Below are 258,988 nucleotides of genomic sequence, written 5' to 3'. Positions count from 1 at the left end.
GCTTCATACATTTCTTCAGAAGCACTTTTAACAATCCAGTGCTCTATAAACTATAAAATCATTTTTAAGAATTAGAAAACCTGGGATTCACTGTAAACAAATGACAGAAGGCGGGCATTTTATTTAAAACTAAACCTATCCATAGAATCTGAAGTGACGACTACACAGATATTTACACTCACCTTTACAGGTTGTATTTTTGTATACTCTGTGTAACCCAACTCTCAAAATGGTTAGCAATAACAAGTGGCTTTGTCTTGCTTTTTCTCTGAATAGAGTTTTAACTGCCTCCATTGATGAGCATGGTCTCTCCCTCTAATTATACCTCCTAGGATCCTATTTGCTTTCTGAACTCCTGCCAGACACTATGCCAAAGGTTTCATATTTCTGTCTCATACCACTTATTAACAAATTTGGATATTGTATTTTTACTCTGTTCATATTAAGTTTGTTTTTCTCAGTACTAAATGGTGTGAATCACTCGACACCCCTACGTACAGCTTTCCTGTGCTTCCCTTGCATTGATGAGCACAATGAATGTTCACATCACCCCTTTCTACTCCTCTAATTTTAAAGGGCAGCCCTTTCTTTTGGGAGCTAATCAACTCAAAAAAATTTGATATTGAAAGATGCTTATTTTCCACCTCTCACATAAAAATTCTGGATACAGATACAAGTATTTTATCTAAGTCATTCTTATGTCTGCTGGACTGTAGGCTAGGGCAAAAACAATTTGGCTGTTTGTTTTTTTCCCCATAAAGTTTGAATAGGGGCTGTTCAGCTGTTTTTGGTCAGCTGAAGAAAGAATGACTTGGAAATTCCAAAAACTCTGTTTAGCATTTCATAAAATCAAATGTTAAATAATAGGACAGAGAAATCTCACATCCCCTGTGTATATTTGTTTATAGATGTTTGTAGATGACTGCCTCACAGATCCAGGAAGTAAAAATATACGTAGAACCAAAGCAACAAAGAAAATCAATTAAGTTTCCTTTCTCAAGCTCAGCTACCTGTTGCACAGCTAAATATGGGCTGTTCACTGTCGCTAGTAGATCTGCTCAAACCATTTCTCCCTATTTCTGCAGCTTGCTCCTTCCTCCTTCATCTATTCCTGACAAATTAGAAGGGACTTCTTATATCAGTCTGATGTCTCAGAACTAATTATTACCATTTTTGCCTAATTAAGGAGCTTACTCAAAGTTATAGTTCTGCTTATAACTTTCAGGTGCGCTGCTTATCTATGACAAATATCATTCCTGACCACGAGACTTCTATAATAACAGCATCCTTGAAACAGGGGCACGAGCCTAGTACTGGTATAATCCTATGAATCCTATGAACAAGTAGTAAGTGACTGGTGTATTAGACAGGTGTATATTCAAAATTTTTAAATACTAATAGGAGAAGACTTGGGGCTCCTGATTTGTGAAGATATCCCACCTTGTGCCCTGCACGGAAGTAAAGCGATGTCTCCTCTCTAAACGCTTGTCTTTTCAATGTGTTTTAGAGATTTTAAGATTGGCAACAGGCCTTCCCATTAATAACCTGGGATGTGAAACCAAAACCCAAGTGCTAACAATGAATTCCAGGCTGATCTTTTCCTGCCACGGTGTAGCTTGAGATTTATCTACAAATACTCTCTTACATTGCCATCATTGCTACGACTAAGAACTATTTATACTCCCAGCAAGAGAGGTACTTCATTTTAAGAAAGCTGTTCTACAAATTGCAGATGGTTTAAGTCTAAACTAGTTCAACCTGAACTGAAATCACTATGGATAAGGCTCTGTTTTAAAAAGCTTTCCGTCCTAGATCACTTACAAAATTATATCATTTATCTTCATATAAACTGTCAACTTCTTCATGCTTCAGAATTGAAATTGTGCCTTTGAAGCTAACAGTCAATCAGGAAAAGCAATGGACACTCTCTAAGAGAGCTGTATCCCAAGGAATTTCAATTAAATTTTAGGAATAAAGCCAGTGAGCAACAGTAGTGCATTTTTTAGAGTACAGTTGTGTAAAAGGCTCTATTAACAATAATAATACTCCTTCACAGCGTGATTTATCTAACAATCTTAGAGATCATCACAAACATTAATTGGGCCTAACTATAAACTGAAATAAATTAGCATTATTATGCTAATATTATGGATGGAAAAGAAAAAGACAGAGGTCCTGAATCACTCAGGAACAGAACCCAGAGCTGTGTGCTCAAGTTTATAGCCCCAACCAAGAACTGCTATCAGACAAATGAAAATGGGATGTCAGACAGAAAAATTACAAAAGGTTTTTAAAATTATGTTGTAATTCTGATAAGGAAGTGCTTATCAGACAAGAAAATAAAGTTGCTGTGGACTAACAACAGCTAAATTTTTTTACTCTATATTTTTTAATTCTCACTGGACCTTTGCAGTATCATTCATAATTACCAGGAATTTCTTACTGGCTACACTGATTTACTTATGTGCAAATCTAAAAGTGGAGAATATTGTACATAATGGCCATTAGAACTGGATCAATCATCTTCATTATTAACCCTGTTTATGACTTAAAAGAAAAGGATGGAATAACTGCATCTACTTCTATTTCAAACATTGAGAGGGATATGGAAAAAAAGGCATAACAGTTAAAATAATAAAAGCGTCTCTTCAAGTACCATTCCAATCTCTATCATATATGGGTTTTTTTGTTGTTTTTTTTTGTTTGGTTGTTCTAAGTAATAAGAGTTTGGCCTGCCTTTCCACAGTGAATATCCTGTAAAATGCTTAATTTGTCACTCATTAATCTTAATCTATCTTAATCTGATTTAGTATAGCCCACAAGATGTACAACAGCTTCTTATTTGCAAAGCATCAGAGACTATTCCAGACAAAAATAATCCTTAATCTTTCTTCTGCCCTTGATGCCATTCATCACTTCCTCCTTACACTGGTAGCTTGTTTCACGTGCCCTCTTGGCTCTGTTATCTCTTAGACTCTCCTTTCACTGTTCCAAATATGTTTACAGTAGTTGATAAAATCTGGAATTTCAGAAGTTTCTAAAGTACTGCAATCTTTATGCAACATATTTTGCAAGTGCTAAAGTAAGTTATTTAAATTAAGTTCCTCACAGATCCTTCAAATTTAATGGCAGAAGAAGGCAAATGTTCTCTTATGAATATCCAAAAATGCATAATGAGTAATTTTTAAAATACATTTTTTCCTACAGCACACTGAATAAAATACCATTGTCAGTCTTCATAGATCTTCTTAAAGGCTTCCTGCTTATACTAAATATACCTCTTATTTGCTGGGCAGTTCTGGCTTTTCAGTTCTATAAAAATGTTACTGCCTTCCTCATTTAGTAAAACTTAAATTTGCATAACATAAGAGCTGAATAGCAGAGTCATGAAGCAGATTCAGGGTACTCAGCTCCAATGCAAACTTCCTCTGTGCACCTAAATTGAGATCAGGAAAGAACACTTGAATGATCAAAAGTATGGTTTACCCTTTTGACAGTCACTATCCTTCCTGCTGCAAGTATGGTCTGTAGTGATTTTTCCTTTCAAATTCCTTTTAATGGGTCAAAGATTTCGACAGTTACCTTCTGAATGTTTCTCATTCAGATACGTGCCCACTCATGACATTACTGAATTAATTTTCTTATTTATGTAGCTCTGCTAGGTGATCTACAGGCACAACTGCGGATGTACTTACATTTGCCCAATCATACGAGAGAACCTTCACTTCTCAAAGAGCGTATTCTGAAGAAGAAACATTAAAATATTTAGAATAAAGTTGGTAAAAGAAGAACAAAGGGAAAAGAAAATGACATGTTTTTTAAAAAATATATTATTAGAACTTACTTTTTCTTTCTATACTTGGTGTAATAACTTAGCAATGGAATGCATATTAGCAGTCATGTTTTTTTAAACAATAGTCTTGGAGTTCCAAACCACACCAATAAAGTAGAACAATCCAAGCAAAACACATTCACAAAATCTTTTGCCAGCATTGTGCTAAACAGTTGTGTTAGAAGCATCTAACACTGAGTGTAAATCTGCTTTGGAAAGTAATCACACAAGCCTCAACTCTTCTTCAATCAGTTTAATATACATTTTTTTTTATAAAATAAATCTCAGTCTGCAAACTCACAGCAAATTCAGCTACGTCAGTACGGCCCTATGAGTTCAGCTGAAGCTCTAGGCCTGAGAAGCTGGGTGAAACAACTACCACTAATTAACTTCCAGGATTCTGTTGCTAATGAGAAAGGCACGAGAAGAACACTGACTCACTGACAGAGACCATAGCACTCAATGTGCTTATGAATACAGAAAACAACATGTATCACCAAAACCTATTGCCACTTGATAAAAGACATTCAGAGAGAACACTCACGGTATCGATTCTGCCTGCTTTACTTCAGAGTAGGAACACTAAAGATTAAGACATGCATATAAGAACGTTTTCTTCCCAAAAGTTTTAAAGTTTGGAAAACTAAACCCACAGTTACAGTTATTGCTGGAAGGCATCAGCTCCATGGAACAGATCAGATTTACTGGTCTATTAAACTGCTATCTATTCTGCATCCTATTTAGAGCCATGGACTGTTTTCAATTACTATATGTAAAATTTGACAGCATATGTGTGCAAAACAACCTTGTCTGAGAAAGCTCCTTAGAAATTATGCTAAAAAGTCTGCAGAATAATAGAATATCTGTAGTAAAGGCAAGCTTGAAGATATACCCCAACAGTCATCATTCTGAAACTTTCTGAGGAAACTGTCAGAAGGCATCCTCCCCATTAACAAAATACAGCTACGCTGTAACCACCAATAATTATCAGACTTCACCAAAGGGAAAGGATCGGAACAAGAACAGTCAGTCAATGCGTCTCTTTTCCTACACAGCATGCAGTTTTCAGACATTTCAACCCTGTGGCTACTCACTGTACAAAAGCAAGATGGCTGCCTACATTCTTTGAGCTTCTCTACTGCTATTAAATGGAGCACTGTCTGGACAAATGCAGAGGAAGAGCAGCAAGAAAAAAACTAAAGCATAAAAACACAACAAAGCAAAATTAGCAATTTTAGAACTCACATATGGAATATGGGGAAGAAGTCAGAAATTAGTTACATCCCTCATTAAGTTTTGCCTACTGGCAAAAATTCCTATTGGCATTACCACTTTGTTTCATTAGGAGGAACTCTATTGGAAAAAAAGAATTAGATTCTTCTGCAATGCTTAACATCTTGTTAAATATAACATGCTGAGCAGATTTGGTTGAAAAAGTCCATGGTTACATTAGCTTATTATTATTTAATGATTGGACTATGCAAAAATCAGCTACAGCCTAGAGTTTTGTCAATTGAAATTTAGTTGTAAACTCTTTCTTGAAAAAATTCTAAAATTCCTACCCAAATGACAGCCACCATTAATTTTCACCAGTGACTGAACATAGGATCACCTGCTCCTATGGTTTTAAAGCCCAGTGCAGGAGCCATAGAAAGGGAAAGTTGAGAACTGCTTCCTGGAATCTAGGATGTATGAGGCTCCTTGCCAAAGGAAGCAAACACTTGTGAACAAGACACTCAGAAGAAATAAGCTCTCAATCACTCTACTCTTGCTGACAAAATTCTGTGGAGATGACAGTTTCCGCCACTATTCAAGTTTCAAATTGCGTTTTTTCTAAACCTGGTGCTTTATTTGCAGTGATGGCAAACTGCAAATATGCAGCAGTTACGTGACACTCAGAATGGACGGCTACACACTGCGCTCCCCTGGCCTTCAGACAGCACTTTTTCCTATGGATCAGCTTGGACTTTCCACACCTCTCTACAGCAGCACTCCCTTTCTGTCCTTGCAACACTGCATAATAGGATCAGAAATCAGAAAAGCAGCAGTGATGTCTGAAAATCAATTATTTGCCATGGTTGCTGCTTATGATTTCCAAATGTAGTTCTACAAAAGATAATTAGAGCAATGTCCTTGAAGATCCTCCATTTTGTCTAATTAAGGTACTTGCTAGAGCTTCCAATTGTATTGCTTATCTTTGATAAATATCCTTCCTAACCACAACGCTTCTATAATAAGAGCAACATCCTCTCAATGGGGGCTTAAGTCCAAAACAGTAAACAATCAGGAGAAACTAGGTGGTGACCAGTGTTGTTAGAAAACCTGTGTGCATACACAAAGTAAGGAGGGGAGCACTTCCCAAATGACCACCAACGACCCTGTGCAAGCACAGAAGATTCAAATATGCATGTATAAGCCTGTAACTGCAGTGATCTCATGAATATGTGATAGACAGGTGTGCCTTATGTATTACATAGGTGTGTATGGAGAACTTTTGGATAATAAATAGTGGATAGTGTGATGACTCAAGTGTACTTGATTTGTGGAGATTACCTGTCTTACGCCCTGTGCAGAAATAAAGCGGTGACTCTTCTATAAACACTTGTATTTTCCATGTGTTTTGGGAGATTTTGAAATCAATAACAGCAGGATTTCAACTTGCTTATGGTGAAAAAGCACCTTAATAATTAAGAAACAATCTGTATTATTTTTATTTCCTAGTATTTTTCTGACATGGTTTGTAACCTCTCTTGCTAATAGGGGCCTGCAGTATCACTATATGGATCATTTTCATGTTTTCATGTAGCACTTCATTGATGCTGAAGTGTGTGTGGCTCTGGAAGACATGTTTAGGAGGTGTTACACTTCCGAGTTCATGTTGTTTCTGGCATTGCTATGATGTTTTCCTCACCAACCCTAGGTTTAAACAAGCACTAATGGAAATGCAGACCCACAGTAATCTTAAAGGCTTCCCACGGCAGCTCAGCACATGGCCTCCATAGGACCTGTACAGAGGTACAGGAGTGCCAGGCACCAGGCAGCACCAGCCTCTGAGCAGAGCTCTGTCTGCATGCAAACAAACCTCAGGCTGCGGCCTGAGTTACCATTCTCTCTGTTTATGTTACATGGTCAGGCAGTTAAATATTTTTCCTCATCATAACTAAAACTCAGGGCTCATCCCAAATGGCAAAGTGGAAATTATCAGCTGGCTTTAGGTTTCCACTCTATGCAAATTGTGCTATACTTACAATACTAAACCAGTGCAGTCCCAGACAGAAGACATCTGCCTGATCACAGAAGAAACTGCCAAGTGGTTGTGCTTTACTTCCTCCTTTTTTTTTTGTAATTTAAATTTCAGTGAGGGAGTTTACATAAACTCACTGCTAAATAAGCAATTTTCATCTTCCAGCTGTTTGTTAGATGTGCAAATGCAAGATCACATACACAAGGCCAATGCTTTCAGATTCAAATGTCACAAATTAAGCATATAGCTATGCAGCAAATCACGTAGTGATTCATTAGTTACTGAAATGTTATCCTGAAGTGCAGCGTAACTTTTTTTCTCTTCATAGAATTCCATAGGATTATAGAATCCTTTTCTAAGAAAAACAGTACCTTTTATTTCTAAAAACACTTATTTTTAACATAGTTTTTATTTTTCACAAGTGTACATAAAAGTTAAAAGCAAGTGTACCCTGAAAGATTACATGTTAAAAGGCAAGTGGGCCCCAGATTTTATTTCCTTCAGTTTTTTAATTATTTAAAAACTGGCAATCCAATTTCTGATGTATATAATCAGCCAACAAATATAGATAACACAGCTGAGGATCTTGTGGTGGAGAGACTACTTTGCAGTGTTTAATAAGACTATAAAAATAAATACGAAAAAGTGCAGTGAAAAATACTGCCAAATACTACAGAGGAGTTCATTTAAGGTGCATTTACGAATGTTGAGAGTTATGGATGTAGTTTATGCTTGCATAATCATGAACAAAGAAGCACTTACGAATGTGTGTGTGCTTTCAACCAGAGGATGTTCTTCTGCCACTGGATGGGATCAGTACAAAGGACACAGACACCTAGTTAGTTAAAGAAGTGAGTTTATCTTTACTTACATTTAAAGCAATAAAATAATAACTAAAATGATACACCAAGAATAAAACAAAAGAAGGCAATGCACTAAACCATTACTACCCAAGATTAATTACAGTGATTAAGAACGACGCATACCAATTGCCCTAGTGCTTTACCATCATCCAGGTCTGCAGTCACTACGGAGTCCCAGTTGCAGCAAGGATTTGTAGAACCTTTCCTGGCAACTGGGAGGTCCTATAGCAGTACGTTCATTCGTAGTGAGGGCTCCAAAGTCACTGCAGGGGGTTCTAGCTTTTATATTTGAATAAATTCTAAATAATTTCTAAAATAATTCTAAATAAATTCTAGTTGAATAAATAATGTTACATAATTTCAAGTGCAGAAACATCCAAAGCCTGGCTGGAGGGCTCTAGGAGGAACCAGGGGAGTTTTTCTATCTATTGGGCTTTAACCACAAATTTCTCAACAAGGTCAGATGTCTGGTGTCATGGCCTTGCAACATGCCCCTAAATAAAGAAAGATACACTACTGGTTACTGTTACACAACAAGCATTAAACAGATCTTTATAGATTGGCATTAATATATATATGTTCATGTTAAAACAGCAAAACAGATAAATATTGCATTGCATGTGCAGTACAGTGTTTGGTTACCAGGTTCATCTACAGGTCAACTTCATTTCAAGGCCTGCTGTTCAGGCTTTACTACCTCTATCAGTCCTTTGACCTCAAGGTAAACCACAACCTTCATAATATATCTCCTGTTAAATATAATCCTAGACATAGGCAAATCAGACAAAAAGACCTCTCTTTTTGTGCTTCAGTTAACTTCTGATCATTAGTCATGGCTATGATTTGCATTCCTTTTAAAACATGTCTAGTTACATAAAACAGGGAATTAAACATGGAACAAAAATTAAAACAGTGCCTGCACAAAGAAGAAAGAAAAGTGCACGCTTAGTCCATGGTCCCCCTGTCAGCCATGAAAACATACCCAATTCCCAACCCTTCCACATCTGGATAGGTACATGTACTAGCTTTCTCATTTATTGTATTATTTGCTTTACCACTTTTCCATCGTCATCAATTTGTAGGTAACAATTGGATTCATTTAATGTTCTGCAAACTCCCCATTCTTCTGCCAACAAAATCACTTGACGTTGAAAAACTGCATTTCTCATTTGAATGAATTGGTCTGCTGGAAGGTCAAGAGCCACAGACATTTGATTAGTTATTATTTCTAATCAGTGGAGGACCTCCCAGCTGACAGGAAATGTTCTACAAATCTTCACTACAACTGGAGCTCCGCAGTGACTGCAGATCTGGATGATGGTAAAGTACTAGAGCAATTGGTGATGTATCTTTATTCATCACTACAGTTAATCTTATGTAGTAATGGTTAGGTGCACTGCCTTCTTTTGTTTTATTCTTGCTGTATCATTTCACTTACTATTTAATTATTTTAAATGCAAGTAAAGATAAACTCACTTCTTTTACTTGGTGTCTGTGTCCTTCCTACTGACTCTTTCCACTGGCAAAACAAACACCTAGACTATTGAATTGTTTGTAATTTCTCAGCATATGCCAAAACAAAGCTATCATCATTACCCATGCTTACTTGTGCAGGCTAGCATACATCATAGCCTAGAGTTTGTTAGCAGTGTACCCTTACCTTTCGTGATGGCGAAGACGCAAATCTGTAAACTGATTAAACAGAGCACCACAGAAATTTCTCGGCAGCTGGAATCATTTGATACAAAAAACCAGTATAACTGCACCTGAAGAATTTTTATAAATAAGTAAATAAACAGTGAGTTGTATTGTTAATTCTGAAGGATTTTAGAATTCAACTGTAAAGCTGACACATCCACAAAATGATTGCAGTTCACCAAAACGTTAATAAAACTTCCTTGTTCTAAATGTAATGAGTGAAGACCAAATAATGTATATTTTTACAAACATTGAAAGCAATTCTGATACCACTGGAAGTTGATTTCATATTTGGAAAAGCTGTGATCCCAGCTCCTTTTATTTATCTAAGTACAGTTGCCTGCAACTTGATTCTCCTCTATTCTCTATAATCATCACTTTTCCTAAAACCCAGTGAATGAAAGCTTTCATTTATTTTAAAATAAAACTCTAATTTACTTCTCTTTTGACAGATCTGCAGCATTTTCACATGCCTTCTCATACTCAGCTTATGCTTGATCTTGGTTCATAGTGAGTTAAATAAATGCACAGTCATAATAACAAGAATCTGAATGCTGTTAACCAGTTCAGCTTCCTTTCAGTTCCAGCCAATGTCATAGTAACACTGTGCAGCAGTATCTGAGGCTTTCTTGTTTGTTTTTCAGTGCTGGCATGACTTTGTTTTTTGGGGTGGAAGAGCTAAAGTTTGACATCTGGGATCAGTCACCTAACTCAGTAAACTCAACAGTTGTTAAGTCTTTGCAGATCTTTGTTTTGCAGACCATAAACCACAAAGCTGAAGCACTGTGCAAACGACAGAACAAAAAAAGGCTGATAAATTTAAAATAGTGTTATCAGGATGTCTTCTGACAGCTATTTTTCTAAAAAGTAGTAGATGATTGAAACTAATTTTAGTCCAAGAAAAATGACAGTTTTTATGACCTTTCTATTTGAGCTGTTTGAATGTTTTCCTTTTCTGCAGAAAAATCATAATTACAATGAGAATTGTATGAGCTAAAATTAAAACAATTTCAGCAAACAAATCAAAACAAATTCCAACAATTCTGGCAAAAGTTTCCAGCACAGTTAGGCAAGAATGTTCTTTTTTGATTATGTCTTCTGGTCTTTCTTGTATGCCTTCTCTTAGTAACAGACAAATAGCTTTAGGCTTTGTAGAACAGGCACGAGTGATGATGCAGTAGTGTTTCACTGAGTAAGCAAAGGACAGCAACATCAAGACACTGGTTAAGTACCATCAAAGGCAGAGTTCTCTTCCCCTTTGCACCCTGTACCCCAAAGATCATCTAAACTACAAACTGTGGAGTTCGCATTCAAGTGCTTATACTGTGCAACAGATGGCACCAGTCACAGACATGGAACAGCAGAGTTGTTCATGGCATATGAGAAAATATTTAATGTCTTTCTTCATTTTAGAGTGTTTTTGGACTATTTTTTTTGCATTAGCAACGTACCTGAAATAATAAAAATGAAATCAGCTGTATGAAGGGATGGTTTTACTACATTTTCTATATGCAGCAACACAGAGTATTTCCCTTCTGATGAATTACTGAGTGCACTCATGATTTGTAAAGCCAGCTCCCAGGTCCTAAAAAAGAAAATAAAACAATGATATCACACTTTGCACAGTGAGCTTGATGCTATTTCTCCCCCTAACCACAAGCAGTTAACAGCTATTCACAGTGAGAGATCTTTGGCTGCACACGTTTGCTATCTGATTTTACTGTAATCTTTAAATTTGCTGTACTGGTTCTGTATGGTTAGAAGAGTATCATAGCAGAATCTGTAAAGTATATTCTCCTTCCATTCTCCCATTTTATCCCCCACCTTTTATTGCTGAACACAATATCATATAGTATGGAACATCTTTTTTGGTCAGTTGGGATCAAACTGCCAACATTGCTTTGGTTACAAATCCAAAGCATAGCACCTTACAAACTCCTATGACGAAAATTACATCTCAGTCAAAACCAGTACTGCAGTGAAATAAGCCTGCAAAACAACAACCCAAATAGCTAAAATATTTTGGCCTCCAAAACCACAACTCTAGAATCTTTCACAAGTATGACATTTACTAGATAACTAAGGTATATTTATGATTATTTATCTAGCACTAAGTATGACATAAGCTACTCTGAATGTTTGCTTGCGTTAAAACATCGAAGTAGTTGACAGTTCTGAATAATGTTTATGATTTTTCATTTTCTTTTATTTTTGTCAGCAGGATATGATCTTTCATTTGAAGACAAATTGCCTTTGCCAATTTTGCAAACTGGACACTGTTTTTTCTTATCAATGTAAACAAACAGCACATGCAAAAAAGTACAGATGTTATGTGCAGTAAGTCTTCAAAACTATTCTGCTGCAAGCATCTGTTCTCTGTTGATGATTAGCTGTCTTGGGGTCTTGTATTCCTGGTATTTTCAGTGCCACCCCCAGTGTTTTCTTATTTTTATTTAAATGCAGGTGCTGAAGTGTTTTAATCTACAAGATGGATTTCTTTGAGATAATTTGCAGTTAATTTTGTGCTTGATTTTCTGACATCTTCAATGGATGCTGCTTGTATTTACTCATGACTGAAGAAGACTGAATTTAATACTTGAGAATATAACCAAAAGAAGTATTTCAGAAGCATTACTTTAAATGATCTTCATTTACAGTGTCAGCTTTTCTTATGAGAGCATCAGTTAAGGCAGAACTTACTTAGGTACACAAATACAGTTTAAGCATTTCCAAAGCAGTAAGATAACCTGAATGCCTGTTTTCAGAGGTCTGAAATAACTGTGACACATGCTTTCATTTTGCCCATAGCTTTTTGCTGCTGAAGTGTTAGCCATAGGATACCACAAACATATTTCCTGGCTAGCACAGCTGCTTCTGAGAACACAGTGGCCAATTTTTACTACACCTAAAGACAGACTGTTGTCCTTTGTAAGTTAACAGTAAACTGTAAGCAAAGGTACAAGGTATAATTTCTGAATTGATAGAACTGTGTAGCTATATTTTACATAATTAGTCAGTAGCAGAATACTTCTGTATATGTATGGTAAATATGGGGATGGGGCATAGTCAGCATCTCCTTACTGAATCAGCATGGTGCAAGAAGGTGACATGTAATCTCTGTAATACATGTGCTCTTCGAGAACATGGAGATAATATAAACATGCTTTGAAATGTTCTACATATGCTGCAAGAAGTTTGGGTAAAAACACAGGGTACAGGAAATTTATTTTTATAAATATAGCTGGGACAGACATTGCAGGTGCACTTGCTTTTTTGCATTGAGGGAAACAAAAAATATATATATATATATATATATGTATATACAGCAGGAATTCCATCTTCCATTTATTGCATAAAGGAATGATCTTTTTTTTAAGTACAGACTAAATATGCAGAAGACTTCTATTGCTCTTGCTAGAATAGGCAGAATAGACTGTTAAATTAAACCAGTTTCCTGTGGTTGTCAGGGGCACTAGAAAGTCAACTTTATATGCATAAATAACTATATGTATGCTTTGCTTAGTCATTTGTTCATCGGTTGGTTCTTTCCTATGTATAGGCAAAATGAAACGGTAGTTTAAGTTTCTTATCTGCAGTTTAGATCTGTACGCTCATTTAGATGCGAATGCAGGCATGCTGTAAAATTTCAGTTCGTGAATTTTCACAGCTCTTGTAATGGAACCGCTAAAAGTGCCTGTTCATGTCAGCCTCTTCCTCCAACACACTCAAGCACAGCTTCAAGTCCACTGCAAGCAGCAGCTGTACACAGCCTTCAATGCTACTATCTGGCTCTTAATGAGAGCTTCAGTTCAGCGCTTAGGTGTAAGGTGGCTACTCGGAGGTAGAATACAAGAACAGAAGGATCATTAAGAAGAAATTATCAGTCATTCCCAAGGATTGAGGGGCGCTGGTTGACAGAAGGCTTAACACAAGTCAGCGAGTCCTGGCAGCCAGGAGGACAAATCACATTTTGGGGTTCAGTGAGCACAACACATGCAGCCGGTCAAAAGTTTTAGGCCACCTTTAAGTTGTCCTCATTCAGTAGACTATTCAACTCACAGAACAACCAAGAGCAATATTAGGATCATCCCAGCAGACACCAAGAGATACATTACTCTAATGTAGCGGTTTCTCTAACTAACAGTTGAGGGTTTCACCATAACAATTCCATTACACCTTGTAATATCTAGACTGCATATCACCCAATGCCATAATTATGTTTTTCTAAGAAATTCTAGGAAATTATTCTAGGAAAATCTCTGGTTTGCTGGGAAATTTTCTGTAGCCCTTTGCCATAAATGAAGCGTGTTCCTCATTAATGTAATTTCTATGGAACCTAGCATAGAATACAAGCCTTCATCTTGCAGATTTTCCAATCTTTCAATGCCTTAAAATTGTCAAGACAGAATAAAATAGAAAGTGAAACCTGTTCCTGCATGAGCATTGTTCACTATACATGAAGCTAAACTTCACAAGCATCTCAGATTTCACTTGGAGTTTTTAATCTGACTATCAAAAGAAGTAAACCTCTTCAATTTTGGAACACGTATATGTATACGTACATGCTGATGTATATATATATATATTTTTTCAAGTACAAATACACTTATAAATACATGAACATCCATACTTCCTGCTAAAGCAATGGCCTGTCCTCCACTTATTGATGGTTGCAGTGGGACAAGACTGGGTTGAGATGGAATTTTAGGAATTCACACTGAGTTTTATGTCCCAGTTTAACTTGGACTTACAAGACAGAATGCTCCTAACTAAAGGTAAAATTCAATAAGATAGGTCACATTCAAAAGTATCTTGGTTTTGAACAAATAATCTATTCCAAAATTTATGAATATCATTTGGAGAAGTTTCACAATTAAAAAAAAAGAGTATAGGAACCAAATGAATTTAAATTGTGAGAAAGAAAAACTACTGAAATTGGTAACAGGAAGATTTGATAATTATTAACCTACTAGGGCAATATTTGAAGACAAGTATGTAATCAAGCCTTGGGGAGCAAACTCATTCAAGAATTTAAAAAGTCATTTTCAAATACATCCCACACCATTAAAATGTTGAAGTACTTGTCATAACACTTGTCATAAAGTTTTTCTTACTACTAAGAAGAATAAACCAATATGTTCCTGTTCTTTTGAAGTTGTAGGCTAATGGCTATTTTTGTTCTGGCAGTGACACAGAAACTATAGTCTTAAATTCATCTCTGTAGTTTTAAGAGTTTCATGTAGAGGCTTTTATTTGGAATGCATGATTTAATTTTGTGTTGCTGTTTTGTTGTTTAAGAGGTAATATCTATTTCCACAGCACAATCACTCTGATCTCATAATTACAGAAATGTTATATAATTCGATTGCACACTGAGAAAAATTATCCTACCTTGTATTTTGCCACTGTTGAAACTGGGGTAGTTCATACTTATGTGCCTGTCTCTTTGTTAATATACTGCTCACTGTAAGAGAAAGAACAAAGGAAATTAAAGAGAAGCTAAAATAAAGAAGTTACTTAAAAAAACAAATGCCTAGCATATCTTCACATATTTAAAATGCAGGCCCTTCCCTAGGCCTTTACAGGGTCTTTACAAAACCTAGATTAAATCAGAACAATAATAGCAATAAATAGGTCCAAACATTTTTATTAATCTGATAACCTCATAGCTATCATAGGGTTGCTGTACTTGTTTGACATTTCATAGAAGAAGTAACAAAACTCAGATGCTCTTACTTTAAATGTAATGCTCTTATTTATCGTGTTAATGAGAATCCCTGCTAGTAGCTAGGGCATATTACACACACTTGTGCTGCTCTGATGCACTTTCACTGAAAAAAGAACACATACATTCATTGCCCACTTTTGTATCAATATTTGGGAAGGAAACTATTGCTATCTCAATTCTCTTTGGGTTCCCAATATGTTTTCGTGGATTCCTGCCTGGAGATTTTATAAAAACTCTTATTTTACCAGGTAGAATACAAAAAAAGTACCTTTTTCTGTCAGTATTTTTTATGGCACGAATATTTAGCTGTCCCTAGGTTAACCAGCTCAAAGACAAATCTTCAAAACTTTTTCAAAATTTTCTTAGAAAAGCAAGAAAATGTTTAGAAATAAATCATCTTTCATAACACAATATTAAGTAACATGAGAAAGAATAGCGAAAGGAATACCTGGTGGGAAAGAAGATGAGTGATTCGTACAAAGTCACAGCATTCATAAGGTATGCATAGATAAGCAAGATGAAAGATGTGATTGAGCAAGCACTCCTCTGGAATCAGCACTATCCATTCTCATTAGTCAGCTCTTTGCATCATATCTAAGATTGTATCTTTGCTATTTTTACAGAGTAATATAGCTTTCAGGTTTTTTTTCCAGGGAAGAACACCTTCTAAATGATGTAGAAATAAAGACATACAAATAACAAGAAAATTGAGGAATTAACTCACCTTCAATGAAAAATTCCTCCCTGGGATTCTCACCATTCTCATTTCCAGAATTTCAAATGCACACAGTGAATTTTGAATGTGGAAGAAAAATAAAAATGGCCTGGAAAATGTACGTGAATCACCTTTAAAATCTCTATATATACTTGACGAATTTTGTGTCAAGTCATAGATTGACAATGAAGTAGATGTCTATGAAAGTCCTGAAAAGTTAGCTGCCTTGTTTTGCTCATGTTCACTACCAGTGGCAACTGTGCACTCAGTACAGAAGACAGGGATATCTGGCCCAAAACATTTTGTGTACAGCACAAGGGCACTGTGCAAGACATGCATGCCATCTTCTCCGACTTGCCCTAGAAAGCTCCTCCTTTGCACTAGCTACCAGAAATTTGCAAACAAAATTCCCTTTTGCTGGTTCCTCTAACTAAGCATATCTTGTGGCTATCTGTATGCACAACATAAGCTGAATCTGACTTACAGTGCTACGACACAATGCATGTTGCTGATATTTCTCACACTGTGCCTGTGCCCTGCAAGGGGCTGCATCATGCTTTCAGCCAGTCACCAGAGCTCTGGTCAGGTTTGGGTACACTTTGATATTATAAGAAATTCGGGTAAATTATTTTGATTGATGGAACAGATTTGCAGTTCTCAACATATCTGAGAAACAAGTTTATTACAACTTTAAAGAAAAAAAAGCCAATGCAACGTGCTGCTTATCACCACTAGTTGGGTTCACAACTGTCAGTACCCTGCCTATCACAGGGTAAGGGCAGAGAGAATGGGGGTCTTATGTCTGTCATGCTCTTGTTCAACTGATTATCAGAATGCTGTTATTTCAAGATGCCTGCTATGAGTGGCAGTGAGCAAAGACTGCAGTGCTGGTGAGAAGTGCAACACCATGAAGCAGCTTTTCAGCGAGATCCTCCAAGCAGACATTAAAATTAGTAATAGGAAGCAACAACACACGAGTTAAGATGGGCACACTCTGAGGCAGCAAGCAGACCTTTTCAGAGCAGTGTATTTGGTATGTAATTGGGGCTTGCCAGGTGTGCTGCAAACTCAGGAAGTGCAATTTGCACCTCCTTGTGCCAGAAACTGAATGAGTCAGATCCTTAAAGCCTCAATTTTAGCTTTCCTTCGGTCTCCTCATTGTTCTGACTAATGTGATGCTATCAGAGCCAGCTAACTATGGTAGAAAGCAGCCGCACACACCGCATAGCCTCAAGGCTACAGCACAGCCACGCTGGTGCAGAGCTTGAACACCCACAGATCGCGGTGGAGCAGCTGCAGGCCACTCCAGCTAACTGTAAGCAGTAAGTTATTAAATGTACTAAAAACACACACACCGTGAAAAATGTGAACACACTACTGCTATCAAACCATCAGAAGTCATTAGCACCTTAATTTTTAGGCATTCAAATTGATACATCTTAATGAAGCCAGAAGTTCAGAAAGAACTACACAGATATTAAAAAGCTAGTAAATCCCCAAAACATGAGACCTGAAACAGCCAGCAACTTAACATGCAGACCTAGCTCTCCAAACATAATAAACAAACAAAAATATCCAGAAAAAATGTTCTGCATCATTAGGGCCCAAGGTGCGTACACTGCAGGACAAGTGTCATGCGTTCACTGGTTGTGGACTGTATGATAACCAATAACGAAACCTGTCTTTCATGAAAGCCTCTGGGGACTTATTGGGTGTTTTCATCATTAGTGTATACAAGAATCCAGGCTTCTTTCCAATTTATCCCATTATTTACCGTAAATAAAGCATTTCATAAAGTATTTTCTGTAGATGAGTAGGAGATTTGTTTTTGTTTCTAAGTGAATTTCAGTAAGTGGCAAATGAAACCAAGGGTGAAATAAGTTAAAATAATTTAATGTTTGAAAGATTTATTAGCTGTTTGCATTCATCGTGCTCTCACACAGAAAGCACGACTTGGCAATCAGCTGATGAATTTCCTTACTGATCTTGTGTAAGGCAAAACCCTGGTCTGACAAATGATATGGTGAGAACAGTTATCTCTGTTGAGAACAGTAACTGCTGAGAGCTTCTGGCAGAATCAGGCCAACAGGCTCAATTCTAATGCTACAAATGGTAGGGAAGCTATGTAGTTGGCTATGGAAACGTAAGATTACATTTGGTTCTGTCCTATTGCTGAAAATGAAGACCCCATCATTTAGTATTTGTACTAGTTAACCCACAACATTTTTTTTTTTTTTTTTCTTAAAAAGTGAGGATAAGATCAGCCGTGAGACCCAAAAGCTTTCCCAGGTCCTTAGAAGAACTGCAGGGAGCAAGATCAGGGCCATTTAATCTGATGTAAAGCTCAGACATACGCTGCCTATGCTGTATTCTATACTCTCAGAATAGTGCAGGTGACAGCGGGAGACCCACTGCTCTAACAGCTGCCAGGTGTATTTCAGCGAGTACTGAAACCACAGATAGTCTCCTAAGACTGATGGGAAGCACCAGAGGTTCTGAGGCTTACAGCACGCAGCTTGCAACCCCTTCAGAGGCCCAGATTATCATGTTACCTGCCTACCAAGCACTGCCTGCTCTTTGGGTCAAAAAGACACCAAGATGGGAACAGAGAACTAGCTCATTATTTCCAGTCTTCTCAGCAGTCTGCTCTGAGACTGACTACTGCCTTCTCTATGACCTAAATGGTATTGTTTGTGCAACAATATGTTTATAACGATCTCCAAAGCATCACGAATTGTGTCCACAGAAGATACTCAGTAAGCGTTCACAGCTGCTCTGCAGCGCAACAACCCTGTATGGAATTCCAAGGATAGAGACATTTTCGACACTGGCCTTACTTCAATCACATATTAAAACATCAGTAGTAAAATTAATATAGAAAACTTTAAAAATCGTATTTAATAGAAGCACCATTTTCAGAGGGGTTTTGTTTAAAAGAAGCATTAAAAAACTGGGAATCGTTTCTAAGTAATTCAACGAACGGATCCAGGGACCACGATTAGAGCGCGATTGGAGCTCCGCTGAGTGCGCGCAGAGCCACCGCCGCGTGCCGCCGTCCCGGGGCGCTGCCTGCACGCAGCCCGACCCACCGGCCTCTGCCGCCGCCATGTCGCGGCCGCGAGGGTGAGGCGCTGCAGCTCCCGTTGCGGCGAGGGGAGGCCGCTGTCAGAACTCACGCCCGTTTCTCTGCTCTGAATGTCAGGTTTGGGGCGGTTCTGTGTTGGCTGGGAGCGAGACAAGCCCTCGCTCTCAGCACGGCTACAAGGAGAGCAGAGCCGCTGCGGGGAGAAGCAGCTCCCCCGGCCGCCGCTGCAGGAGACGCAGTGGAGTGCAGGAGCTGCACTGGGCTTGTTGTGGGCGTGAACGTGCGGTGGCCGTTCCTTCCAGACGGCCTCAATAAGGCTAAAACTCGATTCTTGTTACATTTCTGTTACGTTCCTGTTAATAAGTAAATCGTAAATACAAACTCAGGAAGCTGTCAGGTCACAAATGCCAGGAGCTACATGTCTATGGCCCTATGCCGCCTTAAAGCAGATCTCCAGAAGCAGGAATGTGCTGCCTAAGCCTGAAAGGTCAGTGCAGCTGAAAAAATAAATTAACTCCATGTTAGCAACACAGCAATTTGGTGAAAATCCTTTACAGCTCATGAACAAAAAGTGGCTGGAAAAGAAGAGTGTCAGTGCTTCTAAAGTAAAGATGAGAAAGGTTAACAATAATTTCCTTTCTTGGCAGCTAAGAAAGCTGTATTAAAATCATATTTGTGCTCCATATTGAACACAGCCTCAAAACTGATCAGTGGTTTAAGTAGGAAATATTTATCTGAGAGAATGGCCAGGTGCTGGAACAGGCTGCCCAGGGAGGTGGTGGAGTCACCGTCCATGGGGCTGGTCTAGAAACATTTAGATGCTGTACCAGAGACATGGTTTAGTGGAAAATATTGGTGATAGACGGACAGTTGAACTGGATGATCTTAGAGGTCTTTACCAACCTTGGTGATTCTATGATTCTACGGTAGCAGCGGTTGCCACGATCCAGGTGCAAAATTTGGATTTACTGAACCTCATGGGTTCACCTGCACCCACTGCTCAAGCCTGTGTAGGTCTCTCTGGATGCCGTCCTGTCCCTTGAGTGTGTCAGCTGCACCACACAGCTTGGTGTCATCTGCAAACTTGTGGAGGGTGCACTCAATCCCACTGCTGATGTCATTGATGATGTTAAAGAGCCCTGGTCCCAGTACTGAGGACATCACTTGTCACCTGTCTCCACCTGGACATCGAGCCATTGATCACCACTCTCTGGGTACAGTCTCACAACCAGTTCCTCAACCATTGAACAGTCCACCCATCAAAACCATATGTTTCCAACTTGGAGAGAAGGATGTTGTGTGGGACAGTGTCAGAGGCCTTACAGAAGTTCAGATAGATGACATCAGTGACTCTTCCTTTATCCATGGATGGCATCATAGAAAGCAACAAGGTCGGTTGGGCAAGACTTGCCCGTGGTGAAGCTGTGCTGGTTATCCCATATCAGCTCCTTCTTTTCCATATGCCTTAGCATAGCTTCCAGGAGGACGTGCCCTATGATCTTCCCCAGCACTGAGGTGAGGCTAACACGTCAGTAGTTTCCTGGGTCATCCTTTCTAACCTTCTTAAAAATGGGTGCCATATTGCCGTTTTTTCCAGTCACCAGACTTTATGTGACAGCCACGACTTTTCAGATATCCTTGAGAGTAGCTTGGCAACTACGTCAGCCAATTCCCTCAGGACTGTGGGATGCATCTCATCAAAACCCTTAGACATACAGATGTTCAGGTTCCCCAGGCAGTCGTGGACCTGACTTTTGCTTACAGAGGGAGGGACAACGCTCTCCTGGTGCCCATCTTCAGAACCATCTGCTTGAGGGCTGTGTGTAGAGCAGTCTCTAGTGAAGACCGAGGCAAAAAAGTTGTTGAATCCCTCAGCCTTCTTGATCATTTTTACTAGCCTGCCTGTGTTGCTTACTGGGGAGGGTAATCCTTAGACTTTCCTTTTCTGGTTGATGTTTCTAACAGAAACCTTTATTATTCTTTGCACGTGCAAGCTCTTGTGATGGACAAGGCAAAAATGCATGGCACATGGTGGTAACAGTGTTGAAAAACAGTGTTTTGTAGTTAAGAATTTTCTCTATCAAATATTGTGCTCTTTGTATCTGATGTAGTTTCCATGGAAATAAATAAGAGGCATTACTTTCCGAACAACCTATGTATCTTAACACATTGTTTTCACCCTCTTCAAAGCAGAGAAGGCAAAGTTCCTGTGCTGCTTACAGCAGTTACAACTTAAGTGACTCGTTGCTCCACAGAGTTGTGTCTCCTTGGGGCCACACCTCATGGAAGAAAATAAAAGCTTTTCCTCCTTGGTGAGAGATCCACTTTCTATGGGTACTTGAGTGAGACAGTGGCAACCCAGAACTGTCATCCAGCTGCTTTAAGTAGCTTTGTTACTCTTTCATGTGGCAAGAACAAGAAACACACAAACCAAAATTAATATGAATTAAAAGTGCTGACAGTGACACACTTGGTGAAAAGCAGCAATGCAGGTGTAGAAAGCCCCTCTCCCTGCGAGATGCTTGCAGGCTGTGAACTTAACAACATACATATTTCCTGTTGCACGCCTTTGGACTGGCATCTGCTGCACCCATCTGGGTGAAGTTTTGCATGGCAACAAGAAAAAGGGAAAGAAAGATATTCATTGAGAAAGTAGGATATTAAAACCAGAAAAGAAAAAAAACATGCTGCAAAACAGCTCAGAAGCAGAATAAGAAAAATTTTGCACTGAAAACTGTAATCGAGTCAAGAAACAGTGGTCTGATTATTTTGGAAACTAGAAGTAGAGGAATTTTAGGCACACTTTGGGAAGTTTAGTCAGTAATATACAGGAGGTGTTTTCTACTCCCCTAGTTATAGACTTAGTCCTGTGAATCATTACTTACATAAGCAGTTTGCACTTACATATAGTTTGCTGGGAAGATGTTTATGGAATTCTTTAAAAATTGTTTATTTGGAGACTGAAACAAATCAGTAGATTGGAACATTCTGATTCTGAAAAAGACACATGTATAAATTGCATCCAAGTACTGTGGCAGTCTCCTTAAGATGAACATCAGAAATACTGCAAGCATTTGGATTAAAATGAAGTTTATCATTTGGGCACTGCTTTTTGTATTTAGGATCAAACTGGCAAATACAAACATGCAAGCTGCTCCTATGTTCAAAAGCATGCTGTCTATTACTTCTGGGATTTGGACTTCTTTTTAATATCAGCTGCTGGGCCTTTTTTGTTATTTAAAAATGCGTCTAGATGTCTAATTCATGTCATTTAGGATCACTTTAAAAACAGTTGCACTTGCAGAAAAAAAACACATTAATATCCCATTACAATAGTATTCATATAGCACTTATGCCATACAGTAAACAAATTATTATATTTTCTTATTAAGAAAAGGTTTCAGCCTCTGACTGCATTACCTGATGGTTTACAGACGCAAAAGAAAAACAACGATGTTATTATCTTCCACTAGAGGGCGAGAGAGCATCTTTTGTTGCTAGGCAGATTCTGAAAAAAAAATATAATTTCTACATCATTAAAGCAATAAGGTCAAATTTGAAAAACAGGAGAACAATCTAATTCATCGTATTACCAAAACCGATGTAATTTCTAAAATATTAAGGCTCTGACGGCTGAAATTTAATTGCTGTTACTTCCTACAATCATTAGAACTGAAGAATGAACACAAATAATTTTATGTGCCTGGACAACCATGTTTCAATTATTTTTTTTCCTTCTTTTCACTACACAGTGCTGATTTCTTCAGACAAGAATATTAACAGATAAATTAAAAAATCTAAAAAAATACATAAATGTAACAGAAATGGTAATATTGAAATCAGCTACTAACGTGACAATGATGCACGTAATTTCTTTTGGGAAGTGAACACAGCGCACCTAGTAGCTGCGGGACTGCCATAGAAGCCTATAATCAAAGGCTGAAACTCATTGGAGAAAGGTACTGGGAGAAGGGTAAGAAGAAATGTTCTGGGAGGTGTTCATGTGTAGATTGGCACAGAGATAATTTAGCACAGCAAGTTTAATTGACTTCAAAGTTTGCAAATTTTTCTTTACTGCTGAAAAATGGACAAACTAAAACTGGTTGGTTTTGTTATGACTTTCTGTTTACTGCTCAAGAACTAAAACCCAATGTAAAATACATCTATATTTCTGTTCTATACTCCTTAAACTCCTGAGACAGTTTAATAAAGATTGAAAAATGGTGGTGCAAGGATCACATTCCTTTCCCCTGTCTGTTAAGTGGAAACTATAGACATTGAAAACATGAATGCTACATAGACAGAGAGGAGAGGAGAGGAGAGGAGAGGAGAGGAGAGGAGAGGAGAGGAGAGGAGAGGAGAGGAGAGGAGAGGAGAGGAGAGGAGAGGAGAGGAGAGGAGAGGAGAGAAAACAAGTAGCATCAGCCTCTACCCTGGACACATAGCATCAGCCTTTGTACACATAGCTCTGGCTGAACTTTCACAGCGATTTGTGCTGCAGGATCTCTTTTTTTTTTTCTTTTGCCCTCATACTTCAGCCCTCCAAACCAGCATGTGCAGCTTCAGGGACTGTAATAGCAGCAAAGTTTGGAAGCAGCAAGAACACCCCTGGCAGCTTCTGTCATCCCCAAAATATCTGGCTGAAATGCTGCTGAGGGTGACCTTAGGAGATTCATCTCACATGTGCAAACTGAGTAAGTGACATATTGTAATTTGGCTAAAATATTGATAGCACTTGTTTCATTGTAGGACAGTGTAAGCATCTCTCCCTTGCTGTGTCTGTGATCATTGCTTACTTCCTCTTTTCTCATGTGTCATAATATTTTTGCAGTTCTTGTGTTAAAAAAAAAAAACAAACCCAAAAACTTTTGGTAAGATATTGATAGATATTGACAGATAGTTTTATATATATCAAGTTATTAAAAATCTGATGTTAGGATTTCATAAAAGAATTTGATTGCAGAATGAACTTAGCAGTTTATTTGGAACACTATGCTTAATTTGCAGTTGTGAGAGCAACTTTTTTGTTTTGGAGAAGACACAAGCAGAACATTGACTTAGCTACTACATTTCTGTACTGAAAATTTAGAAAGTTACTGCACAGAGATGAATACTGTGATTTGAATCAGCCTGAATCCCTGGTATCACTGAAATCAATACTCTATATAAATTAGCTGAAGCTAACTTGATGCTACAGGAGTTTGCAGTTAATTTGGTGCATTTTCAACAAGCACAGCATACAGTTCTCACGGAATGCTCTGAGATTTCTTACCATGCACAGGTTTGACCCAGAGGAAGAAGAAACCACAGCACAACTGTGAGTCATATCAAAGGGCCTTTGTGTTCTTTTTGCTATTATGATACTTGTGATGTTTAATGAACAGCAGCCACTCCCTTGTGCTCACATTTTAAACCAGAAAAGCCAGATATCTGCATGTGCAAAGCATGTCAGTGTCACAACAGCAGTTAGAACTAACAGAATTTTTTTGTATATGATAGTTTATTTTTTCTGCTCAAATTGCAACTTGGAATGTTAATTTTCAAAGTTGTAATTAATTAACATTGTGCAAAAAGAAATGGAAATCCAACCCTACAAAGAATTCCAACAGAGCAAGGAAGAATTCTGAACATACTCTGGACATCACTGCACATGTGTATTAGATGCTCATAATGCACACTAATTAACCTGTAAGATTTTTTTCTGTCAGCAGAGCATGTACTACATTATTTTTCAGTAAACAAAGTACTTTCATATCTTCTTGGACATACATAAGTTGTGTTTTAAATAGTCTTATGGTGGGGCTGTGTCAAAGTACATCTATGGAACTCTCTGAACTGGGTTAGAGTTCATTTTAGAAGCAGAAGCCACCAGGCCTACATTTGCATTTACAGTGTTCCCTGCCAGCTCTCTGGGCTTCTTCTCCATCTCTGTGTTCTTTTCCCATTCCTTTTGTCCCTTCATTCTTGCTGCTCTGCCCCAGCTGTAGCAGGAAGAACCGGGCACCAACTCACTGATTTTGGAACAGCAATTTACAGTTCTGCTGAGGGTATTTTTAATGTGTATCTCAGCAAAGCACTGATGAAATAGCCATGCCATTTGAAATAGCCATCATCCTGCTGTCTTTTTAACGCAGTTCAGGAAGTTTTTCCCCAAATATCTCTCAGGATACACATAAGAGCATGGCTTCCCTGAAGGATCTAAGAAAATTGCCCCTGTACATTTTTGTATACATCCCAACCTCATTACAAGTACCCCTGTAATACATCAGCTCCTGCAGACAGAAGAAAGAAGAAAGACAAACAGATATTGTCCAAATGGATATCTCCATACCGGCAGTGATCAAAATGTTGCCAATTCTTTTGCTTCAGAATGTCATTCCCATGGCTTATCTTCAGAATTGAGTGAACTCCAGCAAGCAAGCTAGCAACATAGTTCAGTCTTGCCCATGGGGGTAAGACTTTGCAGCTATCGTGTGAGGAGGTGGGTAAATGGCTGAAAGGATTTGCACTTCCTGGAGATTTTCTTTTAGGATGTTGCCTTGTGGTAAATCCCCACAGGTAGCTGGGATTCTCTTCAGAAAGGAAGTGGAAAAAAGCAAGATAATTTGCTGCATAATTTGGCATTTTCTTTGGCGGTTTGGAGTCACCAAAATGAAGAGCAGCCACAGTTTTTGGGGCATCATAAGAAAGCTGCAGTACTATGCCATGTTAAAATATTAACTTTGGCTTGTTTTTCTCTTCTTCCCTTCTGCTCTTCTTTCCTGTTCTCTTTCTCTTTCTTATTTCCTTTGCTTTTCCCTTTCGCTTCCCTTTTCTTTCTTTTTTTCTTTTTCTCTTTTCCTTCTTTCCCTCTTTTTTCTTTTCAATTTTTTTCTTCTTTTTCTTTTTCATTTTCTTTTTCCTCTTCCTTTTCCTTTTCATTTTTTCCTTTTCTTTCTTTTTCTTTCTTTTTCATTTTTGTTTTCCTCTTTCTTTTTTTCTTTCCTGTTCCTTAACAGGATGAAGATGACATACCCTTCAAAATGCAGATGAACTCAGTAACCCAGAAAGGTTATGGAAAGGAAGATAAAATATCCTAAAAAAACAACAGCTGTGTAGCAAGAATTGGCCAGATAAATAGAAATGAATAGAACGAAATGAAAGCAGGGTGCCTTTTCTTTTCTGTGTCTTGATACTGTAGCAACCAAATCGTTATCTCAAATATTTATTTTCTTATTAATCACTGCAGTACTACACTTCTTGGGGAACAGGGTGGGTACTTAATGAGAGCTTTAGGGAAGCAAGTAATGAGCACTGTGGCAATAGTACAGGATAAATGCTGGGAATCTAAATCAGCACTTTATATTTTCATCAATATGTGTTTTCAGAGGGCTGAACAGTCTCTAAGCTGCTATTTTGAGCAATGGGAATTAAGCAAAGCAGTTAAAGCACAGAGTGAGGAAAAACCTGAGGCGTATTGCCTGGATGAATGAGCTGCTAGGTGGGGTGAAAATTTGATAAACTGCTAGGTTTAAAGGATAGTAATCAATGAGGTGATATTTAGTTGCTGGCCAGCAGCAAGCAGACTGCCCTGGGTCAGTAGTGAGGCCAGTATTGTTCATTAGCTTAGCTGTGATTTGTATCTTGACATGGGATGTGCCTCCTTCAGATTTTCAGACAGTACTAAACTGGATGGGATAGTTCTCAAACCCAGTAGAGGAGCTTCAATTGAAGGAACTTTGGGAAACTTAAAAATTGACTGAACAACAATCTAGTGAAGATTAACAAGGAGTGAAAATGTGGGCATATAGGGTTGAGTACCATCAGGCACTCACACAGGCTGCCTGAGCAGCAGCCCCATGAGAAGGATATGGCAGTCACAGTGGACACTAAGCTGAACATGAGCCAACAGTGTTTCTGTCGTGAATAAAGTGGCAATACACTGGCCTACATTAGGAAGGGAGAAAAGACAGCAGATGAACAGAAATTTTTCTCTTTCTTCAGTGCTAATGAGTCCAAATCTGGGATATTTTGTTCTGTTTTGGGCTGCCTGGTCCAAGAAGAATGTTGAAAAACAGGAGGTCATGAAGAAGTCAAGCAAGATGGCAGAGACATATAGTATATGACTTGTGAGGAGAAGAGGAGGAAAAGCAGATCTGATAGCAATCTGCAATTAATTAATAGAGACATTAATAGAGACATTTTTTTTTAATAGAGACATTTGCATTAATAGAGACAAAGATTGTAGAGATGAACTCTTCTCAGTATGGCAAATGGTAAAACAAGGAGTAAAGGCCACAAGGTAAGTCACTGGAGCTTTGAGTGGATGCACATGATTTTGCATGCACGGAGTCACACAGGTGTTAGACACAAAAGCTGCAAAGCCTCTATCCTTCAAGAGCTTCAAGGGCAGGGTAAATAAGCCATGGCTGACCTGAAATACAAGTCACAATCTTCCTTCAAGTATAAGGTTGGACTGAGTGGACCCTAGAGTCCATTCCAACCACTTCTGCAATTGTGAAAGTCTAATACACCACACGGCTCCTCAGACAGCAAGCAGGGCTGAGTTACTGGTTCCTTCTTCTGCCTTTCTCCCTCTCTCCCTCCGTCTCTTTCTCTCTGCCTTTAAGTTATGTTGTCACATACAATTACCATCAAGTTAAAAAGTCTAGTAAAAAGATTCCTTTCCAGCTTCTATTATTATGCTTGCCATCCAACCAATATATACAGTTAAGATTAAGATCTGTAATGTACCAGGCACTGTCAGACTATTCACATCTTACTTTACTCAATTTGGCACTTTTTGCATCTTGGCTCAAAACTGCATGCCTTTTTTTTTTCTGAAACCATAGCACTGTCCCTCTCATTCTTACAGAATACTTTTTCTTTTTCTCTTATGAAACATAATTTGTATTTTCCCTGATAAACCTGCACAATTTAATGGTAAAAATTCAAACAAATCAATAAGTACTCATCTTTTCAAGAGACGGCATCAATCCAAGATTTTAGCCGTAAACCACAATGACTTCTGAACCAGAACTGCTGAAGCAGTATGACACAGCTAAGTGAATTCTCTATCCGCTCAAACCTTACAGACAGAATCTGTTAGCACAAGGATTTAAGCAAGCAGATGGCATCTCAAGTACTAGAAGGAACATGGGTTAACAGCCAAAGAAATAGATTTTTAATATTTTGTGATGAATCATCCTGCTACTCCAGTAAATCTGTTTCTGTGGTAGACTTAATAATGTATGTTAGCATGTCAGCTGATTCACGAATCAAAAGTATGTGTCACATCAGGTAGCAACTCTAGCCAATAAGCAGCAAATTCACAGAAGTCAAGCCCTTAGCATGAAACCTTTTATGAAACAAGGCTCCAGCTAAAAAGCTGATGCCAAAGTTAAAACCTGGGATAGGAATGCCCACACGCGGTTGAGGGTACTGCAAAACAGTCACTGGGAACATGTACAGTTCAGAACGACACCTGCATTTGCAGTGCAATACTATAATCTTTTAAAAGGAGATATCTCATTTTGTTTACAAAGGAGAGAGAAATGAACCCAACCGCAAGTCTGACACCAATCTAGTTGCTGATTCTAGACAAGGATTACTTTTTTAAGATTGCAGCACAAAGTAGAATATTCTGAGACTTACGTGAAGACTGAAGCCATAGTACATAATCTTCCACGTGATTTAACTAAAACCAGATAAAAATGTTTTTTAAAGGTATATGTGATAGGTTACATATACACACTGGATCAGATCTCTGAATTTGTACGAAAAAAAATGCTTGTGATCTGCATGTGTAATGGCACACACCAAATACTGGGGTGAAATAAAAACACAAAATAGAACACCAAATCAGTATTTTTAACCCATTCAAAATAAGGCTCTTCAGCAGAGTCTGAAGCACCATAAAGATAAAACACTATCACTATTACTGTCGGTCTGTCCTCATTTAATCTTCTCTCAAATCTACTATTACTGCCTTCAGCTATTCTATTCAGCACCTCTGTAGTACGCAACTCCCCAGTGATAGAAGTTTTGCACACTGGCATATGATCTCTTTAGTCTGAGCAAATTTACAGCAAATAGAGCAGAGCATTACAGAGTGCATACCTCATTAATGCCTCTGACTACTCAGAAAGGTAGAAATGAGATCCAGTACTGCTTTGATTCATTTCTGCAACTCAGGCAGGAGAGAAGGAAAGGTGTCTTCACCAGAGGGTGGTGAGCTTGGAACAGGCTCCCCAGGGTCAAGGCACTGAGCTGCTGGAATTCAATAAGCATCTGGACAATGCTCTCAGTCATATGGTCTGATTTTTGGATGGTCCTGTGTGGAGCCACCTGTTGGACTCCCCAGTCCTTAAATATTTGCAATATTCTATGGTTCTTCAAACTCTGTTTTCATTCTAAGGGAAGAATTTTGAAGCTTGCGCATTGTGCAAATGAGGTGCTATATCGTGACACTTCCACATTTCATTCTTAGCGTTGTTTAGCTACCCAAGTTCTCCCAAGCCACCCAAGCCTCTGTAAAGTTAACAATTTACTGAAACCCAGAGGCCCTTAAAACCCGAGACTGAAAGCTTTCATTGGATGATATTCTTCAACTCTCTCCAATATGTATTTCCGACGATAACCTGTGCAGCAAAAAACTTCATTCAGCCACAAGAGTGTGCATGTGAGAGGACTGCAAATCTCCTCCGCCAAACCAGAATTAGCCGGTATCGCAGGAATGAAAGAGCGTGGAGATTTGAAATTGCAGGGAATGGAAGCGAGACAGCGCACGAGCCGAGCCGCCCGGGGAGCGAAGCGCCCGGCAGAGGCCGCGCGGCGCCGCGGACAATAAGCCCCGGGCTGGCGAGCGGAGCGAGGAGGAGCGGAGAGGGCGCAGGTCGGCAGCGGGACGCCGCAGCTCGGGGCGCGGGGCGGCGCGGCAGCATCCTGCAGGGTGAGGAGCTCGGGAGGGGCCGGGAGGAGCCGCGCGGCACCAGCGGCGCCGCGAGCAGGGGCGCGGGCCGGGGTCGGGCTGCGGACCGGGGTCGGGCTGCGGACCGGGGTCGGGCTGCGGGGCCGGGGGCGGCCCCAGGGCGGCGGGAGGCGGCGGCAGCCCCGCCGCAGCGAGGTAACTAGCGGTCATCCTTTGTGCTCGGCGGGCGGGCGGTTCCGGCCCCGCGCCCTCCCCCGGCGCCGCCCCGCGCGGAGCCCCGCAGCGCTGCGGGCCCGGCAGGTGCCGCCGCGGGGAGCGCTGTGCCGGGGCGGTGCGGCGCCCGCACGAGCCCGACTCGCGTGTTAGGGAGGGCGTGACGCGTAGCGCTTCCTAAAGCTTACGGAGCGGCGATGCGGCCCGGCAGCAGCCTTCCCGACCCCGCGCCCCGCTCGCCCTCGAGCCCGTTCCCGCCGGTCGCTGCCGCTGGTGCTCTCGCTGAAAGTGCGGCATCTATCGGCGCGTGGCGCTCGGAGCCGTCCGAGCGGATCCAGGGCGGCACGCAGGGGCACCGAACCGAGCCGGGTCGCCGCTGCGTGCTGGCTTGTGGCCCCAGCAGTCAGCTTGGCGTTCTCCTATTTCCGTTTTTCTCTCACTCTGCGGGCACGCGGCGTGCCTCTGATCTGCAGAAGTGGAGCTGATCTGACCCGTAGTTGTGCCTCCAGTGAAGTCAACTGGAGACTGACAACAGAAGTCATGGCATATGTTCCGGTTACAACGAAGTAACACCTGAACAGACCCTGCGTTTTGCTTTTAGCAATATGTTTCCTATATATCTTCAAAAAGCTAATCATTACATATATCTAGTGAGAATACTGTGAAGCAAACCTTAGTACTATTTATGAAGTATTTATGAGTTATATCCATTGGATGTACCTTTAAATTCCCATTTGATGCCATACTTTTAAAAGCAGAAGCAATCAGTTACTGGAAGAGGCTACAAAAGAATGTGTAAAAATTTCACTGCAGGGACATTTTTGTATCCAGATCAGATGTTTCTCTGATGATCCCATTCAACTTCTAACCAGGGAGCCATAGAGTGCCAGTAATGGCACAGGGAACGTGAATGTTTCTCTGCTGACTTTGGTCTTATTACAACACCTGCATTTGTCTCTAAAAGAGCTCGTAAGTCAGATTTTCAGAAAAGCTCAGTGTTTCTGTAGACTCCAATGTTTGAGCTAATTTTCTAAGAGCTCTGCATATCGTGTGTGCTTACTGTATAAAAAGCTTTTCTGAAAAAAATCCAGTTGTTCTCCAGCTGCCCAAACAATAATCCAGATTCTCCTGTCTTTAAATGCAGCTCCTTGTGGGAGGCTGTATATAAACACTGTTACTGCGAGAGTCTTCACTGCCTTGCTCACTGGGAAAGCATGTCTGACTTCATAAATCAGCTGCTATCACTTACACTGCAGTTTCTCTAGGATTTCACAATTACTGAGAGCTCATTGGGCTTCTCTGCCTTCTGTGCTACTGTGTTCTTGTCAGTGCTGTGGTGTGGGAAGAAGACTGAGGGCAGGTAAGAGCACTTCTCCTGGGTTGTAGGCTGTGGGCAGTGAGTCAGTGGCAGCGAGAGAATCCAGACATCCAATCTTTGCTTCATCCAGAGCTTCAGGTTTGTGCAGCTATTGGAAATGGCCTTTTGTGCTTTTGAGTGTATTCACTTTGAATTTGTGACATTAGCATAAAAGTGATAATAAGTGAGATTCCTATTCAAAGGAAAAGTGTATGCAGTTTCACAAGCTTTGTGGGGGTTGTCGTAAGCCTGCATTAACTTGCATTGAATCAGGTGAAGCCCATTCTGTCAGGTAGCTTGCACTTTCTCTGCTGCTGGAAAGATGAATGTCCTATCTTTGAATCTCTATGCCAATTATTTTTGCTTTAAAACTTTAAAAAACTTTTTAAAAGTATGAAAGATGTATCTATTTCCTTCTGGTCCAAAGAAGATTTTTTTTGTATCCAGTATCAGTATGCAGGTGCACACAAAAAATAGTCAGATGCATGAGGTTCCATACTGAATCCTCACTCTGACTCTTGAGTTACATAATTTTGTATTCCATTATTTAAGATGTACTGTGATATCTATCATACATTTTTCACTAATCCCACACAGGCTGTACTTAGCAGCTTGAAATTTTCATTCATTCTGCTATTTCTCTTTTTTTTTTCCATTAGCATTATTATGCAGTAACTTTCTTACCTTTATGTAGTTTGTCTTTCTCTCTTGTGAGTGGGCTGTGTCCTCAATAGGTAGTCACATAAATTGCATCACCGGGGGATCTAGCTCCTAGTAACCTTGTTAGACAGAGTGAAAATGCCATCTTTGAGACCTGTGCACTGTAGAAGGATGAAGTATAATTTTAACTCTTCCATTCAAAGCAAAGTCTGCAACCCTCACTCCTCACCATTCCTCCCGCCACCTACACAGTCCTGCCTGAAACACCCTGGAGGACTCCAGGAAGATGAATATCTCCTTCTCTTTTTGCTGCCCGATTTGGAAAGAAAAAGCCAATAAGTCAGGGTGTGTATGAAATGGCACTCTGTCAGTGGCACTCATCATTTGATCCCAGATTATCTGCTCATGTGGCAAATGTTAAATGTGCACGGTTCTTGTTATGCCTCCCTGTGTCATCCATACTTTCCTTCTCTCCTCCCTGACCAAGTTAGGACTAGAGATAACATAGTCCAGAAAGAGTTTGCATGTATGGAATTTCATAACAGAGGTACAACTTATTTTAGTTACAGTTCATTATATGAACTGATTATATACAAATCAGAGTGCTTTTGAAGAAACCCTGAAGTTCAAGTTGCCCACAGCTATCTGTAATTACCTATTGCAAATAAGGGCTGTGTGGCACTCGTAAGGTAACTTACCAGCAGGCAGCATGGAGAGGTTACATATGTGGGCAGTTTGTCAGTGATGCTTGTGAAGCAGTGGCTTCAACCTCCTCTGTGCATTAACATGAAAAACTTGTAGACATTCTTTGTATGTTCATCTAGCAATAAGAAAAAAGTAAAATACTTTGGAAAACTAATAACTGAAGAAGCAGATAATCCTATACTCCTATAAATATACTCCTATATTTAAAGATTAACAGCACAAATTTACATTAGTACAAAGTCTGAATTATTCTATTCACTGTCAATGTATTGTACAGAGGAGCTGGCCCTGAACTGGAGACGTGTCTTTGGAGGGCTCGCAGAATACATGAAGCTCTCAAAAACAATTTTGATAACTTTCTTATCTTGTTCCACTATTGTGAAGTTGATGGCTCTTTTCTATTTTCCAGAAAAGAAAAGATGGGGAAAAAATTACCATCTCTGGTTATTTGTATCATTACACTTATTTCTAGTCTCCATGGAAACCGATGTGCTGCTCCACAACCATGTAACATTTTGATATGTTGCATAAATCAGATGGAGAGATTAGGTTCTGCATCTTGCCCATTACTCAATTAAAAATGGCTTGCAAATTTAACATTTAGAGTAAGAAAGAAAGAAATGAAGATACACAAGATATTATGACCTGATCCCCCATGTTTGTGCATATAACTCTGCCACACAGTTTGATAGGCATTAATTTGGAAGAGTTCATTGCTTTTAGTGGAGTTATATGTATTAGTACTATGGAATCTGAGAGTATAACAGTGAACAGTTAGTCAAACTGACTCTGACAAAGTTTTAAACTTGACAGACTTGAAGTAACAGTCCCCTCTTTGTAATTTATATAAGCAAGGCTTTTTGAAAATCAAGAACCTTATGACTTTATCTTTCTGTCTTCACTACTAAGGAAGAAATACACATCCAAATTTGTTTCCTCTGAAAAAGTATCTGCCTGCCTCTTTAAGATTTCTATTTCTTTACTCCAAGCTTTATTAATTGAAGGCACATAATCTTACTGAGACAACAGAAGGAATACACAGAGAGAGCCTGATCTTCTCTGACCAGAGCCAACCCATGAGGAGTGAGTGCTCTCAGCCACATACAAGTGAGTAAATATGTGCTAATGGAAACGATGTGACCTACTGGCACCTATAAGTACTCTTACATAGACAGCCATGATAATAAAGTACATACCCGTTAATTGGAGAATTTTCAAAGTATTTTGCATTTGAACAGTGAAAATCAAGTATGAGGGAAAAAAGGTGAAACGCAATTGTGATTTTTGCTATTCACTATAACCAAGCCACCAAATTGTGTCATTTTGAATGTGTTTTGAAATTATTTACTTTGTTTGTTTCAGAATACTGTGGAAAAAATGTATGCCAGTCGAGAGGATATTGGGTATGATTTTGGAGATGACTCAAAAGCTGGAAGTAAGCCAATTAAGCCTAATCCAAACATCGATGGAGGATGGGCTTGGATGATTGTATTTTCCTCTTTCCTTGTGCACATACTTATCATGGGGTCCCAAATGGCCCTTGGAATACTCAACATGGAGTGGCTTGAAGAGTTTAATCAAAGTCGTGGCTTAACAGCATGGGTTAGCTCTCTTAGCATGGGCATTACACTTATTGTAGGTATGTTCTAGCATCATTTATTTCAGAACTACAGAGATTTTTGGAATATGTTTGCTGCTCACCCTTCAAATATATTTTCTTACAGTTTTCAATTTACCAGCAGAGCTGCTCAGTTTCTCCTCAGTTATCTCTTCTAACTTGTCCAGGTGACAAATTACAAATTAGAGGAAGATAGGGGACAGCAGGGAAGATGATAGAGAAGACAATTAGACCAGGCAACAATGTGAGCAGGAAAAGGATGCTTGTGACTTCAAGGACTCATTAGAATCCAGAAAACGGATTCTGCTAAGCCTGTGGTCCTCTCCATACTCTATCTATGAGAAAATGTTGAATTTGGATAGTGAACTAATTTATATTTCAGTTGGTAACTGAAAAAAAATTAATTTCTAAGTAGTGGTTGGAACAATCCAAAAGAATATCTGTAGGCGTGTGTTTGTGTATGTGTGTAAATACACATCTCTATTTCCCTAAATTAAGATTGAAAATGTGTTTTGGTCTGCCTAAAATATTCCACTGAAAACAAGATTAAAAATTTGCTTTCTAATGACTTCTAAAAAAAGGTCTGCACTCACAGTGTTTGCATTGGGAAAAATGGTTTCTGTTTCTTCCTCTGTTTAAGTCATTCCTTCATGGAGCAATCTTGATTTTATGTCTTAAGGGTACTTGCTAAGTATGCTAAGTAAGGTTGGTTAGACAATATGTTTTTTTCCATGAAAATAAGGAAATAAAACCCTGAATTGAGTGAGTGGCATGATATTTTAACACAGTGTGTAAAGCATCATTAAGAATTTTGGTGGGAAAAATTACTAAAGAGTTTAGGGGTTTAGATAAATAACACAGTATTTCTTCATGCTCATTAACAGGTCCTTTCATTGGTTTATTCGTTACCATGTGTGGGTGCCGCAAAACAGCAATAATTGGAGGGATATTGAATGCCCTAGGCTGGATATTGAGTGCCTATGCCTCAAATGTGCACTACCTCTTCCTTACATTTGGAGTGACAGCCGGTAAGCTAGACAAGCACTTGAGAGTTTCTTTCTGATGATTTTTGATTCCTTTGGATGTTACCTGGGTGAGGAAAAAGGGAAGTCAGACTGGTTCCCAGAGTGTTTTTGCACATTAAAATAAAGTTTTAGCTATGAAATGTAACTTGACTTTTGATTTCAGTTTATTCAGCCCTCATGTGATCTGGCATAGTGCTATAATCATGAGAATCAGAGGCGGTGAGCAACATCCTTCATTCCAGTAGAGTTATTGCTGTTTCTCCTTCGCTATCTTTACAGATTTGTCTTTTCAGAAAGCTCATTTGTTTACACAGTGGATTAGTCCCAATGGCTTTCGTTGTCATTTAAATCTACCATGTGAAGATGGCATTTTTATCAGTTTGTCCCATGTGAATGTATTAGAAGGCATTCTTAATTAGAAGAATTAATGTAACCTAAACTCTAACAAATGGATTTTCAAGAGATTAAAATATTGTTGCACTGTATATCTAGGTAGCTCCTCTCTTTGTCACAGGAATAAATAGCATACATATTTTTACAGGAATTGTTACACGTTAGCAAAATATCAGAATATGATAACTACGTAGTGTTTCTATAGCCATAATTAGGGTGTAGCATGTATGTTTTTAATGAAAAAAAAAAGAAGATAAGCATGACTTTCTTCCAAATATATTGTTGTGTTTGTTTAATCTTCTGAATCCCTTTGAGTAGATTTGATCTGCCTGAATGAGAACAATGCATGTAGTCATAAGTAATGAGCTCTTTGCCTCAGTCTTTGTGGCCAGTTAGGCTTCCTGTGGCTCTTGTGTCCCTGAACCTCTAGCTGGGGTCTAGGGGAGCAATATCCCTCACACTGTAAGAGCAGAGCAAGTTTGAGACCACCTCATGAAGCTGAAGGTGTACGAGTCTATGGGGTCAGATAACATGCATCCCAGGGTTCTGAAGGAACTGGATGATTGGTTGCCAAGACACTCTCTTTGATATTTGAAAAATTATGGCTGTCAGGCAAAGTCTCTGGTGACTGTAAAAAGGGAAACATCACTCCCATTTTTAAGAAAGGAGGAAAGGAGGACCAGGCCCTGGCACTGCTGCCCTGAGAGCTGTGGATACTTCATCCTTGCAGGTGCTCAAGGCTAGGTTGGATGGGGCCCTGGGCAGCCTGAGCTGGTGGGGGGCAGCCAGCCCATGGCAGGTGTTGGTACTAGATGGGCTTTAGGATCCCTTCCAGCCTAAGTTATTCTATGATTCTATGATCTGAGCAATGCTAAGCAAGTCAAGGAGCTTTGAAATATAATTAATTCCATGGCTAATATGACAGAAATTCAATGTAAAAAATGGTTTGTAATCTTAACAATAGCTGAAATGCCTTCTCTCAAACTACCCCTTCACGGGATTTCAGAGAAATCTGCAGAATTTCTGTACATAATTTTTTGTCTATCTGGATGGAAAAAAAAATAAAACTCAGAAGGATCACTGTGACAACTCTTTATACTAGTGTACTATAGATTTCAGTAATTCTGTATGTTCTTGAACAAAGAGCAATAATTATAGACAAGATATTGCCCTTTTGGCAGTTTTTGATTCCATCCATATTTGTTATATTCAGACAGACATGAGCCTGAGTTATCTCAACCCTTGCTGCTTTTCAGAAAGCGCATACCAAAAATACTGAACAAAAATGCAGAGGTTTATGCAGAGATTTTAAAAGATTTTAAAATGTGAGCTGAAAACGTTATTATCAGAAAAAAGTCTGAGGCAAGTTTTTACATGAGGTGGAGAAATGAGATGCTGTTACAATAGGAATGTGGGGCAGGAAAACAGCATAGGAATGCCTGAGTTCATTCCAACTCCATGAGACCTCTGCTTGCCAGGGCCTCAGCCACCTGTTTGCTGTATTTGCCACCACCGCTGCTCACTGTGCCCTCACACAACATCTCCTCACTCCCTTCACTCATTGTCCCCTCACACACCATTCCCTCATTCCCAGTCCCCATAAGCACCACCCCCTCACTGGCTTCCCCTCACACACTGTCCCCTTACTTACTGTTCCTTCATGCACTGTCCCTTCTCAGGCCCCTTGCTCACTGTCTCTCCGTTCTCTCGCCATCCCTTCACTGGCTGTCCCCTCACACACTATCCCCTCACATCCCTCCTTTCTCTCACTGTCCCTTCACACACTGTCCCCCGCTCACTGTGCCCTTGCCATCCTCTCACTGACCATCTCCTCCATCACTGCCACTTCTACTTCCTGTCAGTTTCCTTATGGTCACCTCACTCAGTTCCCTCACTTCCCATTCCATCGCCCTCAGCCCATCACTCCTCATTGCCGTGCTGCCTGTCCCCTCACACCCTGCCCCTTCCTCACGGTTGCCTCACTGCCACCTCAGGGAAATTTCCTTCCTCCTTCAGACTGAGGTTTTCTTACAGTGGCCGCCTCCTGCTGGGGTCACTTTCTCCACACAGTGCTCATGGGTGTCCTAACGGCTGCTGTGTTTCCCTCAGGCCACAGTGACCAGCTGTGCCAGACAACCTCACCCTGCATGACCCCATGGTCCCAGCCCTGCTCCATGTCCCACAGCACCCCTCACCTCAGAGCGGTTCCCCTCCACCAGCTCCGTATGGCATCTGCTCCATCTGCTGTCCCCTCACCTCCTGGCTGCCAGCTCCATCCCAGCCTGTTCTCTCCTCCCCACAGCATCAGTCTGTGGCAAAATAGCGCTCAGGGCCCTAAAGGGAGAGCAGAGCCAGGTTGTGTTGCAAAGCTGAAGTGCCAGATCTGTGAGGAGAAGATAGAGAGGCCTGTGTCCTGTGCCTTATGCGTAGAGATGGCATGCCCTTGCCTGAACTAGGCCTCACTTTGCCATGTAGTCCACAGAATGGAAAGATAGAACAATGTATAAATTTCTTACTTCTCAGGGTGTTCAGAGGAGCTCAGTAAACACTGATGTGAGTACGAGCACGAGCAGATGGGAACAGGGGTTCTTCCATCTGTTGCAGAGCCAACTTCAGGCCAGTATGACGCTGGGGGTCCTCTGGAGGGCAGAGAGATTGCCTGCAAGTTTTTGCCTGGATGTGGGGGGAAGCCAAATGCAAAACAGAAGCCAAATAATGTGCTGCACATAGCAATATAAGCAATAAACGCTTTTAGCAGGTGCGACAGGTCAGCTCTGAGCATGATACACTGCAGTGATGTCGGGCTGGTTTTTTTCAGTGTTTGCTGGAGTAGCAGCTCTTCTCCTGGTTTAGCTGTAGGGTGTCATGCAGCTAACTTATCAGCTATTTTAGGAAAGATTTTAAGCCCAAAATGCTGTTGTAAATTATGATCACAGTAAATTTGAAAACATTTTCTGCATTTGCCATTATTCTAGTCCTCTTTAAATGGCAGGGATTGCAAAACTGGCAACTATTACTGTTATGGATGCGTTTGCATAACGCTCAACACTTTCTGCTTGAGTATCACAGATTTGGAAAACACTACAAGACAGAAAGTAAACTAACATGAGAACTGAATATTTATTCTTGGTATTACTGTTACGGTTCTGCAAAAGTTAGGAATAAATCCAGTTCATTTTTATCTTGTTGGCATGAGGTTCAGGTTTATTTTGACTTTTCTTTTCATAGGCATCGGGAGTGGCATGGTTTATCTGCCTGCAGTGGTCATGGTAGGACAATATTTTCAGAAGAGAAGAGCACTTGCACAAGGACTCAGTACCACAGGAACAGGGTTTGGAGCTTTCTTAATGACAGCCTTGCTGAAGTACCTCTGCAGGGAGCTTGGGTGGAGAAATGCCATGTTCATCCAGGGTGCAATCTGCCTGAACCTTTGTGTCTGCGGGGCCCTTATGAGACCACTTTCTCTCAAAGACGTGAATGAAAAGTATGTTGTAAGACGTAACAGTGAAGATAATCGGGCAAAAGCTCTGTCCCACTCTGCAGAGACTATAAAATCCAATGGAGTCCTCAGTGAAGAACCAGAAAAAAAGGAAGTGATAAAAAATGAAGAAGTGCTTGATAATATTAAGCACATAGAAATTGGAGGTAAATCTCGGATTGGAAAAAGCATGTATGGACTGCGCATTCTTAAGACAGTGAGCCAGCTGACAATTACAGTCAGGAAGGGCTTTGGAATCTGGTACTCCAGTTACTTCGGAGCTGCATCACTGTTCACCAACAGAGTATTTGTGGCCTTTATAATCTGGGCTTTGTTTGCCTATAGCAGTTTTGTCATTCCCTTTATTCATCTTCCAGAGATAGTCAAGCAGTACAATTTATCTAGTCAGAACAATATATTTCCTCTGACGTCCATTATAGCAATTGTTCATATTTTTGGTAAAGTGATCCTTGGAATCATCTCTGATCTCCCTTGCATCAGCACTTGGAATGTCTTCCTCATGGCTAACTTCACCCTGGTCACCTGCATTCTTACTTTGCCACTAATGCAAACATACATTAGTTTGGCTGTGGTCTGTGCTCTAATAGGATTTTCTAGTGGCTACTTTTCTCTAATGCCTGTTGTGACTGAAGATTTGGTTGGAACTAAGCACCTTGCAAATGCCTATGGCATCATCATTTGTGCCAATGGAATATCTGCATTGCTTGGACCACCCTTTGCAGGTAAAAAGTTCAAATTTTTGACCAACAGTTGTTTGTTTTGTAGATGTGTGACTTGTTATTTTATCAAGCTTTTTTTTATGAACACCTGTAGTTATCAAAAAGGCAGCTGTACGAGAAAGGCCTGTAACATCCAGCTTTACATTGCATATATTTACTGAACATATCTGTTGCTCACTATTCACGCATTAAAAATTACCATCCTTATAAATAACCCCAAATATATTACAAGTTGTACTTTTGAGGGTATGTTTCTTTAAAATATTATCATATCCTTTTTAAAAATCAGAAAGGATAACTTATTTTTATATGTTCACGTAGCATAAAAACTATATTCACATACACTCATGCCTATATCTAGATGAAAAATGATGAGTTTTCAGGATTATTTGGATAATTTTCAGGATATTTGTACCATAGTATTTGCACCAAGAACTATAGAGTGTGTTTGGGCTTCACCACTCTAAGCAGCCCATGGATGTATCAATTTAATGGACTTGTCTTTGCCTTTCTTCTGCCTGTTGTACCTACTTTTGAGAGTGTACTGCTCACAATCTTGTTACTGCTTTACACAGCAGAAGCCAAAGTGCACAAAGCATTATGCCTAAAGTCACTTTGGTTTAAAAAACATTCATTATAAATTTTCTCATACAAAGAAGTTGGGAACTGTAGTGGGAAACTGATGGGGAGAGATGGAGGTGGTGATGATCAGTACTGCACTCAGGCTATGGCTATCTGTAAGAGAAAAGCAAATCAGAAGGAAGCTGTAGGAAGCCTTGTGACTTACGGTGGTCGTCAGCCAGGAGTGGCACTGGGCTGAACTAAAGCCAGTTTGACCACCAGCAGCCCAGGAAAGACAGAACGCTCTCCTCTATCCCCAGCATCAAGGGAAATGAAATGATTTTGAAGAAAGCTCATTTAGCATCCTTGGAAAAGCATCAGACTTTACCATATACTCAGCCCCTCTCAGTCTATGCTCAACATAGCTTCGTGTTTGGTCGTCAGTAATGAAGCAAACTGGATGTGACTAGTTGGTGTGAAAAAAGCTGATCTTGAGATTACATGGCAATGCAGCCAGAATGAAATGGGGTAATTTCACTACTCGCTATTCACTAAAGATTCTCAAACCCTTCTGAATTAGTTTTCATGTATTTTTGCAAAGGGATTGGGGCTGGAATGGGATTAATTGCAGGACCAAGATTTTTGAAAAGTCTTTTATCAGTATGTGAATCTTTAGAAAACTTTTGGGAATGTCTTTGCTTGCATTAGGCACAGTATCTAAGCTAGCCTACATGGCACAGTAGCAGTACTGGGCATAGCGGTAATAGCAAAGCAAACAGCAGAGCGGAAGAAGTAGTTGGTTTGGGATTTCAAATTGTTTAAAGTCAGATCTATACAGTAATTCATCTGAAAAATGTACAGTTTCAGATAGAAGATTGCTTATGTTCTAGAATGGCATACAGCTAACATCCCATTTTAAGATTGCATAATACTTACGGGGGGGGTGGTAGGTTTTGAATTAGTTTTGGGTTATGGTGAGTGACCAAGAGATTTTGTTAGTGCATTTCTATTTGCCTCCTCTAGATGCTACAATCACCACATTATGTTTTCTTCAAAGCAACTAAGGTTTTCAGTAAAATGTCATGAGAAAAATGTGCAGTATCTTTCATATATTTCCCAGCAATTTGTCAAGCATTGTAATAGCATGTTTTGTCCTTATTTTGCAGGTTGGATCTATGACATCACACATAAATATGATTTTTCTTTTTATATATGCGGCTCGCTATATCTGGTGGGAATATTATTTTTATTTATGCAACCTTATATTGGAAAGAAACAATCACAAGAAAAATCTACTGAAGAGGCACAAGTATAGAATGAATTCCAGATGTTTGGGTTTTTTTTACACAATTTATTTCTTTCCATGTTTCTATTGCATGCAGTTTAAAGCTGTTTTTCTTAAGGAACCAACCACATTGAGCTGTGCTTAAGTACTTATGTGAAAGGAAAATGTGCACCAAAATTATGATAATTCATTAGAAATATGCTTTTAAAATGACTTAAGATCTTTCACTTCAGTACAAACAAAAGCACACTGGCAGTCTTAGAATCGGAGCGATGTTAGAAATATTTACTTTTGATTCTCTTAACTTTTCATCACTAACCTTTGGTGAAACTCCACTGACTGCAGTGCAGTCACTTCTGATTTACACTAGTCCTGTAAGATAGTTTTATCGGGATGCAAATGATTTATAAAAATCCGTCTACAGAGTATCCTATCTGAGTTAGAACATATAAGAAAATGATTGTATTTCTTACCCAGCTCGTCAAGTACTGCTGAAATGCTAGCACAACACTTCAATGAGTTCAGTGTATGAAAATTCAAGATTCTGTGATGCAAAGCTGAAGAAAAATATTTATGTTTTTCTGAAAGGGCTCTCTACTTGAATCATTTTTTATTTTTATTTTTAATTATCAAGTGCGTGATAAATTAGCCATCCTCAATATGTGGGCTGTGTTATACATGCTCTGACACTTAATGCACCTGAAGGAAAGCAAACAGAAAAGCAAAACCAGAAAACTGATGGAAAATACTGATTTGATTCTTCAACAGAAATGATAAGCAGCAAAAGCTGATGATCTCTTACACAGTTCCACATGCATGAGTTACCACATTCAGATAGACTGATTTCTGATTGCAGGTTCAACTTCTCCAGCAGTTACTCATGATTTGTGTTGATGGAATTGAGAACAGAATATGGAACCGTGTATACAGTTTTCTAGTTCTGCTCACTGAAATTCAGCTCTATTATTGTGGACAACATCCAACACCCAATCCAACATCCAAGTTGGATTTCACTGTAGCTGTGTTAACTGTCCTAGAGCTGCTGATCATACCTGTATCAGGTAGAGATACCCAACATGAGAAGAAAAGCTTTCTGCATTTATAAAAACAGAAATTTTTATTTATGCTTTGAAAAGTTAAACTTGATCTGACTCTTGTCTGTAGTCTTTTACGATGGAGAAATAATTTATTTAAATGAACAATAGCCCCTTCATTGTAAAACAAAACAAAACAAAACAAACCGGTATACTTAAGGGAGCAAATGCTATTGTTATGGTATATCCAGGTTCTTACAGGTTCTTAAGCCTGCCTTGTTGTTTGGGACCTCACAGTGAAAGCATTGCACCACAGACTGGAAAATATTTCCAGAAACAGTTTGACCTTTCTGGCCGCTGTCTGTCTGGGACAAGTAAGCTGTACTAAAGAAATAGAGCTGGGCAAAAGTGCCCAAATACAGCGTAAGAAAGAACTGAACTACAGCATGCTAAGTTTTATTACAATTAACTTCAGAATAAAAACTGTAGAATTATGAACAGTTGTGTTGCTGCATACGAGTACACCACCAACTGCCTAAGACTGGTCATGTTTTAGATGTTTACTCACTAGCAAATTAGATAACACAAAGCATGGAAGAACTCCAGTCAATTTAAAATATTGAAATAAATTTTCTTAAACAACATTAATGCAGAATGTTTTGAATAATGTTACATCATGTATCTCAGCTTTGACAGGTGAGCCTGATGTTAGTTTTCCTGTATGAAGTAAATGTTTCTGTTTCTTTTTCCTACTTGCTTCATGAATGCTTTTTCACGACAAATCAAGTTCTTGGTTTACTACTGATACGTGCCACTTCAATTCTCTACAAGCAATCAACATTTTTCAGTTGTATTGAAGAAATATTTAAAATAGTTTGTGAGGTGAAAACCTCAAGAAAACCCAAAACTACCTACAGATTTAGATCAGTTCATTGATGTAATATGTATGGCCTTTAAAATCCACATTAAAACAACTGAGGTGGCAGTGAACTGCAACACGTGGCATGAATAAGCAGCCAGTTTATTTCTTAAAGTCAGCTTCTTTTGCTGAAGGAAATATTCATGTAAACTACTCCGACATCAGTTCTTTAGTCACAGGTTTAATGTCTTGGTGTAAATGGCATTGCTAACTTACTTTAGCTGAGCTTTCTTACATTGGTGAAATATATGTATTATAGTGATGATTTGCCTCAATTTCCTTCTATTTTTGAAAGATATATAGTAATTATACTTAAAACCTCACTTTGCCTTTTGTTAAAATCAACTTTATTTGCGTATTACTGTAATGAATATGTTGTTCATTTATATCTGCAAATTACCTTCCTAAAGTCCTTAACGAGCCATATAATGGGAATAAACATTTAATACCCCAAATTTTACTTTCTGTTCATTTACTAGTTAGGTTCACTTCCTAAACTTAAAACTGAAGATTCTCCTGTAAAATGATTGTTCACACTTGTAACAGACGATGGGGATACATGATTGATCAAAGAGATAAGAAAGTGGGCTGAGTGAAAACACTGAAATGAGGATATTGAATTACTGTTAACTCAGTCCATATTGACTAGTGTGGGTTCTAGTTTACTAACCTGAAACTGCCTAAATCAGTTATGTTACAAACTAACAAAGAATAAATTCACAGAAAGTGAGAACAACAAAGGTCTGTTTAGTAGCTCTATTCACAGTTCTTAAAATCATCTCTCTAAAGCAAAGTTACTTTTTACTGTGTTTTATTGCACAGAACAGGAATTTCACGAATACAGTATTTTATGCGCATCGTGAATTTTCTGTCATTGTCCTGAAATGAGAATGGCATGAGGAGAAAAGAATGTATCTAAGTAATTAAAGTGCAGTTTTTCTACCTAAAAACTAGAGATGCCAAGTTCTTCAAGAATACTGGTACATAGCTGTAGAGCAACAGGAAAACAGGAAGAGAGTTTGCATCGTTGCCTACATTTGGCTATTTTCAGTGGTAGCAGACACTGCAATGAGTTCTTCTCCCAGATATTCCTGTTTTCCACATGTGCAATTGCCGTGACTTAGATGGAGTGATCCTAGACTTCTCTACTGTAAGTTGCAGGTATTGCTGGGACAAGGGCTAGTAGCTTTCAACTAAAAGAAAGCAGTTTAGATTAAACATCAGGAAGAAATTCTTCAGCGTGAGGGCGGTGAGGCCCCGAGGTTGCAGAGGATCTGTGGGTGCCCTGTTGCTGGAGGTGCTCGAGGCCAGGCTGCATGGCCCCGGGCAGCCTGAACTGGTGCTTGGATCTAGCGGCTGCAGCCCTGCCTGTGGAGGGGAGTAGGAGCTGGATGGGCCTTAATGTCCCTTCCAACCCAAACCACTCTGTGACTCACGATAGTAACTGAAGTCGAAAAGCAAAAGCCCTGCAGTAGCTCCGGTTTCATGCTGCTAATGGAGCTCCATGCCTGGAACTACTTCATTCACTGACTACAGCAAAGCTGTACCAGGGTTCACACGGTCCAGTTTCTGTTGTTGAATCACAGGGATCAGACTGCGGGCCCACACAACATGCTACCAGATTTTAGCAAAGGAAAGGCAGAGGTTGCTGGGGAAGAGCTACTGTACAAGTAGGAAAAAATACATGCATTTCACCTTCTTCCATCTATCTTTCCCTAACCACCTTGCTGCTCCTCAGAGAAGCAGAGGACCATTAAGTTAACAATAGCAAAGCCTGGTGTCAGCATTGAGGGCGCTCTACGGGCAACGGCCGCGCTATGACGCCGCGCGGGGCACAGCGCTGCTCCCGAGCTCCCCCTGGCGGACTGCCGCGCTGCAGGCTGGAGCTGCCGCGGCCCCGTTGCGCCGACCTCGCGCACAGCAAACGAAGCGCCCAGCGCCATCCTGAGCTCGTGCCGGGGGACAGCGCGGCAGAGAAGCGCCTGAGAGCGTTATCTAGAAACCTCATCAGGTGCTTGAATGACGGTGCCTAACTTTGGAACGCTGCACAGCATTTCTGCTCGAAATTGATCTTCTTTTGCAATACTTACAAGTAATATCGAGTAAAAATCTAAAACACCTTGAAACACATATTGTGGCCACGTGAATGCCTAGAACTACACAGCAAGAGAAAAAAAAACAAAAACACAAACAGCACCACACGTTGGCTAACAGACACCTGCTTCATGCAGCCCATGAGGATACACTCCCGGATGGAAGCACAGGGCCTGTGGCACTCTGCTTTTCACTCTTAGCACAGGGACGGCTACTTACTGCCCATCCTCCGGGAGCAGCAGCAAGCAAGGATGCAGCAGGAGCTGCTCCCTGCCCAGGGGACGCTGCTGGTTATGAACTGACGGGCAGTTCAGCCCTGTGCTGCCCCTGCCCTTCCTGGACAGACAGCACACCTGATGTGAAACCCCCCAGAACTTCTCGATTTCCACCTTCTGTGCTCTCTTAAAATCTAAATAAATAAATAAATAAATCAATGCCTGCATGCTAAAATATTATTGTAACTTTGACATACTATTTTTCCCCACTGGAAAATCTGAGTACGTGATTTTATAATTCCATTTAGAGCAGCACTCCAGCCTACACATAAGCTGATCTGAAATTAAAAACCATAGCATTGTGGCAAACTTTCAATTTCTTAAAAATACTGCTGAAATGAGGGAATGAGAGCATAGCATTACTAGGCTATGCAATAGGTTATTTCTTTGTGCCAGGATCTTTGTTAATATCCAAGTTAACACCTTCTAGGACTTTCTTAAGTTCCAGACTGTCCCATATACCCTGTTAAGCTAACAAAAAGTTCACTGCCTCCATCGCACCTAATCCTACTCCACTCATGCTCTGGAAATGACAGATATATACTAATACACCATTTCCTGACATCCCCTCTGTCTATTCTCTTCCTCTCCTTTAATCACTTCTCATCCTCTGCGGGTTGTTTTCCAGTCACAGTATCAACTTTTTTTAATCTCCAAATTGAATTAAAGGCCTGAACTCAGCAAGCTTATCGACTTCCAGCTACCCATCACATCTACATTTACAGCATGCACTATTTTACTCTCTTGGCATTTTCTTCTGTGCTGTCTTTAAACCAGCTTTTGTTTCTTGTGCTTACTTGATCTCAGTCACAAAGGCAGCTGTAATACATTTGCAGTGACACCATAGGAACACACAGGTACAGCCATTTCCTTTTCAACTGTCAGCAATCTTCCACAGAACTTTTCTTGAAATATTGGGCCACACAACCTTGAAACAATACACATGTAAGTAATTTCACTCTGATATACTTTGGAGATGTACTCTGTACCAGAGGCACGACCTGTTCAACAAGCTAAAAGGTTAATCTGTCACTCTGAAGTCTCTCCAAGAGTATCTAGCTGTTGTATCAGCTTCAAGATGACTAAACCTGTTTTTATCTGTCTCCTTAGGCCTTGCCATTACTTATGTTTTCAGTAACTGTAAAACCTGTAACTTGACAGGCTTCATTCAGCACCCCTGGGGATAAGAATCAAGTTATTTTTCTCTTTAATGTGCTTATCTTCCTATATTTCATAAGCTAAACTCCTTTTTCCCCCTCCTACCTTATTTACTGCAACAGCCTTCTCTAGCTTTGACTTGGATAGCAAATGCAATTTCAAGATATTCAGAGGTACCAGAATAATCTTCCTAGCTCTGAATGATCTTTCATTCTTTCCAATCACCTGCTGCTGCACTGAGCAAGAAGTTGGCATTGACAACCTCCAAAAACCCCTTCCAACCCAACCTCAGTTATCCTATAGTCTCCTCTTTTTGCACCAACAGATCAGTCCTCACTCTTCCAGAACTTCCAGGCTACTCTTCCCCTATTTGCTCCCCCTCATTCAGCAATGAGACGCTTCCTTCAGCTCCATTCAGCCAATGAGGCAACTTCTATTGTTTACTGTTTGAATTTTTCAATTTAGTATGTTCACACTATTTCCCATACTTTCCTGATATTTGAAAAGAGGTTGCAAGCAAGCTCAGCACCATCTCGTTCCTCCTCCTGCACTTCAAGCTTCTTGCTGCAAGGTGTAAAAAAATCTTAACAAACAAACAAACCAAACAGCAAATTCCTCCAAAAGCCTCTTTCCTTGTCCTTGTGCTCCTGTATTTATTTGTTGTTTTAAGTCTTTTTAAGTCTGTTTGCCAAACACTTAAAATGTAAGCTTTCTAGGAATGGCAATGTCTGTTGTTTAATGAGTATAGCAGAAGGGGATCCTGGTCTGTGGTTCAAGTTTAAAGACATCACAGCAACACAAATCGTAATGCAAAGCATAGGTTTTGCATGTCAAATACTCAATCCTGGAAGTAGCCCATAACACTCAACCATGGGTTACAATGACACAATGATATTATTTGGATCCTTGTGGTTATTACACATAACAAAAAGTTTGCAGGATAAACATTTGTTTCTCCAACAGCCTTTCTAAGGCCTAGTTTGTATCACACACATTCAGTTGTTCCTACAGAAATGATTACTGTATTATCACTCATTTAGATAGATTAATGGTTATGCTGAATGTGACTTAAATCAACATGCTGTACATTCTAAATCTTTTTTTTTTTTTTTACTATTTCAAATCTACATGAAACTTGAGAGAGCCTGGCAATATCTTCAAGTCCCAGAGAGGAAATGATGTCCAATAGCAAGGGGACAGGAAGCCGTTCCAGGAAGCCGTATTTACCTCGGCACAGATTGAGGACATGTTCCAGAAGTTTGGCACCAAATGCTACAGCAATTTGAATTGTTATTAAGAAAAGTCCCAAGAGACAACAGATTTGTAAAAGCACACAATTTCTTCCCTGAAAATCTCACATTTCTCACATCAACATTAACAAAATCAACTCAGTTTCTCTAGATGTTCTCTAGAGAAAAGAACACGTACCTAATTATCAATGATTAATGTTCAATATATTTTAATTCATTTTTCAGAGTTAGCAGTGACTACAGCCTGCACAGTAAAATTAGGCTCTAGTTTTTGTTTTTTAAAAAAAGCAACCAAAAACCTGCACACAGAGCCAACTCATCTCAGCTGAGGAACATTAAAGCAGCAGCAATGCAGAACTGAAACTTGCCCAGATCCATTTTGTCCTCATACATATGTATGTATTTACATAAACTCCATGCTATTTATGGAGGAGGAGGTCAGTAAAACTTCAGCTGTATGCTTTGGGGAAAATAATGATGGCTCTGAAATTAAGAGTCCCTCCACTTCTGCTTCTTATCAGGGACTGTTAAACCAATAAAATTAAATTGAAGACCATTATCTTCCACAGTGACATGACATTTTTTGACTCATTCACATTGAGATTGAGTACAACACCAAACTTTTTTCTACCAAATTGCTACTTAATGTGCTATTCCCCGTGCTGTATGCAAACAGCGGATTACTTCTGCTTCAGTGTCCAGCTTGGAACTTGTCCTTATGAATTCAACATTGTTTCTTTAGATCATCTATCTATTTTATCAACTTGATTTTGAAACACTTGTTTGTAAGAAAACAGGACTGTAAATTCAATTTGATACATAGTTGTAAAGTACTTTTTCCATATTGAGATATAGTAATCAAAATTGTAGTTAGAAATATAAATTAAAGCAGAATTACTGGTTTATTTACAATGAAATGGTTCTCCCGCATCTAATTTTTTTTCTTTTCTTTTTTAACATCTGTTATAAAAAGAGAGAAACCGAATTGTGGAATTTGAAACCATAATATCTGTAGAAATTGCATTAAATTTTGATGCAGTAATATTCCTCCCAAGATATTTGTTAAGACTGGCTACAAAAATCAAGCTCATATTTATATATATACACATATATACACACACATATGAAAGAGCTTCCCAGAATTTTTTTTCAAAATATTCCTAAGGAAATGGTGTAGAAAGAATTTGTCCCCTTACTGTTTCACAACTTTTGGGTAGACTGTCCAGTACTGTTCAAGATTTCTCATCTGTTGCTGTATTGCACTGCAAGCACAAATGATTTGCCGTTGGTTCTCATTTACTTTATTGTTTTTTTCCCAAGCATCTGTTTTCTACATAGTTTATTATTTTGCTCAAATTCTGTATATAAATACAAAAATGGTCTATGCAGTCCATTTGAAATTGCCTGGCTGATTTCATGCAAGCTGATAGGTGAGAATGATCCAAATCTTGCATACTAGGAATGACAATGATAACAGTGCTGCTAATACTCCTCTTCTTCTGTTGAAGACTAAGAGGGCTACCACAGCAGTATTTGCTGCTCCCTGAGCTTTTTCCTAAAATTATTTATTTCTAGAATATGGCCTCTTTTGGCTATTTAAAAATATATGTAGCTGTATTTATCTTGCTTTATAGATGTATCTACAACTAGACTTTTCAGTTGTTTCTTTTATCTCTGGTCTGCAGGCTTTGGAAAACAGCTGTAGAAGTTTACTTTCTGAGGCTTATTTAGTGGTCTCCCCACTGCCTTACTGTATCTGTCTGTATATTCCTCAACTCATCCACCACCTGCTGCACTCAGTTACACTCATGGTAAAACAGATTGGCCATTCAGATATATCACAATATGACCATATAAATAAGTGTGTTTGCATTATAAAAAGCTACCTAGTTATTAGCAATAAAAACATTACTTCCTGGCCTATTTTTGTTGCTAATGTCTCTGTCATTTGTTCTATAATGAAACGATCCGTGTTACTGGAATTTATTCTACATTTAAAGTTACTGTTATTACGCCTTTCTGTTTTTCTAGTATTTATCCATTAATTTACATTAATGAATTAAGATACAAAAGCAAGTTAGCCAAAACAATCATATTTTTCATTAAAGTTATTACAGATTGTTATTGCTAGATTATTCCATTATATGCCACAGCAAATTTCTAATTATTTTTCTTGTCTTACTATGAAAAGATGAATGACCCCAAAATGTCTCCTGAGATTCTTTAATTTCTTCAGGTTTTGACTCACAAAGTTTATTCGCAGGAGGTTTTCTATGACCTGAAAATTACCAACGATTGGGGAAGTAAGAGAAAAAAAAAGAATAATTGAGTACCAACTACCTTGAGATAAATGCATTGCTAGGATTCAAGTTCCAGTTATGTAATTATAATTGCATTCTCAAAACAAAGCTATCACAAGGGATCAGAACACGGCTACAATATGAGTGGCCTTACAACACACTTTAAAGGAAAAGAAACATCAAATAATTTATTTAGACAAGCGTGAAATGTTTTTATCTACAAAGAAAATGTTTCCAGTCCCTATATGCAAATTGTAGAAATTAGAACATTTTAATGACTTCTTAACTAACAAAGCAATGAACAACCTGTATTTTTCAGTTTAGGGGCAGAAATGCAATGGATCAGACATATATTAGGTGGCTACTTAGAAACACCCATCCAGCTGCTCAAGCATTCAAAAGCGAAAGCACCAGAATTTAAACAATCATTTGAACAGTTTGTTAAAATTTAAATTAATAGGACAATTCAAACTTCAGCACTTACACAGTCTGAAAACTTAGGGAAAACGCGCTGTAAATACGCATTTAACTGACATTCTGAGACTTAGAAAAAGAAAAGGTAGCAAAGATGTTTTTTTCTTTACAAAGCATATTAACCTTTTGTCTCAGCTGTATTACTAGCAAATTATGTGACTACAAAACAGCAAAGAACAAGAGGCTGGATAATGGTGACTTTCCCAAGTTCTCTCTAAACATTACAGACATGCTTGAATAGCGTGTCAGCTTTTAATGCCCACTTCAGTTTTGGTGCTGACACAGTTGGGTCTATGGGAAAGTCATCTCTCTGCCTTCACATCAGTTGTCAGAGAAGATCATACCACAACCCTGAAGTCAGATCAGTTGCAGTTCTGGCAAGGTTAAAACTAATGATAAAAATCTTGTAATCCTACTCATAGTAAATCTGTTCTATTTTCTTCCATTTGCTTGAGTAAAGTCAGGATTTTATATTGCTATACATAAATTCTTGAGCAATAAACTGATAAATGAGAATATCAGGGACGTGCACATTTGAAAACATGCACGTGAGTATATACACACACACACACACACGTGCACACATACTCTACAGATTCTATTTTTTCTACTTGCTTGTAGAAAAGTAAAAGCAGCCTTGACTTCACTGTCAATAAGGCACAAAGAACTACTCTTGTTCACTGACTGTGTAAAATTTATTATTGCAAATCTTCACCTTGGTGACAACAGTCTACATGCATCAACACGAAATTGTACTTCAGATTTCTCCAGTGTTGATATGTAAATGTTTAAGTTGAGAATAATTATTTGTAAGCCCCAAAGAGTCAAATTCACTTTCATGACCAATTTTCAAATTCAAGCTCAGATTCCAGAGCCTGCCAAGGCAGGCCCGTGAATCACTTCTATATTTTTCAAGTCACGTGTGTATTCAGTTGACATCTCATGTGCAGTAACAACTCAACATGTACTTTTGAAAGTCAAATATAGCCAGCTAAAATTCATCATTTTGATGTTTCTTGGAGATATCATTATAGGTGATAATCAGAATTACTAAATCATCTTTCTAATAGCAAAGATACAAAATAACACCAATTAACACTCAGACATCCACAGTATTCTGTAAAATAACCCTTATTATGTGAATAAAAGAACAAACATCCTACTCAGTTGCCTAAGTTCATCCTATTTTAAAATGACACACGCAGCCTTTATTCTTTTGAATACATTTACCTCTGATGGGGGAAAAAAAACATTTAACCAATCTGCATTTAAAATTTAATATCCAAAGAAGACATTAGAAACACTGAAAACATTTTAAACGTTTCTGTAATGTACACAGAGTATAGTCACTACTTTGCTAAAATAACATAACAATGCACTAGCAGTAATACGAGAACTGAATGCATAAAGAGATGATAAGCTGCTTGTTATTGTTTCACTGATGATTCTGCTGTCTGGGAAGGCTTTGGAACCAGTACTTTTGTAAACCACTGCGGAGATGATACAACAGTGAGCTGCTGTACCATATTTCCAAAAGCTGTTTTTATCTCTAGCAGTGTAAAGAGAACTAGCATGTAAGGCTACTTCCATGTGTATTTGTGGAACACATGAGAATAAGGACAGAACAAAACTGCTGTGCAAACAGCAAAAGAAGTTTGAGGTCTTTTTTGGTTTCTATAGCAGATGAAAAGTGTTCTGAATTGAAATTTTGCTATCATGTTGCATGGAGCTTTGTGGGAACTGTGATCACCCGAAGGCGTTTATCTGAAAACCCAAACTTTTGCTTGACCACGCTTCTACAAAATGCATGGATGTAACGTAAATGCTCAGCTGTTTATTTGAGTCCTACGTAAATTTAAGAATGTGGCTAAGAGCCAGAGGAGGCCGATGACCTGGCCTACCACACATTATTACCTCACTGCATTCAGCTTGACCTGGAGTGTAAAAAGAAGATTCCATAGGGAGTTCATTGTTCACCAGGAAGAACAGGTATTTCCAGCTTCCTTGTGAGAGTGATTTAAAAACAACGCAGCAAAACCCAAACAGAACTCTCAACAGATGTTTAAGTCTGCCTTATTTAGGAGATCTTGAGCTGCTTATAACATCAGAACTGAAAAGCAGTCATAATCATTCAGCGCTATAAAAAGATGGACTATCTGAGCCACAAAAGAGAAAAAGCTTAATTTTATAGATGGGCTTTTAAGGTTGTAAAAATGAATGGCTTAATAATAGACCAAACGCTCCATAGTTACTACATAGTTACATACTTCAATATTTGCATAAGCAGTTCTTGCAAGCTAGCAGCAATTTAAGAGAAGACTGGTTTGTGTGGATTGAGTGACCACCTTTACAGTTAGCCATTATTTCTTCTTGATATTCACATTTATTGCAATTCACATGCAATAAAAATCTTCAGTTTATCAAAATATATAGAATAAATCCAAGCTTACACTGGAACATTGAATGTAATTCCTATGAAGAAGTACAAAAAGTGAACACCTGTGTATAACACTGCAAGCATTTGGCAAACTGACATTAAACTAAATCCACGGATGCCATTCTACATTTCATGCACACACAGTATGAAATCAAATAGGTATCCACTGCCACCTGTTACGTCTATGAAATCAGATGCTTTTAGCTGCCCTTCAGGCAAATTGTTATCCATTTTGAAAAGTTCAGGTGGGGCTTATGACACCTGTGTTTTGTTTGACAATTGCTATTAAAAAAAATCTGAATTTGTTATAGTGCAGGAAGTCATACAAATTACTGTTTTGTTCTCTTTTGTTATCTACACTGATGGGATCACAACTGCACAAGACAGTAGTTCCCTTCTCACAACCACTCATTAGCAAAAAACAAAAACAAAAACACCCCCCCCCCCAAAAAAAAAACAACTAAGCCTGATATACTGCACTATAAAAAAAAAAAGAGCAAGCTTCCTCAGAACATCAGAATGCAATTGTGAACTGCTTGTACTTGAAAGTATGGATTCTTCTCAGTATCACAATAGTTATTTATTAATTCATTATCACTCTACAAATACTTGGTATTATTTTGAGTCAATGATAATGCCATCAAAATTCTGAATCAAGTAAATATTAGAGTATTTCAGTATAGATTCACCATTAAATACACATAGTTCCTTGGCCCTTCTGAGAAATCTTGTATTTCCTACTTCATTCGTGCAAGTATTTGTTAACAGCATTTCAGTGATGCATCATCACTACTGTCTTCTCACTATCCTTTTACCAATGTAGGTCTTTTTTTCAGATTACAGCAGTTAGGTAATGTAATAGTTAAGGGTGATGCAAGTCCACCCACTTCCCTTCCTTTCTTCTGCTTGGTTTTGGAGGGGAAAAATATATTATTGTTAAAAGCAAGAAAAGATAAAAACAATTCAGTTGGCAAGCAAAATAAAGCAGCAACTCCAGTAGAGTACAATCTTAAATATAATGCCATGTGGCAAAAACAAACAACAAAAAAAACTTTCCTGGTGTAAAAACAAACAGCATTGAGAATTGCTATTATAAGTATATTGAGTGGATGGAGAGAAGAAATATCACAATTCCAAAATTTCACATAAATCAACTATGAAGATGTTAAGTTTCCCTCAACTTTGCTCATCAAGGCATTCAAAAATATCAAGGCACCTCAGCAAAAGAATTAGGAGTGTGCTTGCACATGTTTGACAAAGGCTTCCATTTCAAGCATCTGAAACACAATGCAGTAAAATACAGAACAAAGTAGGAATTTAAAAGTTTAGAGAAAAAAATGGTATTTTCGTTCAGGGAATGCACAAGTTGTTGAGTCTGAGCAAGTAATCTGCTGCCTTGACACAGTCTGTTCCCTTCCTCTCAGTTACATATCTCGTTTATACCTTGATCAATATCTTTTCTCAAGTATTTTCCCAGAACTTGCAAGAAGAAAAAGAAAGCAAAATAGAGATGTTCACAGCACAGGTGTTTCAAAGGCTGGTTAACTTCTTCCTTCATGCAGACCTGTGTATAAAGATCAGAGGGAACAATACAAGAGCAGGACAATGAGACGATGCAGAAGGGAGGGGGGTATGTGCTTTGGGGAAAGCAATGCTAACAGAGAATAAAGAATGACTCCTGAGGATCAGAGCCTGCAATTATGAGCATGATACTTGCCATTTATTAACATGATTAAACAGGCAGACCTAGATAAGATCACCACGAAGAGATTATTCCACTATTTAACAGAACAAAGGATGCTAGCTAAGTGTGAGACATAACATTCCTTTCTAGATGGCTAAGATATTGACAGATTTCTTTCGAAGCAGTTTCTTTCAGTTTCCTCCTTCTTACTGCATTTTCAAGGTCTCTTTGTTACAATTTCTGGTCTAGACTATGCTCTTAATTTCTCTTCCCTTCCTCCCTTTATCCCCCTCCTTTTTTTTTCCCTTTTCCATCAGAGTAAAGAGCCAAATAATGGAACAGTTGGACTCCCTGCTTTGCTGTATAAAAGTCCTGCAGTACAGCAGCATTACAATTGAAAGTCCTTTTCTAGGGAATCTGCATGTCCTTTAGGAGAACCTGTGTGTGTGACTGGCAACCTTTTTTAATTACAGATGGAATCTTAATTCAGCAATCTCATCATTCCTTTTGTGAGTACTTCTTATCATCCTCATTCGTACCCGTCTGCAACCAGTCTAACATACTTTCTTTTGAAAACTGCTTTCCTATACTATTATATGGCCAGCTCACTTTCAGCACAGACATCTCTCACTCTAAATTCTGAGAAACAACTATTGTGTCGGCCCCAGAAATCCCATCACACCTTTTTACAGTAGATACACACTCGTGTTTTCTGAAGTTCCCTTATTATCTATTTACATCTTCAATGACATCAGGTGAAAGAACAGGAGTGCTGAAGAATCCATCACATTGTACAGGCATTCTAATGTACCTGAATACCATCTATGTTTCTGTTTTCCAGAAAAAGCTGTGGTGACAAATATGTCCATTTTCTCAGTTACTAACCCAGTACTAAAGGTAGCACGCTTTCTGAAAAGTTCTGGGTTTTTTTCTGTGCTTATTTAAACACTGGATTTGTCCAATCCTATTTTTTTTTTTAAACATGAAATTAATTGTTACCTGTAGGTTTTGGAATCATTGTAAGTTACATAGGAATTACTGCACAGCTCTGCTTTAGCACTAACATAACAAAAGGATAGTTGTCAGCATGAGTTATCAGTGGCTGTGATAATTTGATGTGTATGTATATTGAAAATGTGCACTGCATTTCCTATCACATATCTGCTTGCTCTTTTGATAATTCCCAGCTACTTAGCTTCTCTTGTCTGCGGTCTCCATCTGTCATTGATTTCACTCTATTGTTCACCACCATCCTATTATGCTATTTAGAACTCCAGCTTCAGACACTATCCTGGGTTTCTGCTTCTATGATATTATTTTGCCTTTTCCACAAAAGACTTTCATCATTTCACTGCACATTGACTTCTAATGCTCTTTCTTTTTGTTACCAAATTTCTCTTAATTTCTCTAATTTAGGTTTTATCCAACAACTGACATTTACACCCCCTGCACCATCTTAACCTAATTTAAGGCATGCCCATACAAAAGCTGCAGGCACTTCTACTTTGGTTTAACTTAGGCTTATTTCAGTTTAACACTGTTATGGTTTGAAGAATTAATCACATGACACTTTTTTGCTGCCCCATGGATATCTGAGTGACACTGGGGTCCCATACAGGACATCTGGGTGACACCCCACGGTGGGCACCAAAATAGTGTTGTCGTTTGAAGAGTTAATCACACGACATCCCTCTCTCCCCTCAGGAGAAAGGGGTGGGAAGGAAGAGGGAAAAGCCCGTTTCAGATAGGAGAAACTAATTTATTAAAAGGAATGTGAGATAATACAGAATAATTACGAGCAATAAATAAAAATGAACCAAAAACAAAGCAGGATCAGAGAGTCAGCCTGAGCCTTTTTCGACAGGCCCTCCACCGCTCACCCCTCAGAAAAGACGGCTCTTCCCCATCCCCCGGAATCGGAAACCATGTGGAGGCTCCTGGGAAATGCAGTACATCCCAGAGTATCTTCCTCTTGGGGAGTCAGGTCTCACATGAGACTGCTGGAGATAAACAAGCAGCACAGCTCTGCACTGCGCCGCGTCTCTGCTCCCAACAGCCTGTAGCATGATGTTATGATATGGAATACTGATAAAACCAGGACAAACATACACTGATTTAGTTACGCCCAATCAAAAGTCAGGTAATTCTTTACAAATCTCCGTAGTGCAGTTTAGATCAACCTCAGAAAATTTGTTCAAAAACAAGTCCCACTGGTGCATATTTAGAAGCAATCTTGTGCAGCTTAGCACACAGAGATAAAATCCTGATTCTGCCCTAGCTTTGCCTACTGCTCTTCTTTCTTTCTTCCCTTAAACACGTTACTGAGTGATGCTTTTTTTTTTAAATAATGAAGAATAAATAAGTAAAAATACACAATGCACGTAGTCAAGTAAACATATCTGATAGCTCTTCATGATGAATGCCCCAGTGTATACAGGAAACGAAATAAAGAAAAAAACTCTTCGTTAATAAAAGCAACAGAAATGAACAAATAATTACATTCCTAAATTGAAGGAGGAAGAGAGGAAACAAGACCAAAGATAAGACCACAAAGTTTATTTCAGGAATACAAAAGTACAATTATTCCTCAAGTTTCCTAAAACAGAGAGCCAACAGATGCTGGATGCTCTACCCAAAGTAAGGCAAGTGAAGAATTAGACAGAAAAGTCACTGACATTAACGAGGGTTCTAAACAACCACATGTGAACAACCCATTAGCATTTACTTAAGCAGAAGGTACTGTCACATGCTGAGATGGACAAAATAACACCTTCATTACCTGAAAAACATTCCTACAGGTAGAACTAGATTGAGCACGATACCTTTGAAGAAAGCCACAGATGAAACTTTAAAATGGTAGCTTCATCACTCAATTCAGTGTGGTACTGCTGTTTGCATAATAAAGATTAGTTATAAGTTGATGAAAACTAACTTAGACTACACAAAAAGTTCACTTATAGGCCTTCCTGTAACACAGAAAATCAGATTAATAGCAAATAATGATGAAAAAACAAACTAAAAATATCTTAATTGGAGTTGATAGAAAATAACCCAGCACTTCTTCAAATACAATATTTGAACTATTCAAAAACAAATCTTTATAAGCTTTATAATAGTACTGAATTACTGTAGTCTAACAGACAAATGTTTGTAAGGTGGGAATTTCAGTTTGGGACTTCATATCAATCACAGAATCATAGAATCACTCAGGTTGGAAAAGATCTTAAAGATCATCGAGTCCAACCACAACCTAACCATGGTACCCTAACAACCCTCTGCTAAATCATGTCCCTGAGCACCACATCCAAATGGATTTTAAACACATCCAGGGATGGTGACTCAATCACCTCCCTGAGGAGTCTATTCTAGTGCTTAACAAACAACCTTTTCAGTAAAGAAGTTTTTCCTGATATCCAACCTAAGCTTACCCTAGTGCAAATTAAGGTCATATCACTAAATTCAAATTCATACATGAGTTTCTCACAAGGCTGGCATTCAGTAACATCTGTGGAAGGGAAAAAAGAAACAAAAGAAAACAACAGAAATTTGAGTAGTTTAGAAAGAAAAATACTTGCACCACTGCATATAATGCCTCTGCAGGAAATCCTTGATTAATCAGTAAGGGAAGCCCTAAACTCAACATATCACAAACTGGATTTCAGTCCCAGTTTTCCTGTATCAGTTGAATTCTTATTCTGCATTAAGTCTTTAACACTGCAGCATGACTAAAGAATTCCCAAATCTTTCTCAAAATGCTATGAATAAGATCAAACAACTGTGTACAGCCAGAGATGGCACATTATGGAAGTAGTATATTAATAACAGGCATCCAAACTACAACACATCACAACATAGCTAAAACAATAGCCAAAAACACTGCTAATCATAACTAAATCATTTTAGTTTTGGACAAAAACATCCAGTAGCAATATCTGTTTTCCCAACAAACCATGACTTCCCTAAAGGAACAGTTTCCAGTTTTCAAGCAGTTCTACTGTTTATTTAGATATCTGAATTAAAGACAGTGAAAATGGGAAGGAGATTTCTCAGTGTATTTTATGTTTTACAAACATTCCCAGGTAATCGTTCCTTAGCACTGTATGAACCCATTGAAAGTGTTCAATTATTTTGAAAATATGCTTCATCAGCAGAATGGAGAACTTCCTGAGCTGACACAAAATGGCTTCCTTCCCCTGACATGAAGGAGTTGTGCTCCAAACTACTCTAATTTAAGACGAGAAGTTGATAATTTTATGCAAATTACATCCTCTATACAAATAACTCATAACTATTTTGTTTAAATGCCCCTGAAGATGAATTTGTGCACTTGCTTTGGTTCATTAAGAACTCAAATCTTCAGTTTTAAATGTCAAGGAAGAGAACAGAAGTGGTCTGGATAGGCAATAACTGTTGTAGCATCCTACAAGATTGAAACGCAAACAAAATTGTAAGACTTTGAAAAAGGTTCAGCTTTTACAGATCTTTACTTAAAGATCAGATTAATCCTGGGGAAAAAAAAAGTTACTACAGTAATTAATCTATAATTAATTTCATATTATACCAAACATTCTTTTTTTTTTTTTCCCCACCAATCCATTTTGCTTAAGCACTTCAAAGTGACATCTTCTGTTAATCAAACAGATTATACACCAAGTGTCAGCATTAAGATTTACCAACAAGCTCAACAAGCTCAAGGTAGAACAGCAATATGAAATGTTATTGACGATGCTATTTTTTAATTTTTATTTTTCAAATCTTTATTAACATTGTTTATTGAAAAGCAGTTTCAAATGGCTTTTGAGATTAAGTGCTGCAGGTTCGGAATTTCTATTTAGCACTAAAAGTTCCAGAAAACAATTAATTACAAGATTGTTACTTTAAGAAAATATTGTGCTACTCACAGCATTCAAAATAATACGTTGTGCTCAGAATGCATTGATTTAATCAGAAACCAACTTAAGATGCAGAAATGAACAACAGACAAAAGGAGCAATGATGGGTATAGAACAAGAACAGTCGTCAGAATTGTTTGCCTAGTGTTACTTGCACTATTTGCACATCCACATGCCCTGTATGTATTTGTTACAGAGTCTAGCTGGTGATGTCTGACCGTACATACAATTCTGCAATCACACATTCAATAAAATTCAGCTATCCCACTACACAAGCAGATCATGTATAGAATACTGCACAAAACAACACAAATTTTATATACATCTGATTCCATTATTTTACAGGTTAAGTTTCTAAACATTTTAGTAACATGACAAAATCCTCTGATTAGTGCAGCGTTTGTGAGAAGGTGACAGATGCTAGTATTAATTACACATTGAGTAGATCATTTTCTCATTATGTTTCTTTTGTTACCAGCTTCATCTTTCCAGTTATCAGCCTGTCCTATAAGCAGATTAAGAATTTTTTTGGTCTCTATAGCTTGTTACATGAGTGACAGACCTTTTCCATACTACCCTACCATCTGGATTCCTCTCTTGCAATTTTTACAGTCTGTACTTGTCAACTGTAAGATCACTGATAAGAAATTTTATTTTGAAAGGTTACTTATGTGGTTATCTGGAGTGATTTTATGTTCAGCATTGGAAGCAATATGGCTTAGTGCCTGCTTTGTACAAACAGATAATGTCTATTGTTGGTGACCTACCTTGCCAAATTATAACAGGCATATCAAATATTAATTTGGCATTTCAAAAATGATTGAAGAACATGCACAATGAAAGGTAGCTAGAAAGGCATGTTAAACAAGTTGCCATCTTGATGGTAGCCTCAAGACAAAAAATTCCCATTCTATACGTTGTGCACACACAAAATCAGAATTATCCACTGTTTCCATAAACTTTACCAGAATTTCTTGTATATACAGAGATTTTATGGCCAAATCTGTTCTCTCTGTAGTACATTTTTCCTGACATGTACAGCAACCTTTCCATAACAAACTCAAAAGGCTGCTGGGGGAGAAAAATGAAAGTGAAAATTCTAATGGCAAGGTCATTCATTTAGGAATAATTTCTGCAATTAGCCAAAAGGTTGAGCTGGAAACTGACAATGGGAAGACAGACATTGGGATAATAATTGATCAAATGACAATCAAGCCAGCAATGTGATTTTGGCACAGGAAGTCAAATATGATCTTAAAATGACACAATTTTCCAGAAGACGAAGCAAATAACAATGCCTTTGCACCAGGCTTTCAAAAGACCTCTTGCTTACAATAAAAGTTCTAATAGGAAGAAATGCACAGGAAAGATACTGCAGTGACCAGGAAGTAGATTGTTTCATAAGTGGAAAATGAAAAAACAAAACAATACTGTCAAGAGAGAATATTTACTGAAATGAAAAAAGAAAAGACCAATCTTGTATGTACACACACTGCTACCTACATACAATGGTACTATTTAAGCCAAAGGACATCACCCCACAAAATAAACTTGCAAATTTATCTGTATCACTGCATGTTTTACCTGGTAGAGAAATGATTAAGTGGAACAGTTGTTCTGTATTAAGTAGCAAAGCAAAGAAAAAAGCCTCACTACCTTTGAAGAGCACCTAGTCCCATTTATGCTGTGAAGATCTATTATGTGGCTGGACAGAACAATGTGGACTTCAGAAATCTTCATTTTTCTATTTCTGCAGTGGAACTGTTAAATGCCCATGCTGAATGAATGTGTAGAATAGTTTCCCTGCATTTGTGAAGTTATGATTACAGCCTTAAAATGACTATCTAAAATAAAATACTTTCACTGTTGGTTCAAAAGATCTTTTTCTATACAATCTAGCTATTTAAGCTGCATACCACGAATACTTATTGACCTGTGCTTCTGTACAGTCTATTTTGAGAAAAGTTTTTTTTGCAGTCAATTATAAGTCTCCTCCTTCAGTATCCACCTTCAAATAGCTTAAACAGAAGCTACCTGGCAATCTTCTCCTCCTGGCTTCTCAGTAGAAATTCACGCTTGCTAGTAAGTAGTCAATACTTTTGTTTAGAAAATTTTGCTTACTGACTCTAAATTTGAAATGTTAATTGAAATTGAATTTTTATCTGGGATGGAAGCTGTGTTTTGTTGCAGAAGGTGAAGTTAGCAGCAGGGCCTCCTGGGGCACAAATACATCCACACAAATGCATATTTCTTGCTAATGTTTTTCAACTACTGCTGCATTTGACTGGTTAAAAAGAGTTCGAACAGCCTCTGTTCCAATCTGCTTCCTATATAATTTGCCTGCAGCAGGCCTTGTTTTCTTTTTTCCACGTGTCCTAGTTTCTCTAGGTTCGAGTTAAAGACAAGTAAAGATGCAGTAGTACACCTTGCCATTATTGCAAATAGCAGTATTGAAAAATAATGTTTTCTGAATTATTTCTGCAGTAATTGACATGCTTACAGCCAAAGACGCACACCTCTGCATCGCAGCCTAGGGACTTTTTGTCCTGTTTTGTCCTCCTGTTTTCACTGCTTAGGCTCAGCAAATCTGTTAGTGTACACTTACCTCTGGTTTCAGAGATATCCTTTATTTTTATTTGTAGCAATTTCAATTCACTTATGTTCAATTATACAGCTTAAGCCTACTGTACTGACCATGAGGCAGTAGCAGACTTCAGAAAAACTGTCTGTAGAACATCCCTTGTATACCAGGGTGCATAATGGAAAAAAAAATTCAATTCCCTGGAGCGAGGGGAAAAAGCTGGACAAAACAGTGTTGACAGGGCTGAACACAAAGCTTGTTGCAATGCACTGGTTTCCTCCCCACCGAGGACCGCCTTTTGTTCAACTGTATTTTTTTGCTCTAAAACTTCCCTAAGGCTTTCTGTATTTGCAGAGGGATTTCTTGTTCCAGGATAGTTTGAGCTGTTAGTCAGCTGGTACCTGGAATGCCTGCCCATGACTACTGGTCTACACATTCTGAAGCTGTATAAACCATTCCCAAATTACTAACTTTGCCATCGAAGAGCCAAATTTACTGCTCATGTAAAGCTTACAGAGCCAATTCAAAGTAGGGCTGTGCTCACAAAAATACAAAAGCCTTCACACAAATACACCATAGAGCTGTGGACACTTTTTTTCAGCTTAAAAAAAACTATGCATCATTTCTAAAACATTGACTTTGAAGAATGGGACTAATCAAAGTAGAAAATTCAGTGTACATGCAACTGTGTGCAAGGCTGGAGCTTTAGATTACTAGCTGAGTGCAAAAGTGTATGTTAAATAGCCCAGAGCACTCAATGAATGCTCCATAAATATCACAGCACTGATACGATTGCCACAAGGTCCATCGGGGAGGCCCATTACAAGACTTCAGCTATGAAACATAACACATTTCTCAGCTGTTGCGCAGCACCATAACCACTCTTCATTTTGGAACTTAGAGGTCCCCGGAGTTACTCTGGAACTTCTACCTCAAACAAATTTTGGGGGAGATTAAAATTACACTCCTCCGTTGTCCACCTTTCTGAAACATCTACAGGCTCTACTGAATTTAAAAAACGTGGCATGAGAGAAACCAAGAGAAGGAGCACATTAAAACAAAAACAAAACACAGGTTATTTGGACTAGCAGCTTAATTCAGTTTGCCACCTCCCACTCCCTTTAATTTCTCGATTGCAAACCTGACAAGTTTCCTCATCTCCAGAAGAAAACCGTTTGGCTGTTTTCAGTCTTCCTATTCCCTCGACAGACAATTTAGCTTTATTCTCCTAGTGCGAGTTGTTGGACTATTTTCTTTCTCAAATCCAGCTACCCTGAGGCGCAGCTCATCTTGCCTTTCCCTAGGACAAATACAGGGACGTAATTAAGGATTTGCGATTCGCCCGCTTACTTCCATCGTTTACCATACCTTTCTTAACACCACTTAGTTTCAAGATGACCAAGTCACATGTTTTCGCACACGTTCTCGAGGCGCCAACCCCTCACAGGACTGTCCCCCCCAGCACTCACCCAGCCCCCCCCCCGCCCCCCAACACACACACCCTCGGGCATGAGCGGCGCCCCCCACCCCGCCTCTCACCGCCCTCCTTTAGGCGGCAGCTCCCTCCCTCGGGATGCCCCGCGCCCCTTCCCTCAACGCGGCCCTCACAGCAGCGGCAACAGGTGGGAACGGCCCCCCGGTGCCTCAGACGGAAAGGAGAGAGAATTCAAAGCCGCGATCCAAGCGGCCTGGCCCGCACCTCGCGCCAGGTGACAGCGGCCGCCGGCGGTCCTCGCTCAGGGCCCAGACGCACCCTCGGACGCCTCCGCGGGCGGCTCGGCGCCATTTTGGGACGCTGGAAGGCGGTGACTATAGCAACCAGGAAGAGGCGGACATCGCGCGGGGTCACCGCCGGCCCGGCCCCCTCTTAAAGGAGCAGAGGCGGCTCCGGCACAGCGGCCGGCCAGCGTTTGAGCCCCCCGCGGAGCGCCGCTGCCCCGCGGGCCTCTCTCGCCCCTCCCGCCCCCTGCCGGAGGGGAGGTCCCGGCGCGGACCCCGGGGTGACGACCCCGGCGGAGGGATACCGCGCTGCGGCCGCCGAACCCACCGAGCGCAGGGAACCGGGCGCGCGCACGGCCGCCGCGGGGGCCGCGTGGGGGGCGGCAGCCCGGGCGGGGGCCGCCCGTCGGGCCGGAGGCTGCGCGGGCCCCGCCGGGGCCTCGACGCCGGGAGAAAGTAGTCCGCCGGGCTCCCCCCCGCGCCGCTGGAAGGGGTTCGGCGGCGGAGGCGGATGCCGCTCGGTGCTGCGGCTTCAGCTGATAATTGAAGGGAAGAGAGGCGGCTGCTGCCGGGCGGCGAGGAGGCACGGAGCGTCTGCGGAGGCCGCATCGGGACAAACTAGGTACCCGCGGCCCCTCCGCTTCCTCGCTGGGCCACTGGGGGAGGTGGGCCGCGGGGCCTCAGTGTTCTGAGGCTCCTTGGCGTTCTGAGTCCCCGGTTCCCGGGCCCCCGTTCTATGGGCCCCGCCGTGTCTGCCCAACCGCGCCGCCCTTCTGCGGGGCTCCGGCCCGGGCCGTTGTTGGGGTGCGCGGGGGCGGCTGGGCTCCGAGGTGGGTGCGGGGTACGGGGGCCGAGGGGTCGGTGGGGCGGCAATTGGGCCGGCCATCGGGCCGCGGGGCCGGGCCGCCGTTCCTCGCCTCCGGGCGGGGGGGTGGGCGCGCAGCCCGGGGTGGCGGTGGGGGCTGAGGGCCGCGAGAGGCCGGGGGGGGGGGGCGGCCCGGCCCGGTGCCGCTGCCGATACAAAAGGGCAGCGTCAGTGTTGACACCGCGCCGTGCCCTTCCGCCTCTCCCTCCCCCGCTGCCGTCGGCCCCTCTGCCCTGACGATTCTTCCCATGTTTTTCTTTGTTTTTCTTTTTCTTTCCTTCTTTCTTTATTTTTTCCTTTCTTTTTTCCTTTCCCGTAGACGCTATCAAATATCTTAGAGGAAAAATAAAAAAAAGCAACTCCTCTCCCCCTCCCCCCCACCTCACAGCCCGGCTTGGCAAAAATGCTCCATAATCGCCCGTCGTCCATATTTCAGAGCCTTTCTGGGGGAAGGAAGAGGAAGGAGGTGGGGAGACAACGGAGGCGATGTAGGGCCGAGCTGCGGCCCTGCCCGCCGGATTATTTTCGCAGCCAGCACTCCGGAGCCGCTGTTTTTTGTCGCTTTCGGTCGCGATACGAGTTCCCGGCCGCGCCGTTCTCTTGCATAACGTATCGCGCTCGGAGGTCGCTCCGGCGGCGGCTGCTGGCCCGCCCTCCCGCCCGGCGCTGCCCGGTGCCGTCCCGGCGCTGCCCGCCGCGCTGCGGGCCTGCTTTCCTGCGCCGTGGCCCGGCATTGTTCCCGGCCCCCCTTCCTGGTGCGCCGGCCCTCGGCCGCCGGGGGGCTCCGAGCGGGGGCGGCCCGAGAGTCTGGGCCGTGAGCCGGGAGAGAACGGGGGGAAGAATGGAAAGTTATGTCGAGGGCTTCGGGGGAAAAACATCGACGTAAGGAACAAAGGTCCTGCCTGTGCTGGGAAGGCCTGCCTGTGAGGCCTGATTGTGTCGCATTTACACACGGGAAGAAACGGGTGCTTGGTACTGGCCTACATTGATTCTGTAACTCTGGTGTGCGGATCGGGAGCGTTTTCAGAGCCTGTGCAGTTTGTTTGGAGGGTGGTTTTGTTACGTGTAGCAATCTAGTATTAATTTTAGTTAGAAATATTTCATATATATATATATATTTCCAGATGATTATACAAGATTGCATCGTCTCGTTCTCTTTTTTTTTTTCTTTTTTTTTTTTCTCCTACCGTGCCATTTCCATACCCTGTTGCAGTCACAACACTGATCTGGGCTTTCTAACCCCACAGTACAAAACTTTCCTTGAATGGGGCAACTTCCACAGTTTCTGCACTGCGTTCTGCTTACTGAGCTTCCTGGTGCTTTAAAAGCTGTCAGGAAGAGGAGCTAATTAGTTACCACCTCACTGTATGACATAAATCCTTCAGAATAGGGAAGAGGAGGTGTTTAATGACTTACGTTTTAGTTTATTTCACAAGCTTTTTTTGCTGTAACTGGATATAGTTCCTTTGGAAGGCTTCAAAAACAAGCAGGCCTTGCTGTGATTGCTTCTGTTTATCTGCTGCCTTCTTTACAGTTCTCTCTTTCCCTCCCCGCCTCCAAGATTGTTCCTGGTTGTATGCAGGCTGTGTGTGTTTAATTGCTGCTTAAACAGATCTGTGAGATTTCAAAGTATTTTAAAAAATTTTAATACATGCATATACAAATGTGTGATGAAGATCAAAGCAGTGCTTGAAAAATAACAATACCTCTCTGCTTTTAGATACCCTAACTGATAAATATTCATAGGGATTAAATACATTAATGAAAATTGTAGTATTTCAATTTTTACAGGTGTCACACTCAACTAAAATGTTTAAAAGCAGTATTCTGGTGAGTAAATAACACTTCTAGTGCTTCTTAAAAGCTCAGTTTTTCAGCTTGTGGTAAGGGAACTTATTGTGAGTGGCTCAGTTGTGCACATAGTGTAGTTCTATAGGTTTGATCTTAAAAATTGAAGTTTTTTTCTGAAACGTTTGTTGCTGAGTGCCTCCAATTCTTGAGATAGAAATATAGGTGGTCTGAGTGTGGGCGTTATTTTTTTTCCCTCTTAGTGTTTCTGTAAAATCTGGTGTTCAGCTTGTGATACTGACTTGTAGTCTGTGTTCTCCAGGCTCCAGATGGCTCCATAGGTAGGATTTGAAACTGGTTTTAGCTGTTAATAGAAAAATTGTAGGTCATCTGTGATGTGGCATTACTACTTATTAATATAGCAGATCTACTTTAGTAGGAGTGCTGATGTGTTGAGTAAGAGGCTTATGAAAATGGAGTCTTTTCATGTCTTGTAGAAGTTCTGGCTGGTAACCAGCAGGGAAATAACCTGTATCTTAGTAAATGAGTGATTGAAATTCCTTCTTGATAAGGAGCCATGCAGAAGTTTCTCTTATTTCTATATTATGCTTTGACCTATTGTCTTCAAACTCAGGATGTATACATTATAGAAAAGAATTGCAGTGAAGACCTTTTGTAATATCGTGCTGATGCTTGAGGTGTACAGCTATGGGTAACAAGGACCCTGCATTCCCAGTGCAGCATTTTTTTTTCTTTTGAAACCTGATGGAGCTGACTTTAATTTCATAGTTGAAGTCATGATGAGTTTTTGTAAGTCTTTGTATTACTGATAAGTATTACTTACTTTGAGACCATTTGATGAGACAACCTGACTAAACTGCTTTCATTTTTCAGCAGTGAAGCTGAGGTTTGAGTAGGAAAGTTACTGTTTGATTAACCTGCATGTTGGTACTTACTTTGCAGTATAAGTGAACGTCAGAACTATCTGTGTTACTTCTTTAGGCTGTGCTGCATTTTCTAACTAGGGAATTAGTAAGTAGCACATAGAACACTGCTCATCACTGGTCTGTCTTCTGTCACGCAGAGGCGGAATTATTGTACCAGCGTATAATCAGGTCCCAAAGTTGTACGCCGTGTACTGTCTTGTCAGAAACTGGGACCTGGAATGTTTCTGGGATCTTCCATTGGCTGGTCTGATGATGTGTGTCCTGTTCATCACCTGCAAAATTAGTAACACTCCCTATTAAGCAGTTTGTGGACTCTGACAAATTCTTAGTAGTGGAAATTTTTAATCAAGCTGTCACTGCCCAATTCAGTACTGACAGTGAAGGCAGTGATGCATCTGAACTTTCTGGTAGCAGGGTAAGCAGTTACCTTTGGGCCAATGGATGTTTTTCTGAAGCAGTACAGTTTACTGCAAATTTGCTCTTGATATTTTAGTTTATATGCAGTATTGCAGCAAGCTTATGGCAGTGTATGGACCAATTTCTTATAGAGCATTTTCATAGTACAGTTTTGATTCATGATATGAAGCTGATAACTGGAATACAAAGTTTCATTAGCTGTCCTGTGTTTTTACAATTTGCTTGAATAAGTTTTGCTCCTTAAGAAAGATTATCAAGCATCTATTAATCACAAAACACTTGCATGTAGCTTTTTGGTTCAGAATGTCGCACCAGACAAAATAATTTAATGTAAAATATGAATTCAACAATCTTTTGCGAACCAAAAATTTCCAGCTGCATGTGATGCCAGTCACTGTGAGAAACAACTTAAGTCAGCTAGCTTCTCCGCTTCATGCTTTGAAATAGTGGGGATGGTTACTTACTGTGATGGTTAGTTCTGAGCTGCAATTGTTCTCCTAATGCTGCCATGTGATAAAATCGTTCTCAGCAAGTTGGTTGAATCTAACTGTGGAAATACACAATTGTAGTCTCCTTTAATTCTGTCTGGCACTTGGGGTTCAAGCACACACGAACGATTCTACTCTGCCTATAACAAGGCTTGTCTTGTAATGTGCTGACTGTTGCCAATCTTAGTTGACTCATGAACATATACAGGACTAACATGGCAGAAAACTGCTGTGTCTGAGAGTGATTGTCTGCTTTTTAAGAGAACTGCAATATAGGAAAAACTGGGAAGTTGAGTGTAATTCAGTAGTGTTCATCATGGTGACCTGGCAGTACTGACCAAGTGAGATGTAGTAACTCTTTTTTTTTTTTTTTTGTCATAGCTGCCTTCAGATCAAAGAAAGCCTTTTTTTGTTTTTGTAATGAATAATAGAATAAATTAGTTTAGAAATGACCTCTGGAGGTCATTTGGTTCTGCTCCCCTCTTGACTTCTACTATTTTGGTCTAAATAGTTTTAATTGATCATCCAGCTGATAAAATCACTACATTTTCTTGACTGATAAGAAAGAAAAAACCAAACACATAAAAAGATGGATGTGAGGAGGGGACTGGAAGGTTTCTGTGTTGTAGTAATTCAGTGCTTTGTCATGGGAGGGCAATCAAATGTCTCAATGTTTTCTGAATGGATTGGTCTGCTATGTGATGGCGTCTGCTTTAAAATACTGTGTGATAGGGAAGATGTGACCCTCAGGAACGGCCTGAATAATCTCCTGACACTGAACCTAGAATTATGAGCAGCAGTCTGCTATTTCAGAATGGAAGCTGAGGTCCTTGGAACCTGTTGAACAAGAAGGCCTTTTTTTTTTTTTTTTTTTTTTTAAAGCTGTGAAGAGCAAGGTGGATTTTGTTGATTCTTCCTTCAGAATAACATGTTACTGATGACCATTACTTTATGTGTAACATCAAAATAAGTGAACTTAGTGTGAAGAAAGGCAAATACTTGCTAGGCTTGGGTGAAGGTGGAAGTGGAAAGTTCTAGAATGTGTTTATTTTCTGGCATGCAGATATTATCTGGGGACAGAGGTGTTAGTCTTCAGGAAGGCTGTTTAGTTGGAAGGCAGGCATTCCTGTGCTCCTCTACATTTGTGGCTGACTGCTGCTGTGTTTTTAAAATGTTGTTAATAGCATTCATTGTTAATGCACAACTGTAACTGCAATGGAGATTTCTTACTTTGATTGTTCCTTAGGGATAGTTTATAAAGGTAAACCCATTAAGAAAAGTAGACCTGGGTTAAACCTTCATGGGTAGTCTAGTGCATAATCGTGCTCCAAGGTAACTAGGCCTAGTCTTTCACCATCTTAGCTTTTAGAAATCATGTGCTGTTTTGTTCTTGCTCTTTCTTCACGTCTAGCCTGCTTCACTGTAAGCTTGTTATGGCTTGTTTTATCCTTTCTGGATACAAGAAAAGATCTCTGTGCCATGGTCTTTTCTCTCTTAGTCCAAGATTAGTGAAATGTAGAAGAACCAAACACTGGTGAATAAAAGTGGAAATTAAAAAAATAAGTGTATGTGATATCTTTTGAGAACTGATATATATATATATATATATATATATATATTTGTTTTTAGGAGCAATGTAAGTGTTGTGGACCAAACAAATAGCAAAGCTTAAATCACAAATGCATGTGTGATTGTCAACTTCCACTCTCTCGCAAAAAAGAAAGACAACTTTTATTCTTTCCCCCCTCACTCTCAACATAGAAAGGGACTTACATTAAGTGCTGTTGGCACTGGAATAACGAATGCTTACTTAAACTCTTTGAGTTGGCGAGGACAGCTGCCCATGCATGTGTAGATTATGAATCTGTGGTAGATGTCTATTTTTGGACAAATATTACTGGAAGATGTGGGTTAGAAGATATTTTCTCATGTTAGTGTTGTCAAATCTCTAATGTAATTAGATTACTCAGTACAGTGTTCCTCACTGGCCTTAAGAAGGTGTCTGCCATGTAACTGAACCTTCTGATCACAGGTGGAATGGGGCCATGCATTTAGAGAGGACTAAAGAGTTCCAAGTTTACATTTGGCGTACAGCCTTAGGAGTGAGTTTTTTCCTCCTCTTTATTTTGAGGATATGCTGTTGCAACCAAGTTGCTGAATGGGAACTGTGATTTCTGGTGCAAGCTCTACTTGTTTTGATCTTTGTGGTTGTTTTGAGCGTAGCAGCTTGAAGAGCTGATCCTTCGTGAAGGGGTTGTGGCCTGGCTAAGCCTGAGTTGACCAGCCCCTGAAAAGATGCTGCATGGCTAGCTTTCAGCAACAGTAGTCAAAATAAGTGAGTTCAAGTAATGGGCACAAATTCCATTGGTGTACATTAAGATACAAGTTGGTTGGAAGCTCAGTTAAAAAGCTTGAGGTGCAAATGCCATTTTAACTACAAGAAAGTGATGGAAGCTATATAACTTCAGCAGACTTTCTGCAAAGATTACAAATCTTAAAAGTAGCCCTTTAAAAGTCCACCGCAGTCTATTCTATGGCGTTGCTCATGTTAGTTTAAATGAGAATGCTTGTTGCTGTATCTCACTATGCTGGGATTCTGCCTGCGGTGTTCAGAAGATAGTCAACTTTCTACAGTAAAACAGTGGTAGTAAGAATGAAGAGCTATGTTATACCATAAGATTGTGGTTAAGGATTATAGATGTTAGCTTTGTTCCCTTATTACGTTACAGAAAGTTTGGCAGAAGATGAAATATATATATTTTTTGCCAAAAATAAAATGGCAAGTATGCTTTCTTCAGTTTTTTTTTTGTATGACAGCTTTAAAGTAGAAACATGCTGCTGCATACTCCCTATTTCTAGCTTACCTCAAATATTTGCAGGCTTGTGACTGTATGTAGATCTCTGCCACGTTTTGTACTGGGCTCCTGCTGGAGACTTTCATCTGCACTTTGACTGCAACTAGAAGAGGCACTGTTTAGAGAAATACCATTGCGTGGTTGAATCTGGGAGTTCTAATACTACTTTGACAGAATGAAAAACTAGATCTCATCAGATTAACTGTGAGGGGGGGGAAAGGTGAATGTTGTAGAATTTTGTATGTGAAGGAATGTATTCATGTTTACACTGTAGGGCACTGTGGTCAAAGTAAATAATTCTCATCCTTGGTGGTTTTTTTTTTTTTGTTTTGTTTTTTTTTCTTCAAAATAGCATAGGGGTTCTTAATGTTGCTGAAACCAAACTGGAGTTGGAACAGGATGCCACTGAAGATTCTGGTTTAGCTGTGTTATATGCAGATGCAAGTAAGCTTGAATCTGGGAAGTACGTATTTGGAAACCTGAGATAAATACAACTTCAGTAATAAGTTGCTTCCTGAGCACACAGTTAAAATTAATGCAGATGCCTATGAGATTCCACTCAGGTAACAACCACAGCAAGCTCCATCTGTCACTGTCAAAATACAAAACAAATAACCTGTTAGTTGCAATACTTCATTGCTTCCAGAGGTGGTCTGAAGTATGTTCCAGGGTACATCAGACTTCTTCCTCTGTGGGTAGATTTAGGCAAAAGCTGTTGAAACTATGATTGTAGCTGTAAATAAGATTGGATCCTTAATGTAGTTGCATCATCTGCTTTTGACATTGAGTGTTTTGTTCAGACGAAGTCTGGTTTTCTATCATATTGAGATGATTGAGCTATTACACGTAAATTCTGATGGTTTCCTTTAGTGTCACCAGAACTGCTTTGTCAGCTCCCTTCTCTTGTTTGTAGTCTGCCCTAAACCAGCCTTGCTTCTGTCTGTAGCATCAGCTTCCTTGTTGTGTTTTTCTTTCAGTGTCACATGACTGCTTGAAATTGCTGGAAACCCTGTCACATCTTGCATGCGCTGCTAATGCGGTTGATTTTACTTTTGTTTTTGGTGTCAGAATATTTTTAAAAGTTGATCAAAGTAAACCAAGTGGGTTGCTCTGCATCACAGAATTGTTTAGTGTGTCTGACAGTTTTTGTCATCTAAAAACTATTCCCCTCCAGCTAAGAAGTGGTTTCTTCCTAACAGATTGTGTGTTGGTACCCTTCAACAAAATCACGTCAGGCTCGTTGGAAAGCCTGCTGGGCAAATCAAAACTAGAGAGCAGGCTGGTTGAACAGCAGAGCTGCGTTAATGTTTTGTCTCTTTGTTCTGTAACCAGTTCTGAAGTACTGGTTGTCTTAAATGTTGCTGTTATAACTCAACTGCAAAAATCTGTGTTAATCTGTCACGAAGCTCCCGTGTCTTCGTCTGCTAGATCTACAGCGAGCTCGTGCCAAAACATTGAATAGTTGGTTTGGTTTCCTGAATGTATCAACTTCTGGCACTATTCCTGCCCCACCCCTCCCTGCATCTGGGAGATATCAAACTGAAACATATGGGCACAGAGTGACACAGCAAGAGAAGGATCGAGCTCAATAAACAGCCTCTGCATACTGACACCATGCTGAAGAGTAGTGTATGTATGGTTTGTGGGTTTTTTATTTTTAAATCCTTGAAGCCACTGCTTATGCTGCAGTAACTTGCTTTGAGGAGAGTTATCTTCTGCCTTCTCCCACCTGAGCCCAATGTGCTGGGGTGGGTTATTTTCCCTTACTTGTTGTTGGTAGAACCATGGGACAGGGCAAGGAAAACTTAAAACTGCAGACAGCAGTTTTGGCTTACTTCTTTGCAGTGTCATTTGTGACCTCTTTATGTCTAGTCCTGAGCAGTGTGAGCATCTCGTCTGTCTCTTGGTTGGCCTAATAAAATAGAGGTTGTTGTTTGTAAGCTGTATATGAGGACAGTGAAGTACTGTCATCCAGGGATAAGCTTAGTAAGAAACTTGGAATAACAAAGTGTAATCTGCCAGTACTGTTTGTACATCACTTGTATTTCAAACTCACAAACATCTAAAAAGCAGTTAAGTGCATGTGTTAGCAGTGTTTTCATGCTTGTTAATTCTTCAGTCCTCTTGGAAGATTGTTTCAGTGTGTCATCTCTTGAATTAAATTCTGCATCTTACATCTTGAAAGGCACCCTTGCAATTTTGTTTTGCCTGCTGACTATCAGTGTTGTAATCTCATTTTAAATAATTTTCTTCTCACAGTGTCCTACCCTTGGCCCTTGCAGAAAGCATTTATGGCCTTCAAGTTGCCAGGCTAAATAATCTGGGCTTTATTAGTCATGTCCTGTAAGAGTATTTTCCTATTCCTTCAACTCGAATTCATCCTTGTTAACCAAGGCCAACTGTGACGGAATAGAGATTCTAGGTAAATATTTTATGCCAGAGTACTGGAGAATTATTGGTTGCTGTATGTACTGAAGGGCTTTTTCCTCTCTGCCTGTGCCCTGATAGTCACAGTGCCAGTGATGTGTAACCACTGATGCTTAGTTCAGTGACGTGGTTCTTGCCTGTAGCAGGGCTTCCTGTTTTAGTACTTGTGTATAGGAGCTGTGTGGTATTACTGCTCTTCACTGCTTTGCAGATGTCTCAGAGTCGTTTGCTGTTCATTACTTTTGACGTGAGTATTGTTCAGGAAGGGTGGGAGTAGAAGGCAGCAATTTGCTAGTTTTGATTGTTTGGGGGAAAATAAAAGGGTTGAAGGAAACAGCTGGGGTTTAGATAAATGTATCACTTGAGTAGCTGTGTTGAAACAAGTGGAGATTGTAACAATTAGACAGTTTGTATCTTATTTCACTGTTACCTTCTACAGGTAGTGGTCTGCTCACAAGTACCTTCTGGTGAACTTAGATGCTGATATTTTCCATTTGGATCCTATTTAATGGTAATTGGCTGTTTTAAGTAGTTTTGCATTCAAGAAAAAAATAGTGCATGACCTCTCCTTAAGTCTGAAAGTGATAGTAAGTGCTCTGATCTCTGTTCAGAAAACTTTCCGTTCTGGCATTTGCTGATGTTCTGTCATTACTCAATTAGTTTTTCAAGACTTAATTGCATCACAAATTTAAGATTGTCTGCCTTCAAGTATTCAATATGTGTAAGTGGGCTTAACTTCCAGAAAATGTTCTTTCCAACCTTTTCTTTTTTTTTCTTTTCAAAATTTGTCCTTCAACCACCGTAGCAGCATGTAAGTATCTCCAATTTACCTGTGCCTGAAGGAACTACAATATATTAAACAGCTTTTCTTTCTTTCTGTAGTCTGCTTGCAGTAAGAGACAGCTTTGAAGCTGGAAGGAGTGGAAAGCTGTGGTCTAATAGTCCTCATCAGGGAGTACGTGCCGAACTCTAATTCAGTGAGAATATCTTTCTACCTGCACTCCTAGAGTAAACAAATAAAATCTCATTGCAGTAATGTTACGGAAGGTATATTTGAAAGAACAAACCTTAAATATTAGTTTCTCACAAAAGTGATTATTCCTAGAAATACCATTAACAGTACTGGGATCTCTTTAAAGAGTGTTTTTTTGTTGTTGTTGTTTTTTACCTTATTGTGTTTCTGGATCATTTTTGCTTCAGGGTTCTTTAAATGCCTTATTTTTAGCCTAAAATACACTGTTGGCAGCTAAGAGGAAGAGAACAACAAAATGATGTAGTATGTTTAAGTGTTCGGTTGATATGTCAGTGACTCCAGCTGTTTTGTCATAAATATTCTGTCATTAAAGCCTGTTGCTCATCCAGGGATCTCCACACTTCCCTTAAGGAAGATGTTCAGAAGACGTTAACCCAGTGTGCATAAGCTTGTAATAGTTCAGGTGAGAAATTCAAGGACTGAGAGTTCTGTGCTCAGTCTCATGAGCGCTGCTCTGAAATGACTTATTGTGACAAGTAGAAAAGATGCAAGCTATTGTATTTCCCCTGAATCTCAGGTAGCCTGTGTGAAACATAGCTGAGCTGCTGCTTGTAAGCCTCTATCATTACACATAATCTAACCTGTTTTGAAAACAAAGCAGCAGCAACAAAAAAAACTCTAAAGAATTGACCAAAGAAAAACAACATCCATTGATATTAAAAGCAGAAAGTGACAGGTGCGAATCTGTACCTGTAGCAGCTGAAAGCAGAAGCTCAACCTATAGTAGAATAAAGTGATGTAAATACCTAAGTAAAGAAAGTCAAGGTGCATCCAAAATCAAGGTTGCTAGTTGCTACTTGTATTTCAGGTTATGGCATCCAAGTAGATTTGCACTGGGTGGTGAGCTTTCCCTGTCACTGAAGAGTTGGAGGGTTGGTGGACCACCTCTGAGATGGGAACAAGTTTAGCATATTCCTCTGTGACTGGGTATGAACTAAACTGCATTGTCCTTTCTGCTTGTGTAGACTGGAACAATGTTTGTGGTGGGAGAAGTTGATCTAATTTCACGTTGTTGCAGCAGAATTCTCAAAGTTTTATCAATGACCCTGTGATAAGTTCTGTGTCTGTTCTTTTACAATGTTGGTATAAACTTGTACGGGTGGAATCATTTGTTTTGACTCAATTCCCAAAGTTGGGTATACTCAACTGTAACATGAGAAAGCTCTGTGTCACTGCTAGGGTAAAACCAGTAATCGTAGTCTATCTCTGTAGCTTCTGAGGTGTTTGCGTGAGAGGAGAAGCTTGAAGTAATGATATACCCAAAGGTGACAGCTTTAGATAAATGTATGTGGCTGTTGGAGCATCTTCTGGCAAGTACACAAGGCCTTCACTCGGATTTTTGGATAAGAGGAACCAATTTCTGTTTCTAGTTTGCTTTGGTGACCACGTTCCCTAAGATGATTCTTGAGAAACCTCGTTGAGCTTTTAACTACCACCAGTACTGTGGGATTCTTTGGAGGATAAAGTGGTATTAAGCTGAAAAACTAAAGCATCAACAGATAGCTCTAATGGCTGACTAGTTTGTGTTTTCTCTCCATCTCCTGTACTGTAATTTTAATGGTAAGTTGTCTTGTGTGAAGAGTATTGTTTGAGTGCAAATAGTGTTATCACTGTTTAGTGTTAAAAAAGATAGCTAGAAAGCATAAAAGGAGGGGGAGGATAGTGCTGTTTTTGGCTCAAAATGTCTGTTGTATGTCATTTTAATTATAAAATAATTCCTTTTAAGGTGAAAAGTGTTTCTTTTCAAAAACAAAACAAAAAAAAACCAACAAAAACCACATCATATATATAAAAAACAACAACAAAACCAAGCCCATAAAACAAAGGCCACTCCCTTCCTTGAGATGCTCAGACTCTGTCATGAAATGGAATAAATGTATATTGTAATGGCGTAAGCCGACCTTGATATTTGAAGCTACAACAACAGGCTGTTTTATGGAGTTGTCTTTCTAGCAAGTTAAAGTAGACATCCATGATTAAAGCATTAATAAACAGTGCTATTTCAATAAGCACTGTTTACAAGCTGCTGAATCTGTATGGAGTAGTTCATGGACAGGTTAGACTGTTTCCAAGTGCAGTACACAGTATCGGTGTACTTTCTACAGGAGAAGCTGTTAAATGCAAAGGAGAGGTACCAATAAAGTATAGGAAGCTTAGAAGGAAGACACAAAGTTCAACTCAGCATCTTTGGTAACAAATGGGTGTTGGAAATACTGCGACTAACTACTTCAAAGATGTGAACTGGGGAAACAGTGGCAGTAGAGATGGCATGATGGGTAGAACACTTCATTGCTCACTAATCTTATGTGGGATGTGGATGTGCATAACTGACTATCTTTCATTAGCAAAACAGATGTAGGATCAAGGAGAGGCTGCAGCCTTTAGGAAATAATTAAATTTTGCATTTAGTATGGTGAGATGCTGAGCAGAGGGAAGGAAGAAACTGTTCTCACTTCTCGGCCTACAGGTATTTTTTTTTTTCCTTCACAAGCCTGTCTGCTTTGTTCTTTAATCCTTCCCTGAAGTCAGTCGTTGCCTGTGTTTGTTTATTACTCAACTGTTATAAAGAGGTGTTCTATCTTGCATCGTGAACAAGCAGTCCTCTTCTTTTGTTTGCCTCCAGTCTGCCCTACTAGTGCATTTTTATTATTCAGCCTAAAATAAATAGCGAGGGGAAAGGGATGTGCAGGATAGTTCTAAGTCTGTATGGCTGTCTTGTGGGCTTTTTAAGAAAGAGCAAACGTGCAAAAATGGTTGGTTTTGTTTAAGAGTTGGTGAATTTTGCATTTTATTTCAGTGCCACATTAACAGTATGAGCTCTTTTCCTGTTTTCAGAAATATTTCAAGGAGACTGGCTAGACAGATGCAGGCTTTGGAGAAAAACCTTTAGTCATTGTGCACACAAAATATTTAAAAGAAGCCCTGTCTTCCTTTCCTCTTTGCTTCCAGCTCTGGATATGGTCTGCTCTGGATAAGGTACCTGTTTTTGGAGGTAATTGTATGTTGTCACTTTTTATCCTACATTAATCCTACATTAATGCTTAAAAGGTTGCCCATATAGGAGGCAATCACAGACAGATTGCATGAGTAGAGGCTTATCAAATCAGTTGTAATATCCAGATATTACAACAAGCCCAAACTCTAGAAGGTTTAGAGCCCTGCTTATTCTTTTGTAAGTATCTCACACCTGTGGAAAACTGTTCTTTTGATCTGTGTGGTCTGTGAATCTTCTCAGTACACTGGAGAGCTGGAGGGTAACTAAAAAACGTTGAACAGGTTGAGGTGGCATGTTGTAGGTTGTCTCCTTGCCAGGCCAATAAGGAAACTTTCTTCCTACTCTGACCATCAGTAAGGAATTCAGGCTTGGGTAAACCTGGCCAAGTTAAAACTGAATAAACACACCTTGTTTTCCATCAAGATGGTAATCTAGTGAACTGTAACATATAGCTGTGGAGTTAAGGATGTTGCTTGGGTGAGGAAAATATGTGGTAGTCTGCAGGTGTAGGGGTAAGAAGCAGAAAAAGGGGCTGGTGCTAATCATGTGGGAAGGAAGGGGAGGAATTTGTCTTGCTTTTATTTGTATTTTAGGGGGAAAAGTAGGTTCTTGTTGAGCATAAAACTAAGATTGGCATCCTGCTAAAAATCAGGTTCTAATGTTAAGACTTGCTCAGGTTTAATATCTTAACTCTTTGTGTTCAGTCTCTGTGCGTGTGTATGACTTTTTTTCCCATGCTCCAGCCTCCATGTACAATGCCTTGTTTCTCATTTTATTTGTTAGTAATGATGAAGTGTGTTTATAGCAGGGTAAGCAGTCTCATCAGTATGCATGCTGTGAAGTTTTTTCTTGTATAAAGCTCAGTATTCAGGCTCTTGACAATTTTTTGTTCCCATGACCTTTTGAAGTGCAATGGTATAAGCTAATGTTGTATGTTCTTTTGTGTAGTCATGTGAAAGAATAGCTCTGAGCATGGTAAATTCCTGATCCTATCACTGATAGGATCCGCTTAAAGGCAGTTTAATCCTCAGTGTCTAACAGGTGTTGCTCTGGGTGTGACTTCCATTTGTTCAGCTTTAAACACAGCTTCTTTTCTTTTTCTCTGTACATACATTATGTACTCTGATCCATGGTTTGATACAAGGTGAATGTCTTAATGGTGTATATTTATGTATTATATTGTATAGGAATCTTGCTATGTAGCAGGCTCACGACTTCTTTGTGTAGCATTTGGGTGAGAGAAGCTTTGGAGGAGGGTGTGGCCTGCTTGAGATGGCATTGGGAAGGAAGTCTCAACACACATCAGGTACTAAATATTAATGATTTAAAAACAACAACAACAACAAAAAGGCACCGTACCACAAAACAATGAAAAAGCTCCCCAAAGTTTCCTAATTTGTCTAAAAATTTTCTAATTGTTATCTTGAAAATGCAAAAGCTTGACCTCCATTTTATCTGTAGGTAAGAGGCAACTATTGCCCCCTCCCATTGAGGATGTAGATTTCTTCCAGCTTTCATCTTTTTTTAACACCTGTATGATTGAACAAGCTTCTCAACTCTGGGCACTTCCAGCTGAAGGTGAATATTACCAACTGAAGACCCGATCTCCTCCCTCTTTACCTTCTTTTCAAGGTTGATCTGCGTAATGCCCTTACTTAGACATGTAATTTTGGTTTCATCTGTGGCACTCTTCTAATCTACGTGTACAGGCCAACTCCTTTGGTATTTTTTTCTTCTTGCCGTAACTTCTGTAAGATCCAGTCCCTGAGTTTTTTCACTCATATAGCTAATAGTTATTCTCTGTTTCCTCTTCTCCTTTAGTTACCCAGAAGATGACTGACACCATTGTATATTGATTTGGTCTTTGGATGGCCAAGCCATGTTTTACTAGCAGCTGGGTTCACTAGCTCTCTTAGAACTTAAGATTGCATGACGGAAGTTGATTAGGAGCTTGGCAGGGCTCGAGCAACTTGCCATGCCACAACTTGGAGCATGTATTGTGTAGCAGGCTCTGCAGTCATGTGGTGCTGTTGCCTGTATCTCAATTTGGGGCTCTGTGTGCCAGATATTGGCTTCACTGATGGAAGCCCTCTGCTGTTACTTTGCCATGCCGGTCTGCTTGGTCTTACTTGACCACCTGCCTGCTAGTTTGTCCTCATCTTGGTGATTTCACAGATCTGTATTTTGTGAAGAACTGCTGCTTCTGTTCAATTTATTTAAAAAGTTGTACTCCAGTGACTGCTAACAAGCCAAAACAACTCTTGTGTAAGCACCAGGTAGCAGAATTGTGTACTGGGACTCGAATAGCACAAACTTCTCTGTTCAGTAGCTTGTTGACAGGTAAGAGTCAGTTTCAGAGTTCCTGTAAAGAGTGGAATTAAGCTCTCGCTGTATCAGCTGAGTTGGCAGGGAGATTTTGATCTGATGTAGGTGGACAGAAGAAACTTTGGAAGTGCAGATTCCTTGCTTATGATGAGGTGGCTTAAATATCTCTGGACTTCTGGAGTTGAGCTTTTGTTGATTGACTCACAGCTGTCTAGACTGTACTCTACTGAACACACTAGCTGCTAGGTCCCCAGGCTTTTGATAGCCTTCATAGTTGTGAGCAGAAACAAAATGAATTGCTGCTGAATTGACTGAAGTACGCAAGAGAATTTAGTGTTTAATTGGTTTTAAAATCAAAACGAAAAAGCAAAAGCAAGACACTGAAAGCAGAAGCTACAGGTGTTGTAAACATAAAAACATTTACATGGCATTCTGCTGCTGAGAGCATTCCTTTGCTTTGTTAATGAATTCAAGTTAAATAATACAGTGATGGGAAAAACTTGCATTGAACTAGTTTTGACATGCCAGGAGGGTGACATGGGAGGGTAACAAGCTGTTCTGCAAAGAAAGTGAGCTTAATTTGAGCAAAGTTATGCTCTGGCTTTGTAAATAAACTGGAGAATGGTTTTGATTGTCAGCTCTCTTGCTGATGTTCTTAGAAAAAGGAGGAACAATTGCTCTTGACAGAATTTCTAGTTTAGAAAGATGCAGAATATTAAATAACAATGAAGAATACGTGTTTGTGCAACATAATGTTCTATTTTATTCTTTACTTTTTGTAACTTCTCTTATGGATGAGGGTCTAGGATTGGAATGATGCCAGTGTGGTTTTCAGAACCAAACTGTAGTACAAAGAAGAGTGAAACAACTTGTATGCTTTCTATCCTCCTCTATCATAAGAGAGAGAGCAGCAAAGTGATAGAACTGAAGAGGAATCCCCTTAAAACAGCATCCTGTTTGTTCCATACAGCTCCTTCATTTTGTCTCCACAGCTTCTGGTGCAGAAGAGAGGGTTATAGGAAATGAAAGCTTTTACAACCCTGATGTTATGTAACCTCTTAACCAGCTCTTGAACACAGTCAAGATTTAGTACCAATTTAATTTCTTGGTGCACTTAAATACTGTGGTTTTTTTTCCCCCCCAGCATTTTTGTGAAGGAATGGATTCCTAAGACAACTGAGCCCACCTTGTACTCTACATTTGCTTGTACAGAATAGAACATGATAGTGGGTTTTGGTTCCTTTTTGCTCTTCAAATGAATAGGAATGTTCTGCTGCCCTATTTTTGGTGTTTTTTTTCATTTGTGGCCATCCCTTCTACTGATATGTTTCTCTTGGCTCTTTAGTTATTTTGTCTTGTTGACTGGTTATCAAGCTGTCAGTAGGAGAAATGCTCTTCTATCACTCTGATCAGCTTCAAGTTTGGTATTTCAGTTTGGACCCAGGGGACCGGCTAATGTTTCAGTTGTGCTTTAAACCAATCCACTGTTTTCTTTCTAACCTGGTGATTGTTTAGGTCTCCATAATCTTTAATAGTTTGAAGGAAACTTAAAACCTTGTTTGCTTTTACTCAGCAGAAGGGCTGTGCAGTCTGAGGCTTTAAGTTCAGCTGACCTGCTAGGAGTAGGGATAGTGCTCTGCTGCAGCTTGGAACATTTTTGTACCGTCACCATAATGTTCTTAGCAGCTGCAGGTTGTGTGTTACTGTCTGCCATTGTGAGTTTGCCCTAAACAGTACTTAATGTCTGACTTCTCTGGACTATACTTTTCAAGCTTCAGTATGTTGTGCTAAGCTGTCTTACAGTCTTTTCACCAATGGAAGTTGACAGTTAAGGATATTACTTTGCGGACTTGGGGCCTTTGTGTGTGTATGTAACCTGTTGGGATGACATCACAGAATCACGGAATTGTAGGGGTTGGAAGGGACCTCCAGAGATCATCGAATGGTCCAGCATAACAGCTGGGGCATTCTTCTTGTAAGCAGTGCTGTGCATCTTTTTCAGAGACATTTTCAGGGCTCTTTTCTGCTCTGGGAGTTTTTTAATCTTCATATTGATGTACTGAATTTTCCAGCTGCCAATTAGTTGTATAGTTCCCCTTATTCTGAACTGTAAGATCATGAATGAAGATATTTTTAGCTTCTCTCCCTTCCTCTTGTGCTAAGATTTTATCTTCCCAATCTCTGTTTTTTATTGAATACATGTATGTGTAGATTTGGTACGGAGAAACTTAATCTGGTGGCTACATCCTTTCAGGCTTCCAGTGACTGGTGGACATGACTTTGTGTGCTGCTGGAATGGGTAGCAGAGTTTGAGCTTTTGGATTCCCACTGCAGGGAAGAGCTGGCTGCTTAATGTATCAAGAGCCAAAAGACATAGTAATCTCTTAATGGCCAGCTGTGTTGTGAAGTCAGTAGATCAGTGAGTAACTCTGCATGCTTGACTGACTTATGTGGACAGTTCATAGCTTGAGTGTACTTACTGGTGCTGGAGAAGTTTTCTGCAGTATCTGTAACTATTGCTATGTTTCTCAACTGATTGAGAAATGCTTCTACTTTAACAACTGCAGAGCAACTGAATTACCAGGAACTGTTCAATTGCAAGTAACTCTAGGAAGCAAATTTTTTTTTGTCAGCAATTTGAAAGAATCTGTCTCTAGTTTGTAGCTTGTACATTGTCTGAAGCTAGTGAGCGCAAAAATGGTTATTGAGCTGGTCACGAGTCTGATGTCTTCATTGTCGTCTTTTGATATTTTAGTTCATGTGCATATGTCTTTGCTTTCCTTCTCAAGTTGGTTCATGTTACTGCATCTCAGTTTTCAGGAGCTGCAGTGGGGGGAGTGCTTTCTCGGTGCTTTGTGATTGCAGTGAGAAATAGGGCCAGAGTTGTTTTCTCACCAAGGTTGTGTCTTGGACAGGTGCAGTATGTGTCCTTGCACAACTGTACATTTGGGCATGTCTGAGGTCTCAGGTCACTAGAATGATATCTCTTGCATGGCTTTTTATCAAATGCTTTTGCTGAAACTTTTTCTGGTAGTTGATGTCTCTTCCTTGCATGTCCTTACACACCTGGCATGGTGTTTCGGTATTTAACTGGTGATGTCATCTTTCCTCATCAGGGGATCACTTATGATTCACGTTTTGCCTTTCTGCTCTTGCAGTGTATTTTGGTTTAGGAGTTGTTGCATGTCAGCAGAATTGGAGAACTCTGGCACGACCGAAGGCCCTGCCTTCAGCAGGAGGCTGGACCAGGTCATCTGCAGAGGTTTCTTCCAGCCAGAGCTTTCTGTGATTCTAACTTGATACTTGTGCTGCAATTGAACCCTGTAGTAAAAAGGCATCAGGTCTGAACAAAGTTTGCTGTTAAATTCTGCTTCTGCTCTCATTAATATTTTAATAACTTTCTCTAAAGGAACTGACAAAGCTGTGCAGCTTTAAGTTTACAGAAATGCTGTGCTGGAGCAAGTATAGAAATCTAACACCTTCTGGATGTGCTTTTCAAGAACAAACTTGGTTTTTGTCTTCAAGAACAAACTTGGTTTTTGTCTTCCTTTTCTGACTGAAGAAGTGTTTCAGTACCAACAAGTTGGCTAATCTTCTTTGCTGTGGCAGTTGGTCTCTGTACTGAATTCACTTTAGTCAGTGTTTCTGGGCTTTTGCCTCTTTGCTTTTTTTTTTCTTCCCCTCTCCCCCACCCCCCCCCCCCGACTTCAGGGGGTGAATCCAAAAAATAACATTATCCAACCCAGTGCGTGATTTGGTGTAAATCTATTTGGTTCCTGTATCAAAGAAGTTAATGTGACAAAATCAATAGATGCAGTGCAGCAGGTGAACTATAGCATGCCGTACCACTGTTAAATAATGTCATCAGCTTGTGGCTTTTCCACAGAGAGAAGATAGCAGTGAAAAGAAAGAAGAAACTGGGTGGTAGATTGCTTATTTCTGTGTTGGAGGAAGAAAGGCTTGGCATTCCTTAAGGCCCAGTACTTTCATACAACTGAGTGAGTCTTTGTATGAATGACACTGAAATTCAACATCCTTACTGTATCTTATGGGACTATCTTTTTTTTTTTTTTTTTCCTCTTGAGAATGGATACTTGTCAGGCAGAAGGGGAGGGTGATGAGAATTTGGAAAAAGCGGTCATAGGAAATATTTTTTTTCTAGGAAGTCTTCAGTATTGTTACTCTACTCACTCCCTCAGTCATTCCATGAACTATTTCTACAAGCAAGAAAGGTAAAAGTCTGCCTGGGGATAAGAGCTTCTGCTCTTAGTTGGAGTGCAAGAACCTGAAAAATTATTATGCCACTAAGACTCTGGAAAAGAATTTCATAAACCAGCTCTGAAGATGATCCAAGTAGATTAGGGGAGCCCTCTTCTCATGGAAAGACCTGTTTGCTTTTTATAGGTTTTGTTACCAGTTTGCTGTGTCATGTTGTTAGTGGCTGTAGAGCCTGTTGGAGTGCTTTGGTTTACTCATTCTCTTTTCCTTCCAGTAGCTGAAATCACTGTCCAGCATCCTTCAGCAGGTACTTTTGGGTGCTGAATAATACTCAAATAGAGGCTTGTTCTGTATTTGTCCTTCCCCTGCCTTTTAGGATTAAAAAAAGGTAAATGCAAAGGCTTCCACTGTAAGCTGACAGGTATCTTTTGTATCTTCTGTTCTTTTGGAACCTTGCCAGTAATGTGAGCTATAGCATTCGTAAGAGTTATGTTAGTAAAATTAATTTCTGTGTACCTTTTCTTTATATTACTATAAACAAGACAACAGGTAGCTGTAATAAGGATGGGTTTATTACACCAGAAGAATATTATGCAAGCTGATGATTAGATGTCAGTGCTTTTAGGCGTCTTCAGGGGATACATTATGAATTGGTTTGAAACACTGTTTTGCTGAGTTCATCCTCAGTCTAAAGTGGGTGTTTATGAGAAAAGCGTCTGCAGGTCAGTGCTTTTGCATCATTCTATCTGAGAACACTGAGTTGTGATTCAGTAAAAAAGCCATGTTAGTTAATGTAAACATTATACTAGCAGAGGACCTGAGTTTAAAATTTTCGTGTCAAAAAGGTTATCCACTAAAGAAGACCTGATGTGCAGTTGTAATTCTAGTATGGGATGTGGGTGCTTAATGTAGCTGAGGAAATGTCTTAATATGACAGGGCTGCATGTGTGCGTTCAGCTGATGCACTGCGTTGTGCATCTCCTTTGAGTTTAAGCATCTAAGGATGGAGAGGATAAAGCTAAGTGCTTACAGATAGCTTTGCTTCTCCAACCTGAGAACACTTCAGGTTTGGGAACTTCTGAGCTCTATTCCAGTTCTTCTAGTATGTGGAACTCGGTTGTGACCTACTGAGAGCATCACTCTTCCTGTGGAGCTAGTTGGCAGGGCACGTGATGCTCTGTGGCCTCGTATACTTTCAGTGGGATGGAAAGTAATGGCTTGATGTCAAAGGCCACAGCAAAGTCAAGAAGCTGCATCATATTTATAGGTGATCTGGGAGTTGTGGTAGCATGCTACACATTAGGAAACTCAGTTAACTTGAGAGATTTCAATATATGTGTAACTCAGGGTGTATCTTGATTTGACAGATGCCTTACAGGACAAAACAGCTGCCACATCATTATCTGACACAGCTGAAAATACCTTGGGTGTGACTGTGCTGCCTGTGTCTGAAGCATGGGCTGTTCAGGCAGAAGGATGTTGCATTAGGGCTTCTCTGGATGGTGTCAGGACTCCAGGTGCTGGGATTACTTCAGCATCTTCTGGTGTTATGTGGAAAAGCCTGTGTACTGACCCTAGAGGGGAAAGCGTGTGGCTGGTGCAGGAGCCGTGCTGTAGTAAGCATTATTCCTTGCACAATGAATTCGTGGGGAATGTGCATTCTTGCAGCTGGTATGAGAATTATGACAACTATTTTATAATGTGACTGACAAGTTAGCATAAGTACCTTATTTAACCCTTGGCTGACCTCTCTGCTGATGATGCTGCTTCCTCCTTTCTGAAAATGACTTCATAAAACCTGTCTCCTTGTGGGTATTTGCACAGAGATGTCTTTTCATTTGTTCTTTGAATATAAAGAAATAAAGAGAATGCAGAATGGTATTTGGCAGTGCTGTGATTGACTTCAGCTAGGTCCTCCGGATTTCTTACAACTTGCAGTAGAATTAATCTTAGGATTCTGTCTTTCTGCTAGCTTTTGTTCAATTTCACAAATGCTTTCAGAGGAATAGAAATGGCAGACAGTACTTGCCTGCCTATAGTGGTAGTGGCAGATCTTCACACTTACTTTAGTGGAGCCAGTAGAATTGGAGCTGAGCCATACTTACCTGCAGATGAAGTGATCTTTACTCCTGCTGTCAGACTTACTGTGCTTATAGATATTACAGATACAGAATTAGCATGTAGACTGTTGTGTTCTTAAATCTGGGTTGTTTTCCTTGTTTTCCTTCTTGTGGCTTTCTGCACTTGTGAAGGTAGTGGTGTTCTTTTTGTTTTTGTTTTATTTTTTATTTTTTTACACCAGGTTCCACATGATCTTAAAAACAGTGGAACTGGATTTGCTGCTTATGGTCTTGTTCCTGTGCGTTTTGTTTAGAATTTCTGATTTAGCAAAGTGTACAACATCCCCTCTTGACTGAGGACTTACGTGACGCAACCTTGAAATACCTCTATTCCTGAAGAGCAGTTGGCATTGTGGCATTATTTTTATGTGACTATGCACTTTCACTAATTCTTTTTCTAAAATATTTTTTCTCATGAGCTATGTTCTTACAAACAAGAATTTGTTTGAAGCTGGGTCGTTTTTTGTTTTTTTTTTTAAATTATGGTGTATGTTTCTGTACAGATGGAGTTTGATAAATCTGAGAAGGAAGCAGTAACTTCTGTTAGCTTGTGGATACTGCTGCCTAGTCTTCAAACTAGCACTGTCATCTTCTGCAGTGAGTTAAAATTCTTAGTTACTGTTAGATCTCTACAAGGCATTGAGGTTTGACTAGTTAGTGAGGTTTTTCCTTTACGTTAATAAATACAAGTTCTCTTGAATAGCATTAATTGAAGTGCTGCTTTTTTAGCAGACTGTGTCCTGTGTTTAAATATACATGCTGGAAACTGGTTGCTCTGGAAAGCATTTACACCTTTTATGCAGAAGAATCTTGTTCTGTTTGTATTTTAAATAAATTGAAATGCTTTTACTTGTTCAAGCTTTTATTTGAACAATAGCATTTTACATTTTGCTTCTTGAGGCATGACTGTGAGTCTTCGCGTCACAGGTGTTATGAGTCTCTCTTTTTCTCTTGTCTTGCAGTGAATGATAGTGTCTAGAAAGGGTATGTCCCTTCAGGAGAGAGGTGCCAATGTCCAACCGGCCTAATAACAATCCAGGGGGGTCACTGCGACGTTCACAGAGGAACACTGCTGGGGCCCAGCCACAAGACGACGCAGCAGGAGGAAGGTATGATTGCTACTCTTCAGGGTGTCTTCATGTATAAAAGCAAAGTTGATGTGATTTTTAGGGGATGAGCTTTCCTGCTCTGAAATTCAAATACTGAAATTTGAGTGAAATGTTTTCATAAAGGTTGTCTATGCTGTTATTGCTTAGCCTGAGAACATGGAGAATTCATTGTAATTGAGCATGCTCAGCTAGATCAGCAATAGTAAATCGATGTGGAAAAAATGTAACTGAACTGTATTGCCCGAATCACTGGTGGTAACAAATTCCTCTCCCTTCTTCCTTGCCTGATAAGTCTGTAGGGGGCTGGCAAAGATAAAGGTCTGTGAAACCTGGGGAAAACCTGTGTTCCTTTTAGGAATGCCAGTTAAATCAGTATTTTCTGTTCCTTTGCATTGTATGTTAATTCTGTGTAGCTTTTGAATAGTTTAATGACGAAAGGCTTGCCATGTCGTAATATACCAGTGGATTGAGTAGTATCTGTTCTGATAACTGATAGCATCTGTGGTGCAGAACCTTGACATTTTTCTGTGGATGCTGACTGTATAATAATTGCCGTTGAAACTAAAAAATAAGTCTTCACCAAGTGAAGCTTGTTTGGATATGTCGTTTAATTTTTTAATACTAGTCTAAATAAGAAATATGTTAGTACCATTGTAGACAACATCTGTCTGTGTACTCTTTCCTTAGAGATGTTACAGGTGTGCATGTTTGAATACGTGCACTTTAATCTTGGGTTCTCTGGTGTATTAAAATGTTGAAGTTTAGTCTCACCAAGTAACAAGCTCTTACTGTCAAAGGTTTGAACTCCACTTTGTAATGACAACAAGTGGTAGATTTCTCCCTAGTTTAAGGGTTAACTGAAAGCATGGTCATTGTTTGAGAGATGTTAACTATTCTTTTAAGGAAACTTTTAAGGAAATAATTCCCTGAAATGGAGTTTTGCTTTTTCTAATCACTGCACAAATGGAAAAAAAAAATAGTTGATAAACTCAAGGCTTCTGCCCACTGCTTGTACAGCTGCTGACATATATACCTGGTTATTTTGCAGGCCAGCATTGTTTTTGAAGAATATTCCTTCCTTAACTACTGTTTAGGGAACGTAGGTTCTTGAAAATAGAATCTCTGCTGTCTTATGTCAGTTATGTACAGACATCTGTGGTTAGTAAAGCATGTAAAGGCCTGGGTGATAGCACACTGGTTAATGTGATCTTGATGATGAATTCATTTTCTGTGTGTTCTAACTGTAGTAAACACAGGAGCTTTCTCAAGTGAAGTCTGTTGTAAAAGGAGGTTGGAGAGACTTGCTGCTTCTGTTCTGAAATGTTTTTGCATGTCTCTGGCTCTTCTACAGCTTGAAGGCCTCTTGCTAGAATTCAGTTGATTTAGCTTAATGAGCAGATACTCATCACTTATGTAAAGGCTTTAGAAATTGTCAACTCCTATCTGGTCTAATATACAAAAAAGAAATGCAAAGTTTTGCCAGTAAAAGGCATCACAAAAAGAAATTTGTCTTACATGGGTAACAACAGCACAAGCCATTTTGTTTTAGACTGGACTGTATTTATGTCACTCTACTAACTTTTACCCTTGCTATCAAAATGAGTAGTGAAAGCCTATGGTGTGTTTTATACTGGATTTTACTTGTGATTTCACATTCAACACACTAACTTGATCTGACCTTTGAGTGCACGACTTACAGTTTTTTTAGAGAATAAACTGATGTTGGACTTGCCATGGAGAAAGGTTGTTGCATCACAAATTGGCAGTAAGCTTAGTATCTGTCGTGCTTTTCTGGAGAGAGGGGAGAAGAACAAGAATCAGTAGCAACCAAGGTGTGTGTGAAAACAGATTTATAAACAAGTAAATTTTTTCTCCTAGTTCTCACCTCTGTATGCACCTAGCCAAAGCTGCCTCAAACTGAAACATCCTTTGCTTTCAGTCAGCAGTGATATTCAAATAACTGTGCTTTGGGTGACCTGCTGTTATGGATGACGTAGTATTCCCAGGTTAAAGTATTCATTGTTATCCTCAGTATTTAGAATTATTATTATTATGGCACTCTTCTAATTGTACAGCAAGAAAATCTGTCTGAAAAATCTCTTGGAGTATTTGATGTCGAAGAACTCTGCAGGCTTACAGGGAAGGAGTAATGATAAAGTTTCCCTTAGCAGTGTTAATCCAAAGAGGAGGGGGAGGCAAGTATTGTTGATGAGTGTACTTTTCATTTAGGAGGGAGAAGGAGGGGTGGCAGATACTATTACTTTCTTACTTCACTAACTACAGTATCCCATCTCTTGGCAAACTGCGTAATCTTAAGTCTTCAGTGGGGCCACAGACTGCTTCTGAGCCACCACTTTAACAGCAGCAACTTGAAAGTGTTGCTGCAGGCATGCAGATCCTGTCTGAAAGAACAGTCTGTTTCTTTTGATTAAAAGCAATGCCGTGGTGTATTGATGTGGAGTAATGGAAGTGGTCCTTATACTTAGCACTGTGTACTGGTGTCGCAAATACTGTTTTCCAGTGGCATGAGCTCCACATTGTCATCTCTACTCATCTGATGTGTTAAGGAGGAGCATTGGTTAAGTGGGATATTAATTTTTTGTGAATACAGCCACAGAGGTTATGTTGTATTTGAAAGTGTGGCACTCCATACAAGACAGGCTTTTGGAATATCATGCTTATTCTTGTGTATTTAGAATGAGAGATTAAATGAAGGAAAAGATGCTTGCAAGCTGCACAGAGGACACTGGAATACATTTGGGACTGTCTTTTTTCAAATATTAAAGTCAGAATAATCTTTCTGTCAATTACACTAATTTTGTTTTAAGTAGGATTTGTTTTTGGACCAGTCGTGATTAAAATGTTGATGCCATGCCTGAGGACTGTGTGAAAGCTAAATTACCAGCCTTGAGTTGTGGGTGAAAGAACAGGCAGCTTGCAACCTTCCACCAAGAATCACTCTGCCTGCTGTCTCTGTAACTCCCATAGCACTTAATCCTCCAAGTGTGAATCTTTGTTTTGAGCTCATCAGAATATTCTAACTACTTTTGTATGCAAGTTGACTTTTAAACAAGACCTTAAACAAGCTGTCATGACCTCAATATATAAATTGGGACAATATTTGTTAGCTGATCTGTGGTTCTCTTAACTTTGTCCTGCAGTGTCTTCAAATTATCAGTCGATTTGCCCTCATGTAAACCTTAAGAGAAGGGGGGCGAACAGTTGCTGTTGTCTTGTGTACCTACTTTGCAAAGTCAATGATAAAACTCACAATGAGAAGTGAGCACACGAGGTTTCTGCAAACAATTTAAAAAAAAAATCCTCATTTCAGATTCTCTGCCTGTTGTGCTTCTAATGGTACTTTTCTGGTTACATAAAGGAAGTAATAGCTACTCATGTTACTTCTGGTAAAGCAAACACAACTGGTCTATGTGATGCAGTATTCACAGTCCCAATTATAGATTGTAGCACTTAGATTGGACGTTGGTATGGAATTATATTTGTAAAGCTTGTAGGAACCAGAAGACTTGAGAGGAAGCAAGTTTGGAGCTAGTGACAACTCTTCAAAGATTAGCTAAATATTTGATGTTTTTGTGTATTGCTTTTGCCACATTTTAGTTTAAAAGCTAGAGTTATTTGTATTTTTTGAACACGTGAAGTACTGAGTTGAATCCAGTTCTAATTAAATTAAAACAAAAACTTCAAAGAAAATAAATTTCTCAAATATGTTTCGGAATAAATGAACCTTGATCAATTAGCTTACATAAAAAATATTTCTGCCAAGTGCAAATTATGTAATAAGTTCAGTTACTCCCATAATAAAAGTATTTCAAGAGGAAAACTAAATTTCATACCTTACTCTTTGAGGGGAAAAAAAAAAATCTAAACACTCGGGATTAGATGAAATATTTCCAAGTCTATCTTGATGGAATTAGCTGTAAGATTAAGATTTAGCTTTATTTCACTTTTTTATAGTTAAAATTATTTTTCTTTATTTCTCATACTAGGAAAAATGATTGAAATACAGAGAAGATACTGTTCCGTTCTTTCAGATTTATTTTCTTTAGCTCAGTTTTCCAGAAGTGTTTAGAATATGAGCTGTTTATGTGCATTCATGTGTCTGAGTAACTGGTGCTAGGAATACTTTAGGAGAAATGCTTCAAGAGACAAACAGAAAAGGAATTATTTCAGGAGAAAGTTTAAAAGCAAATCAAAAGCAACTTGAGAATGCTTCATTAATAGGAAAAAAAGACCAAAACAATGTTACCAAGAAAAACACTCGTAATAGTCATAGTTTGGTATTTTGACTCTTAGCAATTGTTATTGCGTGGTTCGTTACACTAAGTACGCTTTTTCCTACGAAGGAAAGTAGTCAATAGCGTGTTAAGGTCTCCTTGCTCTAGCAAGATTGCTGATTCTTGGTCAGAAAAGTGATCTGAAAACTTGGGGAACACTCACCTCTCCCACTTACTCATTTGGCTGAAACTTTCTGATGTTTGGGGTCATACGTGGGTTGGGACTCAAATCTTCTATTCCCATTCCCCAGCCCTTGCATATGATTTAAGAGTGTTTGCGTAGTTCAGCTCAGAAGACTAGATAGCTTGGGCTGATTGCATGTAGTGCTAAGTCTGGAAACAATTAACATGTTTTATGTTGCTTCTACCAGCATTAATGTGAGACTAGTTTGAGGTTAGTTGTGCTCAGGCGTTCTGTATGGGTAGGATATGAGCAGCTGAGATTTATAGTTGTCAAAGATGTTTTATCTGGGGAAGTTCAAGATGTCTCTTGCTGTACTTATTTATACTATGCTGTTCTAAATGCTTATGGGCTGTCTCCTGTGAGATGCAGGAGATGATAGCCATTGCAGATGGTGATAGCCATTGGTTTTGAAAAACAAACGTGGAGCATGTTTGAAGATGTAACTTCAGTGTTACATTTCATTTGTAGTATAGCGTGATCTTTGTCTTCTAGTCAAAGCTCATACAATAAGCTACATTTTGCATGTAGCTGAAGGCTGCTTGAGAGAACTCTCAGTCTATCTGAAACTCATTCCTTTCTTTGACATCACAGGTTTCCTGTCTCATCTGACTTCCTTCATCAGTAGCATGTGGGTTTTTTAACCTATTCGCTTCAGCATTATCAAAGAGTACTCAGTCCTTGTGAACTGATGGAACTGCAGTCATTAAATAACTTGCAAAGTTTTGAGCTTCCATTCCACACGGAACTGGTTACATTCCTGTTCCAAGCATTTGAGCGAAGACCGAAGAAACAAACTTGTAAATACTTATGACTGCATAAACCTTAATGTATGAAATCTTGAAGTTGAGTGTTTGTTTCTGAGAAAAGGTTTTTTTATGGGTGGTTTAATCTTGTGCCTTACTGTGCTGGTAAAAACTGAATGCTGAAGTGAATAATTCAGTAACCTTGTGCACCAGAAAAACTTGAATTTATCAGCCCAGCTCAGATACGAGAAAATGTTAGATTCACTGAAAATGCCTCAGTAATTGTGCTGTACAAAACAATTAGATGGGTAGTGGTTTGTAGTCAGAATGGATGTTTGTCTTGGAATACTGACAATATAAGGGGTTGATGTGGAAACATTTGAAGTTATGCTTAATCTAATAGCTGTAAGTGGTCCCAACAACAAAAATCCACCTACTGGTTTGTATCTTTGTCTCAGAATTCTGATAGCTTTCTGTTTTGACTTTCTGCTGACAGGTCACATTTAGGGCAGGCAAAACATAAGGCACATAGCCCTCCTGAGAGTAGAAAATCTATTTCAAAGACACCCAAAGTGCAGTCTAATACTACTTCTGAGCAGTCCAAGGGACACTTTTCTAAAAGGTAATTGCACTTCATATTCATGTTATCGGTGTTATCTGCACTTCACAATTGTATGCAATATATCTAATTATACAGAGTTGTTATAAAATGTATGACTACGGTGTTAGGTATTGCATTCAGTGGATGTGTGTCATTCTGTTCATGTTTTTTATTTTAATTCAACTGAGAGCATCTCATCAATGATGGGGAGCATACAAATTATGCATAACTAGTCCTGAAATACTTGCAAGTTCTTTTCCTCTCTTCCCTCTTCATGCTGGGGAAAGATTGCCCAAGGAGTTCTGAGTGGTGTCCAACAGTAATTGAAACTCACAATACTCCAAAGAACACTTGTGTTTAGGGTAAACACTTCAGACACATTTTATCTGTTCTTTATAAGTTTCTGCTACATATGCACTGGATCATCTTTCTCTCATGTAGAGGAAAATTGTACTCTTCTTGTGCTTCTTGAAATTAATCGCATAAGATAGGCTTTCATTAAGCACTTCTGTTGAGCTGGAATCCTGTTGTGACTAGTTATGCATTGTTGAGCACTCCGTTCTCTTGTGGAACTCGTATTCCCAAACATTCAGATAACAGCTTCATAGCTTGAAATTTTTAATTAATTTTACAAAAATCCTAGTGAAATCAATCCAAGTCATCCAGTATCTCCCTCTTTTTTGTTTAAAAGCAGTATCTGATGCATTTATTTTGTTGCTTTAATTTTCATGTTAGTGATTTTTTTTTTTTTTTTTGCATCAAAGTCTGGAATGAGCATGTTTTATGAACTTAATAATTGGTAGGTTTTCTTTATTTTGACTGCTGATGTTTGTCTTGCAATACTGTTGCACAGTATGAGATTGAGTTTAATACTAATGCTGTCTCTGCTTATTTCTGCAGAGGCTGTAGTTCATCTGCTGTTCTAATACCACAAGAAGATTCAGAAAGAGTCAGTACTTCAGAAAAGCAAAAAACGGGGCAAGTGCCTAAGAAAGACAATTCTCGAGGAGTTAAACGCAGTGCTAGTCCAGATTACAGCAGGACCAATTCTCCTAGCTCTGCTAAAAAACCTAAAGCACTTCAACACGCCGAAACTTCCTCGGAAAGTAACAAGCCACATACTAAATCCAAGAGAAGACACTTAGACCAAGAACAGCAAAAGTCTACACAATTGCCATCAACAAGCAAGGCTCACACCAGAAAGGGTGGAGCTGCTGGTAGCTCCCGAAGTCAGAAAAGGAAAAGGACAGAGAGCACGTCTTGTATAAAGAGTCGTTCAGCAGTTGAATCAACTGGCGCTGAAGAGAAGTCAGCAAAATCCTCCAAGCTGGCTTCAAAATCGGTGACCTCAGCCAAAGCTGGGTGTAGCACCATCACTGATTCTTCTTCTTCAGCTTCTACATCCTCTTCCTCTTCTGCTATTGCCTCTGCTTCTTCCACTGTTCCTCAGGGTGCCAGAGTGAAACAGGGTAAGGACCAGAATAAGGCTAGACGTTCACGTTCTGCGTCCAGCCCTAGTCCAAGAAGGAGCAGCAGGGACAAAGAACAGAGCAAAACAGGTGGCTCTTCAAAGTTTGACTGGGCTGCTCGATTCAGTCCAAAAGTTAGTCTCCCTAAAACAAAACTGTCTCTACCAGGCTCTTCTAAGTCAGAGACCTCAAAACCTGGACCTTCAGGACTGCAGGCTAAGCTAGCAAGTAAGTTGTTCACTTGCTTTTATGGAAGAATAAGCATATATGTTTTAATAATTAACTCTTCTAAACAAGTACTTAAGTTATTTTAAGTTGTCTTGGGACCTTGTTAGAATGAAGTAACTGGTACTGTATTTACTGACCTCTTAATGTATTTACTGACCTTTTAAGCAAAGCTGTGACTGAAACTACTTATAGCTAAAGCAAAAGGTTTTAAGTAAACGGTTGGTGTTGTATAAGCCTAAACTTCATGTTGCATGTGATTTTTTTTTTTTTTTTAAACAAAATTTACACAAGATATTTGCTTGCTTCTGTGATGGATGCTACGTAATCATTATAAGGTTCTTTTATTGTGTTTGTCCTGGCTGATGTTGCCGTTTTGCTAAACTTGTTGGAAAACAAGCAGATAATTTTTTTCATGTCTGAAGTGTACTTTGCTAATTTTTCGTACTAATGTGTCCTCTCCCTGGTTCTTAATTGGAGTAGTGGATGCCACGTCTTGTTCTGATGAGGATCTTAGGCTTTTTCCAAGCTGAGCCTTTGCTCAATAGTATGCAAGATATGCTTGTAGCTCTGTTTTCTTGAAAAACATTTTAAATGCATTACATTGACTTTGTTTACAATCTGTTTTTTTTTAATAGCAAGTGTTTTGTAAAACTTTGTTAAGTTGGATTCCAAAGCTTAGTAACTGTTGGATGTTGATCTAGGCATGATCATGAGTAGTCCTGTCCCAACTAGGGCATGTCTATAGCTAATACTCATGCAGGAAATATGTGAAATAAACAAGAGGACCTGGATGACTTCCTGTATAATCAAAACAGATCTAATTGACCTAACAGGCTTGTTTTGGATAACTTGCATGTCTAGAGTATTGATTGTAGAATTACCTAACCTAGTTGAAGAAGGATAGAATTGGGGAAGGGGAGAGGCATTGCTTTCTTATGGCAAGGCTTTATATGCCTGGTTCAAGACCAAATGGGTGACGGATTCCTGAGAAAAAACCAAACTTCTCCAGGATGAAGTAAGAGAGGAAGGAGTTAGAATTGGACAAGATCTGGACTAACCAGCAAGTTGTTAATGAAATCTGCCCTTTCCTATGGGCAACTTCATGGACAGTGAGGGCTTTTGCCACAGGGAGGCAAAAGAATTTACTTCTGGTAAGGGTACACGAGATGAACATGAAGGATAGTTTGTGACTGCTTATAAACCTTTAGCCAGGAGTGAGAACACTGGGATAGCACAGTCTAAGGGGGGAGCATTGAGTAGCTTGAAAAACAACTTTGAGAATACCAGTGTAAATTATCTCTACCAAGAATGTACTGTGAAAGCCAGCTTGACCAGCTTTAGCTGTTTTGTGACTTGAGAGTCAGCTTTTGTGAAGGGTAAACGTGTACTTGAACTTCTTGGCTTTATGTCATAAATAGAACTAAGATGGTATGGACAGTAAATGGATGATTAAAAAGTCAGTTTTAAAGATCATAGTAAATCATAGTAAGACTCATTAGATGCTAAAAAAAAAAAAAAGAGTTTTCTTTAGATGGCATCCCTGTTTGAGGAGGGAAAAGGGAAGTGTAACCTACAGTAAACAGGTGTTAAATGCAATTGAATAGCTATTACACTGAATGCTACTGATTGGAGTGTGGTTATACTAAATATCACCGAGCTTTTTAAATGTTACAAAGATTTAAGGACTTGATCTAGAATAAATGAAGATGCTAAACTTTATATTCTTAAATAGTCTTAGCTTTTCAAAAGGTGCATTAAAGCTCTTTCACAACCATTTGGAAAAAAAATTCTGGATTTCTGCAAATATTTTCATAAAATATACATTATCCAAAATGCTGAGAGGCATAAAAAAAAAAAAAAAAAGAAGAAACCATCAAGATAGGTTACTAAGGTAGGATGGCTCTGGTAAGCTAAAAACTTCAGGACAGTAAGGGAGCATAAGGAGGTGATATTTCAGATATTAACAACCCTAATGTTTTCTAAAGCAGATTGGCAAACAGTGATCTAGATGAAATTATTGCAGTTTATGCTTCTCTGTTGGAAGAGTCCTTAAATGTCACTGTAGAAACTATAACCCTACTGAATTTTGCTTTCTGTGGAGGTACAGTGTGAGACGGGTGCTTATAAAAATCTGAAATAAGGTCAGTTGGAATAACTAGTAGAAAACAACTAAGAGCCCTGTAAGGGAAGATGAAAAGCATGGGGTGAGGTGAGTGGAGAATGGTGATGCGAGATTGGCTCTAGGAAGAATGGCCTGAGAAGGGAGATTTTTGTGACTGAGGTACTGTCAGTTATGCCTGTGTAAATACAGCTATTGCAGTTGAAGAATGATGTACGGAACTACAGTCAAGTTAAGGATGTCTGGGTTGATATTGAGGGGAATTCTAGAGCATTAGAGTGGCAGGAGGTGCCTTTCCCTGTCACAGCTATTTTTACCCTATCTTTATTGCCTGAGCAGGAAGGAAAGAGCCAATCTGAAGTCTAAACTTTCAGCTCTAACAAGTGGATTTCTACTGATATTTTTCTGAACTGCCAACTAAAGGATTTCAGGATTATACACTGAGAATTTAACTTCATTTAGGCTTGAGTAACATGTTCAGAGTTTTGAAATAAGTGAATGCAGTAAGTGCAGCTGCATTCAGAACTTGTTTCTTTCATACTATAAAAAACAAAAACAAGCTGACTGGTAAGGATGCAAAATGTGAAGATGATTGTAAGAATTTTTTTTTAAACTTCATTTGATTTCTGTTGGGCTACACCGTTTCAGGTTTAGCCTGTTTTGGGTCTCTTCCTTAAACTCATTACCATGAGTGTTTGGCATGCAAATAGGATGATGTCACAGCATAAACAATTTATCTGCCTGCTACAGGGAAACCTATGGCTCTACTTCAGAATTGAAGTTCACATCTGAAATTTTTGTACTTGCTGAATATGAACTGCTTAAGCTTAACTTTCTTTTGAATGTCTGTTCGTAGCTTCTAATCTTTGAAATGGGTATCTTGAGGATTGCTTTTTATTAAAGAAATAGTGCTGAATAGTGATAAACAAGGACTTAATTCACCTGCAAGCCCTTGCTGTCAGTGACAGCATGACTAGTGCTTTCCTTTGTCAGATGCTCCTAGGGCATCTCTAATCCTGTCTATCTGAATATGGGTTGTACCCTGTTTACCTGTGAAGGCATGGGGCTTTCCACTTGCAGATCCAATAGACAGAGGACTAACTCTGAGGCAGGAAGTGTGTCAGAAGTGTGTTAAGGGGAAGCAGGGATTCTGATGAAATTGTGAGGGGGGGGAAAAAAGGAGGTTGGTTTTGTGCTAGAGAAATAGTGATCTTCAGTTTGTGTTATTGGGAAGACTGGAAGGATTTCCCAAAAGGTGCAAGTAGTAAGGGTGGCTTAAGCCTCCTTAAGCAATGAATTTTAAGGGTAGAGAATGGCTATAAAGAGTAGGAAGGAAGCAAGCTCTGCAGAATCCTTTTTCACATCCTTTTTGCCCTCTGAAATGAATAAAGGGAGGTGGAAGAGCTTATGTACCTGGTAGGTGTGTCAGGTGTAGAAGAGAAGACTTGGGAAAAGGGAAACATATGAAAATATGAGTAGAGTGCTCACACTGAAAGGAGGAGAAAATGAACTCAGCTGTTCTGGATGCTCAGACCATGATGTTTTTTGCAACTTGTCTGCCAATCTAACCATACATTCTCTAGTACCTTCTTACTGAAGTAAATCAGTTTAAAGAAAAGGCTCAATTAATTTAATGCCCCTTAAGGAGAAGGGCAATCCACTCCACAACCTCACTGCCCCACTGTTTAATGGCATTTGTACTCACCTGACTCCTGTCAGCCTTGCTCAGCTCACTGTTGTGGCACAATGCTAACAGAATGGAAGTGTGCAACAAGTGTGCATGCTGTGTCTCAGCCTGGGGACAGTAAGGCATGAGAATGCAGAAGCACACCATTAAGCACAGCAGTAAGCAGTGTGGCTGGCTCTGCTGTCTTGTGAAACCTCTGCGTAAACCCTGTGTTGATATAAGCCAAGTTTATTTTACTTCTTTTATGGTGAGTGTGTGATGTCTGTTACTGATCTGCTTATATATTTTTCCAGACTATTGTAACATGGTAATTAAATTTTCCAAATGCAAGGTAAAAATAAACCTCATTTTTAAATTTTCACCATAATATTAAATGGAGAAGCAGGCTATTTGGTGTCTGCATCTAATATGAACTTATAGAACAGTAGACATATCTTGTGGACTAATAGTATACTTAATGCACACAACTTGTATTGCAAAATACGAGCTGTGAGGGCTTGTTTCTGCACAACTTCCATAACTTGAGAAATGCAGATAGGTATGGCTAAGGGTTCTGCTGCAGCTGTTTCAAACTGATCTTGTCTTTTTTTCTAATGCCACTCCTCCCTTTCCCCCCTCCCCCCCAGCAAGGCAAGTCACTTACTATATGTGGATAGGGTTGGAGTCAATGACTGCTCCTGTTGTAGCAAATTCAACTTAAATTGCTGGCTTGAAACCATAATGAAAGTGTCATTGCTTTTGGAGCATTAAAAAAAAAAAAAGCTCGTAAGTATAGGCTGTCTGGAAATTTAGGTGGCTGGCTTAGGTCAGTGCTTGGTGGCTGGGTGCTGAAGCTTGCTTGCTTAGGTTGCCAAGTTTCTTGGGTTAATAAGCCAGGTGTATGGTAAACACAGGAATATCAGGTTAACCTTGATCTACATGGAACTTAAAGCTGTATGCAGTTAATGTGTTTGATCTAGGAATACAGTATAGTATTTGCCAGGACAGACTGTTGACTAGGTCATTAATAACTTTGCAGATTATTTTCCTTTTTGTGTTATAAATATCCTATCAAAAACGATGTAGTTACCATTTCATTCCTAAATGCTGTAACTCAGTATTTCTGGAAGTTTTTATAAGATCACAGAAATCAACAGAAGCCAATTTGTGCTAAAAAAACAATGTATGCTTGTGTGTTCTATTTTTGTTTTGTTACCAGAAGAGGGAACAGAGATCTAATTTCTTTTTAAGGCTTCATTTGTCCTAGCAATAGTATGCCTAAGTTGGATGTTTTGGAGCTCTGTTTTCTTATTTATTTTAGAGATTTCTTGTGGTTGAAAGTTCCCTCAGAATGATAGCTTTGTAGAGCAAATCAGTATCAGTTGTCAGTCTTCAACAGTTCAAATACTTCTAAATTAAAAGCTGTCAACTCCTTTCCCTGTGATGTGAAGCTGTGAAGATGTGTGTGGCTATTTGCCTGAAGGAAGGTCTTACGATAGCAGTGTGGTTTGCAGTGATGTAGTTACAGCAGAAACACAAAACAAAAACCCAACATATTGCAGATCTCACCACTGTCAGTGTTTGGATTCTGGAGGGAGGTAGGGGAGTTCACTTTGGATTTAAGACAGTTATTCTTAAACTGTACTGATATAGATCAATCTGACTGTAACTAAAAAAATTATGATTTAGCTAGTGACTGTCTAAGTTGATGCTGTGTGGATTTATTCTAAGCAGTGGAGAAAAAAAAGATGAGATCCTTCCACCAATAGTTATTCTCTCTAAAGCTAAAGCCTTTCTTTTTTCCATTTTAGGTGTTCTGAATGTGAACACATCAAAATAAGAAATGCCTCATACTGTGGTATCTGTTTATGAGGAAGGCCTACAAGCTCTTGTATGCCTGTAGTGTATGAATTGCAGAAGGTGTCCAAGTAGCCATTTGGAGTTTAGTAGCACTGAAATGAGTAAAATAAATATCTTCTACCTTTCTTTTACTGATAGAGCTGTGCAGTGTAAGATGACTAATAGCTGATGTGGACTTACTGTGGTTTTTTTTCTGTAGAGGCTGCCCTGCTTCTCTTTTTGGTAGAACTACTGTGTTTAAAGACCAACTTACTCTCTTAATCATTTACCTGTTACATAGGCCTAAGAAAATCCACGAAGAAGCGCAGTGAATCACCACCTGCTGAGCTCCCCAGTTTGCGGCGGAGCACACGGCAAAAGACCACGGGCTCCTGTGCTAGTACCAGGTAAACCTTCAGACAGCAAAACATGATGTCTGCTGTGGATTGATACTTACTAGTTTTTATGGATGGAAATTGCCTTTATCTTTCTTAGCTACTGTAGAAGTAGCTGCGGCTTTTCAGGCTTGCCATGTCACTCTGCATACCAGTGTCCTGGGTGATGCACAGAATTCCGCATCACCAGATTTTCAATAAGTACCTCAGCTATAGGAATTGAGGACAAGAAGTACCCAAAGGCAGTATTACAAATGTAAATAATCCTTCCCTTAGATTGTTGTTTAAAAAATTACTGAATGCTAGTAGGGTATTGTGGATTACGAATGATAGAATGAAATGTGTTCTGAAAAATAAAAAGGACTCTATGATGCCATGCAGGTGGCTGCTTTAACACTGTATTGCTCAACTGACTCAGCTCGTTCAACAGCTGCGTTTGAACAACTGATGTTGCAAATATCTAGGTACTTGATATGCCTGAGGTCTGATCCTGTTGTCAGTTCTGCACTTTAATTTGGCTTCTGACATCACAGGCATATATATTTGTAACGGTGACAATAGTGATATTTAAAAAAAGCAGACTTAGAAAGACTCATGCTCTTTGACTTCGTTTGCCATTTAAAAGAAGCCTGAACACATTTAAAAGAAGCCTAAACATCAGGGTTCTGTGCTTTCAGTAGTTCAGAACTTTCTTCAAAGGCAAGTACTCTGTCAGAGTTCTTCTCAAATGTGTACTTGATTTGTGATTCAGTCACTTTAAGATTAATCATTTTAACTGTTATTTTAGTAGAGTGTGTTGTCCTGAAGTGTATAATGTAAAGACCTACCTGTAATGCCTTAGCATGAACAAATCATGGATGTGGTGCAAGATGAGGCAAGTATGGGAAACTTGGATAGTTTTATGAAGACTGGTTCTTATGTGAATCCATGCCTTTGCACACCTTTGTGATAACTATCTATGTAAATGAAAGAAAAAATTACTTCTTCATGGAGAAACATCTCTTGTTATAATTCCTAAGTTCTGGAACCTCTGTTTCCTTGAATCTTTAGTCGGCGAGGCTCTGGCCTGGGCAAAAGAGGAGCAGCTGAAGCTCGCCGACAGGAGAAGATGGCTGATCCTGACAACAACCAGGATGGAGTTAACTCTTCAGCTGCACGTACAGATGAGGCTCCCCAGGGAGCTGCAGGTAAGAAGTGCAACCAACCGCAGCATTTTGATACATTTGATACTTGCTCATGCAAAGTTCTTCTAGAACTTAAGGTGTTTAAGAAGTTATGGTTAAGTTAGTACAGCTTCAGTGAGAGGGAACTTTACTTTTGAATCTGATCCCTTGGTTGTCAGGTACGAGTTTCAGTTAGACTACTTCATAGTCTCAAAAAAATTTTTAATAGGGTAGACTTGTCTTTAATTAGTTTTCAGAATTTTATGTTAATACTGCAGAAATGACTGTAGTGCTGACTGAAGAGATGCCAAACTCTCCAGAATATGGAAGACAAGTGTTTACCTATAAGTGTTCCTTTATTTCTGTAAAATACTCTGCAAATTGTCTGAAACTGCAAGCCTGTCTATATGGGCAAATTTTGTCATTAGATTAAGAAATGCTCTTGTTTTTACAATCCTGTGAAGTAGTACTTAAATTTGTCACCTGGTCCTAATCAGCAGTTATTTCAAAGCAGCTTTTCAGTAATTATGCTGAGTTGTAGAAAAAACTCAAATGTCTGTTTAAAATCAGCTACATCAGTATGAAAATTCAAAATTAACTAAGTGCAGCATAACACTCAAGGCATGAAATTAGTAACAATACAGACAAATGTATGTGAAAGATTATTTGCCAATCTGACTTCTTTTCATCGTCCTGTGTTGGTGTAGCTTTGGTCTTTTATGGGAAGGATTGGCTCCCTATGCTGACATCGATGTTACTGAAGTAGTTGCACAGAAGTGTGGTGGCAGTGTGTCATGGGCTGGTTTGGCCCAGTTCTGTGACTAGTGGGGCTGAGAGACCCGTGGATCTGCACCCTGGAAAAAAGGGAAAAAGGATAGAGAGATTGCCTAAAAACAAAACAGTGGTAACAATCTGAGGAGAAACAAACTGATTTACTAAACAGTGTTAAATGAAGAGCATCTTTCTGTTGGAGCATTTTTCTGGACACTTTCCTTGATGATGGAGATGATGAAAGTTTTGTAGCTCACAGTCTGCTTCTCTTCTAGCTTCTAGCTCTGTTGCTGGGGCTGTAGGTATGACAACATCTGGAGAAAGTGAGTCAGATGACTCTGAGATGGGAAGACTACAAGGTATAAAATCTGTAACTAATTTATAACTTATTTTTGTTTACAGCCTGTAAATACCCATACTGACCCAAGTTCTGTATTTTATATATAGTAGGATTTTGTTTCTACATCTGTGAATGTGATTCTTTTCTTACTGTAGCTGTCCTTAAGTATGACACCACCACCTTTAACTCACTAAAGATCCAGGAATTTGCAACTAATATCTGGAGGTGTTGAGTGTCCTTACTTGTTTCCATGGTGTGTAATACACTGCTATTTATTGGGGGGGTGGAGATGGGCTGATGAATGCTCCTATTAAGTGCATAAGCATTTCCAGAATATCAAACTGTTTTTGCAGCAATGCATTTCCAGTTGAAAGGCTGCATTTGATCTGCTGTTACTCTGCCTGTTTCAGGATAGTTTTCTTTCATGCTTATCACTGATGCTCATGTTACTATAAGCTTTGACCAAACAAAATTTAACTGTACTTCAAAATATTCTATTCTATGCCTTTGGCTATAGAAGGATTTAGATCTCTCATAATTTGAGAGTACAGAGAGGTGCAAACTCCAATTTTCATGTCCTGCAGCTGTTCTAGGATTTTTTTTGTTGCTATTTTTCAAGAAGTTTTTTTTATCATTATCTCTCTTGAAAATGGCAGATATAGTTAATCTGTACCTTTAACATGGGACTGAGTGCCTTATCAGTACCATTTCATTTGCTTATTGCTCTCAGTAAGCGCAGGTACACGTTAGGAGTATTGAACTATTTTTTTTGTCCATGTTTGTATTGGTCCAAAGCAGTTGTACATGCTACAACAAAAAATATAATCTCCCCATTAATCCAGCATAACTAAAGTATTGAAGAGTGTTTATTTAAAAAACAAACTAATATTCAACAGATCATCCTGCTCGTCAGCAAATAAAGCTGCATATCCTTCCTCTCAGATTAATATTGCCACTCAGATCCTGAATCTGTGAAGATAAGTTTAACCAATTTTGCGTAGTTTGAAATCACATTTGGAATTGCTGCCTAGTAAATCTGCTAGTTTAGATCTGATCTTGTAATATTAATTTAGTAGACCAGATTTCTTCTGTAAAAATATGTAGCTCTGGAAACTGGGTGACTTATTAAGGGTTCTTAATGCTCTGGTGCATACAAAAGGGACATGTTTGTTCCCTAGAGGTCATCTCTTTTTTTGTGTGTTTAGAAATTGAAGTAGTTTCAGTCATCTAATCCTAACTCCTCTTTCCTAAAGTATCAGAATTCTAGTAGTCTTAAACTATTGCTTCATGGAACATAAGATTTTAAAAGTATATGTAGAAGCTTTGACAATGGCTGTTATCCTCTGTTTGCTTTTAGCTCTGTTAGAGGCTAGGGGTCTTCCTCCTCACCTGTTTGGCCCTCTTGGTCCTCGGATGTCGCAACTCTTCCACAGGACAATTGGAAGTGGAGCTAGTAAGCAAAGTTTGTCTAATTTGACTCAATTCTTTCCACTTCCAGACTAGTAGAATTCAGCCAGTAGTAAATTCTAGTATTTATGTTAGCTACATCATTTACATGTTGGAGATTTGTATGTCTTAATTGCTGAACTGCCAGTAAACAATATTAATTAGCTTGTCTTTGTATAAGGAGGACAAATTTGCTTTAGCCATATTTCTTTTCTTTTTACATTATTTTTATTTTTCCACCTGATGTTCCCTGCTCGGTGGGGAAGGGAGGGTTCACCTTTTTACCCTTTCTTTTTGTCTTGCATGATGGGCTGTTTAACAGAAGACCTCTGAAACCCCTGGTTTTGTTGTTTTCACCCCCCCCCTTCGTTTTAAACAAGTTGTTGAGGTAGCTTTAAGGCAGTTAGGATATTCTAAGGTTCACTGTTCATAGGTTCAGATGTGTCTTAGTTATATCAGACTGTCCAAAGGAGAACATGGGTCTTTGTCATTCTGTTGTATCTGCATTATGCATCTGGATAATGCAAGCTGGATAGTTCAAGCTGATTTGGCCTGCAGATGAGCCAAAACAAGCCTATTATACTCCTTTCCAAGAAGAAGATAGGGTCTAATCAATATTCCATGTGCTGTATTATTTAGGAAATATGTTCAAAAGTCTTTTACTTCATAAATTTGGGAGCGTGGGTTCTATCACCTGCTGTAGGTTGGTAGAGATGACTATGGTGAGCAGTGTGATGGATTCCCTGTGCTGTGACCAGTCTGCACTGGAAGGACTGCCAAGAGTGAGATTTCATCTCCCTTTCCCTCCACTTTTACATGGCAGGGGAAGGCAGAGAAACTACAAATGCAGAGGAAGGCAAACTATCTCTGGTCTTCCACTCTGACAGAAGTATAGCATGGAAGTTGCACTGAACACTTATCTTCTAACATCTTCTTTCCTAATCTTTTTTGGTTATCCAGGTTCTAAAGCCCAGCAGCTTTTACAAGGTCTCCAAGCCACTGATGAAAGTCAGCAACTACAGGCAGTTATTGAGATGTGCCAGCTGTTGGTCATGGGAAATGAAGAAACGCTGGGAGGATTTCCAGTCAAGAGTGTTGTGCCAGCTTTGGTAAAAAAAAAAAAAAAAAAAAGTACATCTGGAAAACAAAATGTTTCACTGGATATTTTTTTTTTTACTTAAATCAAGTATTTATAATTTCAAGAGGTGTTTGGTCCACATGGTTGCATTTAGAACTAACATTGGAGAAAATCTGACAATCTTTGTATTGTGAGTTGCATCTTCAGGTTAAAACCCACTGGAGTGTAGAGATTCCATTAGAAAGCCTTTAGATTGCTCTTTAACAGAGCCTGCTTTTACTGAGTGTTTATTCTGTGGCAAGAATTGGTAAATGTCAGCAAAACAGACCTTGCTGCTCATGTTGTTAATAAGCTAGCTGCTCCTTCTGGTAGAAGCTTGGTAAATGCATGCCTGGAGGCATGCGTGAGCCAAGAGAACAATGTACAGAAGTACTTTAAACTTCTTCCACAGCAATCTCACAGGTTAACTTGTGATTGTGATTTTACATCCCAGAGAAATGTGGGCATCTGGTGAATACCTCTGTGTAATGAAGAAAACACACCCCCAAACAAAAGTTAGACCTTGGTAATTTGTAGCCTATATTGTATTTTTTCAACTAACAATTGTGTGAACAACTATGCATGACTGTATATGAAAAGCTACAGCATAGATTTGTGCACTTTATGTTGATACCTAGATACTTTTACTAAGTCCATTTTATTTTTTTTTTTAAAACAGATAACATTGCTGCAGATGGAGCACAACTTTGACATTGTAAGTGATTTGTAATATTAAAGAATTTTTTTAGCAAGTGCTATCATCTGAAATTAAAGCAGATCTATGTGTATATTTGTAGATGAACCATGCTTGTCGAGCCTTAACATACATGATGGAAGCACTTCCCAGGTCATCTGCTGTAGTGGTAGATGCAATTCCTGTCTTCTTGGAAAAGGTAACATGAAATCAAAACAGTACTAAACCAGTCTGAAGGTTTTCTGTCTACTGCTCTAATTTGAGGATTACCCGTGATATAATCGCCTCTTTCATAGCTTACAAGACAGTGCATAATGCATCAGAAGCTTTTAAAATAGATTTCCTTGTTAATAGCCTTAGTGAAAAGCACTATGTGAACTGTAAACTTTGTCTTACTTCTCAGTATCTTGGTAATAACAGTTATACAGACTGGAAACTCTTGGAGTAGCTACAGAGTAGCTGTGTAACTGATCTAGCCTTAAATTACTGGACTTGGTTACATCTAACAGTATAGCCGTGGCTAACTGTCCAAGTGTTAATGAACATTGTTTATACAAAGTGATTTAGTAATTGCTCTACAAATTTTGATTTATTCTAGCTGCAAGTTATTCAGTGCATTGATGTGGCAGAGCAGGCACTGACAGCCCTGGAGATGCTATCGCGCAGGCATAGTAAAGCCATTCTGCAGGCAGTAAGTACAGAAATAATCACCTTTTACCTCTGCATTTCTGTTCCCCATCTTGATGACTTGTAAGTTCTGTGAAAAAGAAGAAAAGTTTTGGTAACTTAGTAGTATTGGAAATGAAAACATGTATTTTTGTTACAGGGTGGGTTGGCAGACTGTTTGCTCTATCTGGAATTCTTCAGTATAAATGCGCAGAGGAATGCACTAGCTATTGCTGCCAATTGCTGCCAGAGTATAACACCTGATGAGTTTCACTTTGTGGCAGACTCTTTGCCATTGCTTACACAAAGGTTAACCCATCAGGTAAGAGCTGTTGTAAAGCAGAAGGTTTCCTTTTGACCTGAAAGTAGTATAAAGCTTCTGTTAAATACCTAGTTCTTACTGTGTGTTATTTGACTTTATAAGATAATCTGATACTAGTTTAAAGCTTCTGTTGTAGTGTCAAGCTGTGATATTCTGATGTGCATGTAAAGCTCTAGGCTTTTGTAACTATGCTGTAAGGATTCATGATGCTCTTGTTTTGTAAAATGAGAGAAATAAGATACTTGAGCTTAGAGTGTGACCTAATATTGGTTTTGCACTCTTCCCATTAGTAAGAGGAAATCTAGTTGTATTACTACTCAAATCTCCTTCCCACTTCGAAACCTGAAACGTTTCAGTTAAGATTGTGGTTTTCTGCTGGTTTATTTCTGCTGATGGCTTATTGGTCTTTTATAATGAAATCCCTACTCCTGCACAATATTTTCAACTGATGGATCCTGAATAATGTATTTGCCTGTATTGTAGTGCTGCTGTGTAAATAAACGTGCACTTAAAATGATTATTACACAAAAGAAACTTAGATGTACTGCTTGGTTGTCAAATCCCTGTCAAAGAATGTTTTTTCCTTTAAAACAAACAAACAAAAAAACAACAAAACAATAAACCAAATAAGAATAACTGGAACCTTCCAAGTAATCATTTCTATTAGTGATTTATTAATTTTGCCTCTACACTGAAAGTCTACTTGAATCTTTGATGTAGATTCATACATAGCACCATTAAACTTAGCCAAATTTATAGTGAGGCTTGATGCTTTTAAAAGTCTTTTCTGAGCTAAATGATGCTGTAGGTTTAGAAGGTTCTTTGAAAACAGGAGGCAGAATTTGAGCAGTACTAGGACAAATACTACTTCCTTCTGAAGAAAGATTACAGTACACGCAAAGACAATTTCAATCATCTTTGAAGCAGAATTTTATGGGGAAAAAAAACCTCTCAGTTGCCTGGCTTTTTCTCCCTCCCCATCTCATTCACTGAAACCTTCTAAGTCCCATTTGAAGTCTTAACTAGAGTTGTTTTTAGCGTAGTTCTTGCTATCTTGTTTGGATTTGGATTTGCACTGCGTGATCTGAAGCTCTAGCCTTTATGCATTTTGTAGAACCCTTCATGTCTGTTAGCCGTGTCTCCTGTCACTTGGAATTCATAGAGCTTCATTTTGTTTCTTCTGTGCAGAATCCAAAAAAGAATAATAGACACACATTTACTAATCTGTAAATGTCCTGAAATGTATTTGTGTGGAAAGTGAGGCATTTTCCAGGCAACATGAGAGGTTCAAGACATATTGAGACATAAGATCGATTTAGCCTGTATTAATATACTCAGGTTTCAGAACTGTAGCATATGGTAAAACATCTAATACATGTTGAATGTGATCTAGTTGGCCTTTAAGAAGTTTTATGTATGTGTCAATAACAGCTTAATTTCATGTATGCTGAAACTCTTTAAGGGAATACTTTTTTCTTTTAATAGGACAAAAAGTCTGTTGAAAGCACTTGTCTCTGTTTTGCACGGCTGGTAGACAATTTCCAGCATGAGGAGGTAAGGGTTGTTTTTTTTATGGGGGCCGGGTTTTTTTCCACTTTTCTCCTTTCTTCATTTCTAAGGGCTTACCTTTGAAAATCAGACTAATGTGTTTGTTTTTGTTTTTTTTTTTTTCTCCTAAAGAACTTGCTGCAGCAGGTTGCTTCCAAGGACTTGTTAACAAACATCCAGCAGCTTTTGGTAGTGACACCTCCTATCCTGAGCTCAGGAATGTTCATCATGGTGGTGCGCATGTTTTCCTTAATGTGTTCCAATTGTCCAACGCTTGCAGTCCAACTTATGAAGCAAAGTGAGTTGTTTTTTTTTCATATTTTCGGGGCTTATTTAAGTTTGTGGCTGTGGTCAGTGGGGGACTTTGCACTTGGTTAAACAAGTATTGTTCTTTTTCTCTTGTTATGCTTTCCCTGGGACACTAAGTTTAGTTAATGTCATAGAGAGTACTTGTTTATTTTTTTCCCCTTTCCTTTCTCTAGCTGTTGTTGCTGAAGTGCTCACCTGATTTATTTTTTGAGTCTGCATCAGCTGCACGAGTTGCTTTTATTTTGACTTAAGCTTCTTCTTATAATAGTTACTGGATGGATAAATGTAAGGAATTTTTTCTAAGGGAAAACATGAGGAAAAAGAAAAAAGTAACTGTTACTGGTTTTGTCCCCAGTTATTTCTTTCTTTCCATTTTGTGAATTTTGACTTGTGACTTCAACTACTCTGTATGTTCCCATCCTTTCTTCCCTGCCATATCCCCTCCTATCCTCCCAGCAAGATGCCTCTTAAAGGCCAGGGTGGGACAAACAAAAAAAGTACACCAAAACCCTACGCTGGACAACAAACATTCTTCTTGTGATATCTGAAGAGGAGGCTTTTGTCCTACTCTCTTCTGTCTGTTTGCTTAGGGCAGTGACTGTTTCTTTTGTGTAGTGTCCAGTACAAACTGTAGTCTTCATACTGATATGAATGGTCTCAATCATAACAATTCTGTAGACATTGCAGAAACACTTCACTTTCTCCTTTGTGGAGCCTCAAATGGGAGTTGTCAAGAACAAATTGACCTTGTTCCACGAAGTCCTCAAGAACTCTATGAGCTTACTTCTCTTATCTGGTAAGTTATACAGTTTTAAGTTTCATTCTAGTTGGTTTATTAAACTCCTTAACTCTTTTATAATAAAGGCAAACAGTATTCAGCTCAAACGTGTAGCATAACATTGTTTTCATGTTCTTTCCAGTGAACTGATGCCTTGTCTGCCAAAAGAGGGGATATTTGCTGTTGATACTATGCTAAAGAAAGGAAATGCACAGAATACAGATGGTGCGATATGGCAATGGCGAGATGACAGGGGTCTCTGGCATCCCTATAACAGGATTGATAGTCGAATAATAGAGGTAGTAATTCCAGTTGCTTACATGGGGGTGATCTTTGTGTGCAGTTGTATTGAGCGCTTTCTTTATGGTTTTGAAAACATCAGTCTTGTTTGAATAAGAAACGCGTGAGGGGTAATATTGCACTGTTTGGGTATTCGGTAACAGGTCAACTGCTGAATGCTTAATCGCTGCTCTTATTGTATTTCAGTCAAGTCATTGTTTTTTCCTACTGTGCTGTTTCCCCACCTTCATATAGATTTACATTTGTTCGAGCATCCTTAACTTTAAACTCTTTGTTTTTAGGCAGCTCATCAGGTTGGTGAGGATGAGATTAGTCTGTCGACACTTGGACGTGTCTATACTATTGATTTTAACTCTATGCAGCAAATAAATGAGGATACTGGAACAGCACGTGCCATTCAGCGGAAACCAAACCCTTTAGCCAATACAAACACTAGTGAGTATAGCTTATGATACATCTGATATTTCTAGTTCTGGCTATTTTATGCTAAATGTCATGGTAGTCTACTTGACTAATAGTTTTCTTGTTTCTATGAAGCATCAAATTCTTCTGAATAAACAGAGGACAAGCTTGCAACAAAAATCAGAAGTATTCGTGCAGACTTTTTCAGGGGACTGAGAATGTGTTAAATTTGGAGGGGGGTGGTTCATGAGTGGAGTCTTTTGAAAGAGTTTTGTACAGCTGTTTTTGATGAAGACTGGGGGCTTTCTACTAGGGTTCAGAAATAAGTTAAAAAAAAATGGAATTAAAAAAATTGTTGGAAGGATTTATAGCATGTTCTTGCCATCAGTTTTACTTCTGGTTGTTAAAATAAAATCAATTAAAGATGTTAACTAATTCCTTTCTTTTTAAAAACAAAAACAATAAAACAATCCCTCCCAAAAAACAGCAGACATCTGCATTGGAGTAAAGATGCAGATAACTGTGCAGTGATGTATTGTGTAACTTTTCACACAGGTGGACATTCAGAATTGAAGAAGGATGATGCTCGAGCACAATTAATGAAAGAAGACCCAGAATTGGCAAAATCCTTTATCAAAACACTGTTTGGTGTTCTTTATGAAGTGTATAGTTCTTCAGCTGGACCTGCTGTTAGACACAAGTGCCTTAGAGCAATACTTAGAATAATTTATTTTGCTGATGCTGAACTCCTGAAGGATGTACTGAAAAACCATGCTGTGTCAAGGTGAGTTAATGAAAAACTGTGAATGGAACTTATTTGGCGCTTACAACTCAAATCTGATCAATTATTGACTCATCTTTTCTCACAAAGAAATTGTAATTTTTAATTCTTTTAATGGTATGTTTTTTTCTAAGTCTGAGGCTCTGTAGTTCTTCAGAAACTTTACTAATCTTAGATTTTGCATCTGGTGCTAACTGAAGTTTTTCATATTAGAAACTGAAGTGCTACTTATGTCTAATATTGTTTCACTGAGTTCTAAAACTTGCCTGCAAGCTTTTCTGAAGTTCAGGTGACTTTGAAGTAATAGGATGTGAACAGTAATAGGCTTTATATCATTCTACTGGCAAGTTATGTTCTATTTATGAAACATCCCCCCACTTGATATAGTGGTGGGTTAGGGGTCAAGACAGAAGGCTGCAATCAGAAAATAAAAAGATTGTACCAAGTTCTGATTTCTTTGAGAGGAAGGAAACTGTTTAATGCCTTGCGGGAATGTGACTTAGGTGAGAGAGTTTAAAGTCCATTATGTATAGCTTTTACAAAAGTGCTATGAAACTTGCTTGTGTACCAGAACAGTGCTAACAATGTGTGCAAGATGAAATGGTTTTGTTAGCAAAAAAAAAAAGGACAAATCTGGTTCTAATAAATTATCTGCTGTATTGTCTATTGTAGTCATATTGCCTCCATGCTGTCAAGTCAAGACCTTAAGATAGTAGTTGGAGCCCTGCAGATGGCAGAAATCTTAATGCAAAAGCTACCTGACATTTTTAGTGTTTACTTCAGAAGAGAAGGTAATCCTTGCTTTCTTTCCCCTTCTGTTCTCCTTACTAGTTAGTACTCTGGGGGGTGTGTGTGAGTGTTTTGTGAAATCCTCTCTCCCAAATTGTATTGTTAATGTCTTACTTGCATAAGGCGAATCTGTGCAAGGTATCATTGTATGACTGGGGAGGAGTTGATCAACACTCTGAAGGAGAGACGGACGTGACTTCTTGAATCTGAAACAAGTTTGTACAGGCTAATAGATGTTAGAACTTACATTTAGACTGAAGAGGCCTGGTGGCAATTACATGGATAGTCCTACTGGACAGAACTAATGAGTTCTGAGCAGGAATTCCCTGAGTCTCTCAGGACTTTTTAGTTGCCCTACCTGTGACTGTCACTTAAAAAAGAAAGTGTAGATTAACTTATTCTACAAAAGATTAATCTGCTTTTAAATTGTGTGCAACTGCTGCAAATAAACTTAGTGCGTGTGTATGTGCTTATGCAAATGTTGCAGAAACCTCATAATGGAGGCTAGAAGTTGTTTGAAGAGACAGAAGTCTTTTACTTACATGTTCTGTAACCTCTTCCCCAATGCCCTAAATAAAATACTAAGCATAAAGATTTCTTCCTTTTTGAAGGAGTGATGCATCAAGTGAAAAACTTAGCGGAATCTGAGGCTTTGCTAACGAGCCCACCAAAGGTATGCACTAATGGATCAGGAACGCTGGGTACCACTACAACTATAAGTACTGGAACAGCCACTGCTGCCACTAATGCAGCTACAGATTTGGGCTCTCCCAGCTTACAGCACAGCCGGGAGGATTCTTTGGATCTAAGCCCACAGGGGTAAGTGCACTATGTGTTGTGAGCAAATGTGATTTTTTTTTTTTTCTTTGGGAAAATCTTTAACTGATGTGGGCTGCTGCAGTATCAGCTGTATTGGGCTGTGATATTTTCCTTTAAAAGTAAAATGAAGCCATGTTGAAGATATCATCTGGAAGCTTTAATTCATTTTATGCTTTTTGTCAAGAAAAAAGCAAATAAAGAAAAACTAGTGACCTGATAGTTGTGATGTAATGATGTGAAACAATCCATGCTTTTTGATGGGAGGCTGCAGAATGCCAAGAGCAACAGCTGTAGTCTCATGTAACTCCTGAGAACAGTGATTCTTTCAAAGGAATACTTGCCATAATGGTGGTTGCTTTCTGTTGGGGACTGGAGGGAAGAGTCATTATTCTTAAGGTTATTATTGAGGGGACAGGCAAGTCAATTGTCTTTTGTTGTTTGTTCAAGAATTTGTGTATTTTCTTTTCTTGTATGATATTCATTTGAATAAATGAATAACTAGACAAAGGCGCCACATTATTTTCGTGTTTTTATCTAGTGGTACTCCTGTGTTTGGTTACCTGTAATAGAAGAGTGATAGCAAGTCGAGTGCTTTCCCTCTAGCTGGAGTAATTCCTTTGTCCTTCCCGTAAAATAAGAGTCGAGACTCCTCCTGTAGTCTGTTCTTCTGTTGCGCCCTCCTTGTTTTGGGTTGGGATCTCTTGTATCCTTATGCTTATGAATGTGGTGAATCATAGAACTCACAGAACTCATGGAATCATGCAACTTTGTTTCTAAATTTGGACAGACGACTGAGTGATGTTCTAAAGAGAAAAAGACTGCCAAAACGGGGGCCAAGGAGACCAAAATATTCTCCCCCAAGAGATGATGACAAAGTAGACAATCAAGGTAAAGTATTCTTAATATGACTTGGACTTCTTTTGTAGTAAACTTATTGACAGTGCTACTTGATGCATTAATGCTAGCTGCAATAAAACTGTTGATTCTACGAGATCCTTGTAATCCTTTTTTTTTTTTTTTTTTTTTGCAGCAAAAAGTCCTACAACTACTCAATCTCCTAAATCTTCCTTCTTAGCAAGTTTAAATCCTAAAACATGGGGAAGATTAAGTACACAGTCCAACAGTAATAACATTGAACCAGCACGAACAGCAGGTGTAAGTGGTCTTGCAAGAACTGCTTCCAAGGATACAATTTCCAATAACAGGTACACAAGTCACAATCCATGTAATGTGAAGCTGAATTTGAGGTGCTGCCACCTTCTTATGATAAGTTGCTGTATAAGCAGTAGCGCATCAAAGGTATTTGGGAACAAATGTTGTTAAAATAGTTCTTAAAAAACAGTGAAAAGACTGTGGATGGATCATAACTGAAGATGTTCAGATTTGGGTTAGATGGAGCTTTGAGCAAACTTTTTTAGTGGAAGATGTCTTCCTGTGGACTAAATGATCTTCCAGGGTTGTTTCCAAGCCAATCAAGGATTCTATGATAAGTTGAGGAAAAAAGAATAACCTCTTAATAGTGTGTAAAATGTGCTGTGAAAACAATTGGAGAACTTGGAAAAATAGTGCAAGAAGTAATCAGCAGAGAGAATGTATTTACTGTAATTGAGTAAGAGGGGGAACTTTTTTGCTGCTAAACATAAGGAAAGTAGTACTTTGGCTGTGTTTACTTGTATTGCTGAAATATGCAAATACTAATGTGCCAAATGCTTTTTGTTTCATTACAGAGAAAAAATTAAGGGTTGGATTAAGGAGCAAGCCCATAAATTCGTAGATCGTTATTTTAGTTCGGAAAACATGGACGGAAGCAATCCTGCACTAAATGTATTACAGAGACTTTGCACTGCAACTGAACAACTTAACCTCCAGGTTAGAAATGGCAGACTTTTTGAAGGGGTGGAGTGGAAGTGATGGAAGTGTTTAGGAGGAAGCTGTGATTCTAGAGGAAGAAAAGCTGGATATTTTAGACAATGTGGGCAGTGTTTTAAGCGTTTCTGAACTTGAACTGGCTTGTTTTTGTGTGTTGTTTTTTAAATTACTGTTTAACCACTGGCACATTATTTATAATAAAAAACTAGCTTAATGATGGTATGTTCTGGCTCTTTTTGCTTCTAGTGTTTGCTTCCAAATTCAGAAATTCTGTAGTTGAGTTTTCAGGATTACTTTTCTACCTGGGGAGTACACAGTTTGTAATCAAAACTTTAGAGCACCTGGGGAGGGCAGTGGTATTTTGTTGAAGGCAAATACAAGAAATGATGCAGATGAGGCCAAATCTATTATCTCAAGAATTTTGAGCCTGAATTCTCAGGCAATTGTGACAAATAGTCTAAACCTGTAACTCCTGAAGTAGCTGAACAGTTGAGTTATGTGCTTTGACATCAGGAAACAATTATTAAATAAAATAATTATTAAATAAAATTTTACTTTCTTGATGTACACATGGTTGCTGTTCAAAATCTATATCAGTATGTTTTAGTTATTTGTATTTTGTTTGGAGCTCATGAATTTGAGACAAACGGAATCTTGCATTTCTTTTAGAAAGGTAAAATATACTTGCTTGTAATCTTCCTCCTTGAATAAAGAAGTTGCTTGTCCTTGGTATCCTTAGTTCACTTGCTCAGATATTACTTGTATTGCGCTACTGAAAGAAAGTCCTTCTTAGATTTTTAGAGCTGTTCTGTGCTGTAGAAGAGAAGTAGTATTTCTTAAGCCCTTATTACTTGGGTAGTAAAATAGTTTTCGTATTTTTCAGGTGGATGGTGGAACAGAGTGCCTTGTAGAAATCCGTAGCATTGTCTCGGAGTCTGACGTCTCCTCGTTTGAAATCCAGCATAGTGGATTTGTGAAACAACTGCTGCTTTATTTGACATCTAAAAGTGAAAAAGATGCTGTAAGCAGGGATATCAGATTGAAAAGATTTCTTCATGTATTTTTCTCCTCTCCAGTAAGTTTTTTTGTTTTGGCATTTATGGTTGTTTTTCTCTATCTGAGAGGTTCAGCAAGGACCTTGACTCAAAGATGGTGAGAACGTATATGGAATTACTTGCTTACAGCAAAGCTGTATAACATAACTTTTACGTGGCTCTCTGTCCTTCTAAGTCATGAATTCTTTGGAGTACCTTGTAATTAGACATTTTAACCCAGCTGGGGAGGGGAAGAGATTTCAGCATGGTCAGTTGTCTGAGTCTTGAACAACTTAAAGGTTGTTCATGACTATAAGTTGATACGAAGAGTTCAGGTGGTGATCCAATCATTTTTGCTCTCTTTAGTCCTAAATACTGCAAGAAACTAGATTGCCTTGCCTTTAAAGTAAAAATTAAAAGTGGAAGTGGAAAAAGTAGGTAACTACAGTTTCAGTGAAGCTTCCTGGTTGGGGTTAAGGATGAATGCTTCAAATCTGCAGGGCTATTAATTCTAAACTAGAGTGGTAAAAGTGAGAAGTGCCTTCTGGAGGCATTATCTTTCATATACATGTACTGTCATCTGGCTGTTCTGATACCGATACCTGAAGTGAGAGCACTAAATTTTCACCTCCTTTGTGAACAACTTGTGGTGTAAGTTGCTGAAGGTGAATTAATTCAAACATGTAACTAAAACATTTGAATATATTCTAGCTTCCTGGAGAAGAACCCCTTGGAAGATTAGAGCCATTAGAAAATGCACCTTTGTTGGCATTAGTCCATAAAATGAACAATTGCCTCAGTCAGATGGAGCAGTTTCCAGTGAAAGTGCATGACTTCCCCAGTGGAAATGGAACAGGGAGCAGGTAAGGATTAATGCTCAGGTAACGGTTTTGTTGGAAGCTTTTGTTTTCTGAACTTTGTTTCAGCACTAAAAATTTCAAGAGGTAATGGAGAATTCTGATCTTGTTCAACATAAGAGAGATTGTATCTACATCTTTGCTTGACATCTTGAAACTTCTTCCTGTTAGACTTAGGTTGGAAGCAATCTCTTAAACTTAAAAATTCCCGTCTTCCTTACACTTGTAACCAATGCTGGAAGGAGTAATTTCTGTTTTGCTGACACTGATATTTTTAGTGAAGCAGTAATCTGCTTTAGTGAAGCAGTGTTCAGCTTGATTATTCAGATAGGTTCTGTTGTCCTGAGAGAACAGTAGAAGTAGTTGAATGGCAACAGTTAGCTGTCACCGTAATTTAAAATAACTGTAGATGTGCCCTCTTTCGTAATATAAATTAAATTCGGAATCCAGTTGTGTTCTTAGTAAGACTTGGAACTACTGAAAGCCTATTTCTGTGATTTCAGTAATTTTCCATATTAAATCAACGTAGTTTCTTTTGTTGTATAGAATCTAGTAATTCATTTCAGTACTGCAAGTCTGAAAGTATTTATTATCAAAATAGCTATCGAAAAGCTGAATTCTACGATAGGCATACTCTTTTTCCTGCTAGGGAAGGAGTGTAGAAAATAGTGGTGGTTTTAATCAACAACTGTGATAAGATCTCAATTACAATAGATCTTTCTGAGCCTCACACTATAGGTTCTAATGTGTTGTACACTGAAGTTCAGTACTTGCTTTTTGTGAAACTATTTGAAAAACAAACATGAAATTGAATGCATGCAGCATTGTTTCTAATACTTCGAGGTCTTGATGTTAGCTTTCGTAAGGCTACAGAGCGTAGACTATTTGCAGTGCTTCCCAATGTGCACTATTTGTATAAAAAATGAAATAATTATGAAAGTTGAAATTGCCAGTCATAAATTCAAAATTCTGCTTCTTTGAAAGCTAACCATGGAAAGTCAGACTACAACAGCGCTGATTGACTGGCTAGTGTCTTAATGTGTGTTCTGTCATTGGAAATTTTGAGTTAGTCTTCTGCTAGCACCTGGAAATAGAAGCAGTCCAAGATGAGATATTTGTGTATACAACTAGTTAGCATAAGTATTGACAGTTGGCATGGTGAAATGGAATCTGTGAACTATGTTTAGCAAGGAAAACAAGCTTTCAATTTATCTTTAACTTATTAAAACACATGAGTGAAATGCTTGCATTCTCTATCCCTGGTTCTTATCCTTATTGCACTGCAGGTCAACACAGCTCTAAAATTCTTTGACCACTGAAAAACTTCACACATCAATGATGCTCAGTAGGCCATATTATGATCAGATCTCAGACTGGGCTTTCTCTTAATCCATGCAGATTCCTTTGGAAATAAGACTCTGGCCAATTTAGATTCTGGAGTTCTTATACTGTTAAACCCTGGATCTGTTGATCTAAATCTTAATAGCATGTTTTTATAGTAATAGACTGAAGTATCATCTGGACAAGTGAATTCTCAAATGCATGTATAATCCTTTTTAATGCAGTTATTGTTAATAGATTCTTTGTGGCAACTTTTTTCATAAATTATTTTGAGTTTTTCTCTTAACAGAGGATCCCAAGCTTTAAAATTCTTCAATACGCATCAGTTAAAATGCCAGCTGCAAAGACATCCAGACTGTGCTAATGTGAAACAGTGGAAAGGTGGACCTGTGAAGATTGATCCTCTGGCTTTGGTTCAAGCCATTGAAAGATATCTTGTAGTTAGAGGTATTAATACCTTTATATGGTTGAGGGGGGTAATTTGTTTCTTAGGGTGGTCTCTATTGTTAATAGTGTTGAGTCCGTAGAAACCTGTGAGAATTCTATTGAAGAAAGTATGAGGTACCTGTAAATGTATCTCGTTCACAGGGGAGTAAAGCAAGGCTGAAAATAAATCTACCATTTTATGAGGCAAACTTTTCCTGCTTGGAAACAATTCCATCTAATTAATTACAGAAATATAATTAAATATTAAAAAAATATATATTTTATATATAATATAAGTTGACTGTCAGATTGGCTATAAAGTGAGCTTGATGTGAATGTTGACACTGAAATTTGTTCTAAAGTGTGTGACTCTTACGTGTTTATATGTACTTTGGAACTGTTCTAGACAGCGGGGTACTTACGTGTACAAAAAGACCAAAATTTCCTGTTAAATATGTGCTTTTTTCCCGCTCTTGCCTCAGGTTATGGAAGAGTTAGAGAAGATGATGAGGATAGTGATGATGATGGGTCAGATGAAGAAATAGATGAATCTTTGGTAAGCTTTCCCTATGGGGAAGGAGAGAGGATGGTGTGGGGAAAATCTCAAAGAGAAGCTAGCAGTAAGTTTGCCTAACTTGTGTGGTTCTTTGTTTTGCTTTGTTCAGGCTGCTCAATTCTTAAATTCAGGGAACGTGAGACATAGATTGCAGTTTTACATTGGGGATCACTTGCTACCATATAATATGACTGTGTATCAAGCAGTTAAGCTGTACAGTTTGCAAGCTGAGGAGGAAAGGGAATCGACTGATGATGAAAGCAACCCATTAGGAAGAGCTGGGATTTGGACAAAAACACATACCATTTGGTAAGTTTGTGAGAGGAAGGACAACTTTTCCAGTGCGAGAGAGATGTATAAAACTTGAATGTAACTCATTTACTTGTGAGTTTCTTACCTTTTCTGCTTTTTAGCTGTAACAAAAGTAAATCTACAGTAATTTAATCAACTAAGTTCTGCAGCTGTTGTTTCCTTGTAAGTAAAAAAAAAAAAAAAAAAAAAAAAAATCTTAATAGAAACTTAAATTACATTTTAGGTACAAACCTGTACGGGAGGATGAAGATGGTAACAAAGACTGCGTTGGTGGTAAAAGAGGAAGAGCTCAAACTGCTCCCACAAAAACCTCACCTAGGAATTCTAAAAAGCATGACGAATTGTGGCATGGTGAGTATGTTGCTGATGTAATATTTCTGTGAAATCGCTGAAAGAATGGAGAGGAAGAGTGTTGGGCACCTGTTTCTTGTTTTTAAAGCATAAAATGTTTTAAAATAAACACACACACACACACACATATATATATATATGTATGAATGTGCATATTAAAACTAAAAGATGTAATTGGAATTGTCTAATGGAAGTGTGTTGTCTGAATGAATGCTGTATAAATAACTAAAACTACTTAAGTTTCTTCTAAATAAGTTTTGAACATTTCACTATTAAGTTTCGATAACAATTTTTTTTCTCCTGCTAGATGGTGTATGCCCTTCAGTATTGAATCCTTTAGAAGTTTACCTCATATCTACTCCTCCTGAAAACATAACATTTGAAGATCCTTCATTAGATGTTATTCTTCTTTTGAGAGTTTTACATGCTATCAGTCGATACTGGTATTATTTGTATGATGTGAGTAGAGCACTTAAAATCTTTCATACTTGATATAAGCAACTGTCCATAAATCCATTAAATTTGCCACCTACCCTCAACCACACAAAAAGAAAAAGTAACACGAAAGCTATATTTTCTTATAGCCAGCCTTACCTGCAGTGTGTTGAACACATTTTTTTCCTTCCTTAAGTTAAATGGTAACACTATTCCTGAAAAGAAAATGTGTGGTAGAAGGCTGCTCAGTCTCTTTCACGAGTCAGGCTCTGTATGACCTGCGTGACCAAAATGACAATGAAACCTTTTTTTCCTGTAATAAAGCAATTAGAAGCATGAAGTCTGTAAAAAGACTTGTGTGTTTTTCCAGCATTTCTTTAACTCGAAATATGTTGTTCTTTAATTATCACAGAATGCAATATGCAAGGAGATTATTCCAACTTCAGAATTTATCAACAGTAAACTGACAGCAAAAGCAAATAGACAGCTTCAAGATCCACTGGTAATTATGACAGGAAACATACCAACTTGGCTGACAGAACTTGGAAAAACATGGTATGAATGACTTACAATATAGTATTTCTAATTTTAATTCAGTACTTCTCTTAACTGGGCAGCCCAAGTACAGGATGTGTTACGCTTTTGAAAGTACTGTGGGGAAGTGAAAGGAACAGAAATCTTACAAGTCATGTAGTGGCACTTGAATGAATGTTTACACCTGTGCTGCATAACTTGAACTAAATGCAGATGTATATTTTGGGCAAATATTTTTCTCCAAATACAGGAGCTGAAGCCACATTCTTAAGATCTTTTATGTGAATTAGATTTACTAACTGTAAAACAGGTTTGAACAAGTAAAAGGAAGCTGCACAGTCTTTTCGTAGCAATGGCATTTGAGAATTTGTTACTGTTGTTTCTAGCAGGGTGTAAATTTTTCCTAGATTTTTCAAAAAATTCCATATTAATATTTAATCTCTAGACTTTCTCATGAGCATCACCACAAAACCATTTGGGAGAGGTTGCTTTCACTAGTATCTAATAAAGCGTTAGCTTCAGGCATACTGCATTTGTTCTAGCTATAAATGGTAGTTGAATCCTAGCTAATTAATCCAATGCTCTTTGCAGCCCATTTTTCTTTCCATTTGATACCCGACAAATGCTGTTTTATGTAACTGCTTTTGATCGTGATCGAGCCATGCAAAGACTACTGGATACTAATCCAGAAATCAATCAATCAGATTCTCAGGATAGCAGAGTGGCACCACGACTGGACAGGAAAAAAGTAGGTGTATATGTTTTTTCAAAATGGAATGTGTGATTTATTTGTTTTATTGCTGTTAAGAATATAATTGCGAGCAAATTTATTTTAAAACATCACTTCTGGTAGCATACAGATGAAGTGGAGGCTTATTTTCATTCATTTAAAAGTCCCCAAGTAGAAAGCATGATGTCTTCTAGGTATCTGCCATTAGATGGCAGAAGAGGCTAGAGTGTACTTTGTTGCTTCTTCACATCCTGCTTAATTTAGAATTGTATTTACAACTTCTGAAGCTGTACACCAAGAGTTCAAGCTGTAGGTTTGGTTAGAGACTTCTGTAGATTTGCTTGTTAACTGATTTCCTTTGGCTAGAAGTAGAATACTTCTGCTGATAGGACGTAGCGGCAACATTGTCTGAATGTACGGAAACACCATCTTTATATTCTGGGAGAGTTGTTACAACATGTTGAAATTACGCTGTGACTACTTAAAATTGAGGGAGTCTTGGGCTGTCTGCCTTGAGTGTATGTTATTTTAATCTGAGATCTGCTGTATTGAAAACCTTTGATAGAGAATAAGTGAGAATCTAGCTTAATCAGACCATAGCTTCCAACATGTAGGATCCCCATGGTGTGTGGTTGGTGGTTTTTATTTTTCTAAGCCTGCCCCTTATCCTACTATGGAATATATGGGGGCAGGATAGAAATGTTTCCTTAAGTTGTCGGACTTGAGCATCTCTAGCCAGTTTTCTATTCACACTGTGTTAGTTTAAGGTATGTAACATTGCATAATAGCACTTCTTTACTAACTTGTAGTCCTTCTGATTCTTAGCAGGAGTAATAAGTACCTGTTAGGTTACGTAGATACAACTGGAAGATATAGTCTAATGTAAATGGAACACTTCATTGCTTATTAGTCTTGATATAGGAGAAACGATCATTTTATTAAATTGAGAATTGTTGAATTATGGAACTGCTAGAATGGGGTGGAAAAGCTTGCATAACCAACTTTTTTCCTGTTGTAACTGCCTTGGGATCTGGGGCTTGCAGACATAATTTCACTACTTAAAACTTCTTTAATGTGTAGCGCACTGTGAACAGAGATGAGCTGTTGAAACAGGCAGAATCTGTGATGCAGGATCTAGGCAGTTCAAGAGCCATGTTGGAAATCCAGTATGAGAATGAAGTAAGTAATGTCAATGCAGTCTAATTTAACTCCTTTTTATTGAAGATTAATTAAAAAAGCTACAACTTTCCTAGAATGACCCAGTCAGACTCTTGATCCTTCCCACTGCTGTTCTGCAAAATCCTTAATTATCCCTCCTTCACTTGGTTATGATTTTTAGTTGCTAGAAGAAACTTTCTGACGTGTTGTGCTAAATTTCATGATCAGTCTTATTGTGAAGAATGTATTTTTTTTCTAACTCGAGGTGAAGCTGCATTTTTTTTATGATCATTAGGTGGTAGATAGTACTTTCCATTTTTATTATTCACTCTTTCTAAGCTATTTCAATTATTTTGTAATTGTTATTAGTATAGTTATACTCTCTAGAGGCTTTTTGCAGCAGTCTTATAGCTCATCATGAGTTACATTTCTTAGTGTAAGTAAGAACTTAGATATTCAAACTGATTGAATGGCCTCTTATTTACTTATTTTTCTCCCCCCACCTTTTTCCTTCTCCCTGCATTCTTTCTCTTTGGAAGGTTGGCACAGGCTTGGGCCCTACACTAGAGTTCTATGCACTTGTATCTCAGGAACTACAGAGAGCAGACTTAGGCCTTTGGAGGGGAGAAGAAGTAACTTTAGCCAATCCAAAAGGTAAATGTTTTACTACCTTTACAACTTTGTTTTTATATTGACTGTAAGACTACAAATTCTTTCTTTCAATTTTACAATGTATTTTAGGCTATAATCATGGTAACTTCTTGTCTAGAATGAATCTCTTGGTGTATATGTTGAACTTATTTCCTTTCTGTCCCCTTCTCTTCCTCACCAGGAAGCCAAGAAGGTACCAAGTATATTCATAATCTGCAAGGCCTTTTTGCACTTCCTTTTGGTAGAACAGCCAAGCCAGCTCACATTGCAAAAGTTAAAATGAAGTTCCGCTTTCTGGGAAAACTAATGGCTAAGGCAATCATGGATTTTAGACTGGTGAGTTTAAAACAAAATGTTCTTCTAAAGGGTTTAAATTGGATATCGGTTGTTTTAATTTTTTCGCTGGGGAGAGAAATGTAGCATTAAAGTTGCAAGGAATATTTCCAGCTCTAGTAGTTTAGTTGGAGAAATGCAGCTGAGCTTTTTGATGGGAAAAGGTTAGTGCATATTGAAGAACTTAACATTAACTTTAAGACAGTGAGGAAACAATAAGCAAATGCATGCTATGTGTTGCAGTCTTTCCAGTCTTATTTCAGGATCACTTTGGAATCATTATTATACTGCCTGCTACCTTGCTGGGCAATCTAATGCATATGCTCTAAGCAGTCAGTTCTGTTTGCTCAGTGGCAAATATCTTGGGTAAAAACACTGTTTTGGTATGTGAGAGAACTATGAATTACTAAATAAAATGTAGATGTAGTCAAGAGAAAACAATGAAAGATCACATTTTTCTAACAGTTCGGTACTGAATGTTTTGGTTCACAGGTGGATCTTCCTCTTGGACTTCCTTTTTATAAATGGATGTTACGCCAGGAAACTTCTTTGACGTCTCATGACTTGTTCAGTATTGATCCAGTAGTAGCCAAATCAATATATCATCTTGAAGATATTGTAAGACAAAAGAAAAGACTTGAGCAGGACAAAACACAGGTAGGAAAATAACTTTAGGGAACGAAGAGTACATCTTTGCATGCATTTGGATTTTGTAGTAGACAAAAGCGTGTGTATGATAATGCTTATTAGTGTTGGTAATAGTGATAACTTTTATTTAAAGGAACAGTTTTGATACTACAGTTTCAGTGGCTTGTCATTATTGTAGATTTGTTTGAATTAGAAGGAGCCTTAGAAGGTCATCTGGCCCAACTCCCGTGCTGCAAACAGTAACATCTAAAGCCAGTTCCTCTTCATTTCTTTGTCTCGCTCTTTCTCCCTGATCACTGCTTTTAATTTATCAGCAAGTTAGAGAAACCTGATGGATAGAAGCTGAAAAATGTCCGTATGCATGCCAAATATGAATGCTATTCACTATTCTAAGGAAAAAGCATATCCAAGAGGTCTAACATGTTATACCTCATTCTCCTGCAGCAGTATTTCTAAATGAAAGGCATGTGAGAAGCTGAAGTAATTCTAGAATTGCTGGATTTACTGTTTGAGTTTATTTAGTTTGTTTTGGCTTACTGTTCTGTACGATAAACATAGAGAAAGGCAAGGAGTACTGTAACAGCAATATTCTTATAGAAATACTGGTTGAAACTGTTTCAGAAGGCATAACTTTTTGTTGATATGAATAAGTTGTTCTCACTGGTTTTCACTTTGGATATATATATATATATTTTTATTTTTATTTTTTTAGACCAAAGAAAGTCTACAGTATGCATTGGAAACTCTGACTATGAATGGCTGCTCAGTGGAGGATCTAGGACTGGATTTCACACTTCCTGGATTTCCTAATATAGAGCTGAAAAAAGGGGGAAAAGATACACCAGTCACCATCCACAATTTAGAGGAGTATCTCAGAGTATGTAGAAAGCAAAGCTGGGACTACAAAGTTTTTCATTTTAGTTCTTCCTTACCTTAGTTCATAGCAGTTTATTTCTGTACGTATTTCAGTTCATTCTCATGAACTGGGAACAGCAGTAGTTTTCTGATTGCTTCTGTTCTGTTCTGTACTAGTTTATATAAACCAAAAACTCACTGACCCCAAAGTCCAACTTCTTTAATCCTAGTCAACACACCTTGCTTTGAAATCCTGTGGCTTACATTAGTGAGACTTTTCTATAATGGATATTTACAAGTATGCTTTTTTGGGTAAGAAGTATTTAGGAAATGGTTTAATTTGAATTGTGGACTTCAGAGTTTTAATCTCTTGAAAGAGATTTAGATTTGCTTGAAAATATTTTGTTGGACAGGATCAGTTTAACCAGCTATTCTGAGTTCCAAATGTTAGCTTTATTTCTATCAAGAATAAAAGCTGAGTTGTTTACACTTGGCTTGAGTTGCATATTTAGAGTATTCTAGATATGAGGGTTGTTTGAACTCAAGTGACTTGTGCGGCCTGTCACTGTAGATTAGCAGAAGGGATTCTCTGCAACTGTGGTGTGCTGCATCTGCACACAGGCCGCAGTACAAGCTTCTGAATTAAGGCAAAGTGAAGCAATGCTGTAGAACAGCCCCATGAATTTATGTTCAAACATAGCTTCAACTGCACTGACTATATGACCAGACTTACCTGGAGTTATTTTCTGTAGCTCTAGTCTTCTGTACAGTTGTGATCATTCTGCACTTGAGTTTTTTTAATAACTTTTTTTGCTGTTCCTTTGCAGTTGGTTATATTCTGGGCACTTAATGAAGGTGTTGCCAGACAGTTTGATTCCTTCAGAGATGGATTTGAGTCAGTCTTCCCCCTCAGTCATCTTCAGTACTTCTATCCTGAGGAGGTTGGTAAAAGCATTCTTTAAGAATACACTTATAACCTGATTGCCATATATGTATGCTCTGGGTATGTCTTAATACAAACATCTGGTGAAAAGTAGTAGAATGGTCTTTAAAAATGCATATTTAAATATTCAAGATTTCTGTTCAGTTTTTATTATGAGAAATGCAGTTTTCTTGAAACTTTTCTCAAAAAAAGGCTTTGTTTATGTATACTTGTTCTATGTTGTTATGGAAACTTTAATTCCCTTCATTGCAGTACCTCCTCATGGCTATGGGTGCGTATGTGGAGTTAAAGAATAGGATAGTTGGTCTTCATGCCTTTTTTTTTTTTCCGCCCCCATCACATTAACTTTCTTGTAAAATTCTTATGCTCTTAAGCAGACTGAATTGAGACACACAGCTAGGGCTGTCTGGACTAGAAAAGAGAATATTTTAGAACTTTGCCTTTGGGGAGTTCATTTGAAGGTTGTATTTCCAGGAGTTTGCCTATCTTCATCAGCTCACACCTTTGACTTCAGGAAGAAATGCATGCTCTAAAACTTTCAGCCAAGCCTTCACATAAAATCTTTGTTCTTGATGCTTTGCATTGTGAAGGTTTCTTAAAACTTAAATCTGCAGCTAGTAGTGATTCTTTACAACTTTTTTGGTACTACTTTGAAGAAATACTACCGTTTTTCTCTAGCAAATGTAAAGGTAGTAAAAAAATAAACTCTTTTTGAGACGTGCCCTACTCAAGCTTCTCCTTTTTAAAGTACTTGTGATACGTGGGATTCTGTTCTGTCATTGTTTTAGTTTAACGCCTATTTTGTGATTGTAAATTTTCAAATGTTAATGTTGTTCCATTGCTTATCTACAAATACAATTGAAAAGTAAGCAGCAGGAGTAGTGTAAGTTGTAAGATATCTCATCTTTAATAGGGCAATCATGGATGATCTTAAGTTCTGTTGCTCATAACTTATAAACCCTTCCTAAGTAATTATAAAGAACTTAACATTGAAAGCTTCTACAGATGTCCTTCTGTGTTTTGGCTATAGCCTGTCAGCTGCCCAAGTGCATAGAAAGAGCAGGTGCAGTAAGCTGAAGTAAAACAAAGGAAAACGACGACAAAACACAAACGCTGCTCTTACCCCCTCAAAAAAAAAAAAACAAGTCAAGAACTAATCCAACAAGCTTGCTGACAGAAACACCTAATAATTGTTACTGCTTTTTCTCTCTGAGAAGAGAGCAGTTTTCTGAAAACAAACAAGTAAACAAAAAAACTAAAAAAAAAAAACAACCCACCATCAACAAAAACACATCAAAATGAGTGTAAATACTCTGTCCTTTCTATTCCCTATATGTCAGTGAACTTGCAAAATATGTCAAATGTTAAGGTGGTTTGGCAGTTTTCAGTTCTCCAGTATAAATTACTTACTGAGAGCAGCTGTCTGCTGTAAAATGTGCCACATTTCATGTGGTGGTGCAGAGGCAGATTCAGCAAATGAGGCTGTCACTGGGCTTGACGCATTGCATTCTGTAGCAAGCTATTGCAGAAAAGAGAATATTTTCTTACTACTGTAGTAGCTGTTAGAACAGATGTTACTAACTTTGCATTGCTTTCTAAAGGGGAAAAATATTTTTTAAACTTTACAGTTGGAGCAACTCTTATGTGGCAGCAAAACAGACACATGGGATGCCAAGACCTTAATGGAATGTTGCAGGCCAGATCACGGTTATACACATGACAGGTAATACGGTGTTAGTCTAGTTTTAAATCTATTTTAATTATACACTTAAGCAATGGGAATTATGGAATGTATTTGGAATATATATATATTGAAATGTGCAATTGTTTTCACTCTGAACAGAAGTTTCTTTTTTTTCTCTTTAGTCGAGCAGTGAAGTATCTCTTTGAAATTCTCAGTAGCTTTGATAGTGAGCAGCAGAGACTGTTTCTTCAGTTTGTGACTGGTAGTCCCAGGCTGCCAGTAGGAGGTAGGTTCTGTTTTGCTGTACATCAAATCGAAATGAGTGGTGTCTTTCAGAATAAGTGGATTACTTCAGTAAGGGGGAAATAAAATAATTGCTTATTTTACAGCTTTGTATGTTTGCTGTTTCTAGGTTTTGAATTGTCTGGATAGATGCAGATAGAATTATATCATGAATTTGGCATTCATCTCATCACTTTATTTGAGCAATTCTCTCGTGGTTACCAGATAATCTCCTAGAGGACAAGAATAATTTAGACTTAATTTAAACAAAAGCAAAAATTCTTAGTACCATATTCGTTTGATAACAGGTGTATATTTTAAGCTGTGATGACAACAAAATGTTGTGTTACTTCCTGGAAACAAATGTTTTTATCTAGCAAAGAAACAGTATTAGCATAATGATAAACTTCAATTACTCCTCTTCTGAATTTCAGAATTTAAACAAGAGGCAGTGAGGGGGAAACACCTGAGGAATTCACTGTCTTTGCTAGGGATCTTTAGAAGATAACACCTTTTGCCACCCTTTTGGCTGAATGTTTTGCAAGTAGAAACAATCTATCTCAATTACTTAAATTCTCTGCTTTTTCTAGTTAAAGAAAGAATTTGTTAAATAAAAGTTGATTTAAAAGGAAAAAAAAAAAAGCAGTTTTTTTGGAGAGACAGCATAGACAGGATTGAGGATTACAAGTACAAAAACCATTGCTGGAGAAAGTGAGATACAGCAGCCATAACTTCAGATAATCTTAGAAACTGCAAATAGAAATAATGTGTAGTGTTTTTAACACATAAAAATTCTTCCACAGTTAATGCTGGGAAGCTAATCCACAGAAAGGATTTTTGGCTTGCTCTATAGCCTTGTGAAGTCACATACTACACTTCTAAAAGCACTGACTGAACTCAGTTGTGAAATCCGTGCTTCTGTCACTGTCATTCTGAATCTCTTCTCTTCTTAATAGGCTTTCGAAGTTTGAATCCTCCCTTGACAATTGTACGGAAGACATTTGAGTCTACAGAGAATCCAGATGACTTCTTGCCCTCAGTAATGACTTGTGTGAACTATCTCAAATTGCCGGACTATTCAACTATTGAGATAATGCGTGAAAAACTTTTGATAGCTGCAAGAGAAGGGCAGCAGTCATTCCATCTTTCCTGATCACAATGAAAAATGCAATGTCTGCCTGTTACAGCAAAAGAGAAACTCATGATTCTTTTCTAAATATATCACCTGAGTCAAGGAAACGTGTTACGCCTTCTTGTTGTAGAAAAACGGCTTGCAGATTATAAACAAAGACACTTGGTTGATATTCATTAAAGGCCCCTATGGACTTAAAATGTTCAGGCCCTAAAAAGTTGTTGTGACAAGGTTTCTTTAGCAAGTTCTTGTTTAAATTATCATTTATTTGACGAGTGAAGTTTTTAACTTGCTTTGCTGTGTGAAATTTAAAAAGGGATGTTTTTCCAGGCTGGAACAATAAATGTCGCTGTGCAGTTTAATACTGGGCTGTGTGTATCCATCTAGCTGAAGTCTGAAATTTTTCCTCCAAAGACAACTTTTGTACATAAGTACAGAAATTAAAATACACCATGTATTTGACAAATCTAGTTTAGTAGACTAGTTCTGTGTACCCTCACCTGCCTCTAATTTTACCCATCCTCATGTATTGTCTGATGTGCAATTCACTTGGTTCTTTTGTGTGCAACATTCGACAATTGTTATGTTTTCGTTCGTGTGAGCATTTAATTGCTCCATGCCTCTTTCTCTGATTAAGATAATTTAAATTTTACTGAAATCAAATATATATTGTCAATATAATTCAGCCTTTGTAACTAGGTAGAATCTTTCTTATAGCATAGTTTACTGTAGTGGTAGGATATACTGGTGGAAGTCTTCACCAGTCGGCGCTCTAGAGCTGTTTACACAGTGATTCAGGCAGCAGAGGCCTCTTACTAGAGGCTGGGAAGATTTTCATGTAGTTCAAGTCCCAACAGTTTGGGCTGGCCAGTGTGTATTGTGGTAAGGCCAGAGCATTTTGAATTGATGTAAAGTTTTTTTAAAAGACAAATTAATTGTTTAATTCCCTGTTTGAGTAAACAGTTTTCTTGTTCTTGATCTAAGTTCTGGGTTACTTTTGTAGGTTTTTTTTTCTCCCCTCAGCGCTAGCTTGGATCAAACAGTTCAGCCTTTGTCTTTTGACACAGATAAAGCACCTGTAAGCAATGCTCTGTCCAACTGTTTTATGTGCTGATTTCTCAAATCTGCAATAATTTACTTCATCAGGTTAATGTTTTTACCTGAATATAAATAAAAAAAGTTTGCTTCACCTTTTTGTTCATAGTTTTGTACTGTATGCATAAAGTTCAATTGTGTAAATTACTGTAATGCAAGTAAATCATCCTAAATCTACTTGGCTAACAGCCTGCAACTTGTGGATGATTTGCAGTTAAAACAAGACCTTTTAAGACCTCCAACTTAAAGGGAAATTTTTTTCCTGTTTCTGGGTTCAAAAAATGGGCGATTACGTATCATCCTGTGATGCACCTGCTATGTAGCCCATCTTTATGAAAATATGATAGTTAATTACTTTTATTCAACTTTGAGAAATCAAAATTCATTTCAGTGCTTAGCAATTGTTAAGTTCTGGTTAATCAGGCTAGCATTTCCCCTAAACTAACAATACCAAGTTTTCTTTTATCTAGCTGAAGAACTTGTACTTTCAGAATATGTATCTCAATCCATGTAATGGACATTCTTACAGTGAACATTCACAGAATTACATGTGGTTGCTCATACCAGTGCAACTGAAGTGTAATGCAGATCTGTCATGAGCATGAGTAGAATGTGAAATCCTTGCACAAAGAACCTGATAACTGAACAGTTTCTTCTATGGTATTAAAGCTGAACGAAGGCGCTTCACACTGTACATACAATGGTAGCGCACAGTGCGGCAGAGTTTTCATAAAACTTCAAGGCAGTGTTTAAACTATGGACTGGTGTTTAAATTGTTCTGATAACTTGATCAAACTGAGCACAAAGAAGTGTTTATAGTGTGTGGATAGCAATTTGTTCATTTTTTTTAAGGTTCTATATTTTAAAAAAACTGACTTTTGTGTAAAAAAAAAAAAAAAAGCTAATATTTTGTATTAAAATATCATGTGTATTTGATATTTTTTTTTACCCCTGTTGTCTCCCTCTAGAATTTGGCTTTCATCGACTTTGAGGTGTTTTCAAATTTGATACAAAGCCATTTGCGTAACTCTGTTTCACTGGGAAAATAAGTTGTTGGTTGCCTGTTTTAAAAGGAAGGAAAAAAAATAGTGCTTCCAATGGCAATGATTGATGTTGTCATTTGCAGTACAGGCCAAGGATGTAGCTGGCCTGAAAATAAATTTAAACCCTTTTAGGTGACACTTCCTTCCCACTGCTAGGGCAGCTTTTAGTGCACTGGCAGAGTGGTCTGTCTTTAAAGGTAGCAAGTCATAAGAATGAACTGAAGGGAGTTAGGCTGTGTGGCTGCACTGCTTCCTGAGCGGAGTGGAGAACCAGCAGCGGGGTGGGGCAGGATGTTGCATGTTGCCTCTTTTCAGGAACTTCTAAGAGAGAATTTTGCTAAAATCAGCTCTGGATGTGCTCTGATGCCTGCTATGGACTGTAGTCTCGGAAGAATGTGTCGTCGGTTTAGGCATGAACTGGTTTCTGTATCTCTATCTTAGAACTAAGACTTTTTCTTAATGTGGGTAAAATTCAACTAGTTTTGATGAACAATGTATCAGTTACAGAGTTGGATGAGTTTCACACCCTTCAGAATGATTTTAGTACGGCTGTCATCAGTTCATGAGGAAAGTGCCACATGAGCACTGCTTGAGCAGTGGTGTTCTCTTTTTGTAAGGAACATTTGATTAGTGCTATGTCTGAAATAAAATCAGTAAAATAGTATAGTAAAAAAAAAATCCATAGAAAACAGTACAAGAGTTAGCTCAAAGCATTACTAAAATTCCCATGCCTGGTGCCAAACTTGATCAGGTGGTACAACTTCACATGCAGACTGCTTGCATAACGTAATTGGTGAGGATCTCCCTTTGAAAGAAACCCTCCACCACATGTCTCCCTTTGTTAAGAGCTTTCTTCAGCTACAAATGTGGTGCCTTGGGTGTGATTGTTGACATTCCAAGTGCTTGGGTCGCTTGTGGCCAGTTCTCCAGCAGTGACAGGAGGTAGGTATGTCACCTGCAGAGTTTCTGGGCCCTGTCCCACCTTTTCTGAGCAACCTGTCTTCAAATATGTAGTAACAGTTCCTATCCTGTAGGAAAGAAAAAGGTCGTCTGAAGTTGAATTAGCACAGGAAAAGTCAGATTTGCTGATGCACTACAATTAAAAGTTAGGAAGAGGAAAAAGGTCTCAGTGCTAATTGGGCCTTTTCTTTGTTAAGGCTTGCTTTTTTTTTTTTTTTTTTTTTTTTTTAAATTCTTTTCTAGTTTCTTGAAGGCTTGAGCTACACAACCTCTGTGCTCTGCTTACTGAGCTGTAGAGAAAGTTCTTTGTGCGGTGTCATAAGGAACGTGCCTCCAACTTGCTGTTTCTCTCCTAACTCACTTGTAACAGATCTGCTCACCTTAGTGGTTGGCTGTCCCAAGGGTGGAAGTAGTCACCTCCATGCAGTGCTCCACCTGCAGAATGGTAAACTGCACACGTGTTTCAACGCTGTGTATTTATCAACTGGGAAATTAATTTCACAGCTCTACTGTTTGAGCTCAAAGACTTTCAGTGGGCTAATGTAGAATATTCCTTTACAGAAGTGCCAGGTCTGTGTCTTCTGATACTGAAATGTGCATGTGCTGAGCAGAAATCTTTTGTGGATGGGGTGGTGGAGGAATAACTGGTTTGGGGTCTTTTCCTTTGCTCTGTGCACTTGTGAGTTCTGAAATCTTGAACTGTAAGTGGAAGAACTAAGCAGTGTGTGTGCATGCATGTGTGAAGCAATGAAGATGGGTCCAGTGTTTTCAAAACACTAGAACTAAAAAAAAAAGTCCAGATAAGTCCAGTTAGGTCTTGTAGTCATAATGTTATAGCAACTTCTGCAAAAAAACAAAAACATAAAAACAAAAACAACCTGGGGAGAGTTAAAAAAGGTGAGAAGGGGAATTCCAACTCCTGTGATGTCTTAATCATCTTACACTTGCGAAGGAAATTGTCCATTTTAAGTTGTAAGTAGCAGGGAAGGCAGGAGGAGGCAACAAGGTGGGATTTATTTTCCCCCCCTTTTTCCCTGCTTTTAATCCTAGCCTGCGGCTTTTGTTGAGTCCTCATTGGAGAGAGCAGATAGGTGGGACTGCGAGTACAAGAATACAAACAGGGAAGGAAGAAGTTCCTATTTCTCCAGGTAAACTTAAACACCATCATCTCATATACTGAAAACTAATAATGAAGCTATTTAAGTAGTTATTTCCCAAAGAGGCACATGAAAGAAAGTCAGATAAGATCGTAAGATTTCATTAGTTGGATGGCACTCCAGGCAGCTATCTGCTTTTAACTGTCCTGAGCGTGGGATTCCACTGAAAGAGAAATTGGTGAGCTTTTAGGTTCCTATCCTCATATGTAAAATTACTGTAGTAAGTTAGCAGCAAAATTTTTGGCAAATATGTTCCTGTAAATGACGCTTAAATTTAGAGGCATTAAATTGGGGAGCTAGATATTATGGAATCATACTTTGCTGTTTTGCAGAAGTCTGTCCTCTAATTCTGTAGTTCCATTGCTACTGCTTTATCTCCCACTTCTCCCGTGGCTGTTTCAGCTGGTGGATGAGCTTAAACATCAAAAGGACCCGCTGTACCTGGCAGCGAGGATCACCTTTGTATATGCTTAGTGAAGTGAGGCCTGTGTTGTCAGGGAAGACAGAGACCTCAGTGCTTTGTGGTCAGTCAGGAAACAAGTCGTTAAAGGAAAAAAAAAAAACAACACAGATGTTGTTTGGTTCAGGAGGGCCTTGAACATGCTAGATTGAGATATTAGGGTAAATATCATGTGTTGCTTTACTCTTCCTTTAACCACCATCCATGTATTCTATGCTAACTGTAGGCTTGGTCTGACTGCAGCTCCTTTTTTTTTTTCCACTCCTTAGGACATATATGCAGAAGGCTCTTTGGCAGGCAGGTAGTGCAAAGCATGGTCTGGCAATAGATCAGGTCATCTATCACTTTCATTTCCCCACCTCTCCTACCAACCTGGTATTGCAGATCCTTACTTTTTTAAGAGACTTGGTTAAAAAATAAAATTCCAATTGATTGCTTCCTTCCTGAAGTCAGCATTTCCCACAGTCCTATTCTCTGCAGCGTATTTCTCATATAGCAGTATTTGTTATCTCTTTGGCATACAAAGGAGCAAGCATTATTTAGCAGTGCTAAAAGCACAAAAGGAGCAAGCATTATTTAGCAGTGCTAAAAGCACAAATGCTACTCAGAAAGGGACGGAAGAAGGATGGGAGCAAAGTTATTCAACAGCAAAATTATTCCAGCTTTAGTAACACTGAATTTGGAGACCAAACTTCCAATTTAAGGCCAGCAACATCACCTTCTAATAGAATTGAAATGAGAGCTAAAGGGATTGGCTAGCTGGAGAGCAGCTCTACTGAAAAGGGTTGAATTTAGGTCAGCAGCACGAGCTGGCAGCAAAGAAAGGCAATAGCATCCTGTGCTGCACTCACAGTAGTGCAGCTGCTGGACTGAGAGAAGGGATTATCCCCCTCTGCTCCTTGGACCAGAGGTGCTGTGCAGCCTCCATCCCTGGGCTTTTAAAGACCCAACTGGATAAACCTGTTTTACTAAAACATGTTGCAGTTTCAAAATTAGCGGACTGTATTTAGAGCTTAAAATCAAAACTGCATGCGTGCGTTTAACCAAAAATCAGAAAGAAGTTGGTACTCATCAGAAATAGTCTCCCTCTGTTTCAGGCTGCAACAAAATCCTATCAATTTACGTTCAATAGAATGAATGTACATGCAGAGAGAAGCTTTCTAATTTTTCCAACAGAATGAAGGGAAGTGACTAAGGTCTCTGCAGCTGCAAACTGTGAGTAATTTTCAGCTTTATAAGACTCCGCTTCAACAAACAGTTAATTACAGGTCTTAATCGATTGTAAGAGTAGTAAAAGGAAGTTAAAAGGATTTAACTTCCAGAAGTTTATTCTGGCATCTTAGTTGTCTTCAGTATTTAGCCGTACACTCCTGAACACACCAGTGTTTTGGTGTCATTTTGGCTCAGAGTGTCTCTGTAACAGCAGGTAGTTGTCACCTCCAACCCCTTCCAGAATAAGTAGTTAAGATGATTTCACAGCAATTATGGAGATTCCATACACAGGGTTTTCTAGAAAGAACAGACTTCATAGGCATTGACTGAAAATAATGTTTGGAACTTCACTGAAAATCAAAAGATTAGGTAAAATTAGGAATGTGCAATGCAAAAGACTAGAAAAGTTCTGTTCCTTGTATGTAATTCGAATAGGTCAACGTTAACAGTAATGCTTTATGCCCATGATGGTGTTCCAAGTATCTCTTACCATGTTATATAATTAATCTCCTGCTTTATTGTGTTACTAACTTTTAGCAATATCCACCTGTAAAATACATCTAGTGAAAGTTTATCATGCAGTTAATAGAGTTTTAGCTGTGATCCTGTGGGAAAAGAGATTCAGATCACGTTTGAAATCAGATGCATGTTTTTCTGAAGGCATTACATTACTGTTAGCAGCTGGAGCTGAGAAGAACATGTAAGATTTCCCTCTGTGTTGATAGATGGTTGGATCTTCATTAATGCTTGTTCATAGAAAAATATTTGTAATGAGAATGACAGTGGGGGGAAAAAACTCCAAAAACAATTAAAGGTAGAACAACGGCTTTTTATAGTAAGAACACATATGCTTCATGACATAACAAAATCGGCCCTTCAGATAGCTCCTGCCTTAGGTACAGTCACTGACAGCACTGATCTCTTAAAATACAATGTTTACTCTCGAAAACATGACTGGGTAATGTACAATAGAAATTACTAAGCAGAACAGACAGCGTTGCAATCAATTCTTCAACTTGAATGTGGAAGCACCATTACTAGAATAAACATAATAAAAACACTACCAATTTCATATAGCTATGTTTCTTGTCTTCTGTTAGCATTGCTATCATTGCAACATTCATTTTGTTACAGCTACTGTCCAATTTTTGGTTTTCAATTCACGTTCTTTCACAGCTTTTTTAAATTTTTTTAAGCAATCTTGCACACAAACACACTCAATTGCAGTCTTCGTTCTACTGGTTTACTTGTTTTATTTTTCTGCACTGGAGAAGACTATTCCTGACCAAATGCCAGTCTGTGTCTAACACCACTTAGGTCCAGATGTTTAATATCCCTAAGTCCAAAATAATGCTTTTAATCATGCTTCTGGACAGTTTATTTATTCTAATACAACAATCCTACAATCCTTCCTGGCCTCAAAAACAAATTCTCTCATTCATAATGGATCTAAATACGCTGATGTTTTCTGCTTAGCAGGCTTCTCTGATCTGCATACATTTTTCAATGGACGTACAGCCTTTATGTAATTGGTATTTTTGTTTAGCTTCATTTTCCTAACTGGCAAAGACAATTTATTCACAATTGTTTTTTCACAATTAGAGGATTGATATGCAACTCATTTTTAGCCAATGGCTTTGCTCGTGTCGACCATCTCTTTTTTGCATGTATATTTCTTATCTCTTTTCTCCATGCACAAGGTTCTTATCTTTCTATATTCCAAAAAAGGAACTTCTGCTCTTCATCTTGCAGCTGTACATATCCTCAAGGTACCTCAGCCACCTTCAAATTTAACTTTAAAAACCTGTATCACACCCAAAAAAAGGTGATGGCCAATGACAACTGCTGTCTATGCTAACGGTTTGTTATGGTGATTCATTCTGTCTGTGTGCTTTGCGCTGTCCTGTATATCTGTAATGCCTGGCTTTGCCCTTTCCTGTGTGATGCAAAGCAAATAACATTATTGATTACAACAAATTATTGATTTCTTTTTATCTTGTAAGACTTTATGAACATACTATGAAGTGTAGAAAACAGCAGTGTACAATGGCACACAGTACTGTGTAGTATTCTGATTTTCACTGATAAAGGTGTGAAAAGGTCCATTCTTGTGTTTAAGAGTCAAACAGGTGGGCCTCCCAGAAATAACAGCAGGAAGAGCCAAAGTATCTTTAGTAAGAATATTTACACTGGCAACAATTAAGTAACTGAAATTGCCTTATTCCATCTGAGTTCTTGAAAAGCTAAAATTATTAGATAACGAACAATATTTAATGGATTTAAGAAAATCTTTTCTCACAAAAAGTTAAAAATTCCCAGCAGATGATAAATGTTTGGCTTCTGAGATGCTGTCCACAGAAAGACAAAAATCTCCCCACTAGAAAACAGGTGCAAGCTGAGGAGAGGTGAGGAAAATGTCAGCTGCAGCTTGCCCAAAACATCAGGCAGAGAATCATTAAGGTTGGAAAAGATCATCCAGTCCTACCAGGCACTGCTGGGAAAGCGTTAATGCTGTAACTCTCATCAGAATAGCTCCTATACCAGTAAGGAGCAACCTGACTAAACCAGGAGGTTTTAAAAGAACGCATCAGCATTTGAAAAAAAGATCACTGTAATGGGGGACACTTAAAGCACGTAACTTCCCCTTGGGAAATCAGAGATTCTTGTTCTTCACTAAATATTTAAACAGAACAGAAAGATGAGGGGGGAAAATAACACCCTGCAAAATCTCCTTCAAGCCACCAGAGGATGAGTACTCCTACATCAAAATAAGTCGTTAAGCTGTAATGTAGCTTAGCTTATTAGTGTATTAGATGCTAGAATTTGAATTGTATTATGTCTAATAAGTGTAAATGAAGCAGACAGCTTGAATCCTTGCTGAATATTTCAATTAGCAATTTGTTTGTGGAGGGCTGACTAATATTATTTAAACTATGTGCACTGGAACATTAAAATGCATAAAAAGGCACAGCATCTTAGAAAAATCATTAGATAATTAGCTAAGCATAATATTTTCTGTTGTATAGTTAAATATTTATTTATGAAAGCGACATTCATAATGCAAACAGTGGTTGTATATTCTGTAAAAAGAGGGCCACGCAGGTGATACAGATACACCACGATTTGTCAGATGTGTCGACTAGTTTAGCTTTTCAGTTGTTCTCTTCTGCTAATACTGTACTCCTGTATCAACAAAACTCAGTAGTCTGGTCTAGCTGTCAGTCTTGAAACTATTTTTTCCAACGCTTACTTAATATATGGCCTTATACTTAATATGCTTAAGACATAGGTTGGAGCTCCATCAGAAGTAGTGAACCCTTTGAGGGTACAAAGACCAAAGAAGAGAGGCTCAGATGTCCTGCCCTTTACAAAGGTCATCCAGGGGAAGAGCTTGAGCCAAGAGAAAGAGATGAGGTTAGAGAGTAGAACACCTTTCCAGCTTGCGCTGCTGGTTTGCTCTATGAGATGCTCAGAGAACACTATGAAAGTTGCTGTTAACAACTATTTTTGAAAGGCTGTGTGGGAGGGTGAAGTCCTGGGAGACTGAGAAAGGGCCAACATTTTTTGACTGAACAGGAGGACACAGGATTACAGTGCAGATGCTTTAAAATCCAATGCTACAGAATTACAGGCTGTGTGTAGCAGCCGTTTCAGAGCACTGAGAAGGTGATGAGGAGCAGCCTCTGCAGACTTCTCAGGAACAAATCATGTCAAACCATGTTATTTTCATGTAGAACAAGGCAGTCGATTTTGTGGATGGAATGGAACAAACAATTGCTATAACTTGGCACGGCTGTGGCCTTTGGCATCAATTACTATCACACTGCTGGAACAAGCTTAGCAGATCAGGATTTCCTTTTTCTTACTGTGCAAGATGATAGCAAAAATTGTTTGGAAAAAATACTTAAAAACAATCAGTAGTGGTTCAGTTCCAAATCGGAAGAATGTCTTCCAGTTCCTTTTTTTCCCTTTTGTTTCTGGGGTATGACAGTGATCACTAAGGAAGATGAGTTGTGCTGGTAAGTACAGCAGTTTTCCTGAGCCAACAAACAAGGAGCTCCAATAAACATTGTTAGAAAAAAGTAACCTTAAGGAGGAGATAGCCGTAATATAAAGAAGCAACTTAATTCGAGTGTACCTATTGCCTCGCTTTATTTATTTGTATCACCGCAGTGCCTGCAGGTGAAGACAGCACCGACCCGCAGTCATCTGGGACCGACGGGAGCCCGATGGGCTCCATCTGAACGGCCCAGTGAGTTCGGAGCCAGCAGGGGGAGCCGGCGTGGCACAGATCTGCGGCTGAAAGGTACCCGGAGAAACCCAGGCAGCAAGGCGGCTCCTCAGGTAACCGAGCAGCAACGAGAGTTCACCTCTGCTTGGCTGCAGGCATTCAGGCGGCGCCGGCTCCATCGGCGCTGCCGTCATTTCTGGCACTGATGCGCCTTCAGCCGTTACTCGTGCGAGAGGTGCTGGGCTTTACACAGGCTGTGCCCCACTGCTGCCGCCAACGTTAGCTGCTACGGGTTTTCATACTTCTGCCGAAGCAGCTGCCCAGAAGGTCGGGAAATGCAGCTAACCTTCACGCAGCCCGTTATCTGCTTCATGGAGAAAAAGTAGAAGTTCACTTTCTAAAGCTTTTTGTTTCCCCGTTCTTAATTTTTAAACCCCGTGGATTAATGCTATCTTCCTCTCCTTCGGCCTTTACCTAGCTCTAGTAGAGGCAGATGACACGTTTGAGCGAAGCAACAACCAAAAAGCGAACGCGAAGTTCTGTACCAGGATTTGATTTACAAGGGCGTGCGCTGAACCCAGGGCCGCCCTCCCCCCTACTCCGTGCCGCCGCCGCCGCAGCAGCAGCAGCAGCAGGAGGGCCGGACGCGCGCTCGGCTCCCGCTGCCCCGCGTCCGCGCGCCCCGCCCCGCGCCTTTGCAGCCCGGCTCCGGGTCCGGGCGGCGCTGAGGGCGGGCGGCTGCCCCCTGCCGGGCGCGGCGGCCGGCTCCTCCCCGCCCAGTCCCCGCCCGCACGTTGCCCGGGGAACGGGGGGTAGGGAGCAGCCGGGCGGCCGCCGCCTCCATCCATCCATCCCTTCGTCCGTCCCCTCCTTTTCTGCCCGCCGGTGCCCGCAGCGGAGCGGCACCCACCCCGGCCGCCATGCCCCGAGCCGCCTCGCCGCCGCTGCTGCTACTGCTGCTGCTCGCCCTGGCCCAGCGCCGCGCCTGCCTCCCCGCGCCTGCTACGGCCGCGCCCCCCGGGTCGGACCCGTGTCTCAGCCGGCCTTGCCGTAACAACGGCACCTGCTTCCCCGCCGCGCCCCGCCGCCTCTCGTCCGCGGCCGCCTACCGCTGCGCCTGCCCGCCGGGGGTCAGCGGCGCCTCCTGCCAGGTAAGGGCGGCCTCCGCGCCGCGTCCTCGCTCCCGCCCCTGCCCTTGGGCGTCCCCGCGCCGGCTGCGGACGGCTCCGTCCCGTCCTCGGGCCGCCGCGCCCCTGCCCGGGCGCCTCCCTGTCCGCGCCGGCCTTGCTGGGGGCGTGCTGCCGGCGGGGGTCGGCTGGGGGGGGGCCCTGGAGCGCCGTCCGAGGGCGGTCACCGCGGCACGGCCGGCTCTCTCCCTCGGTTCAGTATCGGTCGTTTCACGGTGAGAAGAACCGTCCTCGAAAGCTGCGCCGAACGCTGACGCTCCGCCACGTCTCGGTGCATTGGATGGCGCGGCCCGGGCTGCTGGCGGGTCCGAGAGCCCGGGGCAGCGCTGATGGCGTCAAACTGCCGGCGGTGCCTTCCCGACACGCGCGGTCACAGCAGCGTGCAGGATAATCTGAAATCGCACTGTCACGTGAAGGCATCTTTTTTGTCTCTAGCGCTAAGGATGAAATGCTTTTGTTATCGCGTTCAGCAATTCAGAATAACTTATTTTTCTGGGGAGAAGCGGGCGCGGGCACAGCGAGCTTCGGGCCCTGCGCGTGTGAGGGGCTGCGCTGTGTGTGACGGCAACGCCGGACGGAGCGCGCGGGGCCGCTGCAGTGCATGGGGGAACGCTGCGTGCCCCGAGCGGCTCCAGTGTGGGAGCCCATAATTCAAGGAAACAGTCTTTTTTATTCTTTTTTTTTTTTTTTTTTTTTTGGGGGGGGGGGGGGGGGGGGGGTAAGGGGGGGAGTTGTTCCTTGGTTACGGCGTACCTGAATCGTACAGTTGATAGATGGGAGAACACGCTTAGCGAAGGCTCGCCGTGCAGGTGAATTCGAAGTCAGAGAGCAGGAGGAGCGCTGCGCTCCCGGTGCGGCACCTGCCTGGAGGCGGCTCGGTTGGGTCCCTGTAGCAACGAAAGTGAAAATATTAACGTTAATGAGATTCTGTAAAATCAGAGTTTACCGTGGATTAAGTAGAGTTCTCTTCGGCTAATTTTAGCTGCCGGTCTCCTAAGAGTTTAGCGCGCTTCTGTCACTACAAAGAGACAGCGCTGCGCGTTTGCTCTGCTCGCCGCTGTTAGGCTCCGGCGTCCACATCCGTGACTAAAAGATTAATGACCTTTCTAAAGACTTTGTAAAATGGAACTCTTGCTGGCATCCCACCTCCTGCGAAGCGTCGCGTCTGGGGAGCCGGCTTTAATTGTTTCTTCAATACAGAGCGAGGCAATATTTTCACAGCGGTTTTATTAACTGATGAGGGGAGGCTCACAGCACCGTGCGTTTTGTTTCTTTTTATGAAGTACTGAGCGGTGGCTCTTGTAAAAGAAACCGATAAACAAATGGATGCCACTGCTGGCTATTGTGTCAGCAGCTGAAACGTGGGCATCAATTCTGAGCAGTTGATAGGGTTTTGAAATGTTACCTTAATTAACTAGAGAGCGGGCAGGTTGTTACTTAATATGTAAAGGGATAATGTAAGCATGCTGCTGTTATCCACAGTTGAGGTTTTGCTCATTTATCAAAATTGAAAATGAATAAATACTGCACGGATGCATTAATTCTTGTGTTTTGCTGTTATTCAGATGGAAACAGTCACATTCACCGATTCAACACTAACAAATAAAAGAATTTTTAACTCTTAAGTGATATGAAGAAAGCTATGGGTTAGACCAAGTGGGTCAGTGGGATATATTTAGAGTGGTTACTTCTGAGGTTGTTGTTGGACAGTTGGACTTGAAGAAGGCAAAAAGAACAGTAATGGTTACCTGGATCAAATACCTGGATCATAGGAGGTAAGTTTGTTGAAAGTAGAGTTCTTTGGAGCCACAACTGCCAAAAGACATAATTACTTTTGTGTTACTTCTTGTAGGGAGGGCAACATCTCTCTCTTCCTTCCCACATGCATTAAGGCATAGAATGGAAGAAAAATGTTCTAAATGTGCCTACAAATCAACTGGGTGCAATGAAATTATTAAGATAGATTGATAACAAAGTTTGAGATTGCCACAAGATTTTGTCATTGAAGATTTTCCTGTGACTGATGGTGATGCACTTGATGATGCTGATGCTGGCATGGGGAGAGAGGCAAAGAACAAAAGTGTCATCATGTGCGTGAGATACTTTAAAGGTCGAGATAGAGCTTCCCTATCGCCAAGTGAAGTATTTAACTTGGCCTTCATCCAATCCTATGACCTTATGTTACAGTTGCTTTGTTACTCATAATTTATATAACAAAAGTGATCTTAGTATATCCACGCCATGCATTATTCATGTCTGTATGTATCAAGTTACTTAGGGTTTGAATATACTTTGTTTGGCGAACTTCAAGATTGTTTTGTTATGGATTGTTTGGCTTCAAATCACTGGTGACAGGTGGATGGTTGGACTGGATGATCTCGGAGGTCTTTTCCCACCTTGGTGATTCTAGGATGCTGTGTTGTGGGACCTTGCTGTATTTTAACTGCGCTTCTTTTCATGGATGTGATTTTTTCCCCCACTCCTCTGTGCTGTATTTCTCGTCTGTGTGAAGAATAAATAGAATCAGTGTGTTGAGGAATCTTAAACTTTGGGCTGAGCAGAGATATCACACGTATTCCCTATGAAACTGAACAAAAATTGCACCGAATTCAGGTGCCTTTCTGCAGGAGTTGTGCAATTCTCAGTTTAAACTGAGAAAATTTGATTAAATAAAATGAAATAACTTTAATAGCTGCCAAGTGGTTTGTGCTGACATAGACCCTAAACCTTTACATGTGTTTTTCTTTGAGAATTGATCTTTAACCTTATTTCTAGCCACTAGTCTAATGACTTTTGCTGTTTCTAATCACACATGTAATCCAGTACAATTATTTTTTTTCTCGATCAGGAGAGTTCTAGGTAAAAATTGATTTGTGTTAGTAGCTTTTGGAATAATTTTAGAGGCATGAGGTGCAATCTAAATAGAAAATGGTGGACTTGGTTATTTGCTTGAAAATGAAAAATCTGAACATAGTTAATTGCATTACATTGCATTATGGTTATTTGGTTCAATACTAGTTTCACTAAAAGATTTGTGAAAGGAAACATTAGTTCAACAATTTTTAAATACTATCATGCATGCTTGTTACTTCTTCCCCCACTCTTCTCTCCTTTGATTGACAATTTTCCTGCCTCTTTTTCTTCAGTGCTTCATAATTTCACAGTTTGTGGCAGTAAGAGGAGCTAGGACAGGAGCAGCGTCTGAGCTGTGCACAGCCTGCCCTGTGCTCTGCCTGCAGCTCTGTGCTCTGCACTCCAGAGGCTGCGGAGGACCCTTCTCTACTTCTGAGAGCAGCGTGCTGGCCGCTGCTGTAACTGCTGTAACTGTTTGGTGTTGAAATAAGTACTGTAGTAGCAAAAAGAGGAGGATTGTTATTTCTTGACTCAGTGGTCTAATGCTTCTGAAAAAATAGCATGAAATTTCATTGGCCGGGTTATTTCAGGTTTCACTAGACAGTGCTATGCAAAGGGACATCCTTTAATCTAACTGCTCAATCACCTTTGTGTCGCTATCCTGATTAATTCTTCATGAGCTCCTGTTTTCTATTAAGTGCTGACATCGCTAATGAAAGGTCTCTAAATCCTTCACAATGAGTTCTCTAACATACTTAAGAAGCTATTATTTTCTGTTCTCATTAATGAAGGGCATATTCTTAGATGATGTGTCTATTGTGATGCAAGTGTTTTTGCTATGTGGCCACTCTGTTCTCTCTTCTGTCTTTAGCAAGAGTAAATTATGCAGTTAGTGTAAGCCCTGGAGCCTCGCTTTATCTGAGCACAGTTGGACTTGAGTTCTGAGCTACCTGGTCACCTCCTGCTGACTGACTGTGAACTCTCACAGTGCTTTAGAGTTGAAGAATTTAAATATTTGCACTGGCGCGAGTACCGTGCATGAAAAGTGGCTGCATGAGCTCAGTTTGCTTCTCATGGAGAACAGGAAGCCAGGTGCCATCTTCAGCTTCATAATGGGTGGCCACAGAGAAGGATGGAGCAAGTCTGTTCTGAGGTGCAGTCAGTACAAGGACGAGAAGTGGCAGACACGCACATTGGAGTAGGAGAAGTTCTGGTTAAATTGGAGAAAAACATTTCTTGCAATGGTGGAGGCCAAGCGCTGGAACAGGTGCTTGGAATGGTTGTAGGATCTTCTTCCTTGGAGATTCATGGCCTTGATGGACCCATGCCCCAGCTGCCTGAGTGTTTGATTCTCAGTTGAGTTAGAGAATCCCTCGTGCCCCTTTCCGCCTACAGCCTTTTCTGTGAGTTTTTGTGCTATCCAGATACCTCATGAACTGTGATGTCTGCTGCCAGGCAAACTAAGGAATTTCTAGAACCTGGCTATTGAGTGTCAGATATGGGGAATGGTGACACAAAAAACTGAACATGAAAAATAATTTATCCCACGTTTTATTTAAGCTATTATAATAGCTTTTTTTTTTTCTTTTTTTTTTTCTCCTACAACAGTAGTAAAAATGTGTTTTCAGTCAAATTCTAGCTTTTCAGATCAGCATATTGTTTGAAAATTTGTGAGTAAGAGAAGTATAATTCAGCAATTTCCAAAGCAGTTGTTCAGGAATTGTGCTGTAATTCTTGTCATGGGATCTAAATAAATTATTCTAAATGTCTGTAGAGTAAAACTGGAGTGATTTAATAACCTCAGTTATGCCAGTGGTTGTTGTTTGGGTATTTTTACCCATAGTTACCGTTGTGAATCTCCGGTTTGTTTCAGTCTGCTGAAATGCTCTCAAAATTAAATATCTGTTCAAAATAGTTCTTTGTAAGTGTTAGTCAAGCCAGTTAAGAACCAAATGAACAGTGCTCTGTAAAACTCCATCCTACAAGAAAAACGTTTAAGTGTTGGTTTTACTTTTTTTTTTTTTTAATTTTGATGGTAATTAAAGATTTTAAAGAAACAGATCAAATGTGAAGTAGTCAAATAACAGTAGAAGATATGCTGAATAAACTTTTTCATGTTATTTTTCATCATATTTTTTATTTGCTTTGATCTGAGAGAATTACTTTGCAATGTTATCTGCTTAAAACCTACAATTATTTTACTTTCCTTTGAAATACTTAACTTGATATTGCTATTTGTTTGTCTGTAACTTTGAAAATGCTTTTTAATGGAGCAGACTCACGATATGCTAGGAAAATAACAGGAGAATGCCTTATCTAGAATACAAGGTAAGAAACAGAATATAGGTAGTGAAACAAAGAAAGGAGAAATATTGGTCAAACAGTGGACCTGTATGACTTCATTCAGTATTGCAGGAGGCACTTCCTCTCTCTTTGAGGACTCTCATAGGATTTTTTACATATTGCCCTTAGTGGAAATACTACTTTGAGATTATTAAATCCAGAGGTGGCATTTAGCAGGATTTCAGCTTCATTATGTGATCAGGCCGGGTGTCTCAGAAGATGATGTGACAAATTTCATTTAAATAGGCAAACATGGGTCTGTGGAAAACAGTGTCCAGAGAGCCCTAAAGTGAGCTGAAGAATTAATTGGCACGGAAGGTTCTCTCATATGTTGTGCACTTACTAAACATCAAGTCTTCCATTTATTCCTGCTACTGTTTTTGGCTGTCATACTTTCATGTTCTAATGAATCCCACAGATTAATTGCATGGAAAAAATCATTTTATTAGCTTTTACTTTCTGTCTTTCAATTTAATTGAATTCCCTTGTGTGTGGGTTTTTTTGTTTTTTTTGTTTGTTTGTTTGTTTGTTTGTTTTTAATGTTAAAAGTGAGTTATTCCATTCTTCTCTCTCTGTGCCTGAATATTGTTTTTCTTTCCTACAGTGTCCTTCCTGAGCTGAATGGATTGAGCTGATAACAAATTTCTGTTGATTGCCACTTAGTCTAAATACAGTCTGTTGCATCCAATAATGCTGAACCCCATTCTTTATGTATGCTGAGAGGTTGCCTGTTTTCTGACTACCGTATTTGAGAGCAGTCTTCAGTAGTATTCCCCTTCCTTTTCTGTTGTTGTTGTTAATGGAAGGTGAACTGAGCTCAAGTTCAGTTCACCTCACCTGGGTGTGATTGTGGAGCGATGTTTCCAAAATGAAGACATCGATATTTGAAGTGCATCCATACCAACTGAGAGCATTCTGTTTGTCATGAGTAGGAAGAACTTCATTAAAAATGTCTTAGTGGCATTTAGATCAAAATCTGGAGGTAAAAGCACTTCAGTATGGGCATTGCACAGCATCATTTATTGTTTTAAATTAACTCTCGACTTTATAACAAGTTTTGTCCAACTTTCCGATATATTTTTACTATTTATAACATACAGAAGTAACGTCAATACTAAAATAAATACCTCCTGCTCAGAACTTTCTAACTCATCAATATGAGCTGCACAAAACATAATTTCTAATTGGATTGTTGGGAAAAAAATTCTTCAACAGCAATACAATTGTTGCAGCTTTCCAGCAGTTTTGAACAGTGGAAATGCACTTGGAGATAGAAATTAAGAAAAGTAATGCTTGCTTGATAGGAAAATTAATTAAGTTGTTCTGTTGGTAAAGTGTAATCTTTTACAGGGAAGCACTCTTGCTTTCAAAGCTGTTTTGTAGCCCGCATGTAAGCAGTTATGCATGTTACTGCCTCATATTGTTTTTCAACTTTGCATTGTTTTGTTTTACATTCTGCAGCCTGTACTAAGTGCAGCCATTGCACTGCATTACTCAGCATTCCGTTCTGCTGTAACCCTGACTAAAGTGTACAGCTATGGAAGTGAAATAGTGTGACTGGGACTTGGAGTACCAGGGCTTGTGCTTGGGCTTCTCACTGCAAAACTTCTGCATTCTGAACTGGGGGTCTAAAAGGTTGGTTTATGCATCGTATTTAAATGCTAACCTGAATTACCTGTCAGTGGCCTATCAGAATATATTTAAGTTGTATGGAAGCAAAACCTTACTGAAAACAAACTTTCAACCCTTTCAAGTACTTTGTTCCACAAAGCATTGGAGCTGGCACTCTACTGATTGATTTCCCTTTGTAATGTTCCATTGCTCTGGAAACAGACATGTTAGATCAGTGATCAGTATTACAGAAACTTCTGTAGCAAAGGTCATTGAGAAAAAGAAGTTCTTGAAGGGGGTAAGAATGGGATTCTATTAGAGCGTGGAAATAGGGCTGCTGTGCTGAGGTGAGGTTACTGAATATTAATGATTTGGGGAGCTTTGTTGCACTTGATTACATTGCATTAGTTACAACAGCAGCCACATTGTCACTTAGAGAGCACTCTGAGCACATCCAGAAGTGGGAGCTGTAAAGAGTAACAAGAAACGGTTCCTTTTTTACAACAAGCCTCACTTTCAGTCCAGGTTGCCCTTATGTGATCCTTCGTACTGGACCTACTAAAACTGAAAGTTGACAAACGCATGAGAGAGAGAATGGTCCCTACAGAAGCTGTGATTACCAGCTGGGAGACCCTTGTGCTGAGGTGGAGGAATGCTGTCTAATCCTCACTGAGCATTAGTGCTCAACATGCAAATCATTTAAAGCTGTGCAGATAATGCCAAAATGGAGCAGAAGCTTTTAGAACGCTGTGCTCTTCTATAAATGAGTGGTACTTAATTCCTTGGAATCAGCTTCTGGTAGCTTCATGTACAAGGTAATCGGGGCAGAAATAGATAGGAGCCCAGCAGAGAGGGGCAGCAATAGTGATTACAAGATGTGGAAGGATTAGGATAACCTGGAAGAAACAACTGGTTGACTTTTTTGTATACAGAAAGCCAAGAAGAGTCTGAATAAAAAATAATCTTGTAGCAAGGCCAGTGCTTTAAAAATCGGACAAGGTGAATGAGAAGTTCTGAAGGGCTGCAGGTGGGCATCATCTAATGTGGCTAAAGAGAGTAGGTGGACAATTTTCTGTAATTTTCCAGACCTGTCACGTTACTGTGATCTCCTTTTCAAGTACTTGGTAGTGACTTTTGTCACTAAATACAGTAACTGTAATTGTGAATCACTATGGCAATTTTCATGCTGCTTATTCTGTCCTAATGCTTAAAATTCAACAAATCTATAAAACTTAATGCAAATTCTGTTTGTATTTCTGTTGCTAAACCTCCAGCCTTTGTAATAGTTATGATATGTGGCTTCTTCCATAGAAAACTTAGGCAAATTATTAAACACTTTTGATCAAAATTAAATTTAAGAATCAATCACAGTAATGCCAAACCAAAATTATGGCTGATGTCTCATGGAGACTTAGCAGCTTGTTACTAGCTTCTGGTTCCCTATAAGGCACACCTGCTTCTATTGTTATCTATTTTTCAGGCAAGTTTAAATTAACATAATTAAAAAAAACAGAGGTAAAGTCTAATAATTTGTGAGCTAAGTACCTCCTGCGTTGAGAGTCCTAACTCCATTGTCTGTGATGAGAGAGATGTTTTCTGGCATCTACTGTCATTATGGAGCATTAAAATTGTGTTCTTGTGTGTGGGTCTGAGAAACATTCTCATCTGAGTATGGATGGCTTGGAACTTCTGTGAGCAGAGTTACATGAGGATTCCTGATGTAGGTACTTGTGTTCATCCTTAAGGCTACAGCACACTTCATGATGATGTCATGTGTAATAAATGAAGAAAATGGTGTTGAGTCCTCTGGGAAATTAACATGTTTAATAGAGGGAGGGACAAATTAAGATTTAATTTATATAACTGTAATAGGACCCTAACATTAAAATTTGGCTGGTTATTGCGTCTTAAAAGTAGTGGAAGGGTACTGGGTTAAAGTGATGGATGTGCTTGATGATTTTCTGAGGATGCAGGTGAACGTGGCTGGTGAAGAATATGCTGAAGCATGGAGTGTCTTGTTTAAAGGGCTGCTTGAGGCTCCATGATGATGGCTCTTAAAGGTGACGTAAACTCAAAGTCATTACGTTTACTTCTTTAAAGATTAAGATAGAGCTAGTTATCTCAGTAACCAGTTGTGCTTGGTTTTCTCAGTGTTCCTGCAATGAGCCTACAAACTTTTGTAAGGTGAATGAATTCTAGAGCTGTGCTGTTTGCTTCCAAAATCCCTTCTACCCCAGCAACACATCATTCTGGAACAATTGTAAAGTTTTTGCAGGCAAATGAGAAATCATAGATCAGTAATTATTTTGCTTTTCACAAGCCTTTTGGATGGGTGATGGATTTATCAGATGTGGGCAAACACTGTGATTATTAAGTTCTGCTATCAGCGAGATGGAGCAGACCTCTGTAGGGGCAAAAAATCTCTCTATATTTAATTTAGGAATATAGAAAGTTTTCTGTTAGTGAAATGTAGTAGGTAGTGATTTGGCCATACTTAACGTTTATATAGGGAAGAATCCATTGAAATACACTCGGAAATGACACCTATGCTAGTAGGTCTTACTGTGGAAATGACATACAGTGTATGTAAGTGCAGCATCTTTGCTGCTTTCTGCACTATGTAAATGCTTTTCACTTTGTAATCAGTACTGCAGCAAGTTCCAGCCAGGGCTTTCTTGGTCTGAGGATACTTTTCTTTTCCAGAGTACACTTACATCCAGTTCCATTTTGTATTCTCAGATGCTCTAAGCTCCTTGCCTAGAGTATGAAAGTAATCCCTGTTTGGGCCCTTTACCGCAAGCAGCTGCTGGCTGGTAGCAGCTCTTCCAAGCTCTTTACAGGGTACTGTGTAACAGGTCTTTGAGCAGAAAGTGAGTGAGGGAGGCTTCACCGGAAAGCTTCCAGCTTGAGCAGATCTGTGACTTGGCCTCCTCAAATCAGAGGTGTCAGCACAAAACTCTTTCTACTCAACAAACTGGTGTTTTCTGATAAACAGCATGTTCAGTCAGAAGCTTCTAACTCTAGGAAGCACAGTTCAGTGATGACAAGGGAGAAAATTTTCTCTAATATTTCACTGTGTACTTACAGATTGCATCATCTAATCTAATTTTGGAGATGATCCTAAAACTGTAGAGTATCGCTTGCTGATCTTCAGAGCTTATTTTTCTCTAACACTTTGAAGTAGATGTTTTCTTTGTGTTTTTTTGAGGGAACTGTAAAGGTTTTATGGTGATTTTTGGAAAAAAAGGAATAAATGCATTCACAAAAGCAAGACAGAAGAAAACTGGGTGTTAAATTATTACTCGTATTATTGTGTTCACATTATTAATTCTGTTAACGTTCATGCTAAAAGCTGGACATGCACCCCAAGAAGGCTAGCTTCATCCTGGGATGCATCACAAGGGGTGGCAGCAGGACATGGGAGGTGATTGCCCCCCTCTGCTCTGCCCCTGTGAGGCCCCATCTGCAGCACTGCGCCCAGATCCAGGCCCTCCCACACAAGAAGGATGTAGATGTGTTGGAGCAGGTCCAGAGGAGGGCCGTGAAGATGAGCAGAGGGCTGGAGCACCTCTCATATGAAGAGAGCTCGATGATCTTTGATGTCCTTTCCAACCAGTTATTCTACAATTCTGTGTTGCTCTAAGCAAGTTCATTTGAGAAGGCTTATATGTGCTTGTTGCATAGTACCACTACACATGTACGCACAGACAGATGTCTTAAAGTGGCTTATACTCTGCAAGTTTATCTGCTGCTTTATCCTGCAGTAACTTGCTTGTGTGCCTGTACATTTATGGAAATACATGTCAATGAAACTAATTCTTAAAATCTAAAAATGCTGCCAGTTGGAAGTGGGATGAACAACCAATCACCTTTTTGACAGAGCTGAGATGATGTAGGTGTTGTGTATTCTGAAGTTAAAAATCTGTGGTTTACTTACTTTAATAAAACATTTAGTTATCTTTTCTGTACTTGCTTTTTCATTGCTCCAAATTCTGTTCTGTCCTATAAATCTCAAGCTATCTCAGTCTAGCTGGTTTTCAGTAACTGACCTTCATCTGTCTCTAGCTCTCTCTGTTTTCCCAGGATTCCACATGGGAAAATTGCTGATGGGGCTTGTATCTCTTATTTTGAGATAATCTGCTTTCTTTCGTTCTAAAAGCAATAGTGTCAATACCAAAGGAATTAAAAGTGAGATAGGGATGTTTCAGTGCAGAAACTGATCTGGTTGCCATCACTGAATTGTGGGATGAGTAGAATATCAAGTCATTCATAGTCTCTTTAGAGCTCATGAAGTAAATGTGATCAAGGGAAATATGGAGTATGATTCTGTGTGCTTGCATTTATTTTTTTAATATAGGGAACCTCAGGAAGAAAGAACGAAGTTTAAACATCATTGGGTGAATCTGGAGCTTGCATAACAGAAAAGCTGAAGCATTTGGTATAGACAGTCAGAATAGAATGAGAAATAGAAATAGAAATCAATAAATTCAGGCTTAATCACACAGCACTTGTGGCTGTGTTCTGAAATGTGGCAGTTAAAGAGGCTTTGATTTAATGTACTAAATATACTCTGAGCAATGGAAGAGTGCACTGCTCTGTTTGCTAATGTGGAAGCGAAGAACAAGGTCCTGCTCTGTCATCCTCATGTACAGCAGTGCTCCAGAACCACCAGGCTGCCCTTGCTTTGACCTCCTCAATGTTTGGAATGATGTAGAAGATACTATAGCTAGACGAGTCAGTAGTTACTTGTGACTATGAAAAGGCGGCGTATTTAAAATTATTTCTACACACGGTTTTTCTGGTTTGATTCTACATTTATAAGAATGACAGCTGTTCAGTGCCTGGTTCTTGGAAGGCTCCTGAAGAAACCTGATGGCTTCTTTTCATGCTCAAATTGCATTTCGGTGGCATTGTGGGATTTTTGATTTCAGTACTGACAATTCTTTGGCTAAAAGCAAAAGTGATAGTTAGTGAATTCACATACTGCATCTGAGAGAATTTGACTGCAACCTTATCTTCTGCACCTGCTTGTATTCCACGTCTGAAAAAAATGCATTAATGATGCTGCACAGTGTTCCAGGTGTTCCTTTATCTTTCTCAGAATTGTGGGTATAAAAGCACTGTGAATTTCTGTGTTCCTATTATATGTTATGTACCACTGTTCAAGTGCATTCAGCAACCCAAATTATTTTTACAGCTGTCTGTATGGATTTCTAAATTTTACACCTTCTTAAACAGCCTGGGGCTATAATGCAGATATTTAGACATCTGCCATAGGATGACACAAGAATAGTAATAATATAGATAAAATAGTAAACATATATTAAATGTTGCCTGGAAGATGAACTGGAATATACAAGGATTAGATTTGTGACCAGGATGATGTCACTTATTAATTTGTAGCATAAGATATGAGCTGAGCGTATTCATTTGGTGGGCTATTTGAATTTTCTCTAATTACATGAGTTAAAGGCAGAATCAGTCTCTAGAACTGTTTTTGAGGTTGTAAAGTTAGATGCAAAATATATTATTTAAATTTTGCTCTTATTTTAGAGAAAAAAGTTATTTTTTCATTGCTGATGGCTTTCCAAGTGAAACAATACTTTATTCTCTCTTTTCTGTAACAGATGTGATTTGCATTTCTGTAGTGAATGGTAGAGAACTCACTGGAATGATCCAGTTAGTTTTCATTGAGTTTTGTAGTACAAATCACGCTCCTTCCATAGGTAAAATGTTATCACTCAGCATTAGTAATTACAGCAGAGAGTTAACAATATTAGAAATATTTTCCAGCTTTACCGAACTGAGTAATTTGGTAAGCATTTGACAAATTTATAAAATTTCCTGAAGATTGTCTAACATCATAACCATGTTTAGTTTTAAGTAGTGCTATTATTTATTTTTACTTGGAGAAACAGAACCTAGACCTTATTTCCACTTTAGGCAATAGTGAACATGGAAGTTGCATGCTAAGGACATAACGCATAGCTGTCTGCAACAGTCTGGAGGTGGATTGCATCTTTTCTTACTCCAGATCAAAGGAGATGACTCTTCAGGAAAGGAAGTTTCTCTAGAGTACAGTTTTGTGAAATTTGCCAGGTTTGTTCTGTATCATTCTTCACCACCACTAAGTTTTGCTTTTATTGATCAGATTGAGTTTTAGGGACTAATGTCTGAAATGAGTTTTTCCAGATGCAGTTGTAGCTTGATTGTTATTTTACAGTTTCAATTTTCCTCTGGAAAAGTGCTTCTGGAGGAGGCAGATGGCTCCACTTGCTAATTTAGCTGAGGAGGATGGCCTGCAGAGGAGAGAGTGAATGGTTTCTGCAACTCCTGTGAACCACTGAGGTAGCACTGAGAATACATTTTTTTCCCCAATATTTTACCATTAAGGGGAAAATTCTTTGAGGAAAATTAAATGACCAAAATACTATTAGTTCTCTTACCATGCAGTGATTCAGCTTCTTGCTGTCTTCTAGCTAAATACACAGCATAGTATCTTAACTCAATGCACCTTTGTATACTTTTTGGAAAAGATTTTGAGTGACCTACTGTTGAAGCTGTGCAGCAGTAACTTCTGTCAAGCAATATTTTAAATAACTGTCTGTAATGATACATTTGAGATTAACAATTATACACGACTCCCACCGATAATGTGTGTGTATATATAAATACACTAAAAATGATGGGCCAGGTGTATTTAATATTTTGATAGTGGGTACTGGTACTGTTGACCTTCTTACAGAAAATTCTTTTATCAGTTATCAATCAACCAAGCATAGATTGCTCAGTTTCTCTGAAACAACTTCATTTTTTTTCCCCAGCAATCATGGGTTTTGGCCTTAGGTGTAGTTGCAGCAAGGTCTTTGTTTAATCCTCCTTTGTGAATCGTTCATTTGGTTTGTCTTAATTTCTGTGGGTTAGTTCTGTGTCACTGGAAACGTTTCCCTGTGTAGTCAATAAACTTCTGAAATGCCCAGTAAACTCTCCTCATTATCACAAAACATTTTCCTCTGCAGTTGCAGGCACATCAAAGACACACTTCACTTTTGCTTATATCGCTGGTTTTATTTACACAACTGTGACAATGCAGAGAGTCTTCTATCTTCTACAGGTTAATTTGCTCAACCTCCTAATCTGCTTCTGTGTGTTTTCAGAAGTGTATTCCGAAGGGTATGGTAAAACTGTAGGGACAGCTTTGGCAAAAATCTTTTTTTCTGCTTGTATTCTACTTTCCATTCCCTTTGTTATTGGGGAAATAGCACTCCGTGTGGAAAAAGATCTCAGGGTACTGTTGAGGGTCAGGTGGAGTCACCGACATTTGTCTATGTAGAGCTGAGCTTTATTTAGAATGGCTAATGCTGATCAGGAGCTAACAGAGCTCCTGACTCCCTGCCAATTCCATGCACAATTACTCTGGTCCCTGGAGTGTGGTGCTGGGGCACTGCAGCTGACTGGTAATGCAGCATCATGCCAGAATTAACCCTGCTGAGCCAGCTCCAATGTTTTCCCTTTCCACAATCTGGTTAATTTCCACCCTGAAAAATCTGCTAGCAAGCAAAAATCAAACAGTCATAAAACTGTCCACATGAAATTCCTCTCATTATGTATGGATATGGTCTAGTTCTAATTTTGTGTCCTAGGAGCATGCTCCTTACTAATTACAGTAACTTGCAGCTGCAGAAATCTTCTGTTTGTTGCTGCCTGGCTGCTCAGTCCTTTCACTGCCGAGTTTGATGCACATCCAGCTTTCTCCCAGCTGAATGCCTACAGATTACAAAAGTCAGTATATTAACGTCAGCAAATCTCCTCCTTGGGATGTGTTTGAAGTCAATAAACCTGCCTTGGCTGCTGGGTTTTGCAAATAATTTTTTGAAGGAGGAACAATTTTTGAGGAATGTAGATTTGTCTGTTTCTCTTTGCCCTGGATCTCACACCAATACACCAACTGTAAATCAGTTGCTGCATAGAATGACCTTTCTCTGGGTGAATGTCCTTACAGTTTGCATGTGCATTCCCTGAGAAGAGGCCAGTCTTGGTATGCAATTGCTCAAACAGCCTCACTGTGGGTAGACGAGAGCCACAGTGAAGGTGCACAAAGTAGATTTTGTTCAATCCACTGTTAGGTACAATAAGTTTAGTTGCCAACCCAGAGAATCTAGGTTGGCTGATGTGTCACAGAACACAAGTGCTTATAATGAACTTCGAAAGCTCTCGTGCACAAAGTGTGTCTTAGCATTTGTTTATTAATCAGCAAATTAGAAATACCTCACCGTTTTTAAACAAATTATGCAACTTTTAGGAATGAGAACATAATATATGTGTATGATGCAGTTAATTAGACAAGCAGCTTTGTATAGGTACATCTTGATAGAGTCTCTGTTGATATCAAACAGTTTTGAACTTGAGGTAAGAACTAAAAAATTATTCTTAATGGTCAACTCTTTCTGAAAGTCGTCTATTCTGTAGGAAAACAGATTCAAACTGGAAGTAGATTAAAGCTAAAAAAAATCAGTTTCTTAATTTTGGGTTCAGCAACTGATGTGTTTTGATTTAGAATGTCTGTGCATCAGTCAGTGTCCTGGCAATACATCTGGGACATCTTTGACAGGACTTCCTACTTCTGTGTCAGTTCAGCCCTTTGTCCAGCTGGTAAGACCAATAAAAGTGTCCATTACTATCAGGTTTGAAGATGGTAACCCAACAGACTTCTGGTGTCTATCCAGGGGAGTCACAAAATAACCTTTTCATTTCCGTAACTGTAGGTATCTCTGAGACTGTGCTAAAGTACATTCCACTTTTCATTGAAGTAGTCTTTGGCTCTTTAAAATTGCCCTAAGCAATTCAAGATTCATTCTGAGTATGAGTGGCTAATTATTTACAAGTGCTTCTGTTTTTCTGGCTTCTAAAATTTTAAGTAAGAGTATAAAAATTGTTCTGTGCTATAGTGAAAAACACCAAATGAAAAGCATTTGTAGTTTATCTTGAACTGTAATTAAACTCTCTTTGAAATTCAAAATCTTATTCCTGTAATAAATGCACTGTTTTATCCATCTATTTTTCCATTTAGTCTGTACATATAATTCTGAAAAACAAAGCTTCTCTTTTGCTGTTAGAAATAGATCCCTGAGGTAATGATAAGTGTCAAAAACAATTAGATTCCTCCAGAGAAAGATTATACAACATTAAAAAATGGACACTGTTTATTCTTGTCTCAAACCAATTTTCTTTGGGGAAACTACTGGTGTTGGCTTAACTGAATGGTTGAAAGCTTAGTTAATTTATTTTATTTTAGGAATGAAATAAACTTTCTCAGAAGTAATTCATCACTTGGGAGAATTACTTACAAACACCAATTATATTGTTGTCCCTGAAGTAACTTTTCTTGTAGACTTAAAGTAGAACTGAAAGCATTCATTTCATTTCAATAGTCCAAAAGTATTAATGTAATGCCTTTCTTATAGGTGTATTTTAAATCCTTTGAGCAAATTAATGTTGAAAACTAAGTTTTACATGTTCTCTTTATTTCAGAAGACAAACTGAATGGTCTTAAATTGCATGAGTCTCATTAAGAATCCTTGTTTTATTTCACTGTTTTTCTTAGCTTCTAAAGCAGTGGAAAGTAATCAGCACCTCTGGGTCTTAATTGCTCAAGATGTGTATTACTCTATGCACATGCAAAGCAATTAAATGATGGTGTATAGTCTGCACTACTTGATTGTAAGTTCCTGAGAAGAAACTAAAATAATAAAATCTGATAATAGAGAACCTGCAATAGGAAGATCTAATAATGTGGAACTATTCTTTACAAAGCTTTTGTTTCCCAAGCTACACACAGTTCTTCAGATATTGCATAACATAGCTGCTAAATACTTGTTATATATTGTGAGTCTTGTTGTAGACTCACCTTTATTACAAAATTTAGTTAGCTATTTTTCTGGTGTAGCAGAGCACCAGTCCTGCCTGAGCTCTCTGAAACAAAGCTGTTACCAGCTTGCTCAGAGGCACACTTAGTTGAGTCAAGATCAAATTAATTCCCACACTGGTCAAAGATGATCTATGACAAGAATCCCACCCGTAAGGTTTGGCAAATTGGTTGGCTCTTCCCATGATCAAGAGAAAGTTCTAGAGGAGAGCAATCATCAAGATTGCTGCCCTATTGCATGTGCTGTGCCTGTGGGCTACCTGGCCAGGTCTGTGTCCTTCAGTCTGAGACAGGCTGCAGGCAAGGCTGCTCGCAGCTCTGCAACTGTGCTGAGCTCCCACAGGCACAGCTGCTGCATCATGGCCACCAGCCTGGGAGTGGGAGGTGGCAGGGCTGAGAGCACCTCACTGCTTGTAAGGATGCAGACATCAGCAAAATGTTTCAGTCTCGGGCATGCTGTCACCTCCTGACACAAATTTTCGTTGCACTGCAATGCTGTCTGCAACCTTTCTTTCCAGTCTCCTGAAATACCTTTGTTACATTATTTGTAGTTCGAGATGTGCTCAGTTAGTAAAACAAATGTAGTGACCTTTTATGTTAAAATAAATAGAAAAAGATTTTAAAAATTAGGGAAGTGAAAGGTAAAGTCTGAAGGTTCTCTAACTTGTTTGTGAGCAGGAGAAAACAAGTGTTTTTTGCCAAGTTTCTTTGATCATCATTGTAAAAACTACGTAAAAACGGCAATGATAGGTCATTCTGATATTGCTGCATGCAAGAACAGAAAACAAATCATTTCCTTTTATAAATTAACAGATGATTGAGATTTCAAACATTTAATCATTTAATCTACGATGTGCTGATTTCAGTGAGTTTTTGACACGTGCTTGATTGTGCACATGAAGGGCTTGCTTTATGTGCTGGGAAGTCAAGTTGGGGAGAAGGGAAGTTTTGTTACTTTTATGTAGGTCATTCTGAATGTAATTCTTCCTATTTGTTTCTAGATACAAAGAGCACAATAACATTGTTGAATAGAACAAATTCTCAGCTACACAGCACTGTTTTTCAACAGTCACCACTTTAGCTGTGCATTTTCACTTGGGATGAACAAGAGCCTGCACGGCGTGCTTGTAACAGTCTGTGTGTCCATCTGGGTCATGGCCTGTCTTTCACATTGCTGTTGCCATTGCTGTAACACACCACCCACCATGTCACTGCGCTAACACCCACTGGCCTCCATCAATGTTTGGCAAATGTTGATGGAATGTCTTTTGGTGCAATTTTTTCCTCTCAAAGGAATTCAGTGGCAGTCCTTTGCTTCAAATGCTTTTCTGTGTCAGACACCATTCTGTCAGACTGCCCCTCTGCTGCCATCTCTCACACGGTGACAAAATGTAATGGGATATTGATGGGAAGGTTCAACTTTTGCTGCCATCCCACCACACTGATGTTGTCAGCCAATGTCATAAAATAGGAGGCGTTACTTTCAGAGCAGCCCTCATACTTAACAGCTTTCAGATGCTATAATCAAAGTGTATTGTAAATGCCTCTCGATTAATGGAATGGATGCTGGCAGTCGAGCTAAACTATGAAGACATTGCGGTTATGAAGTTATGTTGATGATTAAAACTCAAATCATTGATTTGTTTCTGAAAAAGCAGCGTGTATCTACATGTATGTTCAAAAACTGTTTATGATTTATATTCAAATTTACATTTATTAAATGAAACAAACAGCTCTGGCAAATGGTCACTAGATTCTGCTTTGGGCTAGAATGCTAACTTAGCTGTCCTTGTGCTATACGGCTTCTTTGTTGCCACTAGGAATGTGAGATATTGGGTTGCACTACACAATTTGAGATAGTGCTAGTCAATGAATGCCATCGACCATGCCAGATTCTAATGTCCTTTATCAGTAAAATAACTGTTTTAGCTTGCACATCTTTCACTTAGATTGCTTTTGACCCAACACCTGCAGTATATTTCCTATACATACATATATATATATATATATACACGTATATATGAAAAGACTTTTCTGAGTGAAAACTGGTCTTTCTGATTTCAAAACCCAGTGTTAATGTTTTCTGAGCTCTTAAGTGTGCTTTTCTGTCTTGATTTCTAATTAAAGACTAAACTTTTGCATAATTGGCAAACTATTGCTTACTTCTTGACCCCCACCAAAAGCACATGTATTACTGCACTCTTTACACATTATCTTCATTAAATCTTTAAGCAATTTACATCTTGCACGTCTTCTGATGCTGCCACATTGAGGTAGTAAAGCTCCCAGTTTTATTGCAGTTCTGGCTGACTCTTGCAATCTTAATTGCTTCAGGTTTCTGGTAACAATGTGCTGTTCTTCTGTTTATCTATTTTCTTTCTGCTTTTGAGTGGGTATGCACAGTGTTCAATTTTAACATTCTCTAATAGTGCATCAAGTTTGACAGGCACAGTAGGTAATTAGATTGTAGCAAATGTTTTTCATAACTTTGTAACAGTATATTTGCATATGAGTTGAGATCTTGCCAGTTATGTTAGACCCAATTGTTATATCATATTTCTAATTAAAAATTATAAAAAAAGAAATTCAATGAAGGTGTCTTTGTATATTGGGGAACATTTTTGGCTGTTTTGTTTTGGTTTCATTAAAAAATAAATGGACCTACACATAATATTCAGTAGACAATGAATTCTCAATTATGCAGAGTAATATGAATAGACACAGGGAAATCTGGCATTATATTTATGTAGAAACTGAATCCAAATGTATGTCTGTCACCACTAGCATGTACTTTGCTTATTAAATTCTATATAGTTACCCTTAATTATTTGTAGTTAAAGAAAAAAATAAATCTCTCTACTTCTTCTTGCCAATGTGCTGGACAGCTTGATATTGAAAAGAAACTGTTTTAACTGAATAATGCCCTGTAGGTGATTTCTGCTTCTTGTGCAGTACTTTAGTAGAGGGGAGTGTTGTTTCACATTGATCTCTGGATAGTTTCAATGGCGTACAGTTTTTTCATACTGTTAAAAAAGAATGACCATTATTTTGCATGTTATAACAGCAGCTGAAATGAAAAAGTTGTGAGAATCTGTAGAGAAAAAGTCTTTTATTGGTGTAATGCAAATGAGAGAATTTTGATTCACGAAATTAAAAGTGGAGTTGATGTGGGATAGGACTGAAAACACCGCCAGAATTTACCTGTAAGATAAAATCTGCACAGGAAAATAATTGTCAGTTTTCCAAAATCTTGACTTACCTTAATGCATTTATTTTCATTTTTATTGGTTCCGAAGGTGCATGCACATGTTAATATTTTTGAAATTGAATATAATAGCATCTTGTATATGTTATACAAGAGTGTTTTCTGAAACACTAAGTTCTTCTGTCTGGGAGGAGTTAACAGGCAATTTTGAAAGCTGCTAAGCTCATGGCCAGAGGCAGTTAAGTGCAGTGTTGCCTTGTTCTTGCTCACGGAGCATGCAGATTCTTTCTATTAGGAAAAGTGGGTCTTCAGTTACCTCTTCTATCATAGTATCAGGATTTGATTTCTCCCAGAAGTATTGGTTCATATATCAGGATCAACTAATTAATTGAATACTGGAAAGGCAAATTCAGAGTGATATTTACCAACCTTGGGTAATGGTGAGTACAGTTGTGGTTCTTATCGCAAATAGTTGAAGAGCAGTAAGGGAGAAGTTATTTTTCAGCCCTAGGAACACTGAAATATAGGCCTTTTTATAGAAAGAACTAAATGTGACAGCAAAACCTTTCAACTTTTTTCCCCAACTTGCATTAGTATTCGTCTCTGTTGTGCTTTCCATCAGCTAGCTGTCCATTCTGGACTGAATAGTTAATCACTTCTAAATGCAAATACGAAATTTATTTTAATCAGGTAAATTATACTGGCTATATAGAAAAAGGTGTTTTTAACGTTTAGTTACTTTTCCACTTCATGTAGGCCGTATGAATGTCGTGCTTCAGACAATGCCCTTTTTTCCCTGCAGATATTTCATAGGTTATCTGAGGTAATTCTTTAGACATTTAGGCTCCAAATATAGAATGGCCACAATAGAATTCCAAATGAATGCTCTGAGTCTGTTCCTCCATGTTTTATTTAACAGCTTCTCAATTTAGCATCACGTTTTGGATTCCAGCTAGTTAAATTTTTATCAGACTTTAAGAACAATATCACATACTAAGCTCTTACGTTTAGACTTTCTTATGAAAGATATTCTCCTGCACAGTTGCTGAAAAGTGAAGTGTAATTTTTCTGAAGGTACCTCAGAAAAAACTTCTGAGCTATTGAACTGCTTCTCTTGGATGCAAATTCCCATCTAGGTAATGATAATAAGCTAAGGAAAGTTCATCCTTCTTGGGGCATGTAATATGAAGCAGACTGTATAAAGGATTCTCTGAAACACTCGTACTTGTGTTAAGAGCCGTTCAAGCTGGTTTATCTTGCAGAGAGGTGGAGTTTGCTTATCAGACTTGAGTCATTTAAGCTCACTGCAATAATCTGCCAAACAATAATCTGAATTTACAATGCTGGCATCAACCAAAACCATCATTTTGCTAATACTTCTCCAGCTTATAGAAATTCATATGTGTTACAGCATCTAGAAAATAGGCCACAAATGAGGATCCTGCCGTACTTGTGGAAAGAATGATTCCTGTGTGAGAACTATTCCAGTCTGTCAAAAAGAAAATGGGTGGTTTGACATGGAGATCTAACAGAGCTTGCTCCATCACTAGTTAATCGTCAGAATGTAAAAAAAAAACAGATAAAAGCTTGGTTCATATGACATGGGCACAAGATATTTTGGACTGTGTGCGGAATGTATTGGGAAGCTGCCTGTCTCAGGGCCAACAGCTTTATTGCCCCACACACCCACTCTCTTGGCTTTGCCCAGCAACACCAGCAGAGGATTTTGAAGGTGAAAGCCGCCTTTTCTAGGTTTGTACAAAATTCCCATACAATAAGAATGACACATCTTTACAGTCATAATTTAACTTGAAATAACTATTTGAAAAACTGTTATAGAAGAATCCTTGGACACAGAACTTAGCAAAACCAATTTCTGCAACTTGGCATGACTTCTGAGTGTGGCCATTAACCAGACTCCGTGGGAACTGCACGTGTTCTGCTAAGCCGATGCCAATGGCCCATGGCTTCTGCAGAAGTGCTGTTTTCTGGTTCCTATATTCTTACTTCTCAAATTCTCAGGGCTGAAGTTACTATTTTTGCTGTTGCCAGAACGCCAAGAGAATCGTACCTTTATTCCTCTCTGTCTGACATGTTCTTACATGGCCAGATGGAGTAGCCTTTTGCAGGTGCTTTCTCTGTGCTTTTTACCTCCCTACTTAAGTAAAACAAGACCTGGTTCCTAGATTTGTCACACACATTAATTCAAGGAATACATTGATACATTTCAGGCTTGCTAAGTAATTTTTTTCCTGACAAAGAATTAAAAGATGCAGGGTTCCAATCTACCTGCTTACTCTGCACTTTTTCTAAGCATTGCAGTCTGGTTGGTGGCTTATTACTAACATGCAAGGGTAAAAGTGAGGGTGTGTGTTAGAAGGAGGGTGTAACAGAGGCTTTCCACTGTCAGTCAGCATTATTTCCTGCTTGTTTTCTTTGTTGGAGAGGTTTGTCAAGAGATACTTTTTTAATAGACCAGCTTGTTAATATTTTATAAAGAAAAAAGAAAAAGAGAGAAGTAAAATCTAATTTGATATATTTTTTGTGAGGCACAAAAGCTTTGTTTTCAATATTCTGTGATGGCATGTAGGTAGATGACATTCATATTATGATATAAGGCTACAAAGCAAAATACATGTCATGTTCTGGCTGAAGTTTGATGTTTTTAGGTTGTTGCTGTCACTGCTGTTTTGTTCTGAAACAGTGAACATATTCACCTATCCTAAAGTTATTTTTACTTTTAACTCCAATTATTGTCTTAGATATATTATTTAGAAGAAGTGGAAAAAGTATTAAATAAGGAACGGATTTCATATGCTTCTAAAAGCTGGAGATGTGATTCTTTATTACAGGTTAAAAAAAGGTCAGCAATTATAAGTAAGTCAATGTTAGCTAACAACACCACTTGTTTTACCTTTTGACTTACTGATGACCCCAGCTGTTTTGACATGGATGAGCTTTGTGATGGCTTCTGGATGGAAATGCACGCATAGTCGCTGGCTTTGGTGTCAGATGTAGTCAGTTTGTATTGATGCCTGGGTAAGACAGCTTATATATGTAGGCACTTAAAATACTGGTAATACTGGTAGGTAAACTGAGAAATTCTAGCAAATTCCTCACTGCTGTAGCTGATCTTCTGTAGCTACAGTTTGTAATATTTGTAGGTATGGTAACCTACAAAGGGATGTGCAACTCTGTCCTTCCTGTAGGGACATCTGTAGTGCAGTAAAAATCAAATATTCTGCTTAAACAAACTAACGCTGAAGGTCCATCCCTCAGTAGGAAAGCCACTCAACTGGATTTTGGTAAGCTTAGTTTAAATGTCTTCTTGATTAGTTTATAATTAGCAACCTAAAAAAAATGTTAACAGTGGAGTGACGGAGACCTATTCCAGAATAACTGCCATGCTCACAGTCAGGACGTTTATGTAGAATACACGAGTTGGATTCCATCTTCAGTCTCAGGCTTTTCCAAGACAGTACATAATGAGATTCTGAGATTTTAAAGCTGCCTAGTTATTCTGCCTCATCCTTCAAAAGCTTGCTGCATCTTCATGGCACGAAGAGAAAAGTGTAAACCCACTTTTTTGCTGTAAATAAACAAATATTTATTCTATTCTTCAGTGTGTCTCAAAACTTGTGGACTGTGAGATTTACTTTTTGTTACTATTTAAACAAAAAAAGTAATTTGAATGTATTTTAAAATGAAATGCATTTTGGGAGCAAATAGACTTATCACTAAGAAAGTGCTGAGAAACTTAAGGCTGCATTTCCTTTAAATGAAAATTAAGGAATGTAAGGTTTATGTTTCAAGAACTGATATGATGAAGTAAAACTGTGCATTTTTTACAGTTACATACAATACAACCATTGCATACGGTATAAATTTGTCAGCATTAAGTTGTATGATGAGCTGCAATTGGAGCTGTCTGGTAGGAACATTTCTGAACTTGTTCTTGAGTTACAGAAGCCTTTGCGTGAGAATGACACATCCCCAAATTAATAATAATTACCAAAACACACTCTAAGGTATTCTGTTGATATCAAAGCATTGTGAATGAAGTAAATTCCTGTTTAGTCGAACAAACGCTTTCATGAAATGTGATGTTTTCCCATTTAATCAAGGTGGGAAGGCAGGTAGAATTTAATAACAGGGCAAAAGATGCTGGAACAAAGAATGGAGCAGGTACAGCAGGAGTCCCACTTGAAACAGTTATCTTTAAGGCACGTCTCAACTTGAGACTTGACCCTCCTATATGAAGATAAAGCCACACTTCTAGAATGTTCACTGTGTGAATATGACAGCATGGGGTATTAAATCACAGAAATTTGGTCCATGCATTATAATCTTAGGCTGGAGAGGTCTTTTTTGAATGCCATGTATAAAGAGAAGATTTCTCTGTGTTGTGTCTAAGTAAAGGTAGTCTTGCCCAAGATTATTTATATATGTAGCTTATATTTTGAATAGTTCTTTGAATTTTGCTTTTTCTCTTTTTTGAAAATGACCATAATGGTACTTTTTCAATTTGCTTACTCTTAACACTTCCATTTCTCATGTACTTTTGTGATGGCTATGCATGCTGGTGCCTGGCTTTTAATCTGTGGTAAATATTGATTATAAGAAAAAAATGAAGGGTGATGTTCTGTTCAGCTCAGTATTGCACTTGTTGGGGCAAAGGTTAATGGTTTTAAATTGAAAAAAAGTCAGATTTAGATTAGACATTAAGCAGAAGCTCTTTCCTAAGAGTGTGGTGAGGCACAAAGCTGTGGGTGCCCCATTTCTGGAGGCACTCAAGGCCAGGTTGGATGGGGCCCTGGGCAGCCTGAGCTGGTGGGGGCAGCCTGCCTAGGGCAGGGGTTGGGACTGGATGGGCTTTAAGGTCCCTTCCAGCCCAAGCCATTCTGTGGCTGTGAGTCTGTGCTCATTCTGTAATTCACTGCAGCAATCAGATAATCTGTACCATTAGCAAAGTAGTATGTGAACTGATAAACTTCAAATGAACATTTCTGTGGTTCTGGGATTTAATAGACGCTTTGACTTTTTTTTTTTTTAACAATTTTGGTATGTCGTTGTAATTACAGAATGTGAAATTTCCTGTATCTGGGAGGAGTTTCTTGCACTGTGAGATTATTTATATGCTGCTACCTGCTATGGAATGTAACTTACTCTTGGTGCTGTTGCTGTAAGCTTCTATGTATCAATTATCTGCCTCTGTTCACAGAGGCAGAGAAGCATTTAGACTACCATATTAAAAAAAATAAACTAGACAATCTGATAAAATCTGCTGTTTGAACACCATGGTTGTGTATGTATGAATTAATACAATGAATTTAAACCAAATTATAATCCAGAATTTATTATTCTATGATACAGATTCATGGAAGAAAGGCTTTCGTTGCTAAATCAACAGAACTTCTGCTACTTAGTTATGCAGATGCTTGCATGTTAAGAGTGTGTATGTCACATATTGCCTCTGCTGAAATGTGTCAGTCTTTATTTCTTGAAGACTACAGACTCTGCTATCTTATCATATCATTAGTTATCTTACTACTTGCTTAACAAATGACTTATTCTGTTTTAGTGCTTGGTTGCTTTTTTGTTTGTTTGTTTCTTGTTTATTTTTAAACAAGTACTTAATTAGCAAGTTTAGTTCATTTTTTCATTAATATAAATGCACTTGTTACTACTTGGAATGGAATTTTTAAGCAAAAGTAAAGCATTTGTTAGGTAGACTGATCTAGTTTGAAAATCCAGACAAGCTCATAGGGACATCTAATAGTAATCACTGACATAGGAAATTGCATACTTCTCCTCCAAAGTAACCTGATGAGCAATATGATAAAGAAAAATATGTGAAGAAAAGGTTGCAGAACGGAGACTTACAACATCAGGGTAAAAAAAACATTCAGTGCGCTGGATTTGCTGATGTGTGGTAACACAGCTTGGCTGTAGGAAGACTGATGAGGATGTAGAATGTGTTACTGGAATGGAAATATAAAAAGGTAATTTTGTTTTGGAAATATTTCTAAAATAAGCAGTACAGGCTAAATAGATGGAACAGATTTAGCAATATGGTGGACTAATAAGAAAATGAAAAGGGAAGGGGAATAAACACAATCCCAGTTCTGCAAGGTCATTGCAGTTTGTAATCTAATAAGAATTGGTGATGAAGAATAGTAATAAATCAGCAGGCAGAATTTCCTATATTAATGTAAAAGGACAAGAACAGTAGCTGTTGGGTATATCCTGAATTGTGAATATATTCTAATTTCTGCACTCCAGCATGTGTCTTTAGTTCCAAAGTAATTGTATTATGTGACAAGAAAATATAAGTGGTTTCCAGCATATGGAAAGTTATTTTAAAAGAAACAGGAATTGTTTTAGCAGATGGCTTGTCAAAAACTGCTTTGCTTTGCTTTTATTTTTCTGACTTTTGTCTGGGTGGACGAGAGAAAGGAATCCTGAAGAAATTTAAGATGGGTCACTGCTGTGCTTCAGTCTGCTTGAAATACCAGTTTCCAGCCTTTGGACATTTATAGTGAAGTATGCCTTCGTTTTCCATCCTGGTAGATGCCATAGTAAGGCATTTTGCAGACACCTGCAGCACTTCTTGCTGTAATACAACTGGGTTCAGGATAGAGAAGGTTTTGGTGCACAGCTATGCAGTTAAGATACCCAGAATTTCTTTAGCTGCATTTCTGACATAAATAATACTGGCCAATTTCCCCAGATGACTAAAATAATCAGTTTGTGTTGTGGTGTTTTTTCTGTGCAATGAGGGACTATGTAAATAGTTCAGTACATGTTTTTATTAAACAAATCTCAGGGTGGGGAAGTCATAAATCAGGCAGTCTGAATTTTTTTTTTCCTTTTAAGGTTTTCAGGGGCAACATTCCATGTCTTATCAAGATTCAAATCCTCTTTTAGATCATAAATTAAAATGAAATTACTAATTATTTCTTCCTTACTTGGCATTTTTTTGTGCAAGAAATTATTCCTGAATGTCTTTGTAAAATATGCAGTCTGTTCTAATAAAGGCTAATAAAAAAATAACAGGACTGTGACAAATCAAGCTGGCAGTACGCTGGCAAAGCTGTGTGACAAAGCTTATGCAAGAGCCACCTGCTTTTTTCTTACCTTTCAGTCTCTCACTTTTTCTAAATTCAAATCTGATCTACTAACCTAAAAAGACAAAGATCCCAGATTTTTTTTCTGCCTTGTAGGCTTCTGTTTACCTTATTCTTTTCAGGGCCAGCATGGCTGGCCAGATCTGAGCTAACATGTAACCTGACTTACATAGCCACTAAATTCCAGTGAACTGTCTTGGGCACTAGTTCATTCCTTCGAGGCTGTTCCTGAAATCAAACTAGTTTGATGTTCTGGCTAATTGTTATTTATCTTAGCTGACTGAAGCTGCCTTCCTCCTTGTGTTAGGTTTTCCAGTGATCCATCCCTTTGTTCCATTTGGCAAAAACTGATAGCGAGCGCAATTTGATCTTGCTGAAAGCAATAATGAACAAAAAGGTTTATCTGATTTCAGTGGAACTTAATGTTTCATTTACCCGTTTTGTTGTTGCTGTCACTTGAAGTCAGTGATGGCAGAGGAGCCCGTATGTAGTCTTGTCTGTCTCCACCCCTGAACCATTTGACAAATTCAGGCCTATTTCTTCTAAGGATGAATACCATGAAGGTTTAGTATGTGTCTGGGTGTCATAATCTCATAGTATTTTTCTTTTGATTTTATTTTAAAGACCATTAAACATATTTTCTTCCTGTTTTCTTTATTTTTTCGTTCTTTTTTTTTTCTGTTTACTCCTCTCCCATATGTGGTTCTGGGATTTCAGGAAGTACTGATAGAGCACACATGTGAATAGCAGAAATTGACTTGAGTTTCTCATAATCAAATGCAGGAAACTTACGATAATGAATTGGTTACTGCCAAGAAGTACTGATCTTTCCAGATGAGCTCGTAATTAAGCAGCAGATCATTTGAGAAAGAAAATATTACATGAATCTGCTAAACTATCCAAAGTTGTAAAGGAGCTGCTTTTTCTTCAGCCATTTTTGGAGAGGAACATAGGTTTTACAAGCCTAAATAGAGTAAGAAGGCTTCAGGACTGTCTGTAACTCAATACACCTCATGTAGTCTATGCAATAAAACAGGAATTTTGCTCACATGCTGCTGTTTCTCAATGAACTGTACTAATTTTCTGTTACATTCATCTTGTGAAAAGAGTGTATGAATTCTTAGTGCCTGAGTGTTAATTGACTTCATTATTGGAGACAAACGATGATTGAAGTTTTGATTGGGTAACAAAAATAAAAGAAAAAAATAGGAGGGCCTAAAAATCTGTAGTCTTCAAGGATATCATTAGAGTAAGTGTTCCATGATGGCTCTGCAACTGTCACATACTTCAGCTTTTGTAGAGACTGTGTAGACACTGGAACAAGTAGTGATAGCGGAGTGCTGGAGAGTTCCACAAGAAAGCCTTTCGGAAGCCCAGGGACAGGGACTGAATTATTGTAAGGGCATTTCTGTTGTAAACAGGAGATCTCAATAGCTCTAAAAATTCATTCTGCTCTGTGCCCAGCAGTAGATGGATTTTTGTATTTCTCCTGCATGTTAACCTTGTAAGTAGAAGCAATAATATATATGCTTTACATGCATAAGTAGCATTTTTGGCTTCAGTTGGTTTAAAATTGAACATTTTCCTCTGCATTAGTGAAGTGTCCATCTTTATTTCTTCAATCTAATGTTTCAGAAAGCAATATTTTTGATATAATTTCTTTCTAGCTTTTTGTTGTTAATGTTAACAGTTCACATTCTGCGAGTATCTTGCAGCTGGATGCTTCAAGGACATGGCTTACGGTGGAGATTTCTGATTGAAGATATGGAAAACATTATTTAGTGCCAACTCATTTTTTAATGTTTTCATATTACTAGGTAAAATCACACAATAACAATTGAATTATTCAATACTAAGAATATTAGCATAAAAATAAAATAAAAAGACATAAAATATTTGTATTTATATTAAAAAAAATTCTTCTGTCATTGCAATTCAAATCTATTTCTTTGCACTAAAAGCTCTAGCACAAGCCATGTTTCTCCTTCTTTATCATCTCTAAATCTGTCTTGTTACAGTAAAGAACTCTGAACCCATGATTCATCTTTAATGTTAGAAAATCAGACTGATTCTATGACTAGATATTTTGATTAATGTTATACTTCTTTCTTCTGTGTTGTCAAAAATATTGCTCCTGATCAACTACTCTTTTGTTCTTCTCTTGCAATCATTAGTTCTTTCCTGTTTCAGAGTTGTCCCACTTCCACCCTCTGAAATGTCTTTTGAGAAATGAGGAATTACCAGATGAAAGAACTTTTTTTATCAACATAGTATTTTTAAAAATCTTATATCTCATAAAAATATTTTCAGTGTCTTTAATTCAAAGAGATTTTCTGCAAGGCAAAAGGCAAGTATATTAAAAACAGGAGAGGAGTTTTGCTACGATTATCAGTTAATCACATCATGATTTTCAAATTTTGTGACTTTAGTGGAATTCTTGAAAGAACAAGAGCAAATCCAAAACTATTCCTGGGCATAAGGAAGCAAAACAGGAGGAAAGAAAAAACTACATTTGTGACTTTTTGGTGTGTTTTTTTTGGCCATATTTTCATCATCCTTTAAATTACTCATTAAGACTACTTAAAACTATTTTTGAAACAACTAATATTCCCAGATCAGGGGCAAGTGAAAAACAGCAACCAACAGCCATAATGAGGTTATGCTGTTGTTTGCCATTTTGCAGATACAGCAGCAAGAATCTTTTCCTGCCCCAATGTACTTTCTGTCCTCAGAAGGAATAGCTGTTGTGTTGTGTCTTAAAATATCATGTAACCTGACACAATAAGATATGTAGGATATGGCACAGCAGGGATTTAATGAACCTTTTTTTTTTTGTCCATTGTCTGAAACCTCTTACATGGCACACCCGTAAGAGAGGTTTAAAATTGCTGCTTTTCTTTTCCTGTTTTCTCTTTCTTTTTTTAAATGTATTTGGTCTTAGTATGCATGTATTTACTGAAGGTCATGGACACAGTAATGTGGCAAGATGTTCATCTGTAGTTTTCAGTATTTTTCAAGAATATTTAGCTTTTTCAAAAGATTCTATCTCATGCTGTGATGTAAATTCTCACATTTACAAATGGAATTTTGTTGAGTTTGGTGGGCCTTTGGAGATGCACTATTGTGCAAAATGCCCTATATTGCTTTGCTATTTGTAGACTCCTTGCTTCCTGTTCACTTGTTTCCTAAATCACCAGCTTTCAATTTGATTACAGTTGGTAATGCAGCGTTTTTAATACTGTCACGAAGACATCAGAGCGGAGCCATGGGAGTGACAGTATGCTAGTGCTTCAGTGCATGTGACTGGGAGGCAATAGGCTGGCTGATAACTGCAGGGACAAACTAATTCTTTCATGGCAGCAGGGAACATTCACTTTAATCCTTGTAGCTATTGTCTAAGGAGGCAAAGGCTTCAACCCCTAAGTGCCTGATAATTTGAATAGCCACAAAAGTTTCTCCTTATGTCTGAAATGATATCAGTAGCTGCTGTACATGACTTGCTGTCCATTATCACAAATTGCTTTAGAAGACTATGTTTGGTTTGCCACCAAAACTGAGCATTTTTGCTACAAGCATTAATGAAATCTTGCTAAAAGTACAAGAATAAAACAAAACCCATGGAAAACCTTATTAAAAATGCAAGCAAGCATGCAGGACTGTAATAAAAGACTGTTCAAGCTATCTGCAGGAAATCGAATTCTGGTGCTGTTGTCTTTGTAGTAAATATCAAGCTTCCTAGCATGATCACGATAAGATTGTAAATCCTTACCCTCTTAAGCAAAGGAAGATGCGACTATAGTACTTAATATTCTAACGGGGAAGGGCCCTTTCATTTGTGCCCCTTCATCCAGAGGGGGCACAAATCCTCTCCAGTGTTCATTAATACTGTAATATGTTTGGTAACAGCAAATTCTAGGGCAGATTTAAAATGATAGATGATGAGGTTGTTTGCTGGGCAGTACTTTACTGAAATTCATCCCACCTTTTCTACACGCATCTTTCAGCATGCTGAACAATGAGTATAAACGGCATCCTGGAGACGCCAGTCGGAGATCTTATGACAAACAACTTTCTGCTTGTTATCTCTGATGCGGCTGAGAGAAAAAAAATCAGTAAGCACACAGAGGAATAATTCTGCTCTTTGTAATGACAGGTTCCCTGCAACTGTGGGAGACGAGATTGGATCTGCTGTTCTAGAAGGGTGGGCTAAATACAAAATTTTAATTCCTTCCACCAGAGATTTTTGAGGTAGTTTCAGTCTCTGTGATAAGAAGATTCAAACTGGAGTCATCTGTGCTAAAGAAATGGAAAGTCCGTATTTATAAAGTAGACACATGAGACTGATCTAGAGGATGAAATTACAAGAATATAATCAAAACTTCTCATTAGAAAGATTGTGTTAGTATTAACTAGAAAGATAAAGCCCTTAACAACAGTAACTCTGTGTGTTACGTAAGTCATCATCAAGTTTATTTCTAATAATAATTTTAGAAGGACTTTGGGATCACAAGATAATTTGATTTTTAAAAATATCCCCAAAAGGGTGTTCTACTGGCTTCAGTAGTGACAAAAGGAAAGAGTTTGGGCAAAAGAGCTATTTCAACTGGGGTTAAAGGAAGCACTGCCCCTAGCCACTGTATACAGAGACCTATTTTATGCATCTGAAGATTGTCTTATTCAGAAGGTGCAGGCATATGCTGCTGCTGTCATCTCTTAACAAGTTACTGTGTGTTAGCTGCCAGGAAGCAACTGAGTTCACACAGCCTGTCACAGAATGTGAGATAAAATGTTGTAGTTCAAACTGCTTTCACAGAGCAAGAATCACAGGGCCAAGAGCGAGTGAGGATGGGGATGGGTGCCAATGTGACTGAGTGATGGTAAGCAAGCACAGAGAGGTGGAAAAATTTTGTGCTCTTACCCCTGCTCCCACTGTCATTCATATATTGAATCCCGTTACTTTTGCAGTAAAATGATAAATTTTTCAGGAATCAGGGACTGAATGTTGTCTTGAAACTCTTTGGACATTGTTCTTTATGTGCTGACAGGTGCTTTGGTTATGAGATACAGACACTGACTTTTCTACATTGTCTCTGACCCTATTTAAAACAACAAAACAGGAGACTACATACCTGTGCTTTACATTTCTGCCAGCATTACCTAACTGAGAGCAGTAACATTGGTTGTAATGCTGTTATTTGAAATGCTCCTCTATCTGACCAGGTATATAAACATTTTCTGTTGCCAGTTGTCTCAGGTGGTAAAATATCTTCTTTTTGATGTATTGCAGCTTCAAATTATTATTACTTTTCACACTCCCCAGATTTTGTTTGTTCATACTCGCTTTGGAAAGTATGGCATCAATGAAATGCTGATCATGTCACACCTCTTTAATTACTCTGCCTACTTATTTTCTTTTCTTCTTTCCACAGCCTCTTGTGGGCAAAAGCTAGCAGAGTAGCCCATTGTCACATCCATTGAGTTTTTCAGGATTCTATGTGCTGTGCATTAACTTCACAGCTTTAGTGCATGACTGTTACTGGCTCTTGTTGCTTTTGTGAGAATTGTGTGCCTATTTTTTGCCTTAACTTATCTGTAAATATCTGAAGCCTCAGGTGTCTAAATCAAGAAATGCCTTTAGCATTTGAACTAATGAACTATTACTTAATATGTATTTGTGTCTTGAGATTGGCTGATGTGTTCTCATTTTTCTGTGGCTTCAACTATAGTTGTTACTGTTGTTCTTTGTAGGGGCACTTTGTCTTGTAGCTCTCTTGCTGTATATTTAAGTGTGAGCATATGCTGCGATCTTTGCAGCAGTTAGGGCACTTAAAAAGACCCGATTTTCCATCTGGTTACTAGTTTATACAATGCCTGTAAATGAAGCTTCGTTATTTTTGAGGTCATAGAATGGCTTCGGTTGGAAGGCTCCTCAGACATCACCTAGTTCCCACTCCCTTGTTGCAGGCAGGATTGCTGACCTCTAGATCCAGGCACCAACTCTGGCTGCCCAAGGCTCCATCCGTCCTTGCCCTGAGCACCTCCAGGGATGGGGCACCCACAGCTCTCTGTACAACCTGTGCCAGTACCTCACCACTCTCTCAGTGAAAAAACTTTCTCCTGATATCTAACCTACTTCTCCCTTCCTTTAGCAAAAAGCCATTCCCCCTTGTCCTGTCACTATCTACTATTGTAAACCAAATCTGGCTTGAACTTCTTGCTGGGGTCAGAGCTCTTAGGGAGAGACAAACTGTAGGTTCTGTAAAGGGTTGTGTACCTGAATAGAGGTTGTAGTATGCTCTTGTTTTTAAAACAGAAAAATATTTACGATTTCAAGTTCTTTCAGCAGATTGCTCGTGAATTTCTCTTTCATAAAAATATTGGAAGTTTATTTCTCCTATGATAGCACCAATCTCATCATAACTGTATTTGTTGCAGAACCTTAAGATATTGAAGTAACATTATTAACCTTGAATTAGGCAATGACCCATATGTTTAACCTCAAAGTTAAGTTAATTTGAATTGGTAAGTATTTTGTATAATTTTTTTTTTTAAATCTTTGCATATAGATTGGAATATTAGCTATTTTTTAAATAAAATAGTACATGTGATTTTTCAAGATCAATTAATAAATTCTCCAGTAATATAAGGAGTTCATATTTTAGGAATGGCATATAATGAATTTCAGTTACTCGTGAGTGAATAACGTATTTGAAACTAACAGAAGGTTCATTTGAGAAGTAAAAATGTTACGAATTTTCTTATCATTGCTTATCATAATTTCTCATCATATTTTGTGCACCCCACTGTTGTTCAAGAAAAAATACTTCTAAAAAGGGAAAACAGTATTATGAATGAAGACACTATTGACAATTCTTTCACTGTGTGATGTTTTCATAATGAAATAATAGCATAAACAGACTAATGTGATGTGTTTCTGTAACGCAGTTAATGCATTCTGTTCAGAACTACCCATCAGTTTTACCACCTGTAATGTGAGAGCCACTGACATCCTGTTTAACAATTGTCCTGTAGGTTGCCAACTCCTACTGAGGGTAAAATGAGATGATGCTGAGGCAAAAATCCTCACTGCTAATCTCCTCAGATCTATATTTATTTATATAATTTCTGATAGATAGTTGACCTATCTTATTTTCAGGGTGAATATTTTGACTTCATTTTGTTTATAAAAAACATCTCTGCCAAGTATGGAAATTGAAGAAAAACTGTAAGTTGGTTTAGCTTGTGTGCTGGAAATGTAATATTCAATCTATTCTATCGACACAAATAGCAAACAATTTGAATGGCTTTTCCCAGCAGGATAGAGGAGTATATATATATGTATACATATACATACATATACACATGTGTATATGTATGTATATGTATACATATATATATATACATACTTTATATGTATATAAATATTAAAAATAATCTGCTGAGAAGAACTGAGGAAGAACTACAAGGTTCTTCTCAATAATTATTTATGTGCATGCTCACATCTGGCAGTACTCTGTACTTAGTGGGAAGTAGATATTTTCCTTTTGTTGAGGCAGAGGGAAAGTGATCTCAATTTATTCTGTGGTTATTTGAATATGCCTGAGGACAGGTAAAGCAAAGCAGCTGATGTATGCTAACTTACCATGCAAGGGTAAGTTACCCATTTGCTGGTTCTCTGTTTTTAAAATCTATCTTGCTGGTTAAAATTTGCCTTGTTATGTTTGCTAGGTTTTCAAATAGATTTAGGCAGCCATACTTTTGATGTCAATTAAACAGGCAAACTCTGTAGGCATCTTTGCTGCTTCACTGAAGAAAATGTTTTCTACCCATTTATTACATTCTCTGGCAGTTTCATTACTCTGGATATTCAAAACTCATAGAATGAGAATGGCAGCTTGGAAGCAATCCAAAGTGCTTGCAGTTAACAGAGGTTCAAAGAATCATGTTCTAAATTATCCGATAAAGGTTTCTCTTCTTATTGCACTTACTGATGCCTTTCCTGGTAGGTTGGGGCATTGAGTGGAACCACTAAAGGAAAACAGTAAATGTTTACTTCTCGAAAGACGTGACCTATGTTGTCATTTTGGTGGGGTACAGTTCTTGGCATGAGCCTTCTAGAGCTTGACTCATTTGCCCTCTATGTTGCAGCTTGTTGTTTTTAATGTAGTTGCTATATCTGTGTTTTATGCAATACATAAGTTGTTTTTTTTTGCTCAAATTATGTGCAGGATGGGGAATAAAGCCCTGATTGTTGTGGCTTCCAAGGACAGCACTTTCTATATCTTTGTGGCCTCCCTGTTCTCAAAGGGGAGGATAGCCAGGGCTCACCCAGGTGCAATTCATAGTCAATAGCCATTTTCTAGTTAGAAATAACGCTGTGTAGACACTTTTTTCCCTCTAATTTGGCAAACTGTGACATTCTGATTCCTATGTGGACTTGGTGTATATGATCAGGTGCAAGTGATCATCACACCCTGTGAGGCAGTTTCACCATATCATGGCACTTCAGTTTTCCATGTGTGGCACAACAGTTACTACATTTTAAGTATCAGTAGTATCCTTAAACATATGTAAAAGGGATTGGAGGTAGATTTTTGGGAATGCTTAAGGTTGAGAAGCCTGTGTACACCAAGATACTGACACTGTTTAGTGTTTACATTCAGAAGAGACAGTCTCATTCATTTTAATTCTCATAATCCTAGTGCATCAGTGATTCTTTTATTGCTTTATTTTATTTTTTTTTAATTACTGTATTTATTTTTTATTATTTTTTAATTTATTTCTGTTTGGTCACAGTTGGAAAATTAAACTGCTGTTCAACTTGTTTTTCTGGACACTTTGTTTAGATGACATGTAGTATTTATGCATGCAATACCAATAGGATTTTGCAGTCTTTTAAGGATTAGAAAAGAACAGGTAAGTTAGAAATGTTTGCTAACTTTGGGGACTTATAGTTGGGTAATCTTCTGAATGCTGCTATTTGTCTGAGCACAGAAGTGTTCAGAAGAAACCAAACAGAAGAGAAAGAAAGAAAAACAAAGAAACTAACATGAAGCCCATAGGTGACAGGCTTAGCCTTGCTGTATTGAGATTTATTGCATTCTTTTATTTACTTGTATTCATTCCTGCTTGAGAGTTCCTATCTGTGGAGTGTTCCTATCCTTCTGTGCTTCACATTCTGAAAGAAATTGTTCTATCCAGATAACACAAGTGATGAGAGGAAAGAAATATTGTCTCAATTTTACAGTTAGAAAAGAGACAGGGAGCTTTTTTTTATTTAATAAGACAGAGAAAAGGAAAAGAAATCTGACTGTTCTCAGGTTGCGTTGGATGTTTCTGAGAACCAGAAATTGAACCAAAATTTTTACTTGAGTCATATCACAAAAAATATTTCCTTAAAATAAAATACATTTATTTGCTTAATACACTCATTCCAATGCTTCTTCCTAGGACACTCTTCTCTTTGGAGGAGCTGATTTATTTTTTTTCGTTGTCTCAGTTTTCTTATTTTTGTCTTTCATTTCCTAATTCACGTAAATGTTGAATGTGTGATAGAATGGAATTTAAAACTTCAGTGGATTGAAGGTCTGAATCAGTCTACATTTAAATCACAGGGTGAAGATAACTAAGCCATTCTTCTGAAGAGATTACATTGCTAGATAATCTTTATTTTCATTGCTATGTAGAAGATCTGAATCTGTTTCCATTTCCTTTTCATAAATGGATATGTATGCAAGCATTTTGTATTTCAGTTGTGCTTTAAAAAAAAACTGTTTCAAAATTTTTCATTTTTATTGTATCTCAAACAAACATTATCTTAAGGCTGTAGATTTTAATTTTTTTCTTTCTATTGCATTCAAAAGTTTATAACTTTTAATGTACAGTGCGTGGTTTGAACTTGAGGCATCTGATCATTTTTCAGTGCCGGTGACGTAGGATGGAGGTTATACAGTGTGGATCTTCCCATGATCTCTACCTGGTGTTCTGCTTCTGTATTAGGGCATTTCTTCAGCAACAGAGATGCCAGTTTATTCTACTGATATAAATCTCTCCTAAGATGTTTTTTACCTGAATGCATGCAAACTGAAGCATTTAGTCTAAATCCCAACCAGCTGAATTCAATTTACGTATTTGAAAACTGCAGCTTTCATCCTGTGACTGGAAACTATCTCAGGAAGTCAAAGCTGGAGGCTTTTGGACTCTGCTGACTTTTAAAATCCTACCATTGTTTTGAAGGCATGAGGTGCTACTGACAAGTGTGAAATGGCAGCCTGTGACATTGCTGTGGCAGCTTGGCTTTGTTAACAGATTAGCAGTCAGTGCATAGAACAGATCTGAACAATTAGCTGAATCCTTAATTAATGGCAGGACTTTGTTTTTTCCATATTTTATTGAAGCCAAGCAGGAAGATTGTATAGTGTTGTCTGTGATGGCAGGAAGTGAAATTAAAAAGAGAGTCAAGAATTAGTTTTGTGCTAACACATCTAAGAGGAGAGTTGCAGGTGGGAGAAAGACTTTGCATAGTGTTCAGCAGCTCATTTTGGCCTTCTTTACCTTGAAACAATTTTTTCTTCAGCAGTCTTAATAGGAAAGTGTTGTGAAAATTTCTGCTGCTTGGAAGCGAGAGCAAGCTTAAAATATAGCTGATGAACTGTACAACAGAACTGGGTTTTGTTCCTTCCTGAAATCCTTTTCCCCTTTCCTTCTTTTCTGTCATATATAGCTATGATTTTGCTGATCGAGAAGGTGTTCTCTAAGAATTTACTTATTCTGTTGATTTGAAGGAGAAAGAAGCTTTAAGGAGATAAGCCAACCTGGTCATAAAAATCCACACTTTGATTCTTGATCTTGTGGCAACTTGGCCTTGTTAACAGATTAGCAGTCAGTGCGTAGAACAGATTTGAGCAATGAGCTGAATTCCTAATTAATGGCTGGACTTTGCTCTTTCCATATTTTATTGAAGCCAAGCAGGAAGATGGTATTGGTTCTTGATATGTATATAAATTCAATATATACAAATTCAATATATATATATTCATATATATAAATTCAATATACACTTTGTTTTTAAAAGTGAAGAAGAGTCAGAGCTTGTGCCTGATGTCTAGTGTATCACCTAATATGTCTCCCCATGCAAAGTAAATAACATCCATAGCTACAACTGAATGTCAAGATAAATGAGCATACTGTATATTTTAAACAGTATTTAGATATATTAGATATATTTAGATTTTCTTGTGTGGCCTCTAACTCTTCTGCATCAGTCAGCAAAAAATCTGACATAATTAACTGTTTACAAAATTGACTTTCATAATAATGCTTCCTCTGCTGTTCAAAAGATATTACAGAGGCTAGAATACACAAAAATTCCATTAAAAGGAAAAGTTCCAGCCAAGGTCATGAAAAGCACAGTATTAGAAAAGGAAGAGTTAATATTAGGATTTGGTGCCCCTGGTACCAAGGCTTTGAACAGATGGGAAGGGAAAATTCCAAGTGTAGACCCAGTAATTACTTTGTCGTCAAAGATTCTGAAATTATGGACTTTAAGTGCCTGATATGTTTTGCTAATAGTGAAGTTACTCCTGGTTACTTCTAGAGGGATGGCAATTATAGCATTAAAGATATATACAGCTTATGTAATTCTTATTTATTATTAAACATTTGTTAAAACTATCGTTAACTGTGATGCTGTAGTGAGAAATAACATAAGAAGCAGCATTGCTTAATCAGGGAAAGAGTGGAATATTGTGCAGGATATTGGCTAGCTTTGGGAGCTGGGACACTTGGTTGAAATTTGCATGTTGAGACAAATGATGTCCGTTTGCAGTGGTGGATTGATTATCACTGTGAGGACAAATCAAGGGAACTGCCTGTCGGTATTGCTTAAGTGATGACAGTGAGTCAGCAGTGTGATGTAGCTCTGACTAAGGCAGAAATTTCATAGGTGCTATCGGGAGGCTATTTCCAGGGTAAACAAAAACACTGATGTGTTGGCAAAAAGCAATGCTAAATGAGTGTGCGCTGTGAGGGTGACCACAAATGGAGGGTCTGTCCTGCCCCAGGAGGCTGAGCTCATCAGGTGGAACTTGGGAGTGGTCTGTAGATGTGCTCTGTGAGTTGTAGAGGCAAGAAGCAGCGTGGAGGAGTGAAGAGGCATATAGCCTTCAAGTTAATGATGACCTAAGAAATGGAGTACAAGCTAGCGGTGGATATATCTAAGGCTGAAATCAGAGCAGAGCAGGCAAGTGTAGAGCAGGATTTTTCTCACATCGCTGAGCTCTGTCTTGTTCTAATCTATTACAAATGCTGCCTTAAAAAGAAGCTTCCCCCCCAATAGTTCCTGTTACAAAGCTTTCAGCACCAGAATGAGTTAGATTCTGAAACTGCTACCCACTAAATGAAGTACAGGCAAAAGGCCCCGCTGTTGTAAAATTGAATTTATGTCCACAAATAGGATTACATGATGTACTTTGCTCTGACAATGCACAGCTACTTCCTGACACGGTGACCTGTGTGAGCTCTGTGTCCTATTCCCACTGCTGTTACTGCTTCACATTTGTAGGTTTTCATGTTTTCCCTGGTCAGATTACTCCAAAGATTGTTTTGAAAATTACAGATTGTGAGTGGTAGCCATGCTCCTACTTCATGTTTGTCACGTTGCTTGGATGTGTTAACAGTGAGTTTTGCATGAGTATTCTGAGAGCAGCGATGAATATAGATCAGTTAATATTCTTTTTTAATCCTTTGAATTTGCTTCCTTGAAGTTGTATCAAAGATGAGCTTGGTTATTATATATGCTTGGAAGGTAAATACAGAAGGGGGAAAGAATCTTGTTTTACAGTGTTTCTAAAGCTCATAAATAAATCCTTTATATGCAGTGATTGACCTACATGATGGTTTTTTTCCTCAGTTCATTTCAGACCCTTGTGCTAGCAACCCCTGTCACCATGGTAACTGCAGCAGCAGTGGGGATGGCTACCTCTGTGCCTGCAGTGATGGCTATGAAGGAGCAAACTGCGAGCACTCTCGGCACAGCCCTCCGCTCCCCGAGCAGGCAGAGGCATCATCTCCTCGACAGAGCAGGCCTGTCACCTCCACGCTGGAGCCTGAAGTCATTCTGCCTCACTCACGAGCAACAGTGACGCTACCTACGTGGCAGCCAAGGGCAGGACAGAAAGTTGTGGACCTGAAATGGGATGAAATTGAGGTGAGAATATTCTGTTTAAATAAAAGCACAGAGAAAATTGCCTCTAAGTGTTGTCATGGTTGGATTGTCACTTGTGCATGATGTCAGGGCTCTCTACATTAGTGAGCTGAAGATATGGTTTCTGCCCTGAGTTAATTTGATGGTAAAATTAAGCACACACAAAAAAGGTATTTATTAAAGGTAATGAGGTTAAGGGTAGCCTTTCACAAACACTGCATTGGGTATTTCTTCAAAATGAGAATGTTTCATTCCAGTCATATATAAAGTAAATTTAGGGAAATCTATATATAAGTAGTTACAGGGCTGAACCCTATTTCAGTGAGTTCTGGTAGGCAATATCTGGAGAAACAAGCTTTATTTTTTGAAATACCTTTACCCGTATCTATTTTACAGTAGAACATATCTCAGGCACTGATGGTGAAGACTGGTGAGAAAGCACTGAAGCAGGAACAAACAACGATCTGTTTTTATTAGTTTAAATGCAAAGTAATCTCTGCTTGGGTGCTTTCAATGTCCTGATCAATTAAGGGCACGTCCTTCCTGGTGCGCCTGCCTTGCTTCGTGTGTGTTCCTCAATCTGTGATCTGGTATTGTATAAACATTTCTGCCTAGTTTGTGTTTCAGGTAGATTCTGTAAGCTTTTCAAACAGATTCTTCACAGTCTGTGAGAATTGGGTGTTCTAATAATTGAAATTCACTTGTCTTACCTGAGAAATACATACAGCTTATCAATCACAAATGCATTAGTAATGCTAATAGCCATTACACGAAAATATCACAGAAATTACTTGTGTTTGTATGTTTTTAATTTGTTATAATGGGTCTTGTGTTTTCACAGTATTTTTCACATAGTATGGTGATCTGTTCTTTGGAAGGGAGAGATACTTCTTCAGAAGAAACATTCCAGTTGCTAATTCAAGACGTTGTCTCTGCTCTTATATTAAACCAAAGGGAGAGCTGGTATGCCCAAGGGTCTGTGTTTCAAAGCCTCTTTGGTAGAAGTCTTAAGAGTAAAAAGTTCAGTGTTAAGCAGGAAAATACTACATTTCCTCGTAGCTTTAGAGGCTTTGCCAAGCTCGTTCATTACTTACACTCTCTTATAAGCAAAAATAAAACAAAATGAAATAACTTCAGTTTTTTATTGCAAAAATCTACTCTTTTGATCTTGAGATTAGGAGGTGCTATTGCTTTTTGGTGTTTGTTTTTTTTTGTTGGTTTGTTTGATTGTCAGCTTTCCAGGTTGGCCTGGTTTTCACTTTAATCTGATACCACAAGTGAACCAGAGCTTGTGAGACTCTTTTGTCTGTCTACTTAGAGAGAAATTTTGCCAGAATCTCATCATATGAATGTTCTCTCAGTCTTCCAAGGATGAATTTTCATGGAAGCTCTTTCAGGAAGTTTTGGGAACTCCTGAGAGAAATTAATCTAGGAGAGGCATGACGTATATTGGCAGTTGGACATTTTTTTTGCTAGGGACATACTTGGCAGTGTGTACTTGACCAGATATTCCCAGTAAGACTTGCACCAGAAGACAACATGCAGATGTCTTTGGATACTTTAACATTTCTCTCACTGATCTTACTATAACAAATTAGTCTTTTCCTGATAAACAAGCTGAGGTCTATAAACACAGACCATTAAGAGAAAAAGATTACACTGAAGATTTCTGAAATATAACAAGGGTTTATCTTTGTGCTCAGGTGTCAAAAGAGAGATCTTTCTTTCCTGCTTTGGGCAACTAAATTAATTGTTCCGCTTGCAAGGCAGATAAAACTGGCAATCGAAACTTCCCCAGTCCAATGATCTTTTGTATTGCAGTGTAAAAAAGATAGATATTAGTGAATAATAGGAAAAAAAAGAATGATCTCATTAATTCTAATCAAATAATAGATTCAACAAAGGTTTCTGCGTAAAAATCAACTGTTACAATAGCAGTGCCTTACTCCTATATACTACTTTCTCTTAATAGCTCTCAAATTGTTTTTCAAAGGAAATCAGTAGTGCTTTTCACATTTTGTACATGGAGATACTGAAGCACAGAGCAGTAGAGTGATTTGCCAGATACATGGCCAGGAATTAGAATGCTAACCACAGGAGTCCTACACTAACCTTTTATTTATACTCTAATGCTATTGCTATGATTCTGGGCTTTGGAACTAGTGATTAGAGCTACAATAAACTTGTAATTCTCTTTGCAATGTGGACAAACCTTGTTTTATATGGGTTTTTAGTCAGTACACTATATGTCTTTTAAATTAGTGTGGCTGGTCCAGGTGGAAGCTTCTAAAAGAGGGTGCTCATGTACTGCAACAGATGGATATCCTTAAGGAATAATTCTCCTTGAAAGAGAGACCTTTGAATCTTGAGGGCATTCCCTGTTGCTAAAAGATCATCCATTTTTTTTGTTGTTGTTGAAATAGCCTATGGGTGCATCATTGTTTTGATGCAAAAATACATGGAGAAGAAGTTCCTCTGACTGACCTGACAGACTTTGGCTCAGTTTACATCGTAGCATCCTCTCCAATGACCTGAGCTTGTAATCTTCACTTCAAGATCTGTTGATGTGGATTTTTTTGCTTTATGAGCTTGTTTCCATGATGCTTATCTGTATTATTCAGAACAGCTTCACACACTACAGCGTAAAAATGACCATTCAAGGAAATAATGTTGATTGAATGATTTATTGGAAGATTTTATGAATGTGGCCCCTCATTTTGGTGGTCAGCTTGAGACAAGAAGGCATCTGGTTAACATGATTTACCTGGTCATTTATCTGAGAGCGTAAGATAACCTACTAAGCTAGATAAGCATCTACCACTTGATGTAATATTAATAGTAGTAACCTGTGGCATGAATAAAAAAATTTATTGGTGTTACTGGAGGATTGCCGTATCAGAATCTTTGGTTAGTAGATCCTGCTGGCAGTGTGACTGCTGACTACTCAAACCACTTTAGGTCAGATGAGCTGAGCTATGCTCAAAAAATGCCTTTGACGGAATTTTTTGGCTAGATATGCAGACTTCCCTGTGTTAAATTTCAGTGCTACAATAGCTGGCAAGGCTTCTTCATTTGATACTGTTTTTGGACTCAGTCTGTCAGCCTTCCCTTGGTGCTCTTTAGAGAGGCACTCCTACTCTAAACACTTCTGCTTTCCTCTCCCACTGCTGAGATATGTTAGATGTAAGCCTTCATTTTCTTTCTGTTCTGGTTTTCTTTCAAGCATCGTCCCATATGAAACTCTCGAGGGTAGAGGCAAATACACTTGTGGGGTTTAAACTAAATGACACCAGCTTTTTAGAAGCAGTAGTATTTCCATGCAGCTGGATGAGGGGACTGCTTTTCTTTTACAAATCTGTCCTGAATGGGATTTCTGTGCCAGAATGATCGTGGCTTATTGATTGGCATTTTGACTAAAAGAAGATAGTAACTGATCTCCCATTTCACATGCTATTGCATTGGGTTTTCTTTTCCTGTGACTTCTCTTTGTAATTCTCTGCAGACAGCAGTTCTGGATCTTTTAGTCAACATCATACCTGTTTTAAATTCTCTGTAGTATTTTTCTCTTGCATAAAGAAAGCTGACAAATGTTTTATATTTTTTAGAAAATAAAAGATACTTTTCATCACCATTAAAGAAATTAAAGAATCAAAGAAAAGAAGAAATTGTGCAGGCCTTATCTTGATAGAAATTTCATTATATGTTTAGGAAGGGCAAAACTGTAATTTCTGAAACTTACTTTATTGAATTTAAAGTTAATATGCAATCATTTGGAAGATTTCAAAAAGCATTTGCGAGAGCATTCTTCATACCTCATTCATCTCCTCTGTTTCTGTGCTACTGAAGAGGAAAGGCCATCTTTCTTAATGACCATGTGAACTTTCATGGGAGGCCACCCGAGTGCAGTCTTATTTTTCTCAAAGGACCAGTTTTCTTACTCTTTCTATTAACCTAATGTCTTTTCAAATCTGTTTAAAATTTTAAGCATAGACCTTACCTTTTTTTTCTTTCCTTTTAAGTACTGCTTCTTAGAATGACTTAGGTTGGAAGGGTCCTTAAAGATAATCTAGTTCCAGCCCCCAAAGAATCTTGACTTTTCTATAAGATTATATTAATCTCTTTTGTTTAATTTCAGACAAATGTGAGGAATAATGTGTGCATTCATGTATTCTGTTTAATTCCTGACCAATCTTCCTAACTTTGCTTTGGCTTCATGGCTATGCAGATTTCCTTGTTCACGCATTAGGAGAGAAAACTGGAGAAAGGTTTCAGAGACAGAAAAACAGAGAACCATCAGAGATCACAGAGAGGAGGAAAGTGTAACTTAAAAATATACTAGTGTGTGCATGAGTTTGCTTATTTGAGTAAAAAAAAATCACTCCTAGTATGTTGGAATGGAGTTCTGTATATGCTGTGGTGTCACTGAAATTGCAGTGGCAATTACAAGAAAGAGATAGCAACCAGCTGCCTTATGAGATGATTTTTTTTTCTCACAGAATCACAGCCTAGAAAACCTTGCAAGAGAACTCTGGAGATTGTCCAGTCCATCTCTCTTGCTCAAAGCAAGGCAGCTAGAACAGGTTGCTCAGAAGTGTTCAGTCAAGGCTTGAATATCTCCACGGTTGAAGAGTCCTCAGTGTACCTGGCCAAAATGTTCCAGTGTTTGGAAGTGTTTGTTAGTATTCAGAAACATTCATTAATATCTTGTTAGTAGAGTAGTGAAGAATTGCTGAGACTAATGGGAATTTGGTGATTCCGCTTCCAGACTGTTATATCGGAGGAAGGTATGGAGTGTTTTGTAAGAAGTAAAATATTTTTGCAATCCTTTAAACTTGAAGGGTTATGATATCAAACAAATGGACACATAATGCTGTAGCATTGTGACTGTATTTTGCACTGTTGAGGATTAGCCTGTCAGTGTGCTTAAGGCTTTGTAGAAATACAACTGTCTGTGTGGTCAGCCATCCAAGAAATGTGCAAGGAAACTTCATTTCAACAAATATCTTCAGAGAACTACTTTCAGTAGTGCTAGACAGCATATATGTATTCTAGCATAAATGTAGACTTAGAGTCTCTGTGTTTCTTAGCCTCATCAAGCTGAAGGCTAGTATGCTTAATCTACCAAGGTAATAAAAGCACACATGCAAAAATACTTCCCTGGGATCTGTCTGTGTTGCAGGACTTGTAGAATGGTGTGTGTATTTCTTTCTATATATTGGTGTATGTGGCAGAAGAATATCTGCACAATTCACACTGTATAATATTTTCAGAAAAGATCTAATATGGAAAAGCAGAGTCTGTTTAACTCTTCCTAGGTACTGCAGCTGATATTCTTTTCAATCTCATCAGCACTGATGTTCTGGCTTGGTTAAGTAATCTTTCAGCCAAGTCACTGTTTTTTTTTTAAATTCCAGCTGGAAGTTGTAGGGACAGATCCTCTTCAGGAGATTTCACTCTTGTTTTCTCAAATGATTCTCTCCTTTTTGTCATAGAAAGACTCAAGATGTTAATGCTGTTAGTATCTTTGAAACAAAAATATAGATTTTATGTGTTAACTTCTCTGTTTAAAAGAAATCCACCAGTAATGTAATTTAGATACAAATTTACAGAATATAATACAAAAAGAGGAATACTATATTTCATGTCAACAGTTCAAAAATTCCCAAACTCTAAGTAATATGTTGAGGAGCATAAAATCTTCAGAATAGTCTGTGCTGATGTGTGAGATTATCTTTGTAAGCAGCTCCTAAGCATGCCTCAGGCTCTGGCAGGTACATCAAAATTTTGTTTTCTTTAGCAACTATTTTTAAAATAGCTGCATCATTTGTATTGTATCTGTGGTTTGTTCCCTGAGGAACTTCCTTGCTGGCTTAAAGGTTCTGTGCTACTGAGTGCAGCAGGGGAATTTTGGAAGACTTTGATCTCATTGCCAACATATGATTTTTTTTTTCCCACAGATTATTTTTAAATGACTTTAAGTGTTTGACACTGTTTGTGTTTTTGACTTTAGCCATTTCACTTTTAAATTTAAAGAGCAATTGCAATAGTAAGGCAGGGTTTATCATGGACTCTTTATTTTACATTTTGAAAATAATTTCATTATGTTTTCCTGAGTTCTGTTTTAAATTTCCTACTGTTTTTTTTTTTTTTCCTTAGAGTGAGACCCACAGGTTGTTTTCATCTTCTGACTGCCCTGCTTTATTGTAATGTACTTGTCTTCTTTGTCCTCATTTTTCAGTCTTTCAGTTCTTAGGAGTTCTCTTCAGAAAAGAGAGACACATGCTTAAAAATCTTTATACAAGATTCCCAGAGCTATGAAAAAGCTATGTGATTTATTTACTAAATTAGATGTCAGAGCTGTCATTTTTGTCTCTGTAGTATTTGTCTCAAATAGGGTAGTGCTGGCACCGTTTCTGTTCCTCATGGATGCTGCTGTTTCTTCTTGTATGTTTTGTCTGATCCAAGTACCATTTTTTGTAATAGAAAAAAAATGAAGTTTCAGCTGCTGTGAAATTCTGTTATTTCACATCCTACTGGTTTAGATAAATATTTTAGGAGGTTCTTAGTCCATGAAATCAAGGCCAGTTGTAAATGGTGTTCCTTCTTGGAGAAGGAAATCAAACATTACAAATCATCTTATCAGAGGAGTCAAACATGCATTTTGTTTTTCGCTTTTCTTGGTTACCAAAGAATATTTCCTACTTGTGTTTTTTATGCTGAACAGTCCTTACTTCTGAATGCTTTGAAAATGTTTTTGAACTATTGCGGATTTTCACAGAGTTAATTGCTCGTTATGCAGCCACTCTTGCTTCGTGAGCTTTTTTGTCCTTAAGTTTCCAAGAGTCGTATACTGTTTACTTCCAAGTTTCTAATATAGAATAGTAAGGTAAAGGAAATGCTTAAATTATTTTTGTTTTCCTGCTTGTGATCTAAGGTAGTAGATACAAGACATTCTGAAAATATATTCTAACACTGAATATGTTGTTACATGCACTTGTAAGAGTATGAGAATAAAGACTTCGATACACTGAGACATACAGATTCTCAAAGAAAAAAATATTATGAATGTGGGAAAGTATATAAAAAGAGTGTTAGCCAAACTCATTTTAATTTCATCAAGTTTTGAACATTAGCTTAATAATTTTGACTTCCAGTTTTAATAGGTATATTATCTTTTTTCTTTTTGGTGAGTTTCTTAAAAAAAAAATTGCATTTATTTTTATTTTCGTAAGTTACATGTTTATTTTCATAAACTGCATACATATTATATGTGTGAGATAATTCAGCAATGAAGAAATGAGTTGAGTAATCATGCACATTTTTGGGGAGAAGTGAATACAGAGAATTTTTCTTGTCTGAGTCAAAGTCAACTCTGAGTCCCTTAACAGTTATTTTTTGTATCATATTCTGGACTTTTGTTTTTTGTATTTTCACAGATATTCCATGGTAGCATTTAACATGTGAATTATAAATAAAATTATAAGTTACATTCTGATTTTTCAGTGATGAATGATTAACTCAAGGCAGTGTGTCAGGCATCTGTTTTCACTTTGTCAGTATGGCTAACATGAAAAGGTTGCACACACATTCCAGATGATTGAAATAATAATGTTGCAAAATCTGCTTAACCTTAATTTTAAGGTGACATTGATTTTTTTTTTCACTAGGGTGATATTTCATAGGTAAGATGTTGATGAACTACTTAATAAAAACTACACATAATGTAAGCGATAGGAAAAAAAAATATGCCATATAAATTATTACTTATATGAAATGAAGATGTCATTGAAAATAGTAATGGTTTTCAAACTACCCTAATAAATTATTATTCTACAATGATGTGGATCTGTTGGAGGGGGTCCAGAGGAAGCCACCTCTGCTATGAAGACAGACTGAGGGAGCTTGTGTTGTTCAGCCTGGAGATGAGAAGGCTGTGGGGAGACCTCATTGCAGCCTTCAGTACTCAAGGGAGCTTATCAACTGGAGAAACTGACTTCTTATGTGATCTGGTATTGATAGGACAAGGGGGAACGGTTTTAAATTAAAGGAGGGGAGATAAGGTTAGATATTACGAAGAAATTCTTTATTCAGAGTGTATGAGGCCATGGTGCAGGCTGCGCAGAGAGGTTATGAAGGCCCCATGCCTGGGGGTGTTCAAGGCCAGGTTGGGTGGGCCCTGGGCAGTCTGATCAGAGGGGAGCAGCCAGCCAACGATGGTGAGGTTGGAACTAGATGATTGCTAAGGTCCCATCCATCCCAAGCCATTATATGATTCTTTGTTGTATGGCATTCTGTATTGTTGTATTGTATTGCTCTAATCCACAATTTCCATACCAGCTGATTATCAGAGACTAGGCAAATCAGTTCCTAGCTCTCAGCTGTGTTTGTCATTTTTCTCCATTGGAAAACATTTCATTAGTTGAAACAACTTGTGCTTGGAAAGAGTAGTTTTAGGCCTTGTTTGAGCAATGCAGAGAATATGTTTAAAAGTAATCTGAGTTCGAAAAAAAAAAAAAAAACACCCAACAGATTTCCATATAGTAAAAAGACAGTAACAATGACTGCTGTTATAAATCCTCAAAAATCTCTTGCTAGTGATGCAACATTTATGGAAGTAGCAAATCTTAGAGCTTTAGTTAGTAACTCACAAGACTAGAAGCCCATCCATCTTTTCAAATTATATGATCACTTTTAAAGGAAGATACCTTTAGAAGTCCATGCATGACCATGTGCAGGAAAGTTTTGTTAAAATGGAAAGGATGTTTATATGAATTTTCATATTGTTTAATGACAGCATAAATACTTCAGTAAGTGTTTTGATCCATTATTAAAAGATGATTACTGTATTATTAGTGCTATTAAAAAAAAAATCATCTTTTGTTGTATTTTGTGCTTCAGTATTAAATAAAACTAATTTTATTTTCAGATACTTCCAGATGTGGCTTGTGGAAATGCCAGTTCCAATACCTCTGCTGGAGGCCGTCTTGTCTCCTTTGAAGTTCCACAGAATACATCAATAAAGTAAAAATATTTCTTATGGAATATAAAAGCATTTTTCTTTTAATTTGCCTGGGTATTTTAGAAAACTGCTTTTCAGATACACAGGTTTGTCAAATGGTTAAAAGTACATGAAATAACTTCAGAAAGCCTTCATGTATCTAGCGCTGCTGTGACAGCTCTTTGCTTGGTGTAACTTCTCCCACACACTTAATGTTTCAGAAGATGTAAGCATGTAAGCTGACGCTGAATGCACTGGGAATCAGGGCAAATATTCTGAAGATGTCAGTTTTGAAAAGATGTGATGTTTCCTTTCTCCTTTGTGCAGTGAACACTTTTTTTTCCCTTTAGTATAAGATTCACTTGTTGGTGGAAAGTAGTTATTGATTAAATAATTACACTTATTTTATCCTTTATATTTAATTTCTGGAATATTGCTTTGGGTGTTGTCAATCAGCTGAAATCTTTGATGTGAATGTCTTGCAAACCAATTCCAGTTTTAGAAAATTGGAATTTACTCTGTTAAACACGTTCAAACTGATAGTTTTTCAATAAAAGGGTTGCTTTGTAACTTTTAATTAACGGAACCTGGCTTCCTAGAAAGATCTGATTCTGTCAGCTGGTATGAGGCATTTCCTATTGAAAACTCGTTTTCACATAAAAATCTGCCAACACAGTTCTCTGGCTCACAGCTTTACTGCAATTTTAGGCTCACATTTTCCCAAAATAGCCTACTTTTCTCATACTGTCATCTTATCTTTCAGAATGCCAGCTTTCAGTTAAAAAAGGCCTTGCTCACTGGAAAAAAACAAACTGCTGCAAGCAGACAAGCTGCAGACAGTTTGAAGCTGTAACTGTTAAACGTGGGAGCTGTCCTATGCTTCCCACGGGACTTTGAATCGATCTCATTCATGAGAAGCTTAAGTAGGGAGCAGATCTGTGAATGTGTGTGTTTTGTTTTTTTAAATCAAGAATCAGCTGACATTTGTAGATTCTACGGCTGTATTTAAGACCCGTGATGGAATGTCCTCGTTATAAATGAGTTTGTGGAGTGCACAGTGTTGCTTTTTGTCATTTTCATACTATCTACCTTTAGTAGCTTTTTATTTTGGTTGATTAATGCAAGCTGATATCTATCTTCATTCCATTGTATTTCCTTTGTTGAAGACTTGAATAACATTTCTGGTTCGATGGCTGAATACATAAACAACAAAAAAAATTCCATTCAGTGATTTTCTTTTCTTTTGATTGTTATGGGTGACCTAAATGGTTGCTGTCATATTAACAGAAGTTGTTACTGAAAATGAGACATTGAGCTCTGGGAGTAGTGATGGGGTTTTATGTTAAAGTTGACCCAAAATACTGACAAAAATTTACTTATCTGATATGGTCACAGTATTTTACCAACTTATGTCAAGTACAATGAGAAAACTTTACATTTCTTGTAAAATAAATAAATAAATGTATATGGATGTATATGTATATAAAATATTTTTATATACATTTATAAAAAAGGGAGACACCACACTGTGCTTTTGTAGAATTGAGACACTTTTAGCAGAAGAAATTGTGCAACAGAGTGTCTACCCCTTGTATCTGGGGGCTTCTTTTCAGTAAGACAGAATTAGCAGTGTTTCAGCAGTAGGATGGTTACGAGTTATGATTGAACTTTGGGAGGATTGGAAGACTCAATGGTGATCCGTTTAGGTGAAATTAATGCAAATTTTTTGAGATCTTGCCAGAAATACTATAGATAGGTTTTTTATTTTTTCTTTATTGAAATTAGTGGAAAAAAGGAGGAAAGCAACACCAATATAGATATAGTGCTCCCTAGTGGATCTGACAGTGCATAAGCAGTTGTATATGCTTATTCAACCCATCAATATTCAGGAAGGCACCATGAACTCAGTGACCTTGAGAGCATTACACAACTCATTTGATTTACAAGAATAAACAGTTCCAAACCTTCGATCTGGTGTAGCAAACAAAAGAGGATTTCTACCAGCATCCCCTGTATTGAATGAATGTTGAATGTTCTTCAGTAGGTGGGAGGGTTGGATGTGTTTCGGTTGCAGAAAATGATAGCATTCTAGCTGTAGAGCTACTATTTAAAAAGACATAAATACAAATAGTGAACAAGGCTACTATTGGGTAGCATTTTATATAAAACTGTTATTGGACTCTAAGTTGCTGTCCTTCAGTATGAGAAATTGAGACTCTGTATGATTAAATCTGCTTAGGTATACCATTATACAGATGTTACTGTTAGAAGTATTTTAAATTTGGTGGAAGTGATGAGAATCTTCAGACCTTTTCAGGATTCCATATTCACCATATTTAAGTATTCCTTCTGTGATAATAAGCTTTTTGTTCTGATGTAGTTTAAGACCAATTTCCCCCACTGTATGTAAATATTCTTGTCGTTTATTTTCTTAGAATAAGACAAGATGCTACTGCTTCGCTTATCCTACTATGGAAGGTGACAAGTGCTGGATTTAAGCAGTGTTCGCTCATTGATGGCAGAAGTGTCACTCTTCTCCAGGCACTGGGTGGACTTGTACTTTCTGAAGAAATGCTTGCGTTAGGAAACAACTACTTTATTGGTGAGTAACAAGATGACTCTGTTTATCACCTTTAGGTGACACTTGGTACCTTACCCAACATTCAGAGAAACAAAGAGGTAATTCTCTTGATTTATGTACTGCTGAAAAATTCAGACCTGATAGACTGATAGACTAGACAGACAAGATAGATTTGACCATGTTTTAGATGTTAATTCATTCAAAGTAGATGTGAGTTGCACTAAATTCCTACACAAGTGGCGTGGTTCAGTTTAAATTGAGATGGTGATTTTTGCCTGCCAGTTTCAGATGACGGAAGGTATTTTTGGTGTTCTATTTTAATCATCTATGAAGTTTTTAGTAAAAGCTCAAGTAAGTCCAAATGTTCAAGTTAAGTTTCTGTCAAATACTATGTCATGAGATATGTTGTGAGGAAGCTTGTGCCTATATATACATATAAGCCTATATATACACATATATACATACAATAAGAAATGCAATAGATCTGGTCTTCTGACAGCATTTATTTGCACCAAGTTAGTCTTCAAGTTTTGTCTTTGTAAATATGACACCTTAAATATGCTGTATGTTTTCTTGGGCAGTTAAATGTTAAGTATCTTTGTGGAAGTCACAGAATGAAAATAGGCTGGCATGTTGTTTTTTAGTGCATGGCAAACAATACTGATTTAAATGCATTCTTTATGCTAGACGTAATAAATTTAATTAAAGTGAGCTTTCTGGGTTTATACTTTATTATACCAATGACATGAAGCCAAAATGATTGCAGTACCAGCCTTCATTGTGATCCTGAACTTCTTTACATCTTAAAATGAACTTATCATGCTGATAAATGTAAAATAAAAAGCATCCTGATGCAGAAATATTGGGCTGAGTTTATATCCAATGCAGAGAGAAAACCAAATGTAGAAGTAGTGCTATGATTTCTCTTTTGAGTTGTCTCTTCGCAAAGGTATTACATGAGGGTTGTTAATGTAATCATTTAATTACCATTAGGAGTGGTTTCTTTTAGTGATAGTTATTCCTTCAAATAATTTTCTAGTTCCTTATATTTTTATTGTTACTTCCTTCCTTACAATGTGTTTAATTTTAGCTTTTATTTTATGGTTTAGTTTTGAATTAATTTATATTAAAAATCTCCTTGTTTGTTTTTCTTAGGAAAAAAAATTGCTTTTGCTTTGTGGTAGTTAATATATGGTAAAAATAAGTAAAAGCTTGCTGAAGACAGGATACATCATGAGTTTCCTACACTGGCAGAGTCATGAAGGTTAATGTCTATCTTGGTCAATAAGCTGGCAGATAGAGGGCCCAAGTTGCTCAGTGAAAGTTCAGTTGGGCTATACAAAGTACTTTATTGATGTAAACACCTACAGTGAATATTGTCTTATTCTTCCATACAGTTTGCCTTGTCCTACTTTCCCTTGTGTAGGTGTCCTTCTGTCACAAGGGTTTTTACTTTGAGTTGTTAACTGTACGCAAGTTAAAAAGACACCTTCTCCTTGATGGGTATAAAACCAAATTCAGTTCATAAGCAAGAACATCAGTACGTTTTTACCTCAGGCAGTACAAGTTTTCTCAGGCCTCTTATTTTACTTCTACCCACTTTTTGTTATTTCTTAACCTTTGCTTCTGATTTTCTTGTAGATTTTTCTAGTCATTGTGATGTTGTTTAACTTACATAAAGAAGATTAATCACAGATGTGTATGCAGAACAACAGGGAGTCTCTACTGACAGTGATTCGTTCATGAATGGGCACACCTGAGTGTTTAGTAAAGGGCAGATAAACTGCATTTGAATTTTTATAAATCTTATTTAAATTTTTTTGCAAACGGATGAATTGCCTATAGTGCTCTTGATAGAAAATGAAAATAAAACATTTCATGTGCATATCTATCTTCTAGTTCTGAAGTGTTGTGACTCTCCTCCATGATACAATCTCACAGTGAGATACGTTGTCAGTTTTCTGGGCTAGATTATTTTATGTGGCCTTAGCCTAGTTATAACTTTCCCCAGAATAATTTCCTTTTATTAAAACACTTCAGCAGAAAAAAAATGGAATACAAAAATGGACCTGAAATCAGATTTTTTTAATTTTAAAAGTATTTGTGACCTATCAGTATTTATTGTAGAACAGAGAAAATACTATCCTATGGATTTTCTTCATAACTGTATTGAAATATTCTGCTGATTAGTTCCATCACTAATTCTCATCCAATAAAGTTCTCTTCTTGGATGTAAATCGTACAAAATGGTGATTTTATAAAACAAACATCAGTAATTTAGCATGCACTTAAGTCCGTGATACTTAGGAAAGAAAATCAGAAGGGCCTCAAGGTACTGTAGGGTGCTGCAAGCATAGCAGTGCTTCCATGTATTTCCTTTACATACCTTTTTTTCAATCTTTTTTTGTCCAAACAATTTTATTTTTTTTTAGGGACTCATCTGTTAATTGGTAAATTCCGTTCAATTCTCTTTGACCTTTAAAAAAAAAAAATTAATTAGAACTGTAAGAGAAAAAAGGGCACCGTCTGAGAGAGTAATGTAACATTTTCATCTTCTGCCTACAACTCACCTGAGTCACTTCCTCGTGGGTTGTCTCCAACTTTGTTACCCAGTTTGACACTGCAGCTTTCTCTTCCAAATCTTCCTGGATATGATGTTTATGTCAAAGATTAAGCATTTTTGGAAATTTTATTTGTTGTGTGTTACTTAAGGTAACTAATTATAAAAGCAGTATTAAAGTAGTGTAGACAAGATTGAAAAGAACTTAATGTTGGAAATAATGTACTGATTTTTTGATCTATTTTTTTTTCTTTTTTTATTAAAAAATGCTTTAATCAACTAATGTAAAAAACAAAAAACAAACAAACAATGCAATCTACCGTGACAAAAGTAACCAGTAGTAAAGATCAGGTGGACTGTTGATCTCTGCCCAACTATTCGCAAGAAAAATGCTTCATTTGATGATGTGAGAACTAAAAAGTTTTTTTCTCCCAAATCCAGGAACTTAAAGAAAAAAAAACAACAAAAGCACGTCATTAAAGGTGTTCTGTATTCTCTGGATAGCAGGTTTTTTTAATATCTGCAACCCAAATATCTATTCTGTAAAGTGGAATGCTAGGAATGAGGTTGAAATTTGCAAAAGAAATAGGAAGTGGAAGTGGAAATTGATCATCTTTTTAAATAAGAGGTGTTGACAAAGGGGTCAGAGTGTAAGCATGGTAATTCATGGAAAGTCTGCCTTTCACATCAGTGTAGTTACAACTTCACACTATTTGTCCCAGTGTTCTTTGAAGTTAATGAGCTATTCCTGATAAACTATTATCATATTTACAAAACGTCTCATCATTATTGCTTTTAATTCATTCTCTTTGTACTAGAATATAAGAAAACAGCTAGTTGCAAAACTTCGTCTCGTTACATCTGCACACCTATTATTTCTGGTGAATGATTGCAAAAAATAACTTGAAATCAGATTGAATGCATTTTTATGAGTCTGAAAAAGAGAGACGAGTGCTGTGATGCACTGTCAGTCTGCGTATGGGTGTTTCAGACCAAAGTTCTGCTGGTTATGAGTAGGTTACAGTGAACTGAAGGTGCTGCTTGCTATATATTTGGGAGGAATCTGATACACCCAACACTCTTGTGCTATTTTCTCTTACAGGAAACAATGCCCTACATCTAGGAACACCTACAGGAACATGCATAATTTCTTTTATTCAAGTTTGTTGCAAGTCTGTAAGATTTACTAATCTGCCAGTATTGTATCTCTCTTGAGAAAATAATGCACTGAAAAAATAGAAAAGCCCTTTTTAAAGGGTATTGAAGGACGTTTTCAGCTTCTACAGCAACTCTGTCACAAATATTCTATAATTTGTTACATGCATCTTATTTATCCAAACTCACAATCATCCTCTAATTGGAAACATTTATTCTGGAAATGCAATCTGCTATTCAGACTGGGCAAAAGCAAAACCAACATAATAAAAGTATTAACATCTTTGTTCTTTTGATGCTGAGATATTTGGAATTTTTTCAGTCACCGTACACATCTGTTTCTTACATACTCTGTTAGTTTACTCTGGCACTGGATTCATTTACCTGCTCATTAAGGGAGTGCTTCTACACTTCATGACCAAAGGCACTGTGAGCCTCACATCCACAGGTGCCTGCTGCAGTTTTGCACAGCTTCCAGTTTATCTTGTAGGCTGCTATAGGTATACTTGCAGTGGCATGCAGTAAGCAAATGTCTGTGTGTTCGTGATTATTACGATATTGCTTTGTCAGTGCTGACAAAGAGTCAGCTTCTCATCAACTTCTGTGATAAAATGTTGAACGGACTGCTTTTCTGCCTAGACGTGCCTGGTGCTGAACTGCAGTGATGGGACATGCTTCAGAAAAATAGCAAAGCAAAGTCAGACACATGGTGTTTGTATTTAGTCTCTGTGTCCTCGTAAGTAAAACACCAGAATAGTTTGTGAAACTGTATTGTTTAAATCATTTTTTAAAAAAGCTTGTGAATAACTTGATTTGCTGTGTGACTTCTGTTTTGCTTAGCACTTTAATGATGCAGCATAAAAGCAACTCTCTTTCGCAGGATATTGCTAGGTTAGCTTTTCATTTAATTGTTTATAAATGGAGGAAGAAGTTTATTAGCAAAACTGCTATTTCTCCAATAAATGTTATGGACAATAAAGCAGAAGATTTAGCTTCTAATATGAACGGAAAGAACATATTTTTAACTGAATTAAAAATAAATTCTCCAGCAAAATCTTTAAATTATAATGCTTATTTTAATCTCTTATTTTTATTGCAGAGAAGAAAATTGGTGTGTAATCTTCTGCAAGGTGCCAAGCCTTTTGGATCAATACAATTTAACCACCTGGCTTGAGCTATTACTATAAAGTGTTTTAAAAATTTGTCCTTGCACAAACACACTTGGAAATGGATCCTTTAGCGTCTTTATGTTGTGGTGAAGAACACTGATATGTTTCAAATAATAGCACCTATCAGACTGCTTGCTTAAATTCAACAGCACTTTTTAAAACCTTTCTTTGAGGGGAAAATTAATGCCTGCATCCTCAAGCAGGAGCAATCTGGCGCATTTTAAAAAGTGTGGGATCTACACATACATATGTGCAGAGGTGACAGTGTTTTGCAATCCAAAAGGCTGTTCTTCCTCTCTTATGCAGTAGAGTCCTATCTCTAATATTTTTGCACTAGTGAAAAATGAGCCCATTTTACATGGCATTTACGTGCTCTCTTGATGCTCTGTAGTTCATTTTGTCAATCTCCTTGCAACATCTTATCATACATAACAAATGGTCACCACTAAAATAACTGCAGGTATGCCAGATGGCCAGAATGAAATTTAATGTATGAAATAATTTATTAAAATAAATAACCTAAAGGCATATTCTGAAAAAAAGTCTTACGTTTTTCAGGTTTCTGTCTTGCTGTGGAGTTTTGATTTAGGAAGCAAATTTTAATTCTGACCTTATGGATGGAATGTTTCGTACTATAGTGTTTAAAACAAGCATCTCTTTCCATTGAGAGAAAACAGTTTGCTGCATTTATTTACTATGGCAAATTGAAATAGGGCAGATTTATTTCATATTAGGAAATGTGTGAATTGAATGCACAGAAGGCTATGACTTAAGTTTTAAAAAGTCACCATGTGTCAGCTGAGCATCTCTGTGAGCTCCTTGCCCAGGGTGTACATGTGCAGTCATTTGACTTAACCCTCCTTCACTCTGAACTAAATTAAATCACTTTGCATTGCCCTGCACATACCTCTGCTGCCTTGTTGACGTCTCTGTGCCGCTCAGCACTGTGCAGCAACCTGTGCTGGTTACTTGCGTGCAAGTCAGCCTTTCCAGTGGGGGAATTTGGAGACAACTGCTCCAGTTAATGGGATTTTCATTTTCATGCTTGCAATTTGCCTGGAATGGCCCTATTGCAGGCAGTATTGAGCACTGTGCATAGCTGTGAACGTTTCCCTGAGGGTCTGGGCATAAGAGCTAATCTGGCAGAGAATGGCCTTTTGATAAACAAGGGCAGTAGAAGTAATGGGAACAGCGCAAATGGATTGATGATGGCTAATCTCAAAGACTTTTTCAAAGGATGGCCTAATAAAGGAAAATGCTAAGCATCCAGCTGTAATAAAAAAAACCTTCTGGAAAACGCTATTATGCTATATAAAAAGGATGTTTTTTATAAATGTAACGAAGATCAATATCCTGCCCTGCTCTTCATGATCAAGTTATATGTGCCTTGTCTCGAACTTATGTAGGTACAAACATTTGATTATTCCCTTTTTTTTTTTTTTTTGATACATTGTTATGTTTTAAATTAACAACTAAATAACTTTTGCTCTTTAGCTCACATCTGCTGTGACCAGTTCACTGTGGAGATATTTACCTTCAGCTGATCACGTGGTTCTTGGCACTGTGAGATCTCAGATGAATTACTTAACCTGATCTGTAAAATGAGGATACTAATGAGTAATTTAAAAGAGAAAGTGAGGCACATTTTAATAAAGCTTGTGACATACTTTGAGATCTTCAGCTAGTAGTGTAGCATACTGCACAGTGTATTTAAGTATAGAGTAGCCACTCTACTATTTTTGAGTCAGTCACTACAGATATTTCCTAGCTAACTTTGCCACCCACATGTTCTACCTCAGCTGCTCTTCCCACAGTCCCAGTGATGCCATTTGCATTCTATCGCTCTTATTGCTTCTGCAAGGTGTGGTATCAGAAATTCTGGTGGTGTGTGTTTGTGCCCAGAATAGTCCATTGCCAGCTTAACAGCACTTCAGAGATACTGATAAATAAGCACAGTGGGGAAAATGTGATATAGGAAATCTATGAGTAGATCAGCCTTGTCACCCTTACGCTGTTCTTTCACGATTGTCTTGGACAGTAAACAGCAGACTCCTTGAAGGTGTGGTAGGTCACACTCTAAGCTACTGTCACATCTCTTTAGTAAGCTGTATGCAAACACTTTCCTAAGTACGCTCTTGCTAGCTAACTATTTCATAATCCTATCATAGGTTTTAGTCCAGTCAGATTATCAATTGTTAACTAATTGTTTAGCAACAGTGACATTTTGAAATTGTTATAGAGAAGAATCAATCTGCCTAGGGATTTTTGTATGCTAACTAAACCCAACTAATTTGCTCAGTTAATAAATCTGTTTTGACTGTCAATCCTGCAAACCTCATTTCCAACTTGAAAGTCAGGTTGTGTGTTCCCAAAGTTTTGATAGCAATTTTCTTATACCCCAGTTTTGCTTTGTGTTGTACCTATGTATGCCTTTTATGGTAAATCTGCTTCCTATGGCTGTGCAGAAGCGTTACTGAGAATATAACCTGACCAGCACAATGCTTATCTCTATCACTGTAATGGTCATTGTCTGAGAACAGAGTATATGTTTGATTTTCAGAATCTAGGATGACTTTTCAGTGTTTGTGGTGAAGGAAGAAAGCATTTTCAAACAGAGTGTGACTGTGATATTAATGGGTGTAAAGGGCTGACGGGAGCAGTGAGTTTTGCAATCCCTTATTTAAAATTAAAAAAAACAACAATAACAACAACAACAACAACAAAAAAAAAAAAAAAAAAAAAAAAAAAAAAAGAACCAAAACTTTTAAAATTGCTGTTTCATGTGACATTTGCAAAAAAAAAATAATCTGAAATGGATCTTTGACTGATTCTTGCTAAAGCTTACTTATCACAATAGGAATGAAATATGGTGATATATTCCATTCAAAAGCAGTAGCTGACCAAGGCATTTCTGACAAAACACAGTAAGTGTACTGATTTGTATAGAGGTTGGGAGCTTAGATTAATTGTATCATTTATAAATACCTGTATTTGTGGGCAAAGTAGCAGTTCTGTTGTCACAGCTGTATATTTGAGTCTCTTGGTGCTACGTTACCTAGCAGTATTCTTAGAGAATGATCTCAGATGTTCTGTCCAAGCATCCTATGGTACTGATGTCCCAGAAGTACTGCATCAAAGATTATGCACATCACTATCTGCCTGTTTTGCACTTGTTTTCTCCTTCTGCATGAAAACGATCCTAATACAAACCAGGAAAAGACTCCTGACCCATTTTTTTTCAGATTCAGTAGAACAGTTTTAGTGTCAGGCCTCTGAGGGTAATAGTAGGCCTTAATGACCTGACCATGAAAAGATGGAAAAGATGATGAGTGACTGGCTATTTGCAAATCAGAAGCATGCTTCTGTTATTTCAGTGTATAATGGTAAATTTTCACAAATTGTGCTTTGATTATATGCTTGATAAACTTCATTTTTGGGGTCTTTGAATGTTGGACACATATTCGAAAGATTGAGCTCTCTGATATTTACTAGATAAATAACTACTATTTGAGTTAGTGATACATGCTATTGTAAGAAAGGGAAATTGATTTGTATAGTTAAATTATGTTTACTACTATATGTTTAGGTCACAAAAACACGATGATAAGTAGAGTAGGCGCTTGTGGTTGTCTTCACAGTGTAGAGATAGCGCAAGTATAAAGATTACACAAGCCAAGTAGTCACTTCTTACTTATTCTGTTGCTAACTCAATAGTCTGGACTAAATACAGGTGTAAAGAAATCATATGTTGTGACTCGGATAAAGGTTAAAATGGTCGTCTGAATGGCACAACATGATAGTTCTAAAAGCACCTGAATGTAAATAATATTGTCTTTTTTTTTTTTTTTAAGCTTTATTCTTTATTTTTAATTCTCACCTTTTTGATACAAGAGAAATAGTAGCACGTGTGCTTTGCTCTGCTAGGATTAAGTTGGTGAACTAGCAGGATGGAGTGAGTGTAGTATTTTACCCAGCGTACTGCCGATGAAATCATTCAGGCATTTCTCAGACTCTCAACTGTGTGTGCACAAAGCTTGAAAATGCCTCCTCTGCAATATAAATGACTTGTCACATCATATCCTGATTTATTAGGTTTTAAAATTGTTTCAGTGTTACTGCTGTAATTAGCTCAACTGCAAATTGTTCAACGCAAAGTACTCTGATGTCATTATGTTTTAACCAGCTTTAGAAAGCCGGTACGATTAAAATGAACAAAATTACCTTTTGCTATAAACAACTTCAATCTTTTTCTTCAGACGTCAGATGAAAGGAGCTGTAAGCATTCTTCTGAAAATATTCTCATACCTAGAAGTTAAAAATAGAAGTTATTCTACTTCAGTCACTGTTACAGGAATTGGAGAAGGAATTAATTAACCTGTGTTACGCAGGGAGTCATATTTAGATGATTAGGCAACTCTCTTCTAGTCTTGGAACTTTAAGATTTCAGAAAGTTTATGCAACTTCTATAGAAGGAAAAATGTATAGCTGTATTTTTACCTTCCTAGTCTTTGGAAATTAGGTGAGATAATTAGAAATTACAGGAAAACGTGTGGCATTCCAGTGAGAATAATGGCTTCTTCAGTGGCTTGCCTAAGGGATTTAGATACCAAAATAGAACAGCACTCAAAGTAGAAAGAAGGTTGATTTGATATTCCTTTAGGGAACTGTCCTGAAGAATACGTAACAATCTGCTTCAGACAAGAAAATGTGAACCCAAAGACATTTTCTAAATACTGCATTCTTCCAAGCATTCACATATAATTGCATGACTGCCTGTGACAATCACGTTCAATTGTTAAAGGAAATAATTCTGGCTGCGTTTTAGAGCAGATGGGCAAAAAGGAGGTATGTATTGAGGCCAGAATAAACTGGCTTTCTTAGAAGAGGTCAGCAGATTGCAGTAATTTCCATTGGGTAAAACAGACCATTAGGCATTTATAACTGTCTCTTGGGTAGTTTTAATCTGGTCTTGTAGAGTATTTAACTGACTCATGCAAGTTGTATTCAAGTTGATAACAGTTATATTGGGTATGAGATTTTGCTACTTTGAAGACATGGTTTAGTGTTTCTAGTATAGAGAATTTATTGTTCAAAGAAAGCACCATTTTAAAAAGTGAGATCTAAAAATGAAGAACAGTGGAATTTTTCCATATCATTTGCTTTGCAATTTGTATAATTAGTCACACTTCAGACTTTCATATGCAGAATGTAAGTAATGTTCAGCAGCTGTTCTGGAAAGAGAATTTACTTGAATTTCAAGCAGTTTCCTGAGAAATTGGTGTATTACTGTTCCTTATAAGTGCTTACTGATATATATAAATATATATATGTAAAATACTAATAATGTATTATTTTTTGCAGTTGAGAAAATATTGTTCAATTTCCAGTCTGTAGTGCAAGGAGCTTTATTGCATCTTGAAAGTTCCTTTGAAACCTATGCCATAAATGAATTTTAGAATTTAGAACAAAAAATATTAGGAAAAAAGACCATTGTGTCATATGCTTCCTGCATCCATTTGCAGTCATATTTTTTAAAAGTTAAGGATATTTTATTTTACGAATATTTATATTAGAAATATGGGTGATAAGGATGTTGTTGTGCTCCAGTGTGTTTTAGTAGCTTCCAACCAACAATTTCTTTTTTCAGTTCCATAAAATTATAGTACCTAGTATCATCTCATAGAGTGATAGGACATTCAGATATAACTTGTATTGCAAATACTGAAAGGAACACTGTCAAATGGAGTACGTCATTGCAGAGTCCATCAAAGAGGCAGCGCTGAGATTGTCCATCTTTTACCACTCTAATTCTGCTTAAGATCTGTGTGCTTTCTAGTTCTACTTTAAGTAACTGCTGAAATTTATATAAATGTTTTCCTCCACTGAGATTGATTTCAATACTCCTTGCCATTAAATACTTAGGGAAGTACATAAATGATCAAAAAGATAGCAGACTAAAGTGGTTGATTATTAGAAACCTGAGAAATGAAAGCAGACTAGAGCCCTACAGGTCGATCTGTTTCACCAGCCTTCTCTTCTTTTGTTAATCATAAGAAGTGATTACAAACTCTATTCCAATTTTTGTTTACATGCATTAAATTTAGGTAAGACTGTATGGAATATGAGAAATCATGATCGATTCAATTGTTTGTCAAGCAGATGAGCATCACTGTGTATTAACATATACCTTTTTTCCCCCATATATTAATGATTTCTTTTTCTTTTTTTAAAGGTTTTTTGAATGACTCAGTTACTAAGTGCATTGTGGCTTTACGGTTGACTGTGATAGTGAAAGTCAGTACCTGCCTGCCTGCGGGAAGCCATTCAGATAAATTCCAGTGTTCAGGGAAAGGAAAATGTATCACGAAACCAGATGAGGTAAGGTGAACTTATCAAGATCTTTGCATAATTTGGAAACTTTCTGCCAATATAAATGCAAGGGAAATTGTTCTTGGTCCTCCTAGTATGTACTACCTTGCTGCTGTGAAATAGACTTCAAAAACCATAGATGTTACTAAATAATAACGGTGTATTTATGAAATAATTTGATAATGTTTGGAAATCTTCATGTGCTCTTTCTTTGAGAGATTATATTGAGAGATTAGAATGACAGCAGCAATTTCATTGACTGCTTTGATATTTTTGTGCCATCTACTAACAACAACAAAAAAATCATATATGTTAACTTTCCATGCTGCATACTGCTTTGACAAAACCAGACTGGCATTCTATGATCAAGAGCCTGTATTCTCTCCTGCCTTCTATACATGTTGACTTTAATAAAGTAATACACAGCACAAAAATGTGCAGCTAATATTTGGTTTTAATAACATTCATTTGGGAGATAAAAGCAATAGTAACTGTTGAGTAAATATTAACAGCTGCGAGCCTGCTGTGAACACAGAAAATCTGGCATATTTAGGGAATTCACTAATAGTTCATCTGCTACCATTTTGCGATTTAAATTCTCAATAAGCATGTTTGATAGAAAAATGCAGCTTTGACTTGTAACAACGATAATTAAGTTGCTGCAGTAACCTATCTGTGTGGGGCAATGCTAACATCTGGAATGACTTAACATCTTTATTCTTTGAAAATTAAATTTTAAAATGCTTAAGGTAATGTGAACACAATGACTTTTATCCAAATAACTTGTTCACGCAGTATGCTATTTTATGGTCCAGCTTAGTTTTTCTGCATTCCTGTATCTGCCATTTTTCTAGAAATTCAGCATTTTGAATTTGATTTATGTAAATAATGTGTTCAGATGTTCTATATATAGTGGCATATGAAAACATCTTTCCTTTTTCAATTTTTTGTCATGTTGAGAGTTAAAGGCTTTGATAAACAGTCAAATGTTATGTTTTTCCTGTTGTTAGTCCATTTTTATGTCCTTAATTTCTTTATTTTACTGCAAGCTATACGTCACAAAGAGAATATACATTACTTCCTGTATCTATGCAGAAGCATTAATATATTTTTATGAAGGAAAATGCATAGTTTGTTTTTAATAATCACCCGTGTTTCAAAAATCTCTGATATGTGGAATTTTACTTATTAATAAATTATAGTTATCTTAAAAAAGAAAGGCAAATTGGCTTCATGACAGCAAAGGGGAGCTTGAGAAAAGGGAACTCAGTATGTGTACATCCACACCTTTAATCCTGACTTTGAAAATTGTATCCAGCTTTTAGTGATGAATTAACCTCCCTCTTGAGCATACAGTGTTTTTCCTTCCCTGGAAAATGAATAGGATAATTTAAAATTACTCCCATCTTTTCACAGTTTTGAGGAACAGTAACAGCACAATGTGTTAAGATAGAGTTTATAGCAGAATGTGAATCAGACGTTCCTGTAGCTGAAGCTGTGGGGTATCACAATCATGCTAAAGTCCATTTTGAGTATTAGCCAGTTAATAGTAGTCAAAGAACTGGAATTAGCAGGATTCTATCTCTTTAATAACATTTTAACTTCAGAAACATGTATTTTTGCTGTCAGAAACTGTTACCTTGAACAGATGATGAAGTTTCCCAGTGATCCTCTGCAGTCTCTTCAGACCTATGCCAAGTTGTGCTCCGAAAAGGGGCAACTCAGTAAATCCTCATTGTTTCCAAATGTTGTTTATTTATGACCAGACTCCTACTCCAAAGATAATAAAAATGTTATTTTGTCTATTCAGCCATAGTGATTTTTCAAATCTGACAGTTTTCCTTACCCATTAGTGTATTAGTTGCATAATAGAATTTCAGCTGGGAAACTGAATCTGGCCCAGCGTGAGCAACATAGTTAAAAATAGAAGGTGTATATTTCATTAAACAGGATGTTTTTGCCATTGTTTAAGTTGTCTTAGGGGAGATGTATCATAAAATGTCTTTATGGTTTCCCTAATGATGAAGCAAACAACAGCCAAAATTATATGCCTGCCATGTACCAACCAACTGCTGAGTTGTTTCCCACAAGACCTTCTACATTTCTTTATCCAGAACAGAAACTTTAATTTTCTTTAGGTTTGCAACATGCCCTTTGTGATTTGTTTTTACCTATAATTTATTCAGTTTGCACATTCTAGTCTTGCAGGATGCAAAGCAACTTCTTAGTGGAATTCATAAAAGGCCTAATGTGGTGAATATGCTCAGAACTATGCTGGCTGTAGTCATTTTGCTTCCAGTGCTGAGAAGATTGATTGCCTTTGTTTTTTCATGTACTTCATAGTTTTATAACAAATCTAGTAGTAACACATTTGCGTAATGGAAACTTTAAATGTAATTAACAATCTGCAGTAACATAAGTGCAGTGGCATACTATCATCTGTGAGGCGCATAAAACTATAAACAAATGAATTTTGGTCTAACCTGGAAGTCTTGGCTGGTTTTTAGTTATTTCTTGCTTGTAAATAAGTAGCTTACCTTCTACTGAGCTGAGTGTTATAGAATGTGGACATAAAATTGTAAGCTCATAATGACAGTTTCTTTTTCAATTGTTGTTGATGCTGAACATAAAATTCACAACTTTGAACAAACTTCTTTGAAGTGAAGTGATGCTGTGTTAAAGTGATGCCTTTTCTTTGCTCTGTCTGAGCTTAGTACCTCTGTTTTGCTGTTGTGCTTGCCATTCTTCCACAACGGAAAAGTGAATGTTAAGAAACATGATACTGGTCTTGGTATTATCACCAAATAAATACCAAATTGACATTTATTGACTCTCACCAGAATGAGTTGTCCTCAGACAAATTGGCTATGAATTGAAGAGAAAAATCCTATTATAATCCAGAGAGAAGTTTGTTACAAATTTCTGATTCTGTGTAGGATTTTAAAGTGAGCTATAGACATCCATTAGATTTGAGAGCTACCATTCTGGTTCTATGGAGACAGAATGATTTCTTTCGCAGATTGCTGTTCTTGTGTAAAGTGTGGAAGAACAGACTGTGTAAATATAGAGTTTTATTGCTAGTGTTAGAACCACTTATATTTACAAAAAAAAAAAAAATCTGCCTGCACTGAGAAGGAATCGAATTGAATAATGATGATTTCCATGTCTTCTTATGGGTTATAAGTTCATGGGAGTAGATCCACTTGATTTTATTAATCGATATTAACACCAGCTCCTTGTATGCCTGAAGGCATGTCTTCTTGGTTATGGACTTTGTTTCCAAAGTACAGTATACTCCTAAATACAAAATAAGTATTTATCACACAGAAGTGTTGTGCTCAAATGACTCTCTGTAACGATTGCCATGAGTGCTCAGAGTCTTTTTTTGTCAAGACAAAGCAGACCCAAAGCATTATTTTGGTAGGGAGGGATACTTCCATAATTCAGACCAGACCATCTTTTTTTCTGTAGGATAAAAAGTAAAATTATTTTATGCCTCCAGTGAGTTTGTAATCAGTGACAAAACATAAAAACAGTGCAACAACCAGAAATTTTATTTAATGATATTAAAAAAACCCCCATAAAATGTTAATTTTTCAGAGAAATATGTAAACTTCTTAAAACTGGAGTTGAAAATCAGTGTGTAATTTAATTCTTCTCTACTTCTCTGTTTGATTACTTTGATGTAGTATTGATGATAAGAAATGGCACACAGTGTTCATGGTATGGGCTATGCAATTTATTAGTGCCTCTGTCTTTGAATCTATATCGGGATTGTATTTATTGTACAATACAACTTTATTGTACATAAAAGTTGTACAGTTTTTACCTATGGATGCCTAGTGTCAGTATTATAGTCCAAGGGCATAATCTACACCAGCACTGAAAACCATGGCACTTTTGAAACTATTTCTATATCCTCTGTCAGCAGAGCAGCCACTGCATTGGTCTCCAAATGCTTCATAAGAGAGGGAGGAAAGGAAAAGAAAGTAAGATTTAGCATGCATGTAGTTATGTAGCACCATTTTGTCTGCTCTGATATTGTAAATTTTTGTATTTAAAATATGGGGAACTGTTCTGGAAATACAGCCCAGTATCCTGTTATGGAATAACAGCAAAACTGCCATGGTGAGTGATGCAGTTTTTGATCTGTTTGCCTATTTTTTCCTTCCTATTGAACTACATCCTACTCTGGAAACATCTCATTGCTGGTGTGAAATATATGCAGAGCAGTTCTGTGAGCAGGCTTGTATCACTCGTGATAAATAACATGCACATTGTTGAGTTTTGGAGATGTACAATATGTATTTCCTTGGATATAAGCAAAATGTTTTTATCATTTTTTACAATAAGGGTGTTGAGGCACTGGCACAGGTTGCCCAGAGATGTGGTGGAAGCCCCGTCCCTGGTGATATTCAAGGCCAGGCTGCACCCGGGCTCTGAGCACCTGATGGTGCTGCAGGTATTCCTGTTCACTGCAGGGAGTAGGACTAGGTGGCCTGTAAGAGCCTCTTCCAAATCAAATGATCCTATGATTCTATTATAACATTAATTGTTATTTACACTCTATCAATGCAGTATTTTTAAGGAAAAAGTACTGCATTTTACTGACTATTATCTCGTTATTTGTATGAAGTTCATTGTCTTTTTTTTTTTTTTTCTTCCTAATACACAGCTTTTTATTAGCATGAAGCAAATAGAAGTAAAAATAGAAAATAAAATACTGACCTGGCCTTTTTGTTTCTGATTCCATGCATGTTTTGTGCTTTGCGTTGCAACATCTGTGCGTGGGACAGCTGTGTGCATCGAGGCCGAGTGATGGGGCTGGGAAATGCAGGAGTGAGTGCGGCTGCCACCTAGTGCTTAATGAACAGAGGAAGGGGGCATTTGACTTAAATGGATATATCAGATGAGAGCTTTCTTTGCTTCCCTCCTTTAATGTATCCTTGGCAATTTAAATATTTTTAAAAATTAATTAAGTTTTATTATTTAAAAAAATACTGAATATCACGCTGTACCTATGACAGTTATTTCTTTGACAGGACTAGAGCTCTTAATCTTTCATTATGCAGCAAAAGCAGCAAGTTTTGGACAAGATGTTAAATACATTCAGGAGGATAGGTGTTTTAGCAGAACCAGATTGGCTTGTGTCTCCTGAAGTGAGCCCAGCACTGCTCATCCCATAGGGGGTGCTCCTTTGTAGCAGGGTTTTGTGTGTTAAATCTATGCATTACAAATCTTGGTAATCAAACTGCTATAAAAATACAATTTCTGGAATGGAAGAAAAAAATTATACTGATTTAGGCATCGTGGATCTGATCCATGTCTAGGTGGAGATTCCCCGGCTTGATTAAAAATCTGACCTGAAGAACTGGTGCAGGTTTAGTATTTCAAATGGTAACTTCATGCATTTGATGTATTTATGTCAGCTACTTGTGTTTCGAATGGAATAGCAGCAGAAACATTCTTGTTCATAGAGCAGTCAATGAAAATATAACCTTTGAAGATTCATTGTGGAGTGCAAATTTTGCTTGTTTTTAGGCAACGTTTTTCTGTGAGTGCGAGGATGAATACTGGGGCACCCTGTGTGAGGAATTTGATGCTTGTCAAAGCCATCCCTGCCAGAACAACGCAACCTGCACCGACCTAGCACAGAAACACAACGGGAACAATTTCACCTGCAGCTGCCTGCCTGGTGGGTATCGTATTGTGCTCTGAATAATGCATTTTTGTTTTAACATTCGGAGCATATCTTTTGCAGAGCAGCAAACTGTGCATCTTCAGACCGTAGGAAAGAGGGAAAATAAAACAACATAAGGTCAGCTTTAAAGGGCTGGAAAATTCTTCAGCTGTGAATATTGGCACAAGAGGCACAGTACCGTACAGCCAAACCAAAACCATTGTGAAGGAATTATTCATATAGAATCATGAAATCACTTGGGTTGGAGGACACCTCGAAGATTGTGGAGCTCCAGCCCCTAGCTGGCTGCTCCCCACTGGATGAGGCTGCCCAGGGCCCCATACAGCCTGGCCATGAGTATTTCCAGGGATGGGGCATCCGCAGCTTCTCAATCTGCTTAAGTGCCTCACCACTCTGAATATTTTTTTTCCTAACATCTAACCTAAATCTCCCCACTTCTAATTTAAAACCATTCCTATTGTTCTAACACTATAAGACCTTGTAAAAAGTCATTCCCCTCCTGCTTAAATGTTCTTTTCAAGTACTGGAAGGCCACAGTGAAGTCTGTCTGGAGCCTTCTCTTCTCCAAGCTAAACAATCCCAACTACCTCCACCTACCTTCATAAGAGAGATGCTCCAGCCCTCTGTACACCTTTGTGGTCCTCTTCTAGACTCAATCCAACAGCTCTGCATCCTTCTTGTCCTGCAGGACCTAATAGAACTAATAGAACTTTACCTAGTGAGATGACCAAAATTATTTAGCTTGCTGTCTAAAATCAACTCTTATTTGTTTTTTCCCCCAGTATAGATTTTAAGTATACAACATATCAAACCTTTCAATAAATGTTCCTTCACTGTCACTAGTAAATTCTTTTCTTCACTCACAGAGTGACATGGAAAAGCCCTTAACATAAACTACACTTGTTGAATTGCTCCTCAGAATTAACTTAAACTTTGAAAACTTTTAAGAAATGCATAAATTAAATTCAGTAATTTGTAGATATGATTAATCATCAAGTGTCTGAGTTCTCTGAAGTTATTTCAAGAACATTTGCCATAGAAATTTGATCAAATGAGAATAGCAATTTAATTGAAATTAAAATTAAACTGAATATGACAGTAATAGTTAAAAGCTGGAATGTAAATTAATGTCACATCCTGATGGAAGAAAAGAACCTTACAAAGTGACTGTTACAGGAAACTCAATGCTATCTTAAATCTTACATTTCAAAGACAAGCTCAGTTATAATAGCCCAATTACTTTATTTTTAACTAACATAAGAAAGTTAGTAAAGTAACAATAAAACTATTAAACTTAAATAAATATCAGGTAATTTGTTTTGTTTCCTACACATATTTTATTTTTTATTTTTATAGAAAAAGCGAGCAATTTACTGGCTGATAAGTTATGAGATCACTTACTGGACAGTTGACATTTCAGGGATCTTATCTGGAAAAAAAAAACAAACAGAAATGGAAGGTACTTCTGGAATAGGTCCTCAGCCTTACAGTATAGAAATTCCTTAAAATGCAGATGGAGAAATGGATATTTTGGTCAGGCTTCCAACGGTTGTCTCTAAGTTGTCATCTAAATAAACTTTAAAGCTGAGTGTGTGGATTAAAATTATGTAAACAAACAACACTTTGTTTTGATTTATGCCTTTATTTTATTTATGCCTCTCGGATTTTCTCTTTTTCTCTCTTTGCTTAAGAGTCGTTGTAGTGAACGGGCAGCAGAAAAATGATTTATATTTGTATTTTTACATGGACATGGATTTGTACTGCTCCAAAAATTAGATATGAAGTTATTATGCACATATAATCTATTCTAATTTTGTAAATACGTGAATGGATCAACTGTTACTTTAACAACATACATAAACATAGCTGAATAATAATTTAAATTCAAGAGGGAAAAGATCAGAGTAAAACAAGTTGGAAATATTTAAACGGTCCATACAATTAATGTCACATTGACTGTGACTGATTCAGAATTCTCTGGGATTTTGACAAGTAGTTTTTAATTAGAAAAAATAATTAACATGCAGGATATGTTCAATTTATGTATTTATTGAGATAACTGTCTCGGAAGTTGTTCTGCATTAGGTATTCCTGTCCTGGCTAAATTTCTCTTTTTACATTTCCTACCTTAGGAGAAATGGAATTGGCCTCTTCTGTGTAACTGGTGATAGAACTAGAGAGAATGGCCTCAAGTAGCACCAGGGGAGGTTTGGGTTGGATATGAGGACAAATTCCTTCTCTGAAGGAGTGGTCAGGCACTGGAATGGGCTGCCCAGGGAAATGACGGAGTCTCTTTCCCCGAAGATGTCCAAGATACATTTAGATGCTGTACTGAGGGAATGGTTTAGTGGGGAAATAATGGTGCTCGGTGGACGATTGGACTAGCTGATCGTAGAGGTCTTTTTCAACCTTGGTGATTCTTTGATTCTAAATCCAGGCATAATCCTAGGAAGCCTACCTGCAGTTCATAAAATCAGAGGTTTTGCTAGATTATTACCTTCTGATCTTCATATAAAATATTTTAAAAATACTTCAAAATTCTTGGCTTTGGTTGCATAAAAAAAAGCTTTAGGTGGAATATTTATGAGAATTCTGATGTGCCTACCTGAAAGCCCCAAGAATGTTTCCAGTAGGAAAACTTAATGTTTTGATGTTTTACGGCTAAGCTTCGTGCAGTAGCATAAATGTGCTTTCCACTTAGCTACAAGATTCCAAAGATGATTATTGCTTCCGTTATTATATTTAAGTCTGCAATATTTCCTGCTTCTATTGTGAAGTTACAAATTACAGTGCCTTGATGCAGCAAATGTTACTTTATTTCTGTAACCATGTAAAAACCCAAGATATTGCTGTTGTTGTTACGATCCCAGGTACCTGCATCAAGTGCTTGCTTTATTTTTTAACTATTTGACGTCTTCACTTTTCAAAGGCTTCCCATGAATTAAAGAAGTCTCTGTCAGGGACAAGTATTTGAATTACTTGTCTGAGAAAGTGTTAACACTGTGTAGAAAAAACATTGTGTTGATACTGTGAGATGCACTGTAGAAAGGAAACAGTGACTGAGAACACAACAGTTTCTTGAACAAACTACATTTCTGTTACATATTTTGGATATATTTTGAATTTTCTTTGACATCTTTATTTCTTTAAACTCTTTTAATCCTTTCCATTTAAAATTTTTCTCTAAAATTTAGTTTTTTGCCTTTTTAAATACATAACTATTTTTTCTCCTTGTCTCTGCAAAAAATGTTAGTTCCTATGGAAAAAAAAGTCTAAATACTTCCTTCTACAAAATCCCTCCTGTTTATCATGGTAGAACACAATCTTATAGTCTATGGAATTAAGCTATTTAGCTTCTATATATAAAGACTTCCCTTCTGAATAACAGCATGATCAAGTCTCTATGTAGATAATTGAAAAGACAAATATAGTTAACTCCATTTATTACATTCTGGATCTTGCAAGATATGCTTTATGACCTCAAATCATGATATTTACGTTATAATTTTGAATTTTTATTTATTTATTTATTTATTTTTATTGATAGTAAATGTAAAATATTATTCAGATGGCTTAACTAATATTAACTTGTGTTCCTACTGGTAAAAAAAATTGCATATGGAAAATTATTAAAGGCAGAAGAAGTAAGAATTTAATTATTGTACTAAGAGTTTAAATATTGCCTCCATTTGCAAATTTCAGAGCCATTCACGTATGAATGGTATAATTTCCCAGATTTTGTTAGACAAAAATGTTGTGAAGATCTATGACAGCACAAAATGAATAGATGTAATGATTCTTACAGTATATCTGACCAGCAAAGTGTTTTGTTTTTTTCTTATGGTGGTTGCTTAGCTCTTCTAACTTCATAGCTCTTGCTATGAAATTCCCAAATCATATTCTCTTGTAGATAAACATCCCATATCGATCATATTAAGATGGAGCATATTTATTTTCATAAAACAGACAAAATATTATCTCTGATGAATTTTGTCTCAAGCTATAGTAACATTTACAGGAAGTCAGCAAGCTTCAGAGCAACACAATCATTCACGCTTTTCTGTGCCAACATTCCTTTGGATGCACACTGAATTTCAGGATAATTTTTAGCTTTCACAAACTCCAAAGTTTGATGACTGAAAAAATGCTTAAATGAGTTAAACACACCCAGTTCTGTTTTGTAATTCATAAAATAATCAGCTGAATGTCAGAACTTGGAAATATGAAACCTATAGATGAAACAAATCAGTTGATGTAGTCTTATATAGTATCTCTTTTGTTGTTATAAATTTTATGTTAATTTAAGACCAATTAGAATTACAGAAAATTGCTGGCTGTGAAAAGTATGGCTTAGGTCTGTCCGTGTGCCTTCATCCAGTCCAGAGGAGCTGCCTCACAAGAGCACAGTTCTGGTTTTAGATGTCCTTATTCCTCTCAAGTTTATCTGACTTACAGCTGACAATCTAGATACAAGTTTCTTTCTCAAAGTATCACACTGCAGAAAATAGGATCAGAATGTAGATCATTGTAGCATACAAAAGCAGTAAGGTAGACAAAGAGAAATGCCTTAGACATCCTTCTTTATAGTGCTACTCTAGAAACTCAAAGTATAACAATCTATTTTGAGATCTACTTTATGGCAACAGTGATTGATTTGAAAAGATGTAACTATTAGCCTGTCTGAAAGATTTCTAAAGTGTTGACTTTGATTGCATGAATAAAAATTATTTAATCAAAACATGCATTTTCTTTTTACTTTTTTCTTCTTTTCCTTCCTTGTCTCCTACATAAGTGAAATTTTATTCCAAGCACGTCCTATGTCTCACCTTAGATCTTTCTCTTAGGCGCCTGCCCTTAGCTGTGTATTAACAGCATCAGCTTGCTGACCCTTAACACCAGCCATGGTGCTATTGCAGAGGAGGCTTATAACTTTATGTAGGGTTCCTTTTAAAAAACAAAGTACCTATGTGTATTGTGTGTACTTTCTTCTTCTGTCATGCATCCAAGATAGTTTTTTGGAAGTAAAGAAAAATAGGAATGAGGAATGTGTGGTATTCATTAAGGAATTTAAATTTGGAATGTTTAATCTTTTAGTTTGTATTTTGTATCTTTGTTCATTTTTTTTTGATGTATTATAGACTTCAAACATATGGAACAAAGCAATCTACGGTCAAATAGTACAGTACACACAATCTGTAGCTTGTGAACTTGTAGGAGCTTATTTGGAAGAGATTGCAACTGTACTTCACAACTCCCACTTAAAATAAACACCCTCTCTAGAGCGCAGAAGTAGGAACAAATGGCAGTCATTCAGCATATGCACAGCTAATTCAGATGACAAGTCCTGTTTAAAGTCTTCCTGAAGATTTTTCACTTGAGATTCAAGATGCATTTGAAAACCATTCATAAAGAACTTCTTTTTTTTGATTACGTGAGTCCTTATGAGAACCCACCACCAACCTTCATTATGCTAGTCAGAATATTGCTGATAGTAAAATACATTTGATATAATCTCTAGATTTCCACTACTTATTTATTTCTCCTGTGAAGGATAAGTTCTTATTAAAAACCCCATTTTACAAGAAATTAGAAGACTGTTCTATTTTGATTCATTACTTTGGTTAATTTTGTTCAAGAAAGCTATTAGGACTGTTTGAAGTTACCATTTAGTGATAAGATCTCGTTTTCCCTATGCTTTCTGAATATTGTGTGCTGTTTTGTAGGTTACACTGGAGAGCTGTGCCAGTCAGAGATTGATCACTGCATCCAGCAGCCGTGCCAAAATGGAGGCACTTGTTCATCCAACACCCATGGATTCACCTGTCAGTGCCCAGAAGGTAAACAGTGACTTATTTGATGTCTTGTACAAATTGATATTTCATGGTGTACTCAGTCTGAATTTTTAGTTTTATAAAAATATATTCAAAATTGTACTTTACACCATATTAATAAGCAGAAAAAAATCCAGATGAGATATCCTATGTCATTTGTATTGTGTGAAGTATGGTAAGAGCTTAGTGTTATAGAGTATATGCTGCATAGAGCATTTTTATCCATTTGCTTGCACCTCTACAGTAGAAGTCAGGCTCCAGCACTGTGAGAAAGATAAGAGAATCTGAGGAAACTCAGAATTCATTCTGATTTTTGTGTTGTCCGGTAAATGAGTGAGAGGAGCTGCCTTGCATGCAGTATTTGCATATTTCTGCTTATGAATCAATTAGAGAAAAAACAGTGCTTTAAATCCCACAAAGTTTTACTTCCATTCTCCTTTCTGTTAGGACTTATTTTTTTCTCTGCATGATAAGCCTTTCAGTGATTCTCATTGGAAAACACCATATTTGAAACTGTGTGAAATGAGGACATTGCAAAGGCAAAGTATGTGCTTTCATAGCACTTTGCTGTGTGGAATGGCAGATGCCTGAGTCGCTCATAAAAAAATTATCAGAAGTGAAAGCTCTCAATTATGAAATCTTCTATTAGTTATTTATAATTAGGATTGGAACTTGGAACTAATTATATTTCTGATCTCTATGGATGTTTTTATTCTGCCAGCAACTCGCGTTTGCTCTAAGGGTACAAGTCTTTGAGAACTATTCTGGTAATGTATACTTGGTTAATAATGAAAGATTATTTGTGATTTCTTCAGAATGATTCCTTGCTTTTCTGGAGTTATGCTTTGATGATCGACCCATTTAACAACTGTTTTGAAACACAGACATTGACATTTTGGCTGCAGAGGGTATCTTGCATCTGGAAGAATTTTGAAAACTAGCTTATAACTAGTAACAAAATTCAGAAAAGAAAATTTCAGTATTAGACTTAGTAATTCATTTGTATTTTTCATAGGAAAACTGCTCACTGTCTTTAAAAATGCCTTGTAGGAAAATATTTTGCCATTACAAAATACATGGAAAAAATTATACTGGGACTTTTGGATATTTTAAAGCTGCCACATTGTTTGTGTGTGCGACAGGGCCTCCTTGCTTGTTCCTGATGGCCCTTTCATCAATACGCCAACCAGCTCTCAACTTCTCTTACTGCTCTTTGAGGCTGAGACCATGATGACAGCATTGTATGTGCATTTGGGTCCCAAGATGGACTGCCCTCTGCTGATGTGCCACTGCTTGATGTGCAGTGTTCTTGATTATGGCAGGCTTTCTTCTGCAGGAGAACCAAATTACTTTTGCTTCTCTCTTAGTCTTACTTGTCTTCAGCTATATCTCTGTTATGCTGCTTGGTCCTACAGTCTTGTTGACTGCTTTGTGTCTTCAGTATTTATCTTCTGCTTCCTTTCTTTGTCACTGATCCAGATCCATATTTGATCAGTTTCCAGATCAGTTCTCTTCTGTGCTGTGCTTCAAGTAGCAAATCTTGGAATCTTGGCACTGTTGCTCCATTATCTTAGTATATGTGCTGAAGGCTGTTGCTGTTTTACCTTAGGACAGCACTGGTACCATTTTCTCAGGTTTCTGCTTTTTTTTTTTTTTTTTTTTTTTTTTTGACTCTTCTGTACTTATTACATTTTACATACCTGTGCTCTCCTATTCTTGAGGTCTTGAGATTTTCTAGGATATCTGGATTTTTCTTAAAGATACAGTGGGATTTCTGACCCTTCAAGAGGAAAGAAAAAATTACTTGGCAACTTCAAAAAGAAGAAGGTGTCTGCTCATAGAATTCATTGTTATTCAAATGTGCTTTTTGTGTCACCTGTCTGAAACTTTGCATGAGAAGTTACCAATTCTAATCTCCCAGCATTATATCTGCATTGCTAAGGGCAGCCACATTAGAGAGCCGGGATGGAATTGGGCAAGGAGCTGTTACTCTGATAACTTATTTGTATGTCTAACATGATTACGTGGTATAAGTATTTTCCCTTTCAAAAAATATTGTGGCATCTCAAGAAAACATTTTACATAAACGCACTTACAACCCTTGTAAAAATCAAATTTAACATAGAAAAAAAACCTCTGGAGATGATGGAATGGTTCAGGAATCACTTTCTGGACTGGGCAGCACTATTCCGCAGAAGAATAGTGTTGAACACTTCTTATTCTTGGTTCCTTGGAAATGAGCATTTTCTGAGAAAATCATTCTTATGCTTGCCTGAGCACATGCCACCTTTTGTGAATAGTTGCTTTTCTAGATTGAGCCTGTGATAGAATCACAGAATGGCTTGGGCTGGCAGGGACTTGAAGCCCTGCCAATTCCAGCTCCCTGCCATTGACTGGTTGCTGCCCACCAAATCAGGTTGCCCAGGGCACTGTTGATTTTTCTAGATGCATTTTGATGCATTGTTCTCTCATAGAGGCATATTTTGAGAGCTTCTATCTTGTTTGGAAGGATGTGGTTATTTTTGTAAATAAAGCAAAGTGTAGGTAATTAAAAATTACAGGTGTGGTAATTTGCTATTTTTAGAGTCTGCAGATTTTCCATTAAAAAAACCCCCACACACAGAGAAAACCAAAGCCATGAAAGATTTCTAATTTAAGCAAGATCTCCAACTCTGCTTCTATTCTCCTGCTGTGCGTAATAGCAATTGCTAGTTGAGATGAGGCCTTTTTTCTGTACTGCTAATTCAGCACAGTGGGGGAAAGGTAGGCAGAGAGCTTATACATGTGTAAGAACTAAAACTGGAGATTCTGTGTGGATAGGCAGAAAAAGACAAGAGCAGGTGAGAAGTACTACAAAGGGAAAAGGGAAAAATGGCAGAAAATGGAATGAAATGGAAACAGAGAGGAATATTCTCGAGACTGCACATTTTTCTTTCATATGAGATCTGCAACTTGTGAAAGAGGAATGTGAAAGCACACCGAAAGTGAGATATGAGGCACTGAAAAAGAAGCCCAAATCGAATATGAACATTTCATGATTATTCTTTAGACATTGTTATTGTCTTAAGAGTCTTTTAATAAGGAAAAATTCTTTAGGCTTGAAGATTCCATTTTCTATGTGAAGCATCATAGATTTTAATGTGTCAAAAATGCTAGAAAATAAATTGTTATATGAAATGGATGAGTCACCCTTTATTTAAGAGCAAATCAGAATTTATGTTCAAAGCTGTGAATGAATGAATTTGAACGATGCTAAAGACTGAAGAATTTGTTTAAAAGATGTTTGGGATGTCTTACTTACTCGGCGTTCATCTTTATCGTACCTAACATAGTTAGCAAATACTGCCTTCAAATGTCCATGCAAATAAATTTCCAAAAATTCTAACCACACCCCCAAGTAAACATCTGTCAACTCGGATGTGGATGTTTGAAATTTATATTCAAAATGATTCTGTAAATACCCAAATCAATCTGTTAAATACCTGTTTTTATTTTCCTTCTCTTATTGTTATGTATAACTACCACTGCAATGGAAGTAATATTGTTAATTAGGATACTGCTGATCATTTTATAAATTCAGTTACTTCAACATCTTTAAATCAGTGAGAAATTATATGAATTCCCAAGGCACCCTGGAGTTCAGTATACAAATAATAAATAGAAACGTAGACATAAAAACAAGGTTGGAAATAAGCAAAAACATTTACAATAAATACTTAATCAACAGGAAAACTTGTAGTCCTATTAGCGGTTTTTAGGGGTTTACTACTCTCTTTATTTGGAGCTTGCCAGCTTGACTGTAGTGGCAGAAAACTTTTAATTCAAATTAGCATATTTTTGAAATAATTTTCCAATAATGGATTTCATAACCAGTAGAAAGAGGTAGACAGGAAACTATGTTATGACTGACAGTAGACATTCTACTTGAAATTTAAATTTCCAATTGACTTTATTTTACTATTGCCAATCGACTTGACCAGCTGCAGGGAATTAGAGCTATGTAAAAGACAGCAAAAGTTCTCTGAAATACCTGCTGATAATTAGAAAGCAGCAGAATAAAGGATGTTCTTACTGTGGTTTCTGTGGTTTAAAACGTATAGAGCTTGACAACTATAGAAGATGCTAAGTTGTGATTCATATATGTTGATTTGCAATAGCAGCTAGAAAGTGCACATTTTCACCATGAAATATGGTGATGAGTAGAAAATAATTCACTTGTCTATATGAAGAATTGTTTTAGTTTTATGTTCTTCACTTTTTCTGGACTTCATCATTCACGTAGAAGATTTTTCTGGATCAGATTTTGGAAATGCGATTCTAATTTCTTTAGGGTTGAATATAATTAACCTATTATATATTTTAATTCCAGGAAAATAGGATACACAGCTGTTGTGTGTGTAAGATTTCCCAAGGTTACTGGTGATTACAGAATGTGGAGTTCTTCACATTACCATAAGAGAGTTTAATTTACCTGTAGAATATTGTGTTGTTAATTAAAAATTTTTATGGCTGTTCAGTTTCTGCTAATCTAATGCTTTTATCTGGCATTTTTCCAAATTGCTCCTATTTTTAGTAGATGTCTCTGCAATGCTTTAATGTGTTTGGCCTCTGTTTGCCTTTATCTGCTGAGACTTAGCTAGGTGAATTTCCATCAAAAACTTGCAAGTCTTTTTGAATTGTTTCTTGTTTTCTTATGATGAGTAATTTTTTTTTCCTTTACAGAATTTTGATGAAATTCCATCAGACGTCTCACATTTCTTCATGGAACAAATTTCTATGGGGGAAAGTAATGCATTTCTTTCAGATCTAAAGGTTTTTGTAGACTCTAGGCCTAGTAATTCAGAAGTTTAAATTTTCACGTTTGTGTATTTCTTGGAATTGGGTTTAACATAACATTCTGGCAAGCTGGTTGTTCAGCAAGCTGTATAAAGAGCAATTTTACAACACTTCAGGAAGCATTTAAGTTGTTTGATTTATTACTTGACTCCTGCTTTCAGTAGCCAAGTAATTAAAATCCCCCCATGATGAGGAATTCGGCTTCTATCCAGAGCTTTTCTAACTCTGGAAATACTTTCTGATCTACTTTCTATTGTTGCCCTGGAGGTCTGTAGCAATATGTAAAGAATACCACCTGACAGCTAACTTTTATTCTCTTTGACATCTAACCAAACGATCTGTTTCATGCAAGCACAAATAGTGCTTTGTGTCTTTGAGCAGTATAATTGTTTTCTAATGCTGCTTTTCCCCTTTGCCTTCTGTGTTATTTCTGCATTTTGGTTGTGTCCCTGTTATACCAGTGACCTAGATGCAAGGTTGTGCCTGTGTCAGTTAGCTGAAGAACAATTCAAGGGGTAATTTTCTGCAGTTAAATGTAATCCTGTAATAATGCTTTATTCTGCTTTCAATCAATATATATCTGATCCTGATTTTTATTTACGTAATTTCAACAGTTTTATTGATATGGACTCATATCTACTACCAGAAATGCCAAAATAACACATCTTTAATTTGGATGCATAACTACTGATGATTCTAGAGTTTTCAGACATTAAACTCATACATAAGATCTGTATTTCCAGAATGAACTAAGCATATTTCACAGTGCAAAGGTAGCACGAAGGCAACGTTTCAGCGTATTTTAAAATTTCCTCTGTTCTCAAAGAGCTCTGTCACTCGAAACATTAGCCATCTGCCATATGCTTCTCTTTGTAAAGGTTGTAGTGAAGCAATGTAAGTATCATTGTGTGACCTCCGATTTCATTATCTTTTAAAATCTAGCTTCAGAGCTACTGTAGAGATTTACTAAACTCACTGATTGATCTCCTCCTGGTAATAGTTAAAAGTCCTCGCAGATTCCTTTAAATCCATCCAGGATTTTATGATAAAAGCAAAGGCTTTTTCAATTTAATAGCAGACAATTGCTGGAATTAGAAATTTGGTTTTAGGGTTTTCCATTCCATTCACTTTCTGATGGTTACGCAGTTATTGCTTGCAGGAAGGACTTCTACTATAGGATTCCTCAGTATTTATAGGTTGTTCCTTTTCAGCATCAGTATGCAGGAGGTACTGATAAAACCCACAAACCAATCTGAGTAACAGGACATCAGAATGCTGAGGGCAGAAGGGCCTTGCCTGTGTTCGTTGTCTATGCCCTGCAAGATCTGCTTTTGTTTCCTGTTCTGAGATTACGAGTTATTTATAATTAACTGTTAATAGTCAACTATTGGGCAGTTGTGATCTTTTTATCTTTTCATAGTTATAATAATCTGTGTTTTATTAATTTTTGGAATAGTTCTTTCTAATACACCATACTGGTTTAATGTAGATTGATCTACTTTCTAATGTGCTTCTTCTCAGAAACACCAATTTCCTGACAACAGTTGAGCAAAATTACTACTTAATTCAGCCAAATGTGAATTGTGAATTATTAAAAAGCAGAGAAATTTAAAAAAGCTCTGAAATTAACACATCTGTTAAAATTAATTTTAAACTATTTCCTCATTGATTGAAATGTGGAATGTGTTTAGAAAAAAAATATTTAAACATCCATTAAAAGACAATGAGATGCTGTAAAGTATATATTGAAGGTAGCATTTTGACCCACTTTTGGTATTCATCTTAAACTTTATATCATACAGAGATTCAGTTCCAATTGATCATCTTTTAAATACAACATTGAGACTTTTTAAATATAAGAGCTATAAAATATGGATAACAATCTACTTCATTTCATCAGGGGTAAGATTTACAGATTGAATATTAATCCAAAGTGTCACCTGTCATTATTTGTCTTCATGCTCCGAGTTGGTTTAGAACAGAGCCATCTCCTCCATCTTGATCCTTTCTGTAACCATCAGACACATGCTGTGCATTTTTTTTTAAATCTGTTTTTGTCTCTTTCTGATTAAAAGCTTTGGTACATGCAGTTGATTCTGAAGGATATCTGAAATGTGGCTGTGATCTCTTTGGTTGCTGTGACAGTGGGGTCTGTTCTCTGCCTTTCACAGTGACAACTGTTATGGTTTATGCTTTAGAGCAGATTTTCTTGCTGGCTTGATCGTTCTCAAGTGGGGACTGTCCTGATTTGCTCCTGGTTTGCCATTCTCAATGATTAATTTATTTAAATTTCAAGAGCTGTTCTACCATAGTAGATATTCCAGTGTGTTTTGACCAGGCATACTTCTGTTGCAGTGAATGATACTATATCCATGAGGAAATATTCATTAAAAAAATTACACTTGAATGGAAAAGAGAGTTGATCTTTAATCTAATGCTAGGAATTGAATATTCTTTTCTGACCTGTGTTAGCTACTATAACTATGCTTCTTGTAACCATGTGGATGTGATACAAACTGTATAGTTAATATACTGTAGTTCTATCATTTCTTCAAATATCATTCTTCTCTACATTACAAAAAAAAAAAAACACAAACAAAACAAACACCCACAATCAAATAACAAAACACAAAAAAAAACCAAATAACTCCCTTGCAGGGATACTCTTTCATTCCTACCTAATTTTGTACAGTGTTGCTTTAATGAATAATTAAATAAGAAACATTGTCATCAGAAAAGCTATTCTTTTATGCTATTAAAACACAGTTATACTCCTGTGGTCCTTTAGAGGCTGTTATTCTTAACCAACACATTACCTTTAATAAGAAAAGTGAATTTGGGCTTCTGTTTTTTTTTTTTTTAATGTACCTTTCTATTCTGTTTCTGAACCCTAGAAAAGCACCTCTGCTTTTCTAGCCAGGTGCAGTTAAGAATGTGGATAAGCCCTGCCAGATTCAATAAATATTTTTTTCACTTCTCTGTCTTAATCACATGATAGTATGATGCTACCTGAAACTGCTTATATCTTCATGTTAACTGTAAAATTTGAGTTTATATAGGAAGCGTGGACTTTTCTAGTTTTCATTCAATAAAAAAATATGAATGTATGTCAATGGCTTAATTTTAAACTTGTTTAATTGTTTACATTGTTTGGTTACCAAAATGTTTAATTATCAAAAACATTTATTTCTTTTAGGGTTTTTAGGAATCTCCTGTGAAGAAAAAGTAGACCCTTGTGCATCAAATCCCTGCCAGAACAATGGAACTTGTTATGCAGATAGACTTGTCTACTCGTGCAGTTGTAGTTCTGGATTTACAGGACCTACGTGTGCTCAGCTTATTGACTTCTGTGCTCTGAATCCTTGTGCACATGGCATCTGTCGCAGTGTTGGAACCAGTTACAAATGCCTCTGTAGTCCCGGTTTGTACCAAACAGTTACATTACATATTTTATAAATCATCTGGTATTTTTGTATGTAGATTTCGATGTATACTTTAAAATTACTTCATTTTTCTCTTTTCAGTACATAAAGCACATTGAGCAGATGTTATATCTGTTTAGAGTAATGCTAGGAATCTACACATTCCATTTGAAAAATCAGAAGTTGCAGGGTAAGCACTGAAAATACCCACTGAGATCCATATGGCTTGGTTGACATTTACTGTTATATTAAAGAATTGTAGTGTGCAGGATAAGTCTTTCTTAGGTGGGATAGCAATGTCATTGAAGTTGCAAAGTTTGGGGGAAAGACTGGAGAACATAACAGTACTGTTTGGGAAAGGACTGGAAACAGACAAAGTAACTGAATAAGGTACAGTAGGAAAAAAAATGATTGCTAAATAGCAGAGGGTGTGAACAGGAGAAAAAAAAATTGAAGTTCAAAATAACTACAGAAATCTGTATACAGCAAGGGGAGGTAGAAATATGGGAGCTCCTTGATAGCATCAACCTTTTCCTTGACTGGCTAGTTTGTGTTCCGTTAGCTTGTTTAATTTCTGAACAGAAAAGTGCTGTTTTTCTGGCTCTTGAATGGTATAAGCTGTTAGGATATAAGCTGTTAGGACACGGTGAAGCAAAATCTCTGGAAGAAGGCAAAACCATTGAGATGCAGAGCTGGACAACACTGAAAGTGATCAATATATATCAATAGGATTTATCCTTAAGTGATTTCAAATGTATGACTGAAACCACAGTTGGCTGAGAAAAAACAACCAAAGAACACTGAGGAGCATTTAAAAAAAAAAAATCTATGCTAGATATGGTCTGGAAAGTTCTGAAAAGAACTGTAGGAATTCAAACATAAAAGAGATATTTTACCCGTGTATAAGCAATACAAAAAGTCTCCAGCAGCCTCACCTTCCCAATTAATGTAAAAACTGTCTTTGAAATGCCTAGTATAAAAAGGGATTGGATTTGCAGAGCTGTCCAAGGACCCTCCAGTGACATTCCTGGAAGCAGCACTCAGTGTCTCAGTCTGGGAAAACCAGCAAAGACTCTGACAGCCTGTTGCAATACTTGTGATGTTGGTGAATAAAATTTGTGTGCAGCTTGGTAGTATTATTGAAAGTTAATAATAAATATTCTGAACTACAGAGAGACATTACCATACATTAGTGGGAAAGAAATGATATCTACTTCTTGAGCTTGCAGGCTCTCTGGCTTGCAGGTTCTCAACATGAGTATGCCTCGCTCCAAGACTTTTTTTTGTATGGGAGTCTCTCACTTTCAAATATACCACAAAATAAATGCACATAATACAGGTATGTTAGCAGTAAGTTTACTAAATAATATTTTAGAACTCCCTTATATATTGGTTATGCATTATATCTGAAACCCACTGTTTAAAAAAGAAAGCAGCAACTTATTTTTTGTGTGATGATGCCATGTTCTTTTTATATGGTATTTGACAGAGGATGTAATTTCTTATTATAAAAGCAAAGTGCTGCAAAATTTTGCTTCTTTTTTCAACTTGAATGCCATCCTTTCTTTATGCAGTTTCTACTAGCAGGTATACAGTGTCATCTGGATTTTCATTTTTGTTACTCTTGCCTCAAAAATTAAACAGGAGAGGAATTTTAAACAGTTTCAATTAAACTAAGGTCTGCGAAAGTTCCCTTGCTTAGTAGACAGTTTGATTTCTAGATTGGTACACTGGCCAAAAACACATGATGAATGAGAAGTCGTGGCTATTATGCTTGTATATCTTGCATATCACGTTTTGCAGAATGCTCACAACCAGGCATTCGCTACTGATTTTTGTGCGTGTTGACTCTCATGAGTATAGTCATGCATAACCTACACCATGTAATAGCTTGTACAGAAACGCTAATTTGTATAAATTAACTTGGAAAGCTGACTGATGCCTTTGAATAATCTCATTTCCAAATTGGGAAAGAAAAATAGTCAGCGTTTCTGAGTTAGGTTTTAAATGAACAGATTTGTTTCTTGATCACATAATATACAACTAGGTTAGTAAAGAGCTGTGTATGAACTGATGTTCCTTGTGAATTAGAGTTCTCTTTTGCTTTTTATCCCATTAGGCCTTCCCAATAAAAATGGCTTTTGTCCTACTGTCTTAATTTGCTAAAGTGTTAAGTGTGGATAAGCACAGGAATCGCTGCCAAGGAGGCAGTGTGTGAGAGACCTTCAAAAGCTTTCAACCTTGTTCTTTATCGACTTACGAAGAGAGAGGAAGCATCTCTCTCCCTTTTGTTAACCTGTTAGCGCAGATATTCTCAGGAGGTCGGCAGACACTGCTGTATCTTTTGCCCCATCAGCTTGTTCTTGAAGGTTCTGACAAAGCCCATGGCTTCTCATCAGCCTGCTTGATACAGATTTTGTGTTCCCTTTCATGTTCTTTCCCTTTGTAATTTTTGACACAGCCATGTTGAAAAGTGCCTTAGCACAGGTGGTTGTAGCCCATGCCTCCTTGTTGCTTCACAGGAAGGATTTGGGAATCCAGGTGAGAGTGGCAGCAGATCTGTTACTGCCCTTGTGAAGATGAATAACAATGGACAGTTGTTTAGAAGGAGAAGAGGTAATGCAGGGACATCTTTATTTTATTGTACCTTTTAGGTTCACTATTCCTTTCCCAGCCTCTGAAGAGAGCACATCAAAGTGAAACTGTCAATGGCAGATTCTGCTGATGTGCATGAAACTGAAGGTATATTCACTTTGTAGTGACCTGGAAAAATAATTTAATCTTTTTAGGTGTCCTTTTTAAAGCCACAATGACAAACTTGTTTTCTCTTGTTCAGGACGCAGCAGCTAGAGTAGTGTTGTTAATGTACATGGCTTTCCTTTCTGAACATGTCCATAGAAATGTTATACACAACGTGGTAGGCAAATAGCTGTATTTGGTATTGCTTGTGAGTTTAATGCTTGTGCTACAAAGGAAGCAACTGTGCCGTAATCTGTTATTCTGAATTTATTTCTGAAATATTCTCCCAATTCCATCTCAATTCTTTAATAAAACAAACCCACAAATAGTTAGCTTGAATAATCTGCTTCTGCATCCAGTACCATGCATGGCTCATACACCAGTGTAATTTAAAAGCAAGTGTGAAGAGAAGCCCTTCTGAAGAGCTGCAGGAGGAGACTCAGTGCCAGCAGATGCAGTGCTGTGGGTGAGGGCCTGGGGGCCTGCACATGGGGGAGATGCATCTTCTGGCTTTGGAGAAAATGGTTCTGAAATGTGTCTTAGTAAGTCCAGCTTACTAAGTCCTTTTCCCTGGAGTCTTTATTCATGTCCATAACATCTGAATTTATGATATGGTCATTTATCTACTACTTTTATAGTTGTATGTAACAAGTAAATAAAGATCTTAAAGACCATATAAAACCTATTACAACACACAGCATTATAATGTAGATTACAAATATTAGTATTCGCTGTATTGCATCACAGTAACAAGAGAAATACTGGCTGCAATGAGGGAAGAGGGTTAAATGTTTAACTGCTGCTTTTGTTGTTAGACTAGAATGTTTATCCTCAGTTTTCCCACAGGTGAGGAAAGAAGAGATAGTGCCATGTTTTCACGAAGCCAAATTATTTAAGAAAACACAAACGGCAATCATTTGTCTCCATTATCCACTCAACTGAGTTGATTCTAACTTCCTGACCAGTTTGCAGGCAAGCTGTATGGTCCTGTGGCATGAAATTGGTAGCAGAACATATTGAGCAGTTGAAGAGAGAGATGTGGTAGAAAATGCAAAATTCTTTTAACTCTGTGTTTGCCGTAATTTCCAGAAGGGATACAAACATTATGAAAAATGCATGTATTAGTACAAATCTTCATACTATTTGTGTTTGTACTTTGAAGAAAGAACATCTTTTGTTTGTACTCTTAAATTCTAAGCCTTCCCCTAAAGGTTATTTGGCTAATTATGAAGCACTCCCTGAATCTCAGATGAGTGGGAAATAACTGCTTAGAAACACTTGAGCAGATTGCCTTTTTCATTGGTCACACATACCTGTTTACAGGGAGGAAGCAATGTTTATGTTGCATTTAATCACATTATTTATATTTACTGAGAATTGTGACCAGTTTATTTCCTAGAAATATTGTCTAGAAAGATTTTTAACTACTGTTAAGACTGATGATCATATGTATATTTCAAGCAGATTATCTCCCTTTTTTGTATTTTATGGTAAAAGTGAGTGGCCCTTAACAAGCCTCAAAACTATTCAGTGCTCAAATTTTCTTTGTCTGAATAGCCAGTCCATAATACCTCCCTACTATACTTGGGAATACCATATAAAGTATCTTAATGCTTATGAATTGTTTTGACTTTGTACAGTGTAAGTTGAAATATATTATCATTCTAATTACCATTTTACAGTTATCACTTCTTTGATGAAAAGTTGCTTTGTGGCAAGGACTCAAGAAAACTCGAATATGTAGAAAATAGATTATTCCATTTTGTCATCTGAATGCAGTCATTTGCATTGTTCACAGTGGCTTTGGCCAGCTGCCTCAGTGCCTGCCACCTCACTGTGCTTTATCACATTGAGACTGGCTGGGTTGTCTCAGATTCCTGGATTATTATATGTATATATATATTTTGTCATTTTATCTTTGGAGCAGATGTCCTTAAATTAATGTCTCAACATGTATCTGTCTGCACAGTGCATTTCAACTAGCACACACCTGCACACAGCCTATCAAAGCATAATTATTAATTTTGACTGGACAGTGTTTCACGGCTTTATTTCCTTTTTGTGTGATTTAGGTTACCATGGCCTTTACTGTGAGGAAGAATACAATGAATGCCTTTCTACACCCTGCCAGAATGGGGCCACCTGCAGAGACCTCGAAAATGGCTACAAGTGCTTGTGTCTTGCTGAATATGAAGGTAAAATGGCTCTCATCTCTTGTTTTTTGAATGTTCCATGTATTATTTTACTATAGGTTTGGTTAAAAACTGATATACCGAATCCTCTATTGAGCAAAAACAAATCCTGCACGTAAAATCAATAGTAGCAAGCTTTGGTGTAGATCCTGATCCCATGGTCTTCATTCACATGAGTAGTTCAGAGTAGTTCAGACATAGCTAGCTTGTGTAGTTACTCATTTGAGAAATGTATGCTCCTGTATGGGGACAAGTGGAATCTGTCCTTCTGAAGTGTGCTTTTTTCCTACTGTTTTTAAGTTGTGCAGAGGGTTTTCAAAGAAAGAATAATAAAATTATTTCATCAGCAATTCTTGGGAGCCATTGTATGGAGAGCTTTTCAAATCTTACTTTGGATTTTCCTAGTGAAGTGGGTTAAAAACACAGTGATAAAATATTAGTATTCAAAGTAGATTAGCACAGAGGAGTAAAAAGGGAAGTTTTTATTTTGGCTGTTCGTTTAGAAGACCATAAAGCCCAGTAGCAATAGTTCTGTGACTGCTTTACCATGTTAAGCACATCTGGTCCTGGACAAATTTGAATGGAATCTGTCTTCAGTGTTTCACAAATGATTTAAATATAGAGCAGGAAAGTATGTACAAAATCTTGTACAAAATCTTAGACAGTGTAGCACTTTACCATTCTGTGATACATCCATCCCTTTCTGGAGGGCTAAAACACTGCTTTGTTTTGTGTGTTCTGTTTGGAGTTGTGCTGTGAGAATATTTTGAACTTATGTATTATTTCTATTATATATCTATAAACACGGAATGATTATGTTTTAAGGAACATTACCCCAGCATTTTTTCTCATTAAGAGTATCAGCCTTTATCCATGTTGATAAGTAATGCTCATTTAACAGCTTTTTGAGGCTAAATATTCATTCCATGCTGCTGATTGCACTGTTCTTTGTCAATAAAGAATTCATCACTGAAGAGGTGTAGTCAGATGACCCTCAGCTTTTCATAACAGGAGCATTTAAGGAGCACTTAACCATAACATTATGACTTCATCTTTTGCTTTCAACCAGTTTGTACGTGCAAGTGAGAGCTCTGTGCATTCAGCATATTTTGCTTCAAATTAAAGCATTAGACCTGGTCCTCTGAACAGTTTTTGCTGATTACTGAGCTTTCTTCTTTCCACACTTAATGTATGCAGTGTTCCTAATGAACAGAGCAGAGGTAACTGGCTCCAGATATTATGTGGGCTATTATGTGGGCTTCAATTTTACTAACGCCTCTCCCTGTCTGCAGTCCTCCTCCATGCCCCTGCCTTTTTCTGGACAGACTCCTTGTAGCTCCCAACATGCAAATGTGGCTCCTGACTCTGCTGGCCTCCTCTGCTTTGCTGCAGAAGTAGACGCTGACTAACTCAAGTGTTTACTTATAGCTATGCATTTGAATAAATTAATTTATCTTCTTAATTGCCTCAGCTGTGCTCCTCCATTTCCTGCGAAGGTCAATGAGAGGCATCAGAATGCTTATGCATATAATTACATTTTTATGTTCAGTTATTACAGAAGATGATTATTGTTTAAATTTTATTAAAGAATAGCTGATCAGATTATGCATCACTATGTCATTGTTTTTTGTAGAAACTCCCGCAGGTCTTGTTAGCAGAAATTGCCCTACCTCCCTCATGAGTCATAAGGGCAGTGGGAAAGCACGTGTATTAAAGCTTCAGCACCCCAGAATGTATGGCTGCAGTCATACGGCAGGCTTGGAAGTTGCACATCATTGCACTCCTCCTCCTGAAGTTACCACCTGTTCTGATTCCAGACAGTCAATGTGCATAATGTTAACAGCAGTTACTAATTTTTCCTTTTCAGGAAGTCTGTGTGAATTATACAAAGATCCTTGTGTTAACATCAACTGTCAGAATGGTGGCACTTGTGACAGTGAAGGGCTGAATGCCACATGTATTTGTGCACCTGGATACGCAGGCAAGTAATTTGTGCCTTACACAGGATGTTTAGTTGACAGTGTTTACCATGTCCGAAAAGAAGACAAACACCAAATAAGACAGCATCTCTTGAAGGACACTAATTAATTTGGATAGTGGTGGATTGTAGTCAGTCTAGTGGGAATAAAAATGTATTGATATTTCTTGAAATTCCTTTCAAATTAAAAAGTTTTGTAGTAAAAAAGTATGTTGTTGAAGGGAATTCACTAGGCAAATGTCTGTCTAGTGTACTTTCTGAGACGAGACTTCTGCTTGAGACTAGATTGCATTTTAAAAATAAAATTTTGAAGAGTTTCAGGTAAGCCAATATACTAATTGGACACTTGAAGCTGGAAGATGTTGTAACCTTGACCCATTAATTACTGTGAACTGAAGAAACCACTCATTCTGTTACCTGAACGTACAATCTCTAAAGGCCCTGAAGTGCTTGTTACAAATCAGTTTGTACTTTCAGAGTAATGATAAGCAGCCCATTTAATCCTTTGGCCTTATATTTAAACTGATATGATTTGTGTAATCAAAATATCTGCTATAATATATTCTAGAATTTGATGCTCTGTTAGCCATATAAGGTAGCATCCAAGTTATAGTAATAGATGAACCTATTCATAGCCTTTTGTAGATCAAATAGTGCTTTTTTTGCTGTGATAAAGGCCATTAAAAAAAAAAAGCTTTCTGTTGCACAGCGGCTGTTTCTTAGAGGCACTTATTATCTACATTATAATAACTCCATAGCAATTTGGGATATAATGGCAATTTGTTATATTGTATTTGCTTTAGAAAGAATTTATATTTAAAGCAGGGAGAGAATACTCTGAGTGAGGTAAGTCAAGTCACTTATCCATTAAGTTTTGTTCTTACCTGGTTGAACAAGGGTTTTTCCTTTCTAAGGGTTCTGTGTGGCTTCTTGAAGGACTTATGAAATATTTTTGATGTTCTTAGAGTCGTGGAATGGTTTGGGTTGGAAGGAGCTTTAAAGATCACCCAGTTCCAACCTCCCAGTTGTGGTCTGGTTGCCCCACACCAGATCAGACTGCCCATGGCCCCATCCAACCTGGCCTTAAACACTTCCAGGGATGGGTCATCCACAGCTCTCTGGGCCTCGCTGCCCTCTGAGTAAAAAATTACTTCCTGACATCTAAAGTGCCTCTTTTTTAATCTAAAGCCACACCCCCTTCTCTTGTCACTATCAGCCCTTGTAAAAAGTCAGTTCCCCTCCTGCTTATAAGCTCCATTCAAGTACTTGGAGGCCACAAGGAGATCTTCCCAGAGCTTTCTCTTCTCCAGACTGAACAATTATAGAATCATAGAATGGTTTGGGTTGGAAGGGACCTTTAAGATCACGTAGTTCCAATCCCCTGCAATAGGCTGGGACACCTCCAGCTACACCAGGTTGCTCAAAGCTCTCTCCAGCCTGGCCTTGATTGCCTTCAAGGAGGAGGCATCCAACTCCCTCAGCCTGTCTTTATCAGAGAGGTGCTCCAGCCCTCAGAGCATCATTGTGGCCTTCCTCTTTGTGGCCACCCTGTGAACAAAGATGCTTTTGAGCTATAAGGTATTAAGCAGAGAAAAATCAAATGACATTGATGACATGTCTAATGTGTGATATGGCTGCTGTATAGAAGTTGGTTTTTTGCTTTTTTTTTTGTCTCCTGATACAAGGTGAAGAATGTGAAATTGACATTAACGACTGTGACAGCAACCCATGTCACCATGCTGGAACTTGCATAGATCAGCCCGGTGGTTACACTTGTCACTGTCCACATGGGTGGGTTGGTGCAAACTGTGAAATACGTAAGTTTTGCAAGAACTTCAAAAAGTTGTGTTTTTTTTAAGATATGTGTATATATATATATATATATATATATATATATGTACTTACTTGTCTTAAAAACTTTAAAAAATGATACTGGCTTATGCTGCAGAAATTTACATTTTTCTCTAAATATTTGTCTGTAAAAATAATCCAAATCATCTGTAAATTATCAAAATTCTGTCAAATGCATTTTAGAGGAGAATGCTGAACTAGATTTGGACAATAGGAATCAAGCATAAGGATGATCAGGATGAAGATAAGGCCACAGCATTTCAAAAGTAGCTGTGAAAGCTGGAAAATTCTGTTTCTGGCACCTTTCCTGGTGATGTGTTGGGCCAGATTGTCAAAGACGCTGCCTCACAGTTGGGCACTGTGCAGTTTGTCTCTTAATTGCACGTATGCTTCAGAGCATTTTCGTACTCAACTTGCGTAAAGAGCTGTGTACACAGCAGACTGGTACTGACTTCTGAGCACCTGCAGTTCTAGAAATGTTTCCACAAAACTTTTGAACTTGCTTCCCTCAGGCCACCAGGTCTGTGTAATTATGCTGACTGGTGTGCACATGCTGTTACCAACCTTTTTCAGGACTAATTTCCACCAGATTTGTTAGGAAGATAAAGGTCTCTTAGACAAGTATTTCCTAACATTTAGTAAGATTTAGGGAAGGTCTGGTAAACTCCATTGTGATCCCCCTTAGCACAGAGGAAAGCTTTAGTGCAAACTTGCACTTATTAAGCAGTAGAGAGTACATGAGAAAAACGAAATATGAAGCCCAACTGTGGAATATTTAATACAGAAATTAGTTTTTATTCCTGCTGCACAGAGGGCTACTTTATATTTCACTGATGTCTCATTCTTGGGCTACAGATTTCTTCTCTACTCAACTTTAGCTGTTCTTGAATGCTCAAATTCCATGGCCATAGATCCCTTCAAGATTTTACACAGATGCACACATTTCTGTGAGGGGATTATTTACACCTCTAGCATTTTACACAGAAAATACACTCAGAAAATTCCTATTGTACATTTATGAGAAAATGTCTACACAAAGGCTGGAATAAAAAATGTTTTCTATGTATCATTTCCACAATGACAATATAAAGCTTCATTTTTTACTAAAACATTGCTTAAATATGTCAACTGCTTTTTAAGTTTATTTCTATTCTCAGTGTTAGTCCCTACTTTAACCCAAAATGTCATCACCCAGCGTGGTGTTGGGAACACAGTGCTGTGTGCTGGCTGTACGCAATATTGCTGGTGCTACGCGGGGATCAGATGAGCTTTTACTGACAGGGCTGCTCGACATGCATGTCTCAGGAGTCACTGAGTTAATGAGCAAGGAAGTACAATTCTGTCTTCGTTAGCTAAGTAGTGGGCTGACAGATGAGCTCAGTTCTTAGAAAAGCAATCATCGTCCTTTAGACATGTTTCAGGGAGTGCCTGCATATAGTAACAATTACGTTTCTGTTACGTTATGGAATGAATAACTAAGGGAAAACAGGGAGGGCTGCATGTTTCTGAGCCCTGCAGATGAGCTGTATGAAATCAGGGATGTTTGTTCTGGAGTCCTTTGGCTGTCATGCCCTAGGGTGACTAAGATTTTGGTGCTTTCAACCACAGATACATAGTGTAAGTGTGGGAAATGGGGAGAAAGCAGAACAGATGGTGGAAGGAGCCTTTTCAGCCACCCAGCTGCTCAATTATTCCTGCATCACTCTGTAAGGGACATATACCTCTAATAACTAAAAAGACAGCTGAGGTTCAAGCTTACAACTGCGAGTGGTCAAATAAATTCTTTCTGACCCAATTTGTAAGTCTGCAAGAGAAGGAGTGGAAAAAACTAAACTTGAAACATCATTCTCTTGAGTGAGGAGATTGTCTCTGCTTAGTGCATATTTTTCTACATGTAGCATCTGGTTATACATGAACAGCAGTGGCCTTGTCTGCTGCTCAAGAACTTGGAATTTCTTTTCATTACATGCTTGTAAATGATGTAATTTTAAATGATGGGAAGAAGCAACAGCATGTATTTATTACTGTAGCAAGCCTTTCACTGACTTCACTGATTTGTTCTTCTATCTTGTGAATGTTGTGACTAGAGGCAGGCGATTATCTGAGTGTTAATTGGCATTGATAATACTGCAAGCCTGATTTTTAACCAGAAATATTGGTCCTTTCCTTCCCACCTCAATATTTGGGCAGTAAATCATTTTGTATTTTTCGTGGCAACTGCTTTCAATTGAAGAGGCTGAAATTATTGTGCATATATTTTTTTTCCAAACAAACCAGATGCTGGAGTTATATATGTAATAATAGTGTAGAGAAATTAAAAATGCAATCTACCACTAGTTTGTTCGGTAAGTTTATCATCAACAAATGTCAGTTTCCCTTGCTAGTAAAGTTTCTTTTATCCAACATCAAATGAAAATGTTGTTATGGGGCCCTGTGATACTTCACAACAGCCAGATCTAGGTATGGACATGCAGCTTCTCTAATCAGTATAGTGGCTAATACAGAAAGCTGTGGAAGGTTTCCTAAACTCCCTGGATTTTAACAGGTATATAAAGGATTATGCAAATAGAGAGGGACTGAGTTTTGAAGAAATCACTTTGCAGAAGGATTTAAAAGCATTTTGATCTGCAGGTTTTTCTACAGAGCTATGTATCTGTGGGAAGTTCTTTGTGCTCAGAGCTAAGAGTTGTCTGTCTGATCTGAACTCAGTCTGGTCATGTCTAGAAATAAAAAGTCCATATCCAGCTCCTTTATGAACAGATGCAGCACATCTCGGCTTGCTGGAGCTCAATCAGTGGTGCATGGAGTTTCTACTCAGCTCTAAAGGTTGAATCTTTTGGTATATCTGCTTCTGCTGGTCTCCCCGTAGCCCCTTGTCATATTTATTATATTGCTTCAGCATTTTGTGGATAATAGTGTATTGGAAATTAGATTTACATGCTGTATAGTGGCTTCCTCTCTATTGGACCATCCTCTGAACACTGGAAAAAGACAAGATGGATTGCTGCTAGGGAGTCTTTTGACTAAATCCATCACGCTTTATCTTTCGTGACTTTCTGTTACTGGCTGCTATGAAGAGGCTGACTGTACTTAGCTTGTTGAAAAATTCTCCAATTACTGTTAGTTCCCCATTTTATTTTACTAGCTATCTGTTTTACCAGCTTGAATAACTGAAATCACTACTCTACTATCCCATCAGGGTTTCAGAGTTATCCTTTTGTCAGATGGCATTCTTCAGTTTTCAAGCTCTGTATGTACAAAAAAAAAAAACAACCAGTGAAGAGAAATGTAATTCACCTAGATGAACTGTGATATTTATTAGAACATGTTATGGTTCTTTACCAGTGTTAGCAATTCCAATTAAATAGGATTAAATTGGTCTTAATTATAAGGAAGAGATTTTTCTTTCAAGATGAACTGTATTTGCCTAAAAAGTTAATGGGGCATTCGGTGTAAAAATGGTTATGAAATGTCTCTCATGGATTCTCTAATGCCTGTTAGTTATATAGTTAATATCATAACCTTTGCCACTGCTATAATTATTAATGTATTTATGTTCTTTCTAATCTTTGGAGTATAAGCTGTTAATCTTTGTATTTTTATCTGCTGAAGAAGAAAGGAAGAAATATCTCTCATACGTAGCATGTAGAGATGGAAGACGCAGAGTCTAAAGCAGGACTGTCTTGCCATATATTTGCTCACATGAGATCTGATTTTGGCTTAGTCTGACAACCTGACAGAAACCACCATGTGTGATGAATGTGCTGCAGGACAAAAATAGAAACCTATCCCAAACTGCACAGAGCACAGCTGCACTTGCTCCTCATTGTCTGCCCAAGCAAATCGCAGTAACAGCACTGTAGAAACATTAAATCCCTGAATGATTCAGGCAGATAGAAACTTTACTGATCTCTTTTTTTAGGAAGACTTTTTAAGGAAGATTTAAAAAAACAACAGTAATAAGCAGTCCCATAAACAGAGCAAATTTGCAAACACAAAGTGTGAGAAAGCACAAGCTTGGGGTGCATCAGGACAGCCCTTTACTATTATATAAGAAAAGCATCCATTTCTTCAAAGAGCGCCCAGATGAATCCCATATGCTAATCTTTCAGACTTTCCCTCTACTTTCCTCTAAAATAGACTTTCTTTTTCCTGCACTACCTGTAAGTTCCCCTGTATTTCTGTGATAAATGCAGATTCTATCCACAGATGCTACTAAACGTGTCATTGTAGCTCAGGGGTTCAAATCACTTAACCATCATCAATATCCTTGAGAGGTGGCTGCTAAGAATATGCTAACGTTCTCAAAGCACGTCCTTGACAACCCTGTTCCTAGACTGCATTTGTCATTAAGTAAAAGGAGTTTCCCAAACAGTGTAAAGCAGAAGTCCCTTTAAAAAAAGAACAGTCACTTTCTAGAAATAACTTGAGAAGAGTGTCAGATTTCTGTAGTTAGAATGATTCAAGTCCATTCCAGGTCTGAAATAATTTACCGTAGCCTTAAAGGACTGCCAAAAATGAACCCTAGAGGGAAGTGCAGGCTAGTAAGAAATCTAAAGTTAATAAGAAAGAAGTGTGAAGACATAGGCAATTGATAAATAATTTGCTTGGCATTGACAGGCAATAGTTTGGGCATTGAGAATATTTATAGAAAAACGTTGGGGATGTAAAATACAGGAAGCCTCTTCCAGACTAGCTCTACTTTAATTTCTGCTTTGAGACCTTTCAGGGAACTTAGGCATGAGCTCAGTGCTTATGATGTGCCCTTTTGTCCTTGAAATGCTGGTCCTTCATAGGAATGCGTATCTGCCTTCCTGTGCTTTGCAGGGCACTATGCATCTCATAAAAGAGGAATGGTTTTTCTTCAGTACAGGCATTTTAAATGGAAGGTTCCAAATATACTCATGTCCAGATATGTTCAAAACCATAATCTTTCAAGTCTGATCATATGCCATTCTAAGAATGGACCTTAAGCATAAGGTCTTTGGCAGAATGATGGTGGAAGATGTTAGTGCAAAAGATAATAAGCTTCTTGAGCACAGTGTCATGCCTACATTAAGAGAACTCCTCGACCTGCACTGTCATCTCTGGAAGAGGCAGTCTTTTTTTCCTCGAGTGACTTCTGCTTTGTCTGTACGTGAGGGGGGATGATTGTTTACCCTGATACAGCTGTCAAAATAATGGGGCTAAGGAAGAAAATGTATGAGACACGGTGCCTGTTTTTTGTACTAATCTGTGCACTGACAGAAAGTCTTATCTACTTAGGCTACAGAATTTTTTTGGTCGGAGAATGTACTCTTGCAAACCAACAAGAATGTTGATCTGTACTGGGAGGTCACCTAAATCTAATTCCACCTTGCTTGAAGGTGAAAATTATCAAGCTTTTGAGGACTTGAAAAAGACTTTAAAAAGTTTTTTCTTGCTATTTTAAAACATTGTGAATTTGTATAGTAATAACAGATTAAAAAAAATTAAGGCAAGAAAGGTGCATTTGAGGGTTTTTGGGAGAACAGTCTGGTGCTGAAAGTATCTGCATTTTGGTACAGACACAACAAAGCACCGTATTTGAAAATAAAACCAAACATGTTTAATATGCATTAAATCATATTTTAGTAGAAGCATTCACTAATTTATTGGGAGAAATTGCACAGAAAATCTATAAAGCACTGGAAACTTTCAGATAAAAAACCTCCCTGCCTTCATAGAGCATGCAGTTTAGTAAAGCATAATGTGAGAATAACTAGCTCGCTTTCTATAATTTGGATTAAATAGGAGACCAAACTAGAGAAATGATTTTTTATGATCATTAAAAAGGTACAAAAATGATGATTGAAAGATCAAGTAGTGCTGTTTGAATTTGCTGCACATTAGGCATGCTGAGATATCCATAGCAGAGCCTGGAAAGTTTCAAATTATGTATTCCTGGCTCAGAAGTCTCTAGAAAAATACTGAAAGTGTATATAATAAAATAATTCCATTCAGCAGGAAGGTTATAAAGTACTATTTCATACTATAAAATACTAATTATACCTTCTGTTTCTTATTGGCAGATCTGCAGTGGAAGTCCGGGCACATGGCAGAGAGCCTCACAAACATGCCTCGTCACTCCCTTTACATCATAATTGGGGCTCTCTGTGTAGCATTCGTCCTGATGCTGATTATTCTAATTGTGGGAATATGTCGCATCAGCCGTATCGAATACCAAGGCTCTTCCAGGCCAGCCTACGAAGAGTTTTACAATTGTAGAAGCATCGACAGTGAATTCAGTAATGCAATTGCTTCTATCCGACATGCCAGGTTTGTTCTGGGGATGTTAATTTAAAAGAAATCTGTTGTGATATGCAATTTCAGTCCCTGCGTGTTGCATCTAACTGCTGCTGGCAGAGAGTGGGCTGCTTCGCTCTGAGAAGACTGGATCAGTGGCATTGCTCCTTGTTCTTTCTGATCCCTGTTCTGTTCTCAGCTCAAGTATGGTAACCCAGCACAACTCCTTGAAGGCAGCAGGAGTTACTCTGACTTTGTTTGGTGTGACTAGTGAAGAGGGACAGATGCAGTCCTTAGCCTGTAAGATCTATTTAGGGTAAAGATACTCTCTAAATGATGCATGCAAGTGATTTGATGAGACAGCAAAGCCAGTTGTTGATTTTTTGATTAATTTACCATACTATTCAGTTGGATTCTTCAAATGACTCATCTTCTGTGCCTTATTTGCCTCCAACTGAGAATCTTTCTTCCTTGTTTTCCTCAAGAGAGTAGTCTCTTGATGTTTAATTTTAATGGAGTGATGGCACCCAGGGCATTGAGTGTTGGAATAATACAAAAGCCAGACTGGAAGGGATTCAATAGCTCAAGAGCAAGCCATTGTATTGATGTAGCATTAATTATACCTAGCTCTCTGCCAATAATTGCCTTTAAAAATCTCCAAAGTAGTTGAATTGAGTTAGAAAGTGCTTTCCTAAAATCCAACCTAGATTTTCTTTGCTATGCATTAGACCACTTCTTGCTGTTTTTCAGGTCATCATGCACAGTAGTGTATCACCATTCCCTTTACAGTACTTATGTACATCAGGTCTCCGTCCTTCCCTTCCTCCCTCAGTAGAAGCACAACTATTATTGTCTTCCCTGGAGTAAGCCAACCCGTTCCTTCAGTATTTCCTCCTGGATCACGACAGCCTCTTTACTGGCTCCCTGTGACACGTTCCAGATTGTTTTTCTCTTTTTTGAAGAGTGGTCCCTCAAAATGGAAATAGTTATCCAGGTGAAGCTTTGCCTGTACCAAAAGAACTGAGCAATCACCTCCTGTATTTTATTTATGTCAGTTCTATTTTCACATTTGAAAGTGAAACCTTTTTCTTTTAATTGGCCTTACACCAGTAACTAATGATTCAATTTTGCGATGTCTTAGTCTCTTCCCTCACCTCCAGCATCCTTTTGCCATATTGCATCCTAGCCAGTGTTGTTTTTTTATGTACTTGACATCTCTTAATAGGATAGAACTTTCATTTTTTGTCGTTCCTTTTTCCCATTTCTTTTTGTCAAGATCACTTTGAATTCCAACAACAATTATATTACAATTAAACTGCTTTTAAAAGAATGGAAGGAGAGATGTTCCTGTGCATTGATGTGGAGAAATGTGTGCATACTGGGTAGTGATTTTCTGGTAATTCATTTTCTAAATGCTCCAGTTCTGTTTCAGTGCAAAAAAAAAAAGGTTAATTTGTACCAGCACTGAACTTCTCCAAGCAATCTGAAATGGATGAGGAGTTCCCACAGTCTCACTTAATCATACTGCAGCTTTGAGCAGTAGCTCTTTAAAGTGTTCCAACTAGATTTACATTAAAACATTTGTTTGTTGTCAAATTATATTAACCAGTAAATGTTTTAAAAAGGAAGTTGTATATGGTTTACTTAATATAGTAATCCAAATAATATCAGTACTCTTTTAAGTCTTCCCTTGAAGTCTCTTTTTCCTCTCAGCCTTACATTTCTTCTGCTAGGAGCTCAGCATCTCCATAGCACACACATCCTGAGAACTGCTTTTTTCTTTAGTTGCTTTATGGTCCACGAAATGCTTTATGGCTTTTTATTCATTGGCCTTGTGAATCTGCTGTTATGTACTGGACATCTCCTAGGGTGGAGAGCAAGTGCAAAACTGTTAATCTTTCATATCAAACACCTTTTGTCTTATTTGTGCAGCAGTGGTGAATGTGTCATTCCTGTTCATTTACTACTCCTGTTGCTCTTCCCCAAAGACTGGGAATGGTCTCCTGAGGAACACTGTGAAACACCTGGGTTTCCTTATTTACTTCTCAAAGCAAATTTGGCAGCTTTCTATCCAAGGGTACCTAAGCAAAGTGTACAGCAAGGCAGGATCTTTTGAATCTGAATTTCCTCTGCTTTTTGGAGTCTCACTGGCTGGTAATGGAAATGTTCAAAATGAAAATTTCCTGTATGAAGCCATTTATATCTTGGAAATTTGACGATTTCAGGTCTTTTTACTAATCTCTGGGTTACTCAGAATGAATCTCCACTAATTACAAAAGGCGAAAGTTTAGAAAAACAAATTTGCATCGGGGTTAAATGACATCCAAAGAAGTCTTTAAACTGGGATGTATTCATGATGATTTTTTCAGATCTAAATTAAGCAGTTAAAAATCACATTATTGGAATCTGACAATAAAAGCTTTCCCTATCTTGGGAAAGGTGGTCCTATAAAATGCAAATGAAAATAAGCATATTTATTCCAAATAATTCTTCTCTTGCTCTCATAAAATGGATGCATCATAAAAAAGACAAGACAGTTGCCAAGTTAGTTAATTAGAGAGATTTGGTGTGAAGGTTATTGTGTCCATTTTGGCTTCAGGAAGATGTAAAATACTGCTTTGATCATGTCAACCCAAGAAGAGGAGCACAACTTTCATTGTTCTTTTTGTATAAACACACAAATCTGTGTATTTAGAAAACCCAAGTCTGACTTTGACACCGTATTAAAAGACCTGACTTTCAAATAATAGCTTCTCAGCATTTTCTGAAAATCACTCTCTTTCTCAGTTAGATACCAAAACTTGCTAGTAATTTTGGGAAATGTAGGCCTAAGGAAAAGTGAGTAGATTATTTTCTTTAAATGTAAGGTTCCTGACAGTGTCAGTAGGTGTCCAGGGAGTATGAATGCCTGGTGCATATACTGTAAATTATTTTAAAATTAGTTGTTCAAGTTTCTTAGCAGGTCTTTCTTCTGATCGTTTTTTTTATAATTTGATCTTTACTAATCAATGTACTTTTGCTGTAAGAGAAAATGAATGTGCTAAAGGGATACTTTTACTAAATGTTCTTAGAATTATCAGAGCAGAACTAGATAGTCTTCTAACAAAGTGAAGCACTGCTGTTTTTAATATTCATTATGCAAAGACTAAATAAATACTCCATTTATATTCATCTCATTTTTAAAGCTTTTAAATTTTGAGAATGCTGTTATAAAATAATTGACCCCTTGATAATACAGCCGTAAGATTTCATTAAATTGGAACCAGGAACTGCTGTTGAAACTGTATCATTCACTTTAGAAAAGCATCCACACTGACTTCATAAAATATCTGATTACAGCCATGGCACTACTGTAAGATCTTCTCGTGTTTAGATACCATTAGCATTAGACTTCATGCACTGCTTATAGTGTAGTTTAATTCTTACTTCCATGTGCTGCCTCTTGTTCTGTCTGTGGAAGCTGAAGAGCCTGGTGCATCAGGGTCTGATTAAGTCACCTTGTCACTGCGGGCTCAGCTGCTCCCCACTCCATGCGCTGTGCACGTTCTGAGCAGTGAGCACGCTCCTGTGTTTGCTTGCTGTGTCAGACTGCAGAACATGAGGCTTCCTGAATCTGATGAGCTTTAGCACAATTTTCTTACCCTCTGCCAGAGTCTCAACTTCATGGAAACTATAGGATTACAGTTCAGTAATATTAAGGAACACACAGTGCCACTTGTGAACAAGGTAGAGAAAATTATTTTTCTCATTATTCTCCTCCTGTGGAGAAAAGAATAATCCCTTCCTCCTGTGGCTATGCATTTTTTTTTTTCCTTCTGATCTCTCTCTTTTCTTTTCCATGATTAAACTTTATTTGTGGATGCATTGTATGTTTTTGAGCAGAGTAGCAATAGGTGGTTTTTCTTCTGCTTCTAGGCATGCTCCAAACTGCAGTCTGCGTCACCGAAGTTAGACATCACCATTTCCTTAGAGATTGGCTATACAATTTTCTCAAAGTTCTTCTGCTTGCATGGAATTTGTGAGGTTAATGATTCTCCATGGCTAGCTCTCTTTTGAAGTGTTTTTTTAAGGAAGTGGAGAGGCAACCCTTTCCCATGTTGAAGTAGATTTTGCAGACAGATGTGGAGCTGCCATCGCCAAGAATTCCGATGTTGAATATATACTATCCCCCAGATTGTCATGGAGCCCTCTGTCTCTTAGTCAAGTTACACAAGTTGATTTTATTCTGTGTTTCATTACAAAGTGTGCTTTCTTATTCTCAGTATCACTTTTAAACGCTTTCTATGCCACTAGTAAATATCTCTGATAGGTACCTTGGAACAGTATTATTACTCATAAATAGTAATTAATGCTACACTTAGAGGCCATGAAACTTCCCTAGTACTCCTGATATGCTGTCTTTCTATATCTAAGTTCATAATTCTTCTTCTGATGCAGTATGCTACTGTTAAACATCCGTTACATCACTCCAGTCTTTTTCCAGCATCTGTGCATCTCAGGACTGAGATTTTCCCCATCTGCTGTACAATCTTTGTTCCTAGATAAATAATCTTGTATTGGAATCTTTTTTCATTTTGCAGTAGCAGCATATTAGTTCATCCACTATTCACTGCGGCAGGAACCTTCTTCTTTTCACTATTTATCGCCAGTTTAATCCTTGCATCTTGTAGACTGTATTGGTAATTGTTTCATGCTTTCTTTTCTCATCAATTAAACAGTAAAACAGCATATGATCCTTGTGCAGCCCTACTACGTACACACCCATTAAGTTAGAACTTCCCACTCAGGACCTCTGAGCTGAGCGTTTGGCACTACAAGTAGGGGCTGGCTTCTGGGCCGCCTGATCAAAGCAACGTGGTCACCAGTCAGATGTCTCAGCCAGGCCACAAACAACTAGCATATGTGCTGTGGTCTTTTCTCAGCATTTTCTAATAAGGGGCACATGTCAACCCTGACCTACACAAGAGAACAAATTTTGTGCTGTTCTACCACGTGCAGAAAGCCATGTGTTCTCTGTTCTTGTCAAAAAGGCAAAATTTTACTTAAATCCCTGGAGAATTTTCATTACTGTTTGTATCTATGAGAAAGCTCTATTTGCTTTAAGCCTTTGAGAATGATGAAGAAAATGGGTGATTCAGAACTCATTTCTACCTCTGAGTTAGTAAGATACAATAACTTGATTCCCTGATTTGATTCCTGGAATTTTATATCATTTACAAAAAATCAGATTTATCTTTTATGAAGCTGATGAGTGAACATTGCCTGTGTATACTACAGTAAACTGTAGAAGAAAGGAAATATTCCTGCATGGAAATGTTATCTAGTGTGGCCTTACTGACATCTGAAATACTTTGCAAGATGAGATTTCCAACGTTATGTTGCTTCCAGCAATTTTAGCTTTACCAATAATTCCAGATCACTAAAAACAGCAAAGAATTAAGTTGGAGCAGTCAGGAGGTTGCATAAAAATCTGGGAAGAAAATCAAATTAATTTTGTTTTGGTCTAAATACTTATTATCCTCAAAATCTGACTTTTCTGAATCTCACCTTCCAATGTGCACAAGTTAATACTGAATTAATACAGTGCATAAGAAGGGAATAAAAAGAATCCTTTGTTTAGATCACTACATAAATAAGTCTTTGTGTTTCTGTGTTAATATTTTGCTCTGCACCAGGTCCACAGGGAAGGCAGACTTGACCCTTTTTTGCCTCCTTTTCATATTATTGTTTAAAATTGCAGTCAGAACACAGAAGATATTTTTCCACATTCAAGTTGCATTCTGTATCTTAATAAATAATCAGAATAGTGACAGATTGTCCATGCAGTGCAAAGGCACCTTGACAAGTTCTGGATAGGTCAGTGCTGGAACCTTAATGGTATGGCCACAGGAGTTCTCTGCACTCTGCACTCTTGCATGTGATACCTTTGTGAGATTAGTGTGTTTGTGGCATTGCAACAGCTTCCCTGCCATTAGTTTTGTCAGAATTGCTAATACTGCACAGGATGCTGATAATTTCACCAAGCTTCTCAATTGGATGTCAGGTGAGCAAAGCCTTTAAATTACAATTTTTAATGCTTTGTCGGTGGCATTTGATTCATTGCACTACTGTTGCATTTCCAAATGCAAATGTAGCAAGGTTATCTGTGATTTGAGGGTTTTTTTGTTTGTTTGTTCTGTTTTGTTTTGGTTAATATGTAAGACCTGACCTTAACATAGGTTGTTAGAGAAGGCTATACAATAAAAAAATCTGAAATAAAAATCTGGCCTTGTGAAAATATGTCAGTTTTACTCTCAACTTCTACAGTCTTCTCAGATTCTGGTACTGCTGAACTTGGCTGCTGAATTCCTGCAGAATTCCTTTGATATGGAATCTGTTTATTGCATTATCATTATGATTACTATTACTATTTGTTAATAATTAGAATTAATAACAGTGAGTGGAAGCATGCATTTTTAAAGTTCCAGTTCAGACAGGTAAACATCTGTACTTGTGGCATGTTGCAGTATAATTTAGGATTTACCTAGGCTCTCTGGGCTGTTACTGACAGCATGCCATAGCTCAGAGGGTCGTTGCCATTAATGTGTTCATACTCCCATTTGTCACCAAACCTTTCTTTTATTTCCAGGTTTGGCAAGAAATCCCGACCTGCAATGTACGATGCAACCCCCATTGCTTATGAAGATTACAGCCCTGATGACAAACCTTTGGTTACGCTGATTAAGACAAAAGATTTGTAACCTAGTGAAACTTTTTTGGATTATTTTTCAAAAGGATGGGCTACTAACCTAATTTAAATATTTTTAAGAAGAAAGCATAAGTAATTTAAAACCATTAGATGCTTCAGAATTTTCTGTAGAATATTTAAGAACCAATTTTCTGCAGCTTTTAGTTTGGAAAAATATTTTAAAACAGAATTTGTGAACTTCATGAATTACATTTTAATGTACCTTGAGCTCTATAAACTATAAGCTTATGATAGTGTGTGCTTTTTTCTTGGTAGACACTATTACTAAACCCAGATTGAGTTTCTCGTGCTTGTTACAGAACAGAAAACAATAATTAATGAGGAGTTCTTTATGACATGTCAGTGCCAGCTTTCTCAGTAGAGGTAGGAAAAATGTGAAGCATAATATGATATATAATATATCCATTAATTAAAAAAGTCTAAAATGTTTGTGTTGTGAAGAAGAAACTAGTAAAAATGATTATTCCTAATTGAATGAATTAGCTTTTGCCTTATTCCATGCATGGATAGATAGCCTATTTCTCCATTATTTCCTGAAAGTTGCTGGAACATATTCTTGAGTTGATGTTTGACATTTTTGTAATAGTATTCAGGCTAGGCCTTGTATAATAATTAAAGTGCCTCTTGAGGCAAAGTAAGGGCACGATCCTTTAAGCATTGAAATCAATGAAAAAACTTCCATTGACTTCAGTGGGCATGGGATTAGATCCTACAATTGGACTGAATCTATATTTTTCTTTAAAGGTTGAAGTTTTTTATATTGTGAGTAACCTAAGCATATGGTTTGAGTTGTTTGTTTCCTAAGGTTGTTGATGTACAGTATTGTTTCATGAAATATTGTGTATTTCTCACAGTGCTTCTAATTTAGGGTCAGTATGGTTTATTTGTGGCTGTATTTGATTGCTTATGGTCTTAAAATTCTCGCTTATTTCAGAAAATGTTGAATAAATGTTATCAAGTGAAGACTGCAGTTGTTTCTTTTGTTTTTCTTCATTTGAAAAGGTTGCCTGTAAATCTGAAAGGACGTGAATGTATCATGCTATAAATAATGCCTGAGAGGATATTTCAGCTGTTAATATCTGAAAGCTAAAAAAAAACACAGGGGCTTTATTGATGGGTTATTTTGGCAGAGATTAGCCTGGAAGATGGCAGAAATGAAGAATTATGTGATGTTTCTGGTGAAGTGGTGTGTCTGTTTGAGCTTTCAGTGTAAGGTAAAGAAGAGGAGTGACAAGGCTTCTCTGGCTTAGGTTTAAGGAATGGCAGAAGGAGAAAGTTCAGGTTCAAATCTGTATTTGGCTTAGTTTAGGATGACCTAGAATGAAAAGCTCTGTGTTTAGTTCTAAAACTAATACCCATTTTCAGATGGGAAGTGTAGTAAACCTGGAAGTAAAACCTGTAGTAAAAGGTTTCAGTAAAACCACTCCATATTGTAGAGCACAGCTCAGAGGAGTCTCTTAGTGTTGGGAAGGCTGGCTGGTTGTATATAGCAGATACTAACAGCATGCTGTCTGAATTATATAAACGCCAGATGCATTTCTGAAACCCAGAATACTTTTCCCAACAAGCCAACAGACATATGTTACCTTGAGCTTTCTTGTTGGCAAAAGACAAGAATTACTAGTAGGAGACCTAAAGAAACTAGATTTGAGCCTCCCTAGCATTCTTCAGGCACAGTTTGCTGGGATAAGGGTTGTGGATTTGCATCTGTTGGCTGTTAGGCTCGCTTTTTTCATTCTTTTTCTTTATTCCAAGTATGCAAACTTTTGATTATGGTGACTTCCAAGTGACTTCCATAGATGCTTTAAGAAGCCCTGGCAAAATGACACTGTCAGAAAGAAACTACACCCAATGCCATTTTTAATATCTTTTCTTGAACAGAGGTAAATATATTTGAGTTATGATTGATTTGCTAATCATAAAGAAAACAAATACTCGTACTTCAGAGTTTTTGTCCCTTTCAGTGGTGAAATTAATATTGATTTATCTTTGAAGAAAAACTACAAATCTTTGCAAAATATGGAAATAAGCAACTTGGTTGTTCTAAGGAACATATCTACTAATGCACCATATTTTCCAAGAGAGATGTTGCAATGAGCAGTAGCCCTTCTGCATATAAATCATGCCTTTGTAGTGATTCTTGGCTGTTCTGTATTTCTCTCAAGTGACCAACCTGAAAGATAAGTAATTTGTAAGGAACTGTCAGCTTGAAGCCTCTGGCTTCTGTAAATTATCCTGTGTTTCCTGTGAATTGTGCTTTGAAAATTACTTTTCCTCTTTCCAATTTACTTTATTAAACTCTGATGACATGTTCTGCATTCTCTGTGCCTGTATCTTTGCCTTTCAGAGATGTTTGTGAGGTGCTGCAGTGCCTGCTAAGACGGAACAGCCCTACAGCCCAGAGGGCATACACCTGTCCTGAGATTTCATCCCAGCTCGGAAGCTGCTAAAACAAGTTGGTTACAGACTGTATGCCACACCATATCTTTCTGAGGATAGACATGCGTGGGGACAAGACACTGGTTATTTCATATCCTCTTCCTGAAGCAGAGGATGTTCTTTATTTATTTATTTGTTTCTGTACAGAGAACAAATACATCTGCATAGCAAAAGCCACCTGCTATTAAGATACGACACATTTTATTTATTTTTTCTACAACCCATCCAGATATAGAAAGGGGTCTCTGTATGTGTTTTCAGTGGGCTGATGGCCTCCAGCTCTCCTGCAGCTAGGGACAAGTCTCAGGGCTTTTCCCCGAGCTCGGCCATTTTTCTTCCTAATCCCTCTGGGAGGAGGAGAACATCCCTGAATATTTTGCAGCAGCAGCATGGACATTTATTTTTGCGTGCCCCTTGGCGTGGTGGGAACTTGCAGCTATAGCTCAGAGCTGTGGCACATCTATCAGGAAAATATCACATAGATTCTGGAGTAAGTCCAAAATGTTGAAGATGGTATCCTTGTCCATGTGGCCACTTGCAATGTCCAAAAGAGAACTGTTATGCCAACCAGCTAGAAAATGTATGTTGACTAAATGCATATTCATTTCCATCCTTAAAGCATATCAATGCAAGCCTAACTGTAGCTGAAAAAAATTAAAACTTCAGCCTCTCTTTAGGTCTCATCTCCAAAGCATGTGCTTTGGGCATCTGCATGTGCCCTGTGTGAGCTCCAAAGGGGGTGTGTAGCTGTCCCTCGGGTGCGTGTGGCTGGACAAGCCCTGGTATTCAGCCCAGCTTGTGGTGCTACTGGGAAGGCCCTGATGTGTGGTAGGCATTGGGTGCTGAAGGAAGGAGCAGTGACAATCGGAACTGTTGTGCTGGTGAAGTGGATGGAGGGTGAACGGTGTGAGCACCTGTTGCAAGACTTCATCAGCTGCATTTGTTCTCAGCTCGTGCTCAGTGAAGAGAACAAGTGGCACGCAGCCAGGAGCTCTGGGGGCACTGATGATTTCCCAGGCACCTGGGGGAGGCCTGAGGCACTCCGTGGGGATGACCACTGTGCTAAAACCCTGCACAAAAGCCACCAGTCTGACCTCACTATATTTCCCTCTACTGCAAGTATAGCTGATAAGTTTGCTGCTGTGAGGAAAATGAGAACTGGAAAGAGCAAAGTCTCATGAGGTGAAGTTTCAATTTGCAGCATTGATGTTTTCATCCTATCTCAGCATCATTTCTTGGCTTTCCTCCAGCTGAGAAATGTCGGAGGAGATAAGACATTCCTGAAAATATATGGTTTCGCTTTTGATAGCAATGGACACCTCATGAGAAACAAATGCAACACCACTGAATATTATTCTGTGTGTGGAAGGCTAAGAGGAAATGAACAGCTCCTCCTCACTTGCGTTGCTGGAGTTATGAGTACAGGAAGCTTTGCCCATTCACATGGCTATCCTTTCCTGCCTCAAATTTCTCTGATTCCTTTCTCACATTGCCTGCTGTTGCAAAGCTTCTGCATGTAGCAGTGGGAAGAGATGTGCCCCTTCCTTGCAGCCAAGCAGATCCAGTGCAGCCTCCCTTTGGCTGCCTCCAGCCCACTCGCTATGAGAGCTTCACCAGCTTTGAGAACCTATTTTCTTTTCACTGCTGCCATGTCTCCAAACTTTGCATGCTACCCATGGTGGTTGGGTTGGGCTGAGGTCTGCTGTTTGTCTGTGCTCTCTTGGTCTTGGTCTTTAAAAGGAGGCAAAAGAAGGAAAGTTTGATCTCTCAAGCTTTTTGCAGCTATTTTAAGTTAAAGGATATATTACTGAGATCTAATGAGTTCATATATATTCCTAAGAAATAGGAGCCTTAAGGCAGTCCAGTGTGTGCCCAAGCCCTCTTTGCTAAACTTTTGGCTACTGTGAAAGAGATGGACAGGTCTGTGGTGTTCAGACACTTAATCTTTTGCAACAAAATTGTGTGGTGAATTGTTTGTTTGTTTAAAGTACGTTTTATCTCTTGGAGCCTATTACTCCTGTGAAGTGCCCTGTACAAGCAGGTAAGTGGTGATAGAAGGGCAAAGCACTTTAGCTCATGCCAAGTGAGAGATATGGAGCCCAAAGACTTGGGCTTTGAACTGCTCTTTTCTCCTTTTTAAAAGTTTCTGACTTTCTCCTTTCTGACTTTGGCTGTATATTTGCCAACACTGTGTGACTCTGCAGGGTCAGAAGGAATGGCATGAAGCAGATCTGACTCTGAGCCACATTTATGTCCATCTTAAGCATCTTATCAGGGAAATGGGACTGGCCCAAGTCCAGAGTCAGAGCAATCTGAATTCTGCTGCTGCCTGAAATAGCTGGAGATTGGTGGGCCGAGTACTGTCAGCCCTCTCAAGGTCCTTCTTGTCCTTACACACTGGTCACTGGAGGGGCTCATTCAGAAGCTGTCTTTGTAATTCCTAACTCTTCACTTTTTGCTTTTGCTGGAAGTGACCCCTCTTGTGCAATTTCTGTGCTACAGAGCACCCTTTGTGGGACTCAGCTTCTGAATTCTTTCTACTCTCTGGTCTTTCCCCTCATCATTTGGAAGAGCTCCAATTAGGTGAAGGTGATCCCTTCCAATGCAGAGTGGGTCAACCAGTGAAAACAAACAGAACTTCAAAGTGGTTGTGCCACATCCAGCCCCATCTGGGCTTAGTTGGCGTCATTCCTTCTACAGTTCAAAATGGGTAACAAAAATGACCTCTTTGGAAAAGTCAGCTTTCTCAGTTGTTATGAATTCCAGTTCTGAATCCTCCTTTTAAGAAGTTTATGATAAGATGATTATTGTAAATAAGCTTCCCCTCTAGCAAAGAATAAATCATCAAGTAGGCTTTGTTTGGTGAGATCTTCGGCGAAGGAATGTAAATAAATACGGAAACAGAATAAACTTCTTTATCTGATGTGCTGAGCAGAAAAGGCACAAAGTTAATCATTTAGGAAAATAAGCTGGTCTGCTGTGCTTGCTTCAATAACAGGCCAGGAAGAATCTGAGGGAAACAATCTGCTCTAGCTCCCTGACCCCGTGCTTTTTGCTGGAGTCCCACAGATCCAGAGAGATCCTGTTTATCAATCCATACGCAATGTTGTCTCCGGAAAGAGATGCCCATCAGTCCAGATTTTTGTTTTGTTTCTTTTCCCATGTACAAGTCTTGTTCAGTTCAGAGATAGACCCTTGCAGCAGAACAGAGATCTCCTATGAAGCTGGCTGTTACACCTCTTTCACCTCCTGGGTGTGGTACATACATTAACAGTAATCTCAATTTGTAGTATCTTAAATTTTGGACTCTGTTCTTGTTTCCACATGAGAAAATTCATGTACTCGTGCATATGATCATACATGGATGTCAGTCCACCACTGCTCAAAGAAATCAGAGCGTGACTGTTCTGATCTTCATCTCAGCTTTTTATTGACTTACACGGATTTGAACCAATTTGAAATACATCTGGTTGGAATGTGAGCCAGAAACAAGTTGCACATGTTAACAAAAAATGTGCGTAGCTGTTGTGGAATGAGAAAATAGCTTAATGCAATGATTTTGGCATGCAGAAGCTGCCAACACAATTAGTTTGTCAGCAGAAGACTTGGTTTTCATTCCTCAGTCATAATGGCTTGAGGAGTGATCACTGTTGAAAGGTCTTGGCATCCTTTGCATTCTTCTGTTGCTGGTGCTGTATCTTCTGCCTTGTCATTCTAATGCACTGGCATCTTACAGAGAAACTGAAGCTGCCGGTACTACAGATGAAGACAAGAATGGAAATCAGATGCTAAATTATCAATGAAGTGTTCCTAGTTGGAAATTTCTTCGCCAAGGAAGAGCAGGATGAACCTTTGACACACTTTTTTGACTCATTACTTCTGTCCTTTTTTTGATCAGATATATCTCCTTTGCTTTTCACAAGCATTTCAGTTGATGCAAAACTGCATCTGGTATTGCATCAGGGCAATAGTATCTCAGAATGACACTGCTCTACCAGAACTGTAGTGTTTAATGCCTGAATGAAACATTAATGGAGATGGTGGTCTGTAGCCTTTGTGGCTGCCCTATTTTGTTACAGCTTCTTATTGTTTCCTTCTTTCAAAGTCTCAGCATGTTAACATAGTTGTATTGTTGCCCCTTTAGAATGTTTGACATACAAAGTCAAGGTTGCTTGGAACGCTTCCTTTACAACAGGGATAGCACAAGTTCACATCAAAATATCAGCACAAGATGCTTCTGGTAACAGTCAGATGCTATGAATTTGACCTGTGAATGTGTCCACAAGAAAGGAAAAAGTGTAACCTTGCTCCTCAGGCTGGTGGCTGCAGGGGCTGTAAAGGAGAGCCATTACCAAATCTCCCCTCTGGTAACTTGCAGCAAAGCTGCTTGCATGGCACAAGGACAGAGAGTTCTGAGCTTTTCCTTTTCATGTCTTTAGGATTACAACAGGGTAAGCCTTATCCATAGCAATCCCCAAATAGCAGGGTAGGAAGGTGGCCCTCAATTTTACCCACACATAGCCCTAGCCTGGAGCATCTGTATTACTCTTCTGAGGGATAAGACTGATGTACTAAATCAAAACAGAAATGTGGGGTTGATGGAAGGCCTTTTAATTGCATTCCTCCACAGGAATCATAGGCAATTTCTGCAGCCTCTCCTATCCCTGCACCTGTAAAACTGTGAGGCACTGCAAGTTTGAAATTATTTTCTAAGTATCATGGAGGGGGTTTCTAATTTCTTCCCTTGCGGAATTTGACTCTCTTAGAAATAAGCCTATGAAACTGTGGGGTCCCTGGTGTACTTAGCTGGCTCGGAGGGTAGAGGTGCCAGGTGACGGTGCTCCATTCTGCTGGGTTTGGTTTAATAGTTTCCTTCCCACACTTCTTGCCTTTGACTGGCTCCCTGCCACAGGCGTCCCCAAGGACATGGTGGGTGGCACTGGACTGGCCTTCCTTGTCTAAAAAGGCCAAAAGTGGAGAGTTTGGAGTGCTTTCCAAACAGGCTGGAAGTTTCTCCAAGGTTCCTTCACTATGTCTGTGTGTTGCAAGCCTGTCACAGGGAAACTGAGACTTGGCAGCGGGAAGAGTTGCAGGTCACCTCTAAAACCTTTCAGAAGTCACACATGCTCTGGGAAATGCAACTTCCTGATATGAAAGTGTGTGATCTTAGTCATGGTGAGAGGATTTTCCTATGCAGCCCAGGGTAGGATGGGGCCTTGGTTCTCATGGGCGGCTGTGTGGGATGGAAATTGAAGCACAAGAGCAGCACAGACTTCGGGGATCTCAAATCAGCATTAACTCACTGAAAACCTTGTATTTCAGTACACTGAAAACCTTGTACTGCATTGATATTTTACAGAGCAGCCTGCCTCTGTTTGGCTCCCTATATCACATCTGTTATGTGAAGAAGACATCCGGGAAATAACTGCCGTAATGCAGAATAATTTCTTTCAAGGATTTTGTATCTAAGATGTGCTATCTATAATGCTTTATTTGTGGCCTATATGTGATTCCAGTTCTTCCTATTATTTTAATTTGAATGCATATTTCACTTGTTTTCCCTTTGTATTGCTTGTAATAGAGCCAATCTGTCAAAACAAAAGGGGCAAAATCTCATGTAAACAAGGAAGGATCTGCTTTCACATGTGCCTATTATGTCATCCTACTTTCATCTTACCATGAAATTGAAATTGTTGTTGTTATACATATAAAAGGCAATGACCTGGTATTTTTATCTCCTGTAATAAGCACTCTGCTTCCCCTTTTCCCTATACCCTGTGTAACCCAATGCACAATCACAACAAAGCCTGGAGATTTTGAGAGGACTGGTTAGGTGTGGAGTTTATCAGTTTTCATGCATTTCATTTCCACACACAGATTGTCTTAGAATTCCAGGGGGACGCCTTCATTTTTCATAACTTTGAGGAGTTGTTATGTTTTAATACATGTGAGATTTAAAACAGGGAAGAAAGCTAGCAGCACTGGCAGACATGCCAGGTTGAAATCAACATGTCTCACATTTGTGATTTACTCGGTGATATATGATGTGGAATTTGAAAGTTTTCACTTGGAATAATAAGTTACTGAATGGTAAATACGGTGATGCTTTAATGAATTTTTAAAGTTTCATGCCACACACTACAAAATCTCTGTACAAACTGGTTAATTTTTTCTACTTTTGCTCTAGTTTAGGTAACTTTTGTCCTAACAGGAGCACAAAATCTTCCAACAAAGCAATCAGCCTACCTGTAGGGCTGGTGCTGCTCATGTTTTTTTAACTGTTTTTCAAGAAACTCTGATTTTACATAAACCATGTGTTGTTTTTTTCCCCTCATTTTCCATCTGGTGGTACCTCTTAAGAAGGACGAAACTGTAGGCAGAGAAATAATATCAGGCTTCAAGTTAATAGATAAATGCATTCTTCGTTCAGAAGCAGCTCAGCCATGAAACTTTGGAGGATTCATTATGTCGTTTTTGTTTATGTGTTACCTCTGGTTTAGATCCCTCTTCTTCAAACTTCAGTGTCAGGGGTGAGTTATGAGTGCAATTTTCTGCCTAACTTTCTGCAGCGGTAGTTGGCAAATCCTTTCTCTTGGCATGGGGAAGTGTTTCTTATTGTTGCACACTGAAGAGGCACACAACTTTTAAATCACTTTAAAAAGACAACATTTAATACATTTTTTGAAAGGAAAATGCAATTTGTATCTCATAATGGATAACAGAATTATCTTACAAGTTGATTTATTGCTTGTGCACAAACTATATTGGCTACATAACATTGGCATTCTAAGCAATGGAGCCAACAAAGCCCTTCAGCCAGAATGTCTGTTTAACCAATCTCTTGCTTTTAGCTTGAACCGAGTTCCTAGATGGTGCTAAGTGAAGCACAGCCTGGCTGTGTAGCTGTATGGGGGTGGGTTGTGCTGAAATTTAGGCAGGAGCTTAATGAAGGACGGTTGAGATTTGTTGATTTTCTGTTGAAGTATTTTTGCCTCTTCTAGGGTTGAAGAAGTTTTACCTATTTATAGAGTTCATCTTTGAGTTGCAAAACTTTGTATAATCGCATGTGAGATGTTACTGGCATCAGACTTGTACCTTTGAGGAGGGTTCTTCATTCCCCCTGGTTCCCAAAAACTCAGAAGGAACTCAAGCCCCATTACATTACCAAACACAAGAGGCTGATTCCTCAGCTTCTCTGAATGGTTTGTAAATCTGTATTTACTGCCTTCATAGCTGTTGGCCAGCAAATCAGTTCACATCAGCTCAGCAAGATGCACTAGAAAACTTCCCACTAATCAGTGCAGTGCCTGAGAAGGAAGTGGTTGGAAATTGTGAAATCTAGATGACATTGCAAACCATTTTCTTGCTGCAGAGAAGCTCTGCAAACAATTTCTACCACAGATGGTCAAAAGTTTATTTTCTTATTCTGAGGGGATATCCAGTGCATATAAGATTGATTCATTATTTATTTATCACCTATGGCTCTTCATTCCTTTTTGTAATTGTAATTCCTTTTCAGTACTCTCCCTAAAAACAGCTTCTCTACATACACACAAGTCTTCTCTTATTTATGTTGCTAAAAATCAGAAGAAATTCAAATTAAGTATACAGTGTCTCATCTGTGAAAGTCCCAGAAAAATCATGGGCAGGAGCTGTGAGCAAGTCCTGGCCTCAGTTTGGAGTAAGAGTGATGTGGGGTGGCTGTGATCTCACAGTGTATTTCTGGAGGGAATGTAATAAACAAGTAAGTATTTAATAATCATCACAAATAATTCACAAATAAAAGCAGTAAAATCAAAGGTGCACAGAGCTGATGGGCTCTTTGAGGTCTCACTTCAAATTCTTATGATCCTAGGATGGAACGGAGATGGAAGTGCCTGGCATGTGCCAACCTAAAGACTTTGTCTATCATTTTCTGCTATTTACAAGATTACATGACAAGCTGGACTTGAGATTCTTCGGGTAAGTTAAGGCAGAACTGCCTTCTCGGTGGAAATGTCACTGTCCTCACATGGCACTGTGTGGCTGGCAGCTGTCCCACTGTTGGGTGTGCTCCCTATGGGGATGAGGGCTTTTCCTCCTGTGCATTCTGCCTGCTTTTCACCGTGCCCTCCCTGGGTTTTTTGTCACCACCCCCAAATTACTCTGTGCTTTGGCTTCCTCAGGCTATGGGCCTCTGTTTTCCCCTTCCTCATCTCTGCTGCCCCTGCTCCTCCACGCAGACTCCTCCAAGCTCTTCCCACCCATGACCCCATGCTCTGTGGCTCTGCCTTTCCTGCCACCATTGCTGTAGATTGGTGACGGCCAAAATCACTCTGTGCCCCTGCCCTGCTTTCCCCTATCTCCACATGTGTCCCATGGAACATTTCACACGTGGCCTGCAGCCCCTGAGCCATGGCCATCCCTTGCTGCTCATTCCAGGCTTTCCTGGCTGCCTGTGGCCCACACTGGTGTGGCCTGAATACCCTGGCACTGATGTGAGGCCATGGGGCACAGAGCCAGGAGGTAGCTGCCTGACCCTTGCCAATCTTTTGCCCTTCCCCCTCTGCTCAGCCATTGCCAAAATCCAGGGATTTGGCCTTTTAACACCTTTTGCAGTAAGGTGCACGTGTCGGCTTGCCTTGGTTTGATGGCTTATTGGTGTGCTGGTGTTGTTAGGACCTGTACAGTCCCACAAAGAGGTGACAGCAAATACCTTCTTTTCTACAGATGAGGCAAAAAGGGTTAAAAAAAAAAAAAAAAGGTACCACAAAATGTGGTCAAATAGATTCCTACATAGGCATTGCACCCAAGCACTTACTTTTATTGATTTGTAAACCCAGACAGCTGTAAAGGTACCCTTCGAGCTGTTCTTGGGTGAAGGGGGGAGGGGGACTGATGGGTGCTGCAGGAAGGATGGTGCCAGCTGAGGAGGTGAACAGAAATGTGGCACCAGCGTGGCCATGAAGACACCTGGTTCCCATGGAAACCCCAGCAAGCGCTTCAGCAACAAATGGTGACTTGGACCTCGTTACATGCCTGGTGAGACAGGTTGGAGGACATGCTATATCCGACCCTGAACGATCTCCCTTCCTTCCCTGGAGTACTCACTGCTGCCTCCATTTCACAAATCATTAACACCGTGTGCTTCAGGTTTATAGCATCTCCCTGTGCCGCTTTAAAATACTGGCACAGAGGCTGAAGAGCCACACGCACTGTGAGCAGAAGCAGCCCCAGCTGTACTGCCGCTGGTGGAGCTGCACTCCCACTCCCACAGTCGTCCCAAAGCTCCTAAATAATCAGAATAAAGATGACTGCTGAAATTGGCGGTGCTGCTCTGTTGGGATTATACACCGAGCAAGTATGTAAATAAATTTCTCTTTCAATTTACCAAAGCAAAATACTGAAAGGCAACCAAGGACCTTGGAGATGTGTGATCTGCATTTTGCCAGCACTGGAGTGAAACATCCTCACTGTTGAATTGCTGCTGAATAGTGGCCATGCTTGAACTCCTAGGTAGGTAATACAGAGCCAGATCCATAGGTGCTGCTGCATCTATTAAAGGGCATATATCTGCCATTTAGATGTCGCTGTAATTTAAGATGCTTCTCAAGAGCCACCAAAGCCTGTAGGTGGCCAAATCTCCTCGAAGCCCAGGTTCCTGCTGTCAGCAGTCTGCTTGTGCCTCATGGATGTGGTGCTGGGGCCCAGCCTGGCCTTGTTCACCCGGAGCAGCACATGCCTGCTGGTTGTCCCATGGCCAGCCTGCAAATACACACAGTGCCACCAGAGCTGGGAATTTCCAGCCTGGTTTTTGCTTTGCTGTCTTTTAGCAGTGAAGTATCAGCATGGGCTGTCCAGAGAGGAGATGAAGTCCCTGGCATTGGAGGTGTTCAACAACTCTGGAGATATGGCACTGAAGGACGTGGTTATAGGCACGTTGGGGATGGGCTAACAGTTGGACTAAATGATCTTAGTGGTCTTTTCTAACCTTAAGGATTCTGTGATTCTACACTGTAGACACAAAGCAGAGACAATTCCTTCTTATCTAGCTTTGCTTTCTGCAAAAAATGGAGTTCAACTTAAAGATACATTTATTTTTACTTGAAGTAGGATAAAGCTATCAAAAAAAAAT

General features: G+C 38.3%; 3 protein-coding genes and 1 long non-coding RNA gene across 13 annotated transcripts; 3 read left to right on the top strand and 1 right to left on the bottom strand.

Moving 5' to 3' along the window:
- The first annotated feature begins 31,900 nt into the window (after window positions 1-31,900).
- On the top strand, window positions 31,901-44,570 carry SLC16A14 (solute carrier family 16 member 14). The gene is made up of 4 exons (XM_052686836.1): window positions 31,901-34,648; window positions 35,512-35,655; window positions 39,274-40,266; window positions 41,991-44,570. Exons 1-4 carry the CDS (start codon window positions 34,387-34,389, stop codon window positions 42,137-42,139), a joined length of 1,548 nt encoding a protein of 515 aa, XP_052542796.1. The 5' UTR covers window positions 31,901-34,386; the 3' UTR covers window positions 42,140-44,570.
- A 15,731-nt stretch (window positions 44,571-60,301) lies between these two features.
- Window positions 60,302-65,308, bottom strand: LOC128082583 (uncharacterized). Its single transcript, XR_008207729.1, has 2 exons — window positions 64,907-65,308; window positions 60,302-64,507 (listed from the first exon to the last, which is right to left on the bottom strand). It is a non-coding gene; the product is annotated as an uncharacterized LOC128082583 (long non-coding RNA).
- A 113-nt stretch (window positions 65,309-65,421) lies between these two features.
- On the top strand, window positions 65,422-131,617 carry TRIP12 (thyroid hormone receptor interactor 12). 10 transcript variants are annotated; one of them, XM_052686826.1, is made up of 43 exons: window positions 65,429-65,548; window positions 88,367-88,513; window positions 94,232-94,357; window positions 95,237-95,805; window positions 95,974-96,033; window positions 101,959-102,064; window positions 103,103-103,239; window positions 104,262-104,345; window positions 105,684-105,779; window positions 106,733-106,881; window positions 107,569-107,604; window positions 107,687-107,782; window positions 108,182-108,274; window positions 108,410-108,571; window positions 110,057-110,125; window positions 110,252-110,417; window positions 111,107-111,224; window positions 111,349-111,505; window positions 111,788-111,941; window positions 112,464-112,692; window positions 113,362-113,480; window positions 114,090-114,297; window positions 115,085-115,185; window positions 115,328-115,502; window positions 116,025-116,166; window positions 117,050-117,241; window positions 117,912-118,063; window positions 119,673-119,845; window positions 120,307-120,380; window positions 120,490-120,689; window positions 120,916-121,043; window positions 121,351-121,502; window positions 121,891-122,033; window positions 122,604-122,760; window positions 123,823-123,921; window positions 124,440-124,554; window positions 124,733-124,887; window positions 125,377-125,541; window positions 126,245-126,409; window positions 127,215-127,328; window positions 128,959-129,053; window positions 129,197-129,300; window positions 130,253-131,617. In XM_052686826.1, the coding sequence occupies exons 2-43, from the start codon at window positions 88,416-88,418 to the stop codon at window positions 130,447-130,449; spliced, it is 6,030 nt and encodes a 2,009-aa protein (XP_052542786.1). In that variant the 5' UTR covers window positions 65,429-65,548; window positions 88,367-88,415; the 3' UTR covers window positions 130,450-131,617. The 10 variants fall into 10 exon arrangements, 9 of the variants coding, with proteins under 9 accessions (XP_052542778.1, XP_052542782.1, XP_052542787.1 ...); XM_052686818.1 differs by having other exon boundaries at window positions 65,428-65,548; window positions 95,237-96,033; XM_052686821.1 differs by having other exon boundaries at window positions 95,237-96,033; window positions 119,688-119,845.
- Window positions 131,618-141,395: 9,778 nt separating this feature from the next.
- Window positions 141,396-248,749, top strand: DNER (delta/notch like EGF repeat containing). The gene is made up of 13 exons (XM_052686835.1): window positions 141,396-141,737; window positions 181,748-182,044; window positions 190,968-191,062; window positions 193,475-193,641; window positions 204,737-204,882; window positions 210,415-210,568; window positions 216,298-216,411; window positions 224,438-224,662; window positions 229,475-229,597; window positions 231,462-231,575; window positions 233,258-233,389; window positions 239,474-239,720; window positions 246,316-248,749. Exons 1-13 carry the CDS (start codon window positions 141,507-141,509, stop codon window positions 246,425-246,427), a joined length of 2,157 nt encoding a protein of 718 aa, XP_052542795.1. The 5' UTR covers window positions 141,396-141,506; the 3' UTR covers window positions 246,428-248,749.
- Window positions 248,750-258,988: the final 10,239 nt, after the last annotated feature.

Source organism: Tympanuchus pallidicinctus, unplaced genomic scaffold (assembly GCF_026119805.1).
Source record: "Tympanuchus pallidicinctus isolate F22 unplaced genomic scaffold, pur_lepc_1.0 scaffold22, whole genome shotgun sequence".
In the NCBI taxonomy this organism is placed as follows: Eukaryota; Metazoa; Chordata; class Aves; order Galliformes; family Phasianidae; genus Tympanuchus; species Tympanuchus pallidicinctus.
This window is presented reverse-complemented; position numbering and strand designations above follow the sequence as displayed.

Coding starts and splice junctions, on each gene's coding strand:
- SLC16A14 (XM_052686836.1), top strand. CDS start 34,387: ATGTATGCCAGTCGAGAGGATATTGGGTATGATTTTGGAGATGACTCA. Junction 34,649..35,511: donor GGGCATTACACTTATTGTAG/GTATGTTCTAGC, acceptor GCTCATTAACAG/GTCCTTTCATTGGTTTATTC. Junction 40,267..41,990: donor GCTTGGACCACCCTTTGCAG/GTAAAAAGTTCA, acceptor CTTATTTTGCAG/GTTGGATCTATGACATCACA.
- TRIP12 (XM_052686818.1), top strand. CDS start 88,416: ATGTCCAACCGGCCTAATAACAATCCAGGGGGGTCACTGCGACGTTCA. Junction 119,846..120,306: donor AAGATATCTTGTAGTTAGAG/GTATTAATACCT, acceptor CTCTTGCCTCAG/GTTATGGAAGAGTTAGAGAA. Junction 120,381..120,489: donor AAGAAATAGATGAATCTTTG/GTAAGCTTTCCC, acceptor TGCTTTGTTCAG/GCTGCTCAATTCTTAAATTC.
- DNER (XM_052686835.1), top strand. CDS start 141,507: ATGCCCCGAGCCGCCTCGCCGCCGCTGCTGCTACTGCTGCTGCTCGCC. Junction 141,738..181,747: donor TCAGCGGCGCCTCCTGCCAG/GTAAGGGCGGCC, acceptor TTTTTTCCTCAG/TTCATTTCAGACCCTTGTGC. Junction 204,883..210,414: donor GTATCACGAAACCAGATGAG/GTAAGGTGAACT, acceptor GCTTGTTTTTAG/GCAACGTTTTTCTGTGAGTG.